Below are 248147 nucleotides of genomic sequence, written 5' to 3' on the forward strand. Positions count from 1 at the left end.
AACTGGAATACCTGAAGCCTCTTCTCCTTAAAACTTAAAATCAAAGCAACACTAGTAGTAGTAGTAGTAGTAGTAGTAGTAGTAGTAGTAGTAGTAGTAGTAGTAGTTTATTCGATCTTTTACACAAAATTGTTTACAGTTGAGCATCAATCACAGTCAGTCAACCTTCCATAATACCATCATTTGTTCAACTAGTTCATAAATAGATTGAAAAGGTGTAGGCTGAAGCTATCTAGCTTCTAAAAGCCTACCCTTTAATTCAATATTTCAGTAAATCCATTAGAGCTCTTCATGATTTCAGAGTCATAGAAAGAAACAATAATTAACAAATGATGCCCAAAAATAAAATAAATAATAAGACAGTATTACAGTTACAATCAGAGTCATAGAAAGAAATAAGTATCCAATAATTAACAAGTGTAGCCAAACAATAAAAGAAATAAATAATTTAACAGCAGTACAGTTGCAATCAACACCCAATTAATCAATCCTCTTTATAGCTTTCTATCATACTATGTTTTAATCTCAAAAAGATGTTCCACAGTTTTACTCCCGCCACAGAAATACACATGCTTTTTAATTTAGTATTTATTCTTGGTTGTTTCAAGTTAAGTTTCCCTCTTAGCTCATATCTCCCCCCTCTTTCCTTGAACATTTTTTGAATATTATTAATTTCTTGGCTTTGTATATTATCTGTGCAGTTTTAATTTTTACTAAGTCAGCAAACTTTAATACTTTCCATTTGATAAACAGATTATTGGTGTGGTGGTTGTATCCTGCATGATTTACTATCCTTATGGCCCTTTTTTGCATGATGTAAATAGGTTGGAAGTTAGTTTTTATAGGTGTTTCCCCCAAATCTCTCACTCCAGCTAGACACCGGTTGCCTTCACCTTAACATTCAGCATCCCAGCTGTGCAGAGGCGCGTCACGTGACACACCACCAGTCAGATTGCCCTCACAGAGGTTGGAAAGGTTGAGAGTGTGGCCAGGCGGGTTGGTGACGCATCGCGCTGAATCGAGTTTGACTTAATTAACTGGCACATATTAAAAAATGTCACACACTATACATCATACATCCATCGGCCGTGGACGGAACAATCATGAATCTAAATGGCAAAGGGACAACGGATGATTTATGCACTGTACATTGTGATAGGGATCACGGTGGCTCTGTTTCTTGTAATAAAATGTGACAATATGTGATTAAGCGCTCCCTACACCAAAAATGTCAGTGTTGGTAGCATGTGAAGTTTTGTTCAGAATAAGCTGCCAGTTTATTGATTTTTTATTTATCTGCTGTCTTTTCACACAACTTTGAGTCCAGACTTTAATGAAGATCAATTAAATTCTGGTAATCCAAAGATGCAGATGAGTTGGAATTGTGTCATATCATTTCATTATCTGTCTTCGACGTAAATTCAGTTTGTCATTGCATAGAAATTCAATGTAGGGACCAAGATCAGCTCTGTAGAAAAGCCTTGAGATTTTAATCTATTTGTTTAATGTCCCCTTTCCTCTCCTGTCAAAACCCCAAGTGGCTGTATGATGAGGAAGCATCTTAATGTCGAAGAGCACAGGGCCCTTTTCTGCTCTGCACTTCGCTCTCACAGAGTAATGAAACGGCTTCAATACAAATGTCTCATTTTATTCAGAAAAGTAGGTCCGCCTGGGATCGACCTGGTGGCAGCTATTATCTTAAGTTTAGTGTGTGAAAAACCTCCCTGAGTCACTGATACTCCATTAGTCTGAATGGAAGTGGTTACGATTGGAGAGAGACAGAGGGGTTCAGTGGATTCAAATAAAAAAAAAAAAAGAGGCAAAAATGGAATTTAGCAGCCCCGATCATAATCCTCTTTGTCAGTGAGAAAATGGGGAGAGGCAGCTGCAAGCTTCTCACAGTCAGATAAAATGCTCCATTATTTTACTTTATCCTCTCTCTCTCAAAACCCACACATCCACACGGTTATTTGACCAGGCAGGCGAGCGGAGAGAATATAGTCGAGGAGCAAGACACAGCCTTCTTGTGTTTGTCCTAAGGCTGGAAGCCTTGTTGTTGTTTGACTTAGGGAATCTCATCTGGCCTTTTGCCAGGCCGGACTTCACCTGCAGAGGTACAGTCAGAGATCACAACAAGAAGAAAGACTTGTATGTGCATGATAGATCTATTCCCAACATTTAAAGTATTAAAGTTCATTTATGCCACTCAGGGAGAACAAGAAAGGTCGACCAGAAAGCTTGAGATTCAGTAACAATTGATGCATTTTTAATTACTTTCATGGATAATCCTCTTTAGTTTTTTGGGGGGGTTGTTACATTTGTTTCATTTTCGGATGCCACTAATGATTTTTTTTTTCTTCATTAATCTACTAATTTTTTTCAATTAGTCATGCCGTCTAGAAAATGTCAAATAATGACAAATGACCGATTCAAGTTATTAGAGCCCAAAGTTTTATCTTTCTTACTGATTCTGATAAGAAGCCAGAAACTCAGTGTTTTCATAAAGACACAGGAAGGTGCTCATCGTGGTACTTCAACTTTGCCCAGCAAGATAGTGTCTGTGTGTGCCTGTGTGTGTCTGTCTTTTCAGATTGATATAGGATTGGCTGACAATGACTGACAAGTGAACTTCACGTTCATGTTGAATAGATCCCATGTCCCTTTTTTTTCTTCCAAATTACAAAGAGTTATTGAGTAAATGGCATGGCTGGGGAATAACACACACATACACAAAAACCACACAGTTGTAGCAGGATCACACAAAATGACGTTCATTAAAGGAGCTACTTGTGAGTTTAGCTGATGTTACTTAGCTAACGTTAGCGTTAACGATGAAAAGCAACATCCATGTCAACTCTTGTTGTTCAACATTTTGGCAAATTTGCATATTGCCAGCGAACACAATGGAGGTGATGAGTTTTGAGGGACAGGGGACCTGTACCGTTCACTTCCATTGTGTTCACTGAGCAGCTCACGTCTCTGCCCCGAGGATCTCAAAACAACATGCACTGTTAATTAAAGGGATACGCCAACATTTTTTTTTTCGTGTCTTGCCTCACTCCCGAGTCCATGACCAGCAGATAGACACCATCCTTTCAACTGTGCGTGTAGTAACAAGGGAGATACGGGCAGAGCTGGCGCACCGCTAATTAGCTTAGCTCAAACACTGGAAGTGTATAGGTAGTGTTACCCTGCCTCCTACCCGAGCCGAAATCAGCAGTCAGAAGCTGGTTTCATTTTAGCTCTAAACTCTGTAAATATATCACTTTATCCACATTTCAAACATTTTTAGGCGAGAAAGTAGCCGTTTAGATCAGCATTGTGTCGTTAATTTGTCTAAATACCAGCTGTTTACAATTTTGTTCGGACGAATTCGGCGCTACTCAAGATAGCCGTTGTGATCGGTTACTTTCACAAAATAAAACACCTGTTTCGCCCTTTACATACAGAAAACCATGACGGTAAAATTTGTGCTTTTACTTTGAAATAGGAAGCTAACCTACCCTCGATGTAGCTAGCTTGAACCAAAATAAACCGTCTTTGCTTGAACCCTCCGTTTTGACCAATCTCGTCCCGTTACCGGCATTTGACCGCTCAAGATGCCTTACCGGAGAGTTTTGTCAGCTCTGAGACGAAGATCGGCCCGCCGGTTTCCATTTAGAGTTGCTGAAGAGTTTCTCTGATGACTTTAGGTGGAGGCAGGCTAACACTACCTATACACTTCCAGCGTTTGAGCTAAGCTAATTACGGGCGATACGGGCTCTCCCTTGTTACTGCACGCACAGTTGAAAGGACGGTGTCTATCTGCTTGTCATGGACTCGGGAGTGAGGAAAGACACAAAAAAAAAAGTGGGCGTATCCCTTTAAAGGTAATGAACCTTCCCCTATGACTATAGAGCTTGCTACTGTGACGTAAACAGCCTAATTCGGCGCAATGCATTATGGGGTTGTGCGGCTCTTGGAAATTCTGACACTTGGTGTGAACGCAAAATTACATTAATTTTGGTCTTGGTTGAATACATACGGTCAGTCTGATTGGACAAATTGAAACCTCAATGATATGTGATAATGATATAGGCTATAATAATATAAAATCAGCCCAGTGCGTGATATAGAGCTGATACGAGCGGAGTTTTATCTGTCTTCATGTTGCCCTTTCATTCATCATCCCGTTACACTCTGAATCAAACAGGTGGGGAATGAGAAATCCGCAGCACTAGTCCATTGATCACCGTGTCTGTAGTGCTGCATGAAGCGGACTAGTGTGATCTGGCTGAGGAAAAACAAAACCTGATGTCCGATGATCCGGGTAGAAAACCAATGAATGAGAACAGTAGTAACGAACGAGAGTTTAGCTATATCTATCATGTTTTTCACGCCCTATCACCGTTTACACAAATCTGAAATGATTGAAGAAACATTAATATTTATGTGTGTGTTTTGTGTTGCTATGTGTTGTATTTATTCAGTTTGGGGGGAATCACGGTGTCTAGAAAGCATCAGTGGCTGCAGCTGACAGGGACAGCTAACGGTAGCTAAGCTAACAGCGGTAGCTAAGCTAACAGCAGTAGCTAAGCTAACATCAGGACGTCAGCTGTTAAAACCCTCCCGTTGTCGGACACGACATGAACCTAAGTTACTCCAGTTAGCTCAGTCATGTTGTAACTCAGATATCCGCTGGAAAAAATATTTTTTTGATGGACCGTTAGTCACTGAGTCATTAAAGTTAAACAGGTAGCTAACCGTTAGCCCGGCTAATCTATGATAATCATGACTAATTACAAAAACGTGCACACAGAAATAGTAATGTTTGTCCAATCATTGGTTTTATAGACTTTACAAACATCAGATTAGTCTAAACGGGGATATAGTGACGTGAAAAATGAGATATAGCGAAATTCTCGTCTGTCAATATTGTTCTCATGCTGGTTTTCTACCCAGCAGTAGTTGTAAACAACGAGGCGAATCGTTCTCAGTGCCGTATTTACCCAGAATGCATCGCGCTTTCAGCTGTCAAAGTCACGTGTGCCAGCAAGGTCTATAGGGATTATGGCAATATGCTATCCTATTAAAGCAGAAGTAAGCGATCCGGTCGTTTTGGCTAATGCTGCGTTCCAGGCAGGCTTTTGAAACCGTAAATTACAGCTTCAAGTCACAACTTACGACTTTGTAGCGTTCCAGGCAACACACTCGTGTTTTTCCGACCTGTTTTACCTGTGAAAGTCACTATAACGGCCACTCGTAACTTCCGACCCGTGAACTCGTACCAGATCGAACTGGTACGACTTCACAGGTCGGAAAAACACGAGTTACGGGTTGCATTGAACGCACCATAACTTCTTGTCAGCCGATGGAGTTAGTAGCCCCCGCCCTCGTCCCTACGTCACCACATTCACGCGCATCCCTTGGCTGCACACACAGCCCTTCATGCCGTTCTCTCTCCTCATTGGATAAAACTTGTAGGATACGAGAAAAGTTTTCTCCTCGGCTCAGAGCAGAGCAGAGGGACTGAGAGACCCGTGTTTCGGTCCAAACACTCTATGTAAGTGATTGCTGTCGGAAGATAGAACTATTTAAGACTTATATTAACACAAATATATTGCTTACTTCTGCTTTAACTATTGTCATTTTGTACCATATCCTAAAGTTAGCATGCTAACTCTGCTCAGAGCTATGATTAATGATTATAAAGTAAATATCAAATATAAGCTGCTTTATGAGAACAGTTTTAGTTTATTGAGAAAGTTCCACACATTGACATGATTTGTTGTGTTTTTCATGTATCTGCTCGACAGTGTTTTTTAATTTCATGGCAGTTGATTATAATTGTTTTGTTCCTGTGTAACTACAGAGCTGTCGGCGCTCCACTGACTCATTAACCAGGCAAAACCCCACTGTGCTCCTCAAATCTTCCACACACTCGTAGTCTCAAGGCCTCTGTTGGCAATTCCTAGAAATATGTTACACTAGTTGGTACTTGGCGCCCCCCCCACGGTCCGTCAGGAACCTCGTGTCTGATAACTGGCTGTGTGTTTCTCCTCTAGGTGCCTACGTGAGTAAGGGTCACTCCGGCTGGTTGATGCCACTCGGGGAAGCTTTGTGGGAGAACGCCGATCTCCAGCTGTGCATCCCCATGAAGTTGAAGAGGGCGCCCCCCCCGCTGCCGCCCCCCCCCGGCCCGGCCATGTGTGCCCTGCTTTTAGACATGCTGGCCTCCAACCCAGATGCTCGGCCTCCGGCGGACCAGCTGGAGGCCAGAGTGCGCTCTGCTCTCGAAGAGGACTCCCACTGACACAAAGTGCGCTTAAGCGACCATTACGTCTTTAACCACTGCAGCCGCTACATGGAACCATGGACCGCGGACCCCCCGACTGCAGAGCTTCCTGTGTGTGTAAACAATAGCCACTTTGCTGCCACGGGGAGGAGGTGGGGATAAGAAATGTGTATGATTACATGGGGATTGCAGGTGCTATTTTTGTCACTGAAACAGCAGCACTGTTTATGAACCACATAAAGGGAAAATAAGCTGCAGCTAGATGAGGTCCTCTGGTGGGAACCAGTCCATTGACCTTGGACCCCCGGACAGCGCCGCAGACAAAACACGCAACGATACTCAAACAAGTCCATAAAGGGACCTAGTGGGACTTGAGCTGTATTTCCTGTAAGCATCATGCTGTTCAGGTCTCGATTGTTTGACATAGAAAATCAATTTTAGTGCGTAGAGAGCTGAAATGAAATGCAGGGGATGATTGATGCTATTGCTTGTTAAACAGATCTGCAGGGCTGCGGTGACTCTTCATTATCTCGGCTTAATTTGAGGTATTCATTCACAGTTGATTTTTGGGCACTGGTATTTTTTACTTGTCATTTCTTTTGTACTTGCTTTGCACTTATGTATCATGGACTGAACAGTCCAAACGGCTTCAACATATCTTAAATGTATAAACTGATAGAACAAAACGTAGAAACTTGCTATACCTTTGTAACAGTTAATTTTTTTCCTTTGCTGCCGTGGTGTGCGGTGTTGTGTTGGGTTGCATTATATTACAGGGGGTTAGTGGTATTAGTGGTTTGTGTAAATAAGATGGATACAAACAGAACCCCGTCTCATTGTAATGCAGTCTGACACACAGCAGCCTCAAATTGTGCAGCAGATTTGAGTCACCAGTATTTATTGCAGGATTGTTGCATTGCATTTCCTCACACAGCTGTGTGTATTTTTCTGCTTTCTGTGTAATTAGTTTCTAATGTGAGACTGCTTCCTAAGAGATATTTATATCATATTTGCTTTGTACATTGATTTGAAAGACTTGAAAGAATTAAAAAAAAATGTTGTAAGGGATTTTTCTTTTCTTACCCATTTCAGTCAGTTACAGATATTTAGGTCAGTACCATTTTTATGACGGTGGCACGATTTGTAAAAGCGTGTGTCTGCGTGAGCATTTTTGTGACAAATGCACTGGAAAGCAAAAGTGCTAGCAGCACGAGACTCGGAGTGACTAATGATGGCTAATATAGCGTCCCCCTCCTGAACAGGAAATTAAAGCCAGGCATTAGGATAGCTGCTGATCATATCCATACCCAGTCCACAGCATTTATTATTGGCAATCAATCTTAGTCATTGACAGTCCACATCTTGGATGACTACTTATTTCAGATTTTTTATCCCTGCATGAAGACATGAAGACATGAATTGTGTTCACAGTCCTAAGTAATTTAAACAAAGATGAATTTGTGCCCTGAAAAAATGTAATAAATGTTTGTCAATGTCAATTAACATGAAAGCAACCACTCAGTTTGTCTGTGATAAGGCTGTTGTTGACCTCAACAGTGTGTGTGTGTGTGTGTGAGATGTGTACAACAGATGGACAAGTGGAGATTTAGGCCAGTGAGCCCGGCTCCTCTAACCTCTCTGCTCTCAGCTCAGTGAGGTTGTCTGTGATAGATCTGTGACCTTTACTGGCGCGAGCAACCGTTTGCGCTCTGCTGGTCAGCCAATAGCTGGCGCCGATGGCCTCTGACCCTTCTACTACCGAGTGCTTTCAGAGAGATGGAGATAACTTTATACGTTTTGGGCAGAACGTGTTTCATGCATGGTTGGAGATCAGACTTCAGTGTGATCCTGCTGGAGTTGTTGGCTGTGAAGCGATACCTCTTGGTCTGGATTCAACGTAAAATAAAAGATGGATACAAAAGCACAGCCGCAAGAACGGATGGTAACGGGATTTTACGCTAAAATACCTTGTTGACATTTTTTGTTTTTGTCATTTTTCAAAAGCACTGAGTGGTCCACCATTTCTCACAATTAGAATCACATTAAGAAGGAATCAATTCAACCCAAAATGGACAGAAAGAAGGAATGGAGTCATTTACAACTCCTGCAATAGGTTGATAAGCATGTGTGTATTGTATTGTGACAGGCCCAATAAACCATGTAAACATATCCTTAAGCATAAACCTCTAAAAACATTGATTTATGAAAATGTACCTCACTGTTTCAACAGGCGCCCACATGAACAGAGCCTGGATCTGTTGCTCTGGTCGTTCTCCTGGTTCATTCAGACAGTTAAATGGACAAAATTGAGTATCAATCAGTTTCTTACCATAGTGCAGTTTATCAGTTACCAATGTGATTTGGAAGTTGTAGACAGATGAACATTTACATCGTTTTGTAATGTAAATGTAATGCAGTGTTTTACAACAAAAAATGACTTGTGCTTCACATGAAGACACATAAAATGAACCGAACATGTGAAAACATGGAGTTGTTTTCGAGGTAAATTCATGCAAAACCGCTGGACAACTTGTCCACCAGAGCATTTTGGAGTTGTTGGATTATGTATTTTATGAGTTTGATGAGAGGGAAACCTAGAAATCCCATTAGCCTCCGTAGCGTAGCTCTGAGCAACTCACGGCTCTGCTAAAAACAAAATTAGCTTGCACTGACAATTAAAGGTAACAAACCTGCTCCTAAAACTATAGGGATTATGGCAATTTGCCAGAATGTTGAACTATCCCTTTAAACTAGGATGGTGGACAGAGTAGACATCACCTTAGTGTACGTATGCTAACATAAAGCACAGATGTTGGGAAAGGTGTCAAAACATTAACTCTAATATATCTTTACACATTTTAGTAGAGTAAGAGGAAAAGTCAGTGGGCTTTTACATGCACAACATTTTCTGTCAATCCATAAAGCCCAATTGAAAAAAATCACTCTGGACTAACATCATGGACTGACCCATAGACTCTATATTTCTGTGCTATAAATGACGCCATGCCTGCTTTAGGAATAGTAAAGTTGGACCACTTTGTCCTGTGCCACTACAAGAGTGCATGGTAATGGTAACACCACTATTGTGCACTCGCGCATGAATGAGGGTACTAGATAAGGAGTTTCCTGCACCTTATTAAAAAACTCTTATTATAACTGTTAGCTCTTATCACTCTAGTACCACTTATCTTCTCTGCATGTAGCCTATATTGAATTTGCACACATTAAAGAGGCGGAAAAGTGATAACTAACGTTTACACTGAAGTTGACCTATACATTCTGTCATGTCAGTGATGTGAGGGGAAAAAATCCTTTTTTTTTGCCTTTAATACTGTAAGTCAGTAGAGCGACTGTTAACAAGATTTAATTTGAGCATTTCATACATTTTGTGAAGTAAAATACAGACAAAATCAGCAACTTTAAATGGTTTTGGTCTGTGTTTCACTCTGGTAATTTTGAGGCTCCTTCAGTTCGGCAGAGTTTAAGTGAAGCTGCTGTACCTCCGCTCATTTTGCAGCGAAGATTAGGACCAAAGTCTCCCTCCTCTACAGCACAAATCAGCTCAGCACAGACTCAGCGAGTCCGGGCGGGAGGAAAGTCCTTTCAGATTTCACAGCTGATAGCAGGAGTCAGCGAGCGTGGAGAGGAAGCCCAAATCTGGCCGATCCCTCACTGCGTCAGGACTGCAACAGCAACGTACAGCACAGCACAGTCACGACGCAGGGGCCGCATCCAGGAAACCACGCACTGGCCCGTTCAGCTGCAGCTGCTGGGAATCTATATGAGACATAGGTCGCTGCATGAGCCTTTTGGGCTTTATTACTGCCTATTCTTCAAATGACAAACCGTTTTTCAGTAAGCGGAACGCAGCATTCACTCAGTGTTCAATAGACAGGTAACTGATGGAGATGTAATTGGAAAAGGCTGTGTCAAATGAGCCAGTAAAACCCTCTCATAGGGCAATCATCAGGGGTCTCCTCCAAGGGCTGCCACCCTTGACACTGGGGAATACATCACAGGAGCCACTCATACCATGTGACCTTTCAGTGCGGGCGACAACCTTCTTTGCTATTCTGTCATTTAGGTTTAATTATTGAAATGTCTTCATCAACTTTCACAAAGCAGGAGCGGACAAAGAACTGTAACTGAAATATACTTTATTCTCTGATGGGAAGAAAAAAAAGAGCTGGTGTGATGTGTTCAACATGTGGAATTCACCAAAACATATGCGTGAAAGAAAAACAAGAAACAGGATTAACTGTGGAGCTTTAAAAAGCAATTTATGTAACGCTAATATTCAATTTCCTGCCCTATAAATCAAAATTGCGCAATTACACAACGGCTGCCCAGTGAGGACGCTTCCCAACGGCTCATTCATCCACTGCCAACCATTAATGAACGCTCGACTCATAATGGGTTTTCTATTTAGTCGCAACATAAACATGATTAACTCCAAGCGAGGTGCTAAACGGGTTTCTCATCTTAAACCAACACAGAAATATTTAAGGGATACCCAGACATCTCCGTGGAATTCAAGATGCGTCAGCGGCCTCATTGTCAAATCCAATCAGCCCTGTTTGCTGGAACAGAGGTCACTGACGACGCACTGGTGGAACCCATTTATTTCAGAAAGAGAGAGCTAAAAATACACGTAACATATTATATTATTGTTTGTGTCTTATCTCGGTGGCTCTAAAGAAAAGGAACAGGCTAAAATGTAAAATTTAAAAAATGTGAGAGTACAGATCCACCTGTCTGCACGACTATAGGCACAACAGTCTGACCTCATCCCAAATAACTTGACTTTACTGGTGACGTCTTCGTCTTCTCCTCACTCTGTGTCCTTATGCATGACCAGCATTGCCAACTGTGTCCAGGTAACAAGCAGACGCATGAGCTGAGAGACAAACTCAACCTCCTCTAGTGCTGTGAGGACAGAACTAAATATACTGCAGGAATCGTGTCCTTAGAATAGTTTTCTTGATAAATAACATCATTTGTGCGTTTATGCGTTTGCTTGTAATGTCCGGGTTCAGTCCATTCCAGGTGCGAACAGGTTCTTCACCATGTACGGTCCCTCCAGCTCGTAGCCCATCTTCCTGTAGTAGTTCCTTGTTCCTACGCCTGCAGAACACAGCGTGGACAGAAGACAATAAAAAAAGAGAATGAATGAGAATCACAGAAATGGAGCTAATAATGACGATGTAAGCAGAACGTAATGAACACCTAATAACATTTTGCAATGGCTGTTGTTATCACCAGCTCCACCGGTGTGCCTGCTGGGGTTAAAGGCAATTGTAGAGAAGAAATGACAAAACTATTGTTGGAGGTCATGAAGAAAATCACTTCCTATTCACTGTATGATCCACTTTATTTACCATTTTATTGGAGTGGGTGGATTCTAAATCTTCTTGTTTACCAACCTCCTATTTCTCAGAACTCATACTAAGAATCCCACCAGGCAGTGGCTTTTTATATTAAACATAATTGTTGCACTGCTTCACGTCATATTACAGTACTGTGAAAGTTAAAAGCAGTCAAGATGTAAAAGCTTGTCTATCCAGTGTGTAGCTCTGAGTCACAGATATCAGAGATGATCGAGAGCAGTGACTGCTTTGTTGTGACATCACAAACGGCTCATTTTAATGCCGTTTCTGAATACAGACTGTGTGCATTTCTCTGTGGACTGAGGCTTTGATACTTTCATGGTATTAATATAGAAACTGATTTATAATCAAAAAACAAAAAGACATGGAAATCTTATACAGTAAGTTCTCAAATAGAAGCCAAGGTTTTTATTTGCTTCCGCTGCCGAACTGACCCGGCTTATATTTGCAACAGGCGTCTGTATGGGACAGGCTTTTATTTAATTCTGAACGAACCTTATGCTCAGCAAAAATGGAAAATCCTCTCAAATTGCTCTGTTAGTTAGTAAGAACAGAAGGAAAGAGCCGGATCCAGAGCAGCATTCATTTAGAAGTTTAATCGGCAGCAGCATGAGCAGCCTAGAAACTTACTTAACTGCTCAAACGGGCGATCATGGTCTTTGAGACGTTGCAACATTCACAAGAACTTGCTCAAACCTGTAGCCAGACCCGGTATAGGAGACGGCGTCTATTTGAGACTCGACTTTTATTTAAAGGTCCAGTGTGTAATATTTGTCAAGGTTTATTGGCAAAATCTGAATATACTACCAATGAATATATTTGTATAAGTGTATTATCGGTATAAAATAAAATCTGTTTGGTTTTCATAGCCTTATAATTCTTCTTTTACATATACACATATAGCATACAGCACATAGTCTTGCGTAGAGAGTGTCGCCATCTTGTGCCGTCATGATTGTACGGAATGGAAAAATCCAGCCAACCAGAGAGCACGTTTCAAGAGTTTCATGCTCATAAATAAACAATAGAATTATTTAATAGATAAATAATAGAATCAGAATGCTAGACGTCACTGTTTTACCCTCATTTTACACACTGGACCTTTAAGAATTTACATAAACAAGCAAACCCCACATTTCCCACATGATTTGATTTGATTTCACTTCCTGGTGACAGCACTAAAGTCATGTATGAGTCAAATACTCTTGATGTCTCTGTTGAGATGTCTGAGAAGAGGTTCAATGATGCTGTTTTGGGTCTCACCTGAGATCACAGCTAACTTCTCAGAGCCGTGTTCATCTCTGGCGATTCTCTCTGCCTCCTCCATCAGCATCATACCGAAGCCCTGCATACGGAGGAGAGAGGAGACCAGCTAGATCCACATCTACAGGAGCTATTAACCCTTTAGAATGTGGAGTCAGGGCGTGAAATCATAAGCACCTGATGCTGGAACTTGCTGGGGTCCCTGCTGCTGACGGGGACCACGCTGCCGTAGACGTGCAGCTCGCGGACGATGGACACGCTTCCTTTCAGCTCGGGACGGAAAGACTGCGGAGAGCAGCGGCGCAGACGCAGCAGGCCAATCAGGATGTCCTGCTCCGGGTCCTCGTAGGACAGGAAGGTCTCCCAGCTGCCGTTGGCCACGTAGTCCCTCCGCACCAGCTCCACCTGAACACACACTCATTGTTAACACAAACCACTCACTGATGGTACAACACCACAAAAGTGACTGTGCTGTTTTCCCAGATGCTGTTACCTGGTAAGGTCGGACTTTGTGGTGGATCTCCTGAATGCCCACTTCTCTGGTTCTCACATCGCGACACTGCAACACACAAACAACCGGATTTAGTAACTATGAGACGTTCTGTGTTGGAGAAACTTTTGTTGGAAGAACTTTGTGAGGTTTTTCATAACCCCAAAAATAAAATCAAAACAAACTGGCCATCAGACCCAATGCTGGAGACAATGTCAACAACTAATGACAGACCATACTCACATTATTTGGTCGTGCACCGCCTTACAACCTTTCTGGACTCAAGTAAAAGCTACAACAAAGAGGATTCTGGGATTTGATATTGACTTTTCTTGTCTTTCATTTTTATTTTGGGAAATATATCAAAGGATTTGCATTACAGGGGCAGATATTTATTAAAAACCCTCATGGCAGCAAGCAATAACCAGATGCTGGCTTCTTAGAGAACCTCCCACCCTGAACAAATGGAAAAGTATCATAAATGACATCTACAGTATGGAACGTATAACTTTCATTTTGCACTAGCTGAAAAATGAGCCCACAGGAAAGAAACAAACAAACTGTGGATCACTTTCAATCCGTCAGTGAATACTGGAAAAAATATAAGTCGTAGAAGGCTGCAGGAATCACTGCTGCTTTGTTGTTGTACTTCAAGGGCTCTCAGTTATCCAGATGAGTTTTCTTATAAATGAGGCTAAAATGTAGTGAACGGTTTCCTGAGACCACAACGAGAAGTTGTGCTGCTCTGTCTGTTCATCAACACGGAACGTGAGTTACATAAAGCTGCAAACTGGCTGGAAAGTTTTGGAAAGGTTGTTGTTGGAAACTGGGTCAAAGTTCCAATGGTTTTTGTGAAAGTGCAAAAATATAACATAACATGAAACACAACTCTGAGTTAGTTGCAAACCAGAGCTCAGCAGATAAGAAGAGATATTTTTGCAACTGAAGCAAAAAGGGGAAAAAAAGGATGTGGCGGTGGAGAGAAACAGAGCTGAGTGTCTGAGGAGGTATTTCAGTCTGATGGTCAGAACCTTCCTTGTTTCCAGGGCTTTAAGCAAGGAACATTTCTGTGCCGGAAAATGTGAATACAGGTCAGACCTCTCACTTCAGTGGCCTCCCTTTGAAATACGCTCCACTCTCTCACCGGACTTCCTCCTTCATGCAGCCATGCAACCTATCACTTTTGATAGGTTCATTACTTGTATTGCACAAGACCACAGTGTGTGTCTTTGAGTTCTATACAGAGAGATGTGATTGTATGCAGTAGTTTGTATTGATCAGGTGATACTGGCCTGTTGCTCTCAGCCTGGATGAACTCTGCTTCTACTGGAGATGTCAACTACTCTACACTTTTCTTTTCTTATGTAAGAAAATGCCCTTAAAGGGATAGTTCACCCAAAATTGAAATTTCAGAAGTTTCAGAGTCCTCCATGCCCTCTCTGAGTTACAGGGGGTCTCGGCCGAACTGGGAAGAGGACGGACCCTGGTTCGTCCAAATTTGACGAACCGGGAAGAGGAGCTTCCGCTACAAACAAGCTTGAAATATAGACTTATTTAATTTTTTTTCGGAAAAAAAATTTACATTTCGGGGCTTCAATACAAGACGGACATTACATACGAGCAGCATGGAGGTATTTGGATGTTTTTTGGTGTGTCTTTTTGGACGAAGAAAAGTGAGCTCTGTTCTCAACTGTTATATGGACATGCACTGCTACGCCGAGACCCCCTGTAACTCAGAGAAGCCACGGAGGACTCTGAAACTTCTCCCAGCCCTTAGTCCACATGAGGGTGAGTAGATAATGAGTGAAATTTCAATTTTGGGTCAACTATCCCTTTAACTTTGCACCTGAATACAAACCCCTGCAGAATACCTCAGGTGTGAATCATGCCCTATGGGGGTCGGTGCCGATACCTGCAGCAGACAAAGGATGTGGAACATACCATAGATATAATGTTTAGGTCTCCCCATGCTCGGGGTCTTTCCTTCACCATCACCGCTCGGTGAGGACTGACCTTTCCTTACAAGGAAATAAAAACTTGTCGGCCAGCAGAAGTCTCTATTTCATTATTCACCATCAACAAACCGCAAAAGAATTTCTACAACAGGGATGGAGCCGGGGCCGCTGCAGTGAGGACTATAGCCTCTGTACATGGGGCGGCTCAACCCACTGAGCTAACGACGCCTCAACTACTTCCCACTTTCTAACATTAATTCAGTGAATGGGCAGGTTCTGGGAAGGAGGAGACTCCAATCCCATGCTCCACAAGCTCTCAACTACACTTCAGAGGTTCACAATCCGTCATCTTCCTCATCACGGCAAAAGTATGCAAATTATTCTGACAGTCAGCATTCGTCTGTTGGCAGCCGCCGCCACCTGAGCTCTACTGTACCTGTTTGGATCGCATCCCAGGCAGGAAAAAAGTCTATTAGCTCCCTTACTGGAAACCAGCTGACACGCAGTCTTTCAGGTTAATAAGAGTGAACTCTGAGTCTCACCTCGGTGCCCATGTCCTTCATCCGGGCCAGTGCCAGCTCCCTCAGGTTGCCGTGCTCCACCCCAGAGCTCACCAGCGGCATGGGGATGTCCCTGGTACCAGAGCAGAGAGACAGATGTTACAGGAGCTGATGGACGGACATGTTTAAACTGGGACAGAGTATAACAGATGATCATTCACTAAATTCTGTAGTTTTCTCTCTAATGTATTTTGACTAAACCAGGTGAAGGTGAGGAGGTGTGCAGCTAAATTGTAGTTTTAGCCAAACTTCATTACACACTTATTTTAAACTCTTCATTACTCATATTCATTACTGTTGACAGTTCGCTGCAGTATTTCCTAGTGGAGAGGTGAGAATGAGGTAAACCTCCATGAATAGGTCCCATTACAGTCTTATATGTCAGTGTGTAAACTCCAGAGTTGACTTTCTGTAAAGTTCAGGTTTTGTTTCCTTCAACTCCTGTGGAAAATATCTGTGTCTATAGCTAATAAATGTTTCACTTCTTTTCCTGACTTTATTCTTCCTGCATGACTTTGGAGAGGAGACTGATGATAGCTACAGTTTGTCTTAACCTGTAAAAAATAATTGCAGTTGCCGACAATATCAGTCAATGGACTGTGGAGTCACAGCTCCTCAGGCCTGTAAATACAGGGGACATGCAAATTGAGCAGGTTTGCTCATATAAGTATCTGGGGATAGATACAAATGGACAACGTGTTAAAATGGAATGTCCATGTTGACTACCTGTGTGCAAAATTGCCGCAACGCTTGCACTTCATCCGAAGACTGAGACTATTCGGGGTGAGCAGGAAATCATGTGAACATTCTATGACGCAGTGCTAGAAAGCCTTATCAGATACTGTATGGCAGCATGGTTTGGGTCTCTCTCTGTCCAGCTCAAAACTAGAATTGTGATACAGCTATGAAAGTAATTGGTAAAAGTGACCCTCAAACACTGCAGACTATCTTTGAGAAGAAAGTACTAAGACTGGCTCAGGGAGTGATGTCAGATCCATCACACATTCTGTTCCCAGAGTACGAGTTGTTACCATCGGGCAGACGCTTAAGAGCTTGTTGCCCCAAAAGCAACCGTTATAAACACTCCTTCCTCCCTAATTCTACAGCTCTGTTGAACAAACAGCCAGTCCTTATTCACGCCAGCATCAACCTTAGGCTGGTGGCCTCCTAACTGGAGGAAGCGTAGTGTAGCTCGAGTTTTTACTTGTGTAATTCTCCATGGATCTTATGATCTTTTAAATTCAATTATTTATTTTTTACTAAGTCAAGCTTCTGTCCTTTTTTACCTTCCACCTCTTTTTTTTAGAACTGATAATGCCGACTGCTATGGTTCTGATGCTGCAATGCTGCTTTGTCTGTATGTCTATTGCCCGTATGTCTGTCACTGTACTTATTGTGTTGCTATATGGCTCTATGCACACAAATTTCCCCTTTTGGGGACAATGATGTTTATCTAATCTAAAAAAAAACAGTTCATCGTCTTACCTCTGCACCCGGTAGACTCGTGTCCAGGGCGGCACCAGGGCCAGGATCCGGGCCACCAGGTCCACCAGGGCGCTGGGTGTGTAGCTCTTGTAGCGGCCGGTCTTCCACAGCTCATACAGCCCCGTGCCTCTGATCACCAGCGTCGGGTACAATTTCAAACCATCAGGCCTGAAAGCCGGATTCTCAAAAAACTCCTGCCAAGACACACAAACATCCGTGTTGCACATCAACATGAATATCAGACTGGGAAAGTTTACACATGAACAATTCTCCAGGCATTATTGTTTGTTTCTCATCAGTCGACTGAAATGGAAGCATTTCTCCGTGAATCAACAGAATCTCTTTCACCATAAATCATTGTTTTGTCTCGTCACTGCACTGTGTAATAAACTTTATGGGCAAAACAAAGCAAAAAAAAGACTGAGTGCTGTCTGTTTGCTGTGTAAACTTGGAAGTCATGCCAACGGATGGACGGAACTGAGAAAGAAGGGAAGAAGGAAAGGAGAACGAAGGACAGCACAGAAAAGTGGTTCTGAACAAATGCCTCCAGAGTTCATTTCATTTCATTCATTCTGCTTTTTCCACATGAACGGATCTCAGCAAATAACAGTGTCTGAACATTCAATCAAAAATAAAAAAGTGCCCAATTCTTCTTGACAGAAAAGAAGACATCCACTGAGCTTATATAAAGCAGATATCAAAGAGGACGGGACAACAGAGCGGAGTTATTCAACACGTCTCTGTATGGTTCAGTGCAGTGAGGCGATTTCCAGTCATTCTCTTCCCTCTGTACCGACCATCATGATCAGAACCGTGAAGATCTGGAGTCAGGCCGCATTATCACTATCTCATAATCTCTCCCTCTCTCGTCACAGCATATAATCACATGAGGATACGTCCCACATGGCCCTGCACTAAACCTAGCAGGGGAGGGAGGAGGGGGGCTGTCTGAAAAACAACTATGAAAAAGGAGAAAAGGAGCCTTGAGACCATTTAAGGGATTTTGCACCTGCTAACACTTGGGAAGGCACGTCACAGCTCCTGTTGGTCGGTGGAGAGGAACCTTGTTAAGGATTCCTCCCCCCGGGACGGGGAGCATCTGTACATGGGAGATAAGTGAGAGGAGGATCTTTGGGTTGGGAGGAAGTTGTAATCGAATTTCATTATCAGGACAGACTGGATAGACGCGAGGAGGACGTAAAGTTCTGCTGCTGCTGCTGCTGCTGCTCTCTGCTCCTAAACTGCTCTGTGATCCACTCAACACACTGTACAAGAAACACACAGAGGACGTTGAGATGATTACTGCAAAGAGAAAAACTAAATGAAGAGATTTGGCAACCAGCTCTGTACAGAGAGGGCCTGCATGGCGTCATCACTATTATTATTTTGATTATTATTTACCAATTTATATGCAGGTTCATTCACATCTAAGGAAACATCCCTCCACCGAAATCTCAGCTGCTGTTTGCATCATATTTACAGCATTCTGACAGAGAGAGAAAATACAGATGTCAACATCCATGATGTGGAATTTATCTTTCCCACCATCCATTCATTCAACATCTCTCCCTCTGAAAAGCTAAAATTAATGTTGTAAATATATTTTATTTTATTTTGAATAATATTAATCCATAATTTCCTATTCTTTATTTAGGCAAGGTATCTGTAGGGATTACCTAACACTCAATAATCACCTTAACAGACTTCATAGTGACTTCTACTTCTTCAACTTATTTGTTGTGGTTCAGGATTACACAACCCACTGTGCTCCCTCTGCTCCCTCTGCTCTGAACCAAATGACAAACAGCCACGGTTTGGATTTAGCTGGTGAAACACAGTGGAGCATTCAGCAAATAAAAAAAAGACTGATCTCCCTCATATTTAACTGTCACAGGTTGCACAGGGTGCGCGATCGTAATGTCGGGGGGGGGGTCGTAGCGGAAATAATGAAAGTAATGGCAAACAAACACTGCATATCTCCAAAATCAGGCAGGTTTCCAGGATGCCAAGTAGCTGACTCATTTTAATGTAACAAGTGCCGATGAGAACCGGTGTCAAAAAGGAAAAAAGGAAGAAAAAAAGAACAATCGATCACGGACTTCATGATCGATTACCATGGCAACGAACGAAGCTTCGAAGCTTCGATTTTTTTGGGTCAGCCCTAATTACAATTAAAGTGGGTTGAACATTCGTCGTTGAGTATAACTACCATCAACAACTGTAGATCAGTGGAACAGCAGCAGCTACTTGGTGCACCACACTCTAATATTTCTCCATAGGACAATTAAAGAACTTTCCTTGTATCCTACAACCTTTATCCAATGAGGAGAGAGAACGGCATAAAGGGGCGGTCCTCTCTGTGTGTGCAGCCAAGGGATGCGCGTGAATGTGGTGACGTAGGGACGAGGGCGGGGACTGCTAACTCCATCGGCTGACAAGAAGTTAGCCAAAACCACCGGATCACTTACTTCTGCTTTAAGTTAGGGGTTTGCACTTCAATGTGTTTTGAAAGGCACTTTGGTTAAATAGCTAAAATAAGTGGTTAACTCACACTTTCACATTTTAATCTATAACTTGAAATAAGCAGCATTTTCATGATTTCTTTATGCTTATATAAACCTTTGAAAAAAAAATGCTGGTTGCTGACAAGTGGCTGAATGAGACAACAGAGCTTATCTTCAGACGTGCTGAAGGTAAAAATTGTTCTTCCAAACAGCTGTGTTGTGTTTATGGTCCACTTCTCATTAACTTTGAAAGAGTGAAAGCTTCTGTAGACGAGGACAGAGTGAAACCAAACTACAGGTTGGTTAACGGTGCAGAGCGTTTACAGCCAAACATTCGCTCCTAACCCCTAGTGACTGTATTTAGGCATCACTGGTGGAGATACAATAAACTTAATCACAGTTTTCTGCACTAATCCAAAAGCCAGTGTACGATGACAGTTTTCCAGGTTGTTGAGGACAAATTTAGCCACACTAGACTAACCTGTACACTTGAACAAAAATAAAGACCATAAATGATTCAAGATATAAAAAGGGGGAAAGGATATTTTTTGCCTCTTCTACCTCCTCCTTTCAGACTTGACTACTCCTGCATGTTCCCTGCATAAGAGTCATAGCAGGATCCAAACTAAGCATCTCAGGATTTGACCTTAGATTCTTAGTTTGGATCCTGGGGTGAAGAAGTTTAATAACCTGCATATTTCCCACACTCACTTACCAGCAGGAAGTGTGTCATCATGGAAGATTAGGTATGTCGAGGGAGAGCAAAGGGGAGCTGGACACAAGAAAGGCAGACAATGGGGGAGGTGTGATTGGATCAGGACAGAGACAGAGTGAGGGGAGATAGATGGAGTGGCTGAGAAGAGGAAAAGACCGATGGCAGACAAGAAGTGAAAATGTAAAAGACCGATGGGAGACAAGCAGAAGTGAAAATGTACAACTGGAGTTGACAAGGAAGAAAAAGATAAAGCGAAAGATAAAAGAGAGGAGAAAACCACGAGGGGAAGAAGACAAACAAGGAGACAGTAGAGAGGAAATATAGAGACTGCAAACAACGAGACGGCAGCGGGGACGGAAAGAAATGAGGTGTCGGAGGAAGACAAGCGACGGAGGAGACTCTGCAGGGCCGAATACACATTTAATCTGCCTCTCCACACTGTGTCGACCTGCTGCTGCCCTGCACATTACCATCAAACACACACTCACACACACATAGGTGGTTGAGTAAACACAAACACACACAAACACACACACACACAGTGGTAATGTTACAGATCTGAAGAAAGACACGAACTCTTCGCCGCGACTTAAATCTCCTGTGAAAAATGAATCACTCAGAGCTGCTGATGCTCAGAAGATTGGTGTGTGTGTGTGTGTGTGTGTGTGTGTGTGTGTGTGTGTCCTGATGCCTTTAACACATTTCACCCATTTCCAGTCCACACACACAAAAATAACATCTGAAAAACTGAAAGGCCGCTTTGCTTTCACACAACTGCTACTAACACCAGCTCCAATCCAGCATCTTGAGACAACGTGGCAGTAAAATGAAGGTGTTATTTCTTGTTTGTGGCGCATCACAGCTGACATCTGGTCAGCAGAGGGACAGACATGTCGGTCTCCGTGCTCAGTCTCGGCTCATTAAACCTCCACTCTGTCCTCTCCTGCTCTCTGTCACACACAATCATACAGCAACTGTGATTTAATCCCAGCCAGCTGATATATCAACCGGTATCAGCTCATACATCCATCAGTGTGTCAGCTGATAGACAGGATGTGACTGAGGTGATTTAAAGGTATAATGTGTAGGAATTCCCCCCATCTAGTGCTGCGGTTGCATATCTGAACGTATTCTTGATGTTGCATTCAGGTGAAATGGGGCAGACGTCAGACAGACAACAGACGCTGCATGTAACAGGATAAACAAGTGGTCCACCAGCACGAGGCAAAACAATACAGGCCTGACAATATGTTGTCATGGTGATGTCGTATTGTTTACCTGACCCACGTTTTACCGTCTTTCTCTGGTGGAGTAAAATTACATCCGGTTGGTTTGCCGACGGCCGTCTGCCTGACTGCACCTGAATGCAACACCAGTGCCTCCGTCCTTCCTCACACTACACAGTGGTGACAGTTTTAACAGGCCGAGCCCACAGCTCCGCTGAGTTTCTATGGTTACCTACGGTCACGCTGCCACGGCGATGCAACATGGCCGCCTCGGTTCGGTGCGTCGCCCACTTTGTAACGACTTGTAACAACTCATTCTAAGGTACCAGAAAGCTTTCATTTGTATGCGGCTGTGATTCCACTTCAGTGAAATACGTATTTATGAAAGACATATTTGAGTTTTGCTAATAAAAAGACAAATAAGTTACACACTGGGACTTTAAAGGTCCAGGGTGTAAAATGGGGGGAAACCGTGATATCTAGTGTTCAGATTTTAGTTTTCCCCCCTCCCGTCGGCAAAGTGACGGTGGCCTCTGAGGACAAAAAACTTTCCCCCAACCGGGACAACAGGGAGTATTACAGGAGCATGGAGCGATGAGGTGAAGATCTAAACCATTTTACAATATGTCTGCTGTTTCCTCCTACTTCTTAGGAGGTCTTTCACCTCCTACCAGGCCATTGCCTTAATAAGAATGTATTCTTAGTAAAATAAAGGTTTACTACTACTACTATTCGTTCCTTCTATTCTTTCCTTCTGTCTTCTTCTGTGTTGGTTTATTTATGAAGCTAAATGTGTAAAACATGCTCTCTGGCTGGATTTTCCCTTCGGGCTGCCGTACAAACATGCCGGCGCAAGATGGCGACACTCTCTAAAGCAAGACCCTTGCTATATGTAGATATAAATGTAGAATTATAAGGCTATAGTTATTTATAGTGATTATACACTTATACAAATATATTCATGGGTAGTATATTCAGATTTTGCCAATAAGCCTTGCCAATTATTACACACTGGACCTTTAAGAGGCCACCACTGAGCATTGACAGGTTTATTTACGTCTTGTTTTTACTATAGACTGTAAACATAGATCGATGAAGCCTCTGTGACGTCGAGCAGAGGGAGGAGTGGACGGTGACTCGGCCGAGGTGTGGGCTGTATGGAGCTAAGGTTTGGGGGAATTACTGTTTTTTTTACTTGTGACTTGTTTATTTCTGCTGTAACATGAGAAACTATGGGGGCTGACTCACGTTGGGGCCATACTCATGTGAACATTATAGAACCTGCAGTTTTTATTAGCTTCATTTTTGCGCCCTGGAGGCTGCTCCTGCATGTGCTGATGATCAAATAATGTTTAACTCTCAAATATTGCTCTGAGGGTATAGCCAGAGTAAGTTTTATACTGCTGACTTCATTTACATATTTAACTGTTTTTGTTTTCAAACAAAAGAAAGAAGCATACAATTATGAGCCAACTATGCAAACACTGACTCCTGGTTATCTCTGCTGCTGGTCAAATAACTTCTTATGAGACCGACACGGTCTGACAAAATAAATATAAACAGCTAAATAACAGCAGCTTTATTGTGAGATCGACTGCATTGAAAATTCAAAATTACAGGTGAGTGTTTGATGCTGGGAAGAAGAAGAATACCTGTGCATAACATACAGTATGAAGCTAAAGTCAAGAGACAATTAGCTACACCTAAAGCTCCCTCTCTACCATGTTGTATCTTGTCTGACTAAAGGTGTATCCATGAGACACAGGCTATGCTACAAGCCTCTACCCTTTGTGGTAATGAATTACGTGTGAACACAGTCTGTCATGTCTCAAACAGGATAATGTGATCATATCTCTGCCTTCTCATCAGGGATTAGGGGACAACTTTAATAAGTGGCCTTGAAGAATGTAGAGAAGAATATTTAGGTTCTTTGTTGATTACATTGTGAAGGGATGAAGAGTGTAAAAGGCTCTGAGGCTTATCACAACCTCCTCCCTCAGAAACAAGGACAGGTGTTCTTTATTAAAGCAGATAGCATAACCACAGTCATCTCTAAGGAGACACTGAGCCACTTTGAAGCTGCTGCTCTGCTGATGATAAAAATCCTGATTTTATTCCTGTGACGTCAATTAAAAAAAAAAAAAAAAAAAAAGACCAAAGAGTTGACAAAAGCTGTGCTGAGATTTTCGACAATTACCAGTGAAATCACAGACAGGAAGTTACAAACAGCACAAAGAGGTGAGGTGAGCTTGCGGATGGAGAGACAGAAAGTTGCCTTATTTTTTGAAGGCGCCTGAAAAGTCTGTAAATCTAGCGACATCACTGCTTGTTCTTTACATTTTGAAAGTGCATCGGCCAATGAGGAGCCTCCAACACTCACCTGTGACGTAGAGTTTAACCGGCATGGTGTGGTTTTAATCCGCGAGCCGAACCGATTCCACTCTTTTGTCGTCTCCTCTTGTTTAATTAGAAGCTCATTACAGAGGAACATTGAGGGTTTGAACTTTTTCACCTCAGTAAGACACACCGAGGACGGATCTTTTGTAATTCAACACCTGAGTGAGTCACCACACTGTCGGTAATCAGAGAGCAATAAATATATCATACTACAGAAACGTCTGAATTACAGACAAAAGAGTGGGAAATTTTGACTATTGCTAGTTTTGAGTTGGCAGGTGACACACGGTTCAGATTACTCACCTGCACCAATTAATATGTATCATTTTCCCTCATTGTGTGTTTTATTGCTCAATTTTCTGTTTTGTGGGCATAAAAATAAATCAAATGAGGTGCAACTGTGCACAGCCTGCAACAGAGTCTTCATTTACATCCTACAGCTAGGCATCATGGGAAGTGGCGCCGCCTGAATCTGCACATTCACATTATAGCTGTGTTTCCAATCAGAGCGGTAAAGTGAGCCTGCTGTTGAGAGACATCTGACGGGATCTTATCTATTGAGTCACATCACAGTTGGGACTGCGAGTCGACTGTCACCGCTCCTCCGTTTCTATTTTAAGACGCTCCATGTAGGACTTAGTTGTTCTATACCACTGTGAGACGCAGCAGTGACGCAGGATCACATGTTTACTAATGTCACAAACAATAAACCTAACAATCAGCTCTGTACAGAATTTTACAGGTATTATTTTTGGAGTTTTTACTCTTTTTTTTTTTTTAAACTTTTTGCAACTTTGTCCACATGAAACTCAGAAACTACAAATAATGTCAAAGCTGCACTTTCTAGCTGTCTGGTTTATTTACTGGTCTTAACACAAACATTCCGCTTACTTCTGCTTTAATATAAGTCTTAAATAGTTGTATCTTCCGACAGCAATCACTTACATAGAGTGTTTGGTCTGAAACACGGGTCTGTCAGTCACTCTGCTCTGCTGTAAGCCGAGGAGAAAACTTTCCTTGTATCCTACAAACTTTATCCAATGAGGAGAGAGAACGGCATAAAGGGGCGGTCCTCTCTGTGTGTGCAGCCAAGGGATGCGCGTGAATGTGGTGACGTAGGGACGAGGGCGAGGACTTCTAACTCCATCGGCTGACAAGAAGTTAGTCAAAACCACCGGATCGCTTACTTCTGCTTTAATTTGCTTTAAAAAAAAAAAAATTTTTTTAAATCCTTTTGTTTTATTTTTTATTCTATTTATATTTCTCATTATATTTCTCTAATTTTTTACTACTTAAATAATTTTAAAAAAGCGTAGAAGTCCTGTCCTTCATTGGCAGGACCGTTGAGATAAACAGGAAATGAGGAGACAGAGAGAGGGGTAATGACATGCAGCAAAGGGCCACCGGTGGAATCGAACCGGGGCCGTTGGGGTGAGGCCGATAGCCTCTCTGCATATGAGGCACCTGCTCTGCCCACCGAGCTGTATGACGCCCTATTCCTACTTTTTAATCGTTTTAATTTACATAACTTCTTCTTACCAATAGATAGTTGGGTGTAATTCATTTCCTTTATGGTTTTAATTTGTACATCACTTCATTACGTGTTTATTTTAACATATTTGATGTTTTTACACTGTGAAACATACCATATAGATAAAGCTTTCTCTGCTTTCTCTCTAAAGCAAATACACATTTTCAGGCCAACCTTGAGCAGAACACTCTCCTCTTTCATCAGCCCAAAGCCAAACCTGTGTGATGAGACTGGTTCAGAAAATGTCCTGATGATCTAGTGATTTAGCTGCAAACCATGTTCTCGGTTTGATTCCTGCCATGGACATTTGTTGCACAAGCCTCATTTGCACTCCCACCGCTCGCCAAAAACGGATGAGACACTCCCAATCAACCAATCTGCATATAAATACCTCCTCCTCCCCAGTTTCATCACCCATTAGTCCTGTCGCAGGAAAAAAAGACGAACAAAGGAGCGGCACAGTTCTGCCTTGTGTGCTGCAGCGGTGAGGTTCACTAACACAGTAAGTGTCATAACGCTGAGGTAAAGCTTTACAGTGTCTGGATCATTAATCATCACATGTACCTGTAAACCGTCACTGGCACTGATATCTTAATCTTCACTATGTAAAGGCCACAAGGAAAATTAATGGATTATTTTATAGTAGGGTTAGGGTTAGGGCTGATATCAAAACAGACTCTACTACATGTATTGTAGTGAAGATGAAAACCACATTAACACGAGGAAATGAGATAAATGTAAGTTCAAAGAGTCATGAATGTAATCCTGCAGCAGTACCAACACACTATCTCTGCCTTGACAGAGCTCCAGAGTGCAACCACAAATTTTACGAGTGTGACTAATAATTTTTCTAGGTGCACCAGTGCAACCAATGCAAAAAGTTATTCTGGAGCCCTGCCTGATATGAAGTGATGACATAGAGGGAAATAGATAAAGGGTATTAAGTTATAGTAAAGTTGACCTTTGACCTTTTGTATACAAAATGTTATCTAGTCATCATTTTATCCTATAAGACTTTTTTTTTTTTTGATCAAGGTCTTTTTTATTTTTCAAATATAACAAATACAAGAAATACAATTCACACATGGAACAAACAAGATTAGTTCCTGTACAAACAAACAAACTTCCCGTGCCCCCCACCCACTTGTACTGGAACCCAAGAAAATTTCAATACATCCAGATTGACACATACACAGACTAGGTGAATAAAAAAGAAGACTATAACGAAGTGAAAATGAAGAAGAAGAAAAAAAATAAAAAATAAAAACAAAAACAGAAAAAAATAAAAAAATAAAACAAACAAACAAACACAAACAAACAACATTTGGGTTACATAGATATGTTAGTAGCTGCCGTGCCTTCCACAAAGGAGATAAATGGCTGCCAAATGACATAGAATTTTCTAGTGGTCCCTCTTACAGTATATCTAATTTTTTCTAAATGAACATAACTCATAACTTCCCTTAACCATTGGCCATACGTTGGGGGGGAAGCATCTTTCCATTTAAACAGGATAAGTCTCCTGGCCAACAAAGAGCAGAAGGCCATCATACCTAGGTGGTTCCCAGAAAAAGCGGCTCCCACCGGAGCCACACCAAATAGTGAAATCAAAGGAGATGGGTGCACTGTTTTCCCACATATTCTGGAAAATGCCTCAAAGATAGAATGCCAAAAACTGTATAACATAGGGCATGACCAAAACATGTGCAGTAGTGTAGCAGGAGCTTGTCTGCAACGATCACATGTAGGGTCAAAACCTGCCTTAATCCTAGACAATCTATCTTTGGTCCAATGAAGACGGTGGACTATTTTGAATTGAACCACAGTGTGTCTGAGGCATATAGAGGAAGAGTAAATTCGCTGAATAATTTTTTGCCATGTTTCCTCTGAAATCGTTTGATCTAAGTCGGTTTCCCATTTTATTCTAAGGCCGTCCAGACTGTTCATGTTATGTGTATTGAGTAATGTATAAATTCTGCCTATTATTTTTTTTATGTTGACTTTAGATTTCAAAATTGTTTCAAGCAGAGATTCAGGAGGGCTCAGTGGGAAACAGTCAGAGTTGGAAGACACAAAACCTCTAAGCTGCAAATACCTGTAGAAGTGTGATTTGTTAAGGCCATATTTCTGTTGCAGCTGTGTAAAAGAAGCAAAATTATTTTCAATGTAAAGATCAGACAATGTACATAATCCACTTCTTGCCCAGACATTAAAAGCTTCATCCATCATTGACGGGACAAACATATGATTTTTTATCAATGGTGTAGCAAGTGAAAGATCAGTGAGGTTAAAGGTCCTTCTAAACTGGTTCCAGGTTTTAATTGAATGAATAACAACTGGATTAGTAGTGAATGCTGAGATAGGCTGATCCAAAGGTAATTTGGAACATAATAGAGCTGCTGGGGAGGAAGAACCAATGGATGCCCTCTCCAGCCCTGTCCATTCAGTACTATTAACATCCAAGCCATCATCTCTCAACCAGTATAGCAAAGCTCTTATATTGGCAGCCCAGTGATAATACATAAAATTTGGAAGTGCCATACCTCCCATTGTGCGAGGTCTCTGTAATATATTTTTATTAATCCTGGGCTGCTTTTTATGCCAAATAAATGATGAAATATGACTGTTTAATTTGGAAAAAAAGATTTTGTTAGAAAAATAGGGAGACATTGAAATAAATATAAAAACTTAGGGAGAACGTTCATCTTAATCGTGTTGATCCTTCCCCCTAAGGAGAGAGGCAGAGGGTCCCAACGCTCCAGGTCTTGTTTAAGATTACATAATAGGGGATGATAATTAGCCTTATAGAGATCCTTGTGATTACGTGTGACCCAAATACCTAAATATTTTATTTTGTTGGGACTAAATTTAAAGGGGGTCGTCCCAAAGTATGATCTGTCTACAGAAGAGATAGGCATAAGTTCACTTTTCTCAAAGTTGACCTTATAGCCAGATAGTTTTCCGAACTTTGTGAGTAAAGTCGATAATTCAGGAAGGCTTGAGAGGGGGTCCGATATAAATAATAACATGTCATCGGCATAAAGTGAGACTTTATGCTCCAAACCTGCCCGGTGTATCCCTTTGATGGTGGGGCACTGCCTCAGGGCTAATGCAAGCGGCTCAAGTGCAACAGCAAACAAAAGTGGTGACAGAGGGCACCCCTGTCTTGTGCCCCGCTTCAGCTCAAAATAGGTGGATAAATTATTATTGGTGCGAACTGCAGCCATCGGGAGCGTGTATAGGATTCTAATCCAGGAGATGAATTTAGGGCCGAAATTAAATGTTTCCAGAGTCTTGAAAAGATAGTCCCACTCCACCCGATCAAACGCTTTTTCAGCATCGAGTGAAAGCATCGCCTCAATGTTCCCAGGATCGGGTGGAGTGGGACAATAAAGGATATTAAATAAACGCCTGATATTAAAAAATGAATAGCGATTTTTTATAAATCCTGTCTGGTCAGATGAGATTATACTGGGTACAATGTTTTCAAGACGACGCGCCAAAATTTTTGCAAGAATCTTTGCGTCTGTATTCAGCAGCGAGACAGGACGATATGAACTGCAATTGAGGGGGTTTTTATCCTTTTTAAGTAATAAAGAGATGACTGCTTGACGCATAGTTAGGGGCAAGGAATTAGTGACTAAGGATTCTTCGAACACTAACAATAACAAGGGAGATAACTGGTTGGAAAACTTTTTGAAAAATTCGGTTGGGAAACCATCTGGCCCAGGAGATTTGCCACTTTGCATGGCACCAATTGCCGACATTATCTCCATAACTGAGAAATCCCTTTCCAGTTCAGCCGAGAGTTCTACACTTACAGAAGGCATTTTCAGGGATTTAAAAAAGTCCTCTAGGGCAGAGGGATTGGTGGGCACTTCTGAAGTATATAATAATTGGTAGAAATTTTTGAAACAGGAATTGATTTTGTCATTGTCAGTGCATTTTGTACCACATACATCATTAACTTCAGGGATGGTTTGATTAGCAGTTCTTTGGCGCAGCTGGTGAGCCAGTGCTCGGCCAGATTTTTCCCCGTGCTCATAATAACCATGTCTTGATTTGGAAATCAGGTATTCTGCCTGTCTGGTGGACAGGAGATCAAACTCTGTCTGTAATGACAAGCGTCTTTTGAGTATGTCTGCCGATGGGGAATGGCTACGAAGCCTGTCCAATTCTAATATCTCATCCATTAATTTTCTAATACGCTCAGTGCTAGTTCTTTTCTTATTTGCACAGTACGAAATAATTTGACCTCTTAAGTATGCCTTTAGTGACTCCCATACAATAGATGATGACATCCCTGGGGTTTGATTGATGTCAAGAAACATTTTGATTTCAGATGACATGAATTTAGTGAACTCATCATCTGACAGAAGCAAGGGGTTAAACCGCCATGGACGATATGATGATTGTGTATCGGGAATGTATATTTTCATGATTAAGGGACTATGATCCGAAATAACCATAGCCCCGTAGTCACATTCTTTTGTAAGATGCAGAATTCTTTTATCCAAGAAAAAGTAATCGATGCGTGAATACGTCTTGTGGACCGGGGAGTAGTAAGAGTATGACCTGGAGGTGGGGTTGCGAAACCGCCACACATCTGCTACACCGTAGGACTTCAGAAAGAGCTGAATAGATTTGGCTGACTTCGACAAGGATGCCCTCTTAGAAACACTCCTATCTAAGAGAGGAGAAAGTGCACAGTTAATGTCACCGCCAAATATAAGATAATGTGAAGTCATATCTGGTAAGTGAGAAAAAAAATTGGTAAAGAATGTAGGGTCATCCCAGTTCGGTGCATAAACACAGGCTAAAATAACTGGGAGTGAAAATAATTTTCCGACCACGATGACATATCGCCCTGCAGTGTCAGTCTGTACGTGAGATGCCGTGAACTGTACATTCTTACCTATCATAATTGCAACACCCCGAGCCTTTGAGCAGAAGTTGGATTGATACACCTGACCAGCCCATCCCCTAACAAGACGAGAACTATCACAAGAACGTATATGGGTCTCTTGTAGGAATGCAATATCTACTCTGAGCTGTTTTAAGTGTGAGAATATATTTTTAAATTTCACTGGGTGATTGAGTGATTTAACATTCCAACTTATGAAATTAGCAGGGCAACCATCATGACCTCTGGTGTTGTTTATATTGGCCATATTGTGTACACAGAGAAATGAGTACCATATATGAAACCCAAGGACACAAAAACACAAAAACAAACATAACTAAAAATAAAAGTCTGGTGGAGTAAGTTCAGTTCGTACATAGGCCCAGTAGTTACCCACCCCTTATCACCCACCCGAACAAGGTGATAACAACAACCCCGGGAAAAAAAATCCACACAGTAAGTGCTTATGATTGGGCGAAAAGCTAAAAGAAAAACTAAACGCTGCGGCTCCCGTCGAGCCTCAAACATAAAGAAAATAAGAAATGGTAAAGTTTTTTTTTTTTTTTTTAAGCTATGCAAAGTAAACTTTATGATTATGATTCTTGTGAGAGAAAGTATATGGCTAATCATGTGGTTTAGCAAGGTTATACAACCTTGCTTCCACTAACACTGTGCCATCCATGTAAACAAACCACTGTGGTCGACCAAATTTACCCATAATAGTAATCAGGAACTGAAATAACATGTCTTTCATTTTAATTATGCTAAAGCATCAAACCAGAACCTTATTAGTAACACTAAGCCGAGCATGAAATAATATGTCGGCCTATGAGCCCACAGTTCAAGCTGTCGAACAATATGTAGAAAATGTAAACACTGTGTTATAACTATATTTGTACCTGATAATTTCTGGCACTGCGGTACACGTGTTCAACATGTCCGTATGTCAACAGAGACATGTGTAATCAGCCGAGAAGTTCAGTCTCACGGTCATTCACCAGCCTCCGCGGGTGGAAGGATGCTTCTCTTGACGTAAGCCATAGCTTTGTCCGGGTCAGTAAACTCCCTGTCGTCTCCTCTGAACGTGATTCGGAGTCGCGCTGGAAACAGAATCCCGTACCGGACTCCCTCTTGGTCGCGAAGCAGCTTCCTCACCTCTGTAAATGCAGCTCGAGCTTTAGCCACAGTTGCCGTGTAGTCCGGGAAGATGGTAATCGGTTCCCCGTTGAAGCTGAGTGGGCCCTGGCTGCGGGCGCGCCGCAGTATCTGGACACACTCTTGGTAGTAATGTAGCTTAGCAACAATGGCTCGAGGTTTTCCGCCCGTCTTCTTCTGCCCAAGGCTCCGGTGCGATCGATCGATCAGTGGCTCTTTATCCAGCTGTAGCACCTCAGTTAGCAGCTTTGATACAGAGGTTGTTGTGCTTGAGTCGGGTGTCTCGGGTACGCCGATGATTCTTATGTTGCATCTCCTCGACCGCCCCTCCATATCCTCACACTTCGCTTTCAGCCCTGCGATTTCTGTCTTCATCTCGTTCACAGTTTCTTGCAAATTATACAACAAGTAGTTCCGACCAAGCAATCTGATTGGTCAATAAGACATTTAGAACGTGCTCAAATCAGCATTACAGCACGGCTGACTCATCACTGAAAATATTACTTCGCCTGTCATGTTGTTTACACATCTCCATGGCAACATGGATTTTTCCCCCTTTTATTTTCAGAAACGTCATTTATTACTCGTGAAAATAAATCACAAACTACATTGACCTCCTGTAGGTTGTTCCTGTCAGCTGCCAAAGTCACATTTATAGAACAATTATTTTATTTTATTTTTTGTTAATATATTGTAAACCTCCCCGTTACAGCCGAGAGGATTGTCTCCCTCCCATGTGTGTAACGTTACAAAGTCGGAGAGTTGTGATCGCGGTGAAAATGTTTTTTAAAATATGGCCTGGAGCTGAATATTTCATTGGATAAAACGGAGGTGATTACCTGTATGTTTCTCTCTCTCCCTCTCTCTTGCTTGCGCCTTTTGGGCTTTTAAATAGTCTGGAGTAATCGTTTGGCTTTCTCTATCAGCTGTGTCGGCGACACGGCGCTATAACTTCATTTACATGTAGAGTTTGCGGTTGTAGAAGCTACATCTGTGAAAGGAAAAAAACGGCATCTTTGTTATAACTTGGGCGAGTTTGTGCAGTGTTGATTTAGTTCGGGAAAGTCCGAGACCGCGTTAAAACATGAACGTCAGCTCAGAGTTCACTCATCTGGGACTAGAAAATCATTTCTGTTGCTAGGTCGTTACTAAGGTTCGGACTATTTGCTGTAGAGGTGAACTAGGTTCCATTACACATAGGAGTTTATATATCTATGAGTCTACTGACGTGACTGATTGTGTTTCAGTTATTAGTCAGACCCCATTTATTTCCATGGAAACGGGAAGCACACTCGCAAAAAAACTTTAAATTTTGAGAGCAAAATGTCCATCAACATGAATATTTATTTAATTATACGCTTTATTTTGTTGGTAATTGTTGTATAATCGCAATATTACCCTCGAGGGTGTGCTTAAACGTAATTTGAGCACTTCGGTGATGCTTGCGGACCTCGGCGCAAGCGCCTCGGTCCTGACCGCATCACCGTCGTGCTCAAATGACGTTAAAGCACACCCTCTCGGGTAATATTGCTTAATTAACCACTTCATCCGACCATGCAGATAGCCCCCCCTCCACATCTTTGATGCTAACTTTAGCCTGGTCGATCTCGTGCTTCAGCGCCGCGGTGTTGTTCATTATCTCCGTTTTCACCGCCTTCAGCTCGCTCCTGAGGTTTTCAAAATCATCAGCGAGGGCATTCTTCAGTTCTGACTTTAACACCGTTGAAATATCCGCTTTCAAAGAAAGAAGGATTTCTGACTTCAAACTTTCAACGTTCATCTTTCCGGAGGCAGGTGGGGGTGCAGGTGAGGGCGCAGGCGAGGGCGGAGTCACTTTAGCCGGGGTTTTGGCAGTACTCTGGTTCCAGGAGGTGTTGGGCCTTGTGTTGGAGGGTCCAGTATACTTGTATTTATTCAGCCTCGTTTCCATCTGGACGTCGCCGTGGATTTGTTACACCGTCCGACTGAGTTTAGGAGTAGTTTACTGTAGCATGAAACGAATTACACTTTACTTTTCTCGGTTAAAATAGAGGTTTAACGGGAGCTCGCGTCGAACACAGCCTACTCCATAGCGGCCAAGCCACGCCTCATCCTATAAGACTTTTGCATGCAATTTAGTGAGTGAATTCTTATTATTATTATCTAATTATGGCCAAATACATGTTTTTTGCCATGGTCTTTTGCCAAGGCCAAAGAAACGCTCTAATGGCGTTAATGAAACATCACGATCACAAGAATGGGGCCTAACCTGAAAACACCTCGACAACCACAGAAACCTCCTGGAATACATGTCAATATTCAGTCAGTGGTAGAGTTGTGTTAAACTACTCTTAAAGGGATAGTTCAACATTTTGGCAAATTGGCCCATTGCCATAATCCCTATTGACCCCTTGCACGTGACGTCACGTTCCACTCGCGGTAGCTACGGACGCCATGATGGACGGCAAAAGAACAGTGGACGTCAATGTAATTGAATGGACGCGTTATAGTTTTGTGACATTCCGTGGTTGTAGGGTTTCCCCTCCTTTTCCACTGAACTGGTTCCAGTGCTGGTTCGGAGCCAGAGCCTGACTAGCACCGGTTCTTTGCTTTTCCACCGCTTAAAAACCGGTTATTGGTCCTTAAAACTGGTCCCAAGCACCAACTCCTTGCTGGTTTAGAGCTAAGAACCGGGGGCTGGCCACTGGCAGCGGGGTTACATGAGCAACAGGACCAGTGCGAGGACGTTATCGATGCCATTATAAGTTAGTTTATCTACAGTGTATAGTCGATGTAAACACAGTTGAAGCTAACTAGCTGAGCTACATGCTGTGGCCAACAACAGCTAACGCTCGTATTAAACATAGCACCGTCACAATGTAGTTGCCGCCGGCGGATCGCGGCGATTACAACAAAGACGGCTTCCTGATTTCTTTTATTTTTCAGCTGGCTTTAATCAGAGAATGATCACTAATTAGACAGGTCTTCAACACCCACGGGTCGGACTTCCAGGTCCGTTAACTGTAGTTAGCAGCGGCAAAGACAGAAGCAGCTGCTGTATGGGGAGTGTGGCACTGACTGACGTTAGCTCCTTAGCAGTGGAAAAAGCACAGAAAACTGAGATATTCTACGGCGAATAACAAAAAAACAAACAGAATATTGCAACGGATGAGTAGATATTCTATTTTAAATAAGTGATAATGCTGTGAGGTTGTAGTGTGAAGTGATCGAGCCACATTGTTGGACGGCACCCATACACAGTACATTATCACTGAGCACTTTCTGCCGTCCGTCATGGCGTCGCGTCTCGCGTCACGTTCTAATTGTGACGTAGCTGCAAGGGGTCAATAGTCATAGCAGTAGGTTCGTCATCTTTAATTGTCGGTGCAAGCTATTTTTAGAACGGCGGAGCAGAGCCGTGAGCTGCTCAGAGCTACACTACAGAGGCTCATGGGATTTCTTGTGACTTGCACATTCACCACGCTATGAGATAATAACAGAACGTTACCAGACAGAGTTGTTTTAGAGGGAAATTCATGCCTTCAGGGCAGTTTTTTTTTCATCAAGCAGTCTCTGTATTTCCCTCTAAAACAACTCTGTCTGGTAACGTTCTGTTATTATCTCACAACGTGGTGAATGTGCAGCTCACAACTTGTCCACCAGAGCGTTGTGGAGTTGTTGGATTGTGTATTTGATGAGTTTGATGAGGGAAACCAAGAAATCCCATTAGCCTCCGTAGCGTAGGTCTGAGCAGCTCACGGCTCTGCTCCGCCATTCTAAAAATAGCTTGCACCGACAATTAAAGGTAACGAACCTACAGCTATGACTATAGGGATTATGGCAATGGGCCAATTTGCCAAAATGTTGAACTATCCCTTTAAGCATACCAGTAATAAAAATACAAACAAAATGCCAGCGCTTACGATAAACTGCTCCACGTCCCTCTCCATGCCCACGTTGGGCAGGTCCGGCATCATGTGCGCGACCACTTTGAAGCCCGCATCCTTCGCCAGGTGGAAAGACTCACACACAGCTCGCACCGTGTGGCCTCTGCAACGAAACACACGTGTACATAGACACTGTTAGAATAAAATGTCTGCGGGCGAAACATCAAAGCGGACGTCTGTTTTCTTATCTACATCAGGACATACTGACCTGTTGGTGTCTCGGGCCACGTCTTCATATACACTCTGGACTCCTATCTCCAGCCGGGTGCAGCCGTAGCCCAGCATGTCACTGAGATGTCGCTTCAGGCAGTAGTCGGGCCGCGTCTCTATAGTGATTCCCACACACTTGGTGTTACTGCGCTCAGAGAACCTGCAGAAGGAGGAAACCGTCTCAGTCATTTCTGCTCATAATACGTTCATAAGTCCCATCTTACCGTTCTTTTTTTGATATTATTTTCCCTTTTTTTTGTTTGTTATTTGACTATTTAGTGTCATTGAGCGTGCTGGAGGGCTCTATATGCTGGGATCATTTAGCAACATCAATTTACATGCAATGAGTTTGCATGGCTCATTATCCAGACAGTTAACACTAACCTCACATTAAGGACAGGCTGACTGCAAGGAAGGAAACAGACGACAGCAAAAAAAAAAAAAAAAAAAAAAAAGCAAACAAACAAACAAAAATGTTTATAATGCAAAAGAATGTTTAATGAGACATTACTAGTGTTTACCCTCTGTCAAAAGTAAGTTCAATACTTACATTATTCTGTCATTTACAAATCATGGTTGTAAGGGGATAGATGTTCAGAGTATCATTGCATTTCAGCGCATTTCAACGCTGTATTTACAGCTGCCATAAACAAAACGAGTTCTAACTACAACAGATAAAGTGAAATGTACTGTATAATATGAAAGGTCTAGTTGTCGTAATGGACCCGACTAATTATAGTGCACCTTGGCTTATTGTGTTTTAGGAATGATGCCTGCTGGGTGTAAAATCCGGCAACTGTTAGTTAATTATGAGCAACATAAATATTTTAATGTGATACCACTATGCGTCAGTGAATCCAGTTGTGGTGGTAAACAGCTGTAGAATGATACCCATCTAAATGTCACATGTGCGGAGCGGCATGTCTGCATTCTCTTTATCTGATCCTGATTTTCTGTCTCTATATAACATAACACTGAATAAGTTACAAATGAGCACATTAAACTGACATCTGTCCAAATATTGAATCATAATATGCTACAAAGACGGTTTCAGTAGATAAACCTCCTCCACATCTCTTCATTGTCTTTTTAGATCATTAACTCAATATTACTGAGGGTGGGGAAAAAAATCAATACAGCATAGTATCGCAATATGGGTGACAATATTGTATCGATATATATGGACGCCAAGAATCGATCTGAACAGACTAAGAAGTTTATATTATTGTTCATAAAGTTTTCATTTACAGACATCATTTTCAGGTGAAAAGCTAATAAATTGCAGCACATTGCAATGTTTTTAATATCGCAATAATATTGTATTAAGAAAAAAGTGTTGTGACAATATTGTATCGCTGGGCCTCTGGTGATTTCCACCCCTAAATATTACTGGGTTCTTAGTAAAAATGCAGACATGTTTAACAACATATAAAGCCTCTAATTGTAGTAGTGGATGAATGAATGAATGAATGAATGAATGAATGAATGAATGAATGAATGAATGAATGAATGAATGAATTTTTTTCGTGTCATGCCACCACTGTGGCCCATCCCATATGAGATTACAAGACACAATAACAAATACAAAAACAAAGACTAGACAGTCCTTCCTGTAGGTGTTACCTGCCACACAGGTGTGACATAAATAAACAACTTAAGATTACTTTCAGTATTCAACTATATATCGCTGTTCGTCTCATTGCCCAAGCCTTTTCAAGAAATAAAGAAAATGTAAAAATATTCCAATGAAAAAGATGTTTTAGCTTCTCAGCATCGTCTAACCACACAAATTTGTTATTTGGATCTACTTTACTAAACAATTTTTGTCTTATGGAGTCATAAAAAGGACAGTAGTAATAATAATAATACTAATTTCATTAAAAGAAGTTTAACTGTCTGAAAAAGACTGATCCTCCTGTTCTGTGAAACCCTGAATATCCAAATATCATTCATTTCAAAAATGTAACGACTAGTACACAAGACATTTCCTGTATGAATTTCACTGAGACGTCCTGGCGACTGACCTTAAACCTCCGAAGCAAATGATCAAATTCAAACACTGTCACTCTTTTGTTCAGGCAGCAGCAGATCTACTGAGAATACCACCCAGGTGGTAACAGATGCAGCCACATGTCCAAACAGAGATGACGCAACACATTCCCCTGTTTTATTTCAATGTTATCTGGAGACAGATACTCTCAGAGCTTCTTCTTCTCCTGAATCCAACCAAACTGCATTTGAATCACTGATCAAAATCTCAAAGAAGAAATAGAAGAAAAGCAACACAAATGAGCAAACAGACACTCTCAGGTCACCAGCTGCTCCACTGACCATTAGCTCCTCTCATGCCAGCTCATATTCCTCCTGATGCTGGATTTTGCTGGCAATAAATGTCCATCTTTTACAGTCTGCTGGCTGATTCACACCAATTACAGGAGTTTATGCTCCAGAGAGGATCATCAGATTGTAGCAGATGAATCAATAAAAAGTCTATTATCTCAAGGTATCTCACTGCTGTGATCAGATCAGGTGCTGGGGGAACATGGTGAGAGACAGAAACATGAGTATTATACACTCACACACACTGGCTGCCTTCGAGACGCCACACAACACACAACACGAATATCTGACACACACACACCCACACTGAGATCAAGATAAGGTGTTGTCGCTCGCTGAACCAAGTGCCTCCTCCTTCCCAAACTCAGCAGCAGCAGCCGCCACAATTACTATAATCATAGCATCTTAACAAATAAAGCTGATAGCAGAGCAGAGCAAATGCAGGCTCACACACACAGGGACATACATACACACACGAGTAGAAGTACACAAACTGGCCTTTTGGGTCTTATCGGACTTTAGGGAAGTAAATAGCCCCCGCTGACAAACAGCCTCACTCCGGTGAAAAAGCCATTATTTGGTGGAATGACGTCTTCAACAAATGGCTCCCCCTGCTTTGACTTTGACTCTTCTCTGAGTTGTAGAGAAAGTTGCTCCTTCTCCACACGCTGCAGATGTGTGGGCAATTTCATTCAAAGCTGATCTAACTCAGTTAGTGAGAAATCAATAAGTGAGTAACTGAGGGGGGTTTATTGAGAGCGCCCTCTCTTACATTGCTCTTGAATTCTGAACGGCTTCATTCAGCAGCTTAATCTGTGGAGCTGCTCATTATGTCTTAAGCTTCCTGAAGGATGTTTTGTGTTCAGCTGTCCTAAGTTTAATGGAAACACAAGTGTGTACGTGTAAGTGTAAGTAGCCTACACAGTGACGACAGGGATTTAAGGGAGGTAATGCCGAGTTATTCTTCATTTGTTTGTGAGTTTATTTTCAGTCATTTATCAAAGAAAAACCCAAACATTCACTGGTTCCAGTTTATGAAATGTGTGTGGATTTATAACTGTCTTCTCTAAGATAATATAAGAAAATCTGAAAATATCTCTCTAGGCTCTGGATGATGAATTTTATCATGATCTTTTGAAAATGTAGAAATTAAAATATTTGTATGAATCCAACAGTTCATTCAGTGTCACTGTTAGAAACGATCCATTTTTCCATCTATCTGCTTGGGCTGAGCCACATTATTCAAAAACAGGACATTTCTTTTCAGTGCCTTCTAGTCCAGTAACTCCAACAAACTAACTGATTCAACAACTGACTTCAAGATATCAACTCTTAAATGGCTGCAAACTTTCTGCAGCTCAATGAGAATAAAACAGGGAGTTCAATAGTCTCGTTCCTCTTTTACATTACATAACTCCTCTCCCTGTTTCACAGTGACAGAGACCTGAGATCATCCAAATGTCTAAAAAACACATTTTCTCCTTTGCTTTTACCTGGAACTAACTTGGTCTGTGTGGCTCTGAGTGTGTGTTTCCTTTGTTTGTCTGATTTTGCTTTCCTCTGTGTTGTGTGTAAAGTGCTACATATGCAGTAAGTTCAGTTAACCCCCAGATTCATTGATTATTTGGAGCATTAAATTAAAAGAGTCACTTTGCCTGGATGATGAACTCTAACACTTAAACACTGAACCTGAATGTTTGGTTATCATTTTTTCTCTTTTCACTTTGAATGATGTAGTTTCTTTTCTGTTGTATAGACCTGGTGTTGGGAAAAATTACGCAGCAGCAGAGGATAAGACTGAATGAATGATGTCTGTAGGGGAAATGTTGCAAATGGTAGAATAGCTCCCTCTGGTGGTCGTTGTTGTTACATATTGCCAAATGTAGTGCCTCGTTACAACGGCACATACAAATTCTGAGATTTTAGAAAAAACACTTTGTAAACTAGATTCAATTTGTACAGTAAGAAGATAAATATAACAATCTTTAAACAGTAAAATATGTCACTCCATAACTGTGTCATAGGCTAAAGAGACGTCAGGGGAGTGAGAGCAAAAGCATCATCAAATTAATTCTTTCTCAACAAATATATAGAAAAAAAGAAAAGGAAAAAGACGTGACATGGAAGACATCACAAACAGGCTGTGAAACCTACAGTGATCAAGGATGAAGGAAGTGAAAAGGATGGTGGAATGAAGGAAGGAAGGAAGGAAGGAAAGAAAGAAGGATGGAGAAATGGAGGAACAAAGAAAGGAAAGGAGAGAGAGAGAGAGAGAGAGAGAGAGAGAGAGAGAGAGAGAGAGAGAGAGAGAGAGAGAGAGAGAGAGAGAGGTGGATGGAGGGAGGGAGAGAAGAAAGGGAGGAAAGAAGGACCAGTCAAAACAGAGTGAGTTTGACCCAGGGGGACAACAGGAGGGTTAAGGCACAGGCCAGCCTCCCCTGAAAGGCCTGGCTGACACCCTCACCTACTTCCCTTCAGAAGGAGAACAGGAGCACCTGCTCCCCCTGCTCTGGGATGGCTCAGCCCGTCTGTGGTGGGAGACTCTGGCAGCCATTTCTCATTCTGCCTTCATGTCTACGTCTCCTTTCCCATCCTCGTCCACACAAAAAATCTTTTTCCTTTACGACTTTGCCATCATGCCTCCCCGTCGGTACTCAAACCATCACAGCAGCACTTTATCTGAGCACCTCAGGAGGCTCAGGGCCTTTGAAGTCTGCACATGTGTAATGTTATCATGGCTGCACCTACAGGTTTCCCCCCTCTCTTTACTAGAGGTCACTGTTTCAGACATCAATCACACACCAATATGCTCTTATCTGTGGAGGTCTATACAACTTACTAAATAAAAAACCGTTGGCAGCCCATTCCAGAAATACTGTCATCCATAAACAAGCCAAGCGTTTGACTGTCAACATGATCCTGAAGATAACTTTGCCCAAAAATGTTGGAACTATTTTCATTTTTCATGTGTTTTTCCTGCCTCAAAAAACTGGCCAACTGTCTAGATGCATATGCTAAATGTTCTGTATGTCTCTTGATGATATGTTCTGTTGTATCCACCTCTGTTTATGTTCTTCTTCTAATGAAAAAAAGAAAGACTGTTGCTGCTTTGAGGTGTAGCAGAGGTGTAACGTTGAGTGCGTACCTGACGGACTCGGCCACGTTGTTGGAGGTGTGTCCTGACAGGGCGTCGTGGAGATTCCTGATGAAATAGTCTCTGTACTCTTCGGGCAGAGCCATGAAGGTCCCGCCCATCACGATGAACTCCACCTTGTCCACGCTGTGTCCCAGCTGCTTCAGCTGCACATCACACAGAGAGCACAACCAGCTCTTATACAAGTCTAACTGTACAATCAGTAATTGTGACACATTTTACAGGCTGTAATTGGGAGTACAGTAAAGTGCAGTGAAGCACAGTCAAAATAAGGCTGTTCCTTGGAAAATTAATTATTACGACTGATCATAAAATCGTAGGAACATAGTGACTTTGAACAAATATGAGTAACATAACAACTGTGGCAAACTGAGACTCAGATTCTCAGATACCTAAATTAATTGTTGCTTTAATGCTTGGGTTTTGCTCTGCTGCATGAAGCTAATGTGGCCATAAATTTAAAGGGACAACGAGGAGTTTTGGAAAAGCGAAGCGTTTTCACATTATGAGCCCGCGGCGCACCGTGAAATTCTTTGACCGGCGCAAGACAGACTCATGTTTTCATTCATCAAGAATTAAAGTCAGAGGTTCGAGGTTCAGAATTCAGATACCGTCGTAGTTCCGGCCATAAACAGCGATTCGGCGGTGTTATTCTCATGACTCGCCGCGAAACCGAAAGTAAGCATTTCCGCAAAACGAGACAAAACGATATATTTATCAAAAATGGGCCCATTAACAAGTGTGGGTAACGTAGATTCATCCACATTAATATGAGACTTTTTTATTGTTGCAGAATTTTTCGTTCTGCCTATGGAGAAACTCCTGGTTGTCCCTTTAAATAACAGCATAACTGGGGTCAGGTCTTGGCAGCAATGTGAGAGTCATCATAACCCATAATTTCTATATTAAAGGGTTGCAATGGTTAAGAAATGAGAGCAAGCAAAGGCTGTCACCGTCAAAAACACTTTTGAATTTGTTTTTTTTTTTAGAAATAAAGTGCGACGCCAATTTCTTTTGGAAAGAATTATCGCATTAAATCAAGACAAGGTAGAAATGCATAACAAAAAATGGGAAAAAACTTACTTTTGAGTGAATGTATACTAAGTAGTTACTGTTAATTTAATTTTAGCAGTCTCACATCCTTCTTTTTGTTGTAGTTGTTTTGTTCTTTTGTTTTGTTTCAGTTTTCTTGTGCGTGTTTTTTTTTCTTTTCATTTTTCTGTCCTGTTTTGGTCATATTTTTGTTGTGTTGTTGAGTTTGCTCTGTCGTTTGTCTTCTGTCTGTTTGTTTATTGGTCAGTGTATTGTCGGTTTATACATTGTATATGCCTGTTCCCATTAAAAAAAAAAGAAAAAAATTAGGGGAAAAGGACGTTTCAGCAACACTCTTGTGACTACTAGATAATACACGACACACTGACCTGCTCCACCCGATGCCTGGTCTGGAGGTAGGGGTCATATCGGGCTCGGATGGCTCGCATGGACGTAGGCTGTCAGAGGAAGAGGAAAAGTGATTAAAACTCTGGTAAAAATGAACACATTACTTTATAGTTACATTTAGGTAACTATAAAGTTAGAAAAACAAAACTTCTTCATGACAATGAAAAAGACAAAAACTGCTAGTAAACATAGAACAAGGAGTCAATCTGTCTTTTTCCATACAAGACCAGAATGCATGACTTTCCGCAGAAGACTGTGAACATGTAAACCTGTGGAGAAGCTATCTTGTATAGACACTGAGGTAAAATCAAACTAACGTACCTCATAACCAGTGTAAGACTGTGTAGAGTACTCAAAGTCTGAGTCCGGTCCACCAGGACAGTAGCTGCCAGAGATTAGATTAAAGGGATAGTTCAACATTTTGGCAAATTGGCCCATTGCCATAATCCCTATAGTCATAGCAGTAGGTTCGTTACCTTTATTTGTCGGTGCAAGCTATTTTTAGAACGGAGGAGCGGAGCGGCAGGCTGTTCAGAGCTACACTATGGAGGCTAATGGAATTTCTTGGTTTCCCTCATCAAACTCATCAAATACAAAATCCCAAAACTCCAAAACGCTTTCGTGGACAAGTTGTGACCTGCACAATCACCACGCTATGAGATAATAATGGAACGTTACGAAACGGAGCCGTTTTCGAGGTAAATACAGAGTAAATACAGAGTCTGCTTGCTGAAAAACTGTCCCTGAACGCAACGCGCATCAGCGGTTTTGCATGAATTTACCTCTAAAACAACTCTGTGTGGTAACGTTCTATTATTATCTCATAGCGTGGTGATTGTGCAGCTCACAACTTGTCCACGAAAGCGTTTTGGAGTTTTGGGATTTTGTATTTGATGAGTTTGATGAGGGAAACCAAGAAATTCCATTAGCCTCCATAGTGTAGCTCTGAACAGCCTGCCGCTCCGCTCCTCCGTTCTAAAAATAGCTTGCACCGACAAATAAAGGTAACAAACCTACTGCTATGACTATAGCGATTATGGCAATGGGCCAATTTGCCAAAATGTTGAACTATCCCTTTAACAGAAAAAATGCATTCAATGTAAGAACAATTAATCACTTAAGATAAAAAAAAACACAAATTGGCCATTAAAGCTGATACAACACATATGAACAAACAAAACAACACAAACACTTACACACAGATGTTGCCTGTAAAGCTGATGTGTGGACATCGGTGAGGTTTGCACATCACGGCCACAACTGCAATCTGTGACAGAGAAGCATTGAATATTTGAACTCCTCTTGTTGCCTTCTACCTCTATAATCAGTGCAAAAACATCACAAAAAGCCACTTTCTGGTTCAATTACTTGTGTTTTTATTTTAAACCCAAGCTGGAGCTGATAAAATGTTTAAAATGAGCCCAGATTAGGGAACATGCACGAAGTCAAAGCTGAGGTGTGATGTGTGAACATCCTGCTGTAACATAGGTTTGCTGATCAACAAAATAATATTTCTATAATAGACACATTTTTTCATCATGTGATTGCATCTATTTACATACCTCAGAGTATTGAGCTGAATGGCACATGTTACAATGTAACTGTAACTGTTTACAGTCATACAGAGCTCAGCATAACACTGCAGACTCCAGGACACAGATAGATGGGAGAATGGATGCTACATACCCCGCTGGCAGTGCGGATAGGTTTGGCCTTTAGTTTGGGTACCAGAGCACGACGGTACTGTGGTGGAACAGCAGCAATGATGTCTACCAGTCGGGGCTGGGCTTCAAGTCCATATTTAGCTGAAGTCTTAGTCTTCACTCTGTTTGAGAACAGATTTGATTTGATTAGTAGAAAAAAGGAGCGCAGTGTGGTGTGGAGCAGCAGGGGTGCATCTCTATAGTCACTGGAGACTTGGAAAATGAATGGTGGAGTACAGTATTAATCCAATGGCCAGCATTAACTTCAGTGTGTATATTTAAAGACTAAAGCATCTTAAAATAAATGCTACGCATTTTCAGGTAAAAAAAACTACATGAATACATACAAATAAACAAAACAGTGTTGTGCAAACTCCCAATCATTAGTTTACAAAAGTCAAAGCAGTCAATAGTTAATATTCTACATCAAAATGATGACGGATCAATAGCAAAACTTCACTGTGTGACCTCTATAACTCTAAACACAACATTAAAACCACAGATGATTTGATGAATATCTAACAAGAATTTACACTGAGCTGCATGTCCATGCTGGAGAAGACTTACTTATTGAGATTGATGTCTTTGCCCTCTTCATGGGCTTCAACCAGCTGCTTGATGACATCAGCGATGGTCATCATCATCAGCTCCGCTCGGCTGAGGTCACCTGCGAGGACCAATAATCAATTATGTCTGACTACAACATCTATTCTATCGCTGTCCATTTGCTATTTAAGCAAAAGGCTGAAATTCAACAGTAGCAAACACAACTGATGTGGTTATACTCCAACAGTCAACGTTAATAACTCATTAAGATAAGGCTTGAATGTGTTTCCATACCACGAATGACTGACTTATGACGTTATAAAAAAACAAAACAAACAATAAACAGAGTTATGTCACTGACGTGCTAAGAGACGGAGGTAAAGCCGACTTGTGGTTAGCATTAGCAACAAGCTACAGGCAGTTTGACCAGTTCAGAGAGCTTGTTCAGGACACTGAGCCCTTTGTCACACACTTACTCTTTTTCTTTGGCTTCCCCATTTCTTCTTCTAGGCAAAGAGGACGACTTCAAACAGGTGGCTGCTGGTTTACAGGGTCAACACCTACTTAACACACCGGAGAGAGCTGTCACACATAGTAAACAACTCCACGTTGCGTTCACGCACGGCTTCTGTCGTACGGCAGCCGCGGCTGTCGTAAAATGGCGCAAACTCACTTTTTTTTTCTCCCGGTATTAAAATGCCTGTTTGTATCGTTCTTATGTGCCTCCGAGGTTAAAATAGTTCCTCGGTGTTAACCCTGTAGCACAACTTCAATCAAAACACGTTAACCGAGGCGGTTTCTGCTCTGTTTTCTTCACGTTGGGCACAGACACCGCGGAGGGCAGAGCACAGAGTTGTAATGCATGTGGATCCGCGCCGTGGCGCTGGCGGCCTCCCTCTGCAGGCGGCGGAGCAGCGCGCGACCAGGGGGGAACTAACTTGGGAGCTCAGTAAATCTCAAAGCAGCAAATCCCTTTAGCTGCGAGTTGACATGGCTTGACTGATCTCTGCGGGAAGTTTCAGGAAATGCAACAGGTGGAGGAACAGAGGCAATGAACCGTGCACTGCCGTAAGTAGTATTATTATCATTCTATTTTTTTTACACTTTCAGATAGACGCCGAAGTTTCCACACTTAAGTTACTGGGGTCAATTACATATATCAGCGGCCAGTATGTACATGTTTGAGCCCGTGTGTGTGTGTGTCTGTGTGTGTGTGTGTTTGCTCCGGGTTCCCCAGCTCTCTTTAGCGTCCCAGGCTAGCTGCCGTGTGTACTTGAAGGTGTCTGTGGAAGTCGGACAGGGAAACAACTGCGCACTATTTGACACGGTTAGTGAATTTGCTCTCTACTATACAGTCTCTACGTTACTTTAGCGTGTTAGTGTGTTTTTTCCTGGAGTCGGGTTGTAGTATGAACGCTGAGCACAGGGGTCTGCTGTTTACTGTGTTTAATATAGGACACAGCTTGTCATATAATAGATGTGTTCAGGTGTAAAAGTGTCAACTTATTAAAAATCCCTAACACAACAGGTTTGACTCGTTTCCCATTCATTCATTCATTCTCCTCAGGTCAAGTGGCACCATGGATGACAACAACAGCCTGAATGTCTCCAATGTAAAGGTCGCTGTTCGTGTGCGGCCCATGAACAGGAGAGGTGAGTGTGTTTTTCAAAGTTAGGCAAACTTTGTTATGAGTTGGACCATGCAGCAGCTCATTAAGTCTGTTTTGAGCAAAGGCATTTTCATCCCACCTCTCCGAAGGGACTTACCAACTTTGGCACACACCAAATCTGTTTGGTGTTTGCTTTCTCTTTTTTTTGTGAGGGGGGGTTTGCAGGACCGTGGCTAATTTGTATTTATGGACAAACAATAGCAGCTTCATTCCTGTGTTTTCCTGAGTGAGTTTTTTTCCCCCTGGTCAGCCTCTGAAAAGGTCTATTTTGCTCCACTTTGGGAAAGTTTTGGCAGGAGGGCAGCGGGACTGGAAAACGGAACATTGACATCACATCCTCACAGAACATGCACTATAACATACAGGGAGATGTTTCATGCACTGTCACTGGCCTAAATACCTCTGGCAGCAGCTGAGCAGAAATGTAAAAGTATCAGCTGACAGACTTGGGTGTTGTTGAACACTGGGAAACATCCTTTACTTGACCTCCTTTTAATCTTTTCATTTCATATATGCACATATGCTTTACAAAGTTAGGTGTAACGCCACAAAATCTCATGACACACATGCCCTAATTCCAGCGCTGATAGGCAGCCCCAGCTCCGTCCCTGCCCTACTGCAGGCAGGAATGAGGAAGAGAAGCCGTGACCCTGCTTTCCTTGCCGTCCGCGCAGGCAGTAGTAAACTGGCCATTATGTTTGCACAGGCGAGTCCTGCATGAATCATCATCAATAAAATTGTTTCCTGCCTCTCCATGTTGGGATCATGCGATCACGAGGAGCTGGCACACACATGCACTGTGTATGCCACCTGTTCTTCTGCATTGAGAGTGACAGTGACTGCTCTAGAAAGTTACGATCAGCAATGCATATGTGCTGTTTAAATCATTTCAAAGTACATTTGATGATTGATAGAGCCCTTTTGCACAAATAGATAATTTACTATATATCTTGATGTCCACAATTAATTAAAGATTCCTAAATACCGTCACTTCCCAAAAAAGATTATGTCGGAACCATATCGGCAGATGTGCACCAAAATGAAGGTAAATGCTCAGATACTGGTCCATTTAACTAACGTAACACTGGATTGGTAGGAATTTAAATGTTAATGTGTCATTTCTATTTAAAAACAAAACAAAAATGATTAAAATAAACGTAAACATTTGGTTTAAAAGACAATTTAAGACATGAATATTTCAAACCCTTCCCCTGGGGGGTTAATAATTGGTTATATTAATAGATACTTGAAATATTTTGTGTAAACAATGAGTAATGTAATTGTATTTTGACTATATTTGATTTTACACATTCATAGTGTTGTGGAATTAATTAATACATAACAGCCTAATCGTAACACCGTGATTATTTCTCTGACAATAATTGTACCAAGAAAATGTATAATTGTGACATCCCAAATCTTATAATTTCTTTTAGCTCCACACTGCCTCTAATTGGGGGCATTTTCCCTTTAAAATTTGAGACAGTGCAAGTAAATTACTACTAATCTACTTGCGCTTGTGCAACCATTTTTTTTACACTAGTGAAATGTGGAAGAGGTGAAAGAGCTCAAAGAATCTGGAATCTGTCATTGCAGGTGACAGGCCAATGTGTGTGAGGATCATGAATGAAAAGGAAATGTGAATATTTCTGTGCACCCCTAAATTTTCAGCTTACGCTCCTAAAAATTTAAGTTCGGAGCCAATGTGCTTTAAAAAAGAAGTTAGTCTGCATCCCTGTGGTCCAAAAACTGTTACACAACGCTCAGCTCTCAGCTGTCGACAGCACAGTAATGATTCTTCTTCACCTTCTGTCTCAATCCAGAAAAAGACCTGAAAACAAAATGTGTGGTGGAGATGGAGGGGAACCAGACAGTTCTACATCCACCCATCAGCAACTACAACAAAGGAGACCCCCGGTAAGGCACACACTACTTTATCATATTATAATACATTTTAAAGGGACAATGAGGAGTTTTGGAAAGCGAAGTGTTTAACACTACATTTCCCATGAGCCTCTGGAAGCACGGTGAAATTCTTGGACCGGCGCAAGACCGACATCTTGCCAAGAATGTTTTCATTCATCAAGAATGAAAGTCGGAGGTTTGAAGATGATCAGATACCGTCGTAGTTCCGACCATAAACAGTGATTCGGCGGCGTTATTCCCATGACTCGCCGGGCAGCGTCCGCAAAACCGAAAGTAAGGAAACGCTGGTCGGCTCGCCCAGCATTTCCACCACTAATAATAATATCAAAATAACGATAGAGACAAAACGATATATTTATCGAAAATGGGCCCATTAACAAGTGTGGGTAACCATCCCTTTTTTATAACCATATACAAACTCCTCGTTGTCCCTTTAATAATAATACATTGTATTTAAAAAGTACCTTTCAAGCCACTCGAGGATACTTTACAGAGGAGTGCATCAAATAGAATCATCAATAAACAACATCCAAACACAAGAAACGTACAATAAACAACATTAAAAACATCAGTAAAATAAAAATGAGCAAATATTAAATGAACAACAACAATGAATAAAACTGTTCAAAACGATAGGAATGTTGGAGTTAGTGATTTGGTTTTGAGTCTTGTTTTGAAAACAGGGAGAGAGTGGGTATTACGGATGTCAGGTGGTATATGATCATATTCAAATTAATACGATGCAAAACTATAGAATCTTTAGGTGAGTCATTTAGCAGTTGATTATTTTTCCCCCCTCTTCCTCTGTTGAAGGTGTTAATGTAACTCTGGCCCTGAGCTGCCCGGGGTCAGCAGCACACCGTGGGGAAACACATTATTTGTTCAGGTTGAGGTTTTTTTCTAACTCATGTGACATATGCAGGTGATTTTGGGAGAGGTGTGGACTTGTGGACTTGGAGTGACAGGACTTTGACTTGAGTCAGATTGGACTAATGAGTCTGATGACTACTGACTCAATGTGACAGAAGTTTAAAAAGTCTTCCACCTCACTTTGAATCAGAAACTTGTGACTTCAAACACACACTGACTTGTTAGGAGACAAAACACCAAGTTTAGGCACTTGGGACTTGTTGTTGGTCTTGAACCACCTCCTGGAAGCAAACACCATCTCAGCTTTGCCCTGTTCTATTGATTCAGTGGTTTCCTACAGGATTACTGGTGGAGGAGTTGTGTACAGACTCTAACCAGCTCGTCTAGTCAGCGCCCAGTTACTTGGAAGAAGTTCAGATGAAACCTTCACCCCACCCAAACCTCCTTGTATTTCTCCTCTCCCAGTCTTTCCCCTCCCTACTTGTCCTTCCTGCATCATTCCTGTCTTTACAAAGGGTGTGTCTGTTCCAGCTCAGTCCTGCTCAGGTAGTCAAGCAACGCAACACAGTGACGGATCAGGATTCAGGATTCAGAATTTAAGAGATTGTGTAATATCATAATATCAGAGCTAATATCAGTACAAACCAACAAAGAGTAGATGTTTTGGGTATAAATTGTGCATTGATTGTGTTTAATCAAAAACATGTCCCTGGGCATGTGTTGTATGGTGTATGGTGGTGTTGACAAAGCAGCTCAGTCGTCTCTGGTCCTGCAGCAGTGAGTCAGAGCGGTGCAGGTAGATGCTTCCCGGAGCGTTTGGCCCCTGTCTCAGGTTACGTTGTTCAGTAAATATGTCTTGGGGGCGATCCCCCTGCAGGCTTAAGAGCATGAATCCTTGTCTTTGTGGACAGAGAGAGACACTCTCATATTTCATCGTTACACTATGCATTTTTTTAAATTTTTTTTTATACGCAAACGTATCCATGTGTGTCTCCTCTGCCCTGACACGCTTCAGCTGCGGTATGTTTCTCCTCTGGGGCTCAACGTGAACAGGTTTTACAGGCTTAGTGCAACGCAGACAAGCACTTCCACTGATTCCACAACAGCACAGAGCTCACGTTGAAGCCCAAGTCTACAAGGAATAAACTGATTTTGAGCAAACATTAAGGAAAAAGTGAGTCTCCCAGCAGACATCTGTGAAATCTGTGGACATTTTTATCCACCTCTCACACTTTCACAACTCCCCACGGTCAAATGAAAGGTCACTGGGGCCTGATTTTTGGCAAGGAGGTGTATCTTTGGGTAAACTCTGGATGTCCCGAGTTTCAGAATGAAAGTCCATTTTTTGGACCCGTAATGAATTTTAACCACATCCATGACCCTTCAAGTGGACAAAAATGTCCACCTCCACCTATGGGGTTTTTAATGTATTTTAACTAACAGATATCACCATGAAACTTCCCAAGTTTATTACTCACATTAAGACTAATATTTTTTGTATTACAGGTTTTGTCAAATTTTATGTTTAAATATGTAAATGAGGCAATATCTAATTAAATATGTGCTAATTTCTAGAACCGAAATCTGAACAATGGATAAAGCCCCTTTCAAAATTCTTGTTTTATTTTGTTGACATATTATAGTCAGAAGTTTTCACCGAGGGGATTTTGGAACCTAAATGGACCAATATCTGTCACCAGCCATAAACCCCATAGAAATGTTGTGTTTCTGCAGCAAAAACAACTGGCCAGGAAGGGGTTAAACATTTTGAAACTCATGTCAAAAGTGATTTTGGATGTGGTACAAATTGAAGGATCATTCGAAGAAGACATTTGTTTGTTTGTTTGTTTGTTTGTTGGGGGGTGGGCACTGACCAGCCAGCGCTACAAGGTTTTTCCCTCGTCAGCTGGCCCGTCTGACAGGTTGAACTGAACTGCTGTATGAGCCAGAGCGCTTGTTAATATATTACGACACCCTCGGTACCTGCAACCGGGAATCCAGCGGCTGCTGTCAGAGCCTTGAGACGGTCCAGATTAATGAAGCCTTGCTGCTGCTTTCACAACTCAGGAGTGAATAGGCTACCAATTGTAAGCAAACATGTAAAACTGTATTTTCATGGATCCCATTTTTACTACACACATGCTGTAAATAAACAGACCTCACATTGTTGCAGGAATGTTTATCAGCCTCTGCAGAATAATGTTTAGAAAATGAAGCTGAAATTGTGTGCCCTTCTTATCTGGGTTTGGCTTTGATAAGAGCTCCACTTTGAAGAGGTTTTTCTTTATCTATCTGCAGCATCTTGGATGTTTGCTTGTTTCATATCCTGACTTTGGAGAACTTGGTATGTACAGTATCTGTAATAATATCCACCCGAAGGGGGATGCGTATAATCGAGCCGCTTAAATCTGGGAGAGTGTGGTCTCGGAGGTCTGTGCGTTTTGTTGGTCCCAGACTTTCTGACCTGCCTCCCTCTCTTTTAGTGACTCCTTGGAGCTGTGAGGCTCTGCCAGTTATCTCAGGAATGTCCTTGCCAGCCGAGCAGAGGACAGGACTTAATGTTGCTCTTTCATGCACCAGCCAAGTCTCACATAGGGAGGCCTTGTTTCATAACAACCCCCCCATGTGTGTGGCCATGACTTAATTTGCAGCTTTTTAAACCTCAAACAGATATTTCTGCCTGAGTGAAGAAGACTGTGTCTTGAGTTATGTGTAGTAACCTGCTTCAGATGGGGCTTCCCTGGAGACTGCGTGCCCATGCTTCGAGTGGATTTATCTTTCTAACAAATGTAACTATGCAGATTGCTTTAAAACTGCCTGGATGATGCATTCATGTGCACTTATTTGTTGGCAGGTGTTGATATTGAGTGCTGTTTGCAGCCTCACTCTTCTTTTGTAGGTGACCACCACCACCAGTAAATTCTCAGCTTATGGCAAACATATCATCTAAGGAAGTTTATCATCAGTTTTCTTTTGCAGTGCAGTATGTGTCTGTGTTACAGCAGCTCCTGGAGCAGCCCCCTAATACCACACCATGGTTACATGTCCTTGTTCAAGGGCAGTGTTGCACACTGAACGAGCATCACACATGCTTGATAGCGGCTGCATTTACTTAAAGTGTAACTTATAGAAGAATAGTTTCATGTAAATGATAAAATAATTTCACAAATAGGTGCAGATGCAGATTTAAAGCACACAAACACAAAAATATTTACACAACACATGACCTCTGACTCTATATGGGTAACATGTAAGCAGTGATCAGCCTACATGGAACCACATTATCATTACTTTGGATTTGTGTTTCTGATGTGTGGCCACCTGATGTGACCACTGGAGTCCACGCTTCACTTCCTGAATGCTCCACTATGTTCACATGATAAAATCAGCTAGTTGCTAACTTTGCATCTTAGCCACAGTCCCTTTGATGTATATACTGTATTTGTATTGCTAGATAAGACCACTCACTCTGATTAAATGAAAACACTGAAGTTGTGGCTTGCAAACCAAAACAATGAGCTTAAAGACACTAAAATGCTCCATAGAGCTGTGTGGAGTCAGATGTCTCTGTTGTTTGTGTCATGGGATCCATTGTAAATGCAGAAATATTTATTATAGCTCATTTTAAAAGGATAGTTCACCCAAATTTCACTCATTATCTACTCACCCTCATGTGGACTAAGGGCTGGGAGAAGTTTCAGAGTCCTCCGTGGCTTCTCTGAGTTACAGGGGGTCTCGGCGTAGCAAATGGATACCAACTGTCTTCGTAACAAAAAGACACACCAAAAAACATCAAAATCTCGCGAGATTTGGAAGAGGAGCTTCCGTTACAAACAAGCTTGAAATATAGACTTATTTAAATTTTTTCGGAACAATTTCTCATGTTGGGGCTTCAATACAAGACGGACATTACATACGAGCAGCATGGAGGTATTTGGATGTTTTTTGGTGTGTCTTTTTGTTACGAAGAAAAGTGGTATCCATTTGCAACCGTCATATGGACATGCAGTGCTGCACGGAGCCCCACTGTAACTCAGAGAAGCCATGGATAACTCTGAAACTTCTCCCAAATTTCAATTTTGAGTGAACTATCCCTTTAACACTATCTAAGAATACAGCAGAATCTACCTTGTGAATGGTTTTGGTGTGGACTGTGATGTATCAATGCATGATTTGTTAATCAAATCTGAGTCTTCAATCAAAGCTTCCTGAACTTGAAAGATTGATGTGACTTTTAACTTTGCCATGAATATAATCATAAAACCTCAGAACACAATACAGTGTTGCTCTATTTTTCTACCTGTGTATATTAGACTCTTATCTCGCTCTGGTACCAACGCTACATGTGATGAACAGCACTGTGGAGCTGGAGTGGAGCACAGAACATGTTTGATAATTGAATTTGACGTTTCCCTGCAGGAATGTGGCCATGTGTTTGGGGACTGGTGCATGGGAAAGTGTAGCTTTCTGCTCTGGAATGAAGCTGAAATGCAGCGAGTGTGTTTTTAAGTGCTGCGGTAAGAATGCAGAGATTTAGGCCTGTGCGCCTGTGTGTCAGCGACACTGGGAGACTCTGAGGTTCTTAGCGCTGCTGAAGGTCACAAACCCCGCTTGATTCGCAATGAACCAAAGAGGATTAGTCACCTTGACAGATTTTTAAGCCTCACTATGATTAAGACACCTTTGATTCCTTATCCTTGAAACCCTCCCTCCGTGCTCCGCTGACTTTGACCTGGAGTTGGGTTTGACTTTGTGCTCCTGCACCGTTGCGTATTGTTGTTGTGTAGCGTTGTGAACAACTAGTGCACGTCAAGTATCTGCTGAGAACAGCAAGTCACAGCTTTGACATGTTACTCATTTCAATGAGTCAGGCCTCATCCAGAGAGACATGCAGTATGTGAGCAGCCGGAGCAATGCTGGAGCAATGACGTCCATGTGATGGCTTAGTGTTACAGCTGGGCATGAAATGGAAAAAGACCCTATATTTGAATGTAGCAGCAGCAACATAAGCATTTAGTCTTCTGTACTGTGCAGCTGCATCATCATTAGTAGTAGTAGCATTAAAACCACATGTATTCCACAGGAAAAGTAAAAAGTTTAAGAATATGTATCAAAATCTGAGTAAATATGTGATAACAATTCAGTTACTTAAAGTGATAGTTCACCCAAAATTCAAATTTCACTCATTATCTACTCACCCTCATGTCAGTAAGAGCTGGGAGAATTTTCAGAGTCCTCCGTTCCTTCTCTGAGTTACAGGGGGGGTCCGTGCAGCAGTATTTGTCCATATAATGGTTGTCAATGGATACCAACTTTCTTTTTCCAAAAAAACACACCAAAAAACATCCAAATACCTCCATACTGCTCGTATGTAATGTCCCTCTTGTATTGAAGCTCCGACATGAGAAATTGTTCCGAAAGAAAATAAATAAGTCTATATTTTAAGCTTGTTTGTAGCGGAAGCTCCCAGTGTCTCGGTTCACTGCTCTTCCTGTGTCAGTGCAAATCTTGCGTGATTTGCACTGACCGGCGGAATGATTTCTCATGTTGGGGCTTCAATACAAGAGGGACATTACAGACGAGCAGTATGGAGGCATTTGGATGTTTTTTGGTGTGTCTTTTTGGACGAAGAAAGTTGGTATCCATTGACAACCATTATATGGACAAATACTGCTGCGCGGACCCCCCTGTAACTCAGAGAAGGCACGGAGGACTCTGAAAATTCTCACAGCTCTTAGTCGACATGAGGGTGAGTAGATAATGAGTGAAATTTGAATTTTGGGTGAACTATCCCTTTAATTTAGGTGTAATATAACAGGATCAAGACACCACCTAACTGTGAATTCAAACAGTTCATTGTGAAATCCTTTCTTATGGACAATGGAAATCATTTCTAGCTGCTCCACATTACATCAGAGCCATGTAACTGCTTTAATTAGCTTGTGACCCTTCTTGAGGAACCACTGGGCCACAGGTTAGAGTTTAGAGAGGCGGTCTTGTGACTGAAAGGTCAGTGACTCAGGACTCTGCAGACTGGCTGGGAAAATGTTGGCATGAAGAATGAAGAATTAAAATGCTCCCAATAGCTTCTACCTGGACAGCCTCCAGCTGCCAATGTGTGTTTTGCTGAATCAGGACTCGGCCCGCTGTAGTGTGCCCCGGCCCGGATGAAGAAATGTTGTTAGTGCAGCCATGTGATAAATATTTTCACATGTTCTTGTCTCAGAACGGTTTTATCTGTTGTGTAAATCCACAAGGCTGTGTGAGAATTATACAGCTAAATTAAAATAGTTTTATTTGAACACCAGTCATTAACTTTGACTTTTTCCATTATTCCCTCCTCTATCCTCAGGAATCAGCCAAAGGTGAGTGTTAAACTTCAATTTACATTAATTATTCTAGTGAATCATGTCCATTCTGGCTTATAATGAATGCTTCTGATGATTCCAATATTGTTTGTGGTTTTCATGTGTAAATACAGACTCTTGTGTCATGTGTGTTTCCTCAGGTCTTCGCCTATGACTACTGTTTCTGGTCCATGGATGAATCTCAAAAAGACAAGTTTGCAGGTTTGTGCATTTCCACAGCGACACTGTGTTTTATTCTCCACTTCACTTGAAGCTCTCTCTGTTTTTAGCTCATGTGTAACTTCACTGCTTGTAGATGAGTCATTTCTCAAACTTATCTCCTGACCGAATGTTTCCTGATATTCCGAACTATTTCGGGAGGTGAGGATAGGGACTGTTTAGAGGACGGGCCGAAGAGTAAAACATGGTTTACCTTCAGATTAGCTCTGTGGTCTATTGCATTGCCAAAAGGGGGGGGGGGTTCTTAACATTGTGAGGGGTATTAATAATTCAGCAGCCAGTGTGAGATGTATTAAATCTGAAGAAAATGCCCACCAGGTCTATTCTGAGCTCCGAGTCTTGTCTTCTACAGATAGTGAGAGAACAGTAAGTCATGCAGTTTTCTGTGAAGAAAATGTGATTCCTCTTTTCCATAAATCTTCTCTTCAGCCTCTCTACCATTCAGCTTTGTTACTAAAGTCATATTTTAAGTATAGTTTATGATGTCAGCTTGTTACAGACATGAGAAGTGTTTGTTGTCTTTTTCTTGTGCAGGTCAGGATGTGGTGTTCCAGTGCCTTGGAGAGAGTCTCCTGGACAACGCTTTTATGGGCTACAACGCCTGCATCTTTGCTTATGGACAGACAGGTAATATTCACACCCACAAACACCAGAATCACAGTACCCAGGTCGTACTAATACAAGATCTATAGTAGTACCACAATATGAATTCATACCTGCACTTCTCAGCCTAGTGTTTCAACTACACTCACTATCTAAACCTAAAGCAGTGTCATGCTACAACCTTATTCAGTGTAATGCTACAACCTCCTATATTGTTTGTAAATTGTATTATTGCTAAATAGCTAATGTTAGCATTAGCAGCTGTTTGCCAGTAGTTGATAGAAACATTGTGAATACAACAAACTTCACTAATTCACTCACAAACAGCTGTCTCAAGTGGTAGAGACTGGAGCCAGTTGGTAGCATGCTAACTTCTGCTAACGTTAGCATGCTACGTCATTTTTCTGTTAGGTTGCCAATAGTGTCATTAGATGGTGTATTATAAATTCTTGTTTTGTAAATGCAACAATGACTGAAGCTCTCGTTAGGACTTATCAGTAAACAGCTGTTAATGCTAACGATGTAGCAATAGCGAAACATGCAAATCTCCTTTTAAGTTAAAGACGGTTCTAATGTTACATATCAAGTCCTTTCTCTCCACTTGTCAAGTGGTATTGACTTTGCTCATCACATTTAAGTACACATGATGGGAGTCTTTAATGGCACAGGATGGCTTTTGTTGGTTGACATTTGCCTCCGAGGTGTTTGCTGACTCTCGCAGTAAGCAACGTGATAAATAACGTTAATACTGGCTGCATTCCATTTAGCTGAGTCAGATACCATTGTTCTCATTGGCATGGATGAGTGCAGAGTTATGTATTCAGTGGAAACGTATGTGAACCGACAAGCTTAAGTCCTGACAGAACGTTAGGTAGCGCCTGATTGAAGGCAGGTGGACTGAAAAGGTCAACAAGGTGTGGTAACCTTTCAGCTCACCTGAGATCATTTCCACTGTGAATTTGGTCTTTCCAGGCAATCCAAACCTTTTCAGTTCAGTCACAGCTACCTCTAATGTTGTACTTGTTTTGTTTTGTTTTTTTATATTTAGCCTGCAATGTAGAATTCTTGTTGCCCAGAGTGATTGATTGAAAAGGATAGGTTTTACTTATAGTGACAGCCATGATGACGGTGACCCTAAATGTGAAGCAGCTCAATGGAACTCAGCTGTTTTTATGTTATAATTTACACATCTGACATGTGAAAATGTCAGATTGCTATTTTCACTAATATTCTAACCACTCTCTCCACTCTGTTATTTCTGTATGTGTTATCAAATTATAAAAACACCTCAGACTGATGATTGCTCTTAGTTGGCTCCTTTGTAACTCTATCTCTATGTGTGGTGACACTGGCTTTGATGTAATGAATAATCAATGAATCACCTGTAAAGCAGAGTATGCACACATGGATTACTGTGAATATAGCTACCAGCTGCTGCTGCATCTGTATCTATGTAGCTATTAAGAGGAAACATACGTACATCTCAAAAACAAACGTGATAGGATTCTGTTCTGTCTTTGCCTTGGGTCATCTTTACACCATAATAGACCACACTGTCATTCATTTGAAGGGCACAGTAGATCTCTGACACTTCCACTCACATTTTCCATATTAAAACTTGTGCTTTTTAAAAGTAATTTATTCAGGTTTTGATTTAACTATGTCACACGCTGCATTAGGAACTCTTCTGAATCTTTTGACTGCCAGACATTTATTTCTCCATCTTATTTTAGAGTGTTGATTTATTCTTATTTAATTTGCATGGAAGTTTAAGAGGTGTAACTTGTGATGCATCTGTTTATTTATAGTGTGCACACATCTTTCCCCCTGAATTATGAGCAGCATCCTTCAGATCTCTACTGAATTAGACTTTGTCCTTTGTCGCTCACTTGTTTATATGGCTTCAAATTGCTTTAAAAAAATGTTGAGGTCTCAACAAACAGCACTTATGAATCTGAATGAGCTTTTATTTCCTCAGGCACCATACCACTGCACTATGATTCGTCCCAATGTTCCAGTAAACCTTGAAAAAACACTTAAAACATTGCTTGGTTTCCTTTCGGCTGCATATTTGGAGTTGCATACATACACTGTGTTGTCTCCAGGCTCTGGGAAGTCCTACACCATGATGGGCTCGTCGGAGCAGCCTGGTCTGATCCCCCGGCTCTGCAGCTCCCTGTTCAGCCGGACTGTGCAGGAGGCCCGTGAGGGAGAGAGCTTCACCGTGGAGGTCTCCTACATGGAGATTTACAACGAGAAAGTCCGAGACCTGCTCGACCCCAAAGGGTGAGGAACTTTATTTTTGTTGAGCTGACGACCCTGACCCGACCCTGCAAAATAAAATCAGCGGCCCCCTGCTGTGGCCCTGTTTGATCAGTCCCTCATTTAGACTACTAAAAACAACTCCTCAAACAGAGATGGTAGAACCTCTTTCTCAGCATTTTCTCTCAGTGTCTGATGAATAAAATGATTCATGAATATGTGCAAACTGTTCTTTAATTAAATATATACACATTTTTCCCCCCCTATATATATATTTCTCACTATGGACTAAAGTTCATCTTCCATATGTTAATGATGAGATTACAGCACACCCATCTCCCAGCTGCGTTTATCTTTTTAGTGAGAGTCTCTTCATTTTCATATTAAATGACTTTAAATCTTAGAAACTCACTGTATCATTTGATTTGCTTGTGAGGATCAGTTTAATTTATTGTCTAAACAGCACTGAAGGTGAAGTAACGGTCTTCTGTCTCTGTCTCTCTCTCTAGGAGTCGACAAGCGCTGAGAGTGAGAGAGCACAAGGTTTTGGGGCCTTATGTTGACGGCCTGTCCCGCCTGGCTGTGGCCAGCTACAAGGTGCTGCAAGCTTTTCTTTTTTCAATACACTGTTTTAAACTAGATCTCATTTCTGCTCTGTTTTATCTTGCTGTCATCTCACTGGGCTGCCGACAGAGAAAACAGTGATTACATAAGGATGAATGCAGACATGTTTGTTTGTGTCGCCTCCGTCTCCAACAGGACATAGAATCTCTGATGTCAGAGGGAAATAAGTCTCGCACGGTGGCAGCGACCAACATGAACGAGGAGAGCAGCAGGTCACATGCCGTGTTCAACATCATCCTCACTCACACACTCATGGACCTGGGGTCTGGGGTAAGAAGCAAACATATAATCACTAACTACTGATGCCAAACAGGACATATTATACTATAACGTTTAATCATTTAACTCGTATAAGACTGATGTTAGTTGTAGATCAATGATGGACCAGTGATGATTGAGTCACTGTTTATAGAATGACTAATTCACACATCTGGTGAAAATTCCGACTGAAAAATATGTGATTAGATCTGTGAAGTAAGCAGCTGAATAGACCTGAAGTTACATGAACTTAACTGTGGAAAGAGAGCTCATAGATTATAATTATTTATTTTTCTACAGATAATTGGGTAAATCATGAGTAGCAAGTTAAAAAGAGGGAACTGGCAGAATATAACAACTTCTGATACTGGCAGAGAACAAGTGACTGGACTGATGTAGTTGAGACTTGAGTGAGAAAAAATAAGTTTAATGTAATGTCCAATATTAACAGTTCTTTTGATTAGAATAACGTTGCATTCCCATCACGTTTAAAACAGAGCAAATGGAAAATGCTCTCAATTGAGGAGCTGAAAATGAAAAGAAGTTTGTTTGTTTGATGGATGCATGAATGATTCAGCAACTAAACGTTGCAGCAGTATTTTTGTTGTAGTCTGAATTTATTATTAATGCACAACAGAGTGTTGTGGCTTCTCAGTCATTTAGTTTTTATTAAGTTAACCTCAAGACAGAAGGCACTTCCAGAGCAGAGCTCCTAAAATATACAACATTCTTAATTGATAATCCTTAATTAATCAGAAGTCTTTGTGTCAATATGTGTGTGTGTGTTGCTGTGTATTTGCCTCAGACGAGTGGAGAGAAAGTGAGTAAGCTGAGTCTGGTGGATCTGGCCGGCAGTGAACGGGCAGCGAAGACTGGAGCAGCGGGCGAGAGACTGAAAGAAGGAAGCAACATCAACAAGTATGTCAACAGAAAAATAAAAACACCCCACAAACAGAAGACTTGTAACTCTGAGCGCCCCAGTTTTGCCTCTCTGGACCTACATGATGCTGCTGGTACAGCTGTGTACATCTGTGTTAAAGGTTCCATATTCTTTTTTTTTATTATTTTCTATATTTATGAACCATGTCTAGGTTTTTACATTAATACTGTGAACGTTCAAACACACAGAGAAATACACACATCCTGGATTCAGAGACTGAACTGACTGACTGACTTAAACCAGCCGTCACCACTTCAGTAACTTTGTGATGTCACAACGAAGCAGTCACACTCAAAATCCTGACCTCTCAACTCTATTAATAATGCAACACCAGAGGGTTATTTTCTTAATATATTAGAAAGCTACAAGACAGAACATTTTTGAAGAAATTCTGCACAAGCATTAGGAAGCCAATATAACACTGCACAGGAAAATCAGAGTCCTGGAGTTGAGTTTTTTCTGAGGTCCTGGAGCATTTTTATTCAAATTTAACCAGCTGACATATGACTGACCACCACCATGTGTGTTTACTGCTGAGCCAATCAGAGGCTCAGAGGGAGGCCTGGGAGGGGATGTAAGACTACACTAAGATAGTTTTTACCACAAATGAATCAAACTTCTTTAAACATACAACACTTGTGAATCAACATTAAAAAAAAAAAAAAAAAAACACAGGAGAGATGTCTTTCTTTCTTTCTTTCTTTGTTTTTTTTCATTCAGTGAAATGAAAATCAGAAATGACCATTCAGCTGAAACTGCACATTGGAATCACAGCATTTCCAGAATAATAACAACATGACTGATTCTAATGTTCACTGTCTTTACAGACCAATAATACCTTATTGTCCTGTTTTGTATTGTCCCTGGTCTCTGCCTCCACTCTAAACTCCCCCTCTGTCCTCCCCCCTCTGTCCTCCCCTCTCTGTGTCCCTACTCTCAGATCTCTCAGTACCCTGGGTCTAGTTATCTCAGCCTTGGCCGACCAGGGAGCAGGGAAGAACAAGAGCAAGTTTGTTCCCTACAGAGACTCTGTGCTCACCTGGCTGCTCAAGGTATTTGTTAATACGACCAATCACGACCCCTCCCCATATCTCCCAAACTGGACTGTGTTCAAGTATTTATGTTTTCACATCACAGAAACCATCTCCTGCACCACATGCCCATGTTAATACACAGAGTGTAGCAGTACAAAGTGGTACAAAATGATTTTTTGTAATCTAAAGAGCTGGACTCTGAATAATTCATTATCTGCTGCTTTTTGTTAATTTGCCCATTAAGTTTCAAGGCTCTGCTGGTTATTTTCATTAGCTCTGCCGACTTGGAAAAAAGGCTCCTTTTGCCAGCTTTAAATCTGTAATTTGGGGTTTTTAAATGAGACTTTAATTTGGCTCCAGATAGCGTGATAATAGTGTTAAATGTTGCTTTCTAAAAACCCACATCTCTCCCAAACTCTGTGCTCATAAATCACACACCTCTCACATATTCACTAATTGTTTCTCGGAGTCAAACCAGTTCACATTTCTCTACTTCAGTGAAAGCAGTCAGATGCGTTTGGGTTTGTCCCTTGAGGTTAAAGCTGTGTTGACCCCTGCAGGACAGCCTGGGAGGGAACAGCCGCACGGCCATGGTCGCCACCATCAGCCCGGCGGCGGACAACTTCGACGAGACGCTCTCCACCCTGCGTTACGCCGACAGGGCCAAGAGCATCGTCAACCACGCCGTGGTCAACGAAGACCCCAACGCCAGGATCATCCGAGAGCTGCGGGAGGAAGTGGAGAAACTGAGGGAGCAGCTCACAGAGGCCGAGGTTGGCATCACTGCAGCAGTGTTGTGAATATTGTAGTGGAGTAAGATAGTAAACAAACAACAGTCTGTGTTTGCTTGGTGCCCAAACTATGTGCATCAAGTTCTCTAAACACTCTCTAAAATGCTTTTGCTTATATAACACAAGTTAAATTTCCTGGTTGGGCTGCAACACTTTTAAAAAATAAGTAAATGGAATTTGAGTTTGCTGGAAAACGGGGTGAACTTCCTCTGACGGCCAGACCAGGACATGTAGACAGTTGTTTTAAATGTCCTTCATTGGTAGACTATTTTCCAGACAAATTGTTTTGAGGTCTTTTTTAAATACCTTACCAAACTCTACCAAATACGATGCTACAATCTTCTTTCTGAAGGCCTCAGACAGCTCTTTTCATCTCAACATGGTGTTCACTCTCACTTCAACATTCAGGAGCACACTAAACTAAATGTCTGAGGTTTAGCCTTCTTCAAAAAGCTGAGTAACAATGTTCAGATCATGTGCATCTGATGCCATTTTAAATGGGAATAAATGTCCTAACTTATTCCTCACCAAAAATTGCATTTTTTTAGAATTACATTTACAGAATTTTAAAAAATCTTCATTCGGTTTTATTGTTTAGTTATATTACTTGAATCTCCCAGTATTGTTGAAATTGATAGTAATATCCATATGTCCAAATATGTCAACAAAAAAAAGAAAAAAACACAGGCTTTCATAGGTGCTCCTTATATTTTTGACACAACTGTATATATATATTCCTTCCTAAATATTTTTTCAGAACTGAAATGTACAATAATGTCAACATATAATAACCATGGGGCTGTTTTCACACTGCTTGGTAAGCTCACCAGTGTGGTGAGTATTTTGAGGGATTAACTGTGTTTCCTACTGCATCTGCACACCACCACCCAGCGCTGTCATCAGCTTGTCTATTCACACTCGTGTCTGTCTTGTCTCTCTGTGGCTCTCAGTCCATGAAGGCCCCGGAGCTGAAGGATCGACTGGAGGAGTCAGAGAAGCTGATCCAGGAGATGACTGTGACCTGGGAGGAGAAACTCAGGAAGACAGAGGCTGTGGCACAGGTCTCTCTCACACACACACACACACACACACACACACACACACACACACACACACACACACACACACACACACACACACACGTCTTCAACTGTAACGTGATTAATTCAGTCTTCACTCAGTTTGAGCGTTAGAGGCTGTCTTTACTGGTGTGTTTCCTTCACCAGCCACAGGACAGAATGGGTGGCTCATGTGTGTGTGTCTGTGTCTGTGTGTGTGTGTGTGTGTGTGTTTCCTGTAGGAGCGCCAGAGGCAGCTGGAGAGTCTGGGGATTTCTCTGCAGTCGTCTGGAATCCGAGTGGTCGACGACAAGTGTTTCCTCGTTAACCTCAACGCTGACCCTGCTCTCAATGAGCTGCTGGTCTACTACCTGAAGGTGCCACACACACACACGGTCCCCTGCTCTTTGCTCTATGTGTAGAGGTTGACTGATATACACAGATTGTTTCTATTAAGACTATGCTGTCCTCTGTGTGTGCCGTGTGCAGGACCACACACGTGTGGGCTCAGCCAACTCCCAGGACATCCAGCTGTGTGGGATGGCCATCCAGACGGAGCACTGTGTCATCGACATCACTGAAAACAACGGCGTGGTTCTCACTCCTCACCGCAACGCTCGGTGTGTAAACACACAACCTTGCTGTCTGCTATTATTTTGCCTTTTTATCTCACATGTCCAAGGATGACCTGGGCCCGGTTTCAGAAAGCGGGACTAGTGAAAATTCAGAATATGTTAAAGGGATAGTTCACCCAAAATTAAAATTTCACTCATTATCTACTCACCCTCATGTCAACTAAGAGCTGTGAGAATTTTCAGAGTCCTCCGTTCCTTCTCTGAGTTACGGGGGGGTCCGCGCAGCAGTATTTGTCCATATAATGAGAAATTGTTCAGAAAAAAATTAAAGTCTATATTTTAAGCTTGTTTGTAGTGGAAGCTCCCAGTGTCTCGGTTCACTGCTCTTCCTGTGTCAGTGCAAATCTCTCGTGATTTGCACTGACCGGCGGAACAATTTCTCATGTCGGGGCTTCAATACCAGAGGGACATTACAGACGAGCAGTATGGAGGTATTTGGATGTTTTTTGGTGTGTCTTTTTGGACGAAGAAAGTTGGTATCCATTGACAACCATTATATGGACAAATACTGCTGCGCGGACCCCCCCGTAACTCAGAGAAGGAACGGAGGACTCTGAAACTTCTCACAGCTCTTAGTCGACATGAGGGTGAGTAGATAATGAGTGAAATTTGAATTTTGGGTGAACTATCCCTTTAAAGGTATAATGTGTAGGAATTCCCCCCATCTAGCGGTGCGGTTGCATATCTGAACGTATTCTTGATGTTGCATTCAGGTGAAATGGGGCAGACGTCAGACAGACAACAGACACTGCATGTAACAGGATAAACAAGCGTCTATGTAAACAAGTGGTCCGCCAGCACGAGGCAAAACAATACAGGCGTGACAACATGTTGTCATGGTGATGTGGTATTGTTTACCTGACCCACGTTTTACCGTCTAAAATGACATCTGGTTGATTTGCCGACGGCCGTCTGCCTGACTGCACCTGAATGCAACATCAGTGCCTCCGTCCTTCCTCACACTACACAGTGGTGACAGTTTTAACAGGCCGAGCCCACAGCTCCGCTGAGTTTCTATGGTTACCTACGGTCACGCTGCCACTCAACGTAAAAAATGGCGATGCAACATTTGTAACGACTTGTAACAACTCATTCTAAGGTACGATCATTTTCATGTGGTGAATATCTAATATTCTACCCATTCTCATGTACTTGCTGTCTCATGTTGTGTACTTCCTGTTGTGTAGAACATGTGTGAACGGTGCCGTGATCACCAGTCCAGTCCCGCTTCACCATGGTGACAGGATTCTCTGGGGTAACAACCACTTCTTCAGGTGTGTTACTCTGCAGAGTGTTGCGTTTGGCACTGTGCAGTGTTTTTATATCCCACACAAACTTGTTGTGATGGAACTTATTTACATGTTGTAACAATCCTTTCATTGTGTATCTTCCTTTTTTTTGTGTGTCCTGCTGTGCAAACACTTCCTCTTTTTCTCACTCACTCGATACACAACCGCCGCCCTCAGAATCAACCTGCCCAGGCATATGGTCCACGCGGGGGGTGAGGACGAGGAGGGAGGCACTGCGATGAAGACGTGTCTGAGCACCGAGCGGCTGGAGGCAGAACTGGATGCTTACAGCGACGTGTCGAGCGAGCGGAGCTTCAGTTACGAGTTTGCCCAGGCTGAAGTCATGATGAAAGGCATGGGCAGCAACGGTGAGTCGGACTGGACGGTGGGCAAGGCTGAGCCCAGACAGGCTCAGGGTCAGTGTAGGTGATGTGGTCAATAAAGTGAGTGTGTATTATTCATCTATTTTACACAGTCTCACACATCTCTTTTTATTCTTCTTTTTTTAAAGGGATAATTCAACATTTTGGCAAATTGGCCCATTGCCATAATCCCTATAGTTTTAGGAGTAGGTTCCTCACCTTCAATTGTCAGTGCAAAATATTTTTAATAGTCGGGGCAGAGCCGTGAGCTGCTCAGAGCTACGCTACGGAGGCTAATAGGATTTCTTGGTTTCCCTCATCAAACTCATCAAATACACAATTCTAAAAACTGCCCCCGACAGGAACGCGCAACAGCAGTTTTGCATGAATTTACCTCTAAAACAACTCCATCTCGTAACATTATCTCACAGCGTGGTGAATGTGCAGGTCACAACTTGTCCACCAGAGCGTTTTGGAGTTGTTGGATTGTGTATTTAAACCAAGAAATCCCATGAGCCTCCAGCAGCTCACGGCTCTGCTCTGCCATTCTAAAAATAGCTTGCAACGACAATTAAAGGTAAAAATATCTACACTGACCCTCTTCATATTGTTTTAATCAGTTTAAATCCATATTGGTCAGATTACTGGTCAATGCATATATGTAAACTAGTAGTTTGTACTTTTGTTAAACTCACACAGTTCACAGTCCAGGCCACAAGATGGCATAAATGCTAAATGCTTTAAATGTTAAGCTCTCAGCAAGAACGTTCTGGGTTCAATTCCTCAGCCTGGGGCCTTGCTGGGTGGAGTTAGCATGTTCTCCCTGTGCCTGCGTGGGTTCTCTCCAGATTCTCCTACTCCTTCCCACAGTCCAGAAACATGCACACTAGGCTGATCACTGACTCTAGATTGGCTATAGGTGTCAATTTGAGTGTGGCAACCTGTCTATGGTGTACCTGGATGGATGGATGGATGGATGTTGATGTTAAGATTTAGTTTGCATGTTATAAAAATAGTTGAGATGGGGCTGGAAATGTGGAGATGTGTAAACAGAGTGAGTCCTTCAGTTGTGTCTGTGGCTCACAGACCTCAGCTGTGTGTCGTCACTGAACGTGTCAGTCCCACGCTGCATTCCCCTTTAACAGTCTACACAACCATGAGCAGGTCAGCGAGGCTCTATGTTGAGCTGACATAACTCACATGTGCCATGTTAACATGCTGATATAGCAGCATAGTCCATGTTCACCATCTTGTGCATACGTGTGTGTGAGCATGGTAACATGCTAATTAGTGCTAAAGTACAAAAGAAGTCACAGTAATGAGAATGGCATTCTTTTTTTTGTGTAAAAAATAAAGTTTGGATGTGATAAGGAACATTATGTGTTGAACTGACTCACTATAAAAAGCATTGTCTGTCCGTAGTAATTCAGTAACATGTCTGTCTCTGGAACGTCCTGATGTGTTTTGAATAGTTTTTAGATAATAAAGGCACTCAGAGGAATCTGATATATCTTCACATAAACAGACAGTATTTGTTAATACGACTGATTCGTTTGTTTTTGTCATTAGAAAAAAAAAAAAACAGAAAACGGCCATAACAAAACCAGTGTTTTACAGCAATCAAATATTCACAGAATGTCCATCAGTTTATGCCAAACAGCTTGAGCAGCATAATCCAAATATTTAGAGCCCAGATGATTCCATTGTGGGGTCCACAAGTTCAATATTTATCCTGTAATCCTCTATACCTTCAACAATGGTGTGGTTTGAGTAAAGAGTGCAGAGCCTTATCAGAGGACAGTGTTTGCCAAATTGGAGATAATGAGGTAAATATTAGACTTTTGGATCCCCAGTGGGCGCCGTCCTGTTAGGTGGGTTCAGCTCATTTTGGGTGCTGAACAGTGTCAGGGTTTTAAATTTTAGAACGATCAGTGCCTTCAGCTTCTCCATGTCTCTCTGTGAGCTCCTCTTCCAGCTTTCTTTACTTGAATTAGAAAGCTAGGCCTTATGGTCAGACTATAAATGCTAATATTTCACTTGATAAGAAGCTTTTTCACTCACTCTTCCCCTCTCCGTCCGTCCCTCAGACCCCTTGCAGTCGGTGTTGCAGACCCTGGAGAGGCAGCATGAGGAGGAGAAGCGCTGCGCTCTGGAGCGCCAGAGGCAGATGTACGAGCAGGAGCTGCAGCAGCTCCGCCAGAGACTCACCCCCGAGAAGCCCTCCCACCTCCTGGACGCGCCGGGTCTCCCTATCGGTGCCTCCGCGGCCGCCGCCGCTGCCGCGTCGCTGCCCGGCTTCCACAAACGCATGCGGCGGTGGAGCGAGGACAGGTGAGACAAGACGACGACGCCTTCTCTGAGAGGGAAACAAAAACCCAGATACTGTGTAGAACTCACATGGTCTCTATGTTCTTTTTCTCTCTTTTTTTGTTTTGTTTTTCCTTTTCCCCTTCCTTTCTAGGCATGGTTGTTAATCATTTTTATGATTTTCTTTCTGTCTATTCACATTTTTTTTCGGTAACACTTTACTTGAATAGGTATTCATAAGATTGACATTAACCATGACATAACAGCTGTCATAAACATCAATGAATACTTATGACAGCTGTCGTTAAAGCAGAAGTAAGTGATATTTTTGTGTTAATATAAGTCTTAAATAGTTATATCTTCCGACAGCAATCACTTACATAGAGTGTTTGGTCTGAAACACGGGTCTCTCCGTCACTCTGCTCTGCTGTAAGCCGAGGAGAAAACTTTTCTTGTATCCTACAACTTTTATCCAATGAGGAGAGAGAACGGCATGAAGGGCTGTGTGTGCAGCCAAAGGATGCGCGTGAATGTGGTGACGTAGGGACGAGGACCAATAGATCCATGACGAGGGCGGGGGCTGCTAACTCCATCGGCTGACAACACGTTATGGTGCGTTCAAGGCAACCCGTAACTCGTGTTTTTCCAACCTGTGAACTCGTACCAGTTCGATCTGGTACGAGTTCACGGGTCGGAAGTGGCCGTTATAGTGACTTTCACAGGTAAAACAGGTAAAACAGGTCGGAAAAGCACGAGTTACGGGTTGCCTGGAACGCTACAAAGTCGTAAGTTGTGACTTGAAGCCGTAACTTACTAGCCTGGTTGGCACGACTTTCCAATGTTGATACTCAGCATTGGGTCTGGCCAAGACGTGAAGAGAATCCATTTCTCAAAGCGCATCCTTCAAACCTGGTTTACCCGCCCCCCTCAAATGCCTCAGTCTGCTATTGGTCGAAGCCAGAATAGGCGGTGTCGAAGCTTAAACCAATCACACCGCTCTTTCCTCTGACGTGCTGAGTATCAACCTATCAACATTGGAAAGTCGTGCACTTGAACACGCCTCTACCCAGAGCCGTTGGAGAGGCTCGACGTTGATTGGCTCTCGAAAAAGAGGGTGGAGTTCCCGAAAATTCGGGAGACAGAAATCGAGTTAATAGCACGGTTGGCCAGACTAGAAGTCAGCAGCGCTTTTGCGAGGCGTGACGTCACTAGTGTGGGCGCGACCAGGCTAGTAACTTACGGTTTCAAAAGCCAAAACGACCAGATCGCTTACTTCTGCTTTAAGTGTCATTTGGTAAGTTATGTCACTTTTGATGCAAAGTTGACATTATTTGAGATGTCCTTGTTATGAGAACTTGACATAATTTTTTAAAGTTTGGCAATGAGGTCTGCTATGACAGTTTAAATTGTCTTTATGTCAAGTTGTCAGAACAAAAACATCTCAAACAATGTCAACTCTGCATTAAAAGTGACATAACTGGGGCGGTGCGTGGCGCAGTGGTTAAAGCGGCCGCCCCATGTAGAGGCTGCAGTCCTCAACGCAGGCGTCCCCGGTTCAAGTCCCGCGTCGGGCAGACCTTTCCTGCATGTCATTCCCCCTCTCTCTGCCTCCCCCTTTCCTGTCTATCTCACTGTGCTATCAAATAAAGGCAAAATCGCCAAAAAATATACTTAAAAAAAAAAAAAAAAGTGACATAACTTACCGAATGACACTTAACGACAGCTGTCATAAGTATTCATTGATGTTTATGACAGCTGTTATGTCATGGTTATGACAGTGTTATGTCAGTCTTATGAATACCTATTCAAGTAAAGTGTTACCTTTTTTTCTATTTATTTATTTATTTAATTTATTTTTCTCAGTGGCTGTATGAGTATGTCCATGTTGGGTTGTTTGGACAGGGGGTTATGTTGTGTCATGGGTGGATGTTGGACAGTGCAGCGATAGTCTCATACATGCTTTGTCAATAAAAAGACCATTAATAGAAAGAACTCCCATGGTCGTGTGTGTGTGTGTGTGTGTGGTGCAGGGAGGCGATGATGACTCGCAGCCTGCGGCGTCTGAAGGAGCAGATAGTCCGAGCCAACCTGCTGGCTCAGGAGGCCGGCTTCATCGCCGAGGAGCTGAACAAGAGGACAGAGTACCTGGTCACTCTGCAGATCCCTGCCACCAACCTGGACGCCAACAGGAAGGTAGAGTAGAGGACGATGGCCTGTCCCACAGGAGACCACCACCTGATCCAGGAGCTGCTAACTCTCTCTCTCTCTCTCTTGATAGCGTGACGCGGTGCTGAGCGAGCCGGCCATCCAGGTCCGACGGAAAGGGAAAGGGAAGCAGATCTGGGCTCTGGAGAAGATGGAGAACAGGCTGGTGGACATGAGGGAGCTCTACCAGGAGTGGAAGGAGTTTGACGAAGACAACCCTGTAAGTGAGGAGAGATGAGAACCTGCCAGACTCACAGATACAGTAGATGAAATAAATGACATAGAAGTGAACACTGTCCCCTGGCTTCAATCAGTGCCAGTTTGCAGCACGACTGATTAAATTCTATATTAAACTTTATATCAGGGATACAAAGTAGATGAAGAATATGCAGTGAAAGCAAGGTTGACACAAGTCCAGATGGATTTCTAGCTTGAGATCTTTATTGTCATATAAACCATGCAATGAAATTCTTACTTGCATTGCCTTCACATTGTAAAGCATTACAAAAAGATAAGTAAGAATAGGATATGAAATAAATCGAAGAGACTAAAAGACATTTAAACTAAAAGAAAATCAAACGAGAAGATTCATTCATCAGTTCAACACTGTCCCTTTCTCTTCTCCTCCTTCTCCTCCTTCTCTTCCCTTTCCCTGATCTCAGGTGATGCGGTCCTATTTCAAACGTGCTGATCCGTTCTTCGACGAGCAGGAGAATCACAGTCTGATCGGAGTGGCCAACGTTTTCCTGGCCTGCCTGTTCTACGACGTCAAGCTGCAGTACGCAGTGCCCATCATCAACCAGAAGGGAGAGGTAGGAGCCTGTGTGCAGTGGATAGGTACATCACTCCCTGCCACGTCTCTTCATGTGCTTTGATCCACTCGGCCTGCAGGAAACTGTGTCATTTTATTGACCAGTCTAGTAACTGTTTAAATGATAAATGAATCTGTGTAAAGCTGTACTAGTTAATATTTTATATTAAATGAATAAACTACTCTGGATAATTAGATGTGTTGCCCGCTGTGATGGACACACACAGAATTATGGCCCATCTTTGTCCCCTCCCCCAGCTCTTGCAGAGTGTTTTAGTGTCTTGGAGCTCATTGTTTTGGTTTATGACTCACAGTTTGATTGTTTTAGTTTAATCTATCTCAGTGCTCCAATCAGCCTCAGGCAGCTGTTTTCAGTGAGAATGTTGTAATAAACCGAGAGTGCACCAAAACTGCCCAGTCCCAAACAACACAAAGTTAGCATTAAGCATCTGGAGCACTGAGCATCGTAGCCACATATTTCCCTCGGGAATTCAGGAGCTCAAACAGAGTAAGAAGAGTGAATATTGGGCTTTTTTTTTAGTTGGACTGTGAGGCGACTCTGAATGGTGATGAAGTGTTGAAGTTTACAGGTTGTTTTTCCATCTCTCCTGAGGAACAGAAATGAGATTATACAGGTTTAAGTAGAGAAATCTGGAGAATAAAACAGAGCTAGAAATTAAGCATGAAGCATCTGTTAAAGGGATAGTTCAACATTTTGGCAAATTGGCCCATTGCCATAATCCCTATAGTCAAAGCAGTAGGTTTGTTACCTTTATTTGTCGGTGCAAGCTATTTTTAGAACAGCGGAGCAGAGCGGCGAGCCGCTCAGAGCTACGCAACAGAGGCTCATGGGATTTCTTGGTTTCCCTCATCAAATACACAATCCAACAACTCCAAAACGTTCTCGTGGACAAGTTGTGACCTGCACATTCACCACGCTATGAGATAATAACAGAACGTTACCAGTTGTTTTAGAGGTAAATGCAGAGACTGCTTGCCTAAAAACTGCCCCCGACAGGAACGCGCATCAGCTGTTTTGCATGAATTTCCCTCTAAAACAACTCTGTCTGGTAACGTTGTGTTATTATCTCATAGCGTGGTGAATGTGCAGGTCACAACTTGTCCACCAGAGCGTTGTGGAGTTGTTGGATTGTGTATTTGATGAGTTTGATGAGGGAAACCAAGAAATCCCATGAGCCTCCGTAGCGTAGCTCTGAGCAGCTCACAGCTCTGCTCGGCCGTTCTAAATATAGCTTGCACCGACAATTAAAGGTAACGAACCTACAGCTATGACTATAGGGATTATGGCAATGGGCCAATTTGCCAAAATGTAGAACTATTCCTTTAACGTAGGGTGAAATTTACAAACTGTGAAAAGGTATGACAAACGCATTAAGAGTCCTTAGTGTTGTTTCAAAATCTCTTTGTAAAAGAGCAAACAAATATTTACATATTGGAGGCTGTAATCAGCGAATGCTTGTCAGTCATATTATCTGCTTGATGTGTCTGAAAAGATTAGATTAGACGTTAGAATTATTTCTGTCTGATTGACTAATCAAATTAACCAATCATGTGAGTGCTAATCAGCAATTTGCGACATGGTCCAGAAATGTATTTTTGAATAGAAAAGTATTTTTTGATCACTTTACGAGGCTTAAATCACAACAGTGACATTTATCTTTATGGAGTTGTAGCCCGAGGGATATTGAATTTGGACACAAAAGCAAATCCCATAAAAGACAAAAGAAAGACATGCTGCCAAATAACTCCAACCCAATGTGTGTGTGTGTGTGTCAGGTGGCAGGCCGGCTGCACGTTGAGGTGTGGCGGGGCACGGAGAGCTCCGAGGGGGAGGGGCCAGGACAGTCTGATTCCCAGCTGGGCAGCACAGACGCAGATCCACAGGAGCGTAAACTACACTGTGTGGTGAGTACATGATGAGAACGTGAACACGTCTGATTATCAGTTGGTTTGAATCATACAATCCCTCTCACTGACACATAATTCTCTCTCTTACACTCAGTATAAGTGAGCGTAACTCCAGTTGAAGGTTTAGCCGCCGGGAAAATGGCTTCAGATTAATAATGGATCTGGCAGACCGTCAGACTCTCTGCAGCTCACTGTGCTGTGAAATGTGGCAGGTTTTAATTGACTCTGGGTCACTTTATATCATGGATACCCATCGCCTCTGTTTTTCTTATGATGAAATGAAATAAAAACATGTTGACCGAAGGCGCTTATAGAGATTATTACATGATATAGAGCCAAACAAAAGCTTTAGAGGCTCAAAACAATGGAAAAAATGCAGGTTTCCTCTTCTTCTTTTGTTCTTCTGGTGTATTATATCTGAGTGTGTTTCCTCTTCAGGTGAACATCCTCCAGGCCACCGGTCTTCCTCGCCACCTGTCCAACTTCGTCTTCTGCCAGTACCACTTCTGGGGGCTGGAGGAGCCCGTGTTCATCGCTCCAGAGGTGGCCCCGTCCAGCTCGTCGTCCACCTCCAGAGACCCGCAGTGCACCGTGGTGTTTGACAGCGCCAAGGTAAACAGCCCGCCTGCTCTTTGTGCAAACCATCAGTTTCCCCCCTCACTTGAACATGATTCTTTCTTAATCTGGCGTGAGAAACGTATTGTCTCATTTAAAGATTTGTACATAGCATATACTTTTGCCTCATTTGACCAGCTCAGAGTTAAATTTGATTTACCAAAATCAATTTTTTAAAGATTTCTATAGGTTCGGGATTGGATTCATAACCAAACACGATCTGTCCTGCAAGCCCTGAACAACAGCCCATGGATACTTTGTTTCCAACAGCTCCATCTAACAAAGGCATAATATCTGCTATAAACTCTCATCTTTACAGTTGGCATCTCTTGATGCATTGAGAGAAGCATGGCAAGCTGATCTGAATTTACAAATTACAGATACTGAATGGTCAGACATATTTTCTAGAATACACTCCTCATCAATTTGTGCCAGACATAGCCTACTTCAATTTAAAGTAGCACACAGGTTGCACTTGTCCAAAGCCAGGATCGCAAAGATGTACCCAGCAATGGATAATTTGTGTAGTAGATCCAAATTTTCTGGAGTATTATATTTCTTATATTTCTGCAATATTAGCCTATACATTCTCGTGTTGTCCGAGGTTCTCAGGTTACTGGTCATCTATTTTCGATGCCCTATCAAAGATACTTAACAGACCAATAAACCCAAATCCTCTTACGGCCATATTTGGTATTCAATGTGAGGACGATCATCTTCCTAGGGCACAATCTGATCGCATTGCTTTTGTCACCCTCTTAGCGAGGAGACTAATTTTACTGAACTGGAAACAGGCTGCACCGCCCTCCTACAAACACTGGGTTTGTTCTTACATTTCTGTATATATGCTGTTACATTTTCAATTGTGAAAAAAACCAATAAATAAAGTGAGAGAAAAAAACACTCCGCCTGGTAGGATGAAACGTCACATGTCAGGAAGAGATTATATTTATTTATTCATTTATTTTTCCATCTCTGCAGGAGCTGGCTGCGCCCGTGTCTGACGACTTTGTGGAGTTTTTGGGGGAGGGGGCCGTGGCCATAGAAGTGTACGGACACAAACAGGCCAACCACCGCAGAAACCTGGCTCTGTGGGACCTCGGAGTGATTCAGGCCAAGACCAGATCCCTCAGAGAGAGGTCGAGTATCACACACACACACACACACTCATCAAAATTCATCCAGGAGCAGCTCGTACACACACACACACACACACACACTATCTGGAGAAACATTCAAGTCCACTCTCTGTACCTCAAGGAGAAATGAGACAGATTCCCAGCACACAGTGCAAATACAGCCTGGGTGTTTGTGTATGAGGCTGTGATGATGACAGAATATTTAAAGACTGGATGTTTATAGACTCAAAGAAAAGCACAGCTCTAGTCAGATTGTCCTTTTTGTTGTCGCCCTGAGCTTCTTACAGTAATGAGGCCTGATTATCATAAATGTTTATCCTGTGTAGAGACCGGAGATGTTAAACCAATATCTGCTAAGTCACATCCTTTCACTTACTGTGTAAAATACAAATACACTGTTTGTTTTGTACAAGCAGCAGTGACAGTGACTGGAAGTGGTTTTTCTCCACGAGAACTAGAAATAGAGTCAAAAATAAACCTCAGTTTCTGTTCATCTTTTCTCATTGTAAAGTTTCTTCTTACTCTTTAAAGGGATAGTTCAAAATTTTTTAGCAAATGTGTCTATTGCCATAATCCCTATAGTCATAAGAGTAGGTTCATTACCTTTAATTATTCATGTTTTGAGATCAGCGGGGCAGAGACACAAGCTGCTTAGTGAACACAATGGAGGTGAACGGTGCAGGTCCCCTGTTCTTCATCAAACTCATCAAATACACAATCCAACTCCAAAACGCTCTGGTGGACAAGTTGTGACCTGCACATTCACCACGCTATGAGATAATCATGTATAATCATGTAACATTTATTTATTTTATTTATTTATTTGATTAGGACATTGCATATTAATCAACATGTCAGCCAGAGCATCAATGTAAATATGCCGGAGTTAGCATAGTTGCTAATTCACATCCGTTGTCCTAAGGCAAGTCATAACATACAAACAATATGCCAGTATACAAATAGATAAAACACAGTTTTACACAAAAAATAGGTCCCAATTCACATTAAGAGTCCATATAGAAAATAGAAAGACAAAAAGTTACATATGAGAGAGCAGGTCTGGCTTGCTACTAACCACCATTATGACACATGAAGCAATTACTCAGAACTACTTGCGCTTTTTAAATCACTCCGCCCAGCAGCCATTTCTGGAATGTAGTTCCGGCTGCATTTGCCTCACAAACAACTGTGTCTCATGATGTTATGTTATTTTCTCATAGCGTGGACAATGTGCAGGTCACAGCTTCTCCACGAGAGCGGTTTGGAGTTGTTGGATTGTGTATTTGATGAGTTTGATGAGGGACAGGGGACCTGTACATCGTTCACCTCCATTGTGTTCACTGAACAGCTCACGTCTCTGCCCCGCAGATCGCAAAGCAACATGCACTGATAATTAAAGGTGATGAACCTACGACTATGACTATAGGGATTATGGCAATAGGCACATTTGCCAAAATGTTGAACTATCCCTTTAAAACAGTAAAAAATTTTGGTCACTTTCTGCCTCTGTGAGACAGTGTCTGTCTGTAGAGATCACAGGAAATGAGAAACAGAGAGACAAAACAAATGACATCAGTGTGACCAAATTAGAAGTGAATACCGTGACATGTCTCACTACCTAAATCCAAGTCTGTTCCCCGGCTCCTCCTGCAGGTGGAGCGAGGTGACCCGTCGGCTGGAGGTGTGGGTGCAGCTGATGGAGCTGAACGAGGCCGGGGAGTTCACAGCAGTAGAGGTGCTTCCCGCTAAAGACATCCGCACCGGAGGAATCTTCCAGCTCAGACAGGTATCCCAGACCTCTGGATCGGAGGAGGTCACTTTCTGCTGCTACAGTGTCTTTGTCTCCATGAATGTGGAGGATGATCATCACCAGCTGGGAGTAACTGTGATGTATCTCCGTACCTCCAGGGTCAGTCCCGGAGGATGCAGGTGGAGGTGCGTATGGTGCCTGACTCGGGCACCATGCCCCTCATCGCCGCCTCCGTCCTCTCCGTGTCCATCGGAGACGTCCAGGTCCGACAGACACGCCTCTCCAGAGGCAGCGAGTCACAATGGGTGAGGAGGGAACAACTATTATTAGTATATTAGATAGAAATCAGTCAGATGAGACAGATTTTTCTTTTGTTTTCATGTCTGCCTTTGTGTACACGTCCTGTCACCTGTTGTTTTTTATCAAAGCTCTGTTGTTTTGACAGTTTCTCTCTCTCTGTTTAAATTCCAGGGTGGGGATGAAGAAATGGACAGCTACCAGGTCAGTAACAAGCACACTGTCATTAATAAATCTTTGAAGTGTTCATCAAAACCAAAAATTCTGGTTCTGTCCAACCCATGTGAAGGTTTATCTTTCCCTCTGTGTGTGTGTGTGTGTGTGTGTGTGTAGGAGGTGGACCTGGAGAGGATGAGGGAACAGTGGCTGGTGACTCTCACTCAGAGACAGGAGTATTTGGACCAGCAGCTCCAGAAGATTGTTTCCAAACCAGGTAAAACTGTACAACACACTCAACCAGGGGAAAAAAAACACACTTGTGAACACAACTGTCAGATAGAAATAAAAAAAAAAGATAACACACATTTACACTAATCTGAATCAGAGTCAGCATCCGGTATCCTGAAAGTTAACCTTTTGAAATGTATTTTATTAAAACACATTTTCCGAGACCTGGATGGAAGCATGTGAGACACAACCACTGCAAACTGAGGATCGTTGAGAGAGTTAGGCTGGAAGAATGTAGCGAGGTTTTTTTTTATCACTGCTAAAATAACAGCACTGCACAGAGCCAAGGCTTCTGTTGGAGACAATGTGGAACCTCAATGGCTTTTGAGCTTGGCCACAAACCCAATCATACTGGAGGCCAAGATAAACAAAATAATGGGAGTGGAGTAAGATTACTCTTTTGTTACTTAATATCTTGGTAAAATTCCTGAAACATTCCTACACAAGGATAAATACTTATTGAAGATACTTCTGGCAAGCTGTAGGAAAGTTATAATTACCGGTATATAATAAAAAAATGTCTACAGTCCAATGCCTGCAATTGGACCAGTGGTGTGGGATCATGAAGGAACTCTATTGTATGGAGAGACTCACTGCTGTAAGACTTGAGCTGGAGAAATGTACTGAACGTTGGGAAAAATAGATTATGTATGTATATTATACCATGATGTATGGGAAAAATGTATATATAACCTCAAGTTCTTTCTTTTTTTTTATTTCAAATAAATAAATTTAAAAAGTTTTTAAAAAAAGAACCCATTTTCCATTCTAATAAAGTACTTGTGCTTTTAGTGACACACAGCTCATAAAGCTGAGCTGAGCTTAGTCAGTGATTATTTACAGTTCAGCACTGACTCTCAGCAGGTTGAGAGGTTCCATCATCATTATCATCCCGACGTGATTGGAATAATTATCACCCAGCCCTACTGAAGAATATAAAGCATTCAGTCGTTTTTACTTCTATATGTAAATCCTGCTTCAGTTATTTGAAGGTCAGAGGAGTTCACGTTGTTTTCGTTTTATATTTTTTGGGTGTTCATTCTCGTCTTGTTTGTGCTTGTGCGTCCTCACCTTCTCCGTAGACAAGTCCGAGGACGACGTGGAGCGGGAGTCGCAGCTGCTCGAGTGTCGCCTGACGCTCACAGAAGAACGGAACGCTGTCCTGGTGCCGTCGGCTGGCAGCGGCATCCCGGGAGCACCAGCAGAACGGTGTGTGTGTGTGTGTGTGTGTGTGTGTGTGTGTGTGTGTGATTGTTATGATTATTACATTTAATAACTTCTATTCTCCAGGTGGTAAAAGTACAGCTTCTAACTCAACAATTCAACTTTTTTCTCCCCGCAGCGTTTTGTGTTAACTGGTCATGTCAGTCTCCACTGTGCAGCTACATTAGCAGCACATTTCTGCCTCCTCCTGCTGAGCCTCGGTCTCCGCTCTCTTATATAACTGCTCAAATTACAGCTAAATGCTTGACAGCCCATTATTAGCTGAAAGTCGAGTTTAGACAAAACCATGACAACATTTTACTCTCTAACATTTTATCTAATGTCCCCACAGTCCTCTAATCAGCCCAGCCACTTAGCTGGATATTAAATACTTGCCGTGGCCGGAGGACAGGCGTTGTGTGACTGTGCCACTCAGGATAAGCCCAGCGAGCTGTCAGCCTCTCTGTATCATGGGCCGGGGTGTTTAGTCGGTGTAATGACGCTGCTGTTTCTCCACAGGGTTCCTGTCCCTGGAATGGAAACACACATTCCCGTCCTGTTTCTGGATCTTAGTGGTATGTTGTTCACACCATCTTTTATATCAAAGTTTCCTTTTTTTTTAACCAGTGAAGCCACTCACCTCCTCTGTCTGTCTTCTTTTCCTCCAGCTGATGATTTCCAGTCCAGTCTGTCGGCCACGCTGGCCGGGGGGCTGGACGCGCTGCTCAGCGGGGAGGATGACGATGAATTCTTTGACTTGCATATTGTTAAACACTTTGATCCAGAGGTACGGAGATTGTGTATCTGTTAAAGGGAAAGTTCAGCATTTTGGCAAATTCGCCCATTGCCATAATCCCTACTGTATAGTTTTAGGGGTTGGTTCATTCCCTTTAATTATCGGTGCATGTTGTTTTGACATCAGAGACACGAGCTGCTCAGCTAACACAATGGTAGTGAACAGTACCCGTCCCCCTGTCCCTCAAAACTCATCAAATACACAATCCAACAACTCCAAAATGCTCTCATGGAGAAGTTAGGACCTGCACATTCACCACGCTATGAAATAATAACGTATAATTATGTAACATTACGACATACGAACTACTTGCGCTTTAGAAATCCCTCCGCCCAGCAGCCGTGTCTGGAATGTAGTTCCGGCTACGTTTTTGCCTCGAAAACAACTCTGTCTCATAATGTTACATGATTATTTAATAGCGTGGTGAATGTCCAGGTCACAACTTGTCCACAAGTGTGTTTTGTAGTTGTTGGATTGTGTATTTGATGAGTTTGATGAGGGACAGGGGACTGGTACCGTTCGCCTCCATGTTCGCTGAGCAGCTAGCGTCTCTGCTCCGCAGATCTCAAAACAAGATGCACCGATAATGAAAGGTAATGAACCTACTGCTATGACTATAGGGATTATGGCAATAGGTGAATTCACCAAAATGTTGATCTATGCCTTTAATCTTGCACATGCACATTGAAGTGTGGAGGCAGATATTTCATGTACAAAGATAAACGATGGGGTGAATTCTTAAGCCGTTGGTGTCCGCGTCCCAGGTGAAGGTGGAGGCGTCCTGGGACTCGACGGTCCACGAGTGTCCCCAGCTGAGTCGGGTGACGTCAGCCGACCAGAGGGTCTACCTGACAGTCCGCGTCGTGGTCCAGCTGAGCCACCCGGCCCGCATGCAGCTGGTCCTCAGGAAGCGCATCTGCGTCAACGTCACTGGGAGACAGGTGGGTAACCCCCCGTGGCATGATGGGATACGAGTGAGCTGACACGTGATGACATGTTTTCCTTCTCCGGCTTTCGTAAGCGTTAGTGAAAAGCTGCTGTGGCTTTGTGTCGGCAGGGTTTCGCTCAGAGCCTGCTGAAGAGGATGTCTCAGCGCAGCACCATCCCCGGCTCTGGGGTCACGTTCGAAATCGTCTCCAACATCCCAGGGGTGAGAACCAGACCATATCGTCCACATTAGAAAAAGATCTTATTGGATAAAATGAATGAATAAGAATAGCAAAATTTCTGAGCAACTGCACATTTCATCCTAAAAACATAAAAACCTGAAGAAAAGCAGAAAACAGACAATGATGTATTGAGATGTTCATTAGGACCAACATGCACAGTGGCTTTAAAATAACCTTCCAATAATTTTACAATGCACTGCAATATGTTCGTTTTTAATTGGCACCATGAATTTAAAGGTCCTGTATTTTATAAAGGTAGATGTCATTTGTCTTCTGATGATAAATCAGCTCTAGGTTCTATATTTAAAAAAAAAATTTTTTCAGACATACTGTATATTTATTAAACTTTATTAAATTAGCAAAGCAACAGTGCACAAAAATACAGGCAATTAAACCTCACAGAGGATTATAAAATAAAATAAGTGCATTTGAAACGATAAATAAAAATGGGCAAGTTGAAGTTTGATAGCATATCAAACTATATAGCTCTATATGCTTTTTTCAGGCCAGATCTATAAGCCCTGACCTCATCCTATGATCCCATGGGGTAGAATAAAAATAGTTTATCATTCAGTGCTGTATAGAAAGTTTCAAATGGAATGATACTGGTCACAGTTTGTTTCCACTGATTGAGAGTGGGAGCTTTATCAGTGATCCATAAGGTCAGGATGCATTTCTGGGCCCAGTGCACTAGGTTCTATATTAATACCATGAAAGTATCAAAGCCTCAGTCCACAGAGAAAAGTCAAAAGCCTGAAAACCAGGAATCAGGACTTGTGTAACATTGTGATCCGCTCCACTGAGATGGTTTTTTGGTTTATTAAAACTCAAATAGATCTTCTTATAAATCAACACAGGTAAACACAGGAAATGAGTAAAATAGAGGATGAGGATTTTTTAGGTTTTTTGTAGAAATGTATCTCATTCTCAAACTGATATTTTTGTGCCGCTCAGATTTTCTGTCTTTATGACACAGAAGTGCTGGGTAATTAACTCTGATGTGCCACATCCTCAGGTCTTTGTTTTCTAAATAAGCGACTGGAGCTTTATCCTCTGCGCTCAGATGTCTGCTGCTTAGAGGCTGGATCTCAGTATTATTTTATTCAGCTGTAATTACATTTCCACTGCAGTGGTTTCACGAGAGTGGTTTATAATAAAATCTTTACTGTTCCTTAGCATTGTCTGAGGGATGCCTAATATTTAGGAACGGGGAGGGATAATGTAAAAGTCATCAGCATGAACGGAGCCAGTGAGTGAGTGGAGACTTGGCACGGGGCAGATTAGTGCGCTGGCCCCTTACACAGTCTGTGTCCCCGTTCTCTCAGGACATCCACGGTCCAGAGGACAGGGAGATGTTGGCCCGGCTGGCAGCCAGCGCCGAGGACGACCAATCAGCCGACAGCGAAGCAGCCATCGAGAAATACCTCCGCAGCGTCCTGGCCGTGGAGAACATCCTCACACTGGACCGTCTCAGACAGGTCAGGAAACACACTTAAAGGGATACTTCATCCAAAATCGATAATTCATCAATTTTCTACTCACCATCATGCCAAGGAAGGGTTTGGAGAACTTTAGGAGTCATCAAAACGCTTTTGGAATTCCAGGGGGGGTCCAGCTGGCAACGGTTTTTCATATAATGGCAGCGGATAGAGCTGACTTTTGAATGGCCGCGACATGAAAAAGTTGTTCGGAAAAAATTCATTTGATCTCTGTTTTTTTGGATGGATTACATCATTGGATGTATGGTGTAAACACGGAAGAACCATTGCAGCAAAGCTCACGCATCTCGCACAGCAACTGGGAGCTACTACTTCAAGCTCTATCCGTTGCCATTATATGAAAACTCGTTGCCAGCCGGACCCTCCCTGGAACTCCAAAAGCGTTTTGATAACTCTGAAAGTTCTCCAAACCCTTCCTTGACATGACGGTGAGTAGAAAATTGGTGAATTATCGATTTTGGGTGAAGTATCCCTTTAATCTATGCTCCCTTGATTAATAATACAAGCACATTAGATTTTCTCTAACATGTGCAGTTTGGAAAAGATTGTCCAGACTCGGAGCTCTGACATTTTATTTCCATCCTGCCAAAAAGGAGACACATAAAATAAAAGCATCCAAATAAAAAAAATGTGACAAGTCTGTGTGTGTGTGTGTGTGTTTGTGTGTGTAGGAGGTGGCTGTGAGGGAACAGCTGGCAGTCAAAGGGAAACCTCCCAGACGCTGCTTGAGCTCGCCAAGCGTCAACCGGGTGAGTTTGATTTGTACTCTAACGATCAGGATGGAGGGATCATCTGTTCACAGGTGGCAACACCGACGTGATATGGATACACTTGGCAATTTGTCTGGACAGAAAGATTTCCTAACTGAGCCCAGCTGCTGCTTCTGGTTTCTAAGACACAACAGGATAAATGTTGAGAGCCTGAACAGTGTTCTGTCAGACCTGTCCTCTGTCCTCTGTCCTCATGGAGCTGCTTCGTCTTTTAAGAACTCTGACTCCTACAGATGCTGGAGATGCTGCACACGACACATGCTGAAGTCTGTTTACTCACAAATAGGTTTTCCAGTGTTGTTGTTGTCCTGCAGAGCTAGGGTCAGGGCTAAGGTGAGGTGTGTTTGTGCGTCACAGAGATAACTGCTGTGGAGAGGAGAGGGTTAGGTTGGCTGGAGGTTAAGCACTTGAGAAAACGTCTGGCAGGAGGAAGAGGAAACACAAACGGTCTGGTTTCTCTGCTGCTAACCACAACAACAGTAACTCACAGCTGGTTGTGTGTGTGCTCAGGGGCTCAGGTGGTGTGTGTCCTACCGTTAACCTGTCTCACTAACACCATGTTTTTTTAACCTCTAACCAGCTTTCAACCAGCAGCCTGGATCTCTACTCTTCTACTCATCACCTCAGTGACTTCAATGTGAGTCATGTCTACTAATCCTCTCATTAATATCTGGTTATCTATCGCTTCTTCTTGCTGTAGGAGTCTGTGGCTTTTTGTTTCTGTTTATGCCATAAATATTTGTTTGCAAGATTGCACCCATTAATCCAGACTTAATATAAGAATGAGTACATGACTTGATTTATGTATTAAAGGGACAATGAGGAGTTTTGGAAAAGCGAAGTGTTTTCACACTACATTTATGAGCCTCCGCGCGCACCGTACATTTCTTTGACTGGCGCAAGACAGACTCATGTTTTCATTCATCAATAATTAAAGTCAGAGGTTGGAAGACGATCACATACCGTCGTAGTTCCGACCATAAACAGCGATTCTGCTGCGTTATTCTCATGACTCGCCACGAAACCGAAAGTAAAGAAACGCTGGTCGGCTCGACCAGCATTTCCGCCACCACTAATAATAACAAAATAACGATAGAGACAAAACGATATATTTATCAAAAATGGGCCCATTAACAAGTGTGGGTAACGTAGATTCATCCACATTAACATGAGACTTTTTTTTATAACCAAATAGAAACTCCTCGTTGTCCCTTTATATCAGTATTTTCTGGCAAGAAAATGATTTAAGGGTTGATAATCACAGTACATACCGTATATAAACAGTAAGTAAAGACTGATGCAATTCAAAAGTAGATACTTACACTAGATCGGTGGTTCTCAAAGTGGGGTCTGGGGACCTTCAAGGGTCCTTGAGAGGGTTCAAGTGGGTCCCCAAATTTTTCTTGAATTTTTTACAATTTTGAACTGATTTTCTTTCTAGAAATATTACATTTTCTCCAGAAATTTCTCTAAAATGTTTCCATAAATTCACGCCATTGGCCACAATTTGAACGTACGTTGACTAAAAAAGTAGTGTTATTCAGTCTCAGAACAATTATTTTTGTATTGGTGTTTGTTTCAAAATTTAGTTCTTTGGGGGGTCTGTGGTCTAATTTGTGTCAGTTTAGGGGTCCTTGATGTGGAAAAAATTCAGAACCACTGTACTAGATAATGGGCTATTGTTTTTTTATTGTCTGAATAGGCTGCAGGTGGATGGTAGATGAGGTTTCTAAAATATTTAAAAAGGTTTTAAGTGAGCCAATCAGAAGAGAGGAGGCTCTGAGCTTCTGCTTGGCTGCCTGTTCTCTGAATGATCGAATGAAAATATAGCAGATTAGTGGAGAAACTGAATCCTATCAGGTTGGTTGGTGGGCCCAGGTGGGCGGGGCTTGCGGTTTGGCTGAGGGCGGTGACTGTTTTGTTGTGACATCACAAAGTTACAGAAGTCCTGATGGCTGGTTTTAACTAGTCTCTGTATATAAAACAGCCTGTGAGCATTTCTTTGTGCACTTAGGTGTCAATAGTCTCACAGTATTAATATAGAACCTAGAGCTGCTTTATAATAAAATAAACAACATGGATATCTACCTATATACAATATGGGACTTTAAGTACTGCATCAATGGTGGGAGCAGTAATTTGTGTTTGTGTGTTTAATAGCAAAAAATTTGATAAATGCCTGTCAGTGTCCGCCAGTGTTGCTGCACCTCTTCCTTGGACCAGTAGAGGCTGCTAAAGGTCACAGTTTACTGAAATTGTCCTTTCAACTACATGCGTGTCATCCTGTGTGTGTGTTTCCCTCCTGTGTGTGTGCGTGCAGGGCTGGGAGAGCCACCAGGACCTTTCTATGGCGCCCCCTCCATCCAGACGCACACTGCCCAGTTCCATATCCCAGAACATGAACCCAGAAACAGGTAGGACTGATAAAAGCTTTATCTTCTAATGGAGTCTTTCTCTGGCTTTGAACCATCTTTCCCCCCTTTTTTTTTGCTGCCTTTGATGTCATTAGCTCTATTTTTGATGCTTTAGCCTGGAGCCAACTATATCTGTCCTTTTGCTCTGGATCTTAATTTGGCACTTGTTTTCCTCTCTGCTAACACATTTCTCAATCTCTCCCCTTTCCTGCCTCCATCTTTCTCTTCATCCCTTCTTCCCTCTGCTCTGGTCCCCCCCCTCCTCCCCCACTTCTGCTGCTGTAACCTCCTCCTCTGCTTCTTCTCCTCCCCTTTACTCCTCACTATCAGTACATTCAGGCTTTGCTGCGTCTTATCTCCCTCCAGTGAAGGCTGTACCAAAGCTGCTGAAGTCGCTGCTTCCTGGTGGGAAGGAAGACGCCAGAGAGCAGACAGCTGTCCATCAGCAGGTACACTCACTCATCTTATCAGGGATTTTTAAGTTTATATGCATCACTGCAAGCCTCAATCTAAATATCCCAAGTCAAGTCCCATTTCTTCGGTTGCTATGGGAACAGAGCGCACGTACATGTGAACACATAATAAACAGATAAAGTGTGTAAATGCCTCAGTGCCCAAGATAAGTGGTTTTTCAGAAGTTTGCACAAATGGAGACGATAAACTGGATGAGAGACGAGGAGGACACACGGCTGCTTTTGTGTGGATGCAGGACTCGGCGTTAAACAGAGGCTGCTGGATGAGGTGCCATTTCTGCCAATCAGTTCATACTCAATTACCAACAGTTAGACATCTACTGAACCATTATGCAGCAATTACAGTTTGGAGTTTTCTTGTTCAAATCTCTACGAGCTTTGCGTGCATGGTTTCCTCGGAGCCGTTCATCCATGACCTCCAGCTGTGGAGGTGTGTGTGTGTGTGTGTGTGTGTGCGACATGCGGTCTGGTCTCTCCAGATGTTCTGTGGGCTTTGGTTGATTATCTGAAGGAAGGTCAGGGACTTTCTGAAAACCGAACCCTCAACTGTCTCAGGTCCTGTGTACCCTGGTGTAGGGTTTTCTTTATTTGATTCGATTCTCTAACGATTTTTGGGTTCCGATTCAATTTAAATTGCGATTCTGATTAAACAAGTATTGCGATTCGATTTTACCAAGTATTGCAATTTTATATTTCAATTATTGTGATTTTCTGTCCTTAAACAAGAGCAGGTTGAACCAAACACTTGACAATACATTATAAGTCATATTTACAAAAAACAATACACACATCACATCAGTTTGTCTGTTGTGTTCGTTTGTTCACATAGATATCTGTGAACAAACGAACACAACAGGCCGGTTTGACTTTGTCGAGTGTAATGGCACAGAATACATGATCGTACAATAAAGATTGGTTGTCCCAAAATAAAAAAAAATACAATTAAAAAATTAAAATTAAGAAAAAAAAATCGAAAAAAAATCGATTCTCATATGAGAAGAAAAAAATCGCGATTAATATAAAAATCGTTTTTTTGGCCCAGCCCTAGTATTTGGCTGCATTAATACTTCATCAGTCACTTTACCATACTGGCCTGATTGATAGGGAGGTGTTGAGGTCATCAGGTTCTCCCGTCCCTGCAGAGCTGCTTTTGAAGCTCTGTGACTGACCATTTGGTTCTTGTCCAACTCCCTGACCGAGACCTTTCTTGCCCGTGTCACTCTGAGCGCTGGCTCCAAGCTTCTTCCATCTAACACTTCCTGAGGTCACTGGGCGTCGGGGAACACTAAAACATTTAGAGAGGATTTAACAGCCTTGTCCCGATCAATGCCTCACCACAGTTTTATTTTTTGTCCATTTGGACCTCACATGTTCAGGTGTTTGGATCTTAAATGAAGTTCTCCATCTCCAGAGTAATTAAACCAAACAGGAAATTGCAGAACACAATGGATCTGATTACCTTTGTCATTTCTCGTACGGTGTACAAAGAGATGAAATGGTGTGCACCTAGATTAAAAGCAGTGCAAAAATCAGAACATTCAAATAGAATAAATACATATATTATATATTATTAAAAAAGATGATAAATAAATAATATTAGTAATTTAAAAAAGCAGCAGCAGCTAAGAGGTAAAGTGATTAAAGTGCAGCCCAAACAGTTGAACAGTTGACTTACATAATAGTCTTTTTTAAAAATCCATCTCTGGCATCCAGAGCTTATCTACTTTGACCATCCATTCCACACACTTGAGCTCAATGTTGCAGTGAGTAAATAAACAAATGAAATATTCCTGCAGTGTCTCATCTAATCTACAAATAGAACTGTCCATCAGCAAAAAAAAAAGCTGCTGGAAACTCCCTCCTCTTATTTCACTCAAGAGACACTGCTCTTTGTGTTGGGAATACAATAACTTGTTACTCTGAGACGGGAGCGCACATCTGCTGAATCAAAAGCAGGTCGGTGTAGTGTTCGGGTTGAGAGTGATATTATCAGCAGCTACAGTACAAATGGTAGTGGGTGCCCTGTGTGGTGATGGACGTGCTGTATGATGTTTGTGATCAGAGGCGGTGCTCTGCCGAGTCAGGACTCCCGGTGTGTAGAGGAGGGTTAATTAGGAGCAGGTGAACCTCGTCGTCCTGATCTATCGCCCCCGCTCCTCCACCGCTGCCTCCACCGCTGCCTCCTCCCCATCCACTGATCTCCAATCATGCGCCGTGGAGATTCGGCAGTCTGCAGCTTTTTTCCGCTGCAGCCGAACGCCACAGCGTCTGATTTGACTGATTAGCACCTTGAGCTGTGTGGGGAAGCTAATTAGGGAAATCATGTGCCGTGGTGTTTGGGTGGAATGGAAACCCGTCAGGCCTTGTTGGTGCATTGTTTGAGGTCATTGCCCTAATTAGTGCTCTTTCCACTGCGCCCGCCACAGATGTTTACAAAGGTCATTACACAAACAAAATCCTGGAGTGTTGCGTTATGTTATGGTGCAGGGGTGAAAGATTGAAAACCGGATGAAAAACCAATCGGCACAGTGGCCAGATTTACAGTATCTCATGAATCCAATTTAACAAGTTGTTAACATGTCTGGTGACATGAATGAACTGTGGCTTAAATGTGCTGGACTGTAGTGAGGCTGGATACCACTGCATTAACGCAGCCAGACTGTATAAAAAGGCAATGGATGATGGGAGCGTTGCAGTAAACTGTTATAAATCTTGTCTCCAGCAGTCAAAAAGGCCTTTTATTTTTCTTTTGGAAGGCTCCTGTGTGGGTGACATGACCTGGGAGTTTATAAGCTGCAGCCATGATAAGAGCTGCTCCAATCCTCTACGTGATAAGGAAAGGAGCTTCAATATATCCTATCTTATCTCCTTTAGTATAGGATACACTGGACCTTCCCATACCAAGGAAATCTCTATTTATACTAGGTTACAAAAAATCAATTTGCTCTACTTAAATATACAAAACAAATGTCAAAACTCTCAAGACGTATAGAATATAATCCTGCCACTTACTGCTCCTTACTTACATACATATTTGATGCCTCGACTCTCTAATCGCTAATTAGTGATTAAAGTTAGTTGAAGAAAAGAAAATCCTAGGATAATCTGCTGCATGGTCGTCTCTTCATGACTTCTTATGAATTCTCCGTCATGTCTTTCCCTGACCTGATGATGATGTTTTCCACTGAGATCAAGAAAAAGTAGGAAAGGCAATCATTGTGACATTCTGACCACAGCCTTGGAGTCAAGACTTCAGTCACAAAAGTGAACCTGAGACACCACCTTGATCTGACTTGAGACCTGAAGGTAAAAACTTAAAAGGTCCTGTCTTATATAAAGGTAGATTTCAGTGTCTTTTGATATATTAATGATGTGAAAGTCTCAAAGCCTCAGTTCTCAGAGTAATGCTCACAGCCTGTTCAGAAACTGAGCCTTAAAACCAGCTGTCAGGACTTCTGTACCTTTGTGATGTCACAACAAAACAGTCACCAAGCCCCGCCCACCAGGACCAACACACACCCAACCGTGCACGATTTGGTTTCTCTGGGTGGATGGTTTTTGGTTCCTAAAACCACAAATACATCTTCTAATAAATCAACACTTGAAATACACCAAAATAAAGGAGTAAAACATTGGACCTTTAAGTGTTAAAGAGATAGTTCAACATTTTGGCAAATTGGCCCATTGCCATAATCCCTATAGTCATAGCAGTAGGTTCGTTAACTTTATTTGTCGGTGCAAGCTATTTTTAGAACGGCGGAGCGGCAGGCTGCTCAGAGCTACACTACGGAGGCTAAAGAAATTTCTTGGTTTCCCTCATCAAACTCATCAAATACAAAATCCAAGGTAAATACAGGGTAAATACAGAGTCTGCTTGCTGAAAAACTGTCCCTGAAGGCAATGCGCATCAGCGGTTTTGCATGAATTTCCCTCTAAAACAACTCTGTCTGGTAACATTCCGTTATCTCATAGTGTGGTGAATGTGCAGGTCACAACTTGTCCACAACAGCGTTTTTGAGTTGTTGGATTGTGTATTTGACGAGTTTGATGAGGGAAACCAAGAAATTCCTTTAGCCTCCGCAGCGTAGCTCTGAGCAGCCTGCCGCTCCGCTCCGCCGTTCTAAAAATAGCTTGCACCGACAATTAAAGGTAACGAACCTACTGCTATGACTATAGCGATTATGGCAATGGGCCAATTTGCCAAAATGTTGAACTATCCCTTTAAATTCCGACTTGTATCTGAAACATACAGAGTTTTAAATTATTCCAACTGTTCTCAGCAGCACTGTAAGAAGACAAACCTTGTGTTGCATATTTTTTAAGAAGAACCAAAACAACAAAACGCTTTAGCCTCAGTGCTGTCTGACTCTCCTGTTGTGTGTGAAAAGGTCCTAAATGACACATTGTTTCAAATTTGTATTTTACTCAAGTGAAAAGCTCATCTGTTGGGGACTATATTCAGCCGCAGCGTAATACACACTTAGTGCAGTGCGGAGTGTTTGTGGGAGCAGGAATGTGCACACAGCGCAGTGTTTGTGGTTATTGAAGGAACATGTCACGCAGTGCAACAGTCTGGCTCAGTGATGCGTTGTTAATTATTTATGCGTTGACTAGTTTTTTTGACGATTCGAAAAACAAAAATCTGTATCTTCCCACTTTTTTGGAGGTTGCGGTGCATCTAATGTGTTGTGTTGCCCCACAGGTTGACTTCCCCGAGCCAGACAGAGTTAGGATAGATGTGTTTGACCTGCTCTCTGACAGCAGACCCGGCCAACACGTACGTGGTCGCAGTCAACACCACCCGAATCAAAGCGCTTGATTCTGATCTGATCAGAGCCTGAGGAAGTGAAGCGGTTTCTCCCTCAGAGCGTGATGTCAGGGATGCATGAGACAAACAATCATCCTGATTAATATTCCACCACACACACACAGCTAAACAGACAGTCTTCATTTACTGAATATCTTAAGATATAAGATGTTTTTTTCATTTCTTTTTTTTTTCTATCACCCGCCTCAAAAACAAAATGCTGAAGAAACAAATCACACAATATTTAATCAGCTGACGGATCATATTGAGTGTTAAAGAGGTAATTTGAATACTGAATAGGGATACATCATAATGGGTGCAATTATAATTATGGTGCAATTATCCTGATTGTTTTACCAGTTTATCATGATTATCTGTCTGAGTGATTTGATGAACAAATATTTTTATTACACTTTCTGACTGCTGATTACTGACATAAATTGAATGTTGTTTTTTTCTTTTTAATATAATATTAAAGTAAAGTGATTATTTACAATTATAAAACACGTCTGCACGGTAATAATATACTGCAGTAAATGGCCAGTTGGCATCGTTGAGTTATTCTAGTTTAGTATTCCTCAAAGCAGTGCAGAATGATGTTCAGCCCACAGTATCTGTCTTCTTATTGTAGTCATAGATTAAGTTCTTCTCCCCACTGGCTCCATTTCTGTTTCACTGTCAGACTGAAGCCTGAGATTTATAATCCCCTCACAGCAGCTAATCATCACCTCGTGCACACTGTATAATGACCAGGTTTGGAAATCTCCAGGCTTATATTAACATCTAATCTTCAGGTTGAGACGCACCGACGTGACACCGACGCGCTCATGATTACATCTCGAAATCTCCTTGACAACCTCTCGGTGCCAACGTACGGATTGTTTTATCTGGGATGACGTTAACTTGTTTCAAATTGCCTCCCTGTCACAGAGCTTGCCTCGCATCGTGGTGCAGTCAGCCAGCGTTGAAGAGGGCATGAGTCAACATCATCATCATCAGCCTGTAAGTTCTCCAACCCCATACAGTGTTGAAGGCATACCAATGCATGGATATTTCTGGTTCTTCACCTGGCATTGCAGCTCCTGTTGCTCTAAATGATACATCTTGAAAAATGTAAATGTATTTTCCCAGATGATGCTGCTGCCTTCATATTATAGCTTTACTTTAGAAACCTCTTCATGCAATTCTATTATTCATTTGGAGCATGTTGCAAGGATGCACTGTGAAAAAGTGTTTCAGCCTCCTAATTTATTCTACAGAACTAGGGGTGGGCAAAAATATCGATATGGCAATATATCGCGATACGATATCGATATTCAATATTTGAATTTCTTTTTTCTTTTTTTTTTGGCTTTTGATGCCTTTATTGATAGTATAGTTGAGAGAGACAAAGAGAGGGGGGATTGAGGACTGTAGCCTCTACATGGGGCGTCTGCTTAACCTCCTGCTCCACTCGATGGATATTTGTTCAAATAAAAAAATCATGTTTCAGACGTAAATCCAGTAAGACTTCCGCAACTCTGCTCCGCGAGGTGTCACTGTACTGCTGCCTCAGACAGTGTGTTGTACATGCAAATATGTTGTTGTAACTTGCTCTTGTATAAAATGGCATGGATAATTTGAATTACATTGTTTTGACTCAGTTTGTCCCATAAATTATCACTATCATCTGATGTACATACAACTCGGATTTTAAGATGCATAATGCCTTTTACATTTTTCAGTGAACTATGTAGAATATCGTAGAATATCGCAATATATTGCAATATATCGCAATATATAGCAAAATTTGGATATCACAATATCGTATCGTATCGTGACTCAAGTATCGTGATGTGTATCGTATCGTGAGGTCCTTGGCAATGCCCACCCCTATACATAACTGTGATTATTTTCTCACTCGCTTTAATTTATTATGTTTCTATATTTATAGGTTAGTTGAAGGGTTTGTCTCTGGGAGAATTATTTTTGTACTTCTCTGTATTTATTTGGGGTAGGACAACAGGGAATGGGGCGACAACAACATGCTGCCGGTGGAATCGAACTGGGGCTGCTGCGTGCGGAGGATAGCCTCTGTATATGGGGCGCCTGAGCCAAACGCCCCATACTTCTGTTTTTGAATGATTTGTATGGTTTATCTTTTGTCACACGAATGCAAGCAAGAGTAAGTTACTCAACAGTTGTGTGGCCTCATGTTGTCTAAGCATTTCTCTTTTCAAGCTGCTCCAATTAATAATTCATATTTTAGATTTTTGACCTCAGTAGACATCAGTCCATAGATTGCCTTCTTGCCAGCTTCATTGAAAACAAATCCACATGGCCACGGGGGGGAGGAGGGTTAGTTGTGCACTTTTACAACAGTGGAAATCTGCACTCCAAAACTGTGAGGGGAGCTCTGAAGAGAAAAAAATGACCAAAACAGTGAAAAAGACTTGCAGAGTTCCCCTTTATTGTGGCAATAATATGTTATTGATGTCTATGGAGCCTGTTCACGTGGTTTATTTTAATCAGAAATGAACCTTTTGTAATGCATTAATAAGAGACTATGGACATGCACTGCTACGCCGAGACCCCCTGTAACTCAGAGAAGCCACGGAGGACTCTGAAACTTCTCCCAGCTCTTAGTCCACATGAGGGGGAGTAGATAATGAGTGCAATTTGAATTTTGGGTGAACTATTCCTTTAAAGACCAACAGTGAGGAAGTGAGATAATAACAGAACGTTACCAGACAGAGTTGTTATCAAGGTAAATTCATGCAAAACCGCTGATGCATGTTCCCGTCTGGGGCAGTTTTTCGGCAAGCAGTCTCTGTATTTACCTCGAAAACAACTCTGTCTCGAAAGTTCACGGTCACAACTTGTCCACCAGAGCGTTGTGGAGTTGTTGGATTGTGTATTTGATGAGTATATTGAGGGAAACCAAGAAATCCCATGAGCCTCCATAGCGTAGCTCTGAGCAGCTCACGGCTCTGCTCCGCCGTTCTAAAAATAGCTTGCACCGACAATTAACAGCAACAAACCTACTGCTAACACAATAGAGATTATGGTAACATTTCAGATTGGAATTCAGTCTTCTGCTTTATTTTGGGTCACTAACAAAATTGTTGCCTTGGTTCCCCCCCCCCCCCCCCCCCCCACAGGTTCCCATGGAGGAAATCCTTCCTGCTGACATCCAAACAGAGATCCGCAGATCCATGCCTCTCCCACCACCGATCATCCCAGAAACGGAAGAGTCCACCCCTAGCCCGGTGAGCGAAGCATCCAGCGGATACATATCAACCAGCATATCCACGGTAACGCTGTCTGATGTCTACACACTGAGCTGGGACCTGCCTCAGTCTTCTGGCTTTGACGTGGTGCCAGATGAAGATGAAGAGGACTACAAAGTCACACAAGCTGACTCTCATCCTGGATCTTGTCTTGTTGACCAGGACCCACTGGCGGTTGTGAAGGACAAAGCGTCGGCAGAGAGGACTGACTCTCCTCTTTTCGAACCAAACGATGCTCCATCAGGGTCAGATCTGAATCAACAAGAGCCAGATCAGTGTCAGTCGTTCCAGCTGAAGGATCAAGGAGAACCTGAATCAGTAGCAGAGTCAGACTCAATAACTGATCAGACTGAACTCGATCAGTCAGACCCACTCAAAGATTCAGATCAGACTGAACCGGATCAGTCAGACCCACTCAAAGATTCAGATCAGACTGAACTCGATCAGTCAGACCCACTCAAAGATTCAGATCAGACTGAACTCGATCAGTCAGACCCACTCAAAGATTCAGATCAGACTGAACCTGATCAGTCAGACCCACTCAAAGATTCAGATCAGACTGAACCTGATCAGTCAGACCCACTCAAAGTTTCAGATCAGACTGAACTCGATCAGTCAGACCCACTCAAAGATTCAGATCAGACTGAATCTGATCAGTCAGACCCACTCAAAGATTCAGCGGTAGTACAGGAGGATGAAACCAAACCAGCAGAATTACCACAGTCGGACCCCTCTAAAGCAGAGACCCCTACAACAGAGGAACTCCAGCCAGCTCCCACAGGCAGGACAGAGGCTCAGATGTCACCTCAAGATGAAACTCAACTGTGCACAGAAGAAGGTCAAGGAGAAGAGGAATCAGTAGCCCCACAGACTCAGCAGCCCAGAGAAGACGAGGCAACCCTCGACAGTGATCCAGATCCAGCTCCAGATCCAGCACCACACCTGGTTCCTGCTTTGTGTGAAGACAAACCAGCTCCAGTGCAACCTGGAGACTCAGTTCCTCAAGATTCATCAAAGGATCAATCAACTTCTGACATCTCAGATCCAAAAGACACTTCCATCCCACCTTCTTCTTCAGCAACTGATAAGATCCAACAAGAATCAGCTGCTCCCAGTCCTCCAACCAGCACTCATCCCTCCAAACCTGCTGCCTCAGCGGCCAACCCCTTCAAGATCCAGAAAGTCAAATCTTCAGACCTCAAGTCCTTTAATCCCATCCTGAATGAGGAGGAGAGCGGGAGCGTGGACTGGAACAGCAGCCTTGAAACGGGACTCAACCTCTCTGTGCCGGTGGAAAGTCTGGAGATCATCTCTGACTCTGAGGAGGGAGATGCATCAGCCACCACCGTCCTTCCTGACTGGCTGAAAGAAGGAGAGTTTGTAACCGTGGGGACCAATAAGAGCGGTACTGTGCGATACGTGGGACCCACAGATTTTGCAAAGGGAACCTGGGTGGGAGTGGAGCTGGAGGTCCCAGCAGGTGAGTAGAACAGACCAGAGTCCTGTCACTGCTTCTGCCTCATTCTTTATGAACATTTCCTGTAGTTCAGTCGCCAGCGCAAACATCTGACAAACCTTTCTTGATCCTTCTGTAGGAAAGAATGACGGCTCAGTGGGCGGTAAGCACTACTTCCACTGTAACCCCGGGTACGGCGTTCTGGTCAGACCCGACAGAGTGGCCCGCGGTGGCGCCAAACGCCGCCGGCAGCAGCAGCAGCAAAAGCGCCGTAGTGCCAACCTGTCTGGGTCCAGCCCAAACCTGGCCGCTCTCACAGCGCTGGCTAAAGGTGAACCTGGTGCAGCAGCAGCAGCCGGGCGCAGCAGAGGAGAGAACCGCAAGTCCTGGAACTCCTGAGAGGCTCAGTGTCTTCTCAACGTGCTGATTGGTAGATATCCACTGTGCCATCGCTCAGCTGATGGTTGATGCAGTTATTGGTGAAGTATTCAGAAAGCGTGACACCGCAGTTCTCTTTATTTGGGCAGATTTACTGACCACAGACTTGACTGTATGCATCCCTTCCTGATCCTTTAGGACCGGGAACCCATCAGATGATGTTAATCATGTGATCATTTATCATCTGATAAAGAGTTGTATTACTTTTACTTTTACTACTTGATGTACCTAGTGATTGAAAACTTCAGAGAAACATTGAATGTCTCATCAGAAAATGTGAATGTTTTAGATGTATACATGGAAATGTCTGTAATTAATTTCATTTTAAATGGTGGATGTTTTTGTTTTAGAGTATATTTATTCTAATGACATTAGATAACGATCAAAGAACTGCCTCATGTTATGCTACTTACCAGGCAAAAGTATATCTGCATAAAGATGGGATATTTTTTTAAAGAATCAAATTGACTGGATTACACTGGATGACCCCAAAGGTCACACAACACCGTCATGTGCTTGTACTTGTTGCTGCTCAAAGGATGTTAATCAGCTGTATGGTTGGAGAGACTTTGACGTCTCATTAATTGCTTGATATCTATTTTAATTGTTCGTCGTGCCTTAAAATACTTTGACTACTACTCGACAATGTGCCTTAGTGATAAACCACCAAATTCTGTTTTGTTGGTAGGTTGGAAAACTGGTCACTGTTAAAGAAACTTCTTTTAGGTCTTGAATGTGTATCTGTTGAGTTTTACAACTTGCACTCTCTTTGCTGACATATTCTACTGAAATCTTGATACATTTTTTTTTTTAAATCATCTTTGTCCAACCATGTGAGTGTGTGTGAAGATTGACTGGGAGTGACATTTTTATTTTTAAAGAGGCGTGTGACAGTTTGTGTTAGTGATTTGTGTTTGGGAGCCTTGTGATTTGTACATGAGGATATTTGAGGGATATTGTTTGTAATGGATTTTAGTATTCACTTTTGTTTGATAAACAAGATTTTATACATACGCATTCACGTTGATCACTTTGACCAGCTGTTTGCTTATTTATTTAAAAATGACAAGATGTTAATGAAAAGCAAAAATCTTCTTTTCAAATCAACGTTTAATAAATTCCACTCTGCTCATGTCGTCTGTGTGTTGGGATATTTTTATGTAAATGAGATGCTTTTGTCACCAACAGAGAAACCCAGAAAGTCTCATTGATATAGCTTTATTCTCTTGTACATTATATATATCATACTAAAATAAACACAAGTTAAAAAAATGAACAAAGAAACTGTACAAAAAAATGTATATATACTACATCTTAATTACAGAACAGTCTACTGTCCAAAAAAGGCACTAAATTCTGAAATGGGCAATACAGTAATTTTGAACATAACTAGATTGGAGATTGATACAACAGCATTCAGTCCTCTTTTTCAGAGCTATATTGTGATGAAGTGGATGGTGTTTCACTGGGGACACAGAAGGACATGTAGACATGTTGACCCTGACACACCACAAGAGGACACCCCTTTTTAGAGTAAGCACCACCACTGGAGTATGCACAACGTCAGGTGGGGGAAGCCAGGTGGGGGTTTTTTATGGATTTTTTTTTTTTTTTTTTAAGATTAATCTGTTTCCATTTATCTCCTGGCAAAGAATTTTTACTTCTTGAGCACCTGAGGGTTCTTTCTACCATCCCTAAACATTTCTGTCAAGGTTGAACTCTCACATAAAATACTGCTGGATTAGAACTTCTACTCGCTAACTGGGCCATGGCATCTCTCAAAACACGAAGGCAATTCATTTAAAAGTGAGAGAAAAGTCTTTAAATGCACTGTTTGTAGTCTTTTCCTTCCGCGCACAACTTCTTTCACCATTTCTAAACATACAATATCATTTGGCTGGGGAAGAGAATGTCACACCAATGAGACTGGAATCAATTGTTGAAAGGATATTAAAAATTTTGTTTTTGATGTCAGCGGCCAAATCTTTGGTGAGTTCACTTCTTGGTTCTTTCATAAGTTTAACAAGTTCCACATATGGAACATATTTCATCAATTTGCAGAATCCAAACACAATTTTATTGCATTTTAAATGACACCAATAGTGGGGCAAGGGAATTCTGCATTGTATTTTTTATACAAACTTACATGGAGTCAGTATTTTAGTGATAAATACTGTTACTGTGGTTACTCACATGATTTTTCACAGGCACCCATATTATACTGTATGAATTATGCATTTGCAAAAAGGAAGTCTATGTTAAAATGTTAGACTTCACTCAAGTCTGGTGTGACATTTTACAGCACATACTGGGGCTTTGATTTAATAGGACATGGTGTCTGAAGCAGCTGTACTGAAACGTTTTTAACGACACCAGTCCCAGTCTTGTATATTGGACGTTTGACTGTTCAAAAGAAGGCGTCGGGGAGGGAACGGTACATTTCAAGCTTTGTCAACAGCAATAACTAATTTTCATAAGGTGCATCATTTTCATCTTTCACAAAATAGCTTACTAGCTCAGACACAAATGGGGAGACTGTTGTTCAGTCGAATAAAAGGATGACACAAAAATAAAAAATAAAAAAATGAAATGATAATAGAAAAATAAGTCAGGAGAAATTAAAACGCATTAATAACAATAAAAGCATGTTTCATTTCAAAACATATGTCATTCTTTTTTTTGTACATTACCATAAAAAATGAGTATAAATACATATTGTTTTTATCTTTCAACCCTTTCTTTTGGAAACACAGGTCCCAGGTACTGAGTCACTGTATCACAGCTTCACACATCCAGAAGCGGTAGAATTAAATAGAGTTTTACTAGACTAGAGCCCAGGGCTGGAAGCTATTCTACTAGCAGGAACCAGATCCCAGCTTCTCTGACACCAGACTATGACTGAGTTTAAAACATGAGGACCTACATGAGGTTTACTTCCTGGTCCACTGCTTTGTTTAGTCCTGCTTCGTAGAATATTTTCCCAGTTCTCCAAAATCATCACTAAGGCAGGGCTTTACTTTACAATAGTTTGACACATGGAGAAGTACAGTATACTTTAGTTGTTGTTTTTTTGCCAAAATGTTCAAAAAGATCAATACCACTCATGCTGTACGCTAAATATGAAGCTAAAGTGAGTAGACCGTTAGCAGGGTCAATGATTAAGGGGGGGGGGGGGGGGCTCAGGTGGTTGAGTGGTTAGAACAGGTGAACAGGTCCCACATGGAGACAATGGCCCCAAAACTGTTGCCAGTTTGTCTCCTGAGTCGATCATTTACTGCACAACGACCCCCGTTTCCTGTCTGTCTTCACCGCTGTTGTCAAAATGAGCATAAAATGACCCAAAAAACATAATCAGAGGAAAAAAATAAAAAGATTGGGAGCGGGAGACAGAGCAAGCTGGGTAAAAACAAAAGCCCACCCACCACCACTTGTACAGCTCATTAGCACTTTTTTCTTGTATGTTGGATCCATACAATAAACTGTTAAAACAGCAAATTGCATTTCTTCTGGGCTTGTGCTGTAAGCTACATTTTAAGCTCGTGCCAGGAGAACACACCAAGCCTACCTCTGTCCAAAGGTTAAAATATCTGCTTACTAGCAGCTGAAAAGTTTACAAATTAACACAATATATCATGTTTAAGTATTAAAAGGACACAGAAAGTCACTGTGCGTGGCCATAATTTGGTTTTAGCATGTTAACACCAATAAAACCAAAACGTGTAATTTTTACACTTCATTTGTTGAAGCTTTCATAAAAATACATGTTAATAAGTGATGTTTAAAAGGGGCTAATAAGGATTTTTTTTTGTAACCTTTTGGATAGAGCCAGGCTAGCAGTTTTCCACCGTATAGCCATTGTGCTAAGCTAAGCTAATGATGTCCTAGCCCTAGTTTCATATTTAGCGTAAAGACATGTCATTAGTGGCATTCGTCCTCTAATTTAACCCTTAGCAAAAAATAATAATATTCAAACTATTACTTCTTCTTCCTCACCCTAAAATAAAATCTGAAGATATCAATCTTAGACTAACAAAGCGCTAATACTTGACTTACAGTGAGTCCCTAAAAACAGGACTTACACGTTTAAGGAACACATGATTTATAATCTCTGGTTATGACTTTATAGTGACCTTCAGTCAAAGATGGTTTTGGAAAGTTCCCACCCAGGGCAAAAAAAGAAAAGAAAAAAAAAAGTGGATAATAATTTCCCGTATCACCACTTTAAGTGTCTTTGATTCTGATTACCTTCATAGTAGTGCTTTGACCACCGAGGCTTTACAGGTATAACAAAAACAAAGAACGCCTCAGAAGTTATTCTGATATACACTTAACAATTTCCAGTGTGGATTAGTCTAATTTGATACCACTAACATTTTAAAAAAAAATTCTGAAAGCACATTCTTTAGGCTATTATAAAGAGGCAGCGCCACAGAACAAGTAGTAAATAGCTTAGGGGAACTTTATCATTATGTCTGACTGCTAACACCTATCTTTACCAACACAGGCCTGCTGTAGTGTCAAGCCCAAATACAACTGCACAGGCTTGAGAGGCGTTCACTGACCATGAGAAAACAACTACACACGCCAAAGGAGTTAGTAGAAATCACTTTGGATGAATGCGTTCACATTCACACATTGTTCAGATCAGTGTTAGCTTAGCCTCTTAGCCTTTTTGCTCCAAGCATCTTTTCCTTTGGCATGGATGACAACAAAGCACAATTCCCCTTATTAGATAGCTTAAGTTTGCTTGATTATCACATTGACCCTAAATTGATTCTCATAGCCTCGAGTACTTAACAATAGCGTCACCGGGAAGCTAAATACCAAGGCAAAATGATTGTATATCCAGTCGCCATCTTGGGTTAAAAACAGAGAGAGAAATGCTGCTGTTGGATATAAACCTTCATGAATATCTGCTATTTCTTGATGCGTATTAAAAAGTTTATTGTTCCATGTCAGGACATAAACTTCAAAAACCTGCTGTATACGGTGAAAAGTAAAAGGTGGCTGTCTGTAGGAAAATTAAGGCGACTTCTTTTCAGAGGTTTGCATCCAACAGCAGCTCTACTGCAGGAAAAACAAAAGGCCATTCCACTGAGGAATGTGAACTACAGAGGGTGAAGACAGTGACTGGACAGTTCTGTCTGCCGATATGATCCTTTCTGACAGCCTCGCTGCCAGAGAGGGAGAGAGGGAAACTCTCTCCATCCTTATTTCCCATGACGATGGCTGGAGGCTGCTCTTTCCATCAATTGCACAATGAAGGAGGTGAATTTTGAGGGTAGGTAGGTAGGTAGGTAGGTAGATACCACACCATGAGGTGAGTGTGACTGAGAACCATAAGAACCATATATATATATATTATATATACAGTACACGTTATTTTTCTGAGGTTGACGTTGAGGTGAGATAGACTGAGGATCGGCTCAGACAACCAGGCTGGAGAGGGAAGGGGAGAAGGGGAGTGAGGAAGAGGGTGAGGGAAGAGAAGAGGTATCCTGTGAGGAGAGAGTGTATTGAGAGGAGAGGGGGTGGGGGTGGGGGGGTCCCAGGAGACACAATCCCAGACAAGAGCCACCGTTTTAGGGGGTTAAAGGCCTGGATTGCCCCCTTTTCTTCTTCCCACGGAGCATTTTCACAGAGACCAGGGGACAGACAGTGACCCATTTCCACAAGCTGTGTCAATATATGGGGTAGGGTGGGGGGGCGGGGGGGTCGGGGTAATTACTGTTTACATGGACTGGGAGGGAGGAGGTGGAGGAGGGAAGCCGAGAGAGAAGCAACATGTGGTGGGTGGGGCGGGGTGGGGGGGCTGACTGAGGGACAGATTCAGAAGGTTTACTAAGTAGCATTATTTTAGTCTTTTTTTTTTTAGCCCCCCCTCCCCCTCTATTCCCCATCCTTCCTACTCCTCCTTCCCTTTCTCCTGGCCACTCCGTCCTGTCTCTCGGCTGCTCCCTCCCGTCCCCGGCTCCTGTGCGCTTCATTCGTCCTCCAGGGACTCCGTCTTGATGTCGTTAGGGACCCCCCCGGTTCTGGACAGAGCCAGGATGGTGTGGTTGACGGCGGCCATCTCCACGGCCAGAGAGATGGGGTCCTGGTGCTCGTTGTGTGCGGCGCTGTCGTCCTGACACAGGTGGGGAGGGGGGGTGGGGGTGGGGAGGGGGGGGGGGGACAAGAGCACAGAGCTGGTTCACACCGGAGCCAGGTCCAGGACAACATGACATTGAAGCTAATGAGAGTCTGCCTCCTGCAGATGGGACCACGGTTTCACCTGCGCTGCTTTATTTCATCATGTTGACAAACTCACTGCTCAACCGCCCAATCCTAGCTTAGCGACCGTAGCTAGGCATGGCCGGCCTGTGAAACCTGGGGTTTATCATCACATTGATGCAGATTTTACCAACAAGGAATCATCTTGTTGGATTCAATTTGATCCAAATGACTGATGAAGCTCTTTGTTTGTTATTTTTTGTTTTCTATTCACTGCAAAAACTCAAAATCTTTCAAGAATATTTGTCTTATTTCTTGTCAAAATGTCTCATTTCTAGTCAAACTAATCTCTTTCCACTTAAAATAAGACTCATCACCTAAAAATGTACTTCTTTTTACATCATTTTCAAACTAATTTTCACTTGAAATAAGGAGAAAAATCTGCCAGTGAAAGCAGGTTTTTTTGTGCTTGTAATAAAGAAGAAAAACTTGTTCCACCATCAGATTATTCTACTTATTTCAAGTGAAAATATGCTTGAACGAAGTAAAAAATGTCTAAAAACAAGCTACTTTTTAATGTGACAAGTCTTATTTTAAAGGGAAAGTTCACCCAAAATTCAAATTTCACTCATTATCTACTCACCCTCATGTCAACTAAGAGCTGTGAGAATTTTCAGAGTCCTCCATCCCTTCTCTGAGTTACGGGGGGGTCCGCGCAGCAGTATTTGGTCCATATAATGGTTGTGAATGGATACCACTTTTCTTCGTCCAAAAAGACACCAAAAAACATCCAAATACCTCCATACTGCTCGTGTGTAATGTCCCTCTTGTATTGAAGCCCTGACATGAGAAATTGTTCCGCGGGTCAGTGCAAATCTCAGGAAGAGCAGTGAACTGAGACACTGGGAGCTTCCGCTACAAACAAGCTTAAAACATAGACTTATTTAATTTTTTTTGGAACAATTTCTCATGTCAGGGCTTCAATACAAGAGGGACATTACAGACGAGCACTATGGAGGTATTTGGATGTTTTTTGGTGTGTCTTTTTGGACGAAGAAAAGTGAGCTCCGTTCACAACCATTATATGGACAAATACTGCTGCGCGGACCCCCCCGTAACTCAGAGGAGGACTCGGACAGCTCTTAGTTGACATGAGGGTGAGTAGATAATGAGTGAAATTTGAATTTTGGGTGAACTATCCCTTTAAGTATAATTTGATTTGTTTTGACTAGAAATGAGACAAATATTCTTGGTAAGATTTTGAGTTTTTGCCGTGTTGTGTTCATTACATTATAACTTTGCATTATTCAAAGTGAGTCGCTGCACTCAGCTGCTTCAGGAATCGGGATGCTTTGAAACGTCTAACTGATGCATGCGTGGCCATCAAGTTTAGATTAGTGAATCTTTTACAGATGCTTCCTTTAAAACAAGGCAGCATCAACTTGTGTTTATGAGGCAGCAAAAATCAACAGTAGCTGGCTGCTAATGAGAAGCGGCTCTTGTCTCCTTCTGTCTGAAATCCAGGAGCAATAAGTCACGTTCGTCACTGTAAACTACACAGCGAGAGCAGAGAGCATGACGAGTATAGCAGCAGTTATCTGGGTGTGTGTACCTGCACACCACTGTAGATCAAGAGTTAATCATCACAGAACTGGATCTGCTGCAGTGAGTATTTTTATGATCGGGTTAAAATCTTTGAAAGCAAATCATTTTGGATATTTTAAAAAAAGACATCGAGCATCAATCTGACTTTAAGTGATTGGATGTCTGATCACTGTACAGGCTAGGTAGCTGGAGACATGCAGTACTAGTCAGTGTCACTGTGGAGAAGGGGCCTCTTTAACCTCTGCCTGATTGGACTGTGAGTTTCCTCTTTGTGTGCTGTAGTGGAGAGCAGAGCTCCCTGCAACCAGACACAAACATGCTCAGCAAATGTCAACGGTCAAACTGCTCCTCCTTCACTTTCAGAGGGGCATCAATTCCAATACCAATTCTTTGCTTTTTATGGATAATGCATCTTTGTGGAAAGCAGATCCTGGTGTGAGGTACCTGTGTTGGTGAGGTGGGCTCCAGTCGGTAAAGGCCAAATGGTCGGCTGAGAGGTCTCTTGTCAAAATAGGGCAGGTCACAGGCCTGGGGGGATTTCAGAAAGAGACAATTCATTCTCCTCTCATTCTGGTTTGTTGTGCCGTTTCACAGGTTATATACATCCTCAGTAGCTGTGCTAGTTCCCTGTTTAAAGGTATATTGTGTAAGAATGACTCCCATCTAGCGTTGCGGTTGTAGATCGCAAGCAACTCAGTCGTATTTTTCATGCTGCATTCACGTGAAATCGGTTAGATGGCAGACGGACGACAGCCGCTGCAGGTAACGGCTTAAACAAGTGGTCCGTCAGCACGAGGCAAAACAATACACGTGACTATATGTTGTAATGGCGATGTGGTATTGTTTACCTGACCCACGTTTTACCGGCTTTCTCTGGACTTCTGTGACTAAAATGAAATCTGGTTTGTTAGCGACGGCCGTCTGCCCGACTGCAGGTGAATGCAGCATCAGTGTAACGCTCCATTCCTCCTCACTGCGTGTCTCCGCTGAGTTTCCGTGGTTTCCTACCGTCACGCTGTCACTGAACGTAAAAACATGGAGACACCACATGGCAGCAGCACCGAGCTTACCCGCTCCATGTAGATATGAATGATATGAACGGCTCATTCAGAGCTGAAAGGAACACTTCACTTTGTTGATGGGGGGATTACTGATTAATGAAAAACAGACTTTTGAACGAAATAATCGATTTTCGTGAATAGATAACAGGAGAAGTTACACAATGTACCTTTAACTCTCCTTTCAGCAGCCTGCACCTGAAGCTCCAGGTTTACCTGTGCAAACGGGACTAAGGCTGGAGGGCTTAAACTGAAACACTATCTTCATCTGTAGGTTTCCAAAATAACACAGAGCATCGCTCCAGCTTAGTTTCCATTGGTTACAAAGAGGAGAGAGCAAGCTTTTGTTAATCAATGCATCTCGAGCAACGGTTGCTCATGAAAATGTAGAGTTTATGTGCTTTCTATATTCAGGGAGAGTTGATCTGAAGGGAAATGCCTTTCAGTCTGAATGTGTAATCTGCCAGTGACACCACAAGCTGCTGGTTTCAATTAACACAATGTGAAGCAGCGAGAAGGAAACTAATCAGTAACTAATCAGTAAACTGATGTATTGTTCAGTAGGTGAGAAACACATGGAAAATTCATGATCATGTGACTAAAGAAGAGCAGAATAAATATCAATGAATAAATAAACAATATGACTCAGTCCAGTAGAAAATAAAGACATGAAGCTGTAAAAAAGAAAAAAAAGAAGAAGCGTGACCTCTCCTCCTCTCCTCAGACCACCGTCTGCAGCATAAATCTGCTTTTATGTGGGATCTTTAATCACTGGCTACCTGCTCTGAGAAGTCGTTCCCGTCGATGTCGTCACTGTTGGAGTGTCCTCCCGGACTCTGGACGTCTATCCCATGACTCTCCAGGATTGTGGCTTCTTGGAGGAAGAGAATGAATTGTTAGATTTAAAAAGGCATCTGGACCCAGGGACGACAACAAGTGACTGTAGAGAGGCTCAACTACTGCTGTTTAGTTAAAAGATTCATAACCAGCTGAGTCTGGTCTAGAATGTGAACAGGTTGAGATTAAAAGTTCAAAAGGAGCTAAGAGAAGTTTTTTTTTACTAAAAGTGATGGTTCAATGGTTGAGATAGATAAAAGTAGTTAACTGTTAAATATAGAGGTAGAGTAAAAGGTAAATGGATAAATGGGAGGAAGGTGGCAGGAAAACTTGACAAAAACTACCTCAAAGTGTGATAAATAAAACCTTCTTTAAAATAAATCTTGGGTTTCCAGAAGCAAAAAAAACTAACTCTTTTACATCCTTGGTTTTAGTGCAAACAAAAAGAAAATTTCCTATTAACAGAACTTCAACGACTGTTGGAGAGGGAGGGTATTTTGGATGAGATATCTATGGAATATTTAACCATGTGTCTGATTGAGGTTTTCTGTATGATACTAGCAGTGTAGAGGGGCCTATAGGCCACTTGGAAACCATACAGTGCACTAGTGCATAACTAAATAAGGCTGTATGGATTATACAGGATAAGTGATACAGTGTAAATGATGCTGTATTGTTCAGGGACACAAGAACAGGATATTGTTTCTGGGGGTGTAGCTGGCATATCCTTCCCTTCTGTTTTTTTTTTTTTAATCATAGTGTGAAAAAGTCATTGCACAAGAAAAGATTCAATACAAATTCAATAAAGTTCAAAGAAACATCTGGATCACAGCCCGTGGTGCAGATGAACCTGAGCTGCTCTCTGACGGAGCTGTGGGGGGAACGTGGCGGGGGCCAGTGCTGTAAACGGCTACAAACGACCACACATTAGCATTGATCACGGTCAAATGATAGTGAATGTCATCAGTGGCCTGTGCTCTTCTCTACCGGGGCCAGCAGGAAGCTAATGGAGGCTCTACTTCACACACTCAACTGGCATCTAGGTTAATACAAGCAGCAAGAGGAATTGTTTCATTTCCCAGCAGCCACGAGGATACTTCACCAGACACCAGGTGACTGATGAACGATCATTAACCTAATTATCGTGATGGAACAAATTCACGTTGAGCCCTTCAATGCGTCAGAAGAAATGTTATAATTGCAGCTATTAAATATAAAACAGTCATGTTAACTCAAAGGATGTGATTAAACGTGCAGCGAGCTGCGATCTACAGCCTCAATGGATATTTGTGGTGTGTCCACAAAGCCACATTACCAATGTTAGCCCGTCTCTTGATCTCTTTGCGGCGGTTGGCGAACCAGTTGTAAACTTTCAGGGAGGTGACCCGCTCCAGATCAGACAGCTTCTTCCCTGAAACACATCACATGAAAACTCTCAGCACTCGCGCATCTTGTTTCCATTATTCTCACTTCAGTCTCCTCCGCTGACATAATGAGGGGCGAGGTCTTTTGTTCTCCCTCGAGCTGTGAATTCAGCTTTTATAAACAAAATTGCTTTATAACTGATGGTGTTTTAAGAACTGCTAGAAGGGGGAGAAAAAAACACACATAAGGAGCAAACCATACAACAGATGTGACGCAGATGTTTGGTTTGTAAAATTCAGATCAAGCCTGAGAGACGTTAGATCAGAGACTCTGCCACTTTCTCTCAGAGAGGTGTCTGTGGCTGAGTATGATGGACGTCCCAGTGTGACATGAAGAACCTCTGCACTGTTTGTTTTGGCGACGCAGCAACATTCTGGACATGTCCATCCAGCTGAGTCGTCCCTGACAACAACGGGCCGTCATCGCTGGCTGCTGCTGTGTTTTTATAATATTCTTCGGGAGTGATGCACAGACACCGGTGGATTTTTAGAATCATGAAATAACTTAGTTAAAAAACCTGTGTAGAGAGTTCAGCACCACCGCTGAGAGCTGTGCAGCAGCATCAGTGATCATCAAACGGCACCCTGCCCCTGACAGATGTTTCATCATCACTGGCCACTTAGCTCATAAAAAAAAAAAAAAAAAAATTCAGCAACATGTCAACTTTGCTACAAGAGGAGAAAATAGTAATACGCTGGATGGAAGTTGTTTCTGCTTGTGCACAAGTGCCCGATCAATATCCTTGGTAATAAAGACTGTCACCCTTTCACAACATAGAGAACACAGACAAATAGAACTCATGAGAACATATGCTCACAATATCTATTGAAAACTGTTCTTAAAGAATACATTAAATACATCTTTACCCTTTTTAGTAAGTTGTATATCTTTTTTTGGCTAATTAGAGTCAAACACAAGCACAAGAGTGTGTGATCGTAACTATGCAAACAAGTGCAGAAAGAGCAATTATCACACATCCAGGAGTCACGTGATCACACCTGAAGCAGGGAGGGGAACAACACTCCTGTTAGACATCCTTTATTCTCTCTTTTTGACCTCAGGTGTGAGTTATCTGATCTAATACTGAATTTACCTTTATGACACATTTTCTGTTGAGCGCTGATATCCAACACACACAAAAAAGATATATAAAAAATAAAAAGCATTGTGTTCTTGACCTTGGATTCCTGCCTCACACACATACTGCAACTACCCTGATAGTTATATTCTGAAAATCTATAGAGTAGAATATGGAGGAATATTAGAAAAGAATGTTTACATTTCATTAGTCTTTACTGTGGTGCACACGTACCTGGTTTCTGAATAACAGCATTGCAGGCGTTTGCAATCTCCTCCCGTTTGGCCTCATCTGGGTACTGGTTGTCGTTGAAGTAGCTATAAATAGCAGACGAGCCACACTGATTAAATTAATTTCACTACACAAGGACAATGTCAACAAACTGGAGTTGCTGCTGTTTGTTATGTGCTGTATGCAGGACAACCAGGCCTGGTGCTGTGTGACAGACGGGGGCTTGTTTCTTCACTGTCCGACCGTTTTCAAGGACATGTTGCGATGTTTTTCCTCAACTCCACGAGGAAATAAAGAAGACGTTATGAAACTAACTCCCGTTTATCATATCCTTCCTCCTCCTTCCTCTCACCTCTCCATCACGGCCAGGCACTCTTTCCTCCAGGTGAAGCGGCTTCCCCGACGCAGCCGGAAGGTACCGGGGGCGGTGGTCAGAGGGGGCGGGGTTTGCCTCCACTCCATGTCCTCCAGAGGCAACGGAGCCGGCCGCATGTTGAGGGTGGCACCTGGGGCAGGAAGAGAAAGCAGAGTGACTGGTCGGTTGCGAGCGGAAGACAGAACATCTGTGAGGAAGAGTGGAGGCCTCGGTGGAGCTCAGGAAGGTGCGGGGCTGCAGGTGTGCGCTTGTGGTTTTGGAAGCAACAGAACTGTGTCGGTACACGTCTTAAAATATATAGTGAGAGCAGCCGGAGAGCCCAGCCCTCATGAAACCTATGTGAGGATGCACGTCGCCTTATGCAAATCTCACTATATTCTCTGATTATAAACTCCACTGAATAGTGCTGACAAAGACTGCGCTCCCTCGTCTTGAATCATGACCACAGCAGAAAAGCAAAAGCCACACAAAAGGATTGATTCGCACTCAAACTCATAAAACTGGCAACCCGGCAACTGGATATATTATGAGGTCAGCCGGCTCGCCCGCATTGTCATAATGTAATCTGACACGCACATTGTCAACGTTTGCCTAACTGGGTCACCCTGCAACACTCCAGGTTATCGCACCGGCATGAATGGGGCATGACTTTTCCTCTGCAGCAGTGACGGAGGCGTGCGTGCGCGTGTGTGTGTGTGTGTTGGTGCGAGTGCGTGCGTGGGCTGGGCTGGGCTGAGATGGGCCGGGCTCCGTCTGGCCATAAATAGCATAGAGCAGTTTCAAGTGCTGACGGTGTTGGCAGGGCTCCACCGAGGAACATGCCGCAGAGGACAAGGCGTGGGATGTCTGCTCGCCTGGCTATAGGTTGATACAGCACATCCACGTATACGTTATGTATACACACACACACTTATGATTCAAATCTGGCAGAAAGCCTGTAGGTGCATTGTGCCTTTAGAGCTGAAATGCTTGCTGTGTCTGAAGTGAATTTGGCTCAGCTCACCTGTAGACACTGTTTTCTCTTTAACTGTTTTAAAGGTGCAGGATCACAACATCATTGAGGTTTGAAAAGACTTGACACTTCAGTCAGGCTCAAGTCACTAAAATAAGACACTGACACTTGACCTAATTTAAAAAATATATATATCCAAGTTTGAAGTTCTGACCTGGAAAAACCTCAAACAATAAACAAAACTGTGATGCATATTCACTCATTAGGCCTTTGGACCAATGAGATTCAGTTCTGCATTAGCAAACAGAAAAAGCGAATAACAACTTCTCATTTTCTAATTTGGCATGACAACATGTGATGGAACCACCATACATTGAAGCATCCCTCCATCCGTTGTCTATACACAGGGTTCCTACACATTCGAAATTTCAAAATTCCATACTTTTTCCAGACCCTAATTTCCAGACTTCTCTGTAAAAAACGTATAATAATTTGTGACATTTGAGTATTTAGATGTGTATCATGTGAATAAATTACGCAATTACCGGTAATTGTTTGTTTTCATTATTCTGAATTTCTATTCCATTATGTCACCAAATAATTTCCAGGAGATTGCAGCTTGGTACAACAGTGCATAGAAAATAATTAACTCAAATAACTTCAGATAAGACCAAACTCTGATAAGTATTAAGATACATTTTCCATACAATAGTTTCCATTTTCCATACTTTTCCAGACCTGGAAATGTATAAAATCAAATTCAATCAAATGTGTGCAGGGCTGGGGGGGGGGTACAACCTGGACAGGTCACCAGTCTATGACATATCGAGACAAACAACCACACACAGTCACATCCACACCTGTGGGCAATTTGAAATCACAACCTAGTGTCCCTGTCTTTGGACTGTGGGAGGAAGCTGCAGAAACTCAGAACCTTCTAACCGCTTTACCACCGTGCCATCCACAAAAGACCCAAATGGAGTTAAAGAGACACCTTGCTGCATTTATGCACTACAAATTCAAAATGAATACTTTCTCCCACGATGCGATTTTCTGATAAAGCAAGTTGCATCGGTACACGTTGTTACACACAATAAACCCCATCCCAGCAGTAGCACCTGCAGTCATTGAATAAAAACTCTCAATTGTAAAATTCTAGGTGTAAATACTTAGTTGGGGGCGTCAGTTATGAACTAAAAGTGTCACATCACTGAGAAGCAGAGAGGATGTGGCGGCAGGGAAGCAGAGCCCCTTCATACACACTATTCAGCAAATTAAGTCACGGGCTTGTTGTGAAAAAAAGAAAGAACCTTTTGGTGTTCATTTGGGTTTTAAACTTGACACAAAGTAATTTGTCATGAGCAGTCCCAGTGAAAGCTTCTTTCCACTCCCAATGTGCATGAGCCTTTGCGAGTGCACCATCCTGCTGAGCACACTCCGTTAATCTGTCAAGACAGGCCCAACAGCTGTCTGACACTATGTGGAAAAGAGACTGATGGCATCGGATGAAGGACGCCTCCGCTCGCAGCTCTTAAATAAACAAACAGGTGGGGGAGAACATGCTATCACCTGATCACAGCCACACAACCACACACACAGGTTTTGGTCCAGTTGATCAGACAGTGACCAATAAAAACAGCTCAAGTGTCATCTGGTCGCTGCAGTGTTATCTGCTGCCATCTTTACACTACAGTAGATTCAGCTCTGATCAAACTGCTGCCATTACAAACCTGCTCCCTTTCATCTCCAACAGCTTTCTATTCGTTTCTTAAAGGGACAGTTCAACATTTTGGCAAATTCCCCTATTGCCATAATCCCTATAGTCATAGCAGTAGGTTCATGTCCTTTAATTATCGGTGCATGTTGTTTCGAGATCTGCGGGGCAGAAACGTGAGCTGCTCAGCAAACACAATGGAGGTGAATGGTACAGGTCCCCTGTTCCTCTAAACTCATCAAATACACAATCCAACAACTCCAAAACACTCTCGTTGACAAGTTGTGGTCTGCACATTCACCACGCTATGAGATAATCATGTTTAATTATGTAACATTACGACACATGAAGCAAATACAATAATCAGAACTACTCGCGCTTTTGTAATCACTCTGCCCAGCAGCCATGTCTGGAATGTAGTTCCTGTTATGCATTTAATTTGCCTCGAAAACAACTATGTTTTGTAATGTTCAGTGTTTCCCCTACCGTTCTGTTGGACGAGCCCCCCCAAATCTAGGAGCCAATCGCGGTCCGAGCGGACCTGTTGGTCTGATAAAACTGTTGGAGCCCTCCACCTGAAGCACCCAAGCTTCCTAAGCAACCAAACGGCGCTATTCGCCCTCTGCCATCTGATTTTTAAATACCAGCACTCACATCGGGTACACACCGGACGAGGAAGCGCCGCGAATAACCGCGAATAGCCGAGAAGCGCCGAGAACCACATCAGACGCACCACGGCGTGCACCTCTGCGGCCGGCTCGCACCCTGCAGCGATCGTTTTGGCATCTGTTCTATTTTGTGCCCGAGCCGCGAGCGATCGCGTCAAGCCGGGCAGGAAGCCAAACAAATAAACACGAGAGAATCCAGTCAATTTTCAAACCATTTTCAAAATAAAACACAGCGTTTAACATATACACCCTTCACATTCATCCCCCCCGGAGTTGTTGGATTGTGTATTAGATGAGTTTGCTGAGACCTGTACCATTCACCTCCATTGTGTTCACTGAGCAGCTCACGTCTCTGCCCCGCAGATCTCAAAACAACATGCACCGATAATTAAGGGACATGAACCTCCCCCTATGACAATAGGCGAATTTGCCAAAATGTTGCACTATCCCTTTAAGTCAAGATCCTTCTGCCAATATGCTTCATGGAACTGAGCCATCATATACATCACATCCCAGTGCAACACATACGCCACAAGGCGCTAACTGCTTCCACTTACCTCATTCACATTGTAAAAGGAAGCTGCAGGCAACAGAGTGCCTTCCTGCCGCGCTCCCTTTCTCTGGAGCTGCTTCCCTGCTGGAATTAGTGAGGCACACTCCGCTGCTATCTTTACATCCAGGCTTCAGACTCATTAACTTCTCTTCAAGAGCTCCAACCAGAACTTTGTCAGAGTGAGCGAGTGACGAAGTCAAACTAGTTTCTTCGATGACCTTGATGATGGCATGACAACTGTTTGCCCACGCAAGATTCAGATATTCGTGATGTGTTTGCTCAGTGTGTGTGGTTTCATTGCCCTCGTTTGGCATCTGCTGCAGACGTGTCTCTCCAAATTTAGCTTCCATTATTAAGCACGCACACACGCACACAGAGTCCAGAGAGCAGTCGGCGGTGGTGACGGACAGTCAGACGTACCTGGTGTGGTTTTCTCCAGCGTGTACCAGCGGTAGAAGGCCCTCTTCTTCTGCTCGCTCAGGTCGGAGCCGTGCTGCAGCAGCCAATGGGAGATCCTGCTCTGGCTGATGCCTGGAAAGCAGCCAAACATCGAATTACAACCAAGTGTTTTGCATCAACCCCCGGCACAATTTGTAGACAGCCCTTATAAGAAGTCAAGAGAGACGGAGTGGAATACTAGAGGGGGAGAAGTGTTTTCTCTCCTCCCAGATTCTACTTTAGTTCTTCTCCAGCACATTTGTCTGTCACATGAACTGCAGCCACAGACACACTGCCAGGTGCTTGAACCTGTTCATACCGACTGCCTGTTCAACTCAAAATTTGTCACTAAAACAATATTACACTTTTGCTCTAAGTCCAGACTGCCCAACACACCCAGTCCAATTATAACAGAAAACATTTAATATAGCTTTGTTTTGTATGGCACTGTGAGTTTAAATCATCCTCAATTTCATTTTTCTGAAATAAATAAAGTTACATGACATATGGGTCTGACAGGTCCAGTATTATATTACTTATTCCAAGTCACCAGTTTTGCCTGAGTATTCACTCTGATTTCTGTATTTTAATGTGTCATGTGCTTGTAGTTGCTGTTTTGTCTCTTTAATAAATACTCACAATTATTACTTTGTTTCGTTTACCTACTGTATGATAAGGAGAAATCCATGATTAACAACCTCAGTCAAGTTACAGCGTGCCACATTAAAACTCCAGTAACATCTACAGATCCAGCCTCAGGTTGCATCTACAATAGTCACATGTCAACTGAGCTCATCATCTGTGATGTTAAATGTCAGAAACCTCACTCAGAGAAATAAAGAGCGTGGCGTAGATCATAGATCGATAGATGGATTTTAAATGAAAGTGTCTCTCCTTATTGGCAAACAGCAGAAAAGGCTACAGCAGGGTATCTGCTTCACTCTTAGTTTATCTAACCTCAGTAACATTTAACACTGCAACAATAGAAATGAACTGCCTTGCATTTCCATCCCCCTTCTGTTTCTCCACTTCAGCTAGTTTTGTAGGCAGGTCATTTTAAGCCAAGACTCAGTTTGTAAAAGTTTACAGGCTGTACTGTTATCCCACTTTGCAAACAATGACGCAGTTTTGAAAAGAAAAAGAAAAAGTAAGATGATTTGACGGATAACATGATGCAGATGCTTTTTAACTGCTGCGTAATTGCATAAATGATAATGTGACTCATAACATTGTAAACAAAAAAGAGCCTGCATGCAAGAATGAGTTTAAGAAGTGAAGGTGAAGTTAAAGAGGAAAGAAGGACATTTGTGTGTGACAGTTAGCAACAGAAAACACTTTGTTGTGTTATCGTGTATGTGTGTGTGTCTGCTACTGACCGGTGACTTGTGCCACAACCGCCTGAGAGATCCTCCTGTTCCCCAGGAACGCTTTGATCTCCTCTTTCACCATACTGCTGTCCCTCCTGCAAACACACACACACAGCATAGATGACAACACGGTAACACACTTTAATGCACCGTCAGCAGCTAAATCTGGACGAGCCATGTTTTATTTCACAGGGACAAACATGACAAAGACCCACTGGATTTGTCAGACATTCTGCGAGGTGCGTTGAGACTTCACTGACAGACGGACATCAGAAAGATTAAATTCACAGATGCCGACGCTGGCCAGAGTTCCAGCTTTTATTTTTTCCACATGATCAATCCTGCTGCACGTTATCATCCTTTACCCTGCATTCACACCAGATACTGATGTTGTACCTTTATTGTTGATGCTTTTTTTTTGAAGCTACAGTGACTGGAGCTTGTGCTTCACGCCAGATTATCAAATGTGTTTTTTTCTTTTTTTTATTGTTCCTATTTATGGGAAAGACTATTAAACCAGCGCTCCATTTTAAATCAGAGCTGCATTTTGACGTCTTTATCTGTGTATTGTTTTTCATTTTTTCGGCTCCCACGCACATCAGCGTTGCACTTCAGAGAAAAACAAAAGGGTGAAAAGACACTATGAATTAAAATTAATTGAACCACAATCAAGTCATCTGCATTTTCTAAATGTATTTGGTGGACGTGTTTCCACTGTCTCAGCCCTCGGTGGGAGAGCAGAAAAGAAAAGAAAACATGCAGAGACTTGCAGGAGCGGGAGGGTGGTGAGGGAACATGTGCAGTCACACTGTGTACCCACCCTGCTTTCTGGCTTCCAGCCCAATCCCCTCCCCTATACATACACATACATACGCGCTCACGCACCAACAAGCTTATAGCTGTCTTGCTTTAATTCCTCATGCTGGTACAGATTGTGAACACCTGTCTTATGCCGACTTATCCATACCAACAGTGCATACTTTAGCTAAAACACAAGAAGGCATTTCCAGCCGCTGCCTACGCCGCCCCAACTTTAACAGCACCGCTGCTCAAACCATACAATGGCAGCATCCTTTTGAACCAGCCCAGTATCCCAGACTCGCTCAGTCAAAATGGAGAAGGCATCAAAGTCCTGAGCACTCTTGTGAAGCACATTTTCTGAGATGAAAATGCGTCACGACTCTTGACATCCAGCATCAATATCCTCCACACCAGCCTCTTGCGGCGCAGCTAAAATTAGAGCTCAAAAAACGCTGCTTGTATCGACACCAGTGAATCAATGTAGCACAAGCTGCTGTACAAGACTGGAGGAGTGGAGGAGCGGAGGAGGGGAGAAGGAGGGAGGGTGTCGGGGTGGGGTGGCGGGGTGGATGCCAACTCAAAGGCCCGAACCCCCGCGGGGACTGAAATGTGCACTTAAAAGTGAGAAAAATCAGAAGGGCACCGTGGAATTGTTGACAAGCTGAAACCTCGTGTCACGCCCCCGCAGCCCTGCTGAGCAAGACGCTGGAGAGTCCTACAGGCCCGGGAGGGAGGGAGAGGAAGAAGAGGGCTTTTGAACGCTACTTAACTTCTCGGGGGCTGTCTAAAGAGGACATGTAATTTAATGCAGAGGCAGCGTGAATGAGCAATGGGACAGCCAGTTGCAATGCTGAGGATAGAGCCCCGACTCTAAATGCCTATTCTGGCTCCGACTGGGCAGCTGGAAGGCAGCGGGGGCCCACAGCGGTGAGGAGGCAGGGTGGGGGGGGGTGCTCTGATGTGTTAAGTGCTGAGAAGAGGAGAGGAGGTGGCTAACATGTGGCCTGTGATAGATTATGAACAGTGAAGCTGTCGGGTGTAATGGGCCTGAGCAACTTTCTGACATGATTTCGAACGTCTGTAGTTTTCCTCTTAAAGCTACATTGTGTAAGAATTCCTCCCATCTAGCGTTGTGGTTGTATATCACAAAGCAACTCAATGGTATTTTTCATGCTGCATTCATGTGAAATTGGGCAGATGGCAGACGGACGACAGCCGCTGCACCTAACGGCATAAACAAGCCTCTATGTAAACAAGTGGTCCGTCAGCACGAGGCAAAACAATACACATGACAATATGTTGTCATGGCGATGTGGTATTGTTTACCTGACCCACGTTTTACCGTCTTTCTCTGGACTTCTGTGACTAAAATGACATCTGGTTTGTTAGCGACGGCCGTCTGCCTGACTGCAGGTGAATGCAGCATCAGTGTAACGCTCCATTCCTCCTCACTGCGTTACCGCGGTGACTTTTCACAGACGCCACCTCCACCTGAGCCGACAGCTCCGGTGTCTCCGCTGAGTTTCCGTGGTTTCCTACCGTCACGCTGCCACTGAAGGTAAAAACATGGAGACACCACATGGCAGCAGCACCGAGCTTACCCGCTCCATGGAGATATGAATGATATGAACGGCTCATTCAGAGCTGAAAGGAACACTTCACTTTGTTGATGGGGGGGATTACTGATTAATGAAAAACAGACTTTTGAATGAAATAATCGATTTTCGTGAATAGATAACAGGAGAAGTTACACAACGTCCCTTTAAATGTCATTGGACGTCGCTTTGTGTGATTTCATGTGATGTTTCCAGAGGTGCACAGTCAAAAAGCCCCCCCCCATCCCCCTTCCTTTTTAAAAATGTCATCCTGAAGCCATAAGGCTTTTACAAACCCAATACTTCCCCTTTTTTATTTTTTTATTTTATGCAACAACATCTTTGTTAACAATCTCAACAAGAGCGTCTTTATGGCTGTCTGTTATTTTTGATACTCCCCTTACAGGATGTACATCTTTATGTGGTACACGCTGTTCGAGACAAATGTACTAATCACATCCGTCATGTGGTGCTGCTGCAGCCAGCTCTCTGCCAAAGGAACACTCGACCTTTTGTTTCTTCTCTCTATTTATTCGACTGTGCGTCTTCGCTTGTCATTCATCTCGCTTATTGTCTGCGCTATTCAAAAAGAAAATGAACAACAAATGCGATCATTGTTAATAAACTCACAAGCCAGCCGCGGCACCGGCTCCATCCAGCCTCTGGATCTAGCGAGGCTAAAACGATTTGCTGATTAATCGATTAGTCAATCAACAGGAAATTAATCGGCAACTCTTCAGTTAGTTGCGCATGAGTCTCAGTCGCAGCCGTTGCAGCCCTGAGGATCTGCTGCTTTGTTTGCCCTAAGTGTTAGTGGCTGTGAATATCTGACAAGAGAAGGTGTGAACATCACCTTTCACCGTTTACTGAGATTACACAGACCAAACAATTCGATGCAAATATAGATAATGATAACAAGGCGCTGTGCTTCCAACAGGGTGGACTCTCACAGACATCAGGAACCTCTCTACTGCCCCATCTCTTCAAAGATTTCAGTGCACATCGGGTCTACGTGAGGCCCAGTAACAGTGACTTGATTCCATTTCCACTTGGGTTTGTTCATGATTACAAGTCAACAACTAATCTGTTCAACTCCCAAACCAAACGATAATCATAGATGTACAACACTGCCAGGTAACGTAGGACAAACAAATCTGTAGCTACACTTTAACAAAGCAGACAGACACATTAAAAATAACCTCCATCCTCCAAGTGGCTCTCCCAGCCTCCAGTCGCACATGTTAACGCTGGTGTGGGATGCATCAGTGATCGGTTTGGTTCATTTCATTGTATAACAGAGCGTAACTACAGAGTGGATTGAAAAGCTTTCTCAACACAACTGAAACTTTCTCAGTTATGACAGTGAACGCAACAGGAAGTCAGACTGCGATGGCAAAACCATTTCTTTAAAAGGTCAAATCCTGCTGAATATTAACTCAACACTTTACACAACATTAGCAAGCAAACCAACAGACAAGCTGCGGCGTTAAGAGCTTCAATTCGCTCTTATTTAATATTCACCCTTTTCATTCAAATGTCCAAAACAGCTCTGTGGTGGGAAATGTTTTGAAACTGTTATTTTCAAAATCAAGTACGAATTTTAAACTTCAAGTCAACGAGAAAGTTTAATCTTGATAGAAATGTCACGACAGGTGGGAAAAAAACTCCCTCTGCCCCTAAAGTTCTTGTTGTATGACCAAAGGCTCCAGAACTAAATGTACTTTGTGGGGAGATTGTTTTCTAAACATCCGTTTCCAAGGTCAAGGATGAACTTTGAATCTGGTCTTTAAATATTTGTGCGTTCCACCAGCAGCTGCACACAATGGAGCTTCAGTGGAGTTTCCAGTTGGCACTATTTAATTAAGCCGGACATAAAGTGGGCTTTCTTGTCCCCTTCTTGTGGACATTACTGCCAATAAAGACGAATCCCTGACTGCAACCGAGTGGCCGCTGCAGCGCTCGAGCTGTTCAAAATAAAAATCCATCTTTCAGAAAAAGATGGATTGCGGTATTCAAGGTTGCTTTTAGAAGCGGCCTCAATGCCGCTTTATTGCGCTCTTTACTCACACAAGAAAGACGATTTTGTGAGAGGCTCGTGAGCAGTGTGGATGTCATGACCAGTCCTTCATTCATTCATTCATTCAGCCACTGTTCATTTCACACACCAAGAACTGTTTACAAATAAAACATATCTGAGTTATGAATCTATGAGACAACCACAATCTCAGACGACATGCGGCCACGTTTCTTATCTGTTGTCCAGGTCTATGACCTCAAGTTGGACAAACCAAGAGCTCACGTTCTGCTGACACTACTGACCTCATCAGTTCCTCCACCTTGTCGTCAATGTCCAGGTCTTCTTCTGTGGCTTCGAACCCGAAGGCCCGCGCTGCAGCCGCGCTGTTGACTGGATAGCGTGGAGGAGACAGCTTCCCGTTGGGCGTCGCAGCTAAGCTATCCCGCCCGTTCTGTGACAGCGCCACCAAGGAGACCGGCGACGGCAGGATGGCCGAGGGCGGCGGCGGGCCCGGAGGCGGGGAGGTGTCATAGCTGTTGCTAGGGGACGGTGAGAGTCCCCCGCCGGTGCCGAATTGCGTCTGTGTAGAGGTGGAGACTTTGGAGGTCGTGGAAGAGGCGGCGGCCGCCGTGTGGTCGCCGGCGCTTCCCTCGACGCTGGTGATGGCGCCGTTGTTGCCGTTGCATGTCACAGAAGTAGAGGTGGTGGTTGCCGAGGCAGTGTTGTTATTGTTGAATGATGTGGTGGTTGTATTAGAGGCAGAGTTGTTGGTGCAGCTGTTGGCCCCGCCTACTCCGTAGGAGGACGAGGAGGAGGAGGAAGAAGAGGTGCGGCGGCCGAACTTGTCGCCGTGCTCCCGGTCCAGCCGGTCCAGAGTCTCAAGCGCGTGCAGGATCTCCTGCTTTGTCATGCCGGAGCGACGCAGCCGCTGCAGCAGATCTATCTGCTCAATAGTGAAGCGCGGCTCCTCACTGAACTCAGACATCCTGCTGCTGGATGAGACACAAGACAGACAGGTTATGAGACAGAGGAGGAATAAGAGGAGGGAAAAGGAAACAGGAAATGCAGGGGGGGAAGTTAAGGAAAGGAAGTGGATGTTCAAGATCTGGAGGGGAAAACAGGAAAAGAAAGAAATGAAGAAAAGGAGGAGCAAGGAGGGAAAGTCAGGCAGAAATGAGACAGATGAAGGGAGGCAAGGAGGAAATGAGAGGATTAAGTGGGAAAGAGAGAAAAGGAACACAGTTGCAGATGGGAGAGAAAATGAGAATGATGGGAGAGGAGAGGAGAGGAGAGGGGGAGGCAGAGAGAGGTTGGCGGAGGAGAGTTTGAGGGGGGAAAGTAGAAAGAGACGGGCGGGAAAGGAGAAAAACTGCAAGAAGAAAATAAAAAGGCAGCAGATAAGAAAAGGAAGACAAGAGCGAGAGATAGAAGTGTGAAAGAAAAAGGGAGGGAGGGGCAGGGCATAAAAATCTGCTATTTTTGGGAACCGGCAGGCAACACACGCAGAGTGCCAGAGTCACCTTGACAGCTGATGCTATCTTAACATTCTGACTGCTGTTCTTTAAGAGCTACAATATATCCCCGGCTCTGTACGCCACCCACGCTGTATGTTTTTCATAAGCAATTTGCTGTGCTCAAAATCAATGCAACTGGAATCAGACTGCGGCAGATTTTCCATCTTCTGTGGCTGCCTGACCCATGCTGATATGAGAAATGGTTTAAAAGGGGTCACCAGCATTCTTCTACATCTGTGTTAGTCTAAACTGTGCAGAGGACAGGGAGGGAGGAAGAAAAAAACTAAATGACTTGAAAGCGCACACAGTGTTTTAAGGTTATCATAAAGGAAAGTAATATGGCTGCGGTGAATATAAGCCTTTAGAGGTCTGGAACAGCAGGCTTTAAAAAAAAAAAAGAAGAAGAAGAACAATTGCCAGCATTTAAGTTACAGGGAAAGTCACAGAGGGTCAGCAGTGAAATCAATTACCTCTATACAACAAGATGGCTTAGCAACAGTGGTGAACATTAACTAGTCTCCAAAGTTGTCATTAAGAATTCAGAAGGAAGAGGACTAACACTGTAACTCATTATCAGGCACAGTTACACTGCAAAATCTGTCCCATGCCAGAGAGATGAGCCACGCACAACTACAACTGTCAGACTGATTGCATGAGCAAGAATATCACACACATACACAAATGCACTAAGCACTTGGATTGCCTGCTATTTTTTTGCAGGCACGTTGTGTGTTACTAACAAAAGGGATGGGTATAAAAATCATTTACTTTCCTGTCTAAGTATTAACCAAGTTAACTATTCACTTTGACTGGAGCTGGTTGAACTGGTTGAGACGCTGAGCAGAGGTAAGCCCCTGCAGAGGAGCAGAAATCCATGCAATTATAAATGTATGCCCTAGACTGGCACACTGTAGGTCAAAGAAGACAGGTTGGACAGGTGTGTAACCAGGAGAAAGAGATACAGAGACAGAGAGAGAGAAGTTTATGGCCGATCCTTTCTCTATCTAATAATAAGACAGGAGCAGCTGAAATAGGGGAGATGGAAAAGCAAACTTCCTTTTCCTCCTCCTTCCACATCCTCAGCAGGTTTAATAATAACTTCACGAAGAGTCCAACCAAGTTTCACAGCGTAAATAAATCACAGTTTCAACGTCGGCGCGTTCATCATGCAATCGAAAATCAGACGAGCTTTCCTTACCACAATTAGGAAGAGCAGAGTGCATGCATGCATCAGATATCCATTCCCCACTGCAAAGTCCCGTCTCTACATTGTCCCAGTCATTAAAATGTGACCGTTGTCCCACCGGGTAACTCTTCTCCCTCCATGTGTTTTTGTTTTGCTGACTATGGGGGGGCCTGCAGTGAGTGGCTGGTCTGGTGTCAGTGCTGCAGGCGAGCGAGCCGCCGCCGGTGATGCCAGCTTTCACGCCCTTTGCCCAAAAGCTAACGTTAGCAAATGTTTCTGTGGCGGACGGACCGGGCTGAGCTGCGTTCACGGTAGTTTAAAAAAAAGAGAAAAAGAAAGAAAGAAAACGAGTCAGCTTCCAACCCTCTCACCCTCCACAACCCCTTTCAATCTTTTTTTTTTCTTTCTCCACCGCTGTCTCTCACTTTATCCTGACAACAGTCCGCTGGCATCACACACACAGGGGGACACGGCTAACAACTTCACACAGGCTATTCTGGTGGCGGAGTGATTAGCATAACATGCTAGCCATGCCAGGGCTGATACTAGCTGACGTTAGCCGCTGTCGCTGGCTAGCGAGCGTTTGATATTAATAACATCACTTTCAGTGTTGTAGAAGAGCTAAGTACATGACTTACCTCGGTTCAAATCGTCCGCTTAACCATTTAACTTTGCAACTTCAGCAAAGACCCGCCGTGTCTTTTCACTGCAGCCGAATAATAGAGCAATTTGGTATCGGTGCCCTGTCCGACCCTTTTCCAAGGATTTCTAATCAGAGGCGAATTATTTGCCTCTCTGCTTTGTCTGTCTGACAACAGCCATATTGACAACTAACACCTTCGAGTAGCTCTGAGGGAACTGTAGTTTTACTCCTACAAAGGCCTCTAACCACGCGGCGGCGTTCTTTACGCTAAAAACTACAAATCCCTGTAACGGGAGCGAGGGGGGAGCTGATGGCTCACTGATCTACAGTTGTCACAAAAGGCGATGCAGTTTTTAATGTGGCCACAGCGGCTGGCTGCTCCTCTTAACCCTGCTGCTGCTGCTGCTGCTGCTGCTGGACACTGACTGGTGTCTGGCACCGAGGTCACTCACTTACTGAGTAACACATACAAGTTGTGTGTCTAACTGCACTACTAATATGCTCAGGAATGTCCCAACATGCACTTTGGAAATAAAGTTGCTGATCAATTTTAAAACAAGATAATGGGCGTTTTTTATTTGAATTAAGTGGGGAAAATATTCTTGAGCATCTTATTCAAAACACTATGATGGTTTGGTTTGGTTTATTAAGATCCTCATTAGCTTTTGCAAGGCAGCATTCTTCCTGGGTCTTTTCATTTTCATAAGTGTGATCACACTAGCTATTATTAACAACCCATACATGATGTGTGTTTAGATTATTAATTTAAGAAACAAACAAAAAAGAAATAAAATTAGATATTAATAAAAACTGGATTAGGCAACAGACTGAGCGAACTGGACAATCACCACAGGGAGCCAGGCCCACAGTTTTCAGAGATTAATAATCTAAAAAAAAAAGTAAGAAATAGCATTGTATCCTTGCAACCTTGCACACATTTATATATGGGCTAGGTATTCAACACATTTTCAGTTCTTTAATGCTTCGGATGTGCTGGGCCAAGATGTTTACTCAGCTGCTTTAGGAGGAGGAAAGGAGAAATTAAAAGAGGCTTAATTCTTGAGAGGAAATGGATCCAGGTGCATGCACATCAATTAGATATTTCAACTGAAAACCACAGCCCATTTAAGTTAACCATTAATATTTTTTGCTGTGCTGTTTCTGCTTCATTTCAGCCTGCACCTGCTTTTGCCCCTGCAGAGTTGTTGCAGTTATTATCATTCTCTGTACGCACTCCAGAGAAACAAGTTTGGTGACGCCATGTTTTTGCCTACTTTGATGCAAATCTACACTGTTTTTTTTTTAAATCCTTAAACCCACTGTTATGAGTTCTCATTAAGGAGGTGATGATATTTGCCTACAAATGAGCACATTACGATCCAAATTTGTTGTCAGGTAAAACTTGATGGGCGATCATCACTCATCACTGCACTTTCATCCATAGGGCATGCTGGGAAAATCAGAGCAAGGCTAAAGTGAGTGACAAGTGCTCTGCTCTCCTGAGTCAGCCCTAATCTGCCACAGTGGAGGTGTTAAGTAGTCAGATGCATTTTAAAACATTTGTATTTCACAGTAGAATATGATTAACGTTAATGGTGTTAAAGCAGGAGCCTGTGACCTAACAGATGCATAATAGACTCACAGTGCTCATATAAAGTGCTTGTGATGCCATTTTTAGTCTCTTATATGAGATACACTATAGCACCACAGATTTTGTAAATGAGGTGTGAATGCTGCTATGCAGAATCTGTGGGATTTACTGTGCAGCCTAGAAGTCATACTGCCCCCATGTGACAACTATTGTTCAGAACTCATCCGAGGAGAAAGGATTAATCGGTTTGTACTTTACAGTGTGAGTGGTGTTGACTGTCTGTTTGGAGCGATCCGATGAATACATATTACAGTTATGAGTTATCTTTCATGGTTTTCAACAGTTCAGTTCAGCTAAATCATTGTAGCTACGGGGCAGAAACAAGCCAAGACTCTGTAATTGCAGTAAAATGATATTCATGTGGAGCTTTCATGTTCCTAATGTACTGGATTCTTTACTGAAATCGCAGCAGTGAGTCAAATTGAATTCTATCCATAAATGATCCCCCCCCCATCAACTCAAAATAAAAACTCCTTTGAATTTGTTTTTTCTTAAAGCTCATGATAACCAGCCACGCTTTCAGGTTTTATTTGGGAAAAACTCACAGTTGTAAATAAGTAAAATAAATATTCTACGATGTTTCTTTGACAGACCATCATAATATCTCTCATCCCTTTGCCCCCTCACTGAGTAACGCAATTTACATCCCATCCACCCCTTTCTGTTATTTCCCTGATGATTTGGGAGTCTGCATATGAGGAAAGAAAAATAGAGTAATTTCTTTTTTGTCTGAAGAAAGAAATATCACACTTATAAATGTCAAGGTCTCGCTCTTAGCACTGGGTGCTTTAAAATGAAATTAGATTGCTACCAACATGATGAGAAAGTGGAGTGAAAGCAGTGGTAAATGTCAGATACAAACATCACATTTACAGGAACATTGCAGGCACAGGATTTCTTTTTCATTCTTAATTTTATATCAATACTGTTTGTCAAGATAAACACATTTGCAATGAGGAAAAACTGCCACAATCCACCATGCAAAGATTCTCGCTGTTGTGTGTTGTGTTAAAGTGGCTTTTGACCTTGGGCTGGTAGAGTAAAGCTCTGATTTCTCACAGGAATACAGAGCTTTTCTCTGTGTTGGGGAAACTGCAAGATTACTGAATATGTTTTAATGCAGCACCATGAAGATGTCTCTGTGGACGACTGTTAATGCATTTTATCATAAACATTACTGTCCACAGGCTGACACAAGGCAGATGTAGGATGCAGAAGACATACACACACTTACACACACACACACAAATTCACAAGACATATAATCATTGTGATGGTAAAACAAAGCCATGATGTGCTCACAACAGACACTTTCACTTTTCAAACACAGGTAATTGCATTAATCATAACGATTGTCAGCGACAAGTATTACCTAGCAACACATCCATGATGATGTGATGCGATATTCATCTCTATTATATCAGTTCAGTAGAAACAATGTGTCCATATAATGATACCAGTATGTATTGTGCTGTAATAATTCATAGGCTACAGCTGCTGGAACAAGACTGGACAGACTGTAAATGGGACAGATTTTTATGCCCTACGCCTAATGTACTGTCATCTAATGTACTTTTGAACAGCAGAGGGAACTATAACCATTTTAAAGGCTTGTAATTTCTCAGAGCCCTTTTAGTTTTGCCAAATCCCCCCCTCTTTTAGTTATTAGCTTGGCTTCTCTTGCCCTATCTTCTGCTCATTTACTGTGAGTCGCAAAATGCTCTTGTCAAGTGCTAAACGCCTGAATAGCAAAATGAAAGGTTATTTCTGCAACATTTTTTTTGGCAAACGCATGTTCAGTTAATTATAATGTGGCATCATATATACTATAGCCTATATACTTTTTTGCAAAGGCATGTTCAATTTATTATGTGGCATCATCTTTTTTTTTTTTGCAAGTGCATGTTCAGTTTATTATGTGGCATCATATATATTTTCTTTTTTCGCAAAAGCATGTTCAGTTTATTAGCTATAATGTGGCATCAAATATGTTTTTTTAACGACCTTTATGATATAGGCTATTATTAATGTTAGGCTATACTGAGCTATATTTTCACATTTTACCCACATTATTTTTTTCACATGTATCCAGGGCCCTCCATGAAAAAACATGTTATTCGATAAAAACGACTGGTGTATATTTAACAAAAATACTTTACTTTACAGACAGTCAGAGGCTGGAGTGCGCTGTCCCCTCCTAGTGTCGTTCGAAGTTCCCTACACTTTTTTTCCCGAGTGCAAACAGGAACTCAGTGCGCAGCTGCCCACTCAACATGGTTTGATGCTTGTATAGTAGGATACATCAGCATCCGGCAAAAAAAAGAAAAGAAAAAACTACAGCGGAGGACTGGGATACTTTTCTTTTACCGCTGGAAGTGCTCACCGTGTGCTCTGCATTCACACCGGCCGGGTGCTGACGTGAGTATGAGGCCTGAGAAACAAACTGAAGCAGCAGCAGCAGCAGCAGCAGCAGCAGCAGCTATTGTTTAGCCAGCTGTTTTGGTCAGGGGGAGGTTAGCTGGCTGCTAGCGGCGGCGGCGGCGGCGGCTGCAGCCAGCTAACGTGAACTTAGCTATAGCTTGGTGAGAGCAAACAGCAGTAGCAGCAGCAGGTTTGTTTGGGACTCGGGGGTGAAACGCAGCTGAATATCCAGAGTTGGGAGCTCTCCCTGTGAAGAGGAGAGAGTCTGCCTGAAAGCAGCGTATTCCAGGCTGCTGTAGTAAAGGTAAACGCTAGCTTACACCTTGATAGGGTCAGCTGTGATTTGACATCAGGGCCGAGGCTGTAGTGATGTGACGTCATGTTTGGTCGTTAATAGCAGCCTCAAACCTTCATCAAAAAACAAACAAACTCAAAGAGAACGACTGAGTTTAATACCCGTGTGTGTTTGTAGTGTTTTGATTCGCTTCTTTGCTACAACTGGTGGGAATAAATAGTATAAAATGTGTTTGTGTCTCAGTTTCCCATTCATCGTTTGCTAAAAACGTGCACCAAATAGCATCTTTGTCCATTAGAAAGTGTGCAGTGGTTCTACTAATTTTCCAGAAAGTGCTTCTAGCTGACTGAATCAGAGCTCGGTCCATGCAGCTTGGTTCTCTGGTTCAAAGAGAAGTTGCTCAACTCATTTATTTGAACACCTGCTTGTGTTGAGTTAGGAGTTGTGTTTGCTGGGAGGGGAAGTGTCAATCAGCTCTCTCTATGTTACTGGAGCAATTATCACTCCAACACCTCCACTTCTCTATTGATAACAGCTTAACTAAAGCCCATACTTTTTACTCCTTGTTCTCAACCTTGTTTGGTGATAGGATGTAATCTACAAAAGTCTTTTTCACATCCCTGAAACCACTCCCTAAATTAAATGTCCTGCTTGCCTTCAAACACTCCCAAATCTTAACATCAGCCAAATACCGGCTGGTGCCAAATATCCTATCATTATTTTTGATTTCAAGCGCTCCGGGGGGATATAATGAACCATTTAGATATTACAAGGCTTCAAGGTGGTTATATTGCAAATATTGAAATCAGTGGCCTCTTTGAAGGTGATATGAAATGACTGTTTAGAAACTCTGTGATCTTTACCAAGTGAAAACTAATCCTTTTACTTTCACTTCTCAGAACAGCATTGTCACACAAATTCCCCATTGCGTTCAATCAAAATGATGATAGCATATAAGTCAAGTTACCTTCTGATTCTAATAAATATTTATAAGCGCAAAGATCTTACACTTCTCACACACTGGGACTTGGGACATGTTTTGTGTAATTAGTTTGTTTTGAAAAAGTTTCTCTCATGCGCATTAGTGAAGTAATCCTCTGCTTATAGATTCTCAGCATCATACGTGACCAGCAGCTCTTGAGTCAAACAACAGTTTAGACGGTGGAAAGTGAAACGCTAAGAGCACTGGGTTAGTGGGCTGGCTCCAGGTATGGCTTCAACAACAGCACTGAATTAATGTTAAAGCTGCTGTTTCTGTTGGTAACCAGCATCATGATAAATGTCCAATCTCCCACAGTTTCCTTAATAAAGACGCTAGTGTAACTGTGTCTAATTATCTGGTCATGTTCCATCATTATATGTGACTCATGTCTTCAGTTTGAATTTAAATATGTTGTAGATAGGAGTCAGAAAGCCTAGAGAATATGTTTTATTCTGAAAAGTCTCATCAGGTCAAACCATGAACATTTTTCTACTTTGTTTAATTTAGGCCTTAGATAAATACAAGTTTGAAGGTGGTCCACACTTGCGGGCGAAATGTTGTGGTAGAAATATTGACTGTGCTTGTGCAATGTTTTTCAGTGATTTCTTAATGCTGTTCTCCTATCACAGTTTCCTCGGAGGCTGCCAGGTGTGATCATCGTGTTGCTGTTAGAAACAGGAGGAAACACAGAACTCATCCCAAGAACTTCCAGTAAGTGTCTGCAGCAAACACTTCCCAGACTCACACCCACACCGCTAATAAACGCACATGGAGCATAACACCCATGACTATGAATGATGTTTCACACATCATTTTCCAAAATGAGCATAAGCACAGGGATATATTGACAAATTACACACAAACCTGTTTTGGCCATGTGCTAGAAGCTGCTTGAAAGCGTGTTAACTGCTTTTACGGCTGTTTTTTTAAGGGATCAGTCATGGCAAACCGTTGCGTGCATTTGTATAGCCTGCAGCTGGGCTTTTCTCGCTCTAGATACCATACTGTCTTGAAATGCTTTTTGGGACATGCCACTAGGGGGCACTCTTATGCTTTTTATTCCCCTAAGTTTGCCCAGTAGTGCACATTGACCAGGTGTTTTCCAGCAAGATGCTCTGGTGAGCTCTTCGTTCATGACTAGAAAAATATAACATAGGCATGGTCACACAAATTACAAACCAAAAGCTGTAAGGAGGTAAATCTGTGGGTGAAATTTCTTTCTGAGCTATATGGATGCATGCCTTTACACCAGTGATTTTCAACCCTTGGGTCGGGGCCCCACGTGTGGTCGCCTGGAATTCAAACTGGGTCGCCCGAAATGTCTAGTAATTGATGATAAAAAATACAGATTAAAAAAAACAACTAATTATTATCCTTTTTTAAATTATGATTTAAAACACGACACACAATCTTAAACAGCTGTATCTAGCCTATACTTTAACTTTCTCGAATATAAATCAAGTTCAAATAAAATGCAGCATATAAAAATATCTGAGCTGGCGCATCTTGATTTGTGATGTCAAAAAGGTTGGGAACCACTGCTTTACACACTTAATGCTAAGTGACCATAAATCCTTTCACCAATTAGAAAAGGTGATACCAACCATTTGGCTCTTTTTAAACTCCTCGTCTAAAGGGCAGCTGCAGTGTTAAATGCTTCCATTAACAGTTTATGGTCAGAGGTTATTTATTATACAGAACAAAAATGAAAAAAAAAAGTTCTTTGTTAACCCAACTGAGGCAGAAACACCTATTACATGTTTAATAAATATCAGTCAATGAATCAAATCAATAAACCCCCCTGGTCTTTTACCCATGAAAAGGGTTATTGCATAGTGCATACACATCCACTGGCTTGTTCAACATACAGTTTTAGTACAGCAATTAGTCAACTGCTGTTCAAGGAAATGGCTCAGTTATTTATGTAAAATGGCCATGTTGTGATTTGTTGTTTTCTTTTTTATGTAGCAGTAAAGAACTGGAGCTTATTCACAGAGCAGTTATTTGTTCACTTTCTGCAATTTAAAAAGCAACTGCAGCCTGTAACTGAGCCAAGTCTGGCCTGCTGATTGCTTCAAATAAATGTGTCCCAGTCTCAAATCTATTGCTTTGACTGTGCCCATGTTGAACACATACATTTTCTTTTAACTAGAATTTCTTTTTTCCTCCCTCCCTGTCACCCCTCACCATCTCTATCTGGTTGTTATATCTCACCCCACCCCTCACTCTCTTCCCCCTAAATGTCTCTGAATCCCTCCATCCTGGCCTTCCTGCTCCTATGAACAACTGGCCAGGACAGCTGGCTTTAACAGCTGCTTGTCATCTCATTTTTGGCCTGTCTCCATCTGGACAAGTTTTCCCATAGAGCTTCTCTTTTGTAAGCCAGTCATTCTGTTTCTAAATCAGTCTTTGTGCTATCTTTGTGTCACCGCCATTCAGCGAAAATGTACGCTAAAACCAAAATCCAGAGTTTCTCCTATTGTGCCTCTTGAAGCTGGAAGCTTTTTACGATGCCTCCTCTCGCTGCTGTGACCTGAATCTGTCGGCAAAATCTGCTGCGTCTTATAGAAAATGTCCTCTATTGGAAAGAAGTAACATTGAACAAAAATATCTAGTTTCTGCATCAGCACCCGTTGTGTCATCATCACCATTTCTTTGTTTCTCACTTGCCTCTATTTATCAACATTACCTTATGCTGACGACACTGGGACTCATCTCTTTTTGCCTCGGAATGAGTCCCATGTGTCATCTGTGCCTGGTCTGATTCGTCTTTTGTCCATCTGCTGATAATGTTCTGTAATCTCTCCTAATTGTTCTGGCATTCAGATGAGGGGAAATGTACCCTGGGTAGTAGCAGTAAAAGGGAAGCGAGATCAAGAGGCAAATACAAAGATTGTTCTGTTGTTTGGGGAAAAAAAGGCTTTGAAAGGCCTGTAAGACCTGTTTGAGCTTTACAATCTGCATTTGTACCCATAGGTCATGGATTATTGATCAATCTCATGGATAAGTATGCAAAATGAAGCAGATTAAAAGTTTGTCCTCAAAAAGTAATACAATCTTCATAGATATCTACAGTGGAGCCATGTAACATTTGTATTTCAAATGCAGGAAGTACAGTAGTTTGTGCCCATCCCTGAAAAAAGGTATAAGTCTGAGAAGGCCTGGAAACCTTCTCAGTGTATTTAAAAGGATAGTTCAACATTTTTTTTTGCAAATTTGCCCATTGCCATAATCCCTATAATCAGTGCATGTTGTTTTGAGATCTGCGGGGCAGAGACGTGAGCTGCTCAGTGAACACAATGGAGGTGAACGGTCCAGGTCATCTGTTTCACATCAAACTCATCAAATACACAAATCAACAACGCCAAAACGCTCTGGTGGACAAGTTGTGACCTGTACATTCACCACACTGAGATAATCATGTATGTAACATTACGAAACATGAAGCAAATACTCTACTTACTACTACTACTACTACTTACTCTCAAATACTTACTTGCTTTTGAAATCACTCCGCCCAGCAGTCGTGTCTGGAATGTAGTTCCGGCTGCATTTGCCTCTAAAACAACACTGTCTCATAATGTTACATGATTATCTCATAGCGTGGTGAATGTGCAGGTCACAACTTGTCCACCAGAGCGTTGTGGAGTTGTTGGATTGTGTATTTGATGAGTTTTGAGGAACAGGTGACCTGTACCGTTCACCTCCATTGTGTTAGCTGAGCAGCTCACGTCTCTGCCCCTATGATTAATTATAGAGATTGTGGCAATAGGCGAATTTGCCAAAATGTTGAACTATCCCTTTAAATGTATCGCTGCCATTACAACAGTATAAGAGAAACAGAGAGATGAGGGTGAGAACTAATTGGCAGAGATTAAACCTATTGTAACTTTCAGCTTTAATTCCCTAGGATAGGAGTTTGCAGTTGAGGGATTGAGCCATCAAATGGCTGCGTGACCTGACTGACCCGTTGTCCGGTCGCTGATGTGCAGTTGTTGGTATTGTAATTTATCTAGCCCCGCTCCGAGCTGCTGTCCCGGTCTCTCCCTCCTCGGGGTGGCACAGAGGTTAATCAGGCCGGGAGCTGCTTGCCACTGGAGGCATGACTGCACACTTGCTGTCTATAATTCAAACTGTTGCTCACTCGCATTCTTTTGATGTTGAGCTGAGGGATGGAGAGGGCGGGTGGATCCCGCGGACCATGGCACCAGCATGCCTAATCTCTGTCTGTCTGTGTAGAGACTTCAAACTGCTACACAGTATGGATTTGTGTCTCCTGGTGCTGACAGGCCACTGAGAGACAGAGAGAGATGTTCTCCCAGCTCTGAGGAGACGGAGCCTTTCACCATCAGGCTTGTCCGGGACCTGGATTTAGATCAGACTGAGATAAATATTTAGCTTTCAGTGAGGATGAAATCCAACTCAGGACTCAAATTTCAAAGTTTTAGTCCTGGGCTGGGGGACAATGGTCAACTATAGCCTGTGAAAAGATTTAGAAAAGGTCACACTGAGGACAACAGCAAGATTAACTTCAACCTACAAGACACACACATTATGATAGATGGAGACATAGTGAGTAATAAAGCCAACAGACTGTAATGAGAGGATTAAAACAAACAGATGTTGAACTTTTAGTGTTAGACAAAGTAAACAGGTTGTAAACTCAACTGGACTCCATGCTCCCAGACTGTATGCTCTTTACCAGGCCTCCTAAACTGAAACTTCTCTCTCTGACTTATCTGTTGTCGTCTGCCGTGTCTTCACGTCACCTTGCCGTATGGTTCCAGCTCCCACTGAACCTCGGTGGAGGGGATTCCATAAAAAAGGCCCCATGTGTAGGTTTCTACAGGTGGAAATGAGCTATTGGTCAGGCTGGGTGTTTCAAAATCAACTGTAGTGTGTGTGAGCAGGCAGTGGAGGGAGATTATCTTTGTGAAGTGATTCATGTTGCAAGTTTCCAGCTATTGATGGATTGATGGGTTGGCCCGAGAAAAAGGAAAAATACAGAAATGAAGTCGTAAGGCATATGGGGGGGGGGGGGGGGGGGGGGGTGAGAAGATTTAAGACACCGATTAGATTCAGTGGCTTGAATTGAAACTGGAAAAGCTGAAGAGGAAACCATAGAAAAGTTAGAAGAAGTTGGAATCTAATTAATTTATTAGTTGATTAAAGAGAAAAATTGGATATGATGCTAAATTCAGTGCAGCATGTCGTGTTTTGAGTTCAAACTTCCAGTCGGTAAGAGAATAATTCAGAGAAAACACAGTTTCCATGGGGATATCAGGGGTAGAAAGTAAGGGAAAAGGAGCTAATCTTTGTCTGCACATTTGTCTTGAACCTCAGAACATAGGGAGGATAAATAAAAAGATGACTAATAGAAAGAAATACGGTGTAGGTGAGTTTCACATTCACTCTGAGCTGAAAATAGATGTTTTTATTCAGAGCTAAGCGACTGAGTCACCAGGACTTTCTTAAATTGTTTTGACTACGGACGCAAGATTTGTCTACTGACTTCCTCCATCTCTTTCTTTCTCCCTCTCTCTCACACACACATGCACGCACACACTCGTGCATACCGTGTAATTTAGTGCAAGTATAGCGGAAATTCAGCATGCAGGCTGCAGCTGCCACACCCTTCATTTTTATCTCTTGTAATAGAGGAATTAAAGCTCAGCTCTCCCACAGTTCTGCCCTCTCTGGCTCATTTCTCCTTTAAAAGAGCCAGGTTTCTGGGGTTCAGCTTCCTCACACCAAGTGGATTATCTCATAGACAAGATATTTGAAATGACACCCAGCTATAAAGAAGTGCAGAATGCTCAAGCACGATCCTTCTACTTGATGATTACAGGCCATCTTTGACTTGGAGCTGGTTTGAAGTTTTGGACGGATCCTGTTGAGCCTGAGCAGACAAAGGCACGGATCCCATCACAGCATCTCTGAGAGGAGACCATCCATTACATCAGCTCCTATCTTTGCGTCTTTATGGACTTGGTAACTGAAAGCAGGCCGCCCGATGGGCCCTTTTCCTTCCACGTCGCCGGCTTTAGATTAAAGAAATCGATAGCGCCTGCTGCTCCTCAAAAAGCACATGTGAAATATTACGGTCTCTGGCCACTGCACTCTGCTTTCAGCTCTCTGACCCGAGCAGGGCCCTGTGTGGGAAGAAGCGACCCCCTGCCTCTGTCTTTTGCATCAGCCGGAGCCCGGAGCCCTGTCATATCGCTGCCTGCACCACAGCTGTCACTGTTTGTATATATGATATAGTGACGGATGCTGAAAAGGAACAGGTGTTGCGTATTAGTGCCACTATTTTATTCTACTGCCCTTGGAAAAAAAAAAAAAGTGGACTGCAGTCGATAGAGTTGTCAGAGTGTATCATTGTAATATATGGCGATCTGACTTTTAAACCCAGCTTTGCTACAAGGCATCATCCTCAATGTTTTTTTTTCCGAAGGAAAAGGAAGAGGCACAGAGGGAAAAATGAATTAATGTGGTTCAGGTGGACTGACCCCGAAGACAGATCAGAAACATGGGAATGTCTTTGAACGTCGACCCTCTTCTGTCCGGCTGTCTCTCCTCGCTAAGTTTTATTGGTCTGTATTGAGTTTGTAGGACTATCAACCGCAGATGGAAACTTTGCCATATATGGTTTTGACATGTATGTCTCATATATTTGTCAGAGGACTTTTACTCCACGGTGCTGTCTTGATTATTTCCTGAACAATGGCTTAACTAAGACTGATTTTCTTTTTCTTACATTGGAGTGTTCAGCAACACTGTCATACGATGTCTTCATGAGCTGAGCATAAATCTCAACGCTGGATTGGAGGCCATAAGCTACCTGTGCTTTCCTAACCTAACCTGCTGCTGTAGCCAAACAGACATTCTATTTATTCTAAGGGCCATCACTCACATACCTGCTGCTTAAAGGGATAGTTCAACATTTTGGCAAATTGTCGTCTCTGCTCCACCGTTCTAAAAATAGCTTGCACCGACAAATAAAGGTAACAAACCTACTGCTATGACTGTAGCGATTATGGCAATGGGCCAATTTGCCAACATGTTGAACTATCCCTTTAATATTCTATGGCTTTGTGTGAACACATTTTTTAATCCTTGGCCTTGCACGGGCCTACAGAACACAGTTTGGCCTCCCTCACCTCATCAGTCTTGGTTTGTGTGTGTGTGTGTGTGTGTGAGACAGAGTGAGAGTGTAAGCGAGTGTGTTGCTTCACTGCATCTTTCCTTGGTTGTGTAGCTCCGGAGACAAATCTCCACAGACAGGGGCCTGCTTCCCCCACAGAGAACAGCCTCATTAGGATTTGTTGCACAAACTGGAGAATGTTGACTGACTGAGGGAGGAACAAGGCCGTCTCCCTCCCAGGGACACATGTTCCTCGCTGCGGCCTGACCCTGCAGCTCTGGGCCTTGTCCAATCACATTTGGCTCATATGCCTCCGGGCCGGGGGCTCCGTTACCCCTGGACTAACCTCACGCTCCCTCACCCAGACATGTATGCAAAACTGAGCTTAAGGTTTTAATACAGAGAGGCTTGTTGAGGCAACATAGAGGGCTGATGTTACCGTCACAAGGTATGAGGTGGAGTAAACATTGCACCTTGTGCTGGCTTTGTGTTATTGGAAATCAAAGTTAAGTAGAACAAGATCTCTGTGGTGTGTTAAGAGTCAGGTGGCTCATCTGAAGGCAGCTTGTGGAAAAAAAAAAATCACGTAGCATAGGAACTGTTCAGTCTGGTTCTTCATTGATACAAATTCTCTCATTTTAGATAAACCAGCACACTTTCAATCATTTGCAGTTGCAGAACATTTTGGTTGACAGCATGGTCAATATCTTCTCTTCATTCTGATGCATTGTGTACCTGGAGTCACAACGATCTACAATGTTAGAAGATGGACTGCATGATATCATGTGTGATGAAACTGTTCAATATTTTTTTTTGTGATCAATTTTTTTAATTTTTTAATTTCATTTGCTTTGGTGTAAAAGTTACCAAACAGTCCATACAGATCATTATTAAAGCAGCACTAAGGAACTTTTCAACCTTCATAAAATATTTTCATAACTTTTGTGATGATACATCGACTTACAACAAGTTGAATGACACCTCTGTCATGGCCTGAGGGTGTCTGCATCTCTTTCTCTGGCACTAAGCAGCTTTGAGGAGCATGGTAGGAACCCTGCTCTCACGCTAGTGTTCATGGGAAATGGAGTCTTCCTTCACTTTCACTTTTGCGAGGCACAACAAGGAGGGAACAGGCAAAACGGCACTTTAGCAATGGATTATGTTTGTGTTTTCACTTTGAAATGATCCACTGGAAACAGAAACTTAGTTTTGATGTCTTTTGTTAATTTTAATGCAGGATATTTACGGGGCTTCATGCTAGTGTTCATGGGAAATGGAGTCTTCCTTCAGGCAAAACACTACCGCTTTGGTCCACAGGCGCCGCCAAACTCAACCAAAACTGAAAGTTCTTTAGTACTGCTTTAAACATACAAACAACAAAACCCCAAATAACTACCAATCATACAAAACAAGACAAGGACACAAAAGAAAAACAAACAAATAAGCAAAAAAGCCAAGGGAAAGCTTTGAGGGCAGATATCCTCAATTCTCCATAATAGTGGGCTATGTTATCTTCACTGTGGAACCAAAAATGTTTTGATCTTTTCTCTTCCCTTTTCCAGTACTGCTACATTCACCTGTTTGGCACCATGTATTTTTGCAACTGAAATCTCCAAGTTTAAGATATCCACAACAGATGTGAGCCATTGTGGGATGTTGAGTATATCGGGTTGCTTCCATCTGATAGCTACCATTTTTTTTGCTGCAGTGATGCCAGCTAGGAGAATGCAGCGGTTGGGAACTGAAAGATGACAATCAGAATCAACATTTAACAAAATCAGCGATGTAAAAGGTTAGGGAGAGTTTTGCCGATAATGGAGGACAAAAGTCAAAATTGAGATGACAATATCATTTATGATAAATAAGTGTGCATATTAACAGTTCCAGAGTCTGTCTGCTTTAATATAGGTACAACAACAAATTTGGTTTTTGATTATGTTCTTCATGGGTGAGGTTGTCATACAGTATAAGCCCTTTTGGGTTTCATACCTCCCCTCCGCACATCCCAATCATAGTAATAGTTCATACTAAATTAAATGATATGTTCGTTCAAAAAAAAAAAAAAAAAGTTTACACATTGCACATGAAAAACCACTCAATTAAAACAGAACATTAATTTACCCCTCAGTGCCTCATCTATCCTCTTAGATCCTCTTGCTACTAAATTAACACCAATTAACCTGCAGAAGGTGAGGGCAGCTGGGGGCTAAGGCCTTATCCACACGGAAATGGAGCATTTCCAAAAGAATTCCCAAGCAGACGCGTTTCAGACACCTTTGTCACCAAACAAACAAAGAGCACATTGTTGAGGATTATTAACCCAGGCATACTTGTGTTCAGAAAAACCAGTAACTTATGGTTTCCACAACAAACTCTAGACATGCACAACCTAGGTCTTAGTTAGTTATACCCATCACATAAAGGATTACTGTGTAATGGTACTATAAATTGAGATTAGTCTTTGAAAATGAACATTACCATACTTAAACTATGAGCCACTGATTATTGTAGAGAGATGGAGATGCTTTAATGGTTTTAGTAGTAGCCTATAGTTCAAATAGTTTTGACCAGTGTTGATTCTGTTGTACTATCATGTTGTCAGTGCAGCTGTTGGTCTAAGTCTTTTGCGAAAGTGAGGATATAACAGTTTCTGGTCAAGATCTATATAATAAGCACGTTTTACAGAGTGCGTAATGTTAGAGGGTTAACAGATGGTTTTGGGTTTTGCATTCTGCATTGCACATTTTCAAGCCACATCATGATGAGTCATTGTAAGGCAGAGGTAAAGCTTTTTAATTATGCAGACAGGCCACCTCAATCTACTTTATAGGGGTGTTCACAACTGGATGTAATATCATTGTCAGTCATGTTTGGCATTGACAGCCAGAGATCTGATTAAAAAGGCTGGATGGTTAATGAAATGGTTCCTCTGGGCAGTGCACAGAGACAGTTTCACCTTCACCTTGGATTAGCAAATGGAGAAAACCAAAGATTGATGTACAGGAATACCGTAAACGGCAATATCATGGGGGAGAAAAAAACAGTTGTTGTTGTGCACAGTGATGTGGATGGTCCACCTCTGTTCTCTCTCTCTCCACGTCCGCCTCCGACCGTGACTCCCACCACCTTCCTGTTTCTCACAGCACACAGAGGATATGGTGAAGGTGCTGTGAAGTCTTGTTCTCCGTCAGCGCATTAGTGTTGAATGGTTGAAAGCCCCCCCCCCCCCATAGGAACCGCTGTGAGCCAATGTTGAGTAATGCCGGACATATGGAATATGTAACTGGCCACCGAGTCTCTGGGACTCTCAGCAGCTATAGCCTCTGATTTCCAGCAGACCTTGTCTCGTTGACTTAATGTAGCTCTCCACCAAGAAAGGGCCAGGTTCAAAAGTATTTCATTTTTTAACAGATCCTTTATACTGTTGCCTTTTGATGTCTGTGATTAAGAAAGTGCTTTTCCTTTCGTGTTCTATCCTGTTTTACCTCACTAGGCAAACTAGAAACAACACAGAAATCAGTCACCTTGTGAGCTCTGTTCTGGTCCACTCGGCTTAGTTCAAATGCAAGCTGCGTGCAGAGGAGCAACAAAGAGAGGAGAACAAAAAAGTGTGACCGAGTCAACCACTGCTTCTCTGAACTCTGATAAAAAAATCAAAAAAAATCAAGTGATGACATGTTTTACTGGCTGCACTAAGAATTGAGTTGACTTTGGCATACACAATTGGATCAATGTCCTGTTCCTCAGACTGTGATTATACTGATGGACAAATGCAGGCCCTGCCAGCTGACTCATCAACAGGTACAGAGTACAGCAGGCCTTTAAAACCGGGCTGTTAAAAAAAGAACAACAAGCTCATAACACTTGCTCGTTTGTTTTAATTCTTGCAGTGTGTAGTTGTGTACCTTCTCTGAGCATCTCAGACTGCGGCTTGAGAGACCGTTAACAGCAGATTGCCTCAAAGGGCGTGTTCCGCTGCCGGTCAAGAAGCGAGAAAAAAGTTTTTTGCAGTCACTTGAGTGCTGCACCGATGACGTATTTGTATAGGCTAAACCGGAAAGTCTGCGTCATCCTCGATCTCTTGACAAAAAAAGCCAGTTGCTTTGGGCAGGAAATAAGCTCTGTCATGAACACAAGTTTATGATGATGCCGTGTTTTGTTCAAGAGGATGATCAACACAAATCGAATGATTTTGAGGCCTGAATCCAATGAGCACAAGTGAAAAGTTAAGTTTAGGCTGTAGACAAACTGCAACACTAGTGTCCACTCAACTTCCAATTTGTAGTTTAGCTCTTACCTCGCATGCCTCTCCTCTTTAGTTATCAGTCATTTGTAAAAGCGTGACAATGCCTTAAATTTGGACTGGTGACAAGATTTTTTGACCATCATTGGATGAGATGTAAAAGCTGGAAGAAATCAGGGCTGGGGTACGTAGTGATGAAACATGAAAATGCACTGAGCTTATATTAACCACAGACCTTATTTTAGTCTTCTAACCAAAACCACACAAAAAATAACCCACAGGCCTGAGGGCAAGGGACCCAGAGGTGCTAAAATATTATAATATACAGTATATATAAAATGTTTTGTCTAGAATCACTTTTTGTGTAGTTATGAGGCAGGAGAGTTTTGAATTCCGGTGCTGATTGGCTCAATTTTCCTTTTTCTTTAGTGTCTCACAGTGACGGCGCACGTGTTAACTGATATATAATAATCCTGCAGCCAGAAACATGCACCACACATGGGGAACAGTTGGCAGTCGTATGGGGTTACATGGGTGTATTATCAGTGGGTGTGGTGGTTGGGGGGGGGGGGGGGGGGGGGGCAGTGTTCAAGGCCAATCAAATTGTGACTTTTATTTCCTTTAATGGCATCGTGCATGAGCACTGCGGTGGTCTGGAAACTCGTCCTGTATGGATCCTTCAAAAATAATAATCAAAGAAGTGAAAATGTGGTAGCAGTTAGCAAGCAGAGCAAGAAGACACCATTTCTCCAACACTTTGCTCTGGTACTGGTGGAATATCTGCTACCAACTGCTGCTGATCAGTAATGATGAGTACTGAGGTTGGCAGAGAAGCACAGGGATGATTAATGGTTCAGGAGACAGACTGTGACATCCTTATGGGAACGTGTCTGATTCCATAACCTCCATTCTTTCCATTGTGACCCGCACTGAAAGACTGCTGTTGAATCACATTTATAAACATACAGTAGCCTATAATTTTTTTATTTTTTTTCCTAAGTTTATTTCGGACATGTTAAAAGAAATAAAACATAATACAGAAATGGACAGACATAACAAATGAAAACTTTGCAAAGACAACATATGAACAAAAAAAAAAAAATAAAAAAAAAAATTGAAAATAAAGATAATTAGATTTTTTGTTTTTTCATATCCGAAAAGGAGTGGGAAGAAGTAAAACTTCTTTACTCCCACCCCTTATTCATAAATTATCTATCAAGTTATCTAGTCATTATAGTCTATACAATAAATTAATTAATGAGTTATTTAACTGGATTTATTCTAATATATATTTATATACATATAGATTTATTCTAACATATGATTGCTAATCTTTATCTCTCTATATAGTCATATACAAACACATTCATACATACAAAGACAAACTACTACAATAATACCCAATTAAATAATAATAAGCAGCTTGTGGTTGTCAGACACCCTCATTTCTGTACATACTGAAAATAATTTCTTTGTATTTCTTTTTGAACTGGATTATGTTTGGACATTCTTTTAACCCCACATTCAAACTGTTCCATAGTTTATCATTGAAAAGAAAAATCTGAAAAATGTTTATCTTTTCTAACTTGAGGGAAATCAGTTTAGTCTTTCGATAAACAAGTATAATTTATTTAGTTTGGTTGGTATGGGAAATGTCACAGAGCAGAGCCCTCCCTCACACCGTGCACCATTAACCTTCTCAAAGCTGATGGACGGAACAGGTCCAAATTCCCCTAATATTTTTCACCAAATTGCACCACGCTGCTTAATCATTACTGACGGGCCCCGGCCTGTGCCAGTCCGCCCACTCACAACGTGGCAGATCACCAAAATATTAACCCGCTGCAGGAGAAGGGGAGGAAAGAAAAAAAAAAAAGCACATGTGACTAATCTGTATATCATCCTGCGTTACCACCCACATTGGCAAACACTGAGGGAAAGAAATGTTTGAAAATCAGCAACTGCAAAGATCAGACACTCCCCTGTGTCCTGTGGGCCTGCAGCACTATGACATAGTGTTTTGGAAAACGGCACAACTGATATTTTGACATTTTCGTTCTTTTGAAAGGCTTTCTATTCTGAAAATGTCACTTCCTGACCTTCTCGGTGAAACTTTTGTCATTACTCAGTCTCCTCGCACAATGTTCTCATTATTTAGCTTTAGCCTTTCCTGCGAGTCCCTTCACTTAGACTTGCGGACGCTGTAGATACCCATGATACCTGAGAATGTGCCCGGCCGACAGAGCCGAGAGGCAGCGAGGACCTTAATGATCACAGATGGAGAACTGGCTTCTCTTAACCCCTACAGAGCAAATGTTCTTTTTTTCCTCCTCTGGATTCTTCCATCAGTGGTACATTCAACAAGTGCTTTGCCATGAACTCAGTTTGCTTTAGTGGGCTGCTCTTGTCTTGATGGCTGTTCCATGGCACTGCTTGTACCGGAAAGGTACTGGAATTCATGACACTTAATAAAGAGAACGGCGGCACCTCATGCTTCCTATACTACTTCATAATGATTTCCAAGGGCAGACTCAGCCATTAGGCCAGGTAGGCAATTTCCTGGTGTCCCCTATTAAAAGGGGCCTGTAACGGCTATGAACTTCTGATTCAGTTTAGATGTAAAACACATAAAATCATGTTTGTGTCCTAAACCTCTATATAAGAACTAACTAATTTCAGTTCAAAGCACATTTTATTATTAAACTTATTTATATTATTTATAATAAATCTATAATTATAATATGAAGGTGCCACAGAAACTATTTGCAAGTTTGCTGACTTTTCCCTCCACATTGATTCACTTCCTAACCCACTCATCCCAGTACAGGAAAAGTATTGAGGTTGCTAAAATAGAAGTAAATATAGACATCCACATACCACATGTCAAGTCCCTTCTGTAAGGTCAGCATGTTATAATAAGTGCTAATAATGATGAGGAACCTGTACAAAGAATTTTGTTAAAGAGGAAGGAACTATTCGGGATTTTTAGCTTAACCATGCTACATTTTTACCTTAATTAAACAGCTTTGGAGTAATTGTGATGGTTTAATAAAAGACTTGGTAGAGGGAGAATGGAGGCTATCTGCCCGTCTCTTGGCTGATAAACAACTTTGCCAGATCGGAGCCTCCGACCCGGTTCCAGCTCTCGTCTCTGCGGCACAGCGACACAAACGTGCTCCGTAACCGTATATGATACGACTACACAAACATTTCATAATATTGTATATGATATATAATGTTATCTTTTATGTACCTCTCTATTGATTGATTTCTCGCTGACTTTGTTGTAACCAAAAAATGCACATGGCCAGGAGGAGGGTTAGCAAAACAGTGGAAAAGCAAATGGACTTGCAGTTCCCCTTTAAAGGGACAACAAGGAGTTTTGGAAAAGCGAAGCGTTTTCACACTATTTATGAGCCTCTGCGCGCACCGTGAAATTGTTATGTTTTCATTCATCAAGAATTAAAGTCAGACGTTCAAAGACGATCACATACCGTCGTAGTTCCGACCATAAACAGCGATTCAGCAGCGTTATTCTCATGACTCGCCACGAAACCGAAAGTAAAGAAACGCTGGTCGGCTCGAGGCCCCTCGTTGCCACCACTAATAATAACAAAATAACGATGGAGACAAAACGATATATTTATCGAAAATGGGCCCATTAACAAGTGTGGGTAGCATAGATTCATCCACATTAACGTGAGACTTTTTTATAACCAAATAGAAACTCCTCATTGTCCCTTTAAGTATAATGTTAAAAATACAGTATAAAGTCAAGTGTTAATGTTAACATTTTTGTTCCATCTGTAATAATACATCTTATTAAGCACTACAATGAGATACCAGCATGTTGCAGATTCAGATTTTACACATAAAACAGGTGATTTACAAATGTAGGCTATTATGGATTTAACCATCCAGCTGTATATGAAGGGGGTTGAATTTGCCCTGTGGAGACTGTGGGACTGTTGGTAAGTGCACACATCTGTTGTTGCAGTGTGAAGAGCTTTTGCATTAACAGTATTTGAATAGTTTAGAATAAATAAAAAGACCTGTCGTACTTTCCAACGGACAGATTTGTTTTTTTCTACCATTGTAACACATAGATGTATTCTCATAGAGGCTCAAAGGCTTCATTCCTCTGTTGAAGCATCACCGTCCCTCCCTGTGTGTGGGGCTGGGCGTATCAGCTGCCACGCTGAGGTCACAGCTTCATCATAAATATAAATGTGAACCACCACTGATTATTATCTCATGGAAACAAATGAGTGAAACTGTTGTGATTGCATCTTCAGAGTCGTCTGCGCTCCCAACATTCTCATCGTCATCTTCATCATCCTGAGCCTTCGTTCTCACAATGAAGCTGCTTCATGAAGAGGGACTTCCACAGATTTAGCCCTCCGTCTGACACGTGTATCTCTCTCTCCCACTCCGTCTCTCTCTTCTTCCTCCGCTGGATTCTCCTGAAAGGCGTCCAGGAGTCTGAGGCCTTAATTCAATAAGAGATAAATTGGAAAAATGTGCAAATGTGAGGCATATTTCGGGTTTTGCCGGCCAGAGGAACATTTTGAAAGTGCATTTTGTACTCCCCTTTGCAACTTAACTGCCCTCTTTCCTCCTTTTTTCTCTCTCTCTGTGTGCTGTAAATCTTCCCAGAGTCCCATCTGCTCTCTCGCCGCACAACAGTTAAGAGTCTGTTCATTAGACTGACACAAACCAGAGAGGGAAGGTGCTCCCAGGGAGGGGCACGAGCTGGGGAGGGAGGCAGGGAGAAAGAGAGCAGTCCTGGCCCAGACCCAAGCCCCGGACCCTGGAGGGCCTGTTGTTAGGGTCACAACTAGGGTTGCAAAATTCCAGGAATTTTCAAAGTTGGAAACTTTCCATAGGAATTAATGGGAATATATGGGAATTAACGGGAATATATGGGAATAAACAGGAAAAAATACGAAATTTACAAAATTGAAGGTTGGCCCATAACAGGGAACTTAAAGGAGAAGTAAGTGATCCGGTGGTTTTGACTAACTTCTTGTCAGCCGATGGAGTTAGCAGTCCCCGCCCTCGTCCCTACGTCACCACATTCACGCGCATCCCTTGGCTGCACACACAGAGAGGACCGCCCCTTTATGCCGTTCTCTCTCCTCATTGGATAAAGCTTGTAGGATACAAGGAAAGTTTTCTCCTCGGCTTACAGCAGAGCAGAGTGACTGACAGACCCGTGTTTCAGACCAAACACTCTATGTAAGTGATTGCTGTCGGAAGATAGAACTATTTAAGACTTATATTAACACAAACATTCTGCTTACTTCCGCTTTAAATATAGTTGGGGAAAATATATTGTAACATAATCTAAGCTAAACAATCAGATTTAATCCAATATAGTAAGTAATATTTTACTCAACATTCATGTTTTTGTTGTTCAGTAAAATAATTGATTGTTCATACAAGAATTAAAACTTGATAAAGTTCTACTCACAAATAAATCTGTTGAAATGTCATGTTTTTTAATTGTATTATTTTGCATGGATGTCTGCTTATGACAAAACAAAATATTTACATTTATGTTTGGATATGATATAGTTTGCTTAAATTACCCCCAATTTCCAGATAATTTCCAGTTAATTCCCATAAATTCCCATAATTCCCATGGAAAGTTTCCAATTTGGAATATTTCCCAAATTCCCCAGCTTAACTTCCCATGGAAAGTTTCTGGAAATTGCCCCTTTGCAACCCTAGTCACAGCACAGAGGTGGATGGAGAGATGCAGATGGCCTGATGGAGACGCAGGTGTCAGTCCAAACCCTCTCTTTTCTTTCACTCGTTGAAGACCTGGTTGTAGCTCGGAGTCTCATCATAAATTGGAGCGGCCGCCAAGCAGAGTGATTTAACATGCAGCCCTCCCTTCCTCTCTCTCTGCCTCTTTCCCTCCCTTTCTCTTTGTCCTTCAAGTCAGTCTCTTCCTCCTACGTCCTTCCCTTATAGTCTCATCGCTATCATCCTCATCTTATCTCTGACTGCTCTGAGAGCTCTCCTTTTTACTTTTACTCATTCAGAGAGCAGAGCAGTGGCCTTTTCTTTCTTTTTTTTGTAGAATTTCATTGTGCAAAAAACTTGACTGGCTTGAATTTTGTTACCATAAAGTTAGGTTTCTGTTTTTGTTTTACACACTTATTGCTTTTTTAGCCTACTCTGAAGGAACCTCCTATTTTTCTTTCTCAGCCTCCTGCCATGTGGATTAAAGTTGACAAAAAGCACGCTCGCTCTGCTGCGTGCCAATTTGATAAAGTTATGTGGACACACCTGCATGCAAACAATCACGTATGTGCATTACAGAGTTGTGGATGTGCTATACGCATACATGTCAACACAAATGGACTGCAGCAACATTTGGCTTGCATTTCCTTGGCGGCGTCTTTCGGAGCGGCGGGGTGGAGCCCGTTGAATAGGAACTCATGAGGGGAACGGCACTTCAAAGCACTCTGTTTTTAGTGGCCTTTCTCTAATGCTTATTTTGTTTTGGATTCCTGGTGGACACAGCAGCTCTATGAGCAGGCAGCAGCTTGGAGCGGTTGACTGTGACCCAGGCTCAGGCTAGTGGCTGCGGGGAGCTGAGGGTTCTGGCAGAGCCGCCCGCTGGCTTCAGTGTGTAGAGTATATTTACTAATGGCACTAGTTGGGTTGTTGGCGACTCCTCGATGCCTATTATATGGTCTCTGTGGTCCGCGCTGTATGATTGTGTTGGGTAGCGGCATGATGTACGGAGCTGCTCTTAACACAGGCCTGAGCTCCAAGCACAACTGAGCTGCACCTTTTCATTGCAGTTTCCACTCCTCTGGATTATTTTCTTTCCGTCGTTTATTTTAAACTTCTGCTGATAGTGGTCTCTTTTATAAAAACTGTATCAATAGACGGCCGTCGGTGCCATCAGTTTCTCAGGGTTTAGATTATTTTGTGTCGAAGGAGTTTTTTCTCCCACAGTCTTAGCTGTCAGATGGACTAGTGGATTCAAACTGTTGAAACTATGAAGTTCCTGTTGAAAATCAGCATTTTTCCAGTGCTGTGTGGTGGACGAAGGACAGGGAAAGGACTCAGAGACTATAGCTTCTATTGATTTAATTAATTTATGTATTTAATTTTCTGTATACAAATTGGTTAATTGACTAATTCAGCTTCATTTGGAGGTTCTGTCTTTCATTCTCAGCCAAGGCTGATGGGTATTGTAGACATGAGTGTCATCAATGATGACACACATCACTGGTGTGTGTCATAGCTTAAAGGGATAGTTCAACATTTTGGCAAATTGGCCCATTGCCATAATCCCTACAGTCATAGCAGTAGGTTCGTTACCTTTATTTGTCAGTGCAAGCTATTTTTAGAACGGCGGAGCAGAGCCGTGAGCTGCTCAGAGCTACGCTACGGAGGCTCATGGGATTTCTTGGTTTCCCTCATCAAACTCATCAAATACACAATCCAACAACTCCACAACGCTCTGGTGGACAAGTTGTGACCTGCACATTCACCACGCTATGAGATAATAACACAACGTTACCAGACAGAGTTGTTTTAGAGGTAAATTCATGCAAAACTGCTGATGCGCGTTGCATTCAGGGACAGTTTTTCAGCAAGCAGTCTCTGCATTTACCTCTAAAACAACTCTGTCTGGTAACGTTCCATTATTATCTCATAGCGTGGTGAATGTGCAGGTCACAACTTGTTCACCAGAGCGTTGTGGAGTTGTTGGATTGTGTATTTGATGAGGAAACCAAGAAATCCCTTAGCCTCCGTAGCGTAGCTCTGAGCAGCTCACCGCTCTGCTCCGCCGTTCTAAAAATAGCTTGCACCGACAATTAAAGGTATTGAACCTACTGCTAAGACGGCAGATTTAAAACTTCAAAGTTCAGAATGATTAACTTTTTTTTCTTTTTTTTTTTTTTTTTTTGCTTTTTGCCTTTTATTATAAGACGATGGAGAAACAGGAAAGCCAGTGAGAGAGAGGGGACATGCTGCAAACTATATGTTCAAACATGTGTGCTGTGCAGACAGTACATATACAGTATGTGATCAAAACAGATTTTATCTCAATTTTATCACAATATTTGGCACAAAGTGATGCTGTAATTGTAGCACGGCCCTTCCCAGAGATCACTTGGCATACACTCAGTCAATTACTGTATTTTCTGTAAGTTTAAGATTTCTCATGGTGATTTCCCGGCTCATGCCAGATACGTATTCCCTCCCATTTGTTCCAAACAAGCTGCTTTTACTGGAATTATAAAATGGGTAATTTCCTGCGTGTTGGAGGGTTTTGTGTAGAAAAGACCCACCACACAAAATCACATTTGTTTTAATGAAATGGGTGGGACTCCTATTCACTGTTTCACTTTGACACTTGGATTTAGAGAGAAACCATTTTCACACCTATTTTGAAAAGTGTCCTAGCTTGAAGCCAGACAGCTCCCTCTGTGAAGCATCAGAGGCCGTACATGTCCAGATGAACGCTGTCCTGTCCTGGCAACAACCTCCAAGGTTGACGTCACCCTGTAGGACTCTACTCTTGATGGTCCCTGGCTGCCAGCAGATGTGAGTCCTCTCTCAGGATGTCCTCAGCTGTCAAGGCCGAGTCGAGACTATGTCACTGTGTAGCGTTGGACTGTGTGTCTCTCTGTGTGAATGAATGCACAGTTCAGACGTCCTTGCGTGTCTCTCTTAGTTGTGTGTTTTTATGTGTTTGGTGATGTCAGACTGGACCAATTACATACTGCATAGCATACTATATATGTCTGAGTGTGTTTACACCGTATGAAGATTTACTGTGCTATGCAGTACATAATTGGAGAACACTGTAAAAGTCTGAAGGCCTTGAAAGCACATGGCCCCAAAGTCTGTCTTGACTGACTGTTTCTTCAATAGCTCAAAACTAAAGATTAAAAGCTGCGTGTGCCTCTTTGCATTCTTCTCCTGACAGCCGTTATAAAAACATGTCTGTGGTCTGAGGCAGAAACTATCTCCTGGTTTACACATCGTGTTATCGCAGGAGAGACGATAAGAATGATTTCAAGTTCTTATTTACAGCAGTAGAAGTAGTAGTGCTTTGTTAATGATGCTGGATAATAACTCCACTGACAGACTGTATGTAGACATACTGGTTGCACTCTTACAAGTCCCAGAGTGCACTGGGTCTGGGCTCTGTCAGCTGTCAACAAAACCCTGGCAGCTCTGACCTGAGCCGTGCCATCCGCTGTGTTCCCGTACGCTCAGCAGCTTTATAGACCTCTGGAGACGGTGTGCTGCAGTCGGCCCCGCTGCTTCATTTGCTCGACTTAATTGTGATTTGTGGAGTTTTTGTCTCCGGGGTCAATCACCTTCTCATTTGGTGAATGACTGTGGCTCAGGTTAATGTTGTGATTACCCCCGCGTGTCATGGATCCTTGGATTTTTCAGTGACGCGCTTTCGGTTTTGATTTACAACACGAGGCCGCTTTCTCTCATCCCTGCCTCACTTTTTGGAGATACTGTCCAGGTGGGGTACTCTGAAAATCTATCTATCTATCTATCTATCTATCTATCTATCTATCTATCTATCTATCTATCTATCTATCTATCTATCTATCTATCTATCTATCTATCTATCTATCTATCTATCTATCTATCTATCTATCTATCTATCTATCTATCTATCTATCTATCTATCTATCTATCTATCTATCTATCTATCTATCTATCTATCTATCTATCTATCTATCTATCTATCTATCTGGGGTGCACCGAATGGCATTTTTTGGCCGAATACCGAATAAAATCAAAACGCTTGGCCGAATAACCGAATAATACCGAATACCGAAAGTGGTTATAAAGTTTTTAAATAAAATATTTTTTTAAACTTAATTTTCAAAGAAAGTAAATGTTTATTGACTATTCTGACAGTTTTTGAATATTCCAGTTGCCGTTGCTCATCAAAAAAGCACAAGAAGTTAAATAAAGTTTTTCATTTATATCGGCCCATTGTGAGTGCTGAAAGATCTATGCAAGTACATTCCAAAAAAACCCAAGTGTCTTTTAAAACAGTGGTTCCTAACCTTTCTTGGTCAGATTTTTTTTTATTCATCAATTAGGCTGCTAGACATTTCAGGCAACCTCATTTGAATTTCAGGCGACCCCACGTGGGGTCCCGACCCCAAGGTTGGGAAACACTGTTTTAAAAGACGTCGGCCACGGACGGAGTGGGCGACATGCTGGGACGAGGAGCTTTCGTTTTAACTGCTGCAGCCGTCTCTCCCTTTCGTAGCCTACTCAGCATGTTGTTGTTTGGTTTTTAAATGATTAATTAAAAGGCGCGTTCCTACAGGAATGGTCCCCTCACTCAGCCTCTCAGTAGCCGTGTCTCCGCTGCAGACAGGACGCACCGGCACCGGGCTCTTGGAGCGACGTGCAACGGTGCGCGCGGTCGCTGTGCAGCTTCCCCCCCACTGCTCTTGTTGCTGTTGATTTTCTAACAGTAGGAGTCACCTACTAATAAAGCTCCATGGGGTTTAAGCTGCCGTTTCCATCGTCGCGCGATCGCGTATTTATCAGACTTTTTATTTATTTATTTATTTTTTTAATATTCGGCCTTGCTTTGCGCTCATTCCACCGAAGGCCGAATGTTGCTTTTTTTTCAATATTCGGCCGAATATATTCAGTTACCGAATAATCGGTGCACCCCTACTATCTATCTATCTATCTATCTATCTATCTATCTATCTATCTATCTATCTATCTATCTATCTAGTACAAAAACATGGGCAGCAACAGTGTAATGAATAAAAGTAGTGTAGTGCCCTACAAAAGACACAACAAAAAAGGAAAGAAGAAGAACAAAAGGTATACATGTCTGTGCAACTGATCTCACGTGTGCACATGTTCACTTACACCCATATGTTTAAATAATCATCCACATATTCATATACAATTGCACACATGCATATGAACACTCATAGAGAACCGTGGGGTTGTGAGTAGGTCGTATGTTGCATACATTACAGCAATATGGTCATTGTTTTTTTTAAACCAAAATATACAAAGCATTATGGATGATTATTACCTCTACTTGTGATATAGGTGCTCATTGTTTCCCAGAGGGCATCACCTTTGTTGCATCAACTATATTAAAACATGGTCTTAGCTCATAGATACACATCTGTGTCTTGTTTTATTGTGTAGTCTTCCCAGAAACACTAAAAGTTATATGAACTTCCTCTTAGTTGATGTTTCCCTAATAGCTTCATAACTGAGACTTATTTTTCCTAATTCCCCCGAATCCCTCACATAACGGCTTATTATTACAAAACTGCTGTCACACTCTGATACACTTCCATCACACCCTTCCTTCTTCCATCCTCTCTTATTAGAGAAACAGAACTAGCTTTGTTTCAGTAATAATCACTCGGGCCTAAATTACATTTCCAATGCTCGGAGGTCACAACAACTTCCCCTTTGGGGTTTGATTTAAGTGGCACTTAGGCCCGCTACTGTAGCTAATCACAAGGATTTATGGAGTGCATCACCAAGGGGCCGAAGGACCCAGGAATGTTTGCTGGCACCCTGCTGCAGGTGTTACAAACCTCTTTTCTTTCGTCCCGTCTCTCTTTTTCCTGCTCTATTATGGCTGCTGATGGAAGGCAGCTGGAGGACCTCGCTTGTTCTCCACTTGTTGGGTTAAAAGGGGTCTCTGTTGGCGGAACATAATGCTGGCAGCAGCCTCCTACTCCTGTCGCCGGTCACTGCCCAGTCCGGAAAGTCCTTCACGTAAAGCTTTCATAATTACATTGATCTTGAGGGGGCATTTTACGAGCCGCTGACGCATTCAATCACATTTCAGCGAGGCTCTTGTTAAGGTTCTCCTGTGTTTTGCATATTCCAAGTTCATGTTCAGTCGTTAGCAGTTCTCGTGTTTCTGGTAATTGGGAGTTTTCACATGGCCCTGAAGGAGAGGGGTAAAGGACGGAGGATGGAGAGAAGGCCAGGAGGAAGAAGCAGACAGGAGGGGGGAGGGAGCGGAGTGGATGGACGGGGAGGGGAGGGGAGGGGAGGGGAGGGGGGTTGTTGCTGAGTTCAGAGGAAGACTGTCAGAAACTCCAGAGGCATGTACTATGAGATCCAGATGTTGTAACCCCCAACATTTACCCAACCCCGTCATCCTCTTGTCTACTGTATGTAACCATAACGATGGATTACATCGCGTCCTCTTTGTGTTCGCACCAGCGTCCATTGCTGTTTTGTTTTCCAGGCTAAATACAGGAAGCCATTAAAGGCTCTACCTCATCCAAGGACGCATATCTGCCCCCCCCTCCTCCTCCTTCCTCCTCTTTGCCCTCTTTGAATTTCCACCCTATCACGTCTTTGGTCTAGTCTGAGTGAATGCAACAGCAGGCCAGAGCTAATGACCTCGCTGTGATATAAGAGCAATGCCATGTATAGACATTGACTCCAGCCTGTGCCACATGCCAAACACTTAACCTGGAATCAGGGCGGAGTGATAGATCCTCACTTTAAAGCCTCAAAAAGGCCTCGTTTGATTCAAATCTTACTGCTTACCAGTTGTAGCGGAAAGAAGTGTCTTAAAAAAGGCAGTTTGTGTAATTTGTGACACAACTCTGCAAGAACAAGGCCAAAGATGGATGACGAGGTTAAATTAAAGTGAGGGGCGAGGCGTAAGGGGGTTGCTCTTAGTTTTTTAACACTTTCTCATCCGCCCCACTCCCCCGGCTCTTCCTAATCCCCCTTGCTCCTCCTCCCCATCCTCCTCTTCTCCATGTGACCTTTGGCATGAGAGGTCAGCGTTGTGTTCCAGCAGGGTGACCTCTGGTAATGAGAAGGCAGGTTAGCGGGCGACCTGGAAGCGCTTTGTCCACCTCTCCTGGGAATACAAACAGTGACGGTAGGAAGGCACACAGGAACAGCTGCAAGGCGGCCCGTCTTGTGTGCTCGGGCCCGCTCTGATGCCCATTCGTCATTTCACTGGAAAAATCACAACTATAAACAAAAGACAAATCTCCTCCACTGATTCTTGCAGGTTTTTAGGCACTAGATTCAGATCTTTGAGAAAGTTCTGGACTCTGAGAGAACTGATTTAGGTAAGGTTACTGAGGGTTACCCTCACAAATAGCTGCATGTTAACAATTAAAGGGGTAGTTCACCCAAAATTGAAATTTCACTCATTATCTACTCACCCTCATGTGGACTAAGGGCTGGGAGAAGTTTCAGAGTCCTCCGTGGCTTCTCTGAGTTACAGGGGGTCTCGGCGTAGCAGTGCATGTCCATATAACGGTTGCAAAAGGATACCAACTGTCTTCGTAACAAAAAGACACACCAAAAAACATCCAAATACCTCCATGCTGCTCGTATGTAATGTCCGTCTTGTATTGAAGCCCCGAAATGCAAGATTGTCCCGAAAAAAATTAAATAAGTCTATATTTCAAGCTTGTTTTGTAGCGGAAGCTTCTCTTCCCTTTGGACGAACCAGGGTCTGTTTTCTTCCCAGTTCGTCCAAGTTTGACGAACCGGGAAGAGGAGCTTCAAGAAGCTTCCACTACAAAACAAGCTTGAAATATAGACTTATTTAATTTTTTTCGGGACATTTTCGCATTTCGGGGCTTCAATACAAGACGGACATTACATACGAGCAGCATGGAGGTATTTGGATGTTTTTTGGTGTGTCTTTTTGTTACGAAGAAAAGTGGTATCCATTTGCAACCGTTATATGGACATGCACTGCTACGCCGAGACCCCCTGTAACTCAGAGAAGCCACGGAGGACTCTGAAACTTCTCCCAGCCCTTAGTCCACATGAGGGGGAGTAGATAATGAGTGAAATTTCAATTTTGGGTGAACTATCCCTTTAATTCACTGATAACATCAGGTGAAAAATGTCCTGTCAAAAGCCTCATGGGAGTGTCTTATTGATCTATCACTGTCCGATTTCCAAAGAGGCGGATCTTTAATGATTCCTCTAAAGCTGCTTCCTCAAACTTGATCTTTATCTGGATAAGATGTTTAAACAGCACCAGACTGAGTGATCCACCTACACAAGTATGAGCTGACAGGTGTGTATACGGGTGGATGTGTACTTGCTTGCATATGTGGGTGTTTGTCTACTGCACTTCTTTTTCTTTTTTCTTTTTTCACTTCTAGCACTTTGGTCAAAACCATTCCAAAAGTCTGTTAAGGTAGGTTCAATCAGGCAGCTTATAAAGTTTGTAATCAGCTTAGCTCTAAGGGCTGACTTCACCCTTAAGTTCATTCATCCCTTTTAACCCCAACTTCTTCATCCTGTGATCATTTCATTAGTTTTAGTCCACATTACTACAGTCTGTTTTGGTCTCCCTATGTTGCCTTTCTTGACTCTCTCCCTGTGCCACCCCTTTCATCACTGGAGATCTCCCATGATGATATCCCTATGTTATTTGATACAGGCTTCATTTTTTTCTTTTGAATTGACTTGCTCCTGTGTGCTTTACATATCTGGCATGAAATCGAACAGCTGAAAAAAGACACAAGTGTAGAGAGGAGCCGGGTACATGCTTCTTGGCCAGCATCCATGAGGTGCAAAGATTGCTAATCTGCTTGCACAGCCCGTTCCACCTCTCTTACCCTTGAATTTGGAGCGCTTGAGAAAAGAAAAAAGGTGCATCCTTCAATTCTCTTTAAAGCACACATAGCATGTAAATTCATGACACATCATTGACTTGCCAGCGGAAAATATCAGGGAAGGGCCTGAGAGAAAGGGAGAATGGCAAAGCGCCATGATAATTCTTGGCATTGATCCCTTATTGAACAAGCAAAGTTTTCTCAAGGCTGCTTGAGTTTGAGTTGATCCCATTGCAGAGAGAGAGCGTGCTCTGGCTTTTCACGCTTTTCATTTTCTACTTGAAAGTGGAGCAGTTATGAAGCTGCTTTGATCCTCTTAGCATTGGAAGAGACTTCATTTGTAGAGAATGAGACAGTAAGCCTTTTGGAATCCTATCGGCAGTTTGTCATTTCTTCAAAGTACAACTCAAAATCATCTTTGAAACTAATGAAAGAGGAGGGATTACAGTGCGCTCCAAGATAGTTGGTGTCTTCCTGTGGATGACTTTTTTTTTGTATTGCTAGCTAATGATTGGGTGCCACTCATTATTCAGACAAAATAAATAAGTGATGAGTGAAGGGCTTTCGTCCTTGTTGAATCGGATGAGGTAATCGGAAAATATAGTTTTACGGCTGATTGGACATGTTTCCATGTATTTCATGTCCTTACCCGTTTTCTTCAGGTTATGAATAGGTCCGGCTGTATATGTTGAGTGTACGCGTATGACGGCGTGTCCCTTGACATAGAGACATCGGTGTATAACATGTCTGCAGGACTCTGGCTAACCTGGAGCCAGAGGCGCAGGAATAAAGCAGACTTCAGTCATGTCTTGTCTGTCTGGAGATGGCTCTCACTCAGAGGAAATGAGTCTGTTACACCGGCATTGCTCAAATTCCTCCCCTTGTGTCATCGCCGCTAAAGCAAATAGCGGCTTAGGGGAAAGGATTCTGCCACTGAATCAACAGATTGTTTGTGTCTTCACAGGCTCAAAGGGAACATTTTCAGAATTGTGGAAAGGTAGGAATTTGGGGAGTAGTAGCTCTCAGCCTATAGCCCTCTTTTTGTGAAACCTTAATGCTTCTGCCTTCAGTCTTCAAGTTTTCATGGGAGTCTGGCTTTGGGAGGAAGATCCCCCCCCCCCCCTACCCCCCACCCCCGAGTTTGAGTGAGTCTTTTGGAAATGAGAGCAGACTGTGACTCGAGCCATTGGATTAATTGGGGCATGCATGTTTGGCCTGGGCCTGCCACTGACCTGTAGTAGATGGGAATTGTCTGCAAGATGGTTGTATGCCAATTAATTGGGGTCAACCTGGGTTTTCTTGTTCCTTCCTAAATCAGCACACTGAGCACAGAGGCCTTGGCTTTCCCTCTCCAACACACCGTTGTTATACAGTGGCATGCAAAAGTTTGGGCACCCCTGGTCAAAATTTCTGTTAATGTGAACAGTTGAGCAAGTGGAAGATTAAATGATCTCCAAAAGGCATAAAGTTAAACATGAAACACTCTTTTTCAGTATTTTAAGCAATGTCAGTGTGTTGTTTTTGTTTTCTACCATTTTAAAAAGTGAAAAAGGGAAAGCTGCACCCTGCAAAAAATGGGAAACGCATAGAGACTTGAGCTCTCAGATAACTTTGACCAAGATATCAGACAAGCTATTTACATGCTTTACATGCATACTATACAGGGTGGCCAAACCTTTGCTGCGCCATTTTCCTTTTTTGTCATTTTGACCAGGGGTACCCAAACTTCTGCATGCTGCTGTATGTTTGTAGCATAAGAAGGGAAATTGGAGAGAAAATTAGATAGAAATCCATGAGAGTACTTCTACATGATTGTGAACCTCATAGGGTAAGGTTCTCCTTTACCATTGGAAAAGTGCAGCAGGTGGGCGGGGCTTGAGGCATGCCCAAGAGCAGTGACTGTTTTGTTGTGAAGTGTGTTACAGAAATCCTGACAGCTCTTTTTGAACACGAGTTGTATATATTTATCTGTTGACTGAGCACTTTAATACTTTCACATTATTGATATAGAACCTCGACCTGCTGAATCAAAAGAGACACAGAAGTCTCGCTTTACACAACATGGGACCTGTGATGCATCATTTTTGCTTTTTTCCCCCTATCCTCCACTATCCCTATCAAAGTTTATCTTAGTTTAGTCTAGTCTACCCACTGTACAGGTGTTCTCTTTCCCGTGAGAAACCACTCAAAAGTCAAATCCAGACAACTGTGTTGGAAGAAGCAGCAGTGAGTTGTCTAGCCAAGGGTCATCTATATTGTCTTCTTGTATCTCTGCGTCTGCGTCGGTGACGTCAAAACTGGATTTATTTCTCTGTCAAAAATGAATAACATTCCTTTACATTTCCTGTAATACAGACCACATGTGACACACAGTCAACACTCGGTAACCATACAACATAAAGTCATATCTAAAGAAGAAATAATATATGCAATATGTTCTTAATTAAAAAGTCATTCTTGTATTACATACTAGCCTGGTATGTGCCAAGTTGTAAAAAAAAAAATATATGATGGTTTGAGCAGATCTTCTATGTCAACTCTCAATAACATGTTGTCTACATGAAAATGCTCTTATATATATTTTTTTATTTCAGAATAGTTGTCAACACTGCCACTGTTTGAAACGGGGAGTCTGGGGAAGAGCTTTGAAGCACTGTGCTGGGTTAAACACACCCCTCTGACCTGAGGTTGTTACTCATAATTGGCTAAAAGTCCCTCCCCCTCCTCATCTGTCCATATTTAAACTCCCTCTGTGGCTCCCACTCTCTTCATCTTCTCCCTATCGACACACACCTTGGTAATTGGTGATGTGGACCATATGTTGGGCTTGAATGGCCTCCTGTTCTGCAGGGCCATTAGACCTGCTCAAGGACATATCACAACCTTGTTATCAGGCTACCTGTTCTTTCCTGGCCTGGCGTCGTGGACAGGGGGGACATAGTCTCCCAGTCTTTTCACCTCCCGTCAAACCTTCTTATCTCCTCTTCACATCAGCTGTCAAATCATCACCTATGCAGGAGTTTTCCTGGCTCAGAATGAGGCAGTGGTGGTATCCTGATCACGTGTACACACATGCATACATGTGCTGTGCCTTCAACAGGCTGAAACTCATTTGACACAACAACATAGAGTTTCTAGTGTAGTGTATAGTGTTCTTCACAACATTGCAACATTTAAAGGAAAAAAATAAATGATTCATTGAAAAAACAACCAACACACCACTCAAAAATGAAAATAATCTTGGGCTGAATGAGAAAAAGATGCATTGCTCATGTTGTTTGTTAAAGGGATAGTAGCATTTTTTTTTAAGTGGGGTTGTATGATCTACAAATAGCCCCTAAGTACTTTAATTGCAGTAGAAGACTCTCTGCACTCCTCCCGTTAGCAACGCCAGCCCATAGCCCTGCCCAGAGATTTACAACATACAGTGTTGTGAACAGACCCAAAGAAACGGCCTATTTTCACGGCTTAAAAGAGGTTTTACCTGAAAAAAAATACACAGTTCCATTGTTCGCTATAATATAATTTAGCGGGTTAGCGCCCGCCGATCAGCAGTTGGTTAGGTCCAAATAAAAACTGTGTTTTTCCTGCACTTTGAGTGCAGAGAGTCTTCTACTGCAATTAAAGTACTTAGGGGCTATTTGTAGATCATACAACCCCACTTTAAAAAAAATACTACTATCCCTTTAAAGTCTGATATTTCTTACAGTAATAAAAGAAGCACTGCCCAGATGTCCACAACAAAGGACTATGTTTTTGATTTTGTTAGTTGTCTTTATCTAATATCCAAAATACACAAAGTTTAATTATTCCCGGTCTCTGGAGAAACTAAAATCAGGTAGTTTGGAGAAGATGGAAAGATGAAAAAAAACCTTGGCAATAGGATATGCTCCCCTTGTCCTACAGTTGTGTGTCTGTCAGTATCTGTCTCCATTATACTGGGCCGTTTCACTTTTTGTGGTTGTACATTACTTCCAGACCTGACCTATCCGTGACGCTACATCAGTAATGTGAATTATAACATTAACTGCCTGATTCTTCTCTCACTTGTTCAGAATGTGATGTCAACTTAGGAAACGTTATTTTTTTAAGAAACTGGATGACACAGCTGCTTTTATAGCTATGAAATACCAGATCAGGGTTTCGGACACCTCCTTTTTCAGTCAACTCCTTGTGTAAAATTCCAGCTCATTTATCCCTCACTGGCCGTTTTGGCAGCAGCTATGATATAATGGTACCACATCAGTGTCATGCCACAATCGCAGTTACAAAAGACAGTAGTTGACCAGGTAATGCTGGTAGAAAATGGTGTCTTTCCTGGAGATGGTTGACAGTTTAAGATCTGAAAGTGATGTGAAATCTGACGGAGGCAGCTGCATAGTTGCTCTCAGTGGAGGCTGAGAATTAAAATCAGTAGCATTATATTCAAAGACTTAAAATCATAAAATGTACCTGCACCCTGGCAGGTGCATCAGAGGCCAGACAGGTCTTGGTACTACGGTTGCTTCTCCACTGTTTGTTTTCAACAAAGCCGGCGAGAAAGCAATCCATGGAGCGGTGGATGATTTTATTTATCATATATGCATTACAATGTGTATATTTGTGTAGTCTTATCTGTCATAAACAAGACATACGGTGGATTACGGGCCGCGTTTGTGTCGCGTTGCTGCTGAGACGAGAGCTGGGACACCAGGTCGGACACACTGATCTTACAAGGTTGGTTTTCAGCCAGAAGACGATACATGGCAGGCAGAGAGCCTCCATTCTCCCTGGAACTATTTACAAATCATTTTTTTAATCATCACAATTACTCCAAAGCTGTTTAAAGCAGAAGTAAGTGGAATGTTTGTGTTAATATAAGTCTTAAATAGTTATATCTTCTGACAGCAATCACTTCTATAGAGTGTTTGGTCTGAAACACGGGTCTGTCAGTCACTCTGCTCTGCTGTAAGCCGAGGAGAAAACTTTCCTTGTATCCTACAACCTTTATCCAATGAGGAGAGAGAACGGCATGAAGGGGCGGTCCTCTCTGTGTGTGCAGCCAAGGGATGTGGTGACATAGGGACGAGGGCGGGGACTGCTAACTCCATCGGCTGACAGGAAGTTAGCCAAAACCACCGGATCACTTACTTCTGCTTTAATAAGGTAAAAATGTAGCATACCTGTAGTTAAGGTAAAAATCCTGCATAGTTCCTCTTTAAACTAACTTGCTTAATAAACCCTTTGTATTTTAATGGCCCCTGGTAATTTCTAATTTCTAAATTCATCTTCTGAAACAACTTACTGTCAATGTCTGTGATCTGGTTGTGATGTTCCATGTGTTTTATTATGTAAAATGTTATAGCACCTCCTATGGTTCATTAAGAGGAATGCAGCTCTTTTCACAATATTTAAGATGTTTGCATTTTCATTGGTCGTTCAGGTCACATGATTAACCAGGTCACATGATCAGTGGTAGGAAGTAAGAAAAAACTATAGGACCGCATGGGTTGAAATTTTCTCCTTTTTTACTCGGTCTCATCTGATTGTGCAGAGCTTGGAGCAGCTTTGTGTGTGAGTAGAATGATTCATCTGTGTTTATAAAAATTATTTCTGCTCATATTTTGTTGTATTTCATAAGATGTATTTACATTATTTCATTGCTATTTTTGTGTTGGTTTATTTACAGTTTCACATGATAAAAACAACTCTTCATAAAAACGCTGTACCTTCAATAAAACGGAGTTCATCTTGACAGCACGTCTTGCCTACTCATCATTGAAGATACCTAGCTACTTCAGTCGAGTTAAAAAATGTTTAGCTGTCTGGTGATGTGTGCAACGCTACGCGCTCAGGTGCCAGAACAGTGAAAACACAGCTATTCAGCGGGTTCTACACAACAACACGCTAGTGAAAAGAGAAGTACAACTCATTAGCGGCTTCAGCAGTGCTAGCCTGATCTCCCTATACGTTTTTAGATGGATGCCACGTCGCCTACAGAAGGACAGCAGGCAGGCTCATCAGCTAAAGAGGGAGCTACTGCCAAGTCAGTTTCTAGCGGATCCAGCTCAAGCTCAAAAAGTTCATCTGCTAGCTTAGCTGCTGCTAAGGCGAGGGCTAAGGTCTTAGCTGCACGTGCCTGTGCAACTTTTGTTCAGAAAGAAAATGAACTGCTGGTAGAAAAGGCTAAAATGGAGGCTGCTCTCGCTACATTAAAGCTAGACAAAAAGATTGCAGCTGCGGAAGCAGAAGCCAAAGCTCTCGAGTCTACAGCAGCAGATATAGAGAAAGGCTCCAGAGGCTCCAGAGCTTCCAACATCTTCCTCCTTCCTCCTCAATCCCCCCAAGAAAGGACCAACGATTATGTTGAGCGTCATTCACAGGAAGACTCTAAGCCTCCACTCACTGAACCACCACAGAGTCAACCTCAACTATACAATCCCGCCATCTTGAGCAGTGCCACTCCAAACCTCTACGATGGTCCTGCGGATGTTAGACCACGTATTCCAACTACTCACCTATTGAAGCCAGATCCTGATGCTAACCCTCATAGCTTCTACGCCACGAGGCCACAACAACCATTCACACCCACTCTCAGCAACCAAGCTCCTCACACTCCCTTTGCTGACCGTACAGGCTTTGGTGATATTGCCAGATTCCTCGTCCGTCGGGAACTGCTCAGCTCCAGTCTCACCAGATTTGACGATCGTCCTGAAAGCTATTGGGCATGGAGGTCGAGCTTTCTAAACTCCATTGAAGGAACAGAACTAACCCCAAGTGAAGAGCTCGACCTGCTATCCAAGTGGCTGGGTCCCCAGTCTTCAGCACATGTGAAGAGGATCAGAGCTGTACACATCAGCAACCCGGCTCAAGGTCTGAGAACGGTGTGGTCTCGTCTTAATGAGTGTTATGGATCTCCAGAGATGATAGAGAAAGCTCTCTTTGACAGACTGGAGAAATTTCCCAAGGTCACCAATAAGGATCCTCAAAAGCTACGAGAGCTCGGCGACCTGCTACAAGAGTTAGCATCAGCACAGCGTGAGGGGAACCTACCTGGACTGGCTTGCCTGGATACTGCGAGAGGCCTGATACCCATAGTAGAGAAACTGCCATTCAATCTCCAGGAAAAATGGATCACTCATGGGAGTAATTACAAAGCAAATTACCAGGTACATTTCCCGCCATTCGCCTACTTTGTCGAGTTTGTCTGTAGAGAGGCCTACATCCGGAACGACCCAAGTTTCTCTCTGTTCTCTTCTGCAGACACAATAATGAAGCCGAACAACACAGTAAAAAAGATGAGTAGCTCTAGGAACTTCGTCTCCTCACACAAGACAGAGGTCTCTTCTATGCTTGACCCCGACGACACAGGGACCCCTAGTGTTAGGCCAGATGTTAGTAGGCAATGTCCTATTCACAAAAAGCCTCACCCCCTTAAACACTGTAGAGGCTTTAGAGCGAAAGCAATCGAGGAACGCAAGGCTTATCTCAAAGAAGCTGGCATATGTTTTAGATGTTGTTCTTCAAGCAAACATTATGCCAAAGATTGCAAAATCGCAGTACAGTGCAGAGAGTGCAGCAGCGACAAGCATGTAGCGGCTCTTCATCCTGGACCAGCTCCGTGGCTTAGCCAGACCCCTGAGTCAGAGAAAGGCGGGGAGGAGAAGGGTGATCAGTCTCCTACTGTGAACTCAAAGTGCACGGAGGTTTGCGGAGAGGGTAACGCCCCACGCTCCTGCTCAAAAATTTGCCTTATCACAGTTCATCCTAAGGGTCAACCAGACAGGTCAGTGAAACTTTACACCATTCTTGATGATCAGAGCAACAGATCGCTTGCTCGATCAGAGTTCTTTGACCTCTTTGGACTGGAGGGCACAGAGTCACTCTATACTCTTAGGACATGTGCTGGTCTTACTGAGATGTCTGGGAGGAGAGCCACAAACTTCATTGCAAAAACTTTGGATGGAAGCTTCAGCATAAATCTCCCGACTCTCATAGAGTGTAACTACATCCCCGAGGATAGGTCAGAGATTCCTACTCCTGAAATCGCCAAGTATCACACTCACCTCAACTCTGTGGCTGAGCACATTCCTCCCCTTGATCCAGAGGCTCAGATCCTCCTTCTCCTTGGTCGTGATGTTCTGCAGGTCCACAAGGTGAGAGAACACCGCAACGGACCTAACAGCGCACCATACGCCCAACGCTTGGACCTCGGTTGGGTCATCATCGGGGAAGCCTGTTTAGGCACAGCTCACAAACCCAAAGATGCTAACGTGTTCCATACTCACATTCTTGAGAATGGACGTCATTCTCACTTCACACCCTGTCCGAACCATCTCACTCTTAAGGAGAAGCCCACTGTGAACAGTCAGAAGTCTCACAGTCCTCATAGTCTCAAAGGCTCACCACTTTCTCTTATGACAGTCCAACGCACTGAAGATGACTCTTTGGGAAGTAAGATCTTCCAGCGCACAGAGGAGGACAACGAGATTGCCCCCTCTATTGAAGACAAACAGTTCATCGAGCTAATGGACAAAGAGATGTTCATTGACGAAGGAAACAACTGGGTAGCCCCACTCCCATTCCGCCCTTCAAGAGTACGTCTACCGAACAACAGGGAGCAAGCTCTGAGTCGCTTTAAATCTCTCTGCCGCACTCTTGATAGGAAAGCAGAGATGAAGCAACAGTTTGTCACCTTCATGCAACGGATCTTCGATCAGAATCATGCAGAACTGGCTCCACCATTAGTGGAGGGAGAAGAGTCCTGGTACCTCCCTACATTTGGAGTGTACCACCCGCGCAAGCCTGGTGACATCAGAGTCGTGTTTGACTCCAGCGCAAAACATCACGGGGTGTCTCTAAATGATGTGCTGTTGACCGGGCCAGACCTGACCAATAGATTATTGGGGGTTCTGATGCGTTTTCGACGTGAACAGATCGCTGTCACCACAGACATCGAACAAATGTTTTTTAGTTTTCTCGTGAGGGAAGATCACAGGAACTTTCTTCGGTTCATGTGGTTCAAGAACAATGATCCTACAGATGAGGTTGTCGAATACCGGATGCGGGTTCACGTATTCGGTAACAGCCCCTCTCCAGCGGTGGCGACCTATGGCCTCAGAAGAGCTGCGCTGTACGGAGAACCGGTGTTTGGCTCTGCAGCAAAGGAGTTCATACATAGAGAGTTCTATGTAGACGATGGCCTCACATCTCTGCCATCAGAAAATGAAGCTGTCAGCTTACTCAAAGCGGCACGAGGTATGCTGGGTATGTCTAACTTACGCCTCCACAAGATTGCATCCAACTGTCCCGCAGTCATGCAAGCATTTCCGGCCTCCGAGTACGCCAAGAACTTGAAGGAACTCGATCCTGATAGTGATTCTCTTCCAATGCAGTGTAGCTTAGGACTGAACTGGGACCTGTGCAAAGACACATTCACCTTCCGGGTCTCCAGCACCGAAAGGCCTTTCACAAGGAGGGGTGTGCTTGCTACTGTAAACAGTTTATTCGATCCGCTCGGCCTAGTAGCACCAATCTCCATTCAAGGAAAGTTTCTGCTGAGAGAACTAACCCAAGACACCATCGACTGGGATGAGCCTCTCCCAGCAGAGCAGGAAGGAGAGTGGATCGCTTGGAGAGATTCATTACACGCTCTTGAACACTTTGAGACTCCACGTTGTTACACTAGTGCATCTATCTCCAACGCCCAGCGTGTTGAGCTGCACATCTTCTCGGATGCGTCTGTAAAAGCCATCGCTGCAGTGGCCTACTTGAAGGTGTTGGATAGCAACGGCACAGACCATGTAGGATTTGTGATTGGGAAGGCTAAATTAGCTCCTTTGACAGTCCATACGGTCCCACGTCTTGAGCTGGGAGCTGCGGTCCTCGCTGTTGAGATTGCAGAGCTGGTGTCAAGAGAATTGGATGCCAAGATTGATGACATGAAGTTTTACACTGACAGCAAAGTCGTGCTGGGTTATATCCACAACGTTACCCGCAGATTTTACGTGTATGTCAGTAATAGGGTAGAGCGCATCAGGAAGTTCTCAAGCCCTGAACAGTGGCACTACGTACCCACCAGTCAGAATCCAGCAGATGTAGCGACTAGGTCAGTACCTGCGGAACTTCTCTCAACCACCAGCTGGCTCACCGGGCCCAAGTTCCTGCTGCTACCCATGAAAGAAGATGCACCTGTGGAGACATCTTACGACCTTGTGAACCCAGACTCTGATGCAGAAGTGCGTTCTCACCTCACGGCATGCACCGACACAAACCTGGGCTCTCAGCGATTTGAAAGGTTCTCAACCTGGCAGTCTCTCATCAGAGCTATAACCACTCTGATCCACATCGTGGAGACCATGAGAGCCAAGAGTACAAGAGGAAAAACAGAATGTAAAGGTTGGCATCAATGTTCAAAAGTCCACACATCTGACAATCTGCTCAAAGCGAGACAGGTCCTCATCAGATGTATACAGAGTGAAGCATATCAGACTGAGATGTCTTGTCTGAAGCAAGGGATGGACATCCCGAAGAGCAGTCCATTGAGGAAGTTGGATCCTATGCTTGATAGTGATGGACTCTTGAGAACTGGAGGCCGACTTCGTCACTCGACTCTCAAGGCAGAAGAAATGCACCCTCTCATTGTCCCTGGTCGCAGCCATGTCGGTGGTCTACTCATCAACTACTATCACGAGAGAGTTAAGCACCAAGGCCGGATCTTTACAGAGGGAGCGATACACGCCGATGGCATTTGGATGGTTGGTGTCAGGAGATGCATTGCGAGACACCTGTACAAGTGTGTGACGTGTAATAAGCTCAGAGGAAGGACAGCCGAGCAAAAGATGGCTGACCTCCCTTCAGATCGGTTAAGCGAAGAGCCACCATTCACCAACGTAGGCATTGATGTATTTGGGCCTTGGAGTATCTCTACTCGACGCACACGTGGAGGTGCCGCTAACAGCAAGAGGTGGGCAGTGATCTTTACCTGTCTCAGTGTGCGCGCTGTTCATATAGAGCTGATCGAAGCCATGGACACATCGAGCTTCATAAACGCCCTTCGTCGATTTTTCGCCATTCGGGGTCCCGTGAAGCTGATACGCTCCGATTGTGGCACAAATTTCAAAGGGGCATGCAAGGAGCTGAAAATACTCCTTCAGGACGACAAGGAGCCTAACGTCTTCCGGTTCCTCAGCAAAGAAGGCTGTACATGGATCTTTAATCCACCTCATTCCTCCCACATGGGCGGCGTGTGGGAGAGGATGATTGGGGTCTCCAGGAGGATTCTGGATTCCATGTTGTCCCAGATTCAGCCATCTAACCTCTCTCACGAGGTTCTATCTACAGTCATGGCAGAGGTGTCCGCCATAATTAATGCCAGACCTCTGACGACCATCTCTACCGATGTGAGTGCTCCATCGCTCCTTACTCCAGCCATGATCCTTACCCAGAAAGTTTGCAGTCCTCCTCCTCCAGGCTGCTTCGTCGATGCAGATCTACATCGCCAGCAGTGGAGGAAAGTCCAGCACTTGGCCAACACCTTTTGGGAGAGGTGGAGGCGCGAGTATCTCCCTATGCTCCAGAGTCGGTCGAAGTGGCAGAGGAGCCGCCCCAACATCAAGGAAGGAGACATAGTGCTTCTTCGTGATACCCAGGTGGAGAGGAACCAGTGGCCCATGGCGCTGGTCACAAAAACCTTCCCTTCGAGCGACGGGATGGTCAGGAAAGTGGAGCTCAGGGTTGTCAGAGGAGAGACCTCTAAGACCTTCCTTCGCCCCATCACGGAGGTGGTGGTGCTAATGTCTCCCTAGGATGACATAGACTTTTACTTAACTCCCTAAGTGTTTGTCTTTCATAGTGGTATTGTGTTCAATACCAGGCGGGGAGTGTGATGTTCCATGTGTTTTATTATGTAAAATGTTATAGCACCTCCTATGGTTCATTAAGAGGAATGCAGCTCTTTTCACAATATTTAAGATGTTTGCATTTTCATTGGTCGTTCAGGTCACATGATTAACCAGGTCACATGATCAGTGGTAGGAAGTAAGAAAAAACTATAGGACCGCATGGGTTGAAATTTTCTCCTTTTTTACTCGGTCTCATCTGATTGTGCAGAGCTTGGAGCAGCTTTGTGTGTGAGTAGAATGATTCATCTGTGTTTATAAAAATTATTTCTGCTCATATTTTGTTGTATTTCATAAGATGTATTTACATTATTTCATTGCTATTTTTGTGTTGGTTTATTTACAGTTTCACATGATAAAAACAACTCTTCATAAAAACGCTGTACCTTCAATAAAACGGAGTTCATCTTGACAGCACGTCTTGCCTACTCATCATTGAAGATACCTAGCTACTTCAGTCGAGTTAAAAAATGTTTAGCTGTCTGGTGATGTGTGCAACGCTACGCGCTCAGGTGCCAGAACACTGGTTATTTATATAGTACTTTTGGGGGTGTTGCCTCTAACTGAGGTGAAAGGGTTTATAGATTAGACAGGGGTGAGTGAGGCAGTGGATGAGTATCTTAGAGTCCAGATGCAGTCAATCAGGGGACAGGGTCTGGGCTCAGACCTGTTGAACTGTTTTCCAGCCTGAGCTCTGGATGAGATTGTGGTGGGTGGGGGACTTCCCTCTGTCTATCCCACTTGCCTTTGTCGCCACTGCGTTTCCTCTGAGGCTCCTTGGGGCATAGTGAAGAGCAGCAGCCTGCTGAGCATCCCATAGCTGGAGCTGCAGTGTCATTGTCCAGCAGTAGAACAAACTTTCTGGCCACTGCCTCCACAACTTTGCTCTTGAAGTGGGAGAGTTGATGCGAGGAGGCCCGAGACGCCTCCTAGTGAAAAGTCAAAAATATCGCATTGCTCTATTATTTTACCTGGCACAGACAAAGTTTTTAGTAAGTGCTTCCACATTGTCAACAAAAAAAAATCGTTTGCACATCTGAACCTTCTTGCCCTTGGTCATAAAAGGAGACACAGTCCAGAGAAAGTTTTTCCTTTTCCAAAATGAAATCCTCTGGCTTCAGGCAGCGCTCCATCAGCACAGGACTTGAGATCCTGAGTGTAAAATGACCGAAAATCTGGTTAAAATAAATAAAATATTACTGAAGAAGAAGGGGGCAGCCATCTTGATGTCGGTGAACAATATGTTTATTGGGGTTTTGGTATTGTTCTGTTGAATGTGTGTGAGGTCCCTGGCAGCTCCTAAAGAACACGTTCTGTCCTTCTTCTGTATCATCTGCCAATTAAAATAACACAGGCCAGACTCTGGAGCTGGAAAGTGTTGAATTTCTGTCTTTCTGGCAATATGGTTTTTTTTTTTTTCCTAGTTTGGCATCGATGCGCCCATGGCAGATATATTACCCAGTCTTGGTTTTAATTGTGATTTTAATATATCCTGAACAGCTACCAATGACAATTGTCTTTGTTTTCCACAGATTGACCCTGTTTGTGAGGATTTCAAGAGTCTGAACGCATGAATAGCTGCAGAGCATGGTCGGTTCTCATCCCACAGGTAATCCACTGTTCAAGATTCAAATGTCTTATCACTGAGCAAAGCAGACGACAATAGAGTGTCTTTTCCACCATGTTGTAGACCATTCCACATATCCTGTTTCCCTTAATACTTAGTGTTGACACTTGCATTGAACGGATATTAGCAGACACGTCTGCTCTAATTTGGTATGCCCTATGAGGTCCTTTGTTTCCCCTAACACAGTTTGACTTGAGCTGCAGCAGTTTGTTATTAATGAATAAGAGAGAATAGTGAGACAGAGGATTTATCCCACATTAGGACTGATTCCTATTTTGTTTAAGAATTTAAGAGGGAGAATCGTGGTGATCAGTCTGAGATGTTAACTCATTGAGTGCCAGCCCTTTTATAAAATGGTCAGTGCCATGTGCCAGCGTTTTGGGGCATTTTGACTAATATTTCAAGACCCAGAGAATATTTTGTATTATGACTCTGTAAACAGCTCAAAGGAAAGAGGAGACTCTCTATTTAATTAGGGAAAAAACCATTTGTTTGTACCTTGTTCCATTATTGATATATCTTAAGTTGAATAGAGCCTGGTTGCACCAAAGCTGAGAAAAATAAATTTTTGTGAAAGAGAGTCTCTCAAGAAAAAAAGTGATTTATCCGTTTTAATTTTGGCTTCAAAAACATGTAAGACATCTGAAAATTTCATTTCACATGTTTTTTCATTGACCCCCCCCCCCAAAAAAACAACAACAACTAAAATACAAGTACGAGCAGTTGCTGCCCCCTCACCCTCTCCTATAGATGGATGTAACCTCTGTTTTGTCATCCATAGATTTTAAAAGTATGGTTTTGAAGCTTAGGGTGAGCTGCTTCGCTGTTGCCACCTTGGCAGTTTAATCTCCACCTAGTGTCTGTTTAATCCAAAAAAGAGGTTGTGACGTTAGTGCAGCCTAAATTTTGGTACATGTCGGTAAGTGAAAAGCATATTTCACTCAACTCTCACTCAAAGCAGCACACTATCAACTCTGCTTTAACCCTTAATAAGGTTCAAACTGGTAAGTAGTTTAAAATCTATAATTTATATTAAAAATATGAAGTTGTCAGTAGAAACCAAAACAGTTTTTGTACTAGTCCAGTCATGTGTATTTCTGCTGTAAAGTGGGACCTTTTGACCATGACCCTAGGGGATTGTCTCACTTCTGCAGTTGGCATTTGAGGGACTACAGTTTTTGGCACTTTAGAGTTGGCTTCTACACACCAGATGGTTTGTTATACAGAACTATCCGTGAAGGCTGCATTGGAAACTGGAAAAGGGCATGCACTTTCAAAAAAAAAAAGTACTTGGACGCACCATCTGTCTATCCACCTGTTATAGGCTAACTTCAACCAAACCTCTGCCAAAGGCAGTTAGGAAAAGCCAAAGAGAAGCCATAACATCTTTTGCATAAATTAATGTTGTGCTGTGCTTTTCTTTCAATTGGGAAATCTACAGTTCTGATATCACTGATGCTATAATAACATGTATGCTAACCTTTAGCAGCTACCATTACTGGTAACCAGTCACATGTCACTGTCGTCACACCAAAAACACTTACTGTTGTTTCCCCCTTATCCATCACTGATTGGTCCAAACTAGTGGTTAGCCTGGAGCCTGGCAAGATGGAGTCTCACATGTGAGGAAAAAGCTGCCTTGTGAGGATATACAGCTCTGGAAAAAATTAAGAGACCACTTCAAAATGATCAGTTCCTCTGGTTTTACTATTCATAGCTATGTGTTTGAATAAAATGAACACTTTTGTTTCATTCTATAACCTACTGACATTGACTGAAATTTCTCCCAAATTGGAAATAAAAATATTGTCATTTAGAGCATTTATTTGCAGAAAATGGCAACAGGTCAAAATAAAAATAAAAATTCTGGTGTTTTCAGACTTTGTATAATGCAAAGAAAACAAGTTCATATTCATTTTAAAACAACACAACAATACTTTTTAAACTTTAGAAATCAAAATTGGTGCAATAATTCCAATTTTTAATCGCAGTAGTGTTTTTTATTTATTTATTTATAATCTTTCTTCCTCATTAAATCTGATTTGGTTCAGGTGAAGTAGAGTGAGGTGCTTGTGTTGGAGTTCAATAGACTAATAGTTCAATAGAATCCATGGCTGTTGAGAAGCTGATTTATTAAGAACATTTTGGAGTGGTCTCTTTATTTTTTCTAGAGCTATAAGATGAAACTCGTGGCTAAAGGGCTTCTGATTTTTTTTAAAGGGATAGTTCACCCAAAATTGAAATTGTCCTCCGTGGCTTCTCTGAGTTACAGGGGGTCTCGGTCCATATAACGGTTGCAAATGGATACCAACTGTCTTCGTAACAAAAAGACACACCAAAAAACATCCAAATACCTCCATGCTGCTCGTATGTAATGTCCGTCTTGTATTGAAGCCCCGAAATGCGAAATTGTCCCGAAAAAAATTAAATAAGTCTATATTTCAAGCTTGTTTTGTAGCGGAAGCTTCTCGAAGCTCCTCTTCCCGGTTCGTCAAATTTGGACGAACTGGGAAGAGGACAGACCCTGGTTCGTCCAAATTTGATGAACCAGGAAGAGAAGCTTCTGCTACAAACAAGCTTGAAAAAAAACGTTATATTGACATGCACTGCTACGCCGAGACCCCCTGTAACTCAGAGAAGCCATGGAGGACTCTGAAACTTCTCCCAGCCCTTAGTCCACATGAGGGTGAGTAGATAATGAGTGAAATTTCAATTTTGGGTGAACTATCCCTTTAAATTCAAGACATAGCTTTACTGTACTAATGTAACATACATTACATACTAATGTTACTGTGCCAATCCTTTGCAAAAAACAAACAAACATTTATTACCATCCAAACTCTCCAAGCCTCATAACTGCAAGGACTAGTTTAACATCAGAGCATCAAAGTAGAAAGTCACTATCCCATAATCAGTGTCCTTTAACCACAGGCAGCCTAATAAAGAAAAGCAGGGGTGTTGGTCGTCTCTGTCTGCAGGTCCAGACAAGCCTCCGGTAGAAGCTGAGGATGTTTGTTCTTCACCTCGCTACAACTGGGTCAGCGAGCGAGCTAAAGGTGTTTACCTACGGCTCAGAGCTCACAGCGCCCTCATGCTCTCACAGTCCTTTTTAAGATGAATTCATATTCTGGAGAGAAGCAGTGCCGGGAAAAGACACACACACACACACACACACACACACACACACACACACACACACACACACACACACACACACACACACACACACACACACACACACACACACACACACACATCTGTCAACCGCTGTTTAATGATGATGGGATTTGCGTTGTTTTAATGAAATTCTGCCCATTTCAATTGGGAAACTCAAAAGCTGCTTAGCTGGATGATGTGTGGCTCCACTAGTGTGTGACTGTGTACCACTTTTCACAAATTATCCCCCCCAAGAAAAACAAGTATCAACAGTTGAGGGTGAACTATGGTCCTGTTCCTCTGCCCAGCGCATGACTTCATGTTGAAGTGTGTATAGCTAAACTCGGCCAGCCTGGCATACGCAGGTAATCACCAGCGCACACACACACACACACACACACACACACACTTCTCTCACTAACCTAGTTCCACACACATTTCTCCTTCACGCTCACTCAGTCTGTCTCTCCGGTTTGTTCTGCCCTGACCTGCTGAAAGCCTCTCAGGGCCGTGTCAGTCAGCCAACAACTCTCTCCGCTCACAGTTTCAGCAGGTTCCAGTTGGACGCCGGCCTGTCCTCTCTCCTTATTCTTTCACATTGGCTCCCTTGTCATGTTGGGATGTCGGGAAGTCGGGAACCTATGCGCAAAATGGGTGCTTTATACTTCAGCAGGCTGCAGTGAAAACAGGTTTGCGAGTGTACACACAGGTTTAAAGATCTGACTGTGTAATAGGTGCGTGCCTGGCTTCATTTATAATTGTATGTGATCATTGTGTGTGTGTGTGTGTGTGTGTATCATCATGGGTGAATTTGCCCAACAGTTAGAATAAAGCAGCTGTGGTTGCTTTGTAACATAGACAGCCCAGATTCTACTGCCTGCAGCTGCTCAGACTCTCCCTTAAATAGATTTCATAGCCCGTGAAAAGCTTTTTAGAGCCCTCGAGGAAGTCAACGGTGACCTTCTTCCAAGCTTAAATTCATCACGTTGTTCAGTGTAAAGCTGTGAAGAATGATTATCAATTATTTGTAACTATCTTGTGATATTTTACAGTATATTTTCAGTCATCTCCCTCTGCTTGTGTCCTCCTCTTCGATCGTGATCTCCTGCAGCTGTAACAGGATGCAGAGCTCCTTTCTGACATGTTGTGTGTTGTAAAACATGTCACGTTTGTGTATAATGAACGTCTGTTGCATGAAGCTCTACAGAGAGGCTGCTGTCTCACTACCTGGTCCCTATTGGTCACCTGTTTCATAACAAACTGAAGATTAATTCACACTCCTCATCGTGTAATATCAACACATCATTTGTGCTGTCGATGTGCCTACGTCCCTATGTGGCTGCCTGTGATGTCAACTTGAGTCGTACAACTTCACAAACACAAATTTAGAGCATCTTCTTTTCATGGTGGTCACTGCTCCACGTTAAAGGGATAGTTCAACATTTTGGCAAATTGGCCCATTGCCATAATCCCTATAGTCATAGCAGTAGGTTCGTTACCTTTAATTGTCGGTGCAAGCTATTTTTAGAACGGTGGAGCAGAGCCATGAGCTGCTCAGAGCTACGCTACGGAGGCTCATGGGATTTCTTGGTTTCCCTCATCAAACTCATCAAATACACAATCCAACAACTCCACAATGCTCTGGTGGACAAGTTGTGACTTGCACATTCACCACACTATGAGATAATAACACAACGTTACCACACAGAGTTGTTTTAGAGGGAAATTCAGAGACTGCTTGCGCGCAACAGCAGTTTTGCATGAATTTCCCTCTAAAACAACTCTGTCTGGTAACGTTGTGTTATTATCTCATATCATGGTGAATGTGCAGGTCACAACTTGTCCACCTGAGCGTTGTGGAGTTGTTGGATTGTGTATTGAGATGATGAGTTTGATGAGGGAAACCAAGAAATCCCATAATGAGCCTCCGTAGCGTAGCTCTGAGCAGCTCGCGGCTCTGCTCCGCCGTTCTAAAAATAGCTTGCACCGACAAATAAAGGTAACGAACCTACTCCTAAAACCATAAGGATTATGGCAATGGACCAATTTGCCAAAATGTTGAACTATCCCTTTAACATGCAATGCAAACACCTGGAATATCCCAGTAACGATCCAGAAACTCACAGCTTGGAATCAGTCTGTCACCAACACCGTTCTACATGGATTCATGTAATGAGTGAACAATGGACCCCAGCCTAGTATGGCAAGGGGATTTAACATTTAAAAGCTAAGTTTGACTATCCGGAACTAACATCGTAGATATCAACAACGTCTTTCTGACTAGTCGTAATTACATTTTGAATAGTTGGATTTTTTATTCAAGATATCTGTAATTCAGTTTTGCCTAGTCAAAAAGAACATTTCAGATATCCACAACTACGTTCTTCCTAGGACAAATGACGTCACTGTAACCATTCATGTGTATGGGGTTTGTCATTACAGATATCTACAATTCAGTTACAGATATCCACAATGTGAATTACGGATATCTGTAACTGAATTACGATTAGTACTAATTCCAGTTTGAGATATCTACAACGTCATTTTGTCTAGTCAAAACTTAATTTCAGATATCCGAATTGAGATGAATTAAAGATATCTTGAACTGGAATTAGAATCAAATTGTAGATATCTCAAACTGGAATTAGTACTAGTCGTAATTCAGTTACAGATATCTGTAATTCACATAGCGGATATCTGTAACTGAATTGTAGATATCTGTAATGACAAACCCCATACACATGAATGGCAACAGTGATGTCATTTGTCCTAGGAAGAACGTAGTTGTGGATATCTGAAATGACAATTGTGGATAGGAAGAATGTAGTTGCAGATATCTGAAATGTTCTTTTTGACTAGGCAAAACTGAATTACAGATATCTACAACACATATCCAGTCTGGCTTTTAAATGTTAAAATGGCTTGCCATAAGCCTATAGCACAGAGCAGCACCTACACACTGACCCATCCAGACCACAGGCTGGTCGGAGGGGAAGGGAAGGTTTGCGTGATTTATCCTCATGTTTCTGAGCTCTGACTCAATCTGGTCCCGTAACCAGTGACTGATCCACCCTCCCTGCTGTCCACTAGCAGCTGTGTTGACTGTCTTTTGCATGGGAAGCCTTGATTACTAGGTCGACTGTACATTGGGGCTGAGCCTGGCAGCCGGCCTATTGTACCTCCCTCTCCCACACACACACACACACACACACACACACACACACACACACACACACACACACACACACACACACACACACACAAAACACACACAAAACACATCCCCCTCGACTTTGATCGTGGAGAGTTGTAACCAACTTGTGCGCCATCATCCACAGCCTCGGGCGATCCACCACGTCTTTATTAGTGTTGGTGGATGTGTGTCTGTCCTACAGTAGGCTGCGTCTGTCTGGAGATGCCTCTGGCCGTCGTTTCATGTCCAATAACCTCGCGTTGGCAGAAAGTCGCTCTTTTTTCCTTCATTAGAAGCTTCAGCTGTGAGGACTCGCGATGATGTCTTCATTAAAGTTTATGATTTGTTGATTTTAATAATCTGCTGTGTTTTCTTGATGTGATTGTTAACGGGGCGTTAGGAAAACATCGCTCTGTGATATAACAAGAAACAGGTGTAAGTGAAATGACATCAGTGTGTATAAGCTCAGTTGGAGGCAGCGCCGCAGCCAGAATATGATTTGACTTGAAATGCATCCACAGTGTGATTTATGATTAATCTCTCTCTGTCTGTGAAACCACAGCTTAATATCAAGGGACAATATATGTGATGAAAAATAGCTAATGTCGGAATATTTTGTAATAATTCAACGGCGTCTTGGTTGATTATGAATAACAGATGCTTTTAAAAATCACAGCCTTCATTTTCCAAATATTTGGAAAACACAGAAATCCATTGTAAGCACATTATTAGGGTTGGATGACTACATCAGCCAACAGTCACTCTATTAGCCAATTTAACACCAATTCATGTGGTTTTATATTTCTGCCTTATTGGAGATCGAGGCAACAAATATGACAGATAGATTAACCTCTAAAATCACACTTGGATGGTTGACGGCTCCACAAGTAAAATGACGGAACCATAATTACCGGTCTTGTATTACGAACACATCAGAGCATTTCCTGCTTGTTATATGATAAAACAAATAATGTGAGACACAATCCATCTGGCATGACTCTCATGAGGTTATTAGAGGTAAAAAAAAATAAAAAAAAAAGTATACAGTGTGCTCTGAGAATGGAGGTTTAATGAAGCACATAGAATCATCAGAGCCTGCTCTGCTATTAGATGTTCTGCTCGTACCAGATGTTGCGTTCAGCCAGGTTATTGCACTGTGTTATTATGCACAATAATGGTTGTAAAAATGGCTTTGTAATGTAGAGTTTCCTCACTACTCGACTGAGTATCAGTGCTCAGGGTGCAGGGGTGTGGCAGCATGTCTGAACTCAGCGTCCTTCACACTGAGCACATTATACTGTAGCTCCTCTCCTTCATTTTTGTTGGACCTATTTTTTTCTTGTTTGGGTCATTTTTTTTTCTCTAGTTCCCCCCACAGTTCGGGAATACATTTTTTCACTGTCCGAAAAAACTCACCGCTAAAGGTGCAGTCACACCGGGCCTTTTATTTTTTTTCGCTGTCGCTCGTATCGCAGATTTGTTATCTCTGTTTCGTTCAGCTGCAATCTCTCTGCAGTTTGGCACAGACTCGCATTTTGGCTTTGAGGTCGTCATGCCCACTGCCATGTCTCTCTGTATACATTTTTTTCGCCTGAGCGAATATTCACTCAATTGCCTGTTTGCATTGACTTAATATGTAAACTCGTGGCCAGAGAAAAAAATTACAGGTCCAGTGTGAACGCACCATAAGCAATCCTTAGAGCGATGTACCGAGGTGGGTAAAGTTAACAAGAGATTACAGATTATTGGGTGAGATTGTGTTGTAGTGCTGTAAAGCAGTCCATGTTTCTCACAAGACGAGATCTGGGACACTGGGTTGAAGGCGCTGATCTTGCAAGGTTGATTTTATAGGTGGAAGGCAGACAGCCTCCATTCTCCCCTTAAAGGGACAACGAGGAGTTTCTCCAGCGGCAGAACGAAAAATTCCCCGACAATAAAAAAGTCTCATATTAATGTGGATGAATCTACGTTACCACTTTTCATTTTCGATAAATATATATCGTTTTGTCTCTATCGTAATTTTGTTATTATTAGTGGTGGTGGAAATGGTGGAAATGCTGGGCGAGCTGACCAGCGTTTCCTTACTTTCGGATTTCCCGGACGCTGCCCGGCGAGTCATGAGAACAACGCCGCCGAATCACCGTTTATGGTCGGAACTACGACGGTATGTGATCGTCTTCGAACCTATGACTTTAATTCTTGATGAATGAAAACATGAGTCTGTCGCTCAAAGAATTTCACGGTGCGCGGAGGCTCATAAATGTAGTGTGAAAACACTTCGCTTTTCCAAAACTCCTCGTTGTCCCTTTAACAAGTCATTGAACCATCACAGTTACTCCAGAAGCTTTGTAATTAAGTTTGAAATCTTGCATAGTTCCCCTTTAAACACCAGTTTTAATATTTGAAGAATATGAACAAGACATATCAGTGGCAAACAAAAATCAAATCACAACCTACAACCCACTCTCTAATAGATTAAATGCATTAATGGAAATAAATCCTTATAATAATTAAAACTAGTTTGTAACCTAGTGCAGTGGTGGAGTGTTGGAGTTTGCATGTTCTCCCTTTACTTTGCCAGCATTGGTTTCCTGCAGGTACTCTGGCTTCCTACCAACTACATGAGGTGAGCTTAATTGCCGATTCTAATTAGAGCATGACTGGTTGTTTGTTTCTGTATGTCAGAGCTGTGATAGAATGACGTATCCTCATCCTCATCCAGTGTCAGCTGCTGGCTTCTTCCCACACCCCGTAGCCATAAAAGGATTGGTTGGTTAATGAATGAATAAATAAATGGAAATTAGGTGGTTGTTCCCCTTATTAAGGCAACAGTGAAAAACACAGTCTTCAGTTCTCTCTCTGTTCTACTCGCTGACGTGGATGTTACTGTCAAAATAAAAGCCCTTCGTAGAAGCACAGAAACATACATTTCTTCCCTCTCAGATCACCAAGGTGTAAGTTGTGTGATGTAGTGTCTGCTGCACCGTCACAGATCAACAGTATGCTGTTTAGCCAGTCTTGTGTGTAATTCGCCCCTCATCCTAGAACCGTTTGCTTTAATTCACTGTCTCTGTTCATTTCCAAGCGCCTCTCAGACAGGAAGCAGATCTTACAACCAGGGAGCTGCAGAGGAAATGATAAACGAAGGAGAGGCACGGACACACGGCTTCAAAACTATGCAAATCTGAGCTGTTTATTGTCGTAGGTGCTGAGGTTTTGTAAAAAAAAAAAAAAGGATTTCTTTCTTTGATCACCGCAATAGGAAGTCTGACCCACACATTTGCTTTCTGACGCCTGGCTGACCCGCTCTACATGTCTGAGTGTGTACATGAGAGATTATTTTTTCAGTAACAGATATTCAAACATGGATTTTTTTCCCCCTCTGTGATGAAAAAGTGCTTCACCTCCTCACTGACTGTTAAAAGAGAACTTGTGAAGTGAAGTGTCACTGCTCTGTTGGTGACAGTGAGGACTTGTGGGGGGTTGGGAGGCTCAGTTCAGATCTTTGACCTGAAGGCTCAGACTAGAGAGCTCACTGCAGGATTTCCCACAGATCACTATGAGCAAAAATGATTATTATCTCATTTTTTTTTTCTTTTTTTAATTGTACTGTTACAAAACAAATAATGTTGCTTTGACGTAGACAATTTCAGATTGGCTTGCCCCTGAAAAGCCCTATTTTGTTCTGCCTTGCAAAAATGACTATTGGGTTTCCTTTGACAGAAAGTGGGTAAGTGGGGAGATGAAGCCCGGAGGGACGTGTGTATTCATAACACCAGTGCCTCTTTTCTTTCAGGCGGTATTGTCTGGTGTTGTGGATCTCCTTTCGTCTATTGTCTTGTGAGTTCTGCTGGTGGTCTGTCATGTAAACAGCTCTCAGAAGGGAACCTTCTCCACTTTCCTTTTCAAAAGCACCCTTTCTCTTTCTCTGTCTCTCTCTCTCTCTCTCTCTCTCTTTTTTAAATCTGGGCCTGGGTCTCTTTCTGTGGTCTCCTTCTTCACTGTCTATGCATGTCTCATTTTCCCATTCCCTCCATCTCTATCACGCAAACCGTCCCAACACCGGCCCTGGCTGTTGTGTCCCAGTGCAGACCTAACAGTGTATTGGGGCTTTAGGTGCCAGTGGGGAAGGAAGGACCCTGCTGGCTTGTCAGCATCTCTGACCCCTCTGTCACAATGGCTCCTTCTCCCTCCCACTCATTTCCCTGCCAAGCTGGGAAGAGTAAATATTTATCAGCCCCCACAACAATGGGCAGCTCAGAGGAGAAAAAGACTTTGACCAGAGCTCATGCGAGGCCTGTAGGCAACAGTGGTGTCTGTCGGGGCCTTAGGATGGGTTGTAGGAAGATTTAAATAGAGGCTCTGAATTATTCTGAAGAAAGGCATTCCATAAGTTAGTGGTTATGTTACAATGACAGAGCTGAAAGGCTTGAATTCAAGACTGGGCGCATTAGCAAACCAAGATTATTTACACAGCAGATTATACACATTTAGTTCTTGGGTGAAATCTGAATCTTGAATAACTATTTGGATCCTATTGTGAGTTCAACAACTTGAAATGACAGTATTTATAGCAACGACAGGCTCTTGATAGACTTTTAAAGGTGTTCAGAAAAGAAAATTTAATTTGATCCCATTATGGGTCTTAAAATGTGTGTAATTACTCATCTACCAGGCAATGTTGTCCAAACTTTGTGCAAAATTCTATTTTGAGTAAATCCGGGGTGAAAGTAGGGTTGTTTTTTTTTGCATTGGATAATGCAGACACGTAAATTATGCGTCACATTGCTCACGATTTATCAGCCAATGATCAGGATCCATCAATCAAACATCTGAGAAAAACCAGGAAGCTTTGACAGACTCGTCCACCACCACGGACACAAAACTCTCCTCCTTCACTTAGCCTAGCTAGCTAAGTTAGCAAGCTATAACATAGCTAGCCTACTAGCTAAGAGTTAGTTATGTTAGCTAAACACACTCGCACACACACACACACACACACACACACACACACACACACACTGAGCTTGGTCCCGCCCGCTTGATGACACCCAATCAAATTAGTTTTCTTTACTGGTGGAAGGAGGCGGGACAAACAGGACAAATGGCCATTTCTGAACCTTTAAGGTACAGTATATTGATATATTTTGGAACAAGGTGGAGGATCATACAACATTATTGTCTTTGCATCTCTTCTCTCTCACACTTTCCCCACACCCCCCGCCCATACTCTCCCATGCAACTGTGCCAAACCTGAGCCCACTCCAATACAAGTTTTTTCTCTGTCTCTTTGCATTTTATTTTGATCAGTCTGCTTTGATAAAAGTGCTTCTTATATGTGGCTGTGACTTACAGCTGAACATTTAGCCACTGAGATATATATTGTTTATTGCCATTCTACCCGAATAAATAGGCTGAGATTGGTTTGGTATCATCCAGCGCTCTCGCTGCCATCGCTCTCCTGATGGTAATATTAGTTGGATGGCTGCTCCACCACTTTGTTCCAAACTTAAATATCTCAATAATATAGTAGATGGATTGCCATAAATTTAGTGCAGACATTCATGGTTCCCAGATGATGACTTTGGCAGGGCCTTACTCTTCTAGCACCACCATGAGGTTTGTCTTTTTGGGAAACGTCTATTAGATGGATTACCGTCAAATTTGGTACAGATATTGTTGTTGCTCAGAGGATGAATCCTAAGGACTTTGGAGAACCCCTGAATTTTTATTCCCTGCCCTTGAGACACATTTCATATTCTTCCCCTCCCCTTTCCTCTGCTCACTAAGATTAGTGTCTATTAAACCTCCTACAGTACATCACAATTAAGAGGCACGTGTTGAGGAGGAGGGCTGGCTGAGGCTGAGTGGAAACAGTGCTGAAGAGGGTCTTTGTTCTCTGTGTCATGTGCCACCTCTCTCAGAGTGACATTAATGGCCTAAAGGTATGGCGACTGGCGCTGACGCTGGAAAATAGATGGACCCTTCATTGTTTTACAGTACAGGAAGGAAGACCGAGACCGATCGGAGGCGAAAAGAAGAATAACATCTGTTGTTTGACCTAAAAGAACAGGACTATAGGTGCAGACAAAGTAAGACATGTAAAATAGAAAGCAGATCATGTGACTGTACATGTCTGTATTAAAATAGTATCTTTGCAGCTGTAGGGAGATAAAACAGAAATTCCTTGAATATATTCAGCACACAGTGTCATGTAATCTACAATCGAGGAAACACCTGCTTTAATAACTAACATGGAGTATATTACAAGCAGGTGCTTCCACACATGTTCAGTATGAGGGATAATTAGGCAGTTACACATTCCTTATGGTCATGAGTATAAATGTTGGACATGCTTGGATGCCAAATATTTTGGCTTTTGCAAGCCAGACCACTTATATTGTGTTAGAAACAAAGATAAAGGTCAAAGTACCTACAGAGTCTTAGGGAAGTGGTGCAAATGTGTTTGTAAGAACAGTGATTTTTCAGAGCTTGGAAATGAACTTGCGTAAAGATCATGTAAGGAAAAACAGTGAAATGACACACATTGGTTAAGAGCATTCAAGGGAAACTGGTCACGCTGGACTGTATAAACCCACTCATTACATCCAGAAATAGTTTTTGACAAGTCTTGCACATTTTCGCTGGGAAGGACCAACACTTCCAGTACGTGCCGATGTCATCCTCTTGTTTATACAGTATCTGTTAACCTTCATCTCACACAAACAAACACACATCCTTCTTAATTGCAACATACACCTAACAGTTTTTTTTCAAAGGCAACCAAACGAGATGGCAGACATCAGCTTGCTGGCACATGCATGCCTCTCCATTGGCCCGCTGGCTTGTTAATTGGCTCCGATGCGATCCATATTGGCAGAGAGATCCATAACGAGACACTAATATGTCAGATATGGTGAAAAATGACGGGGGGGGGAGTGGAGGGTTGGCTGGGACCAGACCAGTGCCTGCCAGAAAACTGCATATTTATGAGATGTGGTTTTAAGGGTCTGATACATTATTTCAACAACTTATTTTTGTGGCAAACTCGCCATATTCACAGAGCTGGATCTGCACCAAAGCAGCCCAAAGCAGCAGATATCATTGGTCTGCCTCTGGCCCTCCCATTATTCTACCTTTTGGGGGGAGACCTGTTGACCCGAAGCATGATGTAATTCCATAAGCCTGTCACTAATAATTTCCCCCTTATTTTTAATGACTCTGAGATTACTGCCAGAGTAAAAACGGGCCTCCGTCATTTTCAGGGTGTGGAGTTTTTTTCCCCCAGGTCTGCTTTTATAGTAATTTTACACTGTTTATAAATATTTATGGACATATACAGACAGCTAATAAAGTCACCATTGGCTAAAGGAAAACATGGACAACTTTCCACTTATTTTCATTTTTTGAGCATTACTGCCGCCACCGCCTCCTGGTGCCAAAAAAGCTCTACCCACCATTTGAGTCATAATAATAACAACTTGTTTTCTCACATCAGAAAGAAAAGGAGAAAAAAAACCAAACTGCAAACAGACCCTCGGTCCAATGAGTATGCGTCCACATGCCTGCTGGAGACAAACATACCCTCATGTGTCGGCGGTTAACGTCTGCTGTGCAAGTGGTGGCATGGACCGACCTGACATGTATACACACACCTGTGCATGCCCGCACATTTTCACACAGCCTGGCCCACGTCTGTTGTGTCACACACACACCTGTACACACACACACACAGACACCTGTAGGCCCTCTCCTCCTCTGTTGTACAGTATCGGTTTTCTGTTTGATGTAGAATTTGCTTTTGGTTGTGGAGGCTGGCTGCTCCCCGGAGGAGTCAGATGTTGTGTGAAGTGGATGAGCTGTCAGGAGGAGAAAAGAGAAAAAAGGCACCGTTATTGTTTCAGTACAGTTTGTTTATTCTTCATGATGGCATCTTTGATCACAGGGATCTCAGACTGTCGAGTTTAGAAAAGGGGAAACACCCTCCACATCCATTTCTCCCCTCACATTGTCTCACTATTTCACACACACATTAAGCGCTCTCTGTCCACTCTAGTAGAACCGACTGTGAATGAATGAATGAATGAATTTTTATTTTGGTGTCATGCCACCACTGTGGCCCATCCCATATGGGATTACAAGACACTTTTACTGACAAATACCAAAACAAAGACTAGACCGTCCTTCCTGTTGGTGTTACCTGCCACACGGTGTGACATAAATAAACAATTTCAGATTACTTTCAGTACTCAGCTATATATCGCTCTTCATCTCATTGCCCAGGCCTTTTCAAGAAATAAAGAAAATGCAAATATATTCAACTGAAAAAGATGTTTTAGCTTCTCAGCATCGTCTAACCACACAAATTCCTTATTTGGATCTACTTTACTAAACAATTTTTGTCTTATAGAGTCATAGAAAGGACAGTAGAACACAAAATGAATTTCATTCTCCACCTCTTGGATGTCACATAAATTACAAATTCTATCGTCTTCTGCTGTGCCGACATATCTGCCTGTCTCAATATGAAGACCAGCTCATGTTGAGCACACAGGGATCTTTTCTTTTCAGACAAATTATACAAAACATCATTTTCTGGGCCAAATACCTGTTTTATTTCACACTAAGTACGCAGCTTTGGTTTACCCCAAATATCTAATGCCCATCTATCTTTACTTTGTTGGAAAATAACTTATTTTAATACGTTAATCTCCACTTTCTCTTTGTTGTAATAATGGTCTTCATATCCAGCTCAGCAAGATGTCATATATGTCCCTATCCCATGCCCCATTAGTCTGTGTGTGTGTGTGTGAGAGAGAGACTGTGTGTGTGGAAGTAGCAGGACATATATGGGATTATTTGTAGGGTCCATTTGTCAAAGCATACATTTATCATGGAGCTCACTGGTGTCAGACCTGCTGCTTTCCCACCATGTCTCCATTACACTCTGCTGGTACTCGCTTAGACACTCAACACCTGACCCGACACACACGGTTAGTCACACACAGACAGACACAAGCAGGCTCACACCCCGACACAGAAAAATGCACACATTTACACTACAGGGTCTGGCCCTGCTACACACTTGAAAAAGAATAAAACATGATAAAAGATAGACTTGTGAATTCATCTCAAAAACCCAGTGTGTTACAGTTCACGGTCCTACTGTGAAAGTCAATACCGAGTCATTTTCTTAGTTTCCTTTTCTTCTCTGCCATGATTTCTTTTGGCCTGATTCGGGGTTCTTCTTGATGCTAAATGCATCACAGGCTTCTTTGTGTTCAGTCCCCGCTCTGTGTTGCAGCAATAAAGCCGGATTCCACCCTTATTATTGTTAACATTCACATTGTGAGTTATCATTAACTGGAACCATGAACTCAGCATAGCATCCTTCAGCTGCTCCTCAAACACAAGAGCTGGGCTCAAGCTGTCCTGACAGCAGCATCTGCTTGGCTTAAGTGTCCTTGAGCAACTTTGTCCCTGTAGACCTGTAAACAGGACGAGGTCCGGCCCATGTTGTGTGGCTGGCTGCACCGCACATGGTCATCGTGCAAAAAATTAAGGACATAGTTGAAAGTTGTTAATGATTGACGTCGTTGCTTTGTGTTTGCATTTTGCCCAGTGTCAGCTGGTTTCGACTGTTTGCTGCTCTCTAAGTCTCTCATAGATGAGGTGTTTTCTATTGTCTATTGTAAGGACAAGGTTTTTAAATGGTGACTTAAAGGGACATTGTGTAACTTCTCCTGTTATCTGTTCACGATAATCAATTATTTGGTTCAAAAGTCTGTTTTTCATTCATCAGTAATCCCCCCATCAACAAAGTGAAGTGTTCCTTTCAGCTCTGAATGAGCCGTTCATATCATTCATATCTCCATGGAGCGGGTAAGCTCGGTGCTGCTGCCATGTGGTGTCTCCATGTTTTTACCTTCAGTGGCAGCGTGACGGTAGGAAACCACGGAAACTCACCGGAGCTGTCGGCTCAGGTGGAGGTGGCGTCTGTGAAGAGTCACCGCGGTAACGCAGTGAGGAGGAATGGAGCGTTACACTGATGCTGCATTCACCTGCAGTCGGGCAGACGGCCGTCGCTAACAAACCAGATGTCATTTTAGTCACAGAAGTCCAGAGAAAGCCGGTAAAACGTGGGTCAGGTAAACAATACCACATCGCCATGACAACATATTGTCACGTGTATTATTTTGCCTCGTGCTGACGGAACACTTGTTTACATAGAGGCTTGTTTATGCCGTTACGTGCAGCGGCTGTCGTCTGTCTGCCGTCTGAATTTCACAGAATGCAGCATGAAAAATATGATTGAGTTGCTTGCGATATACAACCGTAATGCTAGATGGGAGTAATTCCTACACAATGTACCTTGAAACTCTGTCAATTAAGTCTATGTTGTGGACCAAAAGTCATTTCCAAGCTGTTTTTTTCATTTTAACAAAGTGAGGGAGAAACAGTTGCTGAATGAAGTTTGAATAAGTTAGTGTCCGTCTCTGATCTATGAGACATTGATGTATTGATTCATTCTTATAATAGTGTCTCACTGGGCACAGACACACACAAAAAATTGAATTATATCATACAATTCTTTTAGTCTTTACAAATCTGATATGGGTAAATAAATCAAATTCTGAGGAGGTTTAATTGTCCAGCTCTAAACCTGCCCTTCTCTCTTGTGCCTTGATCTGCCAGTGGATGGGGCAAATAGAGATTAATAACGCAGCAGTATTGCCAGGCAAAGTAATGCATTCTTTTTTTTTTTTTTTTTTTTAAGTATATTTTTGGCTTTTTTTTTTTTGCCTTTATTTGATAGTGATGACAGTAGAGATAGACAGGAAAGGGGGAGGCAGAGAGAGGGGGAATGACATGCAGGAAAGGTCTGCCCGACGCGGGATTCGAACCGGGGACACCTGCGTTGAGTACTATAGCCTCTACATAGGGTGGCCGTCTTAACCACTGCGCCACGCACCGCCCCAGTAATGCATTCTTTGTCCACAGTATTCATTCAGTCACTCATTCATTTAAAACAAAGCAGAGAATACAAGTAAAAGCATACAAACATGGGGGGAAATAGGAAATTACTGTAATAAGCTCCAGCCTAGGGATCCGGTCACGCCAGTACAAGATGCCTCGATCCTAAAACCCAATACATGATACATACCAAACATCTATCCCATTAGTCCAAACATTAAAGGTATAATAGGAATTCCCCCCATCTAGCGGGGCGGTTGCATATCGTAACGTATTCTTGATGTTGCATTCACGTGAAATCAGGCAGACGTCAGACAGACAACAGACGCTGCATGTAACAGGATAAACAAGCGTCTATGTAAACAAGTGGTCCGCCAGCACGAGGCAAAACAATACAGGCCTGACAATATGTTGTCATGGTGATGTCGTATTATTTACCTGACCCACGTTTTACCGTCTTTCTCTGGTGGAGTAAAATGACATCTGGTTGGTTTGCCGACGGCCGTCTGCCTGACTGCACCTGAACGCAACATCAGTGCCTCCGTCCTTCCTCACACTACACAGTGGTGACAGTTTTAACAGGCCGAGCCGACAGCTCCGCTGAGTTTCTATGGTTACCTACGGTCACGCTGCTACTCAACGTAAAAAATGGCGATGCAACATGGCCGCCTCGGTTCGGTGCATCGCCCACTTATGTATTTGTAACGACTTGTAACAACTCATTCTAAGGTACCAGAAAGCTTTCATTTGTATGCGGGTGTGATTCCACTTCAGTGAAATATGTATTTAGGAAAGCAATGTTTGATTTTTGCTAATGAAAAGCCAAATAAGTGACACACTGGGGCTTTAATCCAAAAGGCAAGAAGTATGTCAGTCTCATGAGACGCAGATTTTGGAAAGAATGAAGAGAAAAGTCAAGGCAGAATGTAGGAAACAGACTGAGATCGAGAGACCAGGCAATGATAGATGAAAATGTCAGGTGTGTGTGGGGGCTTGTTTTACTACTGGACACGGGGAGTCCACTGCTGGACCTCATAAGTTTAAACGTCTGAGTCAAAGCTTAGTTCTAGGGTTAGGCCTAGAATTAGGGTTAGTGGGTATGGAATGCATTATGTCAATGACATGTCCCTAAGAATATAGTAAAACAAGTGTGTGTGTGTGTGGAGAGCAGCTGCAGAGGCCCTGCTTCCCTTCTCGCTGGCGCACACCTCTCCACAGGGAGCAAGAAGGGCTCCAAGTGCCCTGAGCTCGGCTCTAACTGCCCCCAGATCTGGAGACAACCCCCTCACACACACACACACACACACACACACACACACACACACACACACACACACACACACACACACACACACACACACACACACACACACACACACACACACACACACACACACACACACACACACACACACACACACACACACACACACATGCATAGTTACTCTACATCACATGTACACATACCTCATGCACTCAAGGCCCCTGCTTGCTTGTTTTCTGCCTTACTTCCTCTCAGATTTAGTATTTTTGGCCCACTCTTTCATTTCGGTTCAGTTCCTTTCCACAACCTTTCCCGGCATGAGGAGCATTACAGCAGCACCCAGGAGGAACAGGCTTAGTATAACAATAGAATGTATGCTGGATATAGTTTATCTCTCTATCTCTTACATGCACAGAGAGCAGCTCGCTTGAGCCAGAAAAGGCTTTTAGTAAATCTATTCAGCTTCCCTCCCCCTCCCTGGTTCCGTGCCCCCGTCAGCCCTCCAAGAGCCCACTTGTCCTTCAGTGAGATGACACAGGATGAAGTCACTCCATTTGCCTTGGCACCAGCATCTTTGTTTTAGGCACTGTGGTGGTGTGCCAAGGGCTATGTTCTCACAGCAGAGTGTTCTGCCCAGTCCTCTGTGAGAGGGACAATGCCATAAAAACTCAAGTATCTCTCTGTGCAGCACAACAAATTGCTGTGTAGCACAGAGCGTGCAAAACTCAACCTTGGCCGGAAACTTTTTTTTTTTTTTTTTGGTCTGTCATCACACAGTTTAATTTACACTGTAATTCTGCTAGTCTGATTATTTGTTGGTAAAATACACCAAGTATTCAAGCAGCCTGTCAGCTATCTTTAGTTTTCTATAAGGTTATATACTCGGGGTGTTCAGCCTCACCTAAAATGACAAATGTCTCTGATAATATTGGAAGAAACGTAGGAGATTTTATGAAATATATGATTTGATATTTATAATAAAGGTTTTCTGGAGCATTTTTTTACTGTAATGAATGAATGAAATCATCTTCACTCCCCGATTGCATCCAATCCATTTAATGTTTCAGCCGGCCTGAACGGACAATCCTGTAAAAACACCATCTAATCATTTTGAACGCCACGAACAAATTCATTGGATCGTGATGCGTCAATCAAACTGCCTTCTGCCCCTCCCCCTCTGCGAGTCAACCCTCTTTGTGCACTAATCTTGTACTTGCTCAGAGTCTTCAATGATTTACGATACGAAAACGACGACGCCAAAGCCAGAGCTATATGCTAACTTGCTAAATTCACAGAGAAGTCTGAAGAAAAAAGAGGCTTGGACTTTTGAATTGTGTATTTTCAAAATGCAGCCTGCTCAAACTGTTTTTCCAGGATAAAAAAACAGCAGTAACGCTACATCACTTAGCTAAGTGTTAGCATTTGAACTCATCTAACAAAAATACTCCGACACATAAGTATGATTTAACTCGGCAGATGATGGAGCACTCCATGCGTTAGCTACTCTGCAGCAGTTGCTATAGTTTTCAGTCAAAAATCGTGGTTGTATGAGCATGTGTGTAGCAGCTTTCACAGATTCTTGAAGGGGTTAACTGGCAGGTTCATTAGAGGATGAAGCAGGTACAAAACAGAACCATGGATACTGTATAACATGTAATTATCTACAATGTAATGCAATCCAGTACTGTAGCTACAACTGTTCTGCCACTCAGTCGTCTTTTATTGTGCTTTTAATGTTCACTTGTTCTTTCACTGTCATGAAGGTGGATTCATTGAATTGCATGTTGTAGCAGATTAGGTCATAGTAATTGAAATGTTGAGAGTGTTTATTATACTGGGAGTGGTTCCTGATTATATCCTCCTTTGCTTGGATGTGTGTGAATGGGACGGATACAAAAATAACACTTTTACACTTTTAACTACAACCTTGGTGATAACATGGGATAGAAAACAAATCTGACAGTGCCAACAAAACAATAAAACACTGAGCTATTGTATTGATTATTGTATTGAATCACATTAGAGTGTATTGGTTCATACAATATAGTGGATTTAAATGTCAGAGTCTTTGTTCTGAGACCTCTAGCCTGGTTGTAGTCCCTACCAGCAGCAGCAGAACAGACAGTCACTATTAGAAATGTGTTTTTTCATATTCTTGTGGTTAGTCAAAAATAAGACTGTGAAAAAAAACAGTGCAATGGATAAGATCTGTTCACATGGAAAATGGTCCCACACAAAATAGAGGAAATGAGCCGGCTATGAACATCCTGTGGAGTTAAATTTTACCTCGTATATTAAGCTCATCTGTCCACAATAAAGCTGGTGACATGAAGGTCTTGGGAGAGCGGAGGATGATTTAGATGGAGAAAGTGTTTTGAAGTGGCCTGGAAGTCAAGGAGAAGTCTCTCCACCGGCCTTGTCTGCATTCCAGCTGCTGACTGTGGTGACACTTCAGTGACACTTCAGCTTCAGTATGTCTAGCGTGTCTGGAGTTTCTTATTTGTAGAAAGAAAGCGAGTGTGTTTTATTAAGCTCTCCTCTGTTTCACCCTCCTGCACATCTTCACCTCTGTCAGAGCGTCTGACCGCCAGAAGCTTTATGGCGGCGGGATGTGATCTCACACCTCCTTCAGCGTTTTCAACCACACAAAAAAATGTCATGATTTTCTTTCTGTTTTCCTCCATGAGGCCATCTAGTTTCACCCCACCGCACCCCACACACACACACACACACACACACACTCTCTGAGAGACCCTCAGTGGCCCCCGGAGAAATTTGACACACGGATGTGATCTTTCAAGTTTTATCACAGTTTTTCTCCAGAGCCATGTTAGCCTATTTCTTACTGTCTGACATTACTTGGGCCTTTGTTTACTGCCTGAAAATGAATTTAATAATCATTTACATTTAGATTGTGCATGATGGTTGTATTGCCCCTTGGTGCAAACGTACCGTGAATTTTCTCAAAGATCAACTTTTGACAAAAGTCAGGAAGAGTTTAAAAGACAACCCTGCTATTATGCCAGCAATTGACATACTGTATATCATTAGATGCTATGATAAGTTGATTAACAGGAAATTGATCAACAACAAATTCTTCCAGCTCCAGAAATTATGGTATTTTTCATTGCAATTGATAAATCTACATATAATACTGTAATAGAACAAATGTAATAGATTGAAAAATGCAATATATGAATAAATATTTAAATAAAACATATATTCTATGTGTTGTAATGAAATTCAGCCACCCATAAGTATGACAAAAAAGTTTAGGCTAGGTTAATAATGTATTATTGTAAAATAACATTTTAATTCAAAGAGAACAGACTGAGATCAGGGTGTATTTTATATTTTAAACTCTAAACCACAAAAGTAGGATTGAAAAATAGTATTAGCTGCCAAAAAGTTAAAAAAAAAAAAAAAAAAAAAAAACAGAAAAACTAGCCTGCAGGTGGACTGGAGGCTCATGACAACATCAACTCTGTCCTGTTCCTTTGCTGCATCAAGCTACCAAGATTTATAGCAACCTGCCTTGAAAGTAAAACATGTTATCTGTGTTTATAAGACCTTAGATGACACTGTTAAAATGAACAGTGAATACACATCACCATGTGGCCACAGTTGCACAAAAATACCCCTGCTCCTTTCCCATACACACACACACACACACACACACACACACACACACACACACACACACACACACACACACTATGTTTGTTGAGTTGGGGCTTGGGGGGTGTTAAGTGTAAAAAGGTTGCTGGCTGTGTGTGTGTTTGGGCAGTTCCTCAAAGGCTGTTCTCCTCCTGATGAGCAAACGCTAACTCTGGTACCCTCAAAGAGGAACTCTCCTCCACACAAATCTGTCCTCCAAATTCCTCCTCAACAGCCCTTTGTCCCCCTCGTCCTCTGTGTGTCTGTCAATCTGCCTCTGATCTGTCTCTCCTTCAGACTTTCCCCTCTTTCCACTCTACACAACTTTCTGCTCATCCTGTTTGTGTCCCAGATCAAACCAGGTCTCTGTTCAAACACATGAAGATCTCTTTTCTCCCTCTCTGCTATTTGGGTTGGAGACGCTCCTCATTTGCAGGACTCTTCTCCTCCTCTCTCCTTCTTCTGCTTCCTCTCTTCAGCTTGATAAGAACCCTGTGGTTGCATTCCATCACTCACTTTCCCTTTTTTCACTTTCTCCTCTCTTGCTCTATGCCCTCCTCCTCCACTCCTCTCCATCTGAAAGACAATAGAAAGAGGAAGAGTTTTGATGGAACCGTGTTTTTTCCCAGACGAGGAAGTTGTTCAGGAACTTGAAAAAATGGGAAAGAGAGGAGGTAAAGAGGAAGGGGGTGAAAGACCGGGGTGATCTGTGTTAAAGAACGACAAAGGCCTGGTTGAGCTGCTCCAAAGCCCCTGACACCATGTGAAATCCTTAGGAAAAACAGACGTAATTAGAAGGCTGAGCCTACCCCCTTTTTTTTGCCAAAAGTGTGCATATTTTAATGCGTTAAAGCAACAGCAGTAAAACAACAGGCCTCTGTTTCTAATTTCTAAACACTGTCTTGTTCCTCTGCCAAATAATAGCAGCTGGCCAGTATGAATTCTGCATGCAATTCGAAAACCTGATGGCACTGTTTGAGTTTGGCCTCAAAGTGAAGCCTGTTTCTTTCCACTTTCTATACGCCAAGAATCATAATAGAGCTACTCTTGGTTTTGGATTAGTGTTCATTGATTTTAAAGAAAAACTTAACACAGGAGTCATCCTCCATCCTGAAACTGATATACCACTCTGTCTTGATGGTTCTCCTTAGGGATGGGGGGTTACATTTGAAAGACAGTTTACGTTGGGTTTCACACTAACACTACGTTTACATGACACTTGAAAAAAAAACTAATTTTGGCCTTAATCCGTCTATAATTGGACAACTAAAGTGCATGTAAATGTGTTAGTTCAATGAAAACTGGACTTCTCCATATCTGTTAAAGCAGAAGTAAGCGGAATGTTTGTGTTAATATAAGTCTTAAATAGTTGTATCTTCCAACAGCAATCACTTCTATAGAGTGTTTGGTCTGAAACACGGGTCTGTCAGTCACTCTGCTCTGCTGTAAGCCGAGGAGAAAACTTTCCTTGTATCCTACAACCTTTATCCAATGAGGAGAGAGAACGGCATAAAGGGGCGGTCCTCTCTGTGTGTGCAGCCAAGGGATGCGCGTGAATGTGGTGATGTAGGGACGAGGGCGGGGACTGCTAACTCCATCGGCTGACAGGAAGTTAGCCAAAACCACCGGATCGCTTACTTCTGCTTTAATGTGATTGGACACCGATTTTCCACTGCATGTATACATGGGGTTAGGGTTAGGGTTAGGGGTGCTCCACAAAAGTAGCGACGGCACAAGGTGCAGCATAGAAATCGGCCTGATAACATGGCATTATTTTAATCCTACTGTAGATTAACCGGGTAATAATTGGTAACCGATTAGCAGATTGCCTACTCGGGTCTCGAGTACTCAGGTAACCGTGTACATGCCTAAACCAGCCCGGACCAGTATGTCTGGTGGGGTTGGTTGAGCCTGCCTGGCCCGGCCCATAGCCAACTCTGTTGTTTACCAGGTGAGGGAATAGGTCAACCAGAAAGGGATCCCTAATATCTTGCGCATATCGCCACCTGAGGAGGCAAACACGTGGCCCGGCCACTATTCGATTTCACCTTGTCCCAACTGGGACAAGAACAGAATTCCGATGAGACGCCCAGCTTGAGCTATTTTAGCATATGATGCATAAAAACGTTAGTTGCACTTACCAGCAGGTTCTGACCAGTTCAACCAAATACCAATTCCTCCTTGATTGTTATTTGAATCTGTTTAAAGGCCTGACAACGTGAATGTTTTCTCATAATGAGGAAAGAAACTGATTCTTTTGAAGTAGTTGTGATCAAATGCTTTTTTTTTTAGTACTGTTTTTCAGTTTGGCACAGACCGGCCAAGCTGCTCAGTCAGTTCGACGCTCTTTGCAAACTGTGAGCTGAGTGATGGAAGGGACAGCATTTTGGCTCGTCCATCTTGGTTTATTATTTCAAACTGTTTTGAAACCGTAGCACATTAAAATAATTTCATCATCCACAAATCAACAAGTATTCTTGCCTTTGGGTTTTGCACCTGCTGTCCAGTTTGAGCCCAACATGTGCATGTGATGTCATTCGCACCTTTGAGTTGCTAACACCTTGGAGAAGAATGTTGACTGGAAGTGGAGCTAGACCTCTCTGCCAACCTCTTATAGTCTGAGCCAAAGGTTTTCGCTTCATTCTTTCTTTTCTTTCTGTCTCCCTCTCGTGTCTGTCATTTTCTTTTATCTCTGTGCATGAAAGGAAATGATAAGAAACAGACAGATAGGTCATCTGGATACAACATGTCTCTGCACAACCACAACAGCATGGTCGCTCCTCTCCCTGTTCCACGCTCACCCTCCAAATCTGCCAGGAGGAAAATATCAGGCATAATCCAGTACATGCACCCGCTGTTTGTCACAGGTCAAGTGTCAAACCACAGACTGTAGAGCATGTGTCATCTCACTGAGATGCAACTCTTTGTTTGTCATCAGAAATCTTTATTGTACAGCTGTGTAATACAGCTGCGGTATAAACCCGATCAAAAGAGAAGGACATTGAGTGCGCCAGCGTTTTTAAAAGCAGCTCAAATCAAAAACAGTATATTTCAGTGGAGTCCCTGCAGTGACTGGATAGTCTTGAAGAAAAATAATTAGATATACTTTGTGCAAAATAAATCTCACATTGGTCCCTTTGACCAATCAAAAACCATCGTGACAGCACTGAAAGTAGAGAACCTCAGGGTCCAAAAATGCTAAGAGCTACAGTAGTATATCAGCTGTCATATTAGGCTAATGACTAAAACTAATCACTGCATCACTTGAACATATTTCACATCTCTTTAGAATGAGCTAGACTAGACTGTAAGAACCAAACTTAACCCAGTCACACCTTTTAAGATGCACGGCCAAATTCATCCACCAATCTCTCTAAAATATGTACAGAATGTCCTGGTGATCTCTCTGAGGACTAGTTATGGAGCGATGGCAAGCTAACTGCTAACATGAGAATGAACCAGGATTATACCAGCACCGGGGGCTCACAATAACTCCCTGACTCTCTCTCCGTTTTCGACTGTACAAGGCTGTTTCTCCCCCTGGAGTTTTGTTCTCAGGATTGCACGCCATCATACAAAGAGTCATTGAGGAGAGGAAAACAAGCTCTCCCTGCCTTCTCTGGCACAGTCGCCAAGGGGTCAGTAAGTTCACACAATTCATTCAACAAACATATTATGTACAATTGATCCTGTCCCACAGTCTAAATATCACTCTTCCAGTTTGTACTCCAAGAGAAGAGGTTAGCATCATCCAGCCAGCACGCTGTTGCTCAACAACTTGCTTTCCCCCGCTGAGATTTCATTGGATTGACTTTCTTTTTATTTTGCTGTGAAATTTCATCATCATCCTGTTTTAATATGTCAAAGTATACATCAACATAGTGATTCTGACACACAAACTGGACTTAACTTTAAGACAACAGGCCCTGAATCAAACTTCCTAATGTTCAAGTCCAAACTTTAAGACAGTTAGATGAAGCTCCACAATACATTTTATCGTATGTACACGTCTTTGCAAAAGTTCACATAGAAAATGTTTAGTCATTTTTAGCATTTGCCCATCTCCTTTAAAGGGATAGTTCAACATTTTGGCAAAGTGGCCCATTGCCATAATCCCTATAGTGATAGCAGTAGGTTTGTTACCTTTAATTGTCGGTCCAAGCTATTTTTAGAGCTACGCTACGGAAGCTAGTGGGATTTCTTGGTTTCCCTCATCAAATTCATCAAATACACAATCCAACAACTCCAAAACGCTCTGGTGGACAAGTTGTGACCTGCACATTCACCACGCTATGAGATAATAACAGAACGTTACCACACAGAGTTGTTTCCGAGGTAAATACACAGACTGCTTGCTGAAAAACTGTCCCTGAAAGCAACGCGCATCAGCGGTTTTGCATGTATTTCCCTCTAAAACAACTCTGTCTGGTAACGTTCTGTTATTATCTCATAGCGTGGTGAATGTGCAGGTCACAACTTGTCCACCAGAGCGTTTTGGAGTTGTTGGATTGTGTATTTGATGAGTTTGATGAGGGAAACCAAGAAATCCCATGAGCCTCCGTAGCGTAGTTAAAGGTAACGAACCTACTGCTATGACTATAGCGTTTATGGCAATGGGCCAATTTGCCAAAATGTTGAACTATCCCTTTAACAAACTAGAACATGCACATGACAGACATGTGGTGCTAATTCAATCTCTCCTTGTGCATTTTATGTATGTATTAAAATTTGCATTATAAATCAGAGGGGCAGAAAAGAAACTGAACCATAAATAAATCTGTTTGAAATTTTGAATGCAGGTTAACTCAAACATCAGCTCTCATTCATATTTCAGTCTACCCCCACCCCACCCCACCCCCCCACCCATCCTCAGGTCATTATAGGCCAACTACGGGCATATCAGCACTAATCGGATGGGAGACATCCGTCTTCACCTCCAAGGTGTTGAAGGGATAAGGTTTCTCAGACCTACAGAAGCCATGGAGCAGTACGGCCCAGGAGCGCCCTGTCTGCTGCTCCGTCTCTCACCCACCCAGTCAATTACAGTCACACCTTCTCCTTTTCTCTTTGTTCATTCAGATATGCACACACTCATACACCACCTATTTAATACAGTTTTTCAGTTCTCACTTTATTTATGCATTCATTTTCTTTCTTGCTCGCCATACATTATTGCATGCAGAGGTAGCTGTAATGCTCCGAGGGTTTCTAGGGTTACCTGCTATGTGTCAGAGCACATTACCATCCAGTATCTGAACGCTCTGCTATTAGATCACTGTTAATGTGCTTTTAAATCACACAACGAGTTGGGTCATGTTTAAACTTACAGGATGACGGCTTTTGTGAAGATTTTTTTTTTCCTCTTCATTCCGTTCTTTTGTGCAGCTGTTTGAGTTTTTATGCTCCCCTCTCCGCACTGGGCACAGAAAGAAAACAACAATTTGCCGTTCAGCCTGCATGTTCTCTCCATGTGCCACATTTGGTACAGTTAACGAATCCAAAATGAAAGGGAATGATAGTTATTCTAACCCCAAAAATTTGGAATTGCCCTCGGAAAAATGATTTAAAAGCAAGTTTGAAGGCGAATTAAGCATTATTTTTGACATTCCATGCCAAAGCCTTAAATTGTTTAGAAACATCTTGTCCTCGTCTATCCTCCTCTGCCCTCTTTCTTTAACTGTTCCCCCTGCTTCTTTTTTTTTTGTTGTCCGCTAAACCTGTCACTTTGATGAGTTGTGTGCAATCATCCCAGAGGCCGTTGGGCTTTCACCCGGGCCTCCGTCCTTCCTGGTACTGTGCGGCCTTTGATGTGGTTCCCTCCTTAGCTCCATGCGGGCCAACCTTGGCCCTGACTGGCTAAACCTAAACCCAGTTTCTCTAATGTTGTTCAACACCACCTATCAACTCAATGTTGATCTTGGTGGCGGTAAGAAGCTGGACTGTGGTGTTAGCGCTGAAATGCCTTTGTGTTGCAATTTCAACAGACTGTCCTGTGCTCATAGGCTGCATGAGCACCGTCGGTGGGCCGGCGGACGGCTGTGTAATAATTCACAGGCTGCTCCCTCAGCCCTGCACCCACAGCCCACAGGGAGCTAGCTCTGCCTCAGCTGGATGATAGGAAGTATGTTCAGGACCTGAAAACAACAGCACTGACATGTTTCTGAGAGGCTGCATCGCAATGGGTAGACTAAGTCTTTTGATAGATAGATAGATAGATAGATAGATAGATAGATAGATAGATGATCCTAAGCTGGGAAATTACAGTTATTAGTTTTTAGTCTATTTTTATGATATAAATCTAAATTTAGTATGTGCTATTACACACTAACTGCTAAAAACTACCAAAGAACAAGCTGTAGGCTATAGACCGAATCGCCTTGTTGTTTACAACTCTATACTTCCGGGTAGAAAACCAGCACGTAATTTGAATGAAAACAGTAACGAACGTGAGTTTAGCTAGGCTATATCATATTTTTCACGCCCTATCACCGTTTAGACAAATCTGAAATGATTGAAGAAACATTTTATTTCTACGTGTGTGTTTTGTGTTGCTAGGCGTATGTGTTGTACTATTTATTCAGTTTGGGGGAATGTGGCTCAAATGACAGGGACAGCTAACGGCGGTAGCTAAGCTAACGGCGGTAGCAAGGCTAACATCAGAACGTCAGCTGTTAAAACCCTCCCGTTGTCGGACACGACATGAAACTACTCCAGTTAGCTCAGTCATGTTGTAACTCAGATATCCGCTGGAGAAAATATTTTTTCATGGACCATTTATTGAGTCACTGAGTTATTAAAGTTAAACAGGTAACCGTTACCATGACTAATTACAAAAACGTGCACACATAAATATTTGTCCAATCATTGGTTTTATAGACTTTACAAACATCAGATTAGTCTAAACGGCGATACAGTGACATGAAACTTGTATAGTGAAACTCTCGTCCTTCACTATTGTTCTCATGCTGGTTTTCTACCCGGAAGTAGTTGTAAACAACAAGGCGATTCGTTCTATAAACACGTCATATCAAACACTAGAGTGTAACAGACAAAATAGTGACTGAACAATGTCTTGTAAGATATAAGGAGAGCGCAATTCAACTTTACGCAACTTATTAGTACAAGGTTATTATTATTAGAGACAACTACAAAGCACTAAATGGCCTGGGCTTTGACTGGCCCTGGGGGGCAGCTGTGAATTAGTACCTCACTACTGCAGATGATTACAGCTTGCTATATGAACTGTGTCCTAATCCTGGTGGACAGCTGAAATTAAAGCCAGGTATGGCCCTCTGCTTCCCAGCATTCCCTGTGATAAACCTCCCCCCCTGCTGAGAAGAATCAGTTGTTTGTGTGCAAAATGCGTCCAGGAGAGCCTCCACTTTCTAAAGTATTTCTTTTAGCAAATTAGAGACCACTGATGAAACTGAAACATTACAATCAGCATTGTTCCCAGCCTAAGCTTACAAAATACTTTGTCCCAAATAACATCTGGAATTGTCTTGTGCAGCTCTCTTGCCTGTGCAGACATTATACTCAACGACTTAAATGATTTTTCTCAGTCCCTGAACAAAGACGTGACATAAATAGACCTTTCTTTATTTTGTTCCCATGTTCTGAAATCTTCTGAAAAACTGCATCATTTGAATAGCAAAAGTGTGAGTGTGAGCCATGTTACTATAGGCTATAGGAGGTACGTAATGAAAATATAAAATTGAAGATGTATTGACTTGGACAGTTGCAACCTCTCTGAGGTTTGAATGAAACCACAGGGCTTTTGTTGCCTTGGGTGGAGATGGAGAGCGGAAAGAGAGCATTTAAAAGTAGTTATTAAACTAAACCCAAAGGAGCAGCCAACACATCTGAGCAGCAATCTGTAATTTCAGTATACCGATGTGTGAAGAACAGGCGTGGCTATATTAAGGAATTATGCGGTAGAATTTCAGATGATTAGAGGCCATTTGGTGTCTCTGTATGGAGGGTAGCAGACAGCCACACTCTGGTCATTTTCTTTCAAAAATCTACTTAAAAGAAGAATGTATGCACCTGAACTCTTTAAGTTATTTATAAACCTATATTTTAGTGTTTCATAACTGTTTCATAACTTTATGTTTGTCTTATACTGGGTATGGGATAAGCCAACAAAATGCTCAGGATGTTGAGCCAAGAGAATATTAGTTTTAAAAAACTTTAACTATTCAGGTAAAATACAGTTTTAAAGTTAATTTATCGACCAGTATTTTTGTTGTTGTTTCCATAAGCTAGCATGTCGGTCACCTAGCTTGTTGTTGTTGTTGTTGTTAAGGTAGTCCTAGTGCAGGTGAATAATGAAATAAATGAACTTAGAATGTGAAATGGGTAAGAATGGGTTTTAAAACTAAATGAAACTCTAACCACCTGGACATCTAAAAGCATCCACATGCACCCATGGGTATCTATTGCTAGATTGACCGATTTAGGTCACTGGTTCCCAACCTTTTTTGGCTTGTGACCCCATTTTGACATCACAAATTTCTGGCGACCCCACGATCACGTGATCATCGCAGCTGTCAATCGAGATACGCCAGCTCAGATATTTTTATATGCTGCATTTTATTTGAACTCGATTTATATTTGAGAAAGTGAAAGTATAGAATACAGTTGTTTAAGATTGTGTGTGGTGTTTTTTAATCATAATTAGGCTAGTTTAAAAAAAAAAGTTTTTATCAGTATTTTTTTTAAAACCAATTACTAGACATTTCAGGCGACCCTATTTGAATTCCAGGTGACCCCACGTGGGGTCCCGACCCCAAGGTTGAAAAACACTGGACTCGGTATTGTTGTAGGCTATGTGCTTTCTTAATGGTTGCGTCATTCCATTTTTGATTTTAATTTCTTCCATACATGGACATTTTCAACTCATACATTATCGAAGACAAATAATATAATAAGAATTCACATACTGTAGGGCAGGCCATTCAAAGCACGGAAAGGAGCAAGATGAAGAAACCCCCCCCCCCCCCTTTTTTAGTCCATTCTTTCATTGATGCTTGTTACAGTTTTAACCCCGTTGGTCACATCATGTTTTATAAAAAAATGTTGTGTGTGTGTGTGTGTGTGTGTTTTAAGTGTTGTGATAACTTGCGGGAGAGTTAGTGTGGCGCGTGCCAGCGGTGCGGCAGTGAGCGGGTTAAAGCTGACAGTGTGACCGTCCTATCAGTGGTGCTCGGTGCAGTCCAGCCCACCAGAGAGAGAGGAGGGAGGGGGGGCAGCGAGAGGGAAAGAGTGTGTGTGAGTGTTGTATGTGTGTGCGCGCGCGTGAGGGAGAGAAAGGGAGAGAGAGAGAGTCTTGACTGTGTGTGTGTGTGTGTGTTTGTGTGTGTAGCTGTTTGTCATCCCGGCAGCAGGACACACTCCAGGAGAAGCAGCCCGCTCCGCTCCGCTCTCAGACCTGTTGCTGCCGCTGCCTTCTCTGTCCTCGGGCTTGTATTGTTTGGTCGCTGGCTCGCGGATATCTGACCTCAAACCGGCGGAGTCTCGTTTTGTTTTATTGTCGGTGCTGAACGAAGCGCCGCGTGCTGCTACAGCCCAACCGGCGATAACAACACGGTAGGATACATGTAGCTACACTACCAACACTTGTTGTAAAGCAAAGCGCTGTTTGTGTGGAGCTGCTGTTGAGCTGCTCTGAGGCTGTGGGACGGGGGTCTGGAGCTGGAGCTCAGCTCGGTGAGGTGAGCTGACCAGCGGAGCGGTTCATGTGTTGAGAAGAGCTGCGGGTCCAGACCGCTGCGGGTCAGTGCATCCTGTTGTTGAGCGTTAGGACGGAGGAGGGTCGGTGTCGGTGTCGGTCTCACTTGATCTCTTTTCACCTGAAGAAGGTGGAAGTGGAAGTGGAACTATGTTTTGTGTGTAGCTAAATGACCAGATTCATAAAACAGAATCTGTCAACTGAAGATCGTAAGAAATCTATTTACTGTAGTTAGGCTACACTGTTTCGCTTGTTTGTGTTCATCCCTCCTCGTCAAGTTTGTTTCATGGAATAAACCAACCTTACTATAACATTCAGTTCAAAGGGCTTAGGCAGTTTGTTACCATGATGCATTATTATCATCCAGATTTAAGATCAAGCTCAAACTCAATTTAAGTCTAATATCAACTCCATTCATAAATTAAAATCAATATCTTGTGTTTTCATTGTTTTGCCTATGGTGTAAATTAATATAATCTTTATTATGGACTCGAAAAAGTGGTCCACTCTCATACACATACACTTAACATACAAGACAAAACAAAGCAGACAAACAACCAAACAAATAATATAAAATACAGTACTTTGTCACTGTTAGTTTAAAAGAAACAGTGCAAACTATTGTTAAATGTCACTGATGATACTAGATAAATACCTACTGGGCTTTGTTTTTTGCTTGGATTTTCTCTATTTACCTTTCGACACAGATTAGGCTATATATTTTTAGTAGGGTATATTAGCATCTTAAGTTTAAAACAAATATTTGAATGTAGTCAGAAGGAAGAAATCAATCAGTCTTATTCTCACTATCTTACTCCAGGTGTCATCCCAATGAGTATTTTGGACATCTGAGTTGAAGGAATGATAAAAATGTCAGGTTAACTCAGTGTGTTCACCTAATTTACCTTTAGACTCAGGGCTGTAGCCTTGAGCCAGCAGCATCAGATTGGTATGTTTAACAGCCCAGCTGTGAAGAAAGTGCCCCGAGGAGGTCAAATATGTCCAATATCTCTCCTGACAACCAGAAACATCTCTGAGTATGTGACTCTGCGTCCTAAAGCCACGTCAAGTGGGCGCGCACCTCACAGGGACGACTGGCTGTTGTTGATGTTATTATTATTGGATGCAATGTGGTTATTAACCATCTCTTGACTGATTCCTGGTAATTGCTGCCTATTAGTTTTAATTAAAGGGATGCAGGATGCCTTGCCTTGTGTTGCGTAGCTGCCTGTCGCCTGAGGTCTCGCCATCTCTCTCACACCCCATAATCATAAACTTCACATGAAAGACGGCAGAAGAAGCGCTTCGTCATCACCTGCGCTGCACCAAACCAACTCGCCCTGGGAATCATGATACATGTTGATCTGTGATCCACCTTCTCGCTGATTTAAAGCTTTGCACTTAATAATTCCTGTGACCACAGAATCCAGGGGCTCAGTGCAGCCTCTTCTCTTTTAAAGCGTACGCTTTGCTATTGAAAATTGACTCAGCTGATACTTGGTTTCATGCTTCTTGATGAAATGCAAAATCAGTCAGAAAGCTGACTTATAGCAGAACAATAACTCAAATAGTTCCTTGTTATATAGGTTGAGTTTTGACCTTTGTCCTTCTTGTTGTCCCTTTTCCTAAAACCTTTCTCAAAGCTGATATAATGAAGCATAATTTCAGCCTGATTAAAGGACAGCAATCCACATGTAATGAGACAACTGAGAGGATAAGGTAAAGACGTCCAGAGGAGGAACATCTTGATTCCACTAATACACCTCTCCTTTTCTTGGTTGCTCGCATTACCCTCTTCTTTTCTCTTACACTTAATTACTACCAGGCTACATTCACCACAGAGCCGATGTCCTTGAATTCAGTTATTCTGGTTCTTTAATCAAGATAAATTTCCTACGGAAACAGATTGAAGAGTGGGGGCATTTCTGAGCCTCAGCTCCAGTTGTTGGTGGTGCAGCCTGGTCCAGCTGTCAGCTTTTATTTTGAAGAGAGACACAAGACCCTGCTTGTGTCCGCACAGACTTCCCTAGATGTCTCACCTGCCTGTCAGCGCTCGGTATTGGCGGCGCACACACACACACACACACACACACACACACACACACACACACACACACACACACACACACACACACACACACACACACACACACACACACACACACACACACATACACACATACACAGAGTGTTGAGGCAAAATTCCTTTACATCCAAACAGAAAGACACACTCGGTTGCACATTTATATGACGCTGCAGCGCCAAACCTCATTCTATATCTACCACTTTTTTGTACTTCATCTCCATTAGACTCTCCCGTTTCCATCCAGCCTTTTTAAGTCATTACAGGCTCTTGACAGCTGTGGGAGCCAGACTAATGACTTCATCTGGATTTCCCTCAGCACTCTGCTATTCTGAGCTCTCCGGGCTCCGGAGTTATTCTTCCTCTCCGCCCCTTTTCTCAACCCCATCCTCCTGGGCACCCCTGACCCCGCGGGCCTGTCATGCTCATGTTTCACCGCTCACTCATGTGGAGGTGTCACCGAGCGCATTGGTCACATACGCCGCATGTCTTCCGCTCGGAGTAGGATGGGAAAAACAGGGCGCTGTGATGTATCGCTTGGCGGGCGAATGCAAGCACATCCATTTTGCGTCAAAATATTTTTCAGGGGTCATGTGTGTGAAATGTAAACCTGTGTGTGTGTAGGGTTCTTGGAAGGGTAAAATAAGGAGCTGAAGTAGTTGAACTGAAGGTGTCTGTCAGGGCTGGGACGATGTGCTCTTCTCCTGATTCGATTCTTTTACGATGTTTTGGGTGCTGATTCGATTTAAATTTCGATTCTTCGATATTGCAGATTTTTGCGATTTTTTAATTAGCTTTTTTTAAAGGGACAACAAGAAGTTTTGGAAAAGCGAAGCGTTTTCACACTACATTTATGAGCCTCCGCGCACCGTGAAATTCTTTGACCGGCGCAAGACAGACTCATGTTTTCATTCATCAACAATTAAAGTCAGAGGATCGAAGACGATCACATACCGTCGTAGTTCCGACCATAAACGGAGATTCGGCGGCGTTATTCTCATGACTCGCCACGAAACCGAAAGTAAAGAAACGCTGGTCGGCTCGCCCAGCATTTCCACCACCACTAATAATAACAAAACAACGATAGAGACAAAACGATATATTTATCGAAAATGGACCCATTAACAAGACGTAGATTCATCCACATTAATATGAGACTTTTTTATTGTCGGAATTTTTCGTTCTGCCACTGGAGGAACTCCTCGTTGTCCCTTTAACACCAGACCATGTGAAAACATAGAATAATGATAATCATGTCCACAAACTATAGCTATGTTTCCATCCACTTGTCAATCGAATTCTCTGAAGATCGCCAAAAATATTATTGCAAATAAAGCCTGTGAAAGTGTGTTTCCATCGAAGCGCTTTGAATCGAATAACTGCCTGTGTGTAATGACACCACTTGCTGTTTTACAATCAAACTGGTATAGGGAATAGATTCCTTGCATGTTATTTTTGCACTGAATCGCAAAACCAAACATGCCCAAGCCAAGTGCGACAAGCCGCTGGAGTCGTTGCCTGGAAACCACTGAGCGATAGGAATTGCCTGCCCAGTTATACTGGTGCTTATGTGCCAACTAATTGCGACATACCAAGCTTTGATCAGAAGTGCAGATGCACCTAGCGCTAAATGCTACACAACAGCAGAGGCAACCTGTGGTGTTGGACGGCAGCGCTCCCAACAGTTCTTGGAGATGGTGGTTGAAGGACACTTCATCGTTTACTCCCGCCATGTCTTTGAAAAGCCGTAAATACGTAGCGGTGTTGACGTAAAACGTGATCGCCGAAATGTATCCAGCAAACAACAGTTTCCACATGAGCCTTTTATTGATTGAGAGAAAATCCGATGAGATCGACAGTACGAAGTTTACTGTTTCCATAAGGCATTTTTAATTCAATATAACTTAATGCGCATAAAAACATGTGGATGGAATCATTATGTCTCTATTAGAATGTATGTATCTCATAAGTCATGTTTAAGTCAGTTCAATCCCGATGTTCAATGTGCAGATTTACAAGTAAAAGGCGTGTCTTCTGAATCAGTTTGAAGTGGCTTCAGTGACAATGACTCTTGAGTGGATATTGTGGTAACACAAAGGAATCATGTTTCATGTGATATGGGTGCAAAGGACCACAGTAATCAGTTTAGGTCTGCAGCATCTGAAACATTTTCCACGTCATCAGCCTCCAGTTCAGGGTTTTATCTCCTGATGGCATCACAGATAGTTGAGCCTTGGCTCTGGCTTCATGCATCAAAAGTGAGTTATTCACAATACACCCAGAGGCAAAGTCAAATATGTGATGTTTAGAAGTTCTGCACTATGGAAATAGAGATGCAGTACTGTAGAGGTTGGTAAAGTAATCTGAATAGGAGCTGATGAAGAACAAGACCACCTCCTAGTGTAATGTTTTTTTTAAGTGTTTTGTTGTAAAGTCGTCATACTAATGGTGAATTAGAAAAATAAGTAACACATTAACATGTTGTGAAAATAATCATTAGTTGCAGCTCCATGGTTCCAGGTCTCAGACACATACTGTACTGTATTGGCCCAGATGTCGGTCAGTGATGCTGGGGCAGCATAGGATCTCTCACTATACAGACACTTAACACTCTTTGTGCTGTTGTTTCAACTTTAAAATGTTGTGCAAAGCAGAAATGGGATGGAAAAATAATTGTGTGCATTCTCTTGATCAATGTAATGGAGAATTCAGTTTTTATTGATTGTGTCTGCTCACAAGTCGGGAATGAGGTTAAACAAAGGTTCCAATGAAGGTATTAACAAATCAAATTTCTTTCTTTCTTTCTTTCTTCCTTCATGTGCATGGTTTTGGTGCACAAAGAAATGTTGAACTTGTTGAGACTTTTGGTTTGTTGCTGTTAGGGCTTCGTTCGTTGCCATGGTAATTGATCATGAAAGTCCGTGATCGATTTTTTTCCCCCCTCCTTTTTCCCTTTTTGCCGGCCGCCGAAGCTTCGATTAAAATCGATTTTATGTCCGCGAAGCTTCGATTATCAAAATATGATAATCGGGTTGCTGTGTACTGTAGCCTGGCCTCCCACCTGGTTCTTGGTGCCAGCACGCAACAGGTCACCCAAACAAAACAACATGTTGATTGTGCAGAACTTTCACAAAGTGTGCGATAGTGACGAAGTGTGCACCATCAGCAGTGCATGTCAACACTGACCAGTGTCAGTGTTGCCGATCACTCAGAGGATCCATCAGTACTAGAAGCAGAAGAAAAGTGTGACCATGAAGGATTTTCCCTGCGTGCTTCCTGTCCTGTTTTGCCTAGGATGTTTTTCCTCTGAATATGGACTCTATGGGATGTTTGTCCCATCCAGTGTGCTCACTCACTCACACTCTCTCTCTCTCTTGCTAGCATCAGGCCTCTGGTCTCTGTGGTTGGGTCTGTGCGTCGGGCTCTCCTCCAACACCTCCACCCTGCTTTACCTGTTAAATACAACTCAGCTGCTTTTGAAGTGTATCAAGCGTATCACAACACAAAGCTGCTTTTTCTCTCTCTCTCTCTCTCTCTCTCTCTCTCTCTCTCTCTCTCTCTCTCTCTCTCTCTCCAGCTTTGCTTAAACAGCCCACAGAATCTCATTTTCACATTGCGGTCTCCTGTGAGTATTTTGTAATTCAAGCCGCAGCATCAGGGCTGAAACTGTAGCATAACATGAACCTTCTGTTTTTTCTCACCCTGGAACCGTTTGTTTAGCCTCCTGATGCGGGAGCGTCCCGAGCTTTGCAATCTATAAGAACACTGCCAGCTCATGCTGGCTCTTATTCATGCTTGGTAAATCATACTGATCAGAAATGGCCCCTATTTGACGCTTGTGGCTCCAATAAGAAGACAGAAAATTAGTTCAGCCAAATATTTCAGTGGTGAATCAGTTAATCCTCAAAAACATCATCCTATCTAAACTTAAAGGGACAACGAGGAGTTTTGGAAAAGCGAAGCGTTTTCACACACTACATTTATGAGCCTCCGCGCACCGTGAAATTCTTTGACCGGCGCAAGACAGACTCATGTTTTCATTCATCAAGAATTAAAGTCAGAGGACGATCACATACCGTCGTAGTTCCGACCATAAACGGCGATTCTGCGGCGTTATTCTCATGACTCGCCACGAAACCGAAAGTAAAGAAACGCTGGTCGGCTCGCCCAGCATTTCCACCACCACTAATAATAACAAAATAACCATAGAGACAAAACGATATATTTATCGAAAATGGAGCCATTAACAAGTGGTAACGTAGATTCATCCACATTAACGTGAGACTTTTTTATGACCAAATAGAAACTCCTCGTTGTCCCTTTAAGTGATGGTGCTTTTTTTTGTTTTTCTTGCCAGATTAACTTTTCTTTGGCAATATCAGTACTTTACACATATATATATATTTTTACTTGGTTTGTAAAATGTGTGTTTTTCACTTGGCATTCAAATGTGTATCAGTTCAGTGCCAAACTGGACATTGCACATCAAATTAGAAGTTGCACTGTTTGGGTTGACAAATCACAGTTGTAAATGTTACTTTACTGAAGTTGAGACGGCTGCTTTTGACTAAATGTTAATGTGTTTTGCAGTTATTTTTTGCTGAGTGTGCACGTATACAGAAAGTTTTGTCAGACAGTCTCTGTCCTCGCTCGGCGCCTCTCATTCTGAATGGAAAAAGTTGTCCTGCTCAGTCTCTGAGGGCTGACTGTTTTAAGGTCTTAAAAGATTGAGGAAGATTTTACTTAGATACCAGATGAACAAATCAGACATGCACACCGCAGCTTACTAATATTCCACCTTTGGTATAGACCAAGTCATCTGTCAGTGCCTCATCTCTGTGACCTGGTCAGCCACATGAAATGCTGACACTACATACCCACTATTCTCCTTTACCTCCTTACCTTCCTGTTTGCTTTCACAACCTTCCTACCATTATTACCTCCACCAAAGAGGGAGAACTAGCCTAGCTATTTTTATACATTATGTGTAGTGTATATATGTCTGTATGTAAGGACATTGTGTAACTTCTCTTGTTATCTATTCATGAAAATCGATTATTTGGTTCAAAAGTCTGTTTTTCATGAATCAGTAACCCCCCCCATCAACAAAGTGAAGTGTTCCTTTCAGCTCTGAATGAGCCGTTCATATCATTCATATCTCCATGGAGCGGGTAAGCTCGGTGCTGCTGCCATGTGGTGTCTCCATGTTTTTACGTTCAGTGGCAGTGTGACGGTAGGAAACCACGGAAACTCAGCGGAGACACCGGAGCTGTCGGCTCAGGTCGAGGTGGCGTCACATCGCCATGACAACATATTGTCACATGTATTGTTTTGCCTCGTGCTGACGGACCACTTGTTTACATAGAGGCTTGTTTATGATGGCTGTGGTCCGTCTGCCGTCTGCCCAATTTCAGGTGAATGCAGCATGAAAAAAAAGATTGAGTTGCTTGCGATATACAACCACAACGCTAGATGGGAGGAATTCCTACACAATGTACCTTTAAGGTTTTGATTATTGGTCTGATTTGGAAATCACTTCATAGAAGAGTTGCAACTTGAAAAAGGAAAGATTTCCTGAAGCAGCTCTCTAATTGTTTCTTTCTCATTACCACACTCTTGTAACCTCCTTTGATTAGTTTTATCGCTCATGGTCAAAGAGCCTAACCTTGTTCTTCTTCTCCTCTGTTTCCTTCTTCTCTCACAGAGGAGTGACAGTGTCCCTGCCAGCCTGCTGGGAGAGGACCATGGCCCTGAGCGATGCGAGCCGAGACCCTCTGGCCCTCAGTAATGGAGGGCACCATCCTCTGGGTGCCAATGGAAACACTCCTTCAAATACCAGTCCGCCAGGCAGCAGCTTTGGGCAGGACCCTCTCACAGCCGCCTGTAACAGTGACGGCCTCACAGCAGACGGAGATGAGCATGTTCCACTTAAAGACGGGCCGTGTAAAGCGCAGCAGCAGAAGCAGCAGAAGCAGCAGAGATCGATGGCCGTCCAGAGAGCAAACAGGCCGAGCCAGAACGGAGGGGTGGTCCAACAGAACGGCTCCCTGAGGAACCGGCCCCCGTCCTCCCCGGCTGCCACCGACTCCCAGAGGCCGGCTCAACGCCATCTTCCCTCCACACTGTCCCCGTCCTCCTCCTCCTCCTCCTCCTCCTCCACCACCTCTCCTCTCCAGCCCCCGCCACTTTGCTGCCAGCACTGTCACTTCCACACCACCCTCTGCTGTCCCTGTGGACAGCAGGACTGCCCACTCTTTCAGAACCCAGGCCCGGGTCCGGGGCCGGGGCCGGGCTCGGTCCCCCACCCTGGGACGGCTCCGTCCTGCCCGTGCTGCCTCTCCGCCTGCACGTACTCTCACCCCCACCCCCATCCTCCTCACTCGCCCGCCCCGCTCTGTCTCCATCAGCACCACCACCAGCGCTGGCAGGAGCATCTCCAGAGTCACACACACGCAGCTGGAATCAGGTACGGGGAATCCTGGTTTTGATATGTTGATTGTGATTTGTATTTATTGACCACAAACATATCCTCCAGTTTGAGGACTGAAGGGTCTCTACAGCCCTCCCATATGTGTGGCGGCCTGGAAAAATCCATCAGAAGTCACTGATGTTCTATTGTGGCAAATATCCAAAATAGGTGGAAAAGTACTATTCCCACGATATATTTTGTGTGATTCTGGTACTTCGAACTCCCTACTACATCGTGGTGAATAAATATTTTAAGAAAACAAAATGGAAAGTACTTATTTTTATGTTTTTGTGGCGAGTAAAGCTGAGCCACAGCACAGCTGAGCTGCAGCAGCAGCGCTAGAGGAGAGGAGCTCTGTTGTTATTGTAGAGGTAACATTCAAGGACCCTCGGAAAGCAAAACAAAGAATCCCACGATTCAGATGTTTTTTTACAGCTCGTCTTTATCATAAACGGTTCGGAAATTATAATATGTTGTTGATGTTTTGTAAAACATGTGCAAGCATGTACCACCGTACCACCGTACCACGTGATTACACGCACCCTATACGGTCCCTTCTTGTCATAGAGGCACCATTCAAGGACCCTCGGAAAGCAGAACATCACACGATTCAGATACAGTTTACAGCTAATCTCTATCATAAACGGTTCAGAAGTTGTTTAATGTTTTGTAAAACACTCGTCTTTAGAGGGTTAAAACAGCAACGTTCTAGTTAAAACCATTTTTCTAACTTTTCAGTTTTTTGGTCATAATAGATTAAAATGCCCATAACTTTTGATCTGAGAGGGATATCTCAGTTATTCAAACAGTTGTGAATAGCTGAAACTATTCTAGTTTATGGAAATATCAAAAAATGAAAATGTCTAAATCCCGGCATGTGAAGGGTTTTCCCAGACCACCACACACATGTGATAACATGATAACGTGTCGGGTCCATGTTCAGGGATCATGTTAACTGGACTGCAGGAGGACATGGTTACGGTAGTTAGGGGACAACACAGAGAAGCAATACAGGTTTATTTTTCCCAAACAGAGTCTGACACATAATATGACCACTGGGTTACCGGGGGGACGGCAAGCTACTGATGTAACACAATAGTAATAATATTATCCAGCCATATACATATACAACTTAGCTTTTACATTTGGTTCTCTTAGATATTCTGTGCTACACACACACACACACACATACAACACACTGACCCACACTCCTCCACTGTGAAGACTCCTCACACACGCAACTGATTATCACTGAACATGTTTCCTGAATCAAGGAAACCAAGAACTTGAGTGTGGCTGAAAAACAGAAGCCACAATGCCTCCGAGTCTTTAAAAGAGTGAAGATACTGTTACAAACGTTGTTTTTCTATATTTAAGGATATAATTCTTTGTGTGCTTCAGAGTGTGTGTGTGTGTGTGTTGTGTCTTCACACTGCATGGCTTAGTGGAGCCGTTCCTTTCACCATTTCTAGGCCGGGATTCAAACGCAGTTGGACACGGCCTCCTGGAAACATGGGCGGCCCCCACACAGACAGATCTGTGATGAACTGTAGCTCAGGGTTTAGTGTATTTCATAGTGGACCCCCTCATCCCACTCTGTCGCTGGTATTTCAAAGTCACTTCACATGCAAATGCTGCAGATAGAACTTGTTTGCGAACGGACGTTTTTGTATTTGGTACAATTTGTTGTTTTTTTATTGGTGGTGTTTGCCATACAGCCGACAGCCAAAGTAAAGTTTATCTTCAAGATGAGAGAGGAACTTTGCAAGTTTTTCTTAAAATTAAATGAATCCTCCTGCAAGCAAGCACACACACACACACACACACACACGCGTATACGTATATGTGTACACATGTGGCGACCATGCCTCCTCCAGTCGAAACAGAATGTCAGCATTGAACTCATTTGTTGGCAAACTCCTCTTTTTTTCCTCCAGTGATCCATATTTAGTGAGTTTCCCTTTTTACTCCAAAACCACAGCACTTCCACCGCATTTGAAACTGGAACCATTTAATGCCTCGCATAATCATTTGCATAATCCCATATTTACCATCTCCACGGAGAAGGGGGGGGAGGCAGGAGGTGAAAACTCTGCAGAAATAATTATTTACTCATGTCAGCTCCTTTTTATTGCAGCAGCTCGTTGTGGGGAATCAGATTTGCATGAGACTCAAGTCGACTTCTTCTTACTCCTTCGACATGGAATTTTCCTCAGTCAAATGAAGTCGGATCTCCCCCTTGTAAGTTTCATTAGAACGACAGGCGTTGTGGGTGGCGTTTGAAAGATGAGGTTTGCGTAGCCACAAGTGGGTATGTACACCAAACTCTGGGTGGGCAGAGGGAGGAGAGGCACAAACAGGATTGTGTTGCAGGCATTTACATGCATTCACTGGCATCTACTTTTTTTTCTCTTTTCAATACACGCTACTGCTTTTCGTGCTTTTTCTTTCAGTTTTCCTCTATTAACACTCATTCCTTCTTCATTTCCCCCACTCTCTCTCTCTCTCTCTCTCTCAGTCTGTCCCTCCCTCCTCCGTCTCTTGTTCCACATCAGAATGGAGAGCAGATGTGGCGTGGGACGTATGTGTCTCCACCGTCGAGCTGCTCTCTTATTTACCCAAACAGGTCTCTCTTGTTCAGCGATGACAGGTTTGAATTACAGGGCCTGGGTTCGCTCCAAGACTGCACCCCCCCCCCCCCCCCCCCCCCCACCCCTCCTCTTTCCTGTACAGTGGTGTGTTGTGTGTGTGTGTGTGTGTGTGAGGATGTGTGTGTGTCAGATGGTAGGATTAGATGTAGGAAACAATATACCTGCCTCTGTTGTGTAGTTTTGCCCTGAACCCAGACGTTAAGGGGAGACACTACAGGTGAATAGGGTAAACATTTTAAATAACAGATATCACCATGAAACTTCCCAAGTTTATCACTTACATTAAGACAAATATTTTTTGTATTACAAGTTTTGTCAAATGTTATGTTTAAATATGTAAATGAGGCAATATCTGATGAAATATGCGCTAATTTGCATACATTTCCAGAACCGAAAGCTGAACAATGGATAAAGCCACTTTCAAAATTCTTGTTTTATTTTGTTGACATATTGGAGTCAGAAGTTTTTACAGAGGGGATTTTGGATATCTCTTTTTGTCACTCTGTAAATGAGAACTGTCACCAGCCCTTAAAAAATCAAATTTTGCCACGTTTTTAGTAATAAAATGTTGTATAAATCAGGTTTTGGATGATATATCGACCATCCCCTCTGTAAAAACCTTCAGAATATAGACAGGAATAAAACTGGAAGGTTTGGTGTCTCTAAGTGCTGCTGAAGTGGAGATTATGGGCCCAGAGTCTGAGGAAAAACTCATTTTGAGAAAACAGCCTTTAAAGACTTGTACTGTAAAATTCCATAGATTGTTAATGTAAATCATACTTTTACTATTGGTTGCAGATACGGAGGAGATGACAATTTTTCACAGCACATTATGTCACAGTAGCATGTTAACTTTTGGCAAATTTAGGAGAAATCTACTGACAAAAGAGACAAAATGAAGTAAAATAACCAGCTTAATGTGGATTTTCTACTCTTTCTTTTGACTTTTCGGAAAGAATACATGTTAAGGAAGAAAAATAGCCCAAAATCTCAAAATTAATCAGTGCATGAAAAAAACAGGGTTTTTGCCTGTTAGTGTCTCGCCTTAACAGAAAACCTTCAGACCTCGTCTCCTTTTTTTTTGGTCCTCCACTCCTCTACTCCTCTACTGAGGGCTGCTGGAGTTTGGTAGTTAAATATCTATATTTTTTATCACTATTGTCCTGCTGTCTGCCATTGTGTGCTCCTCCTGACACACACACACACGCATACACACACACACACACACACACACACACACACACACACACACACACACACACACACACACACACACACACACACACACACACACACACACACACACACACACACACACACACACTTACACACTTACACACTTACACGTGGACATAAACCATCCCATATTCACCTAATACCCTGGATAATTTGAGGGTGTGGAGTCAGACAAGATGGTGTCAGATTTGGTTTGATGTGCCTCAGGGCTGTGATCTGACAGATTAGCCGGGGGATTACATCCATGATCACAGCACACTTACATCTCACACACACACTCCCTGTGTCCTGCACATACACACTGATAAGACGTAACATTAGCTCGTTGGGGAGACCTTTTTATGTGCATTTCACAACAGGGGGATTTTTATGCCTCTGTTCTCAGCTTCACAAAACATTAATCCATTTACTGAGATTAGCCCATACTTTTGTTTCCTAAGTTTTCTATTTTGAGAATGATCAAAAGGGTTCGGTTTTGCTGAGGGGTTAGGCACAACTCAGCAGTTTTCTGTAGCGCAGCTTGAAAAAAATCAGATTGGGCCGTCGTATATCTGTCTCTGGTGTTTTTTACTGGGTCTGTTTAAAGCATTAGGAACATGCCTGTGTCACCGCTGTAAGATTATCTCTCACAGCCATTTCATGTGTATTATTTAAGATTGGAAGGAAGCATGGTGTCCTTGGGATGTCAGCTGTTTTGGCCTGGGTTGATTTGGTGTATGCCAGCAAGGTTTAAAGGCCTCAAGTGAAAGCCTTTAAACCAGAGTGGAAGTGTGGAAATACCTGAACCCCAGTCCCCCCCCACTCCCATGCTACGGCTGCTCCTTTCAGAAGTCTGATTTCAACTTTTTTGGAAAGCATCCAATAGCTGCTGTGAAGTAAAACCCCCCAAGCATATAATCCAGAAATCTTAATCTGAAGTTAAGTTATGCACACTTAAAACCGGAGCTACTGTTTTAAGACTGAATTTAGAGTTTTAAAGGAGACATATTATGCCCCTTTAAAAAAAAAAAAAAAGTTCCCAGGTGTCTTAAAGCCCCAGTATGTAACTTATTTGGCTTTTTATTAGCAAAAATCAAATATGTCTTTCATAAATACGTAGAATCACACCCGCATACAAATGAAAGCTTTCTGGTACCTTAGGATGAGTTGCTACAAGTTGTACATAAGTGGCCGATGCACCGAACCGAGGCGGCCATGTTGCATGGCAATTTTTTCCGTTGAGTGTCAGCGTGACCGTAGGTAACCACGGAAACTCAGCGGAGCTGTGGGCTCGGCCTGTTAAAACTGTCACCACTGTGTAGTGTGAGGAAGAGGAGGCACTGGTGTTACATTCAGGTGCAGTCAGGCAGACGGCCGTCGGCAAACCAACCAGATGTCATTTTACTCAGTTAAACAATATGACATCACCATGACAACATATGTATTGTTTTGTCTCGTGCTGGTGGACCACTTGTTTACATAGACGCTTGTTTATCCTGTTACATGCAGCGTCTGTTGTCTGCCTGACGTCTGCCCCATTTCACCTGAATGCAACATCAAGAATACGTTCAGATATGCAACCGCACGGCTAGATGGGGGGAATTAATACATCAAGGATCAAACATCACAGCTCTTTTCATCTGCTCAAAACAGCCCTGTTCAGAATGGCTGGTTTCAGTGCCTGTCCCTTTAAATGCAAATGTGCCACTGCTTGCCCCGCCCCACCCCACGGTCCCAAGTAGGGGTGGTATTATGCAAATTAGAAAACTAATGACATTGTATGACAACTAAGGCAACAGCTCGTAAAACCATGTGGATTTCAACCTAGGGAGTCTGCACATTACAGATTTTTTTTGTCAGCTCTCACATTTAGGGGGCTGGAAGGCAAGACAAACACCCAAATATATGTTAAAGAGCCTTCAAAAAGTGATATTTCCCCTTTAAGTGTGCACTCACGGTAGACGAGAGCTGTGTCAGGAGTAAAAAAGAACCATAACACAGATGAAGTGGAGCTTCAGGACACGTGAGGTTGAGCTAACCTGCTTCTACCTGCACAGAAGAGCGCTGCAACAGCCACACAACACCTCACTGCCACTCAACCATCCGGGGTCATGCAGAGTATTTAACCTCGCTCTCTGCTCTCCCGGAGCTTAATGTTTCTGCCCCTCTTTTACCGATGCCTCTCACAGCAGCTCCTAGTTGTTTATGGCAACCGCAAGTTTGGTTTATATTCGGGTCTTGTCAGATAGCGAGGATTCCTGCATCTCACTCCCTCTGCCGCTGTCTCAGGGAAAAGGTCAGCTTTTATTATGTGGAGTAAGTCAGTATTTTGTAGTATCTGCAGGCGGCAGGTGGTTTGGTTGCTATGACACAAGGGAGAGACTGTAGAAAAAACATGACAAATGCAAAGTGCTGAGCAGTTCATCATGTGTAATTTAGCAACTTTTTATCAGTTTGCTGAGGCCAAATATTTTTGGTGGACCACGTGTGTGTGAACTGTGTTGACCTTCCTGAGTTATTTCTCTGCCGTTTGTGCCAGAATTTCAATCTCCAGATTTGTCTTGATGTCTTAACATTCTTTCTTTGTCCTCCTCCGTGTCCCTCTGTCTCTTGCACTCTGTTAGACAGTTGCAAGGCTCAACCAGTAAGGGTTTGTATGAAAGCGATCCGTGCGCTCTGCATTTTAGGGTGTCAGCTTGACAAGGCTTTGCACATTATCAAGAATAACAACTGTTTGTGAGGCCTGTGGAGTGTATCGCCTGCTTTCTCAATGGTCTCTGGACCAAATAAGGGTTCGTTCTGATGCATTTTCTGTTGCTTCTCAGTGGAAAAACCTTTGTATCATAGATCTCTGTGAGTGCTTTGTGTCGGCCTTCAGTCTTACTGACTAAATCTTCAATATAGCACGCAGGTCGGTTGCTTAGTCATAAGGTTTTATGTTCCCAAAACAAGGGGAAAATGTCAATTATGGTTTCCCTTTGCACTCTTGTTATTTTATAATCATCTTTTAGAATCAAATTCCATTTTAAGAGTAGACTCAAATGCAGAAGTTTCCCTTTTCTGTCTTTTTTCAACATAATAGTTGTGGTTGGTATTATTAAATGAAATATAACACCATATATTACTGTGTTTTATGTGACAGGTTTAAGCGACACAGCCTTTAAAGAGCACTTTAATGTTTATTTGTTGCATGCCGAGGTACAATGCTTGCACAGTAAGTATATCAGTAAAATGAGGGTCAGCCTTGGCATCAGGACAGATGTAAAATGGATGATATAATATAATATGGAATTGGGAAAAAAATGCAACTCATAGGAATTATTTTGATATTATTGAATATCGGCCCAAGCCTAACAGTCATAGCAACTGCTCTGGGAAAAACAGGAGCTAGAGTGGTGAATATAGAACTAAATAATGGTATATCACATTATTTTACTCTCTTCTTATAATGACAGATCAACAGACTAATTCCACAGGTTTGGTTGAGGGCAAAACTGTGAGTGTGGAGTCGGCCTTTTCCAGATCTACACACACTGTGGCGTCTGTGTTGCGCAGGGTTTTCAGCTCATACATACCTCGACACAGGACCTACAGAAGCAGGTCAAACAGAGCCTTCTTTCTCCTCGGGGAGCCGTTCATCACCTGCTCTTGACAGTTGAAAAGACTTTTACACTAATATTTTAGGCATTTAGCTTCAGAAAAAAGAATGACTACAGAAGCAGAATAAGCCCTAATTTGTCAGTCATTGCTGAAGAATCATAGAACAGAGGGAATTACATGAAGAGATGAGCCATGTGATTTTATTCTGTTGATAAAAATACAGTCACGTTGAAGTACATGAAACGTATATGGGGGAGCAGGAGTCGAGGAGGGAGTCACTTGTCTTTAAGAAAGACACCTTTGCTGGTTGTAAAATGCTGATGCTATGTGACCCCGAGGCCCCTTTACCTTCACACTTAATTTGCAAGCAGAGAAACTAGCAATCTGGGTCTGGTAAAAGCCCGTAGCCTGCCTTTATTCCTTTGTTTGCAGGCTTTTTATACACAGCAAGTAATATCCCAAGTTACATGTTGTTAAACTGAAATGACTGCATTTGAAGAGTGTGTGTGTGTTTGTGTGTGTGGGTATGTGTGTGCATGTTGTACTGTACTGTAGCTTCAGGGGCTTGTATGAAGACTGTGATGGATAGGAGAGATTTCCTCACACATCCTGTGTCTAATCTTCTCTGTACTACAGCAGAAAACACATGCAGGTACAAGGTTAGCTCAGGATAAAGGTGTGATACATGCAAACACTTACTAGATATACTGTACATGCATGGTGACTTAGCTGTCTTTTTCAGAAACAGTATGTTAGTTTTAGTTAAAATTGTGTGGTTTTCCTTTTTCTGAGAATTGTTTTTCTGTGTTAGATCATTTTAAGGTGCCATGTTAATCCTGTGCAGACCACAAACAGCTTTTGAAAACTTTTTGAAAATTTCTTAAAAATCAAAAACTGTTCATCTTGGTTGGAGATCCTGTTTAGCCTGCATGAGTCAACCTGTGGAAAATGTAGTTGACTGGACATGGCAGATCAGTAAGTCTGCAGGACATCCCATCAGGCAGCAGCATAAAGCCATTTCTCAGAGCTTCAACAATCCTGCCAGAAGGCCCACCTCATCAGCAGCACTTTACCTTCATGGTAAAGTGGAAACCCTCCTCCAGAGCAGTCATGGTTCACCTTTGAGCGAGACAATGGCCTGAATCATACAGTCTAGAAAATGCCACCTAACTTGGCACAACTCTCTGATGTTCATAAGCAGTTCTGCCAAAGCTTAGGCCCCGTCCAGACGAATCCGTTTTTTTCGAATCCGGATAAATACTTTGTCGGATCGGCCTCGCGTCCACACGAATCCGGCGTTTTCAGGGGGTGAAAACGGTATTTTTTGAAAACGGGTCCCAGAGTGGGAAAATTTGAAAACGCCGCCCCAGCGTGTCCGTCTGGACGGCCAATACGGCTTTTTCAGAAACGATGATGTCATGATGCCCCCCCGCCGCTCTACCTGTAACCTGAGACACACACACACACACACACACCGCTGCAGCAGCTGCTCACTGACAATATGCACGTAACAACAACGGCCGACTAACGTCGCGTCGCTCAGACGCTGCGGCTGAATCACGTCTGTTTAATCATCACTGACCGTAATATTTACTCTGACACGACTCCCTGTCAACATTTAATCCATGTTTGAGTTTGAATACAGCGGGGAACTTCTTCTATTGAATTACAGCGGGGACTTCCCGTCTTCTTCAGCTGTTTTAAGTGTTTATGTGTGGCAGGCAGCGCTACAGCGACACACACGCTCCACACACACGCCTGCAGTATGTAGGTACTACAGCGTTTTGGGTCGTTTTCAGGTGATCATGTGGACGCAGATATTTTTGAAAACGATGCCGTGTTTACGGAGATTTTTTTCAAAACGATTAAGAAAAAGATCGGATTCGGTGAAGCCGCGTATTCGTCTGGACGGGGCCTCAGACTCGTAACCCCCCCAAAAATCTCTGGAAAACCCAGAAGATGGCACTTCCCAACCAGTTTGGTGGAACAGAGGTGAATAAACTGTCAAATGCAGGAGTGCAAAACTGAACCTGAGACTTGTTTGAGAAGTATTTACCAAGACGACTTCCATAAAAACAACTCAGTCTAATTAATTAATTAATTAATTAATTACATTTCTAAATTTTTTTCACTTTTTCATAATGGACTCTTGAGTGTAGACTGAAGAGGCAAAAAAGCAATTTTATCGATGAAAAAATAAACTTTCCTTCTTTCTTGCAATTGGCATTTCTCTCTGTACCTCTCCTGTGGCCCACTTAGTTGCACAGTATAGTTCCTGAGTATGAAGCAAAGCCCATAAAGATAGCCGTGGCAGATCAAAGGCCCATGCTGTCCCATAAAGCAGGATCAAAGCCTGAAGTGAGCGCAAAGTTGTCATAACTTCTTGTAAGCCGGCTGAGCAGCTCCCCAGACCTCAGCGTTGCTGCTGCCTGCTTCAGAATACGGTCACACTTTGAAAAGGATGAACTGCTACATGTGTCCAGGCTGTGGAGAAACGTATTTAGGTAGGTCTTAGTTTTCTTTCATGGTTCTTCTACCAAAGTTAAATTACACTGCAAGTCTCTGCAAGTGTTTCCGTCTGCCTTCTAGAGACGTGAGACTCATTTCTGGAGTTGTTTGTTACTGTGGTGTCGGCACGTGTTCAGATAAAATGAGCACTAGCTTTATGGAAGGAAAAAAAAGTTGCTAACGGTGCTAACGAGCCTTTCTTCTTCTTCCAAATGAGCTGACGGAAGAAATACATCATAACTCACCAAAATGATGCTACCAGCTCCACCACATGGAACTCAGGTGGTGATTGGAAGAGCAGCAAGGTGGAGGAGGGAGGTGTTTGTTAAGAAACAGCTTTTATAGAAATGTAACTCATCTCTTAGTTTATTTAGCTGTGGTTGGACTGTATGCTATATAACATACTGTAAATGAAAAGATTCAGATTTAAACCAAAGATCAAAAATCAATTGGCTCACCAAATAACCAACACCATCTACACTAACATGTTCTTCCTACAGCTCAGAGCGTTCCTACTCCTACTCATCACTTTGCAACTGATATGAGTTTCATTAGCAGTTAATCTGTTAATCAGATCCTTGATTATTTGTTAAGCTGGTAAAATGTCAAAAATTAACATCAATTGCAGGTTCCCATAGTCCAAGTTGATGTATTAAAACCTCCACCTGTGGGACACTTTGGCAGTGAGACTTTACAGATGTTTAAATCTCATCATCAGTCTATCTGCAGAGGGCTTCAGCCTCCTCACATCACTGGAACAGCTGTTGACTGAGTTGGTTCAGACTTGTGGCTACGGCTGCAGAGTTTTCCACACAACAGGTACGGCTCAGATATGTCAGACCTGATATCCCTTTTTAATGTCAAAACAAATAATAATATATCCTGTATGGAGAAAAATATCCTACATTTCTGTCATGTTTGTGCTTCTGTAGCTGCTGCTCAGTGTGTCTTATCCTCAACCTGAGGTGTTTTGGTTGTAAAGCTTAGCGTTGCATTTCACAGGACACCAAGGTTGTGACTTTGAGCATGGCTCTGCTTAGATTGGCGCTGTCTCCATGACGTTGGCCCGATGTACTGTAGATCTGCTTGTTGCAGTGTGGTGCCGCTATAGTTTTGTTGGTCATTTTCCCAGCAGTGTCAACCCCACACTGCTGGAGGCTCTGGAGCCATCAGTCATCACTCAGTCAGCATGGCTTTGTTTGAATGTCAGGTTTTATTCATCAGCTTACTTAATTGAGCAATTACAGGGTTCCCACTCGTTCTGGAAAACCTGGAAAACCTGGAAAATGGTTGACCAATTTTCCAGTCATGGAAAACACATAACACACCAAGTCAAATGTCCTGGAAAATGATTTATCCTAGTGACATCAGCTACCAGAACACTTTTTCAGACCCCACTAAGAATTTGTTTTCCAAAGAAGTGACGAGTGAGAAAACTAGAGACTTTAGTTGGTGAGTGTTAACGGTGTTGGACCGGGAGCATGAGGGTTTTCTCTGCTGAGGGACAGATAGAGGAGCAGCAGAGAGCTGTAGTGGGCCTGGTTTAAAAACAAAAACATGTTTTTGTGGTGTTCTATGATAAATTTGTCATAATTTCTAAGCATGAAAGAGATAATTTCATACATAAGTCAGAGCCACAGACTGCTTGCTGAAAAACTGTCCCTGAATGCAACGCGCATCAGCGGTTTTACATTAATTTCCCTCTAAAACAACTCTTTGTGGTAACATTGTGTTATTATCTCATAGCGTGGTGAATGTGCAGGTCACAACTTGTCCACCAGAGCGTTGTGGAGTTGTTGGATTGTGTATTTGATGAGTTTGATGAAGGAAACCAAGAAATCCCATGAGCCTCCGAAGCTCTGAGCAGCTCACGGCTCTGCTCCGCCGTACTAAAAACAGCTTGCACCGACAATTAAAGGTAACGAACCTATACTGCTATGACTATAGGGATTATGGCAATGGGCCAATTTGCCAAAATGTTGAACTATCCCTTTTTATCAGACTTCTGGGGGTGAGAGACTAATAAACATAGAAACAAACTGGTTAAATGTACAAAATAAGGTACAACTGTTGAAAAGAAGACATCTTCAAAGCATGAATGGGACAGGGTTTGTATTAGTGTGACGTAACAACATGTCGGTCAGACTGTAGCAACTGAAAAATGATTTCAAGAAAAGAGTGGGAACCCTGAATTAGTGAGTTTTAAGCTATATATTGTTTATATATGTATATACACCACCACGTTCATATTGGTGTTTGTTTGAGAGGCCCAGAGGCAACACCACTTTTTATTTTTTTAGCTAGACAACACATTGCTTATGAACCACTATTTATCCTGTACTTGTATTTCCTCTGCTGCACTTTGTGAACTTTTACTTGGAATTTTCCAAACCCCTCCACCCCCCGCACACTCCCTTCCTAACACACACACACACACACACTGTCTCTCTCTTTCTCTCTTACACACACACATGGTCTCTCTCTTAAGGAATAGGGAGGACAGGTTTGGACTCAGCCATCATCATTAAGGCTGCTGGCCTCAGGGCCTCAACTATGGCCAAGTTTCCTGACATTGTCCTGGTGAGAATAACCCAGTCTGATATCATCTTTATTCCGTTTCAGATACACACAGACAGATAACAGTTGATTGTTTAGGTCACTATAAATAACTGAGGCTTCAGCCACTCTCAGAAACACTAGGTGTCATCAGAGTTCACAGCCACAAAAACAGAAAATGGGAAAGAAAAAAAACATCAGTTTAAAAGAATTGACCACATAAAAGGCGTGCGTAGAGAAAGAGAAGATAGAGTGACCCTGCAGCTCTCATGTCCTCACATGGCCCACAGTCACACACAGCAACAACAACAACAGAGGACAGAAGATGGATGGTGTGGTGTGATGAGGTAATAATGGAGCAAGAAAAGTCGTGTAAAGTGAAAAACGACCCTTCTTAAAAAAAAAAAAAATTGGCATTGCTCTTTTTTTTCTTTCTCTACTCTAACAATGAATGACATCAAGGAGACGGAGATCACAGGATTGAGGAATTAGTAACAGGATGAAATTCACTGCAACAGAATCCACAGGTGTTATGACAGTCATCTTATTTTGGCTTGGATACACTTTATTTCAGATGAAGGAATATGAGGTAAATGTGATGATTTTTTCGCTCTGAGGTTGTTTTTATTGGCTGTACAGGGGAGTGATTCATTGCTCTTTGCCTGCAGGGTTCATTGCCATGTGTCTTTCACCTGTTCATAAAAATATTATGGTTATGCTGCCCACATGGTAATGTACTGGTGAGACTTAGACAGATCCCTGGCTGAAACGTCCGTCAAATAAGAACTGTTGTCTTTGCCTAGACATATATCTCGCTCTTTATTCACGGTGAAGCGCTTGGTTTACACAAACCCTTTTAATTAAATGACTCATCTTGTTTTAACACAGCGCCTTGGCTTTAAAAAGGGGGAATACACCGTCTCAAATAGATGGGCTTTGTGTTTGGAGAGGCGAGGCTCTGCCGGGCTGAGCCAAGTGTTGCTCTGTGGGCTGCGGATTATGTAGATCTTTGGTTTTGTGTTTTTAAAATTCCTGCTCCGTGGTCACTGCTGTACACATCTGGTATACATGGCTTGTTCAAGCAAGCTGCACTAAAACCGAGGAAGTTAAAGGCTGTTTTGGTGCAGCAGCAGGTGTAAACCATTGGTTCCACCTCTGGAGGTCTTCTAGAGAAGTCTGCTGCACTCAGCGACCACACATACCCACTTACAGTCGCCTTGTTTACAGTTGTACTCAACCATGCAGTGTAAGGTTAGCAGGTTTCAGATTTATTTAGATTTTCTATCCATGCACATTCATCCATTCATTCATGAATCCATCCATCATGAATCTGGTTCTGCCCACTAATAACTGATGGTTTTTAGATCCCGACCTGTACCAGGTGACCCCCCCCTCAGCCTCGCCTGCGTGCACAGCACTGGGACTGTGAGCTTAAAGTCATAAAGATGAGCTGTGGAACAGCCCTAATAAAGACGTCATGCTGACTGACAGCTTGTAACTATTGGCTACAGTGCTGCAGTCCTGCCTGTATGTGTGGAATTTGTGCGTGTCCATATTTCACCTCCAAGAATTCAGCGGAATGGCAGGTGCAACCAGAAAAGGCCACGCTCGCCCCCACACACACACACAGTCAGCAGAGGGCCCACGTTTATTCTTCACTACTTCACAATATAGATACGATCAAATTATCTCACTCATTCACTATGAAAATTCACCAGCAACAGTTGTGACATTAAAAAAAAAACAACCTAGTTTCAGGTTCTGATTTATGCAAATGTTTTATTTTTATTTTCTTCAACTGACATGATCTGACCATGTTTTGGGCAGTTTGACATTGTCACCCTGAGCTTTTGTCATTTTACTGTTTTTTGGTATTTTATAAATCAACCAATTAGATAAGTGAATTAACGGCAATTTTTTTTGCTCTATAGAGCTACTTAAAGCAGAAGTAAGCGATCCGGTGGTTTTGGCTAACTTCCTGTCAGCGGATGGAGTTAGCAGTCCCCGCCCTCGTCCCTACGTCACCACATTCACGCGCATCCCTTGGCTGCACACACAGAGAGGACCGCCCCTTTATGCTGTTCTCTCTCCTCATTGGATAAAGGTTGTAGGATACAAGGAAAGTTTTCTCCTCGGCTTACAGCAGAGCAGAGTGACTGACAGACCCGTGTTTCAGACCAAACACTCTATAGAAGTGATTGCTGTCGGAAGATAGAACTATTTAAGACTTATATTAACAAACATTCCACTTACTTCTGCTTTAAGCAATCAATCAATCACTAGTCATTAGTTTTCTGTTGACCAACTAATTGTTCCCGCTCTGAAATGCAAAGTGATAGTTACTTTATAGTCCAGCTGCCACAGTAGAAGTTGTAGTTTGGGTTATTTGTTGTGGGGTTGTGTACCTGCTAGAGGACTCAGATCAGTGGACTATAGGAGCAGCCGGAGCTGAGTGATGTGCTGCTGATCAGTTGAGCAACACACTGACTAAAAGTGTTGAATTACTCAAACTACCACTATAAGTCATGTGTGGTTTTCAATATGTGCCATGGATAATAAAGTTACTTTTCCACTGTGATACATATTCAGATCACTGTGAAAACATAGAGGCTCATCATTTGTCTTCTGCCATGCAACATCCACACACGACTGTTATATGAGAATGTACCTAAACGTACACAGGACATAACAGATTCTCCACAGTTGATACTCTCTCTCTGTGTGCTAACGTGTCTGGCTGTGTTTCCCTCATGTGATAATGAGAGGAGAGTCCCTAGTTGACCTCCATTTAAACTCTGTGTTTAAACAGCACAGGCCTGATCCAGTGTTTATTGGAGGCCTGTTAGAAATGCGATGCCCTGTGAATCACACTGTTACATCTGAACATGGAGTTTCCCTCTAACTTATTATCAACACTGATCCCAGGGGTGGCCTTTAGATTTCATCCATCACTTCAGTTGTAAGAATTTCTCTAATATATTTGTATCTGTCACATACTTGAGTGGAGAGCAGAGTGGAAAAGTGTTTTGGAGAAAACATTGGAACCCTTTGAATACACAAAGTGTCCACTTTATAGCACTTCTCTGGACACACTAGTTGAGTTATTCTCTTATCTGTTGAGTGATAGCAATAAAGGTGTTTACACTGTTGGGTTTTATTACCTGTTTACAGAAACACAGCTCTGCTAACTATTGCCTCATCCCAATTCATTTACAGGCTTTTATGACAGACACAAATAACTTTGTCCCATGCTGCTTTAAACTGATACATTAGCTACTCTAGATGTTTAGTTTACATATAGATATATTCATTATCATTCAAACATTAAGATTATTTAGTTTACTGTTTCTATTTCACAAACCATTAGCTTTGATGTGGTTTATCCTCCACCCCCTATGGGCCTATTTAATATTTACAGTCTTATTAATGTCATCCTACCGTACACAGAGCTGCACTTTGGGGGATTGTTAATATCCCTCTCAGTATTCAGCTTCAGCCATGAGAGACTTTGTGTAAATATACACACAGGCCTACTTATCAGCAGTGCGGTGTTTTTTTTTCTGCCTAACTAGACTCATGATGTCATTTGGATGGGAGCGCCGGTAGCCCGGGCCTATTTCACGGCTAAGTCGAGCCTCTAATTGTGTGTAGCGTTCCAGCGAGGCACTAATCAGGGCAAGGCAGAGCCAGCAGCCTGACGGTTGACACTAATTGCTCTTGCTCAGACATGAATGCCTTGTTCATGAAATATTTACCCACCCATCTGTTGACAGTTAACCCCCCCCCACCCCGCCAACCCCACCTGGCAAAGATATAGACACTCATGTTCAATAACACACACAGGTGTAGGCCCGTGTGCACACATGAGTGTGTATGGTCACATTTATTCATGATCATTGATGGAAGTGCTCTGGTCAAAGTTGTTTCTTCTTCGAGTACCAAAGTATTGACTTTCTGAATAATACTTTTTAACTTCAACTACACAGTGTGTGTACTGTGTACAAGGTGATGGGACTTCTTCACAGTGATGGTCACACTTTGTATCTGACCGTCTAGCGTCCATCCTGTTAGATTTTTCAAAAAAAAAAGCAAACAGGCTGCTGTTTTTGAAAATGCAAACAATTACTGAGAATACCTATGGTGCATTTTAAAGGGATAGTTCAACATTTTGGCAAATTGGCCCATTGCCATAATCCCTATAGTCATAGCAGTAGGTTCGTTACCTTTAATTGTCAGTGCAAGCTATTTTTAGAACGGTGGAGCAGAGCCGTGAGCTGCTCAGAGCTACGCTACGGAGGCTCATGAGATTTCTTGGTTTCCCTCATCAAACTCATCAAATACACAATCCAACAACTCCACAACGCTCTGGTGGACAAGTTGTGACCTGCACATTCACCACGCTATGAGATAATAACACAACGTTACCAGACAGAGTTGTTTTAGAGGTAAATTCATGCAAAATCACTGATCCATGTTCCTGTCGGGGGCAGTTTTTCATCAAGCAGTCTCTGTATTTACCTCTAAAACAACTCTGTCTGGTAACATTGTGTTATTATCTCATAGTGTGGTGAATGTGCAGGTCACAACCTGTCCACCAGAGCGTTGTGGAGTTGCCATTAGCCTCTGTAGTGTAACTCTGAGCAGCTCACGGCTCTGCTCCGCTGTTGCTGTCTTGCACCGACATGAACCTACTCCTAAAACTATAGGGATTATGCCAATGGGCCAATTTGCCAAAATGTTGAACTATCCCTTTAAGTATATGTTTCTGTGCTACATTTCCTATTTGACAAAATTTGGTGTTGAGGTCCATTACAATTAGGACACAGCTTGGCTCTGTGACTAAAGGCTTCATCACGCCTCAACAAAGCGGCCGTTGTAGTCTCCAACCTCGTCTCACACCTCCTCCACAAAAACCTGTCCAACTTCACAACTGTAGGAACAGCGTCTAATAATCCTGGTAACTTTCCCAAACTGACAGTTCCAACATTTATACCCCATTTCTTGCTTTGATCAGCCCGATGTGTAGAGGTGTGAAAGTATGTTTCCCCCGCTACTACTGGCTGACAAGTGACTTTTTGGTGCTGGATGATGTGGCATGTGATGTTGGAGCAAAGTTAAGAGGAGGAGAGTGAAACCATGGTTGTTTTTAGCTACAATTTACACTTGTGACCTAAACAGCTGGCATGCAGGCTTTCTGTGGACGCAGCCGCACTCGGTGTGTGTCCAAGAAAGAGTAAAGAAAAATAATGTTAATATAAGATGGAGTGATTTCATCTATCTTGATGTGCCGGCCAAGTAGAGAGTCTATGTATAGGAAATGCTGACAACTTAATTTTACCTAAATTGTGTACAAACTAGTGCAACTCTGTGGAATCCTTCTAGAGGAGGAGACTAAAATGTGTGTAGTTATCCCTGTGTGTTCGATTCGATAAGTAGGAATTCCCCCCATCTAGCGGTGCGGTTGCATATCAGAACGTATTCTTGATGTTGCATTCAGGTGAAATCAGGCAGACGTCAGACAGACAACAGACGCTGCATGTAACAGGATAAACAAGCGTCTATGTAAACAAGTGGTCCACCAGCACGAGGCAAAACAATACAGGCCTGACAATATGTTGTCATGGTGATGTGGTATTGTTTACCTGACCCGAGTAAAATGACATCCGGTTGGTTTGCTGACGGCCGTCTGCCTGACTGCACCTGAATGCAACATCAGTGCCTCCGTCCTTCCTCACACTACACAGTGGTGACAGTTTTTAATTGTTTTCATTCTATGTAGTGTATTGTTATTTGTGTTTTATTTATTTATTTATTAGGGACTGCGGATGTAAATTAACTACACTGTTATAATCTGGCATATTTACTATTGTACATTAAAGGGACAACAAGGAGTTTTGGAAAAGCGAAGCATTTTCACACTACATTTATGAGCCTCCGTGCACCGTGAATTTCTTTGACCGGTGCAAGACAGAATCATGTTTTCATTCATCAATAATTAAAGTCAGAGGTTGGAAGACGATCACATACCGTCGTAGTTCCCACCATAAACGGCAATTCGGCGGCGTTATTCTCATGACTCGCCGTCGTCGCAAAAACCGAAAGTAAGGAAACGCTGGTCGGCTCGCCCAGCATTTCGCCACCACTAATAATAACAAAATAACGATAGAGACAAAACAATATATTTATCGAAAATGGACCCATTAACAAGTGGTAACGTAGATTCATCCACATTAATATGAGACTTTTTTATTGTCGCGGAATTTTTCATTCTGCCGCTGGAGAAACTCCTCGTTGTCCCTTTAATATGCACTGTCCCTATTCAAATAAAGGTATTATTATTATTAACAGGCGCTACCTGGAAAACTTTCTCCCCGAGCCGACAGCTCCGCTGAGTTTCTATGGTTACCTACGGTCACACTGCCACTCAACATAAAAAATGGCGATGCAACATGGCCGCCTCGGTTCGGTGCGTCGCCCACTTATACAGTATGTATTTGTAACGACTTGTAACAACTCATTCTAAGGTACCAGAAAGCTTTCATTTGTATGCGGGTGTGATTCCACTTCAGTGAAGTATGTATTTATGAAAGACATATTTGATTTTTTCTAAAGCCAAATAAGTGACATACTGGGGCTTTAAATCTGATTAAATAATATCTCCAAACATTTTTCCCTTCAGACATGGTTGGATGATACGTTCTACATCTCTCACAGTGCCGCCGGTTTAGACAGATCTCACCACATTCCTCTCACGGCCGCTGACTGTAGCTCTGGGCAGCCCAAAACCGCACAGCCTGTACGGCGTTTAGGCAGACACACACTCGTACACATAGCTTACTCTCAATCACACTCAGCCCCCGACTGCGTCTCTGTTTCTCTCCTCTGTCAGCGCAGTGCTGAGTGAGCGGCTGGTGGTCTGTGTTTACCGTATTAATTAGCCCAGTGATCCAGAAACACTCTCCCTCTGGTAAATAGAATAACACTGAAAGGTTACTCTGGGCCGGGAGCAGAGGGTAAAGAAAATATGAGACAGGGCAGGAGCCAAGGAAAGGAAGAGAGAGGAGTAGGAAGAGAGAGAGAGGGAGTGTGTGCATGTCTGCATTTTAAGTTTGCATTAGAGCTGTCATGAGTAGAAGTGATCAGAGTCGGGGAGGAAACCTGACGCGGTGGGTTGTCATCCTGCAGAATTTAGAGGCTGTGTGATCATCAGTCATCACGGTGTCTCTGCTGCTAGCCATCAGCCACAACACCACCTGCCGTCTTCTATACCCCCTCATTTTATTTCTGTTCTGTGCAGACACACAGCAGAGGGTGCTGGTGCTGTAGCCCTGCTTCCTTTGCTTTTTCAGAGTCAGAGTCAGTTTATTTGCCATTTGTGGAAGGAGACCACATTGGAAAAGGGTTTGCGAGAGCTCAAAAAAACACTTAAAGGGATAGTTCACCCAAAATTGAAATTGCACTCATTATCTACTCATGTGGACTAAGGGCTGGGAGAAGTTTCAGAGTCCTCCGTGGCTTCTCTGAGTTACAGGGGGTCTCGGCGTAGCAGTGCATGTCCATATAACGGTTGCAAATGGATACCAACTGTCTTCGTAACAAAAAGACACACCAAAAAACATGCAAATACCTCCATGCTGCTCGTATGTAATGTCCCTCTTGGAAGTCCGTCCGCGGAAGCCCCCGAAATGCAAAATTGTCCCCAAAAAAATTAAATAAGTCTATTTTTCAAGCTTGTTTATAGCGGAAGCTTCTCGAAGCTCCTCTTCCCGGTTCATCATATTTGGACGAACCAGGGTCTGTCCTCTTCCCAGTTTGTCCAAATATGACGAACCGGGAAGAGGAGCTTTGAGAAGCTTCCGCTACAAAACAAGCTTGAAATATAGACTTATTTAATTTTTTTCGGGACAATTTTGCATTTCGGGGCTTCAATACAAGATGGACATTACATACGAGCAGCATGGAGGTATTTGGATGTATTTTGGTGTGTCTTTTTGTTAGGAAGACAGTTGGTATATGGACATGCACTGCTACGCCGAGACCCCCTGTAACTCAGAGAAGCCACGGAGGACTCTGAAACTTCTCCCAGCCCTTAGTCCACATGAGGGGGAGTAGATAATGAGTGAAATTTCAATCTTGGGTGAACTATCCCTTTAAGACAATAGAGCAATAGACAACCAATAAGCTGATAAATAAACAATCAATAAACAGATACAATAGATAAAATAAAAATGGACAATTTGCCCCCATGGATAGGCTGACGGTCACATAGGAAAAGTACAGTACATATAAAAAATGCATACTTTGTAAAGTGCAAAGTGCACTTTATGGATCACAGCGTTGAGAGATCGATCTCTGCTTGTTAAACCTTGAATTCGTTGCCTACATTTTCGACCAAAAAGGTCACCTGAGTTTTACAAGACCAGGGTGAATTATTGCAGTTAACTTGATGGATTCTTGAGCTGCCTCATCTCTGTCGTTTTTTTAAAAGTCCGGGGCCAAATGGCCGACTCAGGTATGCTCCCCATCCTTCCAATTGGCTGAACTGCATCCAGATTGGAGCGCTGCAGAACAAAATTCAAAACAGACCTTTAGTAGACAAATAGATACGCCTTAAAGCGCTTTTATGAATCCATTCCAACTATTTCCAATAACTCCGCTCCCCCATTTTTGGGCCATATCGCTGTCCTGAGGTCTGCAGTTCCAGGCCATACATGGAGAGCCAAGAGACGGAGCACAGTGAAAAGAATTACATTAGCAATACAGAGTTTTCCCTTGGCTACTAGTTCAAAGAAGGGCAGGGGAAATGTGGTTTTCATTAGGCATTGTTGGTTTAAACCGGGGTAAAGGTCACTTTTAAAAAAAAAGTCTGCCTCCCAGAAAAAAACGTTTTAAAATCATGAATAATTCATTATTTAAGTGCAAGGACAAGTTTCCCAAAGCTGGAATCCAAAAGATGTGATTCTTATCTATAATTTAATTAAATAAAGTTGAATATTTTTCACATATGTATCTCTAGAGTAGGAAAACCAAATGCCTCTTTGTTTGCGTGTGTACTAGTATTTTGAAACTGCCCTCTAAACCTGTGCCACTTGACATCTGGCTGTCATGTTAATGTGTCCAGTGAATCTTTAAAAGGGATTTACTACCCTCCTACAACCGCCCCTGTGGAGTGAAATTCCTCGCCAATAGCTCTAGTTAGTTTGTGCTTCCCATTACCGCTAATTATGACATTCCATGACTTTACTTTGACGGAAAAAACAGACCAAAATACAACAACCTCCGTGGCCCCTCTGGACAGATTGCTTAAATCACAGTGCAAATGTCCCGAGTGCTAATGACCTAATTGGCTGTGGCAGAGAGCGACCTCGGACCTCACTTCCTGTTCTGTGGTGCCATTCGGGGGGTAAATTAAGGCCGCTTTCTTTACAGTAATGATGTGAACAGAGACTTTGATTTACTGGGATGTTTTGAAAAGCTTTTAGCTTTAATTTAAGGTTATTAAAGCAGAACATTCATCTTTACAAACAAGATTTGTCAGAGAACTTATAATTCAAGGAGTGGTCCATCTGCTCCCTCTGTCCTGAGTCTGGCTGATTATTAATAGCATCACAGTGCAGACTCCACTCTCCCCTTCACTGATCAGCTTTAGGATCTCTACTCCTACACGCCGCATTAAGGTGGAGGGTTTTCACTATTTCATTGTTTAGTATCTTGTCCTGACACATAGCAACCAAAACAAGAGCCACACTGATGATGAAAAAACACACATCCACACATTCGGGCTTCAGGACCTAAACCAAGGAACACCGACCGACTGACTAGTGAATGAGCCGCTCTCCCACGTGAGTCTCAACCGCCCCCTGAAGTTCATTGAATTAAACGGTTGCCTTTGGGAAACAGTGTCATGTATCATTTGTAACTGGAGCCAAAGATAAATCGGTTACACTAAGTCCTTCAAAGAGGCAACAATCCTCCGTTTACACCTGGCATTAAGCAAACACAGTGCATCAGAGCAGTTAGACCACATTTATTGGTGGTCAGGTTCACATTGTCATCAAATCTCAGCCAGGTGCAGATGTGATCCATAAAGCTTGACCACATTCTTAATAAAAAAAAAAAAACTACCCAATGAACTGAAAGGTTAAAAAAGTTCACCTTTTCATGCTGAGACTAACTTCTCCTCAGCAGAAGACTATCAGGTGCAGCAGGCAGGAGATCTATGCATTTTAATATGAAGATGGATAGATAGAAGTCTTTATTGTCAATCAGATATTACATCGAGATGTACTGCACAACGAAATTACTTTCAAATATGTCTTTCATAAATCCGTATTTCACTGAAGTGGAATCACACCCGCATACAAATGAAAGCTTTCTGGTACCTTAGAATGAGTTGTTACAAGTCGTTTCAAATACATAAGTGGGCGACGCATTTTTTATGTTGAGTGGCAGCGTGACCGTAGGTAACCACGGAAACTCAGCGGAGCTGTCGGCTCGGGGAGAAAGTTTTCCAGGTAGCGCATGTTAAAACTGTCACCACTGTGTAGTGTGAGGCACTGGTGTTGCATTCAGGTGCAGTCAGGCAGACGGTCAGGTAAACAATACGACATCACCATGACAACATATTGTCACGCCTGTATTGTTTTGCCTCGTGCTGGCGGACCACTTGTTTATCCTGTTACATGCAGCGTCTGTTGTCTGTCTGACGTCTGCCCGATTTCACGTGAATGCAACATCAAGAATACGTTCAGATATGCAACCGCACCGCCAGATGGGGGGAATTCCAATTATTATTATTATATTATACCGTGAACAGAAAAACACTGTAATAAAAATAACCGGGTTAAAAGAAATGGTAGAAAAATATATAATATAAATACAAATACACGTGAAGAGGTGTGGAATAGGTATAATAAAGGACATTTAACTCTTTTTACTGTCTTAGTTATTTTAGCACGTTGACTTTACAATCATTTACAGATTTGAGGGTATCACTCTGTCACTCTCCTCCTACTGTGTGAGTCTCACACACACCAGCCTGTGTCTCCCCCTGACCCCTCCACCCTGTGTTATTCATCTCCTGCAGCCCTGCTGTGATCACATGGCCATATCTGATTCTCCAACTTCCTCCTCCTCTTCCCTCCCTCTTCTCCTCCACCCGGGGTGTTCACTGCACACAGCATACCGGACGCTGCCCCATCGCTCCCTGGAGGAGCTAACGAGAAGTCCAGATAGATCTGCAGCAGCTGAACGCTTCACAAGTCTCTTTGTGTGTGTGTAATGATAGCCGGTATTGCGGAATATGTGTTAGAGCTCTTTATCTAACCAGAGGTTTTTGCGAGGTTGCACTGCATTCCTCGTGTAGTTTTGTAAGTTTAAATTCAGATAAATAAAAAAAAGTTGTTGAACAGTCACTGGCAGCATCTGGGACTTTATTTCGGTTGAAGCCGACATCCATCCCGTTGTTAATGTTTATTTCTCGTATGTCGTAAGTCGTCTGTGTGTGGCTCGTGTTGATTAAAAACAGAGCTAAGCTTGTCTGTCACATCTGAAAGGAATTTGAAAAAGGAGCAAACGGTGTTGTGATAAGATCAGTGAAAAGTGCTTTTGACAGCCACGTCAGTTTTAATGATTTCAGTGGTCCAGTACCAAGGTGTGTGCTGCTGCAGCTGGACAAAGAAAAGACAGCAGATCATGAGGAAAAGATGTCCACTCGCTCAGAGGTCTCGGGAATCTGTTTTTGATTGGCTTCTGCTTTGACTCGAAAATATAAACCTGATTTATCTCCCTCTTTCTGTTTTTCAGCCCTGCGAGGCCTTTTCGATTCCCAAAAAGGTAAGACCTGCCAAAAACGTATTGCAAAGCTCTGCCTTTTATTCCTGTCATCCATCCATTACTGCTCCTGTGGAGCCATCATTCCTCAGTCGTGAGTCATGAGAGTTATCGATGAAAGTTGTGCGTCTCTCTGTGTACCTGGCCTTTGTTAGCCAGCAGTTTAGATCTTCTCATCTCTCCATAATACTGCTGTTTGAAGTCTACTCCAAGAGACTGTTTAATAGAGGATTATGACTTTGTCAGGGCTGTCATAGAGGTTTGGAGTTGCAAAATCTCAAGTATGTCAGGTTTTTCTAAGAGACGGTGACTCAGTGTACAAAACCTGAACCTGAACCAACACTGCAGCTAATCAAGCAAGACTGATGAGGCTACATTTGATGTCTGCAGTGTTTTCTCATGTCCCCTTTTTGTTCTTGATTTCACTGACTGTAAGTCTCCTTCCTGTTCCAGCTATGCTGAGCTGATAGCTGATTGGCCGGTGGTGGTGCTGGGTGTGTGCACAGTGCTCATTGTGGTGTGTGCCCTGGTGGGTGTCCTGGTTCCTGACCTCCCGGATTTCTCCGACCCACTGCTGGTGAGTACAGTAGCCACAAATGTCAACACCCTTCCTACAACACAAGGCTCCTTAAAGGGATAGTTCAACATTTTGGCAAATTGGCCCATTGCCATAATCCCTATAGTCATAGCAGTAGGTTCCTTACCTTTAATTGTCGATGCAAGCTATTTTTAGAACGGTGGAGCAGAGCCATGAGCTGTTCAGAGCTACGCTACAGAGGATGATGGGATTTCTTGGTTTCCCTCATCAAATACACAATTCAACAACTCCACAACGTTCCGGTGGACAAGTTGTGACCTGCACATTCACCACGCTATGAGATAACAGAATGTTATGAAACAGAACGGGAAACCAAGAAGTCCCATTAGCCTCCGTAGCGTAGCTCTGAGCAGCTCACGGCTCTGCTCCGCCGTTCTAAAAACAGCTTGCACCGACAAATAAAGGTAACGAACCTACTGCTATGACTATAGGGATTATGGCAATGGGACAATTTGCCAAAAAAGTTGAACTATCACTTTAATACCCAGCCTGATCCCACATCTGAAATACTAGGACAAGTTGGTTACAGCCCAAAAGCTTTTTAAAATATTAGTGTGAACCAGTGATTTCATCTGTATTTAAGAACCATAAGTGTAATTTCTGGATTTCCACCTGAACTTGTTCATATGAACAGTGACACCTCTGTAACTCTAACCTGTGTCCTCCTGTCTCCTCCTAAAGGGGTTTGAGCCACGGGGAACAGCCATTGGCCAGCGGCTGGTCACATGGAACAACATGGTGAAGAACACAGGCTACAAAGCCACACTGGCCAACTATCCCTTCAAATACGCTGATGAGCAGGCAAAAAAGTAACTTCACACACACACACACACACACCTCTTACACCACACACACACTTAACTCTTCCTTCACATTCTTTTTGAAAGTATGAGACAGAGAGATGCAGCTGTTGAAGAGTGCAGGAAATAAAATAAAAAAAGAAATAAAGAAAAAATAATGTTGTTCCAAACATTTTAGTCTCGTAATGCAAGTTCAAAATTGTACTTGTCCCACTGAGGAGTGTGGGATGAGGGGAGGAGACAGAGGTTGAGGAGGGGAGTAGGGGTGTGTGAGATGGATGAAAGGGGGGAGGGGGCCAGAGGAGTTGAGGGATACCGTTGACAGACGCGCTGAAAAGTCTGAATCCCCTCCTGAAAGAGAAGGGGAGCGATGTAGAGATCCGTCCATCCACAAGGTCATCGTCTGTCTCCTGTCAGTGGGAGTCTGCTCACTGATCAACAGCAGGTCTTTGCATGTTTATGTCTGTATGACTGTTTTGTACAGCTCACTCTGCAGGCTTTTATCATCATTTCTTTATATTTGATTTTTAAATTTAATTAAATTAAATTTATTTGTTTATTGTTTAACGGGACTCTGCATATTCATGAACATACAATATGTAAATATGCCAGATTTTAGCTCTGAAGCTAATTTCAATCTGCAGTCCTGCAGTTCACAAAAAACAACATTAGACAAGGACAAGAACAAGAACAAAGCACAACATGGTACAAAAACCATATCACAATATATACAATATATCACACAGTAGCTTCAGTCAGGAGGAGCAAGTAGTAGTAAAACTAAAATGCATTTAATCGACAAAGGTGTCGTATAGTGCTGTTAAGATTCATTAAAGTGCATCTGTTATAAAGTACTATTTTTTAAAGGGACATTGTGTAACTTCTCCTGTTATCTATTCACGAAAATAGATTATTTGGTTCAAAAGTCTGTTTTTCATTAATCAGTAATCCCCCCCATCAACAAAGTGAAGTGTTCCTTTCAGCTCTGAATGAGCCGTTCATATCATTCATATCTCCATGGAGCGGGTAAGCTCGGTGCTGCTGCCATGTGGTGTCTCCATGTTTTTACCTTCAGTGGCAGCGTGACGGTAGGAAACCACGGAAACTCAGCGGAGACACCGGAGCTGTCGGCTCAGGTGGAGGTGGCGTCTGTGAAAAGTCACCGCGGTAACGCAGCGAGGAGGAATGGAGCGTTACACTGATGCTGCATTCACCTGCAGTCGGGCAGACGGCCGTCGCTAACAAACCAGATGTCATTTTAGTCACAGAAGTCCAGAGAAAGTCGGTAAAACGTGGGTCAGGTAAACAATACCACATCGCCATGACAACATATTGTCACGTGTATTGTTTTGCCTCGTGCTGACGGACCACTTGTTTACATAGAGGCTTGTTTATGCCTTTACCTGCAGCGGCTGTCGTCCGTCTGCCATCTAACCGATTTCACGTGAATGCAGCATGAAAAATAGGACTGAGTTTCTTGCGATCCACAACCGCAATGCTAGATGGGAGGAATTCCTACACAATGTACCTTTAAAGTGCCATGTTGTTCTATTTTAGTGGTTGTGATCAGGCAGAGCCACTGACTCCGGGGTTAGCGGTCCTATTCTCAGCTCCCTGCGGCTGCATCAGGAAAAACATTCAGCATGAAACCTGCTAAATCAAATATGCAGATGGTGATCTGCTGTTGTGATGCTGATTCACCTAATGGAACCCAATTAAGCATAACCACTAATGATGCTGGCATATTTATGACTGATTGTATCCATCTTTCCACCTGTTTTGGCTTTTAATTAGTTGCTTTTTCCGATGTAACGGCCGTGGATGGTGACAGGCGTGGACGCTGCAGTGAGGTCACGGCCCTCGGAATCTGATTTTATCCCCGTGGCCAAGATTAGAAATTCTAAAAATTGCAGCTCGGCTCTGCTGATTAGAAAATGGATCCTTTCAGCTGCAGCCCGGCTCGTCCTCTCTCCGTCTCCGTCTCCCGCTGCGTCTGTGTCTCTCTTTGTCTTCCTCTGTGTCTCGCTCCACATGTCTGTCTGCAGATGTAATTGTCTACTTATATGTGTACGGTGCGCACGAGGCCTCTGCTGCTGTCAGCGAGCTTCCCTGCCTCATCCCTTCAGTCTGTCAACCCCTCAGTCTCTGTCTGACACACACCTGATTGCTCTGCCTTCCTGTTTGGAGCTGAGGATGTGATCCACACAGGAAGGCTGAAGCATAATCCTCACTCCAAACTCAGCACGACATTACCTTATTTTTTGCTACATCACACAAGTACACATACAACACACACACCACAGAGACTCACACTTCATCAGGCCCGCGCGCTGAATCGGAGCCAGTATTATTATAATAATGAGGGGAATATCCCAGCCATGTAGGGAACCATTCATCTGGTTTTGGAGGGAGCAGTAATTACTGCTGCTTATTTCATCACTGAGCTTCAAATCTGCTTCCTTCATTTTGTATCAAACGCACTCTGCAGCGGCGGACACAGCAACGTCTCTGTTCTCTGTCTGCATGATTTCATAAAATACACAACAGGCTGTGGTCCGGTGCCACTCACAGGGGTTTGTTTCATGTCTAACCTGTCATCATTGAACTTTTTTTATTCTATCAATGTGACAGCATACTGTAAATCAAACCAAACTGTCTTCCACACAGAGACATTATTCTATCATCACTTTTTTCAAACTTCTTAGAGATTGCCATTGTGGCTGATTTAATGAACAACACGCCTAAGTTTCCAACTTTATTGTTTTGCAGTCACCAAGAGCCCAGGTGGCCTGAAGACCACTTTGACAGAGACAAACGACAAGCAGAGTGGGACTTCAGTAAAGAGTTTTTCTGTGATGTGCCTGGTAAGTTATTATGATTGAAACATTGAAGAAATTGAAATTGAAAAATGAAAAAGACCTCCCAAAATGTGTTTTTTTACACAGACTTCTGAAAAAAATGACCATAACTAAGCTGTCGTAAATCATGTTATTGTGTGATATGTTCTTTGTATCAAAGATTCAGTTCATCTCAACACAATAGGATAGAATATTAATTTGGGAAAAGGTGGAGCAGTTATGATTTCATAGATTATATATCTTGATAAATAAGAAATTATATTAAAAAAAATAAAAAATACACAATCCACCCATTAGTATCAGCCTGTTTCCAGCTGCCAGGTCTTTTCCAGACTGATGGTATAAATGTTTTTGTCTCATATTTCCCAACTTTTATTATTTCAGCAAAGCTTGTTTTCTCCTTTGAGTGATCAAAGCTTTTTTTCTTCATGCAGGTGACAGTTACGCCCGCCTGGTGTTCACATCAGCTGAAGGGAAGAACCTGTGGAGTATTCAGGCCATCAAATCAATGTGCAATCTGGACAACACCAGGGTGCGTTTAAGGACCAGCAGTAAAACCTGAGGCATTATGCCTGAGTGGCCAGCATGTTTTTTTGTTTTTTTTGTTCTTCATCCACTTGTTAAAGGGATACATTGAAATTTCACTCATTATCTACTCCCCCTCATGTGGACTAAGGGCTGGGAGAAGTTTCAGAGTCCTCCGTGGCTTCTCTGAGTTACAGGGGGTCTCGGCGTAGCAGTGCATGTCCATATGACGGTTGTAAATGGATACCGACTGTCTTCGTAACAAAAAGACACACCAAAAAACATCCAAATACCTCCATGCTGCTCGTATGTAATGTCCGTCTTGTATTGAAGCCCCGAAATGCAAAATTGTCCAGAAAAAAATTAAATAAGTCTATATTTCAAACTTGTTTGTAGCGGAAGCTCCTCTTCCTGGTTCGTCAAATTTGGACGAACTGGGAAGAGGACAGACCCTGGTCCGTCCAAATTTGACGAACCGGGAAGAGGAGCTTCGAGAAGCTTCCGCTACAAAACAAGCTTGAAATATAGACTTATTTAATTTTTTTCGGGACAGTTTCGCATTTCGGGGCTTCAATACAAGAGGGACATTACATACGAGCAGCATGGAGGTATTTGGATGTTTTTTGGTGTGTCTTTTTGTTACGAAGACAGTTGGTATCCATTTGCAACCGTTATATGGACATGCACTGCTACGCCGAGACCCCCTGTAACTCAGAGAAGCCACGACTCTGAAACTTCTCCCAGCCCTTAGTCCACATGAGGGGGAGGAGATAATGAGTGAAATGTCAATCTTGGGTGAACTATCGCTTTAATGACTTCTGGTCTCCGTCCCCAGGTGCGTTCCCATCGGGACTATTGGAGCCTGTGCCAGCGCACCAACGACGCCTCCTGTTGCCCCAGCTGGACCCTGGGGAACTACATCGCCGTCCTCACCAACCGCTCGTCCTGCCAGAAGATCACGGAGCGCGACGTATCGCACACCCTCAAGATCCTGCGCTCGTGCGCCAAGTACTACCACAACGGCACCCTGGCGCCCGACTGCTGGGACATGGCCCTGCGGCGCAAAGACCAGCTCAAGTGCGCCAGCGTTCCCCGGAAGTGCACCAAGTACAACGCCGTGTACCAGATCCTCCACTTCCTGGTGGACAAGGACTTCCTCAGTCCCAAGAGCCTGGAGTTCCCTCCGCCCGTGCTGAAGTACAGCATGCTGTTCTCCCCCACAGAGAAAGGAGAGTCCATGATGAACATCTACTTGGACAATTTCGAGAACTGGAACTCGTCGGACGGCATCACCACCGTCACGGGGATCGAGTTCGGCATCAAACACGACCTGTTTCAGGATTACCTCCTCACCGACACCGTGTACCCCGCCATAGCCATCGTCATCGTCCTGGTGGTCATGTGTGTGTACACGCGTTCCATTTTCATCACGCTGATGACGATAATAGCCATCATCAGCTCGCTCATCGTTTCCTACTTCCTCTACCGGATGGTCTTCAACTTTGAGTTCTTCCCCTTCATGAACCTCACGGCGCTCATCATCCTGGTCGGCATCGGAGCCGACGACGCCTTCGTGCTCTGCGACGTGTGGAACTACACCAAGTTCGACAAACCCCACGCGGAGCTGGCGGAGACGGTGGGCGTGACGCTGCAGCACGCCGCCCTGTCCATGTTCGTCACCAGCTTCACCACGGCCGCCGCTTTTTACGCCAACTACGTCAGCAACATCACCGCCATCCGCTGCTTCGGCGTCTACGCCGGCACCGCCATCCTGGTCAACTACATCCTCATGGTGACGTGGCTCCCGGCGGTGGTGGTGCTGCACGAGCGCTACCTGCCCAACATGTTGACCTGCGCCAAGCCTCCGCAGCAGCAGACGGGCTGCTGCACGCGCACCTTCTGGGCCGGCGTGTGTCAGAAAGCCAACAAGTGTCTGTTCACCGTGTCCGAGGCCTCCAGGATCTTCTTCGAGAAGGTGCTCCCCTGCATCGTCATCAAGCTGCGCTACCTCTGGCTGGTCTGGTTCTTCGCCATCACGGTGGGCGGGGCCTACGTGGTCTGCGTCAACCCAAAGATGAAGCTCCCCTCTCTGGAGCTGGCAGAGTTCCAGGTGTTCCGCTCCTCTCACCCGTTCGAACGCTACGACGCCGAGTACAAGAAGCTCTTCATGTTCGAGAGGGTTCACCACGGCGAGGACCTTCACATGCCCATAACCATCATCTGGGGGGTGACGCCCGTGGATAACGGGGACCCCCTGAACCCCAAGAACAAGGGAAAGCTGATGTTGGACAAGAGCTTCAACATCTCCAGTCCAGCATCTCAGCTGTGGATCCTCAACTTCTGCCAGAAGCTGAGGAACCAGAGCTTTGTCTTTCAGTCAGAGGAGCAGGACTTTACCAGCTGCTTCATTGAGACATTCAAACAGGTCAGTCCATCAAGTCTGATTTATTTGAATGTCTTAAAGGGGACATATCAAAAAATAGAAAAACGCCCGTGCACAGCCACAGTCGAGGTGCCGGTAGTGTGGCGAAGGAATAAACTAGTTAAGAGAGCCACTAATAGTGGGAACATACCGCACACTGGACTGGATTATGAGGATCTTTTTTTTATTTACTTCAGAGCAACGCGTTTGGCATGTGAGCCTAAAAGAAGCCACATCCGAAACGCGTTGCTCTGGAAAAAAAAAAAAAAAAAGATCCTCTAGTCCAGTCCAGTGTGCAGTATGTTCCTACTATTTCTGGTTCTCTTAGCTCTTTAACATATAGTTAGGTGTTTGTCTTGCCTTCTGGCCGCCAAAATGTGAGAATTGACAAAGAAATCTGTAATGTGCAGATTCCCGAGGTTGAAATCCATGTGGTTTTACGAGCTGTTGTCATTCAAAGATGTCATTAGTTTTTGAATTTGCATAATACCACCACTACCAGTGAGTACTGGTACTGGTAGAGGAGGTGAGGCGAAGTGAGCAGTGGTTCATTTGCATTTAAAGGGACAGACACTGATTAAAAGAGAGTTGTGATGTTTGAACCTTCAGGTATTTTGACTGAAGCATGTCACAGACATATCTTTAAGACACCTGGGAACTATTTAAAAATTTGGGAAAGGGGCAGAGTATGTCTCCTTTAACTTCTAAAAAAGCTGCAACAACGAAGTGTGATTAACTAGAACCAAGTTTAATCTTTGACTGTCACTTTTCTTTTCACCCGGTTTTAACAGTGGATGGACAACCAGGATTGTGCCGAGGGCTCCATCTACCCCTGCTGCAGTCAGTCCACCTTCCCCTACAGACCTGACGTCTTTGAGTTGTGCATCAAAAGAGCAATCATGGAGCTGGATCGCAGTACAAACTACCACCTGGACAGCAAGACCCCCGGGCCCCGGTTTGATATCAACGACACCATCAGAGCCATAGTTCTAGAGTTCCAGAGCACCTATCTATTCACGCTGGCCTATGAGAAGATGTTCCAGTTCTACAGAGAGGTATGGTCTGCAGCGCTTCATACTTTATGTTAAAGGTATGGTTCACCCAAAATTCAAATTTCACTCATTATCTACTCACCCTCATGTCAACTAAGAGCTGTGAGAATTTTCAGAGTCCTCCGTTCCTTCTCTGAGTTACGGGGGGGTCCGCGCAGCAGTATTTGTCCATACAATGGCTGTGAATGGACACCAACTTTCTTCGTCCAAAAAGACACACCAAAAAACATCCAAATACCTCCATACTGCTCGTCTGTAATGTCCCTCTTGTATTGAAGCCCTGACATGAGAAATTGTTCCGAAAAAAATTAAATAAGTCTATATTTTAAGCTTGTTTGTAGCGGAAGCTCCCAGTGTCTCAGTTCACTGCTCTTCCTGTGTCAGTGCAAATCATTTGCACTGACCGGCGGAACAATTTCTCATGTCGGGGCTTCAATACAAGAGGAACATTACAGACGAGCAGTATGGAGGTATTTGGATGTTTTTTGGTGTGTCTTTTTGGACGAAGAAAGTTGGTATCCATTCACAACCATTATATGGACAAATACTGCTACGCGGACCCCCCCGTAACTCAGAGAAGGAACGGAGGACTCTGAAAATTCTCACAGCTCTTAGTCGACATGAGGGTGAGTAGATAATGAGTGAAATTTGAATTTTGGGTGAACTATCCCTTTAAATAGTTTCTCTGTATGTTGCACTGACTGGACTCTTGGACTGAACACAGCTGTAATTCTCCTGACATGAATGACTGTGTGTGTGTGTGTGTGTGTGTGTTAGGTGGACGCCTGGATCACGGAGGAGCTGCGCTACGCCCCCGCTGGTCTGAGTCACGGCTGGTTCATCAGCAACCTGGAGTTCTACGACCTGCAGGACAGCCTGTCGGACGGCACTCTGGTCGCCATGGCGCTGTCGGTGGCCGTGGCTTTCAGCGTCATGCTCCTGACCACCTGGAACGTCATCATCAGCCTGTACGCCATCCTGTCCATCGCCGGGACCATCTTCGTGACGGTGGGCTCCCTGGTGCTGCTGGGCTGGGAGCTCAACGTCCTGGAGTCGGTTACCATCTCCGTTGCCGTGGGGCTGTCGGTGGACTTCGCCGTGCACTACGGCGTGGCCTACCGGCTGGCCCCGGAGTCGGACCGCGAGGGGAAGGTGATCTTCTCCCTCAGCCGCATGGGCTCGGCCATCGCCATGGCGGCGCTGACCACCTTCGTCGCCGGGGCGATGATGATGCCCTCCACCGTGCTGGCCTACACCCAGCTGGGCACGTTCATGATGCTGATCATGTGCATCAGCTGGGCCTTCGCCACCTTCTTCTTCCAGTGCATGTGCCGCTGCCTGGGCCCCCAGGGGACCTGCGGACAGATCCCCCTGCCCAAGAAGCTGCAGTGCCAGGCCTTCACCGAGGCCACCGCCTCACACCCCGCACCAGGAGGGAAAGGCTCCGGTCAGGCCAAGTACCAGCTGGACGGCCGGGGGGGGCAGGTGGAGCACTACGAGCTGGAGCCGCTGGCCTCGGGGCAGAAGACTGAAGACATACCTCGAGACGAGCACGAAGTCTGTACTCAGTTTTATAACGGAGCCCCCCCCCAGCACCACACAGCCCCTTACTCCCAAATCCACTACAAGAACAAGACTGAGCCTGAGAACGGACTCGTAGCCACACTGAGCACACCGTCCAGGTGCCAGTACTCTCAGAACACTAGCTGCACCTGCGGGGACCCGCCCCCTCCTCCTCCTCCTCACCTGGCTCAGCAGTTGACCCCCCACCCCTGCACCCAGCCCCCCCAGGACTCCACTTCCTGTCCCCCCACCCCGCAGCTCTTTCCTCGCTCAGGAAACACACCGTGCAAGCAGAGTGTTCCCCTCTTACCTTCTAACCTGGACCCAGTCTACACACACATGGAGTGCCGCATGCACTACGTCCACTGTCCCCCCGCCCACTTCCACCACTGTCCCCAGGGCCGAGTGGCCCCCCGCCAGGGACCCGCACACAGCTGCCATCTCAGGAAGTACTGCGTCCACGCGGCAAACCTGCAGCCCGCCTCGGCCAGAGAACAGAGACCCACGGCCTCGCCTTCAAACCGGGACACGGGCCCAGCTGCAGGTCCAGGTCCAGGTCCAGGTCCAGGTCCAGGTCCAGAGGAAGATCACAGACATGAAATTAGTCAATCGAGTCTCGACAGCGGCGCAGCCCCGACTCGGTGCCCCTCCCCCTCATCACACACAGCCTGTCACGAGAGACAGAAGGCGAGGGACAGAGTCCACTGTTGTGGCGACAACCACGTATCCGCCACAACCACAGAAACAACAACGCAAACAGACGCTTGTTGTAAAATCCCTGGCAACCAGGAGAAGCTCGAAAGTATTCCCGTCACACGGGAGCAAAGTGTCAAAAAGTGCAAGCAGACCTCCAGAAGCGAGCGGGCGTCCTCCGCCTCTCCAAAGAAGCTCTACTGTTTTAACAGGACATTGAAAGTGAAGTGCAATTCAGCTTCAGAGTTTAACATGCCAAAAAGTGAAACCAGTGTGCCTCCTATTGCAATAAACACTAACCCCTCTTCAGAAAGCTTATGTTGACCATAAATTGATATTTTACTATAACTCAATCTGGAACAAAAAGCAGATGTCTAAGAAGAAAAAAAAAAAGAGGAATGACTCACTCGATGTTTCCGTGCAATTAAACAGTGTTTAGTATGTGTTTGCTGACCAAGTGCCTCAGTGTGTTTCATAATACAGCACGGACCCACTAAATATATTCTGTTTACATTTTTCTTTTTTGTACTCACCAGTTCTTCACATGTCAGATTATGTTTGATTTTACAGTGAAACACACACTCACTCTCTTGATGAAGCAAATCATTTTTCCCTCCACACACATTAAAATCTTGCAGACGTTAAGTGTTAAGTGTACAGCAGCCATTTGCACCGTCAGGAAATCGTACAGTAAATATTGTGATATTGTGTGTAGTAATAAATATTTGTTGTTGGATATGATCACATGAACTTTAGCAGAAGTGTGCCACATTTTACAAGCTGATAAAAGAGTTGTTGCCTGACACTTTTTTTTTTTGTATTTGTGGGAGCTAGTGATGAATTCTCAGTGTGCTCTTGTCTTCAAGTCGCCACATGCCTCAGATAAAAAGATGTACTGTATGATTAAAATGTCTTTTTTATCACTATTGTCCTGCTGTCTGCCATTGTGTGCTCCTCCTGACACACACACACACACACACACACACACACACACACACACACACACACACACACACACACACACACACACACACACACACACACACACACACACAAAGCATAAAATGAGTGGAGGCTGCAGTGGAAGAAGGGGTGTATCTTTAATCATAACAGTGCTACACCTGTTCCATTGTCTCAGGACTGCCGGCGCCTTCAGTGCTATCTGTTACATCTGGCCTGAGGTCAGTGAATGGATCTGAACTGGGCTGGGCCGCCTGTTCTCTGGGTTCACGCAGACTTGATTTACACAAGAATAATGGATCCGATTTTATTACGAGGTGTGATACAGATCTCATCGTCTGAAGCCCATGAGTCAAAGAACATCAACTGCGTTTCTATTGGCAACCTGTTGAGGTTTGGAAATGGGTTTGGGAATCACATCAGTACGTAGATATGATCATAAAATGATTATTTTTTTCTAGAAACAGGGGTGAAAGAGGTTGCCACAGATACGTTATGAGCTTGTGAGGCTTAATAGATGTAAGTGAGAGGAGCTCTGAGCTTTAAGGCCTGCTGAGGCAGACAGCCTTAATTACAGGGAGACAACGCTCTGGCACAAAGCACTAAGAAAACAGCCCAGCTGCCATTAGCACTGGCTGTTTTTTTCTTCTTTTTTTTTTGCTTGTCTAACAAATATATATTTTGAATGAGTTACTCTTTTGTAATATTTCCTTGGCAACACTGGAACAAAAAAAATCTGCTGACTGTTGTTCCTGTTTGCACATTGAATCAAGGCTGCGGTTTGTCTGTTAAAGTTTTCCAAACTGTTGTGAAAATATCAAAGCAGAACTGAGGCTTTTCATGTCCAGTTTTATAGTCACTGGAATTAATATATTTTCAATAACAATGCAAGGTATGAAGATGATCCCCCCTCAGCTCCCCACCACTGTACTGACTGTTAGACTTTCAGCTTCTCCCTCCACCTCACTGTTGCGGTTCTCTCTCCCTCTCTGCTTTTGTATTCATGTAACATGCTATTTAGCAACATTTTGTTTGACACTGATAAAATCACTGTTGCAACTTTCCCAGCACCAAACTACAGACTAGCAGAGTTAGCTGCTAGCTGTGGAAGACAGGGTTAGCAGGTGAACCAGGCTAAAAGAAAATCTTTATTGAGCTTTTTCACCAGGTGTGCTGGACTGTTGGTAAACTGTGAAGAGACCATGTTCATTAGTTCATAGCTTATTGCCGCTGCCCCCATGTGGCCAAAAACTCTGTTAGTGTGTGTCTGCTTCACTTGGTAGGCCCTTATGACCGCTCCTGCATTGTAGAGCTTCACTGGTGCGACTGGAGGTCAAGTCAGTTACACAGCAGCTACTTGACAGTGCAACAAGTTCTATGGATCAAAACGCTCCTGGATTCAGCAGATTCAGATTTAACCCTCGGATGATCCTTCAGTTTCTACCACTTCCATGACCCCTGGACAAAATTTCAGTCATTTCAATCAGTTACTCCCAAAATACATTTGTGATACATATAGGGCTGGGTCTTGACTAAACATGAAAATCAGTTTTGACATGGGTTTCAACATTTTTAACCCCTTCCTGGCCAGTTGTTTTTGCTGCAAAATTTATATGGGGCTCTATGGGCTTTATGGCTGGTGACAGTTGATAAAAACAGATATCCAAAATCCCCTCAGTGAAAACTTCTGACTCTAATATGTCAACGAAATGGAAGTATCTGTATTATCTATTGTTCAGATTTCAGTTCTGGAAATTAGTGCATATTTCAACAGATATTGCCTCATTTACATGTTTAAACATGAAATTTGACACAAAAAAAACAAGTTTCATGGTGATGTTAGTTAAAGTTTTTACTTTAATTTTACATTAAAAAACCTATTGGACATTTATGTCCAGTGAAGGGTCATGGATGTGGTTAAAATTCATTACGGGTCCAAAAGATGGACTTTAATTCTGAAATTCGGGACATCCAGAGACAAAAATGTCCAGGGGTAGAAGGAGGGGTAATACCCCCCCTCTCCTTTTCATTCCTCTTTCCTGCTCCTGATCCCTTTTACCTTCGCTTTCTTCCTCTTTTCTTTCTGATACTAAACTCCATTCAGACCACGGTGCAGAAAACACCTGTTTCCCTCAGAGCGTTGGGAAAAGAAGCAGTCCCCTCTGATCGTCTTTCTGCCGACGTCTGTCCTCCAGTGTGGAATGTGAAGGCCGCTCTGCTCCCAGTGGGCTGATGGTCAGTTCCTCACTGGGTTAGAGCTGGGGGGGGGGGGGGGGGGGGTTGTGGCTGCTGACATTCACACTGGGACGCCAAGCATGAGTTCATTTTATCTTTTTGGCTGTTTGTTGATCTGATTGTTGAGTGAAATGTTCCAGAGATCCCACATCTCATCAACTGTCTTTTGATGTGGAACTCCAGCGCCAGTCAGATTTACTCTCTCATTTAGTGTCCCAGACACTTCGCATAATTAACTCATCATAAGACATTAGTCTCAGTGTGAAACGCTATCTTTGGCTCAGAATAACTGCTGGAGCATGGGTGGCTGATGGTGGAGGAAAAGTACCACTGAACCCCCCCCTCCCTTAACCCCTTCACACCCCGTAACCCCAAAACAAACTTCAACAAACAAACAAGTTGTATAAAACACATTACATAAGTAAACCACCCACACTGGGCTCGCTTGATGCTTCTACGTTGAAGGAAAGATCTTATTTTGGCTCATACAGCTCAGACTTGTGTTCCCCTCGGCCTCAGATCCCCCTCAGCTGCTTCCACTCGGCCCCACGCTCAATCACTGCAGTGAAGACGAGTCCACTTCCCCCAGAGGAGCTCTACTCAGGCTTGCGTGAGCATCCCTGTAATTATATTTGCTTAAACAGAGGTCAAATATTAACTATGGCCATGGGGCAGGGTTTATTACATTTCCCTGCGAGGGGAGAATCTCAGCAGCATGTGTGTCTGTTCTAAGTATATTCTGCAGGCCTGAAATAACTGTGAAGAGCCCACAGAGCTGGAGAGCTTGTTTACAAGGTAAACATTTGCTTCCACTTTTCAAATTAGATTTTGGTGGAGCCATTGGACTGGGCCAGATTCATGGAAGTGAAACAGGTTTTCCTTCTTTCTTTTAAGCTCACTGGAGGAACTGAAGTTTTCTTCTTTTTTCCCCCAATATTAACTATTCTTTCACTTCTGCTCCATAAATCTACATTCAAAATAACACTAAAAGAACACAGCATAGAAAATTACAAGAGAATAGGCAAGGCAAGGCAAGGCAAGGCAATTTTATTTGTATAGCCCGTTTTTACAAACAGTTTGTCTCAAAGGGCTTTACATGGCATCATAACAACATCCTCTGTCCTTAGACCCTCACATCGACTGAGGAAAAACTCCATGGAAAACCCTTTTAACAGGGAAAAATCGGAGAAACCTCAGGGTGAGCAACAGAGGAGGGATCCCTCACCCAGGACGGACAGACGTGCAATAGATGTTGTTACAGACAAGAAACAGTTTACAGAATAGTCACCTATGAAAACATCCCATTAAATCAGTAGAGCTACTGGCAGATGGATGTTTTCATGTTATTATAAAACCAATAGAACATGAGGAAAACGTCTATACAGAGTTAATCTAACCTCCCAAACATTGTGTTTTATTTTTACTGCTGCAAAACCACACCATTTATTTATATATTTTACTTTACTTGGGCTCAGAAAACTTCTTTTCTATTACTTCATTATGGCAAAAACAATAATAATCAGCGCATTAAAATGTAAACAGACGGAGCAAGTTTGAATACATTTCATCCTTTAAACTCCTCTGTTTATCTATTGCTGTTATGTTTAGAGCCATGCTGACAGTGTGGCTGAAGAGATGGCAATTTTGTTTGGCCTACCACTTTCCACATTAATAAATCTTGCCTTGTCATTTTAAATGGAGGTTCACGTTCTGCAGAGGATGAATCTGACTCCATGAGCACATAGTTAACATTTGTGGTTTTGAGCAGTGATTTCCCTGAACTTTGGTACAGACGTTCTTGATTAAATCAGGATGAACTACAATAACTTCCCCTTGCACAACATATCTAAATAATCCCAAACAACAACTGAATTGGTGTTATCTGTATTAGATGCAAACTGAACAATAAAAATGTTTGAACATTTCATTTTATGATAAATACATGTTTTAATAACACATGCAGACTCTTTTTGGGGCCCTTCATTCTCTCAGGCAAAACTACATCTTAAGGGCACTAACAAAAATCCCAGAAAATATTAACGGCAGTGTAATAAAAGCAGACTGGGCAGATATTAATGTGGCACTGGGTTCAGATTAATGGACTGTCCACAGTGTATAAGCAGCAGGAGCCTGCAGACAGGCTGTAATGTTCAGAACAGCTGGCTCATAAAGGCTGGGAGGATGCAGGCGGCCGGGGCCAACAGGACGGAAGCTTTCCTCTGCCCAGTAGCTTCCTGTTTTCAGACACAGAGCTGGAATGAAAGGAAACGGCCTGACCTCTGATTCACTCTCATCTTACAGGCCGACAAACCCAAGCGCTTAGGGAGATGATATCATTCGCAGTTGCTGCTGAGATGAAATGGCGTCATTATGTGACACACCCAGGGCAATTATAAACAGTCTTCATGTGGCACCAGTAGACTCTCACTAATTAACACCAATCACTCACTCATGGCTGACACGAACAGCCAGAGAAAAAAAACATCTGTCTATCTATCTATCTATCTATCTATCTATCTATCTATCTATCTATCTATCTATCTATCTATCTA

The 248147-nt window shown here is 42.8% G+C and overlaps 5 protein-coding genes across 13 annotated transcripts in view; 3 read left to right on the forward strand and 2 right to left on the reverse strand.

Moving 5' to 3' along the window:
• LOC311007303 (serine/threonine-protein kinase pdik1l-B) overlaps positions 1-7379 on the forward strand; it is a 9991-nt gene extending 2612 nt beyond the window's left edge. The window contains exon 4 of the mRNA XM_084000430.1: positions 6045-7379. Within this exon, the coding sequence (XP_083856556.1) occupies positions 6045-6292 (248 nt within the window). The 3' untranslated portion in view covers positions 6293-7379. The remainder of the gene's footprint in view (positions 1-6044) is intronic.
• A 3047-nt stretch (positions 7380-10426) lies between these two features.
• On the reverse strand, positions 10427-45795 carry elp3 (elongator acetyltransferase complex subunit 3). The gene is made up of 15 exons (XM_084000731.1): positions 45641-45795; positions 45186-45285; positions 44602-44740; positions 44112-44182; positions 43237-43300; positions 42897-42965; positions 41467-41621; positions 35980-36141; positions 35748-35874; positions 17415-17608; positions 15912-16002; positions 13418-13483; positions 13102-13329; positions 12925-13006; positions 10427-11398 (listed from the first exon to the last, which is right to left on the reverse strand). The coding sequence occupies exons 1-15, from the start codon at positions 45660-45662 to the stop codon at positions 11307-11309; spliced, it is 1662 nt and encodes a 553-aa protein (XP_083856857.1). The 5' UTR covers positions 45663-45795; the 3' UTR covers positions 10427-11306.
• Positions 45796-46112: 317 nt separating this feature from the next.
• On the forward strand, positions 46113-95977 carry LOC311007811 (kinesin-like protein KIF13B). Of its 5 annotated transcripts, XM_084001143.1 has the most exons (42): positions 46113-46232; positions 46402-46491; positions 46732-46817; positions 48658-48751; positions 55983-55995; positions 56139-56199; positions 56752-56844; positions 58926-59106; positions 59592-59679; positions 59842-59976; positions 60770-60882; positions 61845-61956; positions 62499-62711; positions 63680-63790; positions 64030-64164; positions 64277-64407; positions 65610-65696; positions 65889-66079; positions 68161-68404; positions 70411-70573; positions 70659-70805; positions 71248-71397; positions 73194-73322; positions 73764-73937; positions 74922-75079; positions 76733-76865; positions 76988-77134; positions 77301-77330; positions 77460-77559; positions 78656-78782; positions 79296-79351; positions 79445-79563; positions 80337-80513; positions 80630-80722; positions 82067-82219; positions 82912-82989; positions 83591-83647; positions 85331-85424; positions 85755-85873; positions 91635-91706; positions 93845-95453; positions 95569-95977. In XM_084001143.1, exons 3-42 carry the CDS (start codon positions 46745-46747, stop codon positions 95826-95828), a joined length of 6420 nt encoding a protein of 2139 aa, XP_083857269.1. In that variant the 5' UTR covers positions 46113-46232; positions 46402-46491; positions 46732-46744; the 3' UTR covers positions 95829-95977. The 5 variants fall into 5 exon arrangements, with proteins under 5 accessions (XP_083857269.1, XP_083857268.1, XP_083857270.1 ...); XM_084001142.1 differs by lacking the exon at positions 46402-46491 and having other exon boundaries at positions 46145-46232; XM_084001144.1 differs by lacking the exon at positions 46402-46491 and having other exon boundaries at positions 46145-46232; positions 85791-85873.
• A 10-nt stretch (positions 95978-95987) lies between these two features.
• Positions 95988-122486, reverse strand: hmbox1b (homeobox containing 1 b). Of its 3 annotated transcripts, none has more exons than XM_084001164.1 (10): positions 122134-122486; positions 119098-119784; positions 114392-114477; positions 112998-113108; positions 108667-108820; positions 108318-108400; positions 106896-106991; positions 105523-105617; positions 104130-104213; positions 95988-101994 (listed from the first exon to the last, which is right to left on the reverse strand). In XM_084001164.1, the coding sequence occupies exons 2-10, from the start codon at positions 119778-119780 to the stop codon at positions 101851-101853; spliced, it is 1536 nt and encodes a 511-aa protein (XP_083857290.1). In that variant the 5' UTR covers positions 119781-119784; positions 122134-122486; the 3' UTR covers positions 95988-101850. The 3 variants fall into 3 exon arrangements, with proteins under 3 accessions (XP_083857290.1, XP_083857291.1, XP_083857289.1); XM_084001165.1 differs by having other exon boundaries at positions 105523-105614; positions 119098-119787; positions 122134-122483; XM_084001163.1 differs by having other exon boundaries at positions 119098-119787; positions 122134-122483.
• A 3631-nt stretch (positions 122487-126117) lies between these two features.
• Positions 126118-243265, forward strand: disp1 (dispatched homolog 1). 3 transcript variants are annotated; one of them, XM_084001152.1, is made up of 12 exons: positions 126118-126207; positions 128117-128198; positions 166907-166983; positions 206763-207524; positions 231863-231892; positions 232343-232466; positions 233169-233296; positions 236057-236151; positions 236580-236677; positions 237506-239095; positions 239884-240147; positions 240922-243265. In XM_084001152.1, exons 4-12 carry the CDS (start codon positions 206803-206805, stop codon positions 242722-242724), a joined length of 4854 nt encoding a protein of 1617 aa, XP_083857278.1. In that variant the 5' UTR covers positions 126118-126207; positions 128117-128198; positions 166907-166983; positions 206763-206802; the 3' UTR covers positions 242725-243265. The 3 variants fall into 3 exon arrangements, with proteins under 3 accessions (XP_083857278.1, XP_083857280.1, XP_083857279.1); XM_084001154.1 differs by lacking the exon at positions 166907-166983; XM_084001153.1 differs by lacking the exons at positions 126118-126207; positions 128117-128198; positions 166907-166983 and adding an exon at positions 198675-198833.
• The last annotated feature ends 4882 nt before the right edge of the window (positions 243266-248147 follow it).

The sequence above is a fragment of the Trachurus trachurus genome (genome assembly GCF_905171665.1).
Source record: "Trachurus trachurus genome assembly, chromosome: 24".
Lineage (NCBI taxonomy): Eukaryota > Metazoa > Chordata > Actinopteri > Carangiformes > Carangidae > Trachurus > Trachurus trachurus.

Bases quoted from the DNA above. Each gene is read 5' to 3' on its own strand.
- LOC311007811 (XM_084001142.1), top strand. The intron at 70,806-71,247 runs GTAAGTGAGGAG...CCCTGATCTCAG, and splicing joins AGTTTGACGAAGACAACCCT to GTGATGCGGTCCTATTTCAA. The intron at 91,707-93,844 runs GTAAGTTCTCCA...CCCCCCCCACAG, and splicing joins AACATCATCATCATCAGCCT to GTTCCCATGGAGGAAATCCT.
- elp3 (XM_084000731.1), bottom strand. From the start codon at position 45,662: ATGGGGAAGCCAAAGAAAAAGA. The intron at 44,741-45,185 runs GTAAGTCTTCTC...GTTCTCAAACAG, and splicing joins AAAGACATCAATCTCAATAA to AGTGAAGACTAAGACTTCAG. The intron at 44,183-44,601 runs GTATGTAGCATC...TCTCTGTCACAG, and splicing joins CTATCCGCACTGCCAGCGGG to ATTGCAGTTGTGGCCGTGAT.
- hmbox1b (XM_084001164.1), bottom strand. From the start codon at position 119,780: ATGTCTGAGTTCAGTGAGGAGCCGCGCTTCACTATTGAGCAGATAGAT. The intron at 105,618-106,895 runs GTAATGTGGCTT...TCTTCCTCCAAG, and splicing joins CAAGAGACGGGCTAACATTG to AAGCCACAATCCTGGAGAGT. The intron at 104,214-105,522 runs GTAGCCAGTGAT...AAATCCCCCCAG, and splicing joins GGAACGACTTCTCAGAGCAG to GCCTGTGACCTGCCCTATTT.
- disp1 (XM_084001152.1), top strand. From the start codon at position 206,803: ATGGCCCTGAGCGATGCGAGCCGAGACCCTCTGGCCCTCAGTAATGGA. The intron at 207,525-231,862 runs GTACGGGGAATC...TCTGTTTTTCAG, and splicing joins ACACACGCAGCTGGAATCAG to CCCTGCGAGGCCTTTTCGAT. The intron at 232,467-233,168 runs GTGAGTACAGTA...CTCCTCCTAAAG, and splicing joins ATTTCTCCGACCCACTGCTG to GGGTTTGAGCCACGGGGAAC.